The sequence below is a fragment of the Ornithorhynchus anatinus genome, chromosome 1 (assembly GCF_004115215.2).
Source record: "Ornithorhynchus anatinus isolate Pmale09 chromosome 1, mOrnAna1.pri.v4, whole genome shotgun sequence".
Lineage (NCBI taxonomy): Eukaryota > Metazoa > Chordata > Mammalia > Monotremata > Ornithorhynchidae > Ornithorhynchus > Ornithorhynchus anatinus.
The window spans coordinates 106,933,911-107,177,703 of record NC_041728.1 but is presented as its reverse complement, the minus strand read 5'-3'; the positions used below and the strand labels follow the sequence as shown (position 1 = coordinate 107,177,703).

Genomic DNA, 243,793 nt, shown 5'->3' with positions numbered 1-243,793 from the left:
TCGGAAGCGTGTGGGACACAGAGTGAGTGCTTTCCGGATACAGTGATGTCGTCCTCGGGGTCCATCCCTCCCTGATCCTGCCCTGTAGAGGGGCTTGCACCTGCTTCTGGACCTTGGCCCTCACCCCTCCTGTCAGTTAGAAGTGGCTGGGATAGGAGGAGTCTGACCGCCTCAATAAAGAGTGAGCTGGGCATGCTCAGTTGCCAAGGAAGGTGGTGGTTGCCAGTCGGAAGAAGCTTATCCTCCTGAGCGGTGGAGAGCAGCAGCTGCAGCCAAGGAAACGGGAGACGGAGCAGAATCTAGAGCAGGTAGGAGCCACTGTGGAGTTGGAGGAAAGAGCTTCAACTGAATGCAAAACTCCCACCCTTCCTTCCTCCTCCTCCTCAGCCGGGGCTGAACGAGACTTCTTCCCCGGACGAGGTGGTCTCCACGACAGGTACACGGGATTTCTTGTGGGGGCCACCGAGTTTTCAGGTGGCGTCCGTTCTCACTCCGGTGGTCAGAGTGCGTGGGGGTGTTTGTGTGGCTGCACTTCTATCCACATATGCGGTAACCCTTCTTAAGGGAGGATTGAATTTTAGAGGACAGTGGTGTTAGATTTCTGTTGACTTCTCCCCGAGGCTACGGCTCTGGAGTGCTTTCTCTTCGAAAGGAACTTCGGGTTAGCGCGGGGCAGTGCGACCTTTGGACTTCCCCCCTTCGTTCCCTGACCGGTCATTTGCGGTCAGCCTTCGGTACAGGTGATCGATGGAGGTGGAATGAAGCCTTAACGGTTGCTTCTATTTCTGGTGCCTTTCAGCCTGGAATGGAGGTTTGGGATGCTGCATAAGGAAGTGACTATTTTTCCGTAAGTGTCATTCCCGAGACAGCGTGATCCAAAGTGCACTATTTTCCCTTCTCTGCCTCTCCCTGTTGACCTCCGCCGCCCTGTTCGGCCACGGGGCACAGGCAGACCCAGAGAAGAAGGCGGCTTCTCCGGCCGCAGCTCACCCCTGCTCTCTCTCCGGCCGCAGAAAACCCGTATAGTTTCCCTGACAGGAAAGTGGAGTCTCCGTGAGACCTGCAGGGAGCGAGGTCTGGGGTTTGCTGGCTCCCCACAACTTTAATGGGAGATGAGATGGGTGAAGTTGTGGGGAGCAAGCAAGCCCCCCACAACTTCACCCATCTCATCTCCCAATAAAGGCAAAGAGACACCGAGGCCTGAGGCGCCCGTCTCGGTTGGACGGTCTGGAAGGAAAATGATCATTGTCGGAGTTGCTCTTCCAGCCTGTGAACGATTAATGATAGTTCAGGGTGTGGGCCCCGGCGGGTAGGACCTGAAAGTGTAGTCTAGGAGGGAAAAAAAAAACCTCCTAAGGGCAGAAATTCATTCAATAGGATTTATTGAGCGCTTACTTTGTGCAGAGCACTGTACTAAGCGCTTGGAATGTACAATTCCACAACAGATAGAGACGATCCCTGCCCATTGACGGGCTTACAGTCTAGTCGGGGGAGACAGACAAAGCAATAGCAATAAATAGAATCAAATAGAAATGCTTCACTCTCTCCTACTCCTGGGTCTCCTGTGCAAGGGTAAATTCCAGTTTCAGCTCCACCCCTAAGGCAATAGGGAGCAATTTTCAGAGTTTAGTTCCGGACCATAATCTCCTTTCTATTAGTAAAGGAAGCACGGAATGTCAGAGTCGCGATCAGGTAGTGACTTCCTCTTTGCTTGCGTGTTAGTCCTGTCTAAGCCTGGGTCCTGTAGAGAAATGATCATTTCTCATTCGGCAGGAGTTGCTCTTCTCTCCCTCCATCCCTCGTTGAGCGAGCCTGCCTGCCTTTCTGCCTCAGTCAATTAATCGACCAGGGATATTTATTGATACTACTAATAATAATGGTATTTGTTAAGCGTTTACTACGTGCCGAGCACTGTTCTAAGTGCTGGGGTAGAGCCAAGGTAATCAGGTTGTCCCACGTGGAGCTTACAGTCTTAATCCCCATTTTACAGATGAGTTAACTGAGGCCCAGAGAAGTGAAGTGACTTACCCAAGGTCACACAGCAGACAAGTGGCAGAGTGGGGATTAGAATTTATAGAATAACAATAATAATGGTATTTGTTAAGCGCTTACTATGTGCCAAGCCCTGTTCTAAGTGCTGGGATAATATAAGGTAATCAGGTTGACCCACGTGGGGCTCACAGTCTTAGTCCCTTGATTCTATTTATCTTGATAATGTTGCCTTGCTTTTGTTCTGTTCTGTTTTGCTCTGCTGTCTGTCTCCCCCGATTAGACCGTGAGCCCGTCACTGGGCAGGGATTGTCTCTATCTTTTGCCCAATTGTACATTCCAAGCGCTTAATACAGTGCTCTGCACATAGTAAACTCTCAGTAAATACGATTGAATGAATGAATGGTCCCCATTTTACAGATGAGGCCACTGAGGCACAGGGAAGTGAAGTGAATTGCCCAAGATCATACAGCAGACAAACGGCAGAGCTGGGATAAGAACCCACACGCTCTGACTTCCAAGTCCATGCTCTTGCCACTAGGCTATGCTTGAACACTTACTAAATGCAGATAGAGCACTGTACTGAGTGCTTAGGAGAGTACGACACAACGGCATTAGCAGACACGTTCCTGTCCGTAACAAGCTTACCATTTAGAGGGGATCCTTCCGCTGTCTTCTGCAGAAAGAAGCCCTGCCCCAACAAGAGAGAACTGAGTCCAAATTCACACCAACGGCTGACAGGAGAGGGGTGGGGTCGGGGCTTCCCTGCCCCAAGTGTTTCTGGAACCAGACCTGCAATCTCATGATTCAAAAAGTGGGGGCCATTCCCAACTTTCATTTCCCAGGATGACAGCAACAACCGGGCCCTTGTCTCTCCTCTTCATCTCGCAAATTTCTCATGGTGGTCAGGCAGTTTGTCAGTCAGACAGTCAATCGTATTTATTGAGCGCTTCCCACTTGCAGAGCGCTGGGGTAACTTGTAGGGCTTCGGGTTCGGGGCCTCTCCTCTGCCCAGGACCTATTTAAGAGGAGTGCCGGCAACTAGTTTGGGGGGATTAGGGGCCCTTTTCTAGGAACTGCCTCTCTGCCTTCAGTCCTTATTGTTCCTAGAGGATTCTGGAAACAATCAATCAACTGTATTTATTGAGCACTTACTAAGCACTTAACTACTTGAGAGACTACAATATAAGAGAGTTGGTAGACACATTTCCTGCCCACAATGATCTTACAGTCTAGAGCCAATTATGCCCTTTTCCTAATGTGAAATGACCCACCCACTCAACCCTGGAATCCTGTTTTCTTCTCTTAGCTCTTTAGGGCAGTAATAACGATGACACTAATTTTTTTTAATGATATTTAAGTGCTTACTCTGTGCGAGGCACCTTGCTAAACAGTGGGGTAGATATAAGATAATCAGGTTGTCCACAGTCCCTGTTCCACTGGGTTCACAGTCTTCATCCCTGTTTTATAAATGAGGTAACCGAGACTCAAAGAAGTTAAGTCCCTTGCCCAAGCTCACTCAAGCAGACAAGTGGTGGAGTCAGGATTAGAACCCAGGTCCTTCTGACACCCAGGCCTGGGTTCTACCCCCTAGTCTATGTTGCTCACTCAGTTACTCTGTGCCAGGCACTGGTCAAGCGCTGGGATGGAAACAAGATAATGAGATCCATCACACACTTTGAGAAACAGTGTGGCCGCCTTCAATTCAATACCCGTTCTCTTTCCCTCTTAGAGTGGGATAGCTCCATGTGAGACCTGATTATCTTTTATCTACTCCAGGACCTAATGCACTGTTTGACACCTAGTTAGCACTCCTCAAAAACCACCATTATTATGATAATTAATGCCCTATCCCACATGAGATTTATAATCTCAAGGGGAGGGAGAGGAGATATTTATCCCCATTTAACAGATGAGGAAACTAAGGCACAGTGAAGGCAAGTGACTTGCCCAGGGTCACACAGCAGGCTAATTGGCAGAACCAGGTCTACTGACTCCAAGCCGCAGGCTCTTTCCACTAGAGCACACAGGCTCCCGTGCTCCTCAGGTCAGGGGGCGGCCATTCCGTAGGCACTTAATAGTCGCAGAAATGAAACCGATTTGAAGGAATTACTTGGGGAAAAGATCTGCCTCTGTTCCTGACAGGGCCTGCCTATGGCCTTTGCCCAGATCATACCCCTTGGTACGGCCACAGGTTAATTGGTCAAAGGACTTGGGTGGTGACTGACAAGGTTCATCCTTTCCTTTTCATCGCTTGTCGTCTTTCCAATCTCTCCCTCTTCCTCTCTCCCCACCTTCATAGTTTTATGAAAAGCACATCTCCACCAAGAGGCCTTCCCCAACTAAGTCCTCATTTCCTCTCCTCCCACTCCCTTCCGTGTCACCCTTTCACTTGGATTTGCCCCCTTCATTCACTTCTCCTTCATCCCAGCAGACCTTCCGTACGTAGCCATCATTTACGTATTTATTTATACCAACTGTGCAATTTCTTTATTTATACTCATTGTGTACCTTGTGTATGCTAAGTGCTCGTTGTGGGCAGGGAACTTGTCTACCATCTCTGTTATACTGTACTCTCCCAAGGGCTTAGTACAGTGCTCTGCACGCAGTAAGCGCTCAATAAATAAGATTGGTTGTCTGATTCCTCCAGAGTGAGGGGCTGGGTCCCTGGGTCAAGGCTCGGTGCTGGCTCTACCACAGCCTCCAGCTGCTCAGGGTTCTCTTCAGACCACAGTTTGTACACAGAGTTTACCAGGCTAGATTAGAGAAGCAGCGTGGCTCAGTGGAAAGAGCACGGGCTTTGGAGTCAGAGGTCATGAGTTCGAATCCTGGCTCTGCCACTTGTCAGCTGTGTGACTGTGGGCAAGTCACTCACTTCTCTGTGCTTCAGTTCCCTCATCTGTAAAATGGGGATAAAGACTGTGAGCCCCATGTGGGACAACCTGATTCCCCTGTGTCTACTCCAGCAATTAGAACAGTGCTCTGCACATAGTAAGCGCTTAACAAATACCAACATTATTATTATTATTAGATAAGAGAATGACACGGCTTAGTTCATTCAATAGTATTTATTGAGCGCTTACTATGTGCAGAGCACTGTACTAGGCGCTTAAAATGTACAGGTCAGCAACAGATAGAGACAGTTCCTGCCCTTTGACGGGCTTACAGTCTAATCGGGGGAGACAGGCAGACAAGAACAATGGCAATAAATAGAGTCAAGGGGAAGAACATCCCATAAAAACAATGGCAAATAAATAGAATCAGGGTGATGTACATCTCACTAAACAAAATAAATAGGGTGTTGAAGATATATACAGTCGAGCGGACGAATACGGTGCTGAGGGGGTGGGATGGGAGAGGGGGAGGAGGAGAGGGAAAGGGGGGAAAAGAGGGTTTAGCTGCGGAGAGGTGAAGGGGGGGTAGAGGGAGCAGAGGGAAAAAAGAGGGGAACTCAGTCTGGGAAGGCCTCTTGGAGGAGTTGAGCTTTAAGGCTTAGTGGAAAGGTCATGGACTTGGGAGTCAGAAGACCGGGGTTCTAATCCCATCTCCACCCCTTGCCTGCTGTGTATCTCCTCCCCACGCCTGCTGTATGAACTTGGGCGAGTCACTTCACTTCTCTGTGTCTCAGTTACCCCATCTGGAAAATGGGGATTCAATACCCGTTCTCCTTCCTACAATGCGACCCTTGTGTGGGCCAGGCACTTTGACCTTATTGTCTTCTATCATCGCCGGCACTTAGAATCAATGGCTCAATCAATTATATTTACTGAGAACGTACCGTGTGCAGAGCACTGTACCCAACTCTTGGGGAAGAACAGTACAACACAGGTGGTAGACACGTTCCCTGCCCACAGGGAGCTTCCATTCTGGAAGGGGAAGGAGACCTTAATATAAATAAATTATAGACATGCAAATAAGTGCTCTGGAACTGAGGGACGGTTCAATAAAGGGAGCAAATCCAACTGTTGAGATGAGGCAGAGAGGAGTGGGTGAAGAGGAAATGAGAGCCTGACAAATAGAAATCACTTAAGAAATACCACAGATAAATAACAAGGTTGGGGTCTTGTCCAACTGATTACTTTGTATCTCCCCCAGTGCTTAGTACAGTGCTTAGCTTGTAGTCAGTGCTTAACAAAGAGCACCATTGTTAGTATTATTGATATTACATCTCAAGTCTGGGGAGCCTTGCTGAATTTCAGGTCCAATCCTTTGATTTTTGAAAAAGTAAGGGGAGTGGGGAGAGAACCTAGCAAATCCACTACAAAGCCTTACTGAAGGCCCATCTCCTCCAAGAAGCCTTCCCTGACTAAGCCCTCCTCTCCTCTTTTCCCACTCCCTTCTGCATCACCCTGACTTGCTCCCTTCATTCATCCTCCCTCCCATCCCCACAACACATATTATTTATGTCTGTCTCCCCCTGTAGACGGTGAGCTTATTGTGGGCAGGGAATGTGAGTCTTTCCTGTAATATCGTTCCCTCCCAAGTGCTTAGTACAGTGCTTTGCACACAGTAAGTGCTCAATAAATGAATGAATGATGGTATTTGTTAAGCGCTTTCGATGAGTCAGGCACTGTACTAAGTGCTGGGGTGGATACAAGTAAATCGGGTTGGACCCAGTCCCTGTCCCACATGAGGCTCACAGGCTCAATCCCTATTTTACAGATGAGGTAACTGAGGTATAGAGAAGTGAAGTGACTTGCCTAAGGTCACGCAGCAGACAGGTGGTGGAGCCAAGATTAGAATTCGTGACTCTCAGGCCCGTGCTCTATCCACTACACCCTGCTGCTTCTCATAATGTATGAGGAGCCCAGACACCGAAGCACTGTCCAAGTCTACAAGAAACTCATGCAGAAAAGAGGTGGGCGGGCCGAGTAGTTTCATTCGGGTCTAGGCTTCTCGGAAGGCTCAGCTCCGGGGAATCCCTCTGCTGATTACCAATGGGACCAACTGACTCTGGGTAAGTCACTTAATTGCTCTGGGCCTCACTTACTTCATCTGTAAAATGGGGGTTAAGGCTATGAGCCCCATGCAGGATATGGACATGGCCTAGTGGATAGATCACGGGGACGGGAGGCAGAAGGACCTGGGTTCTAATCCCAGCTCCGCCACCTGTCTGTTGCATGACCTGAGGCAAGTCACTTCGCTTCTCTGGGCTTCAGTTATCTCATCTGTAAAATGGGGATTAAGAATGTGAGTCCCATGAGGGACAGGAACTGTCTCTAGCCTGTAGCTTGTATCTACCCCAGCCCTTAGACAGTACTTGACACATAGTAAGCACTTAATAAATACCATCATTATTTATTGTTATTATTGTATGGACTGTGTCCAACCTGATAAGCCTGTATCTACCCCAGCGCTTACTACAGTGCCTGGCACAGAGTAGGTGCTTACAAATACCATTTTTAAAAAATGGGACAGACTTCTTCTGTTTTCCCATTACCCTGGCTCCTATTGGTCTTCCTTTTCCAGTTTATGAGATGTAGAAATGCAGGCAGAGAAGGGGAAGAGTTTGGAAAATTTCCCTACACTATAAGCTCATTGTGGGCAGGGAACGTGTCCACCAACTCTTGTTATATTGTATTCTACAAAACACTTAGTACAGTGCTCTGCAAATAGTAAGTGCTCAATAAATACAACGGATTGATTGAAAGGCAGAGCAGAGAGAAATGTGACAATTTCTATGGGACTGATTCCTTCTTTATTTTTTTCATGGTTTTTGATGGTTTTTGTTAAGCACTTACTATCTGCCAGGCACTGTACTAAGCACTGCGGTAAACACAAGGTTGGACACAGTCCCTGTCCCACGAGGGGCTCACAGTCTTAATCCTCATTCTACAGATGAGGTAGCTGAGGCCCAGAGAAGTGAAGGGACTAGTCCAAGTTCACCCAGCAGACAAGTGGCGGGGCTAAGATTGGAACCCAGTCCCTTCTGACTCCCAAGCAGGTGCTCTATCCATTAGGCCACACTGCTTCTCAATTAGGGGCCTCCATCCTAATCCCGGCTCTGCCACTTGTCAGCAGTGTGACTTTGGGCAAGTCACTTGACTTCTCTGTGCCTCAGTTACCTCATCTGTAAAATGGGGATTAAGACTGCGAGCCCCACGTGGGACAACCTGATCACCTGGAATCGCCCCCACAGCGCTTTAACAGTGCTTCGCACATAGTAAAGTGCTTAACAAATGCCATCATTATTATTATTATCCTCGGTGGAGACACAGCGCCAGTGTCTTCTTGCAATAACCCTGTGGACTTCGGCCACTGCTCTAGACTGAAAGCTTGTTGTGGGCAGGGAATGTGTCTGTTTATTGTTATATTGTGCTCTCCCAAGCGCTTAGACTACACAGAATCAGCGCTCAATAAATCTGAATGAACGAAGCAGGGAGAGCATCACCAACCGACATTTGCTAGGGGAAACAAAGCTACGTGGCAGCTAGGATCCTTTGAGACCTCCAGCGGATGAGCTGAAGTAGGAAAGAGGGAGGGATCAAGTAAGGAGGTAGGGACATCGAGGAAGAGCGAGTTGAGCAAGCTGAAAAGGAAGAAAGAAAAGAAAGGGCCAATATGGAAGTTGGATAAGTTGTTCCACCATTCACCCCGGACAGGACTACAAGTGCCTGCAACCAGTCATTCAGTGGGCCAATCAGATATATTTATTGAGCACTTCCTGTGTGTGGAGCACTGTATTAAGCACCTGGGAGAGTACAATATAACAATAAACAGACACACTCCCTCCCTACTGCAAGTTTACAGTCTAGAGGGGGAGGCAGACTTTAATATAAATAAATAAATGACAGAAATGTACCTAAGTGCTGTGGGGCTGGGCAGGGGGATGAATAACAGGAGTAAGTCAGGGCGACGCAGAAGGGAGTGGGAGAAGAGGAAAGGAGGGCTTCAGTCAGGGAAGGCCTCTTGGAGGAGGTGCCTAAGATGGTGCTAACCAGGACTCTCCCCGCAGTGTCTGGCACAGCTGGAAACTTTCCTGCCAGGACAGGTTTGGTGCCTGAAGCAACAGCAGAGCAGCTTCTCCACCTCCTCTCCTCCTCCTTGCTGCTGTTCCTGCCTCAAACATCCAGTTTCCCTCGGCCCTTCTGGCTGAAAATAGGATTGAATAATAATAATAATAATAATAATCGTACTTGTTAAGTGCTTATTATGTGACAAACACTGTTCTTATCACTGGGCAGAACCCCTGTCCCACATAGGACTCACAGACTTCATCCCCATTTTACAGGTGAGACAACTGGGGCGTGGGGAACTGAAGCGACTTGTCCAAAGTGACAACGGCAGACCAGTGGCAGAATGGGGATTAGAACCGAGGTCCTTCTGACTCCCAGGCCCAAGCTCTATCTACTTGGCCACACTATTTCTGGCCCACAGCCTTTAAGGAGTCAGGAAGGATTAAGCCCCCAAACATCCTGGCCATTCTGTCTCATGTGCAACACTTGGTCCGTGTCCTGCCTCTGGCCTGGAACGTCCTCCCTCCTCATATCCGATGGCAATTACTCTTCCCCCTTCAAAGCCTTATTGAAGGCACATCTCCTCCAAGAGGCCTTCCCTGACTAAACCCTCCTTTTCTCTTCTCCCACTCCCTTCTATATCACCCTGAGTTGCTCCCTTTATTCATCCCCCCACCTCAGCTCCACAGCATTTATGCACATATCTGTAATTTATTCATGTTATCGTCTGTCTCCCCCTCTAGACTGCAAGCTCATGGTGGGCAGGGAATGTGTCTGTTTATTGTGGTATTGTACTCTCCCAAGTGCTTAGTACAGTGCTCTGGACACCGTAATTGCTCAATAAAAATGATGGACTGACTGACCCGGTCACATCATTACCAATACCACAGCAACACGGCCTAGTGGAAAGAACATGGGCCTGGAGGTCAGAGGATCTGGATTCTAATCCTGGTTCTGCCACTTGTCTGCTGTGTGACCTTGGGCAAGACGATGAACTTCTCCGCGACTCAGTTATCTCATCTGCAAAATGGGGATTAAATGCTACTTCCTCCTACTTAGACTGTGAAACACAAATGGGGCAGGGACTTTGTCCAATCTGATTAACTTGTATCTACCCCAGCATTTAGAACAGTGTTTGGCCCATAGTAAGCGCTTAACAAGCACAATAATAACGGCAATTCCGGCCTATCGGCAATGTGGGCCGCATAAGGATTCCGATAACAGTTAAATGGCTATTAATGCCCACTCCCCTCTCTCCCTCCCCCAAATAAGGCTATGCTTAGAGTGTAGTCTCTGTCACCTTTAATCGCGTTTCTCCATCTGTTATGGTTCCAGGGTGCCCTAAGATCTGTATTAGTCTTAGCTAAGTAAATCTCTTTCCTGCGTCACTGGTTATATGTGGAGAGCTCATAGTCAGGGGCAAATTATTTCAACACTATTTTTGATTCCTGGTAAAAGAAAAAAGGAAGGTTTTTTTGTTGTTGTTAGGTTTTTTTTTTCCCTCCCAAATGATGCTGTTTGGGTTGAGGAAGACGTTTGAGATCCCAGGGGACAGAGTCTGTGATTTTGGTCAAAGGAAGCAGCATGGCCTAGTGGACAAGGCACAGGACTGGGAGTTAGAAGGTCATGGATTCTAATCCCACCTCTGCCACTTGGTAGCTGTGTGACCTTGGGCAAGTCACTTCACTTCTCTGGGCCTCAGTTACCTTATCTGTAAAATGGGGGATTGAGACTGTGAGCCCCATGTGGGAAAGGGACTGTGTCCAAATGAATTTGCTCATATCCACCCCAGCATTTAGTACAGTGCTTGGTACATAGTAAGCACTTAACTAAACCGTAATTATAATAATAATAATTATTATTATTAACAGGTTGGTTCAAAGGAGCCCGATCTCTGAAGCATATTGCCGGGGCCTGAAAAGGGACAGGAATTATCTCCCCACAGTAGTCGGCAGGTGCTTTGTTTCAGTAACAGTGAGGGAGCCAGTGAGGATGAAGTCACTGTTTCCGTCCTAAGGAGGGATCCACGGCAGAAGTGATAAAGCAGCCCAAGCATTTGATTAGCAGGCAGGCAGTGAGCCAGGGAAAGCCTTATTCATGATCCAGCGAGGATTTCTTCTAGATTTAAGGGAGAGGTGCTTGATTTGAGAAACAAAAGGCAGATGAGACAATCTAAACAAATGGATCCTGAAGCTTAAGAGACAAAGCCAAATTGAACAGAAGGGAGGGTGGGCTCCCAGGAAGGAATAAAGTGACATGAGAAACAGCGTGGCCTAGTGGATAAAGAACGGGCCTAGTAGTCACAAGGATACAGTGCTCTGCACATAGTAAGTGCTCAATAAATACTATTGAATGAATGAATATGGGTGCTAATTCTGGCTTTGTCACTTGTCTGCTGTGTGACCTTGAGGAAGTCACTTCACTTCTCTGTGCCTGTTACCTCCTCTGTAAAATGGGGACTAAGACTGTGACCCACGTGTATTAACTTGTATCTACTCCAGTGCTTAGAACAGTGCTTGGCACATAGTAAGCGCTTAACAAAAATCATGAAAAAAATTCAAAAAAACCAAAAAAGAGTTTGTTGCCAGTCTGTCGACTGCCAGCAATCAATCAACCAATCAATAGTATTTATTGAGCACTCACTGTGTGCAAAACAGTATACTAAGCGCTTGGTAGAGTACAGTACAAAAGAGTTGGTACATGTGTTCCCTGCCCACAATGAGCTTACACTTAAAAGGTTAACTCAAATATCCTCAATTAGACGCCCCAGCCATTTCCCTTGGAAGAGGTAGGAGATGGGGGGAAATAAAACTGATGGACCTAAACATATTGAGGTTTGTAAATATGTATCTAAATGAGAGTTATTTATGGTAACTTGCTTTCTATTCCCTGTATAATAAAGTCATAAAACAATATCAGGGTAGTGTAAAATTGAAGCAAAGTCTACGAATATACCTCTCGTTCTGAACCCCGCCCTCTAAAGAAATTACACAGTAGGTTATGCCGAGTTTTCCTCCTCTCCTCCTCTCTGACACATCTCTATCCACACCTTTCCCAAATACATGAGAGTGGAGTGTGTCTTCATGATGATAATGTCATAGTCTCCCCTTCTAAACTCAACCTCTAGATCGTAGACTCAGTATGGCCAGGGAACTTGTCTGCTACTTTCTCTTGTACTCTCCCAAGTGCTTAGAACAGTGCTCTGCACATAGTAAGTGCTCAGTAAATACCACTGGTTGATATAAAGCTGAAGCTGTCTACATCTGGGTCACTACTGAGGGCTCTCATTGGCTCAGAGTTTGTTCCCCGGCAATGACTGACTAGAAGGCCTGAACTGTAATTAATGTTGGTATTTTGGTATTTGTTAAGTGCTTACTATGTCCCGAGCACTATTCTAAGTGCTGGGGTAGACGCAGGGTAATCAGGTTGTCCCACGTGAGGCTCACAGTCTTAATCCCCATTTTACAGATGAGGTAACTGAGGCACTGAGGAGTGAAGTGACTTGCCCAAAGTGACACAGCTGACAGGTGGCAGAGCAGGGATTAGAACCCATGACCTCTGACTCCTGAGCCCGTGCTCTTTCCACTGAGCCCTTACACGTAGTAAGCGTTTAACAAATGCTATTATTGTTATTACTATCATTCCTCAGAGCCAAAGGTGCAGCCTCCCTTGATTAGCCAAATACCTGTAATTTTCTGGAGAGGAAGTAAAAGCTTCGTCTACTAATTCGGCCATGTCATACGCTCCCCAGGGCTTACTCTGCACACAGTAAGTGCTCAGTAAATACCGTGACTTATTGGACCACAGGAGGGCCAGAAGCTGGAGGAGGAGCAGAGCCAGAGGTGGAGGAAAAGGGGTAGAAAGAATCGGGGAGGGAGCCGGGGAGGGAGGATGATCCAGGACCCCAGAATATGGAGCCATCGGAACAGTAAGGGAGAGAAGAGCTGCAGGCCTGGTGAATGGGAAGAGAGCCCAATTTGATCAATCGCATTTCTTGAGCGCTTACTTTGTACAGCAGATACATTCCCTTCCCACAATGAGCCTACAGTCTAGTGAGCCAAGGACCACTAGGAGAGCAGGAGAAATAGAACGGCCTAGTGGATAGAGCAGGGGCCTGGATGTCTGTAGAACCTGGGTTCTAATCCCGGCACCGTCACTTGTCTGCTGCGTGACTCTGGGCAAGGCACTGAACCTCTCTGGGGTTCAGTTACCTCATCTGTAAAATAGGGATTAAGATTGTGAATGCTGTGTGAGGGACGGACTGGGTCCAACCCGATTAGCTTGAATTGACCCCAGCACTTATTACAACGCCTGACACGTAGTAAATACTTAACAAATGCTTAGAGAAGCAGCATGGCCTAGTGGCAAGAGCACGGGCTTGGGACTCAGAGGATGTGGGTTCTGATCCTGGCTCCGCCACTTGTCTGTTTAGTGACCTTGGGCGATTCACTTCTCTCTGCCTCATTTACCTCATCTGTAAAATGAGGATGAAGACTGTGAGCCCCACACGGGACAACCTGATTACCTTGTATCTACCCCAGCATTTAGAACAATGCTTGGCACATAGTAAGCACTTAACAAATACCACAATAATAATAATAAATACCTTTAAGTAAGTAAGAACCACTGGAACAAGGTGAGGGTTAGGGGCAACCTGACAGATGAGGATTTCTCATTCATTCATTCATTCATTCAATAGTATTTATTGAGCGCTTACTATGTGCAGAGCACTGTACTAAGCGCTTGGGATGAACAAGTCGGCAACAGATAGAGGCAGTCCCTGCCGTTTGACGGGCTTACAGTCTAATCGGACGGGCTTACAGTCTAATCGGGCTCATTACATCATCAGAGTCCTGGCTATTGTACTCTCCCAAGCGCTTAGTACAGTGTTCTGCACACAGTAAGTGCTCAATAAATACGACTGATAAATGAAGCCAGAGACCACATTGATTCTTGTAAAGTTTTTAAGGGCAAGTGTTACCAGGTTACAGAGGTGCCAGCCACGGGGCTTGTCGCATGAACACCTTAGTGATGCTTCCTGTGACTGTTGTTTATACAAGCGACAGAGTTGTTCTTGTTTTCCTTGCCCTCATTCTCATTCACATTAGCAAGCAGCATGGCCGAATGGAAAGATCCCAGACCTGGGAGTTAGAGGATCTGGGTTCTAATCTTAGCCCCACCACTTGTCTGCTATGTGACTCTGGGCAAGTCACTTCACTTCTCTGCATCTCAGTTTCCTCAACTGTAAAATGGGGGTGAAATACCTGTTCTTCCTCCTACTTAAGTTTTCAGCCCCATGTGGATCAGGGACTGCGTCCTTCCTGATTGACTTGTTTCTGCCCCAGTGCTTAGAACAGCGCTTGACACATAGGAAGCATTTAACAAATACTATTATTGTTATTATTATCGTTCCTCAGAGCCAAAGGAACAGCCTCCCTTGATTAGCCAAATACCTGCAATTTGCTGGAGAGGGAGTAAAAGTTCTGCTCTCTCTGGCTTCCAGTAGTCAGGGAATACACTTTCCCTTTCGGATGAAACGTGGAGTTAAGTGATCCAGAGCAGAGCTCGGAGGAGAAACAAGAACGAAATCGTTTTCTCATTTTTCCCAGCGACTCTGAACCCGGCTAGAGGAGAATTGTCTTAATGAACGGAATGAGGAGCCGAAGGACGAAACTCATCATTCTCTTCCCGATTCTCCCCTTGTCTGACCTGAATGGTTTGTTTAATCAATCCCTGGGAGACAAGAAGTCCCATGAAAGTGGGCTATGCCCTTCAGCAACTCAAAAGCATGAATTGTCGATAGTGTTGCAGGGGTTTTTTTAATGGTATTTGTTAAGCTCTTACTACGTTCAATAGTATTTATTGAGCGCTTACTATGTGCAGAGCACTGTACTGAGTGCTTGACCAGGCCTCGTACTAAGCACGGGGTAGGTACAAGCTAATCAGGTTGGACACAGTCCCAGTCCCACATGGGGCTCGCAGACTTAATCCCCATTTTACAGATGAGGGAACCGAGGCACAGAGAAGTGAAGTGACTTGTCCAAGGTCACACAACAGATGAGTGGCGGACCCTGGATTAGAACCCAGGTCCTTCCGACTCCCAGGTCCGTACTCTTGCCAGAAGGCCATGCTGCTCAGTGCCTCTATTTCCCCATCTTTGAAATAGGTCTAAAAGTGATGTAGCTTTTAGATCTAGCTTATAGATATGCTGGGAGGATTCTTACTGTACAGTGTCTTGGACCTTTTTGAAGCAAGAGGTTCTCATGGTGGAGGAGTTTTTCCGGAAGCCTGGACTGATGCTCTGTCCCTGGATGTGGAGCTGCCCTTGGTCTGGGGTTCCCAGAGCCAGTGGCTCCCAATCCAGAATTCAATCAATCAATCAACTGTATTTATTTAGTGTTTACTGTGTGCAGAGCACTGCACTAAACACTGGGAGAGTACAATACAATGGAGTTAGTGGATGCATTCCCTGCCCACCACAGTGAGCTCAAAGTCTAGAGGGAAGAGAGACATTAATATAAATGAATAAATTATGGATATGGACATAAGTGCTGTGGGGCTGAAGGAGAGGTGAATAAAGGGAGCAAGTCAGGGTGATGCAGAAGGGAGTGAGAACAGAGGAAATGAGGGTTTAGTTTGGGAAGGCTGTGAAGGTGGGGAGAGCGATAATCTGTTGGAATCGACGTGGGGGCCCCTCTCCTCATTTTCGTGTTTTATGGCTTGCTGCTCCATATAGAGCAAAAAATATGATGGCAATCTCTTCTGGCTTTGTCCACTTCGCATCCCCCTTTGAGTCAGAAGCTCCTTGAAGGCAGGAACTGAGTCTTTCCACACACTGTGTTTTAAAATCTGGCCTAATACCCAGGGCACTGCAGGCTCAACGGCTCGTCATGGAATCCAGCCCAGAGGTTATCAGGGACTCTCAATATTTTTTTAAAGGGTATTCGTTAAGCGTTTACCATACGCCAGGCACTGTGCTAAGCCCATCCATCTCAGCATCAAATAAAAACTCTTCGCCAGTGTCTTTAAAACACTCAACCACCTCGTCCCCTCTTACCTCACCTCGCTACTCTCCTACTCCAACCCAGCCTGCAGTCTGTGCTCCTCTAATGCTAACCTTCTCACTGTACGTCGATCTCGTCTATCTCACCACCAACTCCTCGTCCCCGTCCTGCCTCTGGCCTGGAACACCTTGCCTCCTCAAATCTGACAGACAGGTACTCTCCCCACCTTCAAAGCCTTACTGAAGGCACTTCTCCTCCAAGAAGCCTTCCCTGGCTAAACCTTCTTTTCCCCTTCGCCCACTCCTGTCCGCGTCTCCCTGACGTGTTCTCTCTACTGCTCTACCCCCTTCCAGCCCCCAAGCACTTAGGTACATATCTGTAATTTATTTATTTATATTAATGTCTGTCTCCCCCTCTAGGCTGTAAGCTCGTTGTTGACAGGGAATGTGCCTGTTTCCTGTTACACTGTACTCTCTCAAGCGCTTAGTACAGTGCTCTGTACACTAGGCGCTCAATAAATGCGATGGAATGAATGAATGAATGAATGAATGAATGAATGAATGAATGAAAGTAGATGCGAGCTACTCAGGCTGAACAGACTCCATGTCCTATATGGGACTCAGTCTTAGTCCCCATTTTACAGATGAGGAAACTGAGGCACAGAGAGGTGAAGTGACTTGCCCGGGGTCACACAACAAGACACTGGCAGAGTCAGTATTCGAATTCGGGTCCTTCTGATTACCAAGGCCATCCTCCAACCACTAGGTAACACTGCTTCTCAGTTTGCGGATTTCTCAGAATTTGCAGTTTGATAAACAGTACCAATACTGGTCAGAGTTTTCTAAGGGAGCCGTTCTCTGATTAATTTCCCCTTCCCCAAATTATCTATAGGCTGTATACTCCTTGCGGGCATGGATTGCAAAATAAAAATAATAATAATAATAATAGTGGCATTTGTTAAGTACTTACTATGTGCCAAGCACTGTTCTAAGTGCTGGGGTAGATACAAGGTAATGAGGTTGTCCTGTGTGGGGCTCAGTCTTAATCCCCATTTTTCAGATGAGTTAACTGAGGCACAGAGAAATGAAGTGACTTGCCCAAAGTCACACAGCTGACAAGTGGTGGAGCTGGGATAAGAACCCACAGCTTCTGACTCCCAAGCCTGTGCTCTTTCCACTAAGCCACACTGTAACCAACTTTGTTGTTTTGGACTTTCCCAAACACCACACAGTACATGCCATTGATTAATTGATATTAGGAGGGGGAGAGCAGTTTGGGTGCCTTAAAGCCGATGGTAAGGAATTTCTGTTTGAGGTAGAAATGGATGGACAAACACTGGAGGTTTTTGAGGAATGGTGAGATATGTGCAGAGTGATACAGCTAGGTCCTCTTCAATAATCCAACTGGATCTTTTCAGTTTTGCCTTCCAGGGGATTTGCATCGCTGCAGGTTACTTGTGACCAAACATATCTGTTCTAGAAAAATTGAGTAGAGTAGACTATGGGAAGCAGCGTGGCTCAGTGGAAAGAGCGCGGATTTGGGAGTCAGAGGTCATGGCTTCTAATCCCGGCTCTGCCACTTGTCAGTTGTGTGACTTTGGGCAAGTCACCTAACTTCTCTGGGCCTCAGTTACCTCATCTGTAAAATGGGGATTAAGACTGTGAGCCCTATGTGGAACAAACTGATGACCTTGTATCTCCCCCAGCGCTTAGAACAGTGCTTGGTACATGGTAAGTGCTTAACAAATTCAATCATTATCATTATTATTATTACGATAAACAGACACGTCCCTCAGCCCCATTGAGCTTACAGTCTAGATCCCTAAAACTGCAGCCCAGTCGTATCCTTGGCCCTGTTGCCGAGAGGATGAGGATTCCATAGCTCTCTGGGGACAGGCTGGCGGACCTTTTCACTTCTTGGTGCTGGAGGTGCCCACAGCTTCCTGACTGTGAGCCTTCCCGAGCCTCAAGGACTTCCAGGCGTTATTTTCCATGATGGCATGGAATTTTGTATCATTGTGTTTCCTAGTGGCGACAAGATCTCTGTTGCTTCTGCAATTACCACATCATCATCATCAGTGGTATTTATTGAGCACTCTCCCATTTGGAGAGCACTGTACTAAGGCCTCGGGAGAGTATAATGCAACAAATTTGGTACACCTATTCCCTCCACACAAAGAGCTACAGACTAGAGGGAGTCATTTGTGGCCAGATCAGAAATTGTGAAACAACAGACAGTCTCTATCTCCAGTCCACTATGCGGGATTAGGCAACTGTCTGTATTCTTGGCTATGGCAAAAAAGTTCAATCAGTCAATGGTATTTACTGAAGAAGCAGCGTGGCTCAGTGGAAAGAGCCCGGGCTTGGGAGTCAGAGGTCATGGGTTCTAATCCCGGCTCCGCCGCTTGCCAGCAGTGTGACTCTGGGCAGGTCACTTAACTTCTCTGTGCCTCAGTTACCTCATCTGTAAAATGGGGATTAGAAACTGTGAGCCCCCTGTGGGACAACCTTATCACCTTGTATTTCCCCCAGTGCTTAGAACAGTGTTTTGCACATAATAAGGGCTTAACAAATACCACCATTATTATTATTATTACTGAGCACTTACTGTGTGCAAAGCTCTTGGGAAAGTACAGTACAGCAATAAATGAGACCATCCCTACCCACAGTAAACTCACAGTTTAGAGGTGGGAGACAGACATCAATACAAATAAACATATAAAAATATAAATAAATAAAATGACATCTATGCATAAGTGCTGTGGGTTGGGTAGAGAAGGGAAGGGCAAAGGGAGCAAGTCGGGGTGATACAGAAGGGAGTGGGAGATGAGAAAAACTGGGGCTTAGTCTGAGAAGGCCTCTTGGAGGAGATGTGCCTTCAATAAGGCTTTGAAGGGGGAGAGAATGGGTACGGCTCCAGGTGTATAGATGACGTAGAAGGGAGGGAGGTCGGGGAAAATAATAATAATAATGTTGGTATTTGTTAAGTGCTTACTATGTGCAGAGCACTGTTCTAAGCGCTGGGGTAGATACAGGGTAATCAGGTTGTCCCCGGTGAGGCTCACAGTCTTAATCCCCATTTTACAGATGAGATAACTGAGGCACAGAGAAGTTAAGTGACTTGCCCACAGTCACACAGCTGTCAGGTGGCAGAGCCTGGGTTTCGAACCCATGACCTCTGACTCCAAAGCCCGTGCTCTTTCCGCTGAGCCACGCTGCTTCTCTGTGTTGGTGTTTGTTAAGCGCTTACTATGTGCCAGACACCTTTTTAAGCACTGGGGTGGATACGAAGTAATCAGGTTGTCCCACATTGGGCTCACAGTCTTAATCCCCATTTTACATATAACTGTGGCACAGAGAAGTTAAGTTACTTGCCCAAGGCCACACAGCAGACAAGTGGAAGAGCCGGAATTAGAACCCAAGTCCCCTGACTCCCAAGCCCGTGCTGTTGCCACTAGGCCATGCTGCTTAATCCGGGAAGGCCTCTTGGAGGAGATGCGACCGGCTCAATGTGAACTGGTTTCTTTGCAAGGTGATTTATTATTAAAGATTAGGTTGGAAGTTTCTCTAGCATCCTCTTTCACATCTCCTGCGGAGCTTAGGTTACAGCAGTTGGTCACTTAAGCTAAGGCAGGGAGGAGGCAGCTATTAAAAAGCGCACAAAGGCAAGGAGCAGGCTAATTGGAGGTGGAATGGCGGGTTCTCTAGGGGAGGTTGGAGGGGTGGAACAGAGACACCAAAACTTCTGTTCAAATCCTTTAAAAAACAGGATGATTATGAATTTCCACCCTCCTCATCCCACCCCATTTTTTTTACACATTAATTTGTCAGAATGTTTTAGGGTGAATTGTATTATATTCCAGTGGGCAGGGAATGTGTTTATTTATTGTTATACTGTACTCTCCCATGTGCTTAGTACAGTGCTTTGCATACAGGAATGCTCAAGGAAGTTTCACTTGGCGTTCAGCACTTCCCCCCTCCATTCGGGACCTCCTCCTCTGTGAGTCTCCCCGCCCCTCCACTGGGGCACTGGACACACTTTTCCAGAAGATTGGATATGATCAAGGTGAAATCATAATAATATATTTGCCAAGTGCCTACTGTATAACAAGCACTATCCTAAGTGTGGCTCCATGGAAAGAGCCCCGGCTTGGGAGTCAGAGGTCATGGGTTCGAATCCCCGCTCTGCCACTTGTCAGCTGTGTGACTGTGGGCAAGTCACTTCACTTCTTGGTGCCTCAGTTACCTCATCTGTAAAATGAGGATTAACTGTGAGCCTCACGTGGGACAACATGATTACCCTGTATCTCCCCCAGCGCTTAGAAAAGTGCTCTGCACAAAGTAAGCACTCAACAAATAATAATGTTGGTATTTGTTAAGCGCTTACTATGTGCTGAGCACTGTTCTAAGCACTGGGGTAGATACAGGGTAATCAGGTCCCATGCGGGGCTCACAGTCTTAATCCCCATTTTCCAGATGAGGTAACTGAGGCACAGAGAAGTTAAGTGACTTGCCCAAAGTCACACAGCTGACAAGCGGCGGAGCTGGGACACCAACATTATTATTATTATTATTGGGTAGATACAAGATAATCAGATTGGACACAGTCCCTGTCTCACATGGGGCTCACAGTCGAAGGGGGAGGGAGAACAGGTAATGTGGCCTAGTGGAAAAAGCATGGACTTGGGAGCCAGGGGACCTGGGTTCTAATCTTGGCTCTCCCACTTGCTCTCTGTGGGACCTTGGGAAAGTCATTTAACTTGGCTGTGCTTCAGTTTCCTCAACAATAAAATGGGGACTCGATACCTGTTCTCGTCCTTACTTGACTGGGAAGCCCCCGGAGGACAGGGACTGTGTCCCTCCTGATTAACTTGTATCCGCTCCAGATGGTAAGCTCATTTGGGCAGGGAATGTTTCTATTGTTATATTGTACTCTCCCAAGTGCTTAGTACAGTGCTTTGCACACAGGAGCGCTCAATAAATATGATTGAATGAATGAATACTCTAGTCCTTAGAACAGTGCATGACACATAGGAAGGCTTAACAAACTACGTTTCTATGTATATATATATATGTGTGTGTGTGTATCTAAATACATATACGTGTGTGTATATATATATATGAAAATGTACACACATGTATTTGTTACTGAATCCCATTTTGCAAAGGCGGGAACTAAGAACCAGAGAACTAAACTAATTTACCCCACTTCACACAGCAGGCAAGTAAGGGAAATGGGATTAGAACCCAGGCCTTCTGACTCCCAGGCCCGTGCTCGATCCACTAGGCCCGGCTACTTCTCCAGAGGTAACTCCAGAAGGATGTGGTGGGGGTCATTGCCCCGTGGCACTGAGACTGGGGAGCGGTATAGCGCCGGACTTTACACCCACAATTTTTTGGTCCACCTACCCCTCTCTGCCCTCTCCTCCCCCAACTTGACAAACTGGAAAACTGGGAGGAGGGACGGAATGGGATAATGAAATAGTTTCCTTTCCAACGTGGTGTCAAATGTCATAAACCTGAAGCGGGCTGTAAATTTAGAGTAGGAACAGCCATTGTCATTTACCATAATCTGGGTGACTAGTAATTCACAAACTTCCCCGAAAATAGAAAAACGATACAATAAAATGAACTTCAATTGAGCGTTTCCTGTTCCCGGGTGGGGTTAACCTGGGTTAAGGTTTTCATCGAGGCTATTTTGGAAGGAGCGATCTTTGCCTCTTTGGCATTCTTTCAGTGCCATCAGAGGATTTCAGGTCTGTCTGGCCAAGGACCCAGTCAAAGGACCCCGCCAAATTACATCCAGCCAGAAAACGAGGCCGTTTGCCAGCCTCCGGCAGTGAGAACTGATTGGATTCGAGCAAGGGCACGGAGCTATGCCTGCCCCCTGGACGACAACTCTTATGAGGCGTTGCCATATGGCTCAGGAGGACTGAAACGGCTGCTACTGAAGAGGCGCCTCGCAGCGTGGACTAGTGGAAAGACCACAGCTTAGCGGGTCAGAGGCCCTGAGTTCTGATCCTGACTCTCCCACTTTCCGGCTCTGAGACCTTGGCAAGTCACTTAACTCCTCTGGACCTCGGTCACCTCATCAGTGTCCAACCTGATTAGCCTGTTTCTACCCTAATGCTTCCCACTGTGCATGACCCGTTGTGTTTATGGTCTAGTGGATGGACCATGGGACTGGGAGTCAGAAAGACCCGGTTTCTCATCACGCCTCTGCCATTTGTCTGCTTTGTAATCTTGGGCAAATCACTTCACTTCTCTGGGTCTCAGGGTTAAATTGAGGATTAAGACTGTGAGCCCCATGTGGGGACAAGGACTGTATCCAACCCGATTTGCTTGCCCCAGTGCTTAATACAGTGCCTAACACATGATAAGCGCTTAGAACAGTGCTCGGCACAAAGTCAGCACTTAACAAATACCACAATTATCAATATTATTATTATAATGCTGGCTCTGCCGCTTGTCTGCTGTATGACCTTGGGCAAGTCACTTAACTTCTCTGGGACTCAGTTGCCTCAGCCGATTAGCTTGTATCTACCACAAAACTCAATGCAGTGTGTGGCACATAGTAAGTGCTTAACAAATATCATTAAAAAAAAAACAAAGGCAGAGACTCTTCAGTTTCTCCGTCGTATAATGGTGGGACTCTCCAGGACTGGTTTCAGTCATTCAGTCGTTCCAAGGCCGGGGGAATTCTGTCATCCCCCTCATGCTGGATGACATCTCCAAATTAGGTTGTCTGCCCATGCAACACACTGAATAACTTCATTACATTAGGCTGTACGCACAGCTGTGTGACTGTGGGCAAGTCACTTAACTTCTCTGTGCCTCATTTACCTCATCTGTAAAATGGGGATTAACTGTGAGCCTCACATGGGACAACCCGATTACCCTATATCTACCCCAGGGCTTAGAACAGTGCTCTGCACATATTAAGCGTTTAACTAATGCCAACGTTATTATTATTATATAGTGTAACGTAAAGACGTGATGCAGAAGCCCATTGGATTCCGCAGACCTAGACAGTTCTCCCCGGGAATTCTGTCCTGCCTCCATTATCCTAGAGCCACTGGGTTTCCTCCCCAAGGCTCCCATTAGCACAGACAACTCCCACGACCTAGGCTTGGGGCTTGGGTGCCCTTTCCGGCTTTGACTGCCGTTTCCGTCTCTGCTTTCTCCGACGCTGTGACCAGGCTGGTGCCCCCACTGGACTACCAACCGCCTCCCCCGCTCCGTGACACCCGTGTCACCCGTCGCCTTCCGTTATTGCACTCCCTCTGTGGAACTGCCCCCTCTGATGCCTCACCCTGAGGCAGCCACTCGTAGCCTCACCTCTGAAGCGGCCCTCTGATCAAGTAATCAGTAGTTTTTATTGAATGCTTACTCTGCACAGGGCTCTGTTCTAGGCAATTGAGAGAGTACAGTACAAGGGAGTTAACGGAAACGTTCCCTGCCTATGATGAGCTTAATGGGAATGCCCAGAAATGGCAATGGTTCCTTGTTTGGGGGGGACCCCATTTCTCTTGCTAAGGAGAGAGGCCAGGCCGTTGGAGGAGTCGCAGGGGAGGAGGGGAAGCTTTAGTGCTATTGGCCCAGAAACAGAAATCATCTTTAAAAATAGCCCCCTCCAGCTCACTTGACCAGTGGACAGGGCCGGGGGGGACCCCTGGGTTTTTTGACCCCCTGGGAGATGTCAATCAATCAATCAAAGGTATTTATTAAGCACTTACCGTGTGCAAAGCACTGTATTAAGTGCTTGGGAGAGTACAATAGAACAGAGTTGGTAGGCATGTTCCCTGCTCACAGAGAGCTCACAGTCTAGAAGGGGGACTCTCTAGAGGCACGCGTCGTGCAGGGAATCTCAGGCTCAGAATGTGGAACTCGTATCTAGCAACAGATCATGACTCAACCAGAGAGGGTCCCTAGTCTTTCAGTCTCTGGATATCAGCATTTAGAACAGTGCTTGGCACATAGTAAGCGTTTAACAAATAACATCATCATTATTATTATTATTATCACCTGAGCTGACAAGCAGGAAAAAATGCAGCTGTGAAATCAGAGAGATTTCTGGACGTGGATGTGGAGGTGCTTTTCTATGAGGAGTGTGTCCTGCTAGAAAAACTTTTTTTTAAAATGGAATTCGTTTGGCATAGTGGAGCATGGGCCTGGGACTCAGAAGGTCATTAGTTCTAATCCCGGATCTGCCACTTGTATGCTTTGTGACCTTGGGCAAGTCACTTCACTTCTCTGGGCCTCAGTTCCCTCATCTGTGAAATGGGGATTAAGACTGTGAGCCCCACATGGGACAAGCTGATTGCCTTGTATCTACCTCAACGCTTAGAACAGTGCTTGGCACATAGCGAGTGCTTAACAAATACCACAATAATAATAACAATTATTAATAATAATCATAATAATACAGTCACTTATCCTCCCCCACCTTGATTACTGCATCAGCCTCCTTGCTGACCTCCCTGCCTCCTGTCTCTCCCCACTCCAGTTCATAGTCCACCCTGCTGCCCGGATCATTTTTTCTATAGAAAGGTTCAGGCACTCAAGAAACTCCCATGGTTGCCCAACCGCCTCCTCATCAAACAAAATCTCCTCACTATTGACTGAAAAGTATCCAATCACCTCGCCCCCTCCTACCTCACCTCGCTACTCTCCTACTACAACCCGGTCTGCACACTTTGCTCCTCTAATGCTAACCTTCTCACCGTACCTCGATCTCATCTATCTCACCACCGACCTCTCGCCCATGTCCTACTTCTGACCTGGAATGCCCTCCTTCCAATTACTCTCCTTCTCCTTTGAAACCTTATTGAAGGCACATCTCTTCTGAAAGGCCTTCCCTGACTAAGCCCTCCTTTCCTCTTCTCCCTCTCCCTTCTGCATCACCCAGAGTTGCTCCCTTCATTCATTCATTTATTTTTATTAATGTCCATCTCCACTTCTAGACTGTGACCTCATTTTGGGCAGGGAATGCGTCTGTTTATTGTTATATGATACTCCCCCAAGCGCTTAGTACAGCACTCTGAACACTGTAAGCACTCAATAAATATGATTGAAGGGGCAGAGTTGGGATTAGAACCCAATCCTTGGACTCCCAGACCCACGCTCTCTCTGCTAGGCCACGCCACTTCACCCTGACTCACCCTTAAGCATGTAACCAGTCCTTCCTTCGATTTCACTGACAGAAATTTAAAGAATCTACAGCAGAGCTCAATAATTTAGAGCAAAGATTCCACCAAACAAACAAAACTGGATTAAAACTCAAGATTCATCAAGCTGAGGGCTGAGGGACAGGACTGGAACTGAGCTGAAGACTGGGGCCAGGATCAGGACCGATCAGGTGGAGAATTTTCCAGCCCCCACTCAGAGCTCTACGAATTACATCCCTCTAACCCTGCCACTTGCAGCAGGCGAGGGGTTAGCCATTTTAGCATCCTGCGTCTGTCACGGGCAGCCTGCTATTCTTGTGCTCTACAAAGTTTATGACCATGTAGATGTTTGTGGAAAAATGAACGCCTGGAAATACCGGCGTGGAGGAGCTATCTTCCGCTTCGTCGTTTAGCTCGTACTCATCTGCCTTGATGCCTTCTTAAATGAATTAACTCAGGTATTACACATAATCAGGTTAATCCACTTCTGGATCCGGCCAGGCGCTGAACAAGTGTGTCACCACTGGCCGCTTGATATTTTTGTATTTTTATTTTTTAGTGGTATTTGTTATGAGCTTATTCTGTGCCAGGCACTATAATAAGCACTGGGGGAGATACAAGATCATAACAATAATAATAATAATAATTATGGTATTGGTTAAGTTTTTACTATGTGCCAGGCACTGTTCTAAGCTCTGGAGTAGATATAGGGTAATCAGGTTGTCCCACATGGGGCTCACAGTCTTAATCCCCATTTTACGGATGAGGTAACTGAGTCACAGGGAAGTTAAGTGGCTTTCCCAAGGTCACACAACAGACAAGAGGCAGAGCTGGGATTAGAACCCATGTCCTCTGACTCCCAAGCCCATGCTCTTTCCACCTGGTCATACTGCTTTCCAGCGTGCCTGATAACTTAGTTTCTGCACTGTGTACAAGGAGCTTCACTGTGGTGTATATTTCTTCGCCCGCCCTCCGAGAACTCGGTAACTTCAAATAATAACAGGGTACGGGGAGAGTGTCCCTGAAGTTTTGGTAAGCCGGTTATGAGACAGAAGCTCTGAAGCGTGCTCACTTGTGTCTGCAAGGGATTATGTCTTTTAGTGAGTGGGGTGATGAAGCATTTAAAAAGGCACTGTGAGGCCAGGGCAGGGCAGGGCAGGGCAGGCCAGTGTTTACATTCTTTTCTTTCCGCTTGGAGCCAGCCAGAGCAGCTGTCATCCGAGAAAGGCACTAAGCAAACCTCACTGCTTTGTTTGGGACTGAATCACCCTACGAATGTCCTGCGTGTGGTTTTTTGTGTGTGTTTGTGTTATGTGTGTGCGTGTTTGGGAGGGGGAGGGTGTGGGTTGTGTGTCTGCTGTAGCAAATCCAGCTGGCATAGTCTTTGGTCCAGGAACAGCTTGGCCGAGTGGATAGGGCCCGGGCCCAGGAGTCAGAAGAATTCTGGCTTCACTACTTGTCGGCTGGGAGACCTGGGGCAAGTCACTTCACTTCTCTGTGCCTCAGTTACCTCACCTATAAAATGGGGGCTAGGACTGTGAGCCCTGTGTGAGGCAAGGACTGTGTCCAACCTGATCAGCTTGTGAGCACAGGCCTGGGCATCAGAGGACCGGGGTTCTAATCCCAGGTCTACCACTTGTCCTCTGGGAGACCTTGGGCGAGTCATTTCTCTCTGCCTCAGTTCCCTCATCTGCAACATGGGGACTCAATAGCTGTTCTCCCTCCTACTTAGAGTGTGGGCCCGACGTGGGTCCAGATGATCTTGTATCTACCCCAGTGCTTAGTACAGTGCCTGGCACATAGTAAGTGCTTGACAAATATGTTAAGAAAGAATAGGTTAAGAAAAAAAATACATGGAAAGTACAAACTGGCCCCTACAGGCTATCATGTAAGCAAATAACCATGACTAATTAAAAATATAGTAGATAAAAGCCGATGTGTATTTACCTTGTGGGAATAAGCACTTGCACCTCTGTTCATTCCTGTTCATTTCCCCCTCTAGACTGAAAGCTCGCTGTGGGCAGGAAGTGTGTCTACCATGTATGTTATAATGTACTCTCCTAAGTGCTTAGCACAGTACTCTACACACAATAAGTCAGTCGGTCAGTCAGTCGTATTTAGGGAACGCTTACTGTGTGCGGAACATTGTACTAAGTGCTCGGGAGAGTACAACATAACAATATATTGGAGAAGTAGCATGGCTTAGTGGTTAGAGCACGGACCTGGGTTCTAATTCCAGCTCCACCACTGTCTGCTGTGTGAACTTGGGAAAGTTACTTAATAATAGTAATGATAATGGCATTTGTTAAGTGCTTACTACATGCCAAACACTGTTCAAAGAGCCGGACACTTTCTGGGCCTCAGTTAACTCACCTGTAAAAAAAAATGGGAATTGAGAGTATAAACCCAATGTGCGACAAGGATTGTGTCCAACCTGATTAACTTGTATCTACACCAGTGCTTAGAATAGTGCTTAACAAGTATAGTATTAATAATAATAATAATGAAAACATGTGAAGCAACATGGCCTAGTAGCAAAACCACGGGCTTGGGAGTCAGAGAACATGGGTTTTAATCCCGGCTCCGCCTCTTGTCTGTTGTATGACCTTGGGCAAGTCACTGAACTTCTCTGTGCCTCAGTTACCTCATCTGTAAAATGGGGATTAAGACTGTGAGCCCCAGGTGGGACAACCTGATTACCTTGTATCTAACCCAACGCTTAGAACAGTACTTGGCACAAAGTAAGCATTAAACAAATGCCATAATTATTATAATATTATTTAATAATTAATAATAACAGGCACATTCCCTGCCCACAACAAGCTTACAGTCTACAGGGGGAGACAGACATTGATATACGTAAATATAACTGACTGATCGATTCCTCGTTGTATTCATATACTTTTTTATTTGGAGACTGATAAGCCACTACTCTGACATTAATTGGGGTACAAAGAATAGATGTAACACAACTTACATAAATCAGGGAGTTTAAGAACAGACAAATAAAAACGTTATTTTCAGAATTTTCATAACCTATATAGCTGCTGGGCATTTAAGATAAAACTTACCAGCTCTCCAGTGCTGGATCGGTTCTGGACAGGAGACCGATGAGTAGATAAGCAGGCTGCCTGGATAAAATTGAATGACTGCCCATTTAACCAGCATCCAGGCTCCTGTCTGATTACCACTGGACCTTTAATCCGTTATCTTCAGGATTATCGATTCATCCATTCTGTTCATTAATGTGTTTTACAAGGAAACCACATCGCTAGTTTGTATCACTATTATAGCTTACCCCACAATACCATTAGCGTATGTTCCTTGAAAATGCATCTTGAATGGTTGTATTGTGGGGTGTTTTTGCCCAAGATTTACTTATAGATTAGGATCCATTCCAGACTTCTGGAAAAGTAATGATAAACATCACCAAGCTATTGCTGAACCAAGCTGTAATTCAAAGCATGTCATCTAAACCCTAAACTCGTTATGGGCAGGGAACGGGTCTGCTATGTTGCATTGTACTCTCCCAAACTCTTAGTACAGTGTTCTGCACACAGTAAGCACTCATTAAATATACAGTGCTCTGCACATAGTAAGCCCTCAATACATACTATTGAATGAATTAAATACCACTGATTGATGTCATGATAATATTAGATCATTGAAGGGTTGTGATGGATTAGAAGTTTTTGCATAAGGCCACAGAAATAGACATTTGTTCTGCTTCTCACGGTAGAGATTTTTCAATTTTATTGACAATACTTGTCCATCTTAGGTTGAATGGCAGGTATCTTTTCTTCTTTTAACACCTGTGGCAGGCACGCACCTTCTGAACATCTCTTGCCCCCCGTCTTTGAACTCTTCTCTCAGCTAGCAGCATATTTCATCTGCTGTCTTGAAAATGAGGACTAGTCGGTGGAAGAGAAACCGTTATTTCCTCTTCATCCGTTCATGACATCTTGAAATGAATTGTTGGATAGGCAAAGTTTGATGAAATCCTCTTTGGACAAAGATTCCACTGAAGGAGAGGCGGTTAATCATTAAAATTTACATCATCTGATTCCAAATGAAATTGCATCCTCAGTTCAACAACTATTTTGGTCATGGGCTCGGAGAAGCAGTGTGGTCTAGTGGATAGAGCATGGGCCTGGGAGCCAGAAGGATCTGGGTTCTAATCCAGGCTCCACCGCGTGTCTGTGTGATCTCGGGCAAGTCACTTCATTTCTCTGTGCCTCAATTCCCTCATCTGTAAAATGGGAATTAGAGAAGCAGTGTGGCTCAGTGGAAAGAGGCCCGGGCTTGGGAGTCAGAGGTCGTGGGTTCTAATCCCGGCTCCGCCACTTGTCAGCTGTGTGACTTTGGGCTAGTCACTTCACTTCTCTGGGCCTCAGTTACCTCATCTCTAAAATGGGGATGAAGACTGTGAGCCCCATGAGGGACAACCTGATCACCTTGTAATCCCCCCAGCGCTTAGAACAGAGCTCGGCACATAGTAAGCGCTTAACAAATACCAATTAAGACCATGAGCTCCATGTGGGAAAAGGACTGTGTCCAACCCCATTTGTTTGTATCCACCTTAGCACTTAGAACCTGTGGCTGGCACATAGTAAGCACTTAACCACAACTATTATTATCACTTCAATGTCTTGAAAATCTGACACAGATTGTGAGATGAGCTTTCTTTAAAATCCTTTTCACTGTTGATCGCTTACTCTCAGTGCAGGTGGGAGAAGGTGGAGAAAAACATGCTCTAGTACTTGGCCGGAACTTCAGCCAGGTGAGCATATGCATGGATTAAGGCAGCAAACAAGAAATATTTGATTCCCCAGGAAATTTGAACTGTAAAATGATAGTAATTTGAGGGAAGTTATCAAAAGCGCCTATTTCCCTGGGGTGGTTGTAGCCTGGTATATGCCTGCATTGTTTTCTCTATTTCATTAATGAAAATTTATTCAGCTATGAGTTCTGGCATATTGTCAACCTCCTAGCACTGAAACCACGCTTGCTGTAATGTAGTTATGCTGGGTGGAACATGGGAGGGGAATGAGAAGCAGTGGGATAACCAAGTAGCTGCTGTATCGACTGCTGAAGTTGGGAAACCAAAGCAAGGAGGGCAGAGGTAAAGACAAGGTAAAACAAAGGCTCGGGTAATTCTGCAACCCAGATGAAAACTGGGAGTCAGTTGCTGAGAACAGGGTTGTATGATGCAGGCCCATTAATAAGGGAGCGCCTCTCTTTGAATAAAAGCTTCCGGTGGAAAGAGTGACAAGAAGGCAAAAGAGAAAACGCGCCAGGCTCTGCAAACATTAAACAAAACAACACAAAGGACAACTTTTTTGAGGGTCTGATGTGGCCGGGGTTGTGGATCTGCCTTGGCCTTTTCAAAAAGAAAGGATCAGGATACATACATATGGCTGTAGATGTCGAGAAATAGTTGTGGATGTACAGCACATGTGGTTTCTGGTGCGACTTGGTTAAGCTTCAGAGTAAATCAATGAAAAGGCAAATATTTCTTTATCAGTTGATTTTGGATTACAAACATGAAATAGGAGGACCAGAGAATGGCTCAATTTGGAATTTTCAGGATTTTTCCTTAAATTCTGTTGGTGAATCTTCATCGGTGAATCTTACTGTACTTAGGAGAGTACAATATAACAGACATGGTAGACACTTCTCCTGCACACAATGAGCTTACAGACAAGAGGGGGACATGAACGGTGAATCTTCCCCAGATAGTAAATGGTCAATTCTGCCTCGAGGGGTTGATGTGATTTTGGTGTCTCTTTCACAAGCAATAGGACCGAATTGTCTTTACTGCATGCATTTCCAGTTTCTTCAAACCGGTAACCATATTTATTGAGTACCTACCATGTGCAGAGCACTGTACTAAGCACTCGGGAGCACTTTCTCTGCCCACAAGAAGCTTAGAGCCTAGAGGAGGTGACAAATATTAAAATACATTGTGAATATAAATGTAAGTTCTGTGAGGTTGAGTGTGGGGTGAATAAAAGGTACAAATCCAAGTTCAAACTGATAAGAAGGGAGAGGAGAAGGGGAAATGAGGGCTTAGTTGAAAAAGGCTTGGAGGAGGAGGAGGAGGAGGAGGAGATGTGATTTTAATAAGGTTTTGATGATGGAGAGAGTCACGGTCTGTTGGATATGATATCCAGATCCTGTGCTTTGGAGTGGAAAAATACAAACTGATAGCTCTTATTGGAGCATGGTCTGGTAGTGAAGAAATTCAGTGAAAAACTGACCTGGATTGAAGCCTAGCACGCAGCATGACTTAGTGGGTAGAACATGGGCCTGGGAGTCGGAAGGCTCTGGTTTCTAATCTTGGCTACGCCACATGTCTGCTGTGTGAAGCAAGTCGCTTCATGTCCCTGGGCCTCAGTTATCTCATCTGTAAAATGGGTTCCCCCAGGGACTTTGTCCAACCTAATTAGCTTGTATCCACCCCAGTGATTAGAAAGCATGGTTGGCATAGAGGAAGTGCTTAACAAGTACAGTAATTATTAATATTATTATGTGAGCCACCGGGGCGAGCCAGGCAGAAGATTGGTAACTCCCCCACCTCCTCACAGAGCCAGAATAATGTCCGTTTGACCCGATCTGAGAGAGATCTGAAGGCAGAGGACCAGAAGGACAACATTACCCATAACCAACTGCCCGCAGCAGAGACCGTGAGGATGGGATTCATTCCATCGGGATGTCGTGCAGGCAGGAAATTCACTGATTCATTTGTAATTATTGAGCACTTACTGTGTGCATAGCACTGTACTAAGGGCTTATAAGGAGGCGCAATCAGTCAATCCGTCGATCAACTTTATCGAGCACTTCCTGTGGGCAGGAAACTGTACTAAGCAAAAGGAGTTGAAATAAATTCTTGGACAAGTGGCCCCTCGTGGATTACGGGAGAAAATTTAGGGATGTAGAGGGTGAGGTTGAGGGGTCAGGGGGTCTATCGCTAACCAAAAGAGTAGATATCCCGGAGGGCGGCCAATGTACAGTTGCCCCAAATCCTCCTCCACCCTTACCCTCAGTGCCCCTGTTGGAGATAGACTCCCCCGCCTCGGCTTGATGGATTCGGGGTTAGCCTAGAGATGGTGTTGATCATCGTCTCCGTCTACGTGAGTGGCGGTGGGAGTAGTTTGTGTATATGACTGCCTTTGGTTGGTGTGGAAGGGAGCAGTAGGGAAGAGACAAGAAAAGGAGAAGCAGGGTGGCCTAGTGGATAGTGCACAGGCCTGGGAGCCACAGGACCTGGATTCTAATCCCGGAGAAGCAGCGTGGCCTAGTGGATAGAGCACGGGCCTGGGAGTCAGAAGACTTGGCTTCTAATCCCGGCTCTGCCACTTGTATGTGACCTTGGACAAGTCACTTCACTTCTCTACGCCTCAGCTTCCTCAACCGTAAAATGGAGATTCAATACCTCTTCTCCCTCCTGCTTAGACTGGAAGCCCCGGATGGGACAGGGACTGTGTGTCCAACCTGATTTACTTGATTCTACCCCAATGCTTGGTACATAGTAAGTGCTTAACAAGTAGCATAATTCCTTCCCGAACTTCCATGCTTCAATCACCTCCATCGCTTTCCTCTGAACTTTCCCCAAATTTAAACCTTCACACTCCGTCCTCCGCCCAAAGGGACACCTGTCCCAGCCCAAGGCCAGAGGGCTGTAGTGCAGCGGGGTGGGGCTGATTGTACTGATGAGTGGTTAATACTTAATTGGCCGGATCCTGCCAACGCTCAACTTCAGCCTGGTGGATGTTGTGCCCAGAGGGAGAGTGTGAACCCTGTGGGAAGACTATGCTAACTAGTTACCCAGGCCAGAGGAAGAAGCAAAATCCTGCCTCTGGCCTGGATCGCCCTCCCTCCTCAAAGCCGACAGAGACAATACTCTCCCCTGCTTCAAAGCTCTCAGACTGAGACCCCCCTTTTCCTCTGCTCCTCCTTCCTCCCTATCACCCCGACTCTCTCCCTTCACTCTACTCCCCTCCTCCACCACAGCACTTGTGTATATATGTACCCATTTATAATTCTATTTATATTAATGATGTGTATATATCTATAATTCTATTTATATTGATGCTACTGATGCCCGTTCACTTGTTCTGATGACTGTCTCCCCGCTTCTAGACTGTGAGCCCGTCGTGGGCAGGGATTGTCTCTACTTGTTGCTGAATTGTACTTTCCAAGTGATTAGTACAGTGCTCTGCACACAGTAAGTGCTCAATAAATACAACTGCATGAATGAAAGCCTTACTGAAGGCACATTTCCTCCCTAAAGCCTTCCCTGACTGAGCCCCTCCTTTCCTCTTCTCCCACTCTCTTCTGTGTCGCCCTAATTTGTTCCCTCCTCCCAGCCCCCCAGCACTTACGTACATATCTGTAATTTATTTATTTGTGTTGATGTCTGTGTCCCCGCATTTAGACCGTAAGCTCTAAGGGAATGTGTCTGTTTATTGTTGTATTGTACTCTCCCAAGTGCTTAGTACAATGATCTGCACACAGTAAGCTCTCAATAAATATGACTGAATAAATGAATGAAAGAGTGTTGAGAGCCAGGAGAGATCTTTGTTTTTTGTTTTTTGAAAATGGTATTAGTTCATTAAGTCATTCATTCATTTAATCGTAGTTATTGAGCGCTTACCGTGTACAGAGCACTGTACTAAGCGCTGGGGAGAACACAACACAACAATAAACAAACACGTTATCTGCCCACAAATTTGTTAAATGCTTACTATGTGCCCAGCACTTTTTTAGCTCTGGGGTAGATGCAAGATAATCAGGTTGGACGCGATCCATGTCCCACAAGGGGCTCACATCTTAATTCTCATTTTACAGATGAGGTAACTGAGGTACAGAGGAGAGAAGTGACCTGCCCAGTGCCACACAGCAGGCGAGTGGCAGAGCAGGGATTAGAAGCGAGGACCTTCTGACTCCCAGGCCTGGGCTCTAGCCACTAGACCGTGCCTTACTGTCACGTTGGGGAGGAGAGATCCTAGGCAGCCTCTGGGACTTCCTCTTCATTCTCTGAACCCTCTGGCCAGATCAAAATGAAAATTTTCTCCCATCTTATCTAGACCAGGAAATAGCAAAGTTGCCATGGATCATCACCATCATCATCATCATCACCAGTGGTATTTGTGCAGAACACTATACTAAACTCTTGGGAGAGTACAGTATAACGCGTTCCCCACCCGCGATGAATTTGTGGTCTAAAGGACAGATTAATTTGTATCTTGAATCCATGAGGTGGTTCCACAGAAATCATTTCATTAGGGAACATAGGACCAGGTGATTTGAGTGAAGGGGACTTTAGACCATCAGCGGTGCCTTCCTGGGTCTGCTGTGGTACAGCCAGCCTGTCCCATTAACGACCGCAACCCTGAAGGACCTTTGTACATTTTTACCACCCTGTTGCGGGGACGGTGGAAGGACAGTGAGGGATGGAGCGGATCCGCCTTAGAGGTCGGCAGAGGGACAGTGCAGAGGTCTACAGTACCAGCCGTTGACTGTGGTATGGAGAGTTAGGGAAGGGGAGGGGAGAAAGGGAGAGAGCTAGAGAGGGAGGGAGGGAGGAGGCGCTAGACATGAGTGAGAGTTTGTGTTCCCAGAGCCAGGACAAAAGGACATCTGTTGAAGGCGTGGCACCCTATTTGCCAAATCCCGTGCCGCCCAACCCCAGACCACCACATTCTCCAACCCTTGCCCCGCCCCGCCCTGCCCTGTCTCCCATGGGAACAGGCTTCGAGCCCCACCTCATGCTTTTCCCAGATGGGGGTTCGTTCATTCAGTTGCATTTATTGAGCACTTACTGTGTGCAAAGCACTGTACTAAGTGCTTAGGAGAGTACACTGCAACCGACACATTACCTGCCCGGTTGAGTGTGAATCCCAGGCAAGCTCTCCCCCTCCTACCTAACCTCGCTAATCTCCTACTACAACCCAGCCCACACACTCCACTCCTCTGACAACAACCTACTCATCCACCTCAGTCTCGTCTGCCTCGCTGCAGTTCACATCTCCCCTCTGACCTGGAATGCCCTCCTCTTTCACAACCCAACAGCCCACCACTCTCCCCATCTTCCAAGTCCTACTAAAATCACATCTCCTCCAAGAAGACTTCCCGGACTAGCCCCTCCTAGCCGCCGTACCCCTTATCCACCCTCTGAGTCACACAGCATCTGTGTGTGACCACTTTGATATCTGCCATCCAAGTCCCACAGCATTTATACCCATATTCTTATACTGGGAAGCAGCGGAGCCTACTGGAAAGAGCCCAGGCCTCGGAATCAGAGGACCTGGATCTTGGCTCCCGAGCTGGTCTGCCGTGTAACCTTAAGCACTTAACTTCTCTGTGTTTGAGTTTCCTCATCAGTAAGTTGGGGATCCAGTGCCTGTTATCCCTCCTACTTAGACCGTGAGTCCCAAGTGGACAGAGACTGAGTCTAACCTGATTAACATGTGTTTTCCCCAGCACTTAGTCCTTGACAGAGAGTAAGTGCTTAACGAATACCAAAATTATCAATGTTATGATTATTAATGTTATTTTTCAAAGTCCAGAGGTCTTCCTAGAGAGAGCAGCCTACTGGACTGTAGTTTTCCCCTGAACGTCTGGTAGCCCTTCGTCATCGGTGACAGGCTGTTTTAGGATGATTCACAAAGCGGCGAAAATGATTTCCAGTTAACGAAGGACAACCATAGAGTGTTTTTTCACTTCTGAATCAAATTGGGTCTGCCAATTTCCATTTATCTGGACCAGTGCTAATTCCAGCTATTCCTTCTGCTCCATATCGCTCAACCCTTCAATAAAACGAAGACTGTTCCCCTTAACTGTGGATTGACCAGGAGGATTGTTTAAAACTGCAGTTCTTGCTTAGTGATAATTCACTTTCCTCCTTCAAAGCAATGCACATTTAGGAGGAGGATGAGACAGTTGGTCTTTTTTTAAAAGTTTCGTCTGGGGGTCAGAATCAGTGCTGCAAAGGATTGCTGCATTGAAGGTTGATTTCCATTTAGTTAAAAATAACTGTATTTGTAAAGCGCTTATTATGTGTCGAGCACCGTTCTAAGCTCTGGGGTAGATAGACTCTAATCAGGTTGGACAATCAGGGGCTCACAGTCTTAGTCCTCATTTTACAGATGAGGTACTGAGGTACAGAGAAGTTAAGTGACTTGTCCAAGGTCTCCCAGCGGACAAGTTCACGCCTATCCCACTGTTGACCTCTGCCCCACGTCCTCCCACGGTCCTGGAATACCCTCCCTCCTCACCTCTGCCAAACTAACTCTCTTCTCCTCTTCAAAGCCCTACTGAGAGCTCACCTCCTCCAGGAGGCCTTCCCAGACTCCTCCCCCCTTTCCCTCTGCTCCCCCTCTACCCTCTGCTCCACCCCCTTCCCCCTTCCCCTCCCCTCAACTGGCCCTCCTTCCCCTCTGCTCCCCTTCCCCTCCCCTCCCTTCTCACCCCCTTCTCACTTCCTCCCCCTCCCCCCTTCCCCTCCCCTCAGCACTGTGCTCATTTGTGTATATTATTTATTACCCTATTTGTTTTGTTAATGAGGTGTACATCCCCTTGATTCTATTTATCATGATAATGTTGTCTTGTTTTTGTTTCATTCTGTTTTGCTCTGCTGTCTGTCTTCCCCGATTAGACTGTGAGCCCGTCACTGGGCAGAGATTGTCTCTATCTGTTGCCCAATTGTACATTCCAAGCACTTAGTACAGTGCTCTGCACATAGTAAGCGCTCAATAAATACTACTGAATGAATGAGTGGTGGAACTAGGATTAGAAACCAGGTCCTTCTGACTTCCAGGCCTGTACTCTATCCACTACGATATGCTGCTTCTCTTTAGTTGCTATTCACCCCACCCTCGGTCCCACAGCACTTAGCTATATACCCATAATTTATTTATTTGTATTAATGTCTGGCTCCTCGCCTGGACTGTAATCTCGCTGTGGGCTGGGAACATGTCTACCAACTCTGTTGAATTGTACTCTCCCAAGTGAGAAGCAGCGTGGCTTAGTGGAAAGATCAAGGGTCTGGGAGTCAGAAGATGTGAAGCAGCATGGCTCAGTGTAAAGAGCCTGGGTTTGGGAGTCAGAGGTCATGGGTTCGAATCCCACTCTGCCACTTGTCAGCTGTGTGACTGTGGCCAAGTCACTTAACTTCTCTGTGCCTCAGTTACCTTATCTGTAAAATGGGGATTAACTGTGAGCCTCACGTGGGACAACCTGATTACCCTGTATCTATCCCAGTGCTTAGAACAGTGCTCTGCACAAAGTAAGCGCTTAACAAATACCAACATTATTATTATCATTATGAATCCCAGCTCTGCCACTTGTCAGCTGGGTGACTTTGGGTAAGTCATTTTTCTTCTCTGTGCCTCAGTTACCTCATCTGTAAAATGGGGGGGGGGGAGGCCTGTGAGCCCCATGTGGGACAACCTGACTACTTTGTATCTAACCCAGTGCTTAGAACAGTGCTAGGCACATAGTAAGCACTTAACAGATACCATCATTATTATTATTGTTATTGCCCCAGCTCTTAGAAAAATGCTTGACACAAAGTAAGTGCTTAACAAACATCACCATTCTTTTATTTTTATTATTGAGAGCATAGTACACTGCTCTGCACACAGTTAAGCACTCCATACGTACCACTGTTTGACTGACATATAGGAATTATTCAGCACCAGTGGATGTCACAGGACTAGCCCACAATCCATAGAGATTTGTTCCTCACCCTCTCCCTGCCCAAGTCTCTTTCCCTTCTCTCTCTTCCAGTCCTTATTCTGTGCTGCTCTCCTCCTTCACCAGATGGCCGCTCTGATCCCCGCTGGTCCATCTCCCCATCTCTCCCTCTCTGCTTCTCTGCCTGTCTCTGTCCCATTACTCTTGTCCCCTCCTCCTGCCTCTCCTCATTTCCCTTTCCCTTTAGCCTGCTGTTCCTGTCTATGTCTACCCCTCTTCTTTGCTCCCTATCGGATTGTAATCTCCTTGAGGGCAGATGCCGCTTTTTTTACTTTTGTTGTACTCTCCTAAGTGTTTAGTACAGTGCTTCACATGTGGTAAGCTTTCAATCAATGAATCCGTCAGTCAGTGATAGTTATCGAGGGCTTACTATGTGCAGAGCACTGAACTAAGTGCTTGGAAGAGTAAAATGCAACATAATTAGCAGGCACATTCCCTGCCCATAAATACCATTGTTTGATTGATTGTCCCTTCCTGATCTTGCATCTGCCTAGTAGCTTCTCCTGCTCCCAGCCCAGCTCTCATGCTACCCTTCACTGGCATTTTTCTCATCTTTGTCCTTTATACCCATCTCAGAGTCACACCTGAAGAGTTTCCAGTAGTCCACTGGTCTTGACTACGGGAGGGAGAGCCAAGCAGAGGCCTGTCCATTCCGTTCCTAGCTTAGGCAGTGGCTAGCCAGTGGAAGACCATCTGCTACAAGTCAAAACTCCCCTGTGCTGGGCAGCAGCAGCATGGGAGAGAGTCGAGGGCAGAAGGGAGGAGGCCGTGGTAAACCAATTCTGTATTTTTACCAAGAAAACTCTATGGACACACTACCAGAATGATTGCAGATGGAGGTGGGGTGTTCTGGGAGAGGTGTGTCCATGGCATCGCTCTGGGTCGGAGATGACTCGACAGCATAAGAAAGTTGCTTTATCGCCTCTGTCTCTTTCTTTTTACCTCTCTCTCTCTCCCACTTCCTTTTTCTCTCACTCTTGTGTGGCGACCTCTACCCTCTGCCCTACCTCTCTCCTATGCTCTACAACTCACTTCCTCTTTCTCTTTCTCTCACTTCTATGTGGTGACCTTCACCCTCTGCCATACTTCTCTTCTGTGCTTTATGCCCTCTACTCTCTCTCTCTGTCTTCTGCTCCCTGCCTTCTCTGCTCTTTATCCTCTGTTCTGCCGCATTCTCACTCCTTTCTTACCCTTCAAGGTCGGGGCACTCACAGGGCGTGTGGAGAGATGAGCTTTAGGTCCAGCAGGGGTAATCAAACAATCAGCCAATCAATCACATTTCTTGAGCACTTACTGTGAGCACAGCACCGTACTAAGCGCTTGGGAGAGTACGGACATGAATGGCAGGGAACGTGGAACACGCCACCAGGACATTTAAGCATGATTTAAGCAGGACTATGAAGAATTCAGAAAACAGTCGAGTCACAGCCAAAGCAGTTGTTCACATTCAATATCAAAGATGACGTTAGAGACGGTGAGATCTCATCCGTGGGTGAAAGCGTGACCTAAAAGACCAAGTCTCCCTCACGAGAAGCAACCTGACTCTATGGCAAGAGCCCGGGCTTGGGAGTCAGAGGTCATGGGTTCTAATTCTGGATTTGCCACTTGTCAGCTGTGTGACTTTGGACAAGTCACTTCACTTCTCTGGGCCTCAGTTATCTCATCTGTAAAATGGGGATTAAGACCATGAGCCCCACGTGCGACAACCTGATTACCTTGTATCCCCCCAGCGTTTAGAACAGTGCTTTGTACATAGTAAGTGCTCAACAAATACCATAATAATAATAATAATAATAATAAATACTTGTGCTATTTGTTAAGCGCTGACTTTATGCCAGGCATTATACCAAGGGCTAAAGTGGATACAAGCAAATTGGGTTGGCCAGAGTCATTGTCCCACATGGGGCTCACAGTCTTAATCTCCATTTTCAGATGCGGTAACTGAGGCTCAGAGAAGCAACTTTCCCGAGGTCACACAGCAGACATGACGAGGAGCTGGAATGAGAACCCAGGTCCTTCTGACTCCCAGGCCCGTGCTCTACCCACTAGGCCAAGCCACTTCTCAACTAACACAGAGTACAAATATCACAGAGATTGGTAGACATGTCCCCTGCCCACAATGAGCTAGAGAAGGAGTCAGACATTGGTCAGATATTAATATTAATAAATAAATTATGAATATGTTATAGGTATAGGGGGAGGTCCAGCCATCAGGCCACCCCAAGGGACAGAGTTGTCATGGCCAAGTCAGTGGCCAGCTGGAGGGGCAGAGGAAAGGAGGAGTGATTTATGATCTTCGGAGGAGCCAAGAGTGAGCTGGGAAGTCATCACTGAGACGGACGCTCAATAAATACAATGAATGAACGAGAGAAGAAAGATAGAGAGCCTTGAATCTAATGGTCATACGTTTTGGTTCGATTTGGAGAAAAATGAGTAGCCATTGGATGTGTTTGAGGTGTAGAGTGACACGTTCTGAATGGCATTTTACAGAGGTGAATTTAAAATGGAAGTTCGTTATGGGCAGGGAACGTATCTGCTGATTCTGTTGCATTGTAATCTCCCAAGCACTTACTACAGTGCTCTGCACATAGTAAACATTCAGTAAATATGATCAATTAATTGATTGTTTGAGGGGAGAGACTGGAGGCAGGGAAATCAGTGAGAGGGCTGATGCAGTAGTCCACTCGTCAGCTTGTTCCTGGATGTGACAGTGTGGGTGGAGAGGACAGGGCAGATCCAGGAAATATTCTAAAAGACAAATTGGGTTGTTCGGCAAGGGCAGTACTACCCAGAAGTGGGAATCAATTATTTAATTAGGTAGACGTTTTTATGATATTTGTTAAGCACTTATTCTCTGCCAGGCAAAGTACAAAGTCATGAGGTAGATTCATTCATTCGGTCGTATTTATTGAACTCTTACTGTGTGCAGAGCGCTGTACTAAGCCCTTGGAAAATATCATTTGGCAACAAGTAGAGACAATCCCTACCCAACAGCGGGCTCACAGTCTAGATATAACCTAATCGGGCTGGACACAGTCTCTGTCCTACGGAGAGCACATAATCTTAATCACCATTTTACAGATGAAGTAACTGAGGCACAGAGAAGTAAAGTGACCTGTCCAAGCTAACGCAGCAGACAAGAGGCAGAGCCGAGATGAGAGCCCATGTCTTCTGACTTCTAGGTCCATGCTCTTTCCCTTAGGCCATGGTGCTTCTCATTCAACCATTCATTCAGTTGCATTTATTGCATTTATTACTGCGAACAGGGCACTGTACCAAGTGTTTGGGGCAGCACAATATAATAAACAGACACATCCCTTGCCCACAACGAACTTTCAATCAAGAGGGGACTCTAGACAGTCTCACTACACTTCAGTCTCATCTATCTTGCCGTAGACGTCTCGCCCACATTTTACCTCTGGCCTGGAATGCCCTCCCTCCTTATAACAGACAGACAATTACTTTCTCCCCCTTTAAAGTCTTACTGAAGGTACATCTCCTCCAAGAGGTCTTTCCTGACTAAGCCCTCCTTTCCTCTTCTTCCTTTCCCTTCTTCATTGCCTTGACTCGCTCCCTTCATTCATCACCCCCCGTCCCCACCCCACAGCACTTATGTGCATATCTGTCATTTTTTTATAAATTATTGTCTGTCTCCGCTTCTGGACTTCAAACTCTGTGTGGGCAGTGAATGTGTCTGTTTATTGTTGTGTGTTCTCAAGCGTTTAGTACAGTATTCTGCACACAGTAAGTGCTCAATAAATATGATTGACTGAGTGAATGAATAGACCCTTGTGGAAAGGGGGTATGTAAGGCAACCATCCCCGCAGTGAAAAATCGACCCTCTCAGTTCCAACTGAGAAGGAAGAAGGAAGCCAGCCATGCCAGGGCCTGGGGAAAGTGTTCACCCCAGGCCCCGTGAGTGTCTTCTGAGGCTAGAGGAGAAGTTTCCAAGCGCTTAGTACCGTACTCTGCACACAGTAAGCGTTCAAATAAATACGACTGAATGATGAATGAATGAAGGAGCACCACCCTGAAACCCAGTAAGGACAATCAAATGTCCTGCTCAGGGTAAGCTGATCCCAGCGGGTCAGAGACGGAAACCCGCTACTGAAGCACACAGCTAAGCCGTTCGTCGGGCTCGTTAAGAAACTAATGGGCCATCGGGAGAGTGGGACTCGGGGTCTGCTTCTGGACAGGAAATCCTAACCCCCCCTTCCCCCGGATCCCGCCTTAGAGAGCGGGGGGCCAGGAATGGGGAGAAAGGGTGAAAGCGGAGGAGTTGCGACTCCAGGGTTAATTAGTCATGACACCTTCACTCACCCGAGTCTAGCGGGGCCGAAATCAATCTATCGATCAATCGATCAATAATATTTATTGAGTGCTTACTATGTGCAGAGCACTCTACCAAGATCTGGCAAGGACACAGTACAGCAGAGTTGGTAGACATGTTCTCTGCCCACAGTAAGCTTACAGTCTTTGAGGGGAAGAGAGGTATTGATATAAATAAATAATTTATAATATATAATTTAAAGATATGTACATAAATGGTGTGCGATTGAGGGTAGAACAAATATCAAATGCCTGAAGGTCACAAATTCAAGCGATGAAGACTGCAAGCTCACTGTGGGCAGGGAACGTAGTTATTAACTCTTGGTAGCTACTAATTTTTTCTCCACTTACACTTGATATTAATATCGAGTCTTCCATTTTTTTAAACCACCACGGATTTGTCCTTTTTTGCCTGCTATTCTTCCCCATGAGGTTGCAAACTTGCCATATTTTACTTTTTTTAATGGGATTTGTTAAGCTCTTACTGCATGCCACGGACTGTACTAAACGCTGGAGTAGATTCAAGCTAATCAGGTTCGCCACAGTCCATGTCCCCCATGGGGCTCAGAGTCTTAATTCCCATTTTGCAGATGAGGTCACTGAGGCCCAGAGAAGTAAAGTGGTTTGCCCAAAGTCACACAGCAGACAAATGGCAGAGCCAGGATTAAAACCCAGGTCCTCTGACTCCCAGGCCCATGCTCTATTCCTTCATTATGTCCCCCAGTCTCTGAATACGTTGCTCGGCACCCAGTAGCCAAAGCGGCTACTGAAGCAGCATGGCGTAGTGGATGGAGCATGAGCCTGGGAATCAGAAGCTCATGGGTTCCGCCACTTGTCTGCCGTGTGACCTTGGGCAAGTCACTTAACTTCTCTGTGCCTCAGTTACCTCATCTGTAAAATGGAGATGAAGACTGTGAGCCCCACGTGGGACAACCTGATTACCGTGTATCTACCCCAATGCTTAGAAGAGTGCTTGGCACATAGTAAGTGCTCAACAAATACCATCTTATTAATCTCTGGGCCTCAGTTACCTCATCTGGAAAATGGGGATTGAGACTGCGAGCCCCACGTGGGACAGGGACTGTGTCCCACCCGATTTGCTCGTATCCACCCCAGTGCTTGGTACTGGGGTACTGGGGTAAGCACTTAACAAATACCATAATTATTATTAGTAGTAGTAGGCGCTCAGTACAGTGCTCCACCAAAGTAGCCACCAAGTAGAGTGCTCTGCACACAGTCGGTTTCCAGTCAGTTTTGTACTGAGTCTCTGTGTAGGATCCTGGACAGCCAATCTCAGTGGTCCAGCACGGTCCAGTCTTCATTATGTCGGTTTCACCGTGGATAGGGAACGCATCTCCCAACTCTTCTGTATTATGCTGTCCCGAACACTTAATACAGTGCTCTGCATACAGAAAGTGTTCAATACATACCAACGATGATGATGATGATGTGTAGGTTCAGAGCTATAGAGAGCACTTCCTCATTAGGTCATTTCAGCCAAAGGATCATTACGCTGTTTTCATTATATTCTTTATTAAAGTACTATAGCCTCCAGTCCTCTGCTTTAACTGAAGTGGGTTTCCAGAAAGATGTCTCCAATAAAGGCAGCTCCGGGAATACGTTAGGCGGAAAGCCCATCGATACCTGTGGGGGAAAGTTGGGCTGTGCATTAAGGTTTGTGCGTTACGGTCCCGTTCATCCACGGTTCAGATGGGGGTTCCGTCCTCCCGGTATCAGAAACCCCTGGGGGCAACTCTCGACCCAACGGCGTCGTTACCGTTCTTGATGCCAGAGCCGGGTTTAAGGAACTTTGTGTTTAATGAGCTTTGTGGAAAATTCCGTGACTTTCCCTAAAATTGATTTAGATTCTAGGGAACACATGAAAGGCTTAAGGAAAGATAGTTTTTAGGAATGAGCCCTTTCTCTGGGTTATAATAAAGGGGGGATTTGTTAGGCGTGGCCTAGTGGAAAGAACCCAGGCCCGGGAGTCAGAGAACCTGAGTTCTAATTCTGGCTCTGCCAGTTGAAATGCTGTGTGACCTTCACTTCACTTCTCCCTGCCTCGGTTCCTTCGACTGCAGAATGAGATTCAGTATCTGTTCTCTCTCCTACTTGAATGGTGATATGGATCCTGTTGATTTTTGTATCTAACACCAGCACTTAGTAAAGTGCTTGACACATAGTAAGCACTTAACACAAACCACAATTATTATTACTATATGCCAAGCACAGGGCTAAACTTTGGGGTAGATCCAACATGAACAGTCCGGAAACAGTCCCTCACTCCCTCTCCTACATGAGACTCACTGTTTAAGGAGGAGGGAGAATGGGTATTGAATCCCCATTTTGCAGATGAAGAAACTGAGGCACACTGAGAAGTTGTGACGTGCCCAAGGCCACACAGCTGACAAGTAGCAGAAGTGGGATTAGAACCCAGGTCCCCTGACTCTCAGGCCTCTGTTTTTTCCCTCTGCTTAATCCTGGCTCCACATCTTATCTGCTGTGGGACCTTGGGCAAATCACTTCTCTGTGCCTCAGTTTCCTCATCTGCAAAATGGGGATTAAGACTGGGAGCCCTATTTGGGACAGGGACCACCTCCAACCCAATTATCTTGTATTTGTTAAGTGCTTAGAACAGTGCTTAGTAAATGCTTATCAATCGTGGTTGTCACTGTTATTATTCCACTAAGTCACACTGCTTCTCACCCACAAGTATAAGTTATTAATATTAAGGACAAATTTGAAAAAGCGGCGGCCTGTCTCTCCCTTGCAGCGCATGATAAGAGGTGAGATCTCACGGCCCTGAGTAACTCTAGTTACACAGCCCTGGCACTGGGACGGTGACTCCTCAGCTGCCATGGCAACCTGGCACCTGCTCTCATTTCCTCCCGTTGCTAGGATTCTCCTCCTCTTGTCATGCCTCCCTGTGTCCCGTGCACATCCTTGCTGCTTGGGTCTGGGAGTCAGAAGGACCTGGGTTCTAATTCTGGCCCCGCCGCTCGTCTGCTTGTGACCTTGGGCATTTCTCTGGGCCTCAGTTACCTCATCTGTAAAATGGAGATCAAGACTGTGAGCCCCGTGCGGGACAGGGACTGTGTCCAAACTGCTTAGCTAGTGTCTACCCCAGTGTTTAGAACATTGCCTGGAACATAATAGGCACTTAATACCGTAAAAAAATTCCATACGGCACCATTCCTGGTAGAAAATGGAGGACACTCCTGATGGGCTTAGAGGAGAAGGGAGTGCCAGTTATGCCAATTTGGGGGACACCTGCCCATAGGCCTCCAGGGCTGGGCTCTGTCATTCCTGCCACGGTACCACACCATTTGGCTGCTCGAATGCTGAGAGCTGCAACCCAGAGTCACAAAAGCCACTCCCTCCCTTGGTCAAACAGTTTCTGGAGCCCCTTTCCCCTTTCCGCCCTTCTAATCCTGCCTCTGCCACTTGTCTGATGCGCGACCTTTGTCATTCATTCGAATGACATAAATATATTCATTTATTATATATTCTGTATTATGCTGTCCCGAACACTTAATACAGTGCTCTGCACACAGAAATATATGAATAAATATATTCATTAAATAAATAAATTCATTTATTCAGTCGAAGTTACTGAGCACTTACTATGTGCAGAGCGCCGTACTGAGTGCTTGGAATGTACGATTCGGCAACCGATAGAGACAATCCCTGCCCAATGACGGGCTCACAGTCTAAACGGGGGAGACAGCCAACAAAACAAGTAGTTTGTCGAGTTACTTAACTTCTCAGTGTCTCAGTTACTTCATCTGTAAAATGGGGATTAAGACTGTGAACTCTGTGTGGGACAGCTCTGCCTGTGTCCGACCTGATTAGACTCAGTCGACCTCTCAGCTGCCTTCTACACTTCAGCTTCACTGACAACGTCCCCTCCTGGTTCTTCTCGTAGCTCTCTGGCTGCTCTCACTCTCAGACTCTTTCTCAGGTTCCTGCTCTGCCTCCCACCCCCTAACTCTGGGAGTCCCTTAAGGTTCGGTTCTGGGTCCCCTTCCATCCTCCAACTACACCCACTCTCTTGGAGAACTCATTCACTCCCAAGGCTTCAACTACCACCTCTATGCGGATGATACCCAAATCTACATCTCCAGCCCCGATCTCTCTCCCTCTCTTCAGTCTCGCATTTCCTCCTGATTTCAAGACATCTCTTCTTGGATGCCCCGGAGATATCTCAAACTTAACACGTCTAAAACAGAACTCTTTATCTTCCCACCCAAACCCTCTCCGCCCCCTGATTTTCCCATCACCGTAGACAGCACCACCACTCTTCCTGTCTCGCGAGCGTGTAACCTTAGCATTTTCCTTGACTCATCTCTCTCATTCAACCCACATATTCAATCTATCACGAAATTCTGTCGATTCAACCTTCACAACATCGCTAAAATCTACCCTTTCCTCTCCATTCAAACGGTCTCCACTTTAATCCAAGCATTTATCCTATCCCTCCTTGATTGTTGTATCAGCCGCCTTGCTGACCTCCCTGTTTCCTGTCTCTCCCCACTCCGGTCCATACTTCCCTCTGCTGCCTGCTGCTCGGATCATTTTTCTAAAAAATGTTCAGTCTACGTTTTCCCCACTCCTCGAGAATCTCCCGTGGTTGTCCACCCACTTCCTTATCAAACACAAACTCCTCACCATTGGCTTTAAAGCCCTTCAACATCTGCTCCCTTCTACCTCACCCCACTTCTCTCCTACAACCCAGATCACACACTTGGCTCCTATGGTGCTAACCTTCACATCGTGTCTCAGTCTCTCCTATCTCGCTGCCGCTCCCTGGCCCACATCCTGCCTCTGGTCTGGAGCTCCTTCCCTCTTCGTATCCTACAGACAATGACTCTCTCCTCCTTCAAAGCCTTATTGAAGACACATCTGCTCCAAGAGGCCTTCCCAGACTAAAGCTCCACTTTTCCTCATCTCCCACTCCTTTCTGCATCTCTCTGACTTGCTCTTTTTGTCCTTCCCCACATCCCCAGCCTCACAGCACTTTTGTACATATCTGTCATTTTATTTATTTGTATTGATGTCTACTTCCCCACCTCTACACTGTAAGCTTGTTGTGGGCAGGGAATGTCACTGTTTAATGTTGTATTGTATTTACCCAAGCTCTTGGTACGGTGCTGTGCACACAGTGAGCACTTAATAAATAAGATTGATGGATTGATTGAATGAATGAATCCACCTCCTCATCAAACAGAAACTCCTTACCACCGGCTTTAAAGCAGTCAATAATAATAATAATGTTGGTATTTGTTAAGCGCTTTCTATGTGCCGAGCACTGTTCTAAGCGCTGGGGTAGATACAGGGTAATCAGTTTGTCCCACGTGAGGCTCACAGTTAATCCCCATTTTACAGATGAGGTACTGAGGCACAGAGAAGTTAAGTGACTTGCCCACAGTCACACAGCTGACAAGTGGCAGAGCTGGGATTGGCCCCTCCTACCTCACCTTGATGTTCTCCCAATTCAACTCAGCCCGCACATTTCACTCCTCTTTTGATAACCTTCTCACTGTACCTTGATCTCGTCTATCTCGCTGCTGACTTCTGGCCCACATCCTGCCTCTGTCCTGGAACACCCTCCCTCTTCATATACGACGGACAATTACTCTCCTGCCAGTGAAAGCCATACTGAGGACACATCTCCTCCAAAAGGCCTTCCCTGACTGAACCCTCATTTCCTCTTTATCCACTCCCTCTGCATCACCCTGATTTACTCCCTTTATTCACTCCTCCCTCAACTTCACAGCACTTTTGTATATATCCGTAATTTCTTTATTTATATTACCATCTGTCTCCCCTAATGTGAGCTCATTGTGGGCAGGGAATGTGTCTACCAACTCTGTTGTATTGTACTCTCCCAAGCGCTTAGTACAGTGCTCTACACACTGTAAGCATTTAATAAATATGATTTCTTGACTGATTGATTCATTGGCTCGTATCTACCTCAGTGCTTAATATAGTGCCTGGCACAAAGCACTTAAACACCATTACAGAAAAAACAAAAAACAAAAAAAAAAGGAGAGGTCACTTTGAAAACTGGTGTTGTTCCCCTTTGATGATAGGGCAGCAAATCTCGCCAAACCCATTTATTCCTGGCCAGAGGGATGGTCTGGAAGTCTCCTCTACTACTCAGCTGTCAAGGGGATTGCAGTACTAGACAGGAACCAAGGAAGTTGAGATACAGTTTTTTATGGTTCCGGAGAGAAATCACTTTCATTTTTGTTAGAGGTCAGGTCTTAGCCACTGCTGGGAGCTACTCTTTCCCCACTGTGCGACTCCATGCAAAATGAAGTCTTTGGGGATTTAATTTGAATAGTAGAGAAATAGAGAGAATGAAGGAGCATGGCCTAGTGGAAAGAGCATGGGCCTGTGACTCAGATGACCTGGATTCTAATCCTAGCTCCGGCACTTCTGCTATGTGACCTTGGACAAGTCACTTCTCTTCTCTGTCCCTCATTTACCTCATCTGGAAAATGGGGATTAAGACTGTGAGCTCCACGTAAGGTTTGATTGATTGATTGATCCTAAGTATGAGAATCTTTGAGCCCCTTTGTCCCCAGAAATACAACTGGGCACCTTTTTTGGCTCCTTGCCATTTGGGTGCACATTGCTCAGATACCAGTGGTTAATAATTATAAAAATTATAATGATGGTATTTGTAAAGTGCTTGCTATGCTCTAGGCACTGGGGTACACGCAAGTTAATCAGTTCAAAGTATCTGCCCCAACAGTCTCTTGTGGGGGGCAGTTGAGGAAACCGAGGACAGAGAAGTTAGGTGATTTGTCCAAGGTCACACAGCAAGCAAGTGACCTAGTGATGTAGAGAAGCAGGGTTGCCTGGTGGATAGAGCATGGGCCTGGGAGTCAGAGGACCTGGTTTCTAATCCTGACACCTCCCCCTGTCTGCTCTGTGACTTTGGGTAAGTCACTTCACTTCTTTAGGTCTCAGTTACCTCTTTTGTAAAATGGGGATTAAGACTGTGAACACCCCATGTGCGACAGGGACTGTGTCCAACCTGATTAGCCTGTATCTACCCCAGCACTTAATAAAGTGCTTGGCACATAGTGAGTACTTAATAAGTACCATAATTATTATTATTATGAACTACCTGTAGCCTTGGAGGAAGTGTGTACGTCTGAGTGTGTGTGTGATCGTGTGCATAAGTGTGTGTTTGTATGTGTGCATAAGTCTGTGTTCATTTTTTCTGAAGAGTTTTGAAGCTGGGGAGACTGTAAGCTTTTTGTAGCCTGGCATGTGTCTGCCAAGTCTGCTGCATTGTACTTTCTCAAACATTTAGTAAAGTGCTCTGCACATAGTAAAGGCTCAACCAATACCACTGTTGATGATGGGGAGAGTTTGGGTCTGGGGATCTGAAGAGAGAAGCTACACTCTGGGTGGAGCGCTTATTACAGTGCTCTGCACACAGTAAGGGCTCAATAAATACGATTGAATGAATGAATGGAGAGGTACGCGGCGATGTGACACCATCAGGCCATGCCGCCTGGGACATTTCTGTGCACCGGTGCATACGACACCACTTGCATCGCAGGTCACAGGGGGCGGGGGCCTCGTGAGACCCTCAAGCCCCGGGCCACAACACTTCTAGAGCCAGCCCTACACTCAGCCAGTTCATTTGCATGAGTGACGCTGTACTTTCTGGGCAATTAATTTTCATTGTCACACAGTACCCTGGTCAAACTGGGGAGAATATGGAAATGACACTTGTGGGTACCGAAGGTGCAGCATAGGAAAATATAAGAACTCGCACTCTGCATTCCGCCAGCCAGGAAGGCAGGAGAGGGGGAACTCTGGTTCCCCGGAAATCCCCTTTTCTGAGTCGGGCTAGTGGAAGGAAACATAAAAGAAGAGATAATCTACAGCTCTTCTGTTGCCTGGATCCAAATAACGTCCTACTTTGTGGAGTGAGACTCTCCGTGGTACAAAATTTCAGAGATATGAGTTGAAGAGTTCCAGAGACCCCCCCTCCCAGGAATTCCCATTCTATCCCATATTAGCCAGGAAGCAAGGGGCAAGGGAATCACACTTATCCAGAAGAACCCCATATTTCCTTGGCTAAGCCAGTGTAGCCGCAGGGAGGTTAAAAGAAAAAGAACAGAGAGGGTACTTACCTTCTTGTTGCCCTTCTGCTGTCTAATCCTAGGTCCCAAAGTTCCTGAAATCAGAGCGAATGAAGCCCACGTAGGCAAACGGCAAATATTCCTGTGCTTTGGGAAATGAACCGTGCGGGACTTTACGGAGAGTTTCTTATTTACGGTGCATTAAACCGAGAGATCTCTTGACACCAGGACTCCTCAACCTGTGATGATTTTGTGGAGAGCTGAAGTTTTCTAAATGCAGTGAGGGGGAGTTGGGAGGGGAAAGGGAGGGATGGGGGAGGGGAAAGGGAGGGAAAAAGAGGAGAAGCAGCATGGCCTTGTGGATAGAGCAGGGGCCCGGGAGCCAGAAGGACCTGGGTTCTAATACCAGCTCTGGGACTTGTCTGCTGTGGGACCTGGGGCAAGTCACTTTACTTCCCTGGGGCTCAGTTACCTCACCTGTAAAATGGGGATTAAGACGGTGAGTCCCACGTGGGACTTGGACTGCTTCCAACCCGACTAGCTTGTATCCACCCCAGCGTTGAGTACAGTGCCCGGCACTTAGCGAGCGCTTAAGAAATGCCGTAAGAAATAAATAAATGAAAAAAGGGAGTGCCGATGCAGAGCCACAGTTAGGAAACCCTGGGTGGGAAGCAGTTAGATTTAGAAAGAACGCAGGGAGAAAAACTTCAGAATCCATTCGGGCCTAGAAGAGAGGACACGAAGTTATCCATTCCTTTTGCTCAGTGGTGGTGGAAATTGTTTTTGGAATTTGTTTGTAATTTCACTCTCTGACCTTGCCCACTGCCCTTGGAAATGCTACACTTTAGCTGGGATTTTCTGAAACCGAGCTGTTGGTTCTCCTGAAAAGCGGAAAGATGGCGAACCGGAAACCAGGCAGGCTATTGAGAAGGGTCGGTTAGTGCTGAGAGCCAGGTGTGATCCAGGGCCTGTGCCTTCCGGGATCCTGAACACTTCCCCGTTGTTTCCGCCAGAGCCCGGAGGGGGGATGAGAGAGGAGGAGTCATCATTTTTCCACCAGGACAATCGGGAGGGATTGTGCTTGAAGGCCATGTTTACCCTCTGGCCTCAACGTGAGTTCGAGTGCTCTCTGTGGCCCTAATTCTCGAAATTATTCCCTTTCCAGATTCTGAGAAAAGGACTAGAAGTCACTCACGGTAACCAAGATGGAAAACAACACAGTGACCATTTCCCGGGAAGAACTGGAAGAACTTCAGGAAGCATTCAATAAAATAGGTAGGTTTCTGGACAGTGGAAACTCTTCAGGTCTCCCACCTGCTCTTAAACCGACCTCTGCTGTGAGAACTTTTCTTCAACTATCTCAAAGGAGATTTCAGCAGATTTGTTTATTACTCTCAGAGAAGTTGATAGAGGCCTGGAGAATTCCTGAGAGAACTGACCTTTGTAATGGTTGTTCTTTCCTGCACGGATTGAGTAAATATGGTTAATAAATGACAAGGCCACTGACTCGCTCCCGGCCCCTGGGCCTGCAGGGTAACCCGTCTCTTTGCCAGAGAATGGGGATCCCCCTCCCCGCGATAGTGGGTAGTCCCCAGGTCAGATGCTGGGATGAGCTCTGCCTTGAGCATGGCATCAGGGTCAATTCCAGGCTCCGTCCTGTTGCTTGATCGGAGCTTGATCATCTCCCTGTACACAGTTTCTCCAGGTTTTCCCCCTTCTCTTTTGTTTCTGGATGGTTACTCATCCCAGATGTGTGGGCCCTGCTCTGGGATAAGGAGAATCCTCCGCCACTCAGCAATCAGAATAATAACCTCCATCCGGTCAGGGACCTCCCCACCCCCCACCCCTGTCCATCTTGCCTAGACCCCTGTCTTCTGCACCTACCTGCCCAGGGTGGAACAACCTCAACATCCCCTCAATCTTCTGGGCATTTGGGTGAGAAAAAAGCTAGGCCTTGGGCAAAAAGAGTGTGGACACAGGCAAATCTTCTGTGAGAATTCATTCTACCCAAGGTTTCAGCCCAACGATTGCCAATTCGGGCTTCAAAAGTCAAATTTATCTAATAGCCCAGAGGCTTTGTGAGTTCAAGAATGTGACGTTATTACTATTCTGCTCCAAACCCGGCCATGACCCGACGGAGTAACTTTGAGGAAATAAAAGATATTTGGCACCTTTTCACATGTGTCCTTGTGTGTGTGTGTGCACAAATTTGCAGCTCTGATATTGAATGAACAGTGTGTCTTTCCTCCGGATTTTTATTATTGGTAATAAAAATCAAACCCAGTCCCCACAGTGTGCTGGGTGCTGCCCAGAGAGATGCCTTGAAGGCTTTTCATGACAAATGTTGAACCCAGAAATAATGATGCCTAATGGAAAGAGCACAGGCCTGCGAGTCAGAGGACCTGGGTTCTAATCCAGTCTCTCACATTTTATCAAGGTATTTGTTAAGCGCTTACTTTGTGCCAGGCACTGTACTAAGTGCCAGGGTAAATGCAAGTTAATCAGGTTGGACACAGTCCCTGTCCCACATAGGGCTCACAGTCTTATTCCCCATTTTACAGTGGAGGGAACTGAGGCACAGAGAAGTTAAGTGACTTGCCCAAGGTCACACAGCAGACAAGTGTGTTCTAATCCTGGTTCCACAACTTATCAGCTGTGTTACCTTGGATAAGCAGCTTAACTTCTCTGTGGGACTGTGACCATCCTGATCGTGGCTCAGTGGAAAGAGCCCGGGCTTGGGAGTCAGTGGTCATGGGTTCGAATCCCAGCTCTGCCTCTTGTCAGCTGTGTGACTGTGGGCAAGTCACTTCACTTCTCTGTGCCTCGGTGACCTCATCTGTCAAATGGGGATGAAGACTGTGAGCCTCACGTGGGACAACCTGATGACCCTGTATCTCCCCCAGCGCTTAGAACAGTGCTCTGCACATAGTAAGCGCTTAACAAATACCAACATTATTATTACCTTATATCTACCCAATGCTTAGTATAGTGCCGGGGACATAGTAAGTGCCTAACAACTACAATTAAAAAACCCAAAGAATTCCAACAATCGTACTCCTCAAAGGGCATTGGGTTACATCACAGTTGGTATATTCACTATGGCAGTTAATATATATGTGTAGGTGTGTACGTGTGTAGGAGGGGCGGGGGCGGATATAGGTAATGAGCAAAACACAAACAAACACACAAATGCACATACACAGGTTTCACTCCTTCACTGCTTATTCTTCCCCACTCTGAGGTAGTCCTTCTGACTAGGGACGCTCTCTTCATACCACCGGAATGGTGGATTTGGTGAGTTCCCGTTATTAATTTTTCAGTCAGGAACATGGTGAGCTCGAGCTAGGGGAGAACCAGGGCCCCTGCTCTTTTTCTATAAGATCCGAGAAGCACATTTTCCACCTCCCTGGATAGAACAGAATGCAGCGCCCAGCTAATTGAGCAGATGATCTTTTCATTGGCTTTGGCACTTGTGAATTCTCCTCTGAGTCATCGGCTTGGAACACCACAGCCATTCTTTGTCAATATTCAGAATAAATAATTCAAGAAGGGAAAGAGAGTTTGCTCCCGGCTGGGGAAGGGCTGCCCCAGCAGGCTGTCCATTTGGCTGACTTGATGATGATTTGCTTAAACTACAAAGTCCTCCTCCCTTGACCTTCCCCCAGCCATGCTGGGGAAGCAGCGTAACCTAGTGGATAGAGCACGGGCTTGGGAGTCATGAGGACTTGGGTTCTAATCCCAGTTCTGCCATGTATCTGCTGTGTGATCTTGGGTAAGTCACTTTATTTCCCTGTGCCTCAGTTACCTCATCTCTAAAACTGGAATTAAGACTGAGCCCTGCACTGGATTGGGACTGTGTCCAACTCAAATACCTTGTATCTACCCCACTGCTTAGTACATTTATTCATTCATTCAATAGTATTTATTGAGCGCTTACTATGTGCAGAGCACTGTACTAAGAGCTTGGAATGTACAAATCGGCAACAGAGTACAGCGTCTGGCACATCGTAAGTGCTTTATAAATACCACAATTATTATTATTATTGTCATTATGATCGGTCCACACTTTACTGGCACCTGAGAGAACTGACTCAAGGTCACAAGGAAGAGATACTTCTGTTTCTGGAATAGCTTTAAAATTCATCACCAAACACTTGGCAGAGGTCTTTGGCCTCTGAGTGGCTTCCTGAATTCTTGTCCCTCACCCTTCACCCATGAAAAGCAGGGTGGCCTAATGGATAGAGCACAGGCCTGGGAGTCAGAAGGACCTAGGTTCTAATCCTGGCTCTGCCATTTGTCTGCTACGTGAGCTTGGGCACAAGTCACTTAACTCTTCTGTGCTTCAGTTACCTCATCTGCAAAATGGGCGTTGAAGCTGTGAGCTCCATGTGAGACATGGACTGTATCCAACCTGATTAGCTTTTGTTTACCCCAGCACTTACTATCATGCCTGGCATATAATTCACACTTAGCAAAGACCAAAAAAAAAGAGAAGAAATTAAAGAATAAAAAATAAGACTTCTGCCTCCCTCCATGTCTTCTGGAGGTCTAGAAGGACAGAGGAAATCTTAATGTTTCTTCCCTCAAATTCCACATGGAACTCTGGCTGGGATTCACCAGTATCTTGCCAATCTGCTTCTTTTTTGGTATTTGATAAGCACTTACTATGCTCCAGACACTCTACTAAGCACTGGGATAGATACAAGGTAATTAGGTTGGATCCAGTCCATTACCACTTGGGGCTTAGAGTCTTAATCCTCATTTTACAGATGAGGTAACAGAGGCACAGGAAAGTTAAATGACTTGTCCGAGGTCACACAGTGGACAACCGGTGGACAACCGCTGCCTCTCTCTGCAGGGGCCCTGCTGTGGGGTGTCCCCCATGTATCTTTTCTGGGTGAGTAGTGGTGATGATTGAAGCCATGGGAAGATGATGTCAGAGAGCGGTTCTGGATTGGAGGGGAGAGGGCCCTGACCCAGGGAGAGAGGCAAAGACAGTGTGGGGACTTCTCCTCTTTGGGGAGCCAGGCGTTCCCACAGCTCCCTTTCCCCCACCCCCAACCCCCATCCCCATCCCACTTCCCTCAGTTCCTCTGATGGCCAGAATGTGACCCTGCTCTCTGAGACCTGATCCGGAGTGGGTCCGAAATGACTTTGTCTTCCTGATGATGACGGCGTGATTGTAGAATGAACAGAAGCCACGCAAGCTTTTGTTGTCAATTTATCCATCGGTTTACCTGCAAGATTTGGGATCATCACAGCTGTTTTGTGGACCGTCATTTCCTGAGGGTGAGGAGCTGGGGGAAGAGGAGTGTCGTTCCCCTGGAACCCGGAACAATGCATGTCGCCGCAGCCACAGGCCCGGGCAGTTCCTCTGCAGGTTCTCTGAAATACTTTTTTCATTAGTTAGAGTTGGGAATGCCACGCTGAGCCCAGCCACTATAAAAAAAACTGCTGTTGCTCTCTCCTCTTCCTGAATTTCTTTTTCTTTATGATAATTGTTAAGGGCTTATTACATGTCAAGCTTACTATGTGTCAAGAGAAGTAGCATGGCCTAGTGCATAGAGACCAGGCCAGGAAGCCAAGAAGGATCTGGGTTCTCATCCCAGCTCCACCACTTGTCTGCTGTGTGATCTCAGTCAAGTCACTTCTCTGTGCCTCACTTCCCTCATCTGTAAAATGAGGATTAAGATGGTGAGCCCCACGTGGGACAGGGATTGTGTCCAACCTGATTACCTTGTATCTACCCCGATGCTTAGAACAGTGATTGACACATAGTAAATGCTTAACAAATACCATTTCTTTCCTAAGCACCATGGTAGACACAAGTATTTCAGGTTGGACACAGTCCCTGTCCCATATGAGGCTCACAACCTAAGTCGGAGGCAGAACAGGTATTGCATCCCCATTTGACAGCAGAAGCAACTGAGTCACAGAGAACTTAAGTCACTTGCCCAAGGTCACACTTCAAGCAAGTGGCAGAGCCGGGCTTATAACTCAGGTCTTCTGACTTGCAGACTCCTACCTTTTTCCACTAGGCCACGTTGCTTCCCAAAGTCTAAACTTCTTCTCTGGCGAATCTTGGGCATGGCTTTCCTCTCCAGTCAGGCCAGACCAGCTTCCGGAGAGAGCCAGCCCTTCAGTCAGCATTAAGAGTCGGTCAGAATGAAGTAAATCCTAATGCCTAAAGGCTGACATTCCCCTCCTGCCCCCTCCAGATGTCGACAACAGCGGATACGTCAGTGACTACGAGCTCCAGGACCTCTTCAAAGAAGCCAGCCTCCCCCTGCCTGGTTACAAGGTGCGGGAGATTGTGGAGAAGATTCTGACCTTCGCCGACAACAACAAAGATGGTAAAATCAACTTTGAAGAATTTGTGTCGGTGAGTAGCCTAAGGATCCCCGTGAATATAAAGTCCCGACAGCGGGCACCCCCTTAGCTCCATAGGCGGGAGAAGCCCTCCGCTGCTGTGGCGGGAGTCCCCCGTGCTCGGATTCAGCGGCAGCTGTCAGATTTGCAGCTCCGGAAGCTGACAATCAGCATGGCCTAGTCGTTAGAGCACGGGTCTGGTAGTCAGAGGACCTGGGTTCTGCTCCTGGCTCTGCCACTTGTCTGCAGCGTGACCTCGGGCAAGTCATTTCACTTCTTTGGGCCCCGGTTCTCTAATCTGTAAAACGGGGATGAAGACTGTGAGCCCCACGTGGGACAGGGACTGAGTCCAACCTGATTTGCTTGTACCTATCCCAGAGTTAAGTACAGTAGTAGAGTGCCTGGCACATAGTTAGCACTTGAAAAAAAACCAACCCAAAAACAAGGGCTGTCACAGTAGGGTCTCCTCCAGAACCTTCACACGGAACCTGTCTCTCCTAGGACCATCGCCATTTTTCTTGTAGGGACAATTCAGATTCTTTTTTCAGAGCTTTGAAAAATGCTTAGCCACTTGACAATACTTCAGAGAATCTCGCAGAGCAGACTAGCTAGTTTTCCAAGAACAGACGCTCACCTGCTGTGAAGAGCTCTGGTTAGTCCACCTCTCTGGTGCCTTTCAATGAGTAGAGAAATTCCAAATGGGACATCTGGAGTCCAAGAAGTGTTTCCCATGACCCTTTTGCCTCTCTCCCTTGGCTGCTTTTTCCTCCCTCTCTTCCTTTCCTCCCATCTCTAGACTGTAAGCTTTTGGGCAGGGAACGTCTACCAACTCTGTTGTATTGTACTCTCCCAAGTGCTTAGTACAGTGCTCTGCGCACAGAAAGCACTCAATAAATACCACTGATGGATTGACTCTGTGTGTTTGTGTGTGTGAGTGTGCGCATCTGTTGCCCTATGTCTGTCTCCGTCTGACTCCCTCTCTCTCCTTCTCTCTCTTCCCTCCTGCCTAGACTGGAAGCTCCTTGAAGACAGGGATCTGGTCTACATATTGCATATAATAATAATAATAACTGGGGCATTTGCTAAGCGCTTACTCTGCGCCAGGCATTGTTCTATGCCCTGGGGTGGATACGAGCAAATCGGGTTGGACACGGTCCCTGTCCCACATGGGGCTGACGTTCTCTTAGTCCCCATTTTACAGATGAGGTAACTGAGGCCCAGAGAAGTGAAGAGACTTGTAAGAGTTACAAAGAAAAAATGGGGCGGAGCTGGGTTTAGAATCCAGGTCCTTCTGACTTCCAGGCCCATGCTCTCTCTATCCACTGGGCCATACTGCTTCTAGAATGTAAGTTCAATGTGGGCAGGGATCGTGTCTGTCAACTCTGTTGTATTGTACTCTCCCAAGCACTTAGTACAATGCTTTGCACATAATAAGAGCTCAATAAATACCACTGATGAAGTTGTAGTGTTCTCTCCCAAGTGTTTAGTTCAGTGTTCTGTGTACAGCACACACTCGGTGATTTGGGGTCTCACCTTTTGGCCCCGCTCCCTGTCCCTCTCTGAGCCCCAAAATACAGTCACCTTAGGAATCAATCAGTCACTCAATCAATTGTATTTACTGAATAATCAGTGACTTCGATTTCATTCAGTTGTGGAATTGAACAGAAGCCAAATATCTGACATCCGAGCATCCTCCCTTGTGGCAGTTCCCATGTGTCAATACGTTGGTTGGGTGTCCGGCCTCAGCCCACAATGAATAAAAATGACTCCTTTATTCCAAGTCTGTGTCATCGTTATATTGTCCTCTCCCAAGAGGTCAGTACAGCGCTCTGCACATGGTAAGCCATCAATAAATATGATTGATTGCTTAAGTGATTGATTGATTGATTTGGCTCACTCCAGGTAATGCAGGAGCTGAAAAGCAAAGAAATCTGTAAATCGTTTCGAAAGTCAATAAACAAAAAGGAGGGGATCACCGCTATCGGAGGGACCTCGGCCATTTCCAGCGAGGGCACGCAGCATTCTTACTCAGGTAAGCGGTCATCTGCAAGTCAGCGATGAGCAGGATGGAGGACGCCGTCTGCCCAAAGGAGGTAAAAACACGTAATCGTCCTCGTTCTCTGCCGGCCAATGAGAGGAGCCCGGGAGCTCCTCCAAGAGTCCTTCCCAGACTAAACCCCACTTTTCCTCACCTCCCACTCCCTTCTGCATCACCCTGACTTGCTCCCTTTGATCTTCCCCCCCTCCCTGCCCCACAGCATTTATGTATAGATCTTTAATTTTATTTATTTATATTGATGTCTGTTTATTTGTACTGATGTCTGTCTCCTCCCCTCTAGACTGTGAGCTCCTTGCGGGCAGGGAATGTGTCTGCTTGTTGTTACACTGTACTCTCCCAAGCGCTTAATACACTGCTTTGCCCACAGTAAGAGCTCAGTAAATACTATCTAACCAATGGATGAATGGAAACACCGTTTTCCACCGTGACTAAGAAGTGGCTCTGAGGGTTGCGAGGCCCGATGCTAACACCTGCCCTGGCTGTTTGATGTTCCATTTCTAGAGGAGGAAAAAGTGGCTTTTGTTCACTGGATAAACAAAGCTCTGGAAGAAGATCCCGACTGTAAGCACATAATCCCCATGGACGCGAACGATGCCAGCCTCTTCAGGTCACTGGCAGATGGCATCCTGCTCTGGTGAGCCCTGGGGGAGAAGGTTCTGGGTGGGTGAGTGGACCCAGCCCATTGCCCTAAACCCTCAGAAAAATGCTCGTTGGCCTGAGGCAGAAGCGGAGGAGTCTGATGGAAAGAAAGGAGGCCTGAGAGTCAGACCACCTGGGTTCTAATCCCAGCTCTGCTATTTGTCTGCTGTGTGACCTTGGGCCAGTCTTTTAGCTTCTTTTTGCCGCAGTTTCCTCATCTGTAAAATGGGGGTTCAATCGATCAATCGATCGCATTTATTGAGTGCTTACTGTGTGCAGAGCACTGTATTAGTTGCCTGTGAGGGTACAATACCATGGAGTTATATTGAGTCAATAGACGTGTTCCCTGCCCACAAGAAACTTACAGCCTAGAGGGAGAGACAGCCATTAAAATAAATTACCCCTACCTACCTAAGTGTCGTATAGCAAAGGGTGGGGTGACTAAAGGGTACAAATCCAAATTCAAGGGCTATGCAGAAGGGAGAAGCAGTAGGGGAAATGAGGGCTTAGTCGGGGAAGGCCTCTTGGAGGAGACGTGATTTTAAATCAGGCTTTGATGATGGGGAGAGTGGTGGTCTATTGTATAGGAAGGCGGAGGGAGTTCCAGGCCAGAGGCAGGACATGAGGAAAGGGTCAGTGGTGAGATAGACAAGATCAAGGTACAGTGAGTAGGTTGGTGTTAGAAAAACGAAAAGAGTATACCGGGTTGTAGTAGGAAATCAGCCAGATAAGATAGGAGGGAGGGAACTGATTAAATGCTTTAAAGGCAATGGTGAGGAGTTTCTGTTTGATGTGGAGGTGGATGGGCAACAACTGTGGTCTTTGAGGAGTGGGGAAACATGGGAGGAACTTTTTTTAAGAAAAGTAATCAATACCCGTCTTCCCTCCTCAGTCAGTCATGAATCCCACGTGGGACAGGGACTGTGTCCACCACCTTATTTGTATCTACTCCAGCACCTAATACAGTGCTCTGCACATAATAAGTGCTTAGCAAATGCCATTATTATCATTATTATTATTATAATTCAAGCATTCAATCTATTTATTTGTCAATTTATTGAACTCCTACTCTGTGGGGAGCTCTGTGCTAAGCCCTTGGGAAAGTACAATACTTGGATGGTATCGTTGCCTGTCTACTTGTTGTTTCTTGTCTTTCTCCCCCTTCTAGACTGTGAGCCCATTGTTGGGCAGCGATCGTCTCTATCTGCTGTCCAGTTGCACTTTCCAAGCACTTAGTACAGTGCTCTGCCCACCGTAATAATAATAATAATGTTGGTATTTGTTAAGCGCTTACTATGTGCAGAGCACTGTTCTAAGCGCTGGGGTAAACACAGGGGAAGCAGGTTGTCCCACGTGGGGCTCACAGTCTTCACCCCCATTTTACAGATGAGGGAACTGAGGCACAGAGAAGTAAAGTGACTTGCCCACAGTCACACAACTGACAAGTGGCAGAGCAGGATTCGAACCCATGACTTCTGACTCCCAAGCCCGGGCTCTTTCCACTGAGCCACGTTGCTTCTCCTAAGTGCTCAATAAATCGATTGAATGAATACAGTACAGCAGAGTTGGTAGATGCCATCCCTGTCCACTAGAAGCTTATGGTCTACATATAGACGGTTGCTAATATAATTATTATCATCATCATCGTCATGGGGCAGGATTACAGATTACAGGTTGTGGGATTTCTGGAAATTGTCTGAAAATCTCTAGTGATTTCCTCCACTTCCCTAAGCAGGTAAGTATGTGGGTAAACTGGGCAACTATTTCTTGCCCAGATTTCTCCCGCTTGCATAGGCCCTGAGACCCTTGTGTGCGCTTCAAGGGGCTGCTTTACAGTCTTCACACGTGCCAGCCCCTGCCGACCTTTCAGCTTCTGGAGCCCCTTCCCCATCAGGGTCAGGGTCTACAGGGTCTCCGTAGTTCTTGGGCTTCAGATCCAAAGGGGAAACGAAAGCCGAGGCTTCAACTTTGTGGCCGAAAGCAAAATGATGGGGCCAGGACGAGGTGATGGGACGCCTGGGCTCAACTTCCCTTTCAAGGCTTCAGTGTCCCCTGGTAATAACCCAGATAAGCAGTATGGCCTAGGGGAAAGAGTCCGGGCCTGGGAGTCAGAGGACCTGGGTTCTAATCCCACGTATCTGCTCTATGACCTTGGGCAAATCACTTACTGCTCTCCGCCTCAGTTCTGTTCTTCCTCTTACTGAGGCTGTGAGCCCTTTGTGGGGCAGGGATAATATCTGACCTATTTTCATTCATTCAATAGTATTTATTGAGTGCTTACTATGTGCAGAGCACTGTACTAAGCACTTGGAATGTACAAATGGGCAACAGATAGAGACAATCCCTGCCCATTGAGGGGCTTACAGTCTAATCGGGGGAGACGGACAGACAAAAACAATAGCAATAAATAGAATCAAGGGGATGTACATCTCATTAACAAAATAAATAGACCTATTTCACTTAGAACGGGGTTTTACACATAGTAATAATAATTATAATGTTGGTATTTGTTAAGCGCTTACTATGTGCAGAGCAGTGTTCTAAGCGCTGGGGTAGATACAGGGTAATCAGGTTGTCCCACGTGAGGCTCACAGTTAATCCCCATTTTACAGATGAGGTAACTGAGGCACCGAGAAGTGAAGTGACTTGCCCACAGTCACACAGCTGACAAGTGGCAGTTCAGGATTTGAAGCCCAGGCTCTTTCCCCTGAGCCATGCCGCTGCTTAACACATACCATTAAAAACCCCCCCAAAAACAAACCCAGTCATCCTGTCCTCAGGGAGCTCCCTACAGCAGAGAGGGACAAGTCCCGGCCATCCTATCGCCCATTCCGGTCTACGCTTTCCCAGATCTGCTTCCTGCTGCTCCAAGCTGAATGCTGCTCTCTCTGCTTCCTCTAGACTGTAAATAGGGAATATATCTATTATATTGTTACATTGTACTCTCCCAAGCGCTTAGTACAGCCCTCTGTATGCAGTAAGCACTCAATAAATGCGATTAACCGACTGACTGCTCCGTCTTGGAGCTACAGTTTGCGAGGACAAGAAGAGGCTATTTTTGATCTTAGTGATCCACCTATGCCCCTCCTCACATAGACCTCCTCAGACAGCCCTCTTTTTTATGGTACTTGTTAAACACTGACTATGAGCCAGGCACTGTACTAAGCCTATCAGGTTAGACACCGTCCCTGTCCCACATTAGGCTCACAGTCTTAATCCCCATTTGAAGGATGAGGACACTGAGACACCCAGGAGTGAAATGACTGACCCAAGATCACACAGCAGAGAAGTAGCGGAGCCGGAATTAGAACCCAGGTCTTTTGACTTCTGGGCCCGTGCTCTATCCGCTGGCCATGCTGTTTCACAGCCCCTGGGCACGGGGCTCTTTGTGCCCCAAGATACGAGGGGAAAATGTCTTAACCTGAGTTGGACCCCCATGCAGGGTCCCTCGCTCTAAGTGCCAAGGCAACCATGTGTTGAATGCAGTCCAGCTGGGGCAGAGGTAACCGATCAATCATTCAAGAAATCAGCAGTATTTGTTGAGAACTTACTGTGTGCAGAACAGTGTACTAAGCACCTGAGAAAGTACAATACAATAGAGGTGGTAGACACGATTCGAGCCAACAGGGAGCTTTCAGAGGGTAGACAGATACTAAAATATAGGCAAGACCCAGGAAAATACAGGAGTTGTCCTCTGAAAACTGAGATAAATATACTGTTCCAGCTGGCTCCTTACTGTCTTTCCTGTCTCCTGTCTCTCCCCACTCCAGTTCCTACTTCCCTCTGCTGACCAGATCATTTTTCATTCATTCATTCGATCGTATTTATTGAGGGCTTACTGTGTGCAGAGCACTGTACTAGGTGCTTGGGAAGTACAATTCGGCAACAGATAGACACAATCCTTACCCAACAACGGGCTCGCAGTCTAGAAGGGAGAGACAGACGACGAAACAAGTAGACAGGCAGCAATAACATCAAAATAAATCAATAGAATTATAGATTCCTCCATTCATTCATTCAATCGTTTTTCTACAGAATCGTTCAGGCCATCTTTCCCCACTCCTCACGAACCTCCAGTGGTTGCCCATCCACCTTTGCATCAAACGGGAACTCCTTACCTTTGGCTTTAATAACATAATAATAATAATGATGACATTTGTTAAGCGCTTACCATGTGCAAAACACTGTTCTAAGTGCTGGGGGGGTGATACAAGGTGATCAGGTTGTCCCACGTGGGACTCACAGTCTTAATCCCCATTTTATAGATGAGGTAACTGAGGCACCGAGAAGTTAAGTGACTTGCTCAAAGTCAAACAGCTGACAGGCGGCGGACCAGGTTTAGAACCCATGACCTCTGACTCCCAAGCCTGTGCTCTTTCCACTGAGCCACGCTGCTTTAAAGCACTCAATCGCCTTGTCTCTTCCTACTTCACTTCGCTACTCTCTTACTACAACCCAGCCCTCACATTTTGGTCCTCTTAGGCTAACCTTCTCGCTGTACCTCCATCATGTCTACCTTGAAGCTGACCTCTCACCCGTGTCCTGCCTCCAGTCTGGAACACCCTCCCTCTTCATGTCCGACAGACAGTTACTCTACTCCCGCCTTGAAAGCCTTATCGAAGGCAGATCTTGTCCAAGGGGCCTTCTCTAAACCCTCATTTCCTTTTCTTCCACTCTCCTATGCTTCACCCTGACTTTCTCCCTTTATTCAGTCCCCGCTCCCAGCCCCACAGTACTTATGTACATATCTGTAATTTTATTTATTTATATTGATATCTGTCTCCCCTCTCTACCATAAGTTCATTGTGGGCAGGGAATATTCATTCATTCAGTAGTATTTATTGAGTGCTTACTATGTGCAGAGCCCTGTACTAAGCACTTGGAATGGACAATTCGGCAACAGATAGAGACAATCCCTGCCCAAAGAAACGGAATATGTCTGTTCCACTGTTATACTGTACTCACCCAACCACTTAGTACAGTGCTCTGCACACCATAAATGCTCAATAACTACGACTGACTGACTGTGCCTGAAGTTAGTGATGTGCATCTTAGATTTACAGACTCATTTCTGAGGAAAGTAAGTGGACTAGGGTTTTTTTTTTTTTTTGCTAGCTTTCTGGGTTTCGTAGTTACAGTGAAAAACTTCTAAAGCATATTAGGTTGCTTGAGTACCCCCTGGTTTACATTATTTTGGGGGGCTGTGCAATTTAAAAAATGAGATAAAAATTAAAGTTAGAAGAACCACAAGATGAAAAGAATTACTGCTTTCTCGGCGATCTAAATCTCAACTCTTTCCCCCCTCAGCAAGATGATCAACTTGTCCGAACCAGACACGATCGACGAAAGGGCAATTAACAAGAAGAAACTCACACCTTTCACCATTTCTGTAAGTGCTGGACTTTGGTGGCGTGGTGGTACTTTGCTGTCAATGTACTAAGCACTTGGGTGAGTACAATGATTAGTAGATGAGAAGCGGCAGAGCCTAGTGGAAAGAGATCTGAGTTCTAATCTTGGCTCCACCACTTGTCTGCTGTGTGACCTTGGGTAAGTCACTTCACTTCTCTGGGCCTCTGTTGCCTCATCTGTAAAAAGGTGATTAAGACTGTGAACCCGATAGGGGTCAGGGATTGCGTTCATTCTGATTCTTTTGTATCTACTCCAGCAATTAGTACAGCACCTAGTACATAGTAAGCACTTAATAAATGCCATTAAAAATGTAAATGTATCAGTCGTGGGAAGAAATAGTCCCAGGGCACGGCACCCACCAGTTTTTGGCAAGGGCTGGAACTCCAGGAGGGGCTGAGGAGTTCCGGGCACACTCAGGCTCAGGGATGGAAATATGGTGGCTGGGAGGGACAGAAATGGAGAGAAAACATGGCTTTTATAACGCTGACGTTTAGCCCCGACACCCATGTGCAAAGCCCCGACCTTTGTTCCAGGCTCCCTGCAATGTGTTTGAGTTAATCAATCGATCAATGGAATCTATTGAGAACTTACTATATGCAAAGCGCCATTGGTAGACACAAGGAGATTGCGATTTAGAAGGGGAGTCGAGGCTGGGCGGTCCAGAGGAAGAACCCTTACCCACCGGAGGAGCCTTGGCTTCCGAGACCCAGAAACTGTTCCTGCAGCACAGTCTCCTAGAAGCCAAAGCTTCATTCTTCTGATTCCCTCCCTTTTGTCCCACTGTTTGCCACCTATTATGCAGCACCCCTTGGAGGAGGTGCTGGTTTTTATTATTAATAACAATAATACTAATAATTACTATTATTAGTAGTAGAGAAGCAGCGTGGCTCAGTGGAAAGAGCACGGGCTTTGGAGTCAGAGGTCATGGGTTCGAATCCCGGCTCGGCCACCTGTCAGCTGTGTGACTGTGGGCAAGTCACTTCACTTCTCGGTGCCTCAGTTCCCTCATCTGCAAAATGGGGATTAAGACTGTGAGCCCCACGTGGGACAAACTGATTCCCCTGTGTCTACCCCAGCGCTTAGAACAGTGCTTGGCACATAGTAAGCGCTTAACAAATACCAACATTATTATTATTATTATTATTATTATTATCCCTATGCAGCATCCTTTGGAGAGGTGCTGACTTTTAGGGTTCCACCATGAAAAACAAGGTAGCTTCATAGAAAGTATGGGTCACAGGACCTGGATTCTAATCCTGACCCTGCCATTTGCTTGCTGTGTGACCCTGGCAAGTTACTTCACTTCTCTGGGTCTTAATTTCCTCATCTGTAAAATGGGGAGATGGAGCAGTTTTGAGCCAGGAGCAGCAGGGAGCGGAACTGGGGGAGGGTGGACCGGAGCGGGGGATCAGATTTCTGGAGATTTTCCCTCATTGCTGTGGGGAGCTCTCCGAGGACAAAATGCCTGGCTTTGTTCTTTGGGTTGGTTTTTTTTTTATAACCTTATTTTCTAGCTCTTACTATGTGCCAGACACTGTATTGAGCTAGATACAGGATAGCTGGATGGACACAGTCCCTGTCCCACAGAGGGCTCACAGTCTTAATCTCCATTTTACAGATGAGGTGGCTGAGGCACAGAGAAGTTTAGTGGCTTGTTCAAGGTCACACAGCAGACAGGTGGTGGAGCCCGCATTAGAACCCAGGACCTCTGACTCCCAGGCTCATGCTCTTCCCACGAAGCCACTCTGTAACAGTGAATTGGGCCCTTAGGTAGATAAGATGGTGCTTCCCATTGGACTTGGGGTTGTCACCAGCTCTGAGCAGCTTCCCTGGTCTGGTCCCACCCGTTCAGTAAATAACAATCTCCACATAGTCGTACGCTGCATCGTGTACCCTCATACTTATCAGAGACGGGGAATTTAGAGCTGATGCTCTTTCTAACCAGCAGCCTTCACCTCATGGCAACCCAGGGGACAACCCGAAAAACTCCTCCAGGAAATGGCCCCCGAGCCAGACACTCAGCCTTGTGGTTCTGCTCTGCTCCACGAAACTGACTGCCGTGACTCTTCCATCCAGCTCCACATCAAACAAAAACTCCTCACCATTCATCACCTTGGCCCCTCCTATCTCACCTAGCTACTCTCCTACTGCAACTCGGCCCACACGCTTCATTTCTCTAATGCCGACCTTCTCACCGTACCTCGATCTTGTCTATCTCACCATTGACCTCTCGCCCACATCCTACCTCTGGCCTGGAAGGCCCTCCCTCCTCATATCAGACAGACAGTGCTTCTCTCTCACTTCAAAACCTCCTCCTTCACATCGCCTCCAAGAAGCCTTCCCTGACTAAGCCCTCCTCTCCTCTTCTCCCACTCCCTTCTATGTCGCCCTGACTTGCTCCTTTCATTCAGCCCCCCTCCCAGCCCCCAGATTATATATCAGTAATTTATTTATTCATATCAACGTCTGTCTCCCCCTCTAGATTGTGAGCTCACTGTGGGTGGGGAATGTGTCTGTTTGTTGTTGTACTGTACTCTCCCAAGCACTTAGTACTTTGCATGTGGTAAATGCTCAATAAATATAATTGAATGAATGAATTACTGACTCCTTTCACTTTACCTGCAGGAAAACCTGAATCTGGCCCTGAATTCGGCCTCCGCCATTGGCTGTACGGTGGTCAATATCGGTGCCCAGGACCTGAAGGAGGGCAAACCTCACCTGGTTTTGGGCCTCCTGTGGCAGATCATTAAAGTCGGGCTGTTTGCTGACATCGAGCTGTCCAGAAACGAAGGTAAACCGAGCGGTAGCTCCTCTTCCGGGAGGTTTCCAAGAAGGTGGGGAGAGAGATTAATTCACCCGTCCCCATTTCATGTCATTCTTTTTAGCGTTGATTGCTTTGCTAAATGAGGGGGAAGAACTGGAGCAGCTAATGAAACTCTCCCCAGAAGAGCTATTACTCCGCTGGGTAAATTATCATCTGGCTAATGCCGGCTGGCAGAAAATCAGTAATTTCAGCCAGGACATTAAGGTAAGTTTTCATGCCCCCGCCAGCTCAGCGACTCAGAGAGTGGCATCACCTGTAAGCCTGAGGGAGATAAGATTTTTCCTGATTAAACCAGGGACCTTAAATTGTGCTTTGCCAACATCCACTGTTGAGCACGAATGATTCATTTCAGCATTCTTCTGTCCTGGGTTGAAAACTCGGGGCTGTCGCAATTATAGATCCTAGGGAAATATTATTTTTGAACTATATTGCTAAACTGCATATTAATGAAAAAAATTATAAATTTATCGATAATAACAACAATAATAATAATGGTATTTGTTATACACTTACTGTGTGTCAAGCTCTGTTCTAAGTGCTGGTTCTTTTTACTATTTTCTGACAAATTTTGGCAAGTTTTTAATCAGCTGAAATAACTAGAGACCATTAACAATTTATTATTTGTAAGAAATAGAGGGGCTAGGTTACACTTCTTGATAAAATTCATTGAGCTATGTAGACTTTCTGCAAACTGGACATATATATTTATGTATGCACACACATATATATATGTTTCGAATAGTATTTGTTAAGCACTTACTGTGACTCCCAGGCCTGCGTTCTATCCACTAGGCCACACAGCTTCTCAATACACATTTCCTGTTTTAAGCATGGCTTTCCCAATTGGCAATATATTTCCTTGTTTTTTTATGTTTGTTACAAATGGGTAAATATGTGGCAATTATCTGAGATTATTGGCAGTCATTAAATATTATGAAGCGACAATAAGCCTGAAAAAGCTAACACAGTGTGTACCAGTCTCCACTGTCAGGGCAATCCAACATAAAATTCCAGTTTTTTTTCAACCAGTGTTCTCCAGATTCTGCTATCTAGGAAGCACACTACCTAACAATTCATGGTTAGGCAGAGTAATGAGAAACTGAATCTAGAAGGTCTTTACGTCATTTAAGAGACTGGCAGTCAGAAACTGATGCTAAGCGAGCATCAAGTTTTGGACCAAGCTGAAGGTCTCCAAAGCCCTGATTGGACCAACCTTCTGTATGACTGGGAGATTTGGACTTTGCAGAACTAGAAGTCAGAAGGGCCTGGGTTCTAATCCCAGCACTGGCACTTGTCTACTGTGTGACCTTGGACAAGTCACTTCACTTCTCTGTGCCTCAGTTCCCTCATCTGTCAGATGGGGAATGAGACTGCAAGTCCCGTGTGGGACAGGGACTGTGTCCAACCTGATTAATTCGGAATAGTAATTATGTTATTTGATAAGTGCTTACTATGTGCCAGGCACTGTAATAATAATAATAATAATAATAATGTTGGTATTTGTTAAGCGCTTACTATGTGCTGAGCACTGTTCTAAGCACTGGGGGAGTTACAGGGTAATCAGGTTGTCCCACGTGAGGCTCACAGAAAATCCCCATTTTACAGATGAGGTAACGGAGGCACAGAGAAGTTAAGTGACTTGCCCACAGTCACACAGCTGACAAGTGGCAGAGCCGCAATTCGAACCCTTGACCTCTGACCCCCAAGCCCGGGCTCTTTCCACTGAGCCATGCTGCTACCATATACTCTGTGTCAAATGACCGCATCACAATCTTCTATCAGCTCTTCCCTACCCAGCCTTATTTTGTTAAATGTAGCAGGTATGGTTATGACCAAAAACTGACGTTTACCAGATCGGGCAGCTTGAATCTGACAATGTACCTGTAGTGGGCACTAATATATCCAGATTACCTGCCTGAACCCTCACTCATTCTCCCCTCTAATCAAAACCCCTGAAAACAGTTACCAATCTCTCACTACATCAAGCAAAGACTCCTTGCCACTGGCTTCATGGTTTTTATCAACTCTCTTCACTTTGCTTACTCCCCCTTTACACTCCTCCCCAGTCAATCAACCAACGGTATTTATTGAGCACTTACTGTACTCAGAACCCTATATAACAGAGTGGGGCAGACATATTCCCTGGCCGCCAGGAGTTTACTATCTGGAAGAGGAGATAGACTTTAAAATAAATTACAGCTGTACCCCAGGGCTTAGTTCAGTGCCTGGCACATAGTAAGCATTTAACAAATATTATTTTATTTTTTAAAAAAAGGCACCACTGACTTCTTGAGCAGCTTCACTAGCTTATTCAACATCAGCTATCAAGAGAAGCTTATCAACAACAAGTCAGCTCATCGGCACTGTGTTGGTGCAGCTGTTGTTACGGGTCTGGAGAGTGGATTTGAAGGATCCCCAAACGGCTTCTCCAGAGAGAACCAGAACAAGGCACACACAAGTGCCCCCCTTCAAAGCCTTACTGAAGGCACATCTCCTCCAAGAGGCCTTCCCAGACTAAGCCCCACTTTTCCTCATCTCCCACTCCCTTCTACGGCGCTCTGACTTGCTCCCTTTGCTCTTCCCGGCTACCCAGCCCCACTGCACTTATGTATCTATCTGTCATTTTATTTATTTGTATTGATGTCTGTCTCCCCTACTCTAGACTGTAAGCTCATTGTGGGCAGGGAATGACACTGTTTATCGTTGTACTTTCCCAAGTGCTTAGTACAGTTCTCTGCGCACAATAAGTGCTTTATAAATACGATTGAATGAAAAAATGAATGAATGAACGAACAAGTGGGGTAGGCAGAACAAATGTTTAAGATACCGTGATGCAGTCTCAAATGTGCGGTTTAAGTGCTGCACTACTGGGAAGTGCAGCAGTAAACCAACTAGATTGGCTTGTGACAATCAGATGAGGGTAATCAATGAATTAATTTTATTTATTGAGCATTTACTGTATGCAGAGCACTGTTCTAAGCACTTGGGAGAGTACAATAGAACAGAGTTGGTGGGCATGTTCCCTGCCTATAAAGCACTTACAGAATAGATTGGGAGATAGCAATTAAAATTACACATGCACTCTCCCCCGCTTCACAGCCTTATTGAAGGCACATCCCCTCCAAGGGGCCTTCCCTGACTAAGCCCCACTTTTCCTCATCTCCCACTCCTTTCTGCGTCACCCTGACTTGCTCCCTTTGCTCTTCCCTCCTCCCAGCCCCAAAGCACGTATGTACATATCTGTCATTTCATTTATCACTTTGCTCTTCCCCTCTCCGAGGCCCAAAGCACTTTATGTACATATCGGTTATTTTATTTATTTGTACTGATGTCTGTCTCCCCCACTCTAGACTGTGAGCTCATGGTGGGCAGGGAATGTCACTGCTTATTCTTGTATTGTACTTTCCTAAGCACTTAGTACGGTGCTCTGCATACAGGAAGCGCTCAATAAATACCACTGAATGAATTAATGAATGAATGAAATGGTGTGGGGCTGAGGGGGCGGTGGATATCAAGTACTTAAAAGCTACAGATCTGAGTGCACAGGTGACACAGAAAGGAGAGGGAGTAGGGGAAATGAGGGCTTGGTTGGGGAAGGCCTCTTGGTGGAGATGTGATTTTAATAAGACTTTGAAGATGGGGAGGAGAGGGTGGTCCTTGTCTATAAAGAGGGGAGGGAATTCCTTAAGCTTCTGGCCGAGTGTGTGATGCCTTTAGCTTATCTCTCTGTGTGATGTTTTCTCTAATATTGCCTTACTGCCTCCCCTACTGCTTCTGCTACTTATCCAGAGGATTTTCCTCCAGCTACTTTAATTTTTCACTTGTCACAGATAAGCGAGCAAATTTATTGGCAGCGTTGGCTGATCCTTGCTTATGGAAAGCACCCTGAGAAGTTGGGAAACAGTGAGTTTACTGGAAAGAACACAGAATTGGGAGTCAGGAAACCAGATTTCCAGTCTCCACTCTGCACTTGTTTGCAGTGTGACCTAGAGGAAGTTGCTTAACCTCTCTGCACTTCAGTCACCTCACCTGTAAAAATGGGAGGAAGATACTTTTCCTTCCTCTAAAATTGTGAGGCCCGGATAGAACAGGGACTGTGTCCAATTTAATCATCATATCTCCAACCCAGCACTTAGCACATAGTGGCACTTAATAAATACAATCATCATCATCATTAAATGCCGATGAGTCATTTCCGATCCATAGCGACTCTATGGACCTATTTTCTCCAGAATGTCCTACTTTCGCTCTTCTGCAGTCACTCTGGTATGTATATTAGAGTTTTCTTTGTAAAAAATGAGAAAGTAAGTAGTTTACCACTGCCTACCACTACGCAGTAAAACCTTAAGTCTCTGCCGGTGTCTTCGGTCAACGTTTTCATTCATTCATTCGGTCAGTCGTATTTATTGAGCGCTTACTGTGGGCAGAACACTGCACTAAGCGCTTAGAAAGTACAATTGGGCAACAAATAGAGACAATCCCTACGCAACAACCGGCTCACAGTCTAAAAGGGGGGAGACAGACAACAAAACAGAACAAAACAAGTAGACAGGCCTCAGTGATCATTTTGAGCACTTGATTTTATCACCTTTAACTCTTTCCCATGCCGCTGCTGCCCAACACAGGTGAATCGACTTTGTCCGATGCTTCGGCTTAGACCTCTCCATTATGGGTAATCTTGGCGAGAGAATATCTGTCAATGGCATAGCTCTAAGCTTCCATCAGCTTACTTGAACTCTTCCGCCACAATAAGGCGTTGATTCTTAGGAGAGAATAAATACTAAATAAATAATGACTATCACGAAACCCCAAACCTGACCAATTGACACAGGAACGTTGCCCAGCTAGTTTAGAGGGAAAGGGAATTTTTCACGTGTGACCCAATTTATTTATTTTTCTAACTGATGTTGCAACTTACATTTCTTCAGTCCAATGAAGAAAAATGTGGGAGTGGCCGAAAACCACTGTCCATTCTATGCTCCATGAGACCTCCGGAAGGAGAAAGCTAAACAGCAGGGTCGTTGTCCCCAAATCGGGGCTGCTGAAAGACAGTGGTGGGGAGAGCCAAGATGGGAAATGTCAGGAAATAATCGATCAGTCAATGGTTTTTATCTATTATTATTATTAATAATAATAATAACTTGTATTATCCATAAGCAAGGATCAACCAAGTGCTTAATACAGTGCTCTGCACACAGTAAGCGCTCAATAAATACGATTGACTGAATGATGAATATTTGTTCAGAGCTTACTATGTGCCAGGCACTGTACTAAGCACTGGGGTGGATATAAACAAATTGAGTCGGACACAGTCCCTGTCCCACACAGGGCTCACAGTCTCAATCTCCATTTTAGAGATGAGATAACTGAGGCCCAGAGAAGGGAAGTGACTTGCCCAAGGTCAAACAGCAGGAAAGTGGAGGAGCCGGGATTAGAACCGAGCTCCTTTTGACTCCCAGGCCCGTGCTCTATCCACTATGCCACACTGCTTCCTCTATGCTCTGCCTGACCTTTCCCCTTACCCCATCAACCCCCCATCTGCTCTCCTCCTGCTAAAAGAGCAGAATACACCCTTATTGGTTGGTGCCTAGGCCTTCTGTATGGTGCCCGGTAGCACAGAAATCTTCTGCTCTGAAGTAGTTCATATATTTGCCCTTCATATTAAAAAGGAGGGCATGCTTTTGCAAATTATATTTTTGATTTTTTTTAACAGTATCCATTAAGCACATACTATGTGTCAAGGGCGGTTCTAAACGTTGGGATCTGCCACTTGTCTACTGTGCGACCTTGGACAAGTCACTTAACTTCTCTATGCCTCAGTCATCTCATCCGTAAAATGGAGATTAAGACTGAGAACCCCACGTGGGACATGGGCTGTGTCCAACCTGATTGCCTCGTATCTACCCTAGCGCTTAGAACAGTGCCTGACACAGAGAAAGCCCATTAAAAAAGCGAACTACTTCAAAGCATTGGCTTTCCTGGGAATTTCTGGTAGGTGTGGAGGAGACTGGTGGCAGATTCATCCGGACCGCTATGAATTTTGGTAAATTTTTGTGATTTTAGCTTGAAAACAATTTCCTCAAAAGTAAATGGTTCTTCCAGGACTCTCTTAGCAGTGTTAAGAAAGAAAGCCATTTTGGGATTCATCCTTTAAAAACAATTGCTTGCAAGAGGGGTGTCTGTACATTAAGAGGATCAGCCTGACCTAATAGAAAATGCACAGGCCTGGGAGTCAGAGAACCTGGGCTCTAATCCCATCTCAGCCACATGTTTAGATTATGAGGCCGTTACTGGGCAGGGATTGTCTCTATCTGTTGCCAAATTGTACACTCCAAGCGCTTAGTACAGTGCTCTGCACAAAGTAAGCTCTTAACAAATACCAACATTATTATTATTAATAATTCCTGTTCACCTTCCTGCTCAGTCTGTGAACCGGTGTGGGACAGAGATTGATCGCTTGTCTTCCCCAGTATTTAGAGCAGTGCTTGACACACAGTAGGTTTTGACAAATACCAAAGTTTATTATTATCATTCAACTGCAGTTGGAAATGGTGAAAAAATCTGGGGTGGGGTATGTGTGTGTTGGGAGATGGGGTGAGGATGGGGAGGTCCCAGACCTGCTTTGGCTGTTTTTTTAAGTCTTTGATCCATTTCCATAGACGAGTTATCCTTGTCTTTCCCTAAAGGATTCCAGGGCCTACTTCCACCTGCTGAACCAGATCGCCCCAAAAGGAGACAGAGGAGATGAACGTGCCATCCCGATTGACATGACCGGATTTGGGGTAAGAGCGGGGTCCCGGGAGCCCGTTCCACCGGTTGGCCATCACTCCCGGCCTTGGCTGACCCTAGGCCTTCGGGACCACTTGCTGGACTAGGTCTGGCTGAGATCTCAGTGTCAGGAGACAGACTGGGCCAGCCAGACTCTGACCAACAGGAATTCTGCCAATTCCCCTCTAGACTGTAAGCTCACTGTGGGCAAGGAACGTGTCTGTTATGTTGTTGTGCTATACTCCTCCAAGTGCTTAGTACAGTGCTCTGCACACAGTAACTGCCCAATAAATACAATCAGGTGAATTCCCGGTGTGATGGGCTGCAGGGAAGCTTCTTTACATGGGGCTCTGGCTCATCCCTCTTAACTCCCACCACAGTCCTGTGTGATCCACATGGGCATGGGCCCCCTGGGAGTTTCCCAGAATTTTGGTGGACCAGTCTGGCCCCGCGGAGGGAGGCAGTCCTTGGAGAGATTTCGGCATCTAGAAAGTCCCGGGCAGCTGTGAGTTTCTAAAAGTACCTGGGGTGATGGGATGCTTCCCTGGTTTGACTGTCACCTGCCACTTGGAGTCCCACTGGCGGGCAAGAGGCCACTCCAGGGTTTCCCCCTGTGGCTGAAGCTTCACTGTCGGTCAGTGGCCTGGGGCTGCTTTGCCCAGTTAAGTTAGAAATGGTGAATGGTAGGAAGAGGGTTGATTTCATTTAAACTCTGTTGGCTTGGACACCCAGTCTGGGTTCCCCTGAGGCAGGGCGAAGTTTATCTGACCCTAGAGCAGCCTCACCCTTCCTCTGCAAGCCCCCCAAGTCTGAATTCATTCATTCAATAGTATTTATTGAGCGCTTACTATGTGCAGAGCACTGTACTAAGCGCTTGGAGTGGACAAATCGGGATTTGAATTTGGTGGTCTTAGCCTCACTGCCCATCTCCACAGGGCCTCCAGGACTAACCGTTGACCGAAACACCAAATGCAGATCGGAGGGATCGGGGGAGGACCTGAACATAGCTCTGTTCAATAAATACCTCTGACTGACCGACCGACTGACTCTTATTTATTTATTTATTTAGATTAATGTCTGTCTCTCCCTGTAGATTACAAGCTCACTGTGGGCAAGGATGGGTCTTTTTGTTATTATGTGGTACTCTCCCAAGCACTTAGTACAGTGCTTTGCACACAGTAAGCTCTCATTAAATGTGATTGAATGAATGAATGCATGAATGAACTCCTCCAGGGCAGCCAGCCGAGATAATGCTGCGTGCCAATGCGGGAGAGGACAGAGAAGTGCGGGGCTGGGAGCTGGCTTCCCTGGGCCTGAGTCGGGCTTCGAAGAGCAACTGGAAAAATTGCAGTTCGCTTGGTGTGTTTGTCTCTCAGGAGAGAAATGACCTGAAGAGAGCCGAGTACATGCTTCAGGAAGCCGACAAACTGGGCTGCAAGCAGTTCGTCACTCCAGCGGACGTGGTTTCGGGCAACCCGAAGCTCAATCTGGCATTTGTGGCTAATCTGTTTAACACGTACCCGAGCCTGCACAAGCCCGACAACACCGACTTCGATTCCCACTTACTCGAAGGTGAGTTGGCCAACCCAGAGTCGGCCGGCGCGTGGAGGCCGTTGTCTCGGCGGAGGGGTGTCATCCCGCTTGTCTGCTATGGGACGTTGGGCGAGTCACTTCACTTCTCTGGGCCTCAGTTACCTCGTCTGTAAAATGGGGATGAAGATTGTGAGCCGCAGGTGGGACACGGACTGTGTCCAACTTGATCAGCACTTATAGTATCTGGCACAAAGGTTAACAAATACCATTAAAAAGTAGGGGGGGGGAGGGATGGTGGCTCGAATCCTCTGCCTTCCATCTTGCTCCTTTCTGGTGAGGGGGGAAGGCAACCTTGGGGATTAGAAGCAGCATTGCCTAGTGGAAAGAGCACGGGCTTGGATGTCAGAGGTCCTGAGTTCTAATCCCGCCTCCACCACAAGCCTGCTGGGTGACCTTGGGCAAGTTACTTCACTTCTCTGTGCCTCAGTTACCTCATCTGTAAAATAAGAGATTAAGACTGTGAGCCCCATGTGGGACAGGGACTGTGTCCAACCTGATTACCTTATATCTACCCCAGCACTTAGAACAGTGCTTGGTCCATAGTAAGTGCTTAACAAATAACCACGATCATTATTATTATTATTGTTACTGTTATTAAATTTCTGACCCCCGCCCCCACCCAACACTTTCCCATAAGGCTCCCAACCCCCACTCCCAAGCCCTCCTCCGAGACGCTGTTGGCCTAGGCCTAAGGCTGAGGGGATGGGATTGAGGGGGACTGTTCTGGAAGGATTCACTGCCTCAGAAGGAGGTGCCATCTCTATCCTGGAAGGTTTGAAAAGCAGGGTTGATTTTCCTTGCTCTAGAATGGTGGTGTTGAAAAGTGGGAGGATGGACTCCCGAACCTCTCCGGGACTCATGCTTCTCTCTAGAACCCCCTTCTCCCTTTATCAAAGACATGCCCAGAGGTAATCCGATTCTGGTCAAGGGGCCCCTTCCCCTAGGCTGACCGAACAGGCTATTTCCGGGGGTTAGGAGAGGTCAGCTGCTCAGGCCGCCCCTCCCCGACCGACTTGGAAGATGCTGCCCACACTGGGCCGATCGCAGCTCAAGGGTCTTAAGTGTCCCATCATTTTGAAGGGCATCGTGGGTCGCTGGGGTCACCGGCATCCACTGGGCTCTGGCTGGCGAGGAAGGTAGGGGTCTGACCACCAGTGTGACCCAGGTTAGATATTCAAGCTTCCTCTTCCAGTTGGACTTTTCTTCTGTAGCCTCCCATATACCCTCTCATTGAGAAACATGTGAAATCCTCCCCAGAGACCAGTAAATCCATTCAAAGCCAAAAGCTCCCTCTGGGACCACTCCAGTCTCCTGTCTGCCCTCGACACAACCAAGGGAACAACTCTGACTCCTTGCCCTTTCCCTCCTGCTCTTTCAGGCTCCTCTTCTTGAGGCTCTCTGCCCAAGCACATGCCAAATGCGATGCCCCAGGTTCGAACCTCTCTGTTATTGAAAACTGTGGGACCTTATTCTGTGGTCTGCATTGTTACGGGCCGAGAACGGGTCTGCTAATTCTGTTGGATTGTACTCTCCCGAGCACTTAATACAGAGGTCTGCCCATAGTAAGAGCTCAATAAATACCATTGATTGATTACATCTTTACTGCTCCCACCTGCTCCCCGAGACTTTCCCATTGCTAGGGACAAAGGAGCCCTGGATTAGAAATCGTCAGACCCTTTTGCAGGCTGAATGTGTCAGGCACTGTATTAAGTGCTGGGATAGATCCAAGCTAATCAGGTTGGTCACAGTCCATGTCTCTCATGGAGCTCACAGTCTTAATCCCCATTTTACATTTGAGGTAACTGAGGCATGGAGAAGTTAAGTGACTTGCTCAAAGTCATACAGCAGACAAGTGGCAGAGCCATCAGGATTAGAACCCAGTTCCTTCTGAGTTCCAAGCCAGTGCTCTATCCACTAGGCCACGCTGCTCCTCTGTACTCTTTTCTGCACTCTGAAGGTGCTTTTAGATGGTGAACTCTGTCCAAACAATTGGGACCATATCAAATTCCCATCTCTTTATTCTTTCCCAGCTCTTAGTGCAGTGCTTTTTACACAGTAAACGCTTAATACATTCAATTACTAGTACACTACTACTCTGATACACTACTCCTGCTCTTTAAATATAGTCCTTTAAAAGCAGAGTTGCGGAGCTTTAAAGAAAACGGATAAAGACAATGTGGTGAAAATGTCTGAAGGAAGATCAATCAATCAATCAGTCATATTTATTGAATGCTTACTGTGTGCTGAGCACTGTCCTAAGCACTTGGGAGAGTACAATATAACAGTATAACAGATTTGGTAGAAACATTCCCTACCCTGGTGGATAGATAGAACATGGACCTGGGACTCAGAAAGACCTGGCTTCTATTCCCGGCTCTGCCACTTGTCCACTGTGTGATCTTGGGCAAATCGCTTCACTTCTCTGTGCCTCAGTTACCTCATCTGTAAAATGGGGATTAAGACTGTGAGTCCCATGGGGGACAGGGACTGTGTCCAGTGTGATTGCTCATATCCACCCCAGCACTTAGTACAGGGCACGTAGTAAGTTTTAAATTATTATTATTATTATCCACAATAAGCTTACAGTCTAGAGATGAACTGACAGTCCAGAGAAAAGATGCATTTAGAGGGAAAAAGTCCATTTAATGTAAAATCCTTGAAGAGGAGAACAGCCTTTGAGCCTCAGAGAGGAGGGACTCGTGTGACTGCCCTGCCGACCCCCTATATCCCGGGCCGGACCACCACAACTTGGCAGGGCAGTTCTTCTCACCTCTCGTTCTCCCTCCACACTGAAGCCAGTCCCTGGGGACTGTTCCCTGCCAACACAATCCTCATCCTGTGGATCCGGCACAAACTTCAATCAATCAATCAGTCAATCAATCAATCTTATTTACTGGGCGCTTACTGTGTGCAGAGCACTGTACTGAACGCTTGGGAGAGTACAATATAACCAAGTGGGCAATCACATTCCCTGCCCACAACGAGCTTACAGTCTAGAGGGGAAGACAGACGTTAATATAAATAAATAAATGACAGAAATTCAAATGAGTGCTGTGGGGTTGGGAGGGGAGTGAATAAAGAGAGCAAGTCAGCGTGACGCTGAGGGGAGTGGGAGATGAGGAAAATGAGGGCTTAGTCAGGGAAGACCTCCCAGAGGAGATGTGCTAAATCGAATGAGCAGGAAGCAGGTGGAACAAAACCCAGTGGCAGAGCCCCTCACCAGGTGAGCTTTGAGCCGGATGCCCGGGCTCTGAAGGCTCTGAAGGCATAGAGCCTGTTAGGACCTGACCCTGAGCCAGAGCCCCCGAGCAGCTCTCATCATTCAGTTTCTATCCTGGTTCCTTTCCTGCACAATGGGAAAGGCCAGGCCTGAAGGTTAGCAAGGGAGCCTTCGCGCCAGCATCCATCTTTGTAGCCACTTGGCCGTGGTTTGTAGCCCAGGCCAAGTTTCGCCAGATAGGGTCTCCGTGGCAGACCGGGACTGAGAATCCGGGTGCTTTGGCCTTAAAGTCTCCTCCCTCCCCACACCCTGCTGAACAGCTACCCCCAGTCCACAATCCCTCCACCTTTCTTCCTTCCCTCCCACCTGAGCCGGGCTTGGCTCTTTGGCTCCTCCAATAATAATAATTGCGGTAATTGTTGACTGTTGCCTATATGCCAAGCACTATGCTAAGTGCTGAGATAGATATAATACAATCATATCAGAGCCCAGTGCCTGCCCAAATGGGGCTCCCAGACTAAAGGGGGAGTGGAAACAGGTCTCTGGTCCCCATTGTTATAGACGAGGAAACCGAGGTCCAGAGAAGTGAAGTGACTTGCTCCAGTTCCCATCTCCATCCCTCAGCCTATCACCCGGGTCGTCCCTCTCCTTTGAGCGTTGAGGGGTCCGAGGCTGGTTCTGGAGCCCGGATCTCCGTTGGCCGAGGGTGTTACAACTCAGCGACCGACCACCTGGACCGGTGGTTTCCGCTGGGAGAAGACAAGGAGGTCAAACCGCTCTAGCAGCGCAGCCTGCCGCTCCTCCGTCCCAGAGAGAGCAAGGGGTGTCCTCGGGGAGACGCCTACTGGGGTCAGAGGGCACGAGCACGACCGACAGCAGGTTGGCTGAATGGGGCCGCGGGCCTGACGGGAGCCTTGTTGTGTGGTGGCCGGCGGGGGGGATAAGGCTCATAACTGATAACCTCTCCGATTTTGCTCCGTGAAACGCAGATCTGACCCCTCCCAATGTAGGTACTGTATTCCGTACACTTCTATGCTCCGTGAACTCATTTACTTTGATTTTCTTTACCATGAGCCCCCTGCCAGGCTCTTCCTTTTTCGCTGGATTGATTTGCTTGGCCCTGCCTGTGCCGTGTTTCCTTTGTCTTAATATGCCGACAACAAAAATCAAGGCTGAGCCGTCTGAGCCGGCGACGCGTACAACCTGGGGCAGCAGACCCAAAGCCGCGTGAGCACAGATTCCTGACAGAGTCCAGGCCCCTAGGAGGGATTTCTGAGAACTTAAAGTTTGTGCCATGGAAAGGCCCCTCACTCCACCCCATCTAAGAAAAATGGTCTTCTTCCAAGATGCTATTTGTCGGAGGGACCCAGCTTTGGGCTTGGAACCCATCTACGTGTAACCCTTCCTGCTTACTTTGGGCCCCGCCCCACACCCACCCTCATGCTCCCTCACTGCAGCTCTTTCCCCTTTGTTTCCCTCTCATTGTTCCCAATTTCCTGCCCACCTGGCTTTGAACCCTCTCTCCTTTTTGCTCCAAGTTCCTTTCCCTTCCTCTCTCCCTCTCCCTATCTCCTCTCTTTGCTTCCTTTTCTCTCCCTCTTCCTCTCTTCCTCCCTCTCCATCTCTCTCCTTCCCTCTCCCTCTCTCTCCCTGTCTCTCCTTCTCCCTCTCTTCCTCTTCCACCCCCTCCACCTCTCTCTCGCCCCTCCTTATCCCCCTCTCTCTCTCTCCCTCTTTCCTCTCTCTCTCCCTTTTCCCTCTTTCCTTCTTTTTCCCTCCCTCTCTCTCTCTTTCCTTTCTCTCTCTTTCTCCCTTTCTCTCCCTCCCTCCCTTTTTCTCTCCCTCTTAGGTCCTTCCCTTGCTCCATCTTCTTCCCTCCCACCCCTTCCTTTCTTGCTCCAGTACCTCAAACGTCCCTGCTCAAACACCAGGATCTCCACACACCCACCTTCTCTCCCTTTCTGCATACATGGGGGTGGATGCCCCAGGAGTCCACACCCCTTACATACTTAAAAGTGGAGGCAGCTGCGGTGACCTTACCATGTCGGGAGGAGGAAGAAACGCCAGTCCTACCTGATCACTTCTGTCTGGGAACAAGAGCCCGGGAACAGAAAGCTGAGAGGTAGCTGAGCCCCTCCGAGAGCTCCATGGCACGGTCGGCCTCGGTGAAAGCTACTCACTCCATCGTCTTCTCGCCCTGCTCACCAAACCTAGGTCCTTCTAAGTGAGAATTCACCTGATGGATTGGAAACACTGTTGGGGTTCCCAAATGGAAGGCGGCTCCGTCCTCCCCAGCCTGGAAAGTGTCGTATTCCAACCCGACCACGTGTTTCAAGTGGCATATTAACACTGGCCTGCAATTTGTGGCTCCCAAGCTCTGGTCCTGCTAACTCTCCCTCTTGCGTGTCTCGTTTCCATTCCTTTGCTGGAGTTCAGCATGTGTTTGGAAGGGTTTTCAGAGTGAATGGGGCTGCTGGGTATTTCCTTTAGTATTTCCCACGCGCAGGTAACTTTCATTCATCTCTATCTAGAACTTGCCGGTGTCCTAGTGCACCTCTCAAGAAACACATCCAGTTTCTCCTTTATTATTTTCTTTCCGTAAATGGGTGTGATTTGACACACAAATCGTGAAAGCAGAGGGTGAATCTCATTTCCATTGGCATGTACGTTTTTTCTGGGAATGGCTTCTCTTTCGGAATTGGGTTTGGAGGTAATAACAAGACCAAGGGCCAGCCTGACTCCAGGGGCAGGGTCCTGGGTCAAATCCTAATGAGATTCCTAGAGTGCAGCCGGATCTCAGTTGGCCTTCTTGGAAGATGCAAAATTTGGAGCCGGAGTCAGCCACCGAAGCCGGGCCCTGAGCTGGAGAGCCCACTGCTGTGAGACCCTCTAGACTGTAAGCTCGTTGTGGGCAAGGAATGTGTCTGTTATATTTTTATATTGTACTCTCCCAAGTGCTTAGTACAGTGCTCTGCACACTGTAAGTGCTCAATAAATACGATTGACTCACAAGGGATGGCTGAGGGTCCTGATCCCAGGGCCTTTCCTCTCTGTGGCTTGGGGAGAACACCCGCTGATCTTCTGGCAGCAAGATCCAGGCCCTGACCCATCCCACCAAGGAGAATGGGGCTTGGCAGCATCTACCATGGTTGGCAAAGACTGGCAGTGGGAGTGGGGGGGTGTCGATCACAGCTATTTCAGGAGTCGGCTTCCAACCACCTCCCAGAAATCAGTCAGTCAGGAGCATTTATTGAGTGCCTCGTGTGTGCAAATCAATCAATCAAACCGTGCTATTCATTGAGCGCTTAGCGTGCGAAGCACACATAGAGTAGGTAGACATAACCCCTGACTTCAAAGAGCTTACGATCTCTTGGGAGATGAAGTTCTGTACTAAGAAGCAGGGAAAATATCATGGACATAAAAGATACAGTCTCTCCTGTGAATTTCTACAGTGCACTGTAAATCTACCAATGCACGGTACCATTTTTAAATTTCATTTTAGCCTTACAACGGCCCTGTGAATTGGGGCGAGAGGGAGGTATGATTATTTGAAGCAATTACTATATAACAACCACTGTAGTAAGATCTGGGGTAAATACAGGATAAACAGACCGGCTAGAGTCCCTGTCCTGCATGGAGCTCACAGTCTAAGGAAGAGGGAGAAGAGGTATCGAATCCCATTTTATAAATTAAAAAACTGAGGCATGAGAAATTAAATGATTCGCCCAAGGTCACGCTGCCGGAAACTGGCAGAGCCAGAATTAGAACCCAGAGCCTCTGACTCCCAAGCCCGTGCTCTTTCCACTAGGCCATGCTACTTCTCTATTTTGAGGTTCATCAAAGCAGAACCACATTAAAACCCCACAGACCAGTGATTCTAATCACGACTGTATTTCATGACTAAAAATAGTAATAGCACAGCTCAATCAGAAGAAGAGCACAATAGAAACTATGATTTTTATTAAAGTACAATTTCAGTGTCTTTCCATTCACTCAGTCGTATTTATTGAGCGCTTACTATGTGATTTATAATTTGATGGCCTTTTTAATAAAGAATGAGCCTGTACAGGATTGGTGTTCTCACTAGCTCTCTAAATTAGTGAGAAGTCACGATAAAAAGTTCAGTGCTTGTGAAAGTTAGGCAGTCATCCAAACTCAACGGACCGAGAGGCTGCCAGTCCCAAGCCTGAGTGTACATAGTGTGCTCTTGGGTGATCCTTCTCGTTAATCAATCAATTGTATTTATTGAGTGTATACTGTGCTCTGAGCACTGTACTAAGAGATTGGGACAGTACAGTAGAGTTGGGAGACATGTTCACTGTCTACAAGGAGCTTACAGTCTTTGAGACTTGGAAAGGTTTGGGAGAAGCAGAGGAGAATCAGGGTGTGCTGTTACCGCCCAAGGGAACTGCCCAGTGCAGGACTCTGTGGATCCGGAGGCTGGAGCCAGGTAGGACGGGGAGGGGGTTAAAGAGCTGAGATTTCATCGGTAAATCACCCCAACCGGCACCGACGTCGGCCAGTGTACCACAGAGAATTGTTGCCCCGTGGGACAGTGTGGGGTGGACTGATAGTCTGGTACACCAATCAATTGTAATTACTGAGTGCTTTCTCTGTACTAAGCGCTTGGGAAAGTACAAAATAACAGAGTGGGTAGACATATTCCCAGCTCACAATGAGACACCAGCGACTCAGACGCCTGACCAATCCTCCCTAGCCACACTATCCAGAGGGGCAACTGTTCCCTCGAACGCCATGGGCCAGTTGCCCTGGTTGTCCCTGCCTTAGGGAGGGCTGTCCATCCCGTGGGAAAGGAAGCCAGGTTTGTGGCCCAAGCTTTTTAATCTATGGTTGGAATAGCTGCGGGGCCAACTGAATAATAATCGTTCTAATAACTGTCGTATTTGTTAAGTTCTTACTATGTGCCAAGCGCTGTACTAAACGCTGGGATAGGTACGAGATAATCAGGTCCTACATGGGGCTCACAGTCTAAGTAAGAAGGGAGAACAGAAATTGAAACCCCATTTTCAGTTGAGGGACTGAGCCACAGAGAAGTTAAGCCATCAATCATTCGATGATATTTATTGAGTGCGTACAACGTTCAGGGCTCTGTACTAAGCACCCAGGAGAGTACAGTACATCAAATTAGCAGACAACTTCCCTGCCTATAACGAGCTCACAGTCTGGCAGGGGAGGCAGACATTAATACGCATAGTAATTTATGATATATAGTATATAATGAAATATATGTACATAAGTACTATGTGTGTGTGTGCACAAGGTCACACAGCAGGTACGTGACGGAGCTGGGATTGAAGGGCCCAAATAGGCAGGTGCCGTATCTCACCCTACAGAGATCAGAGAGTTCCCGTTCCCAGAGAGGGATGGAAGCACGTGCCCGGGGAAGGAGCTCGGAGGATCACTAAGCAAGGAGGCCGTGGAAGGAGCAAAACCAAAGCTTCCCCGGGCGGGGCGGAGATTTGAGAAGTCAGAGAGTGAGCAAGGAGAAATGCACCAAAAGATGCAAAAGGCCACGGCAAAAACCCATTTTAACGTGGTCGGAGGAGGATCTTCTGAGCAGGGCAGGGGTGGGAAAGAGGAAGGGGAAGCAGGTGTACTGGGGGATCTGAGGTGGGGAAGTCGAAGTGGGGGAGCGAAGGGGAGAGAGAGATGCCAAGCTGACGGTGCCACTTCTTGGAGGTAGAGTTGGAGCTGGAATAATGGGGTCACCCTAGGTCTACCAGGAAGAAGAGTCCCAGCTCTTCAGTGCCTCTACCAGGGGCTCCCCAATATCCTATAGGAAGCCTAAACCATGACTGTTCACTGCCCTCTCCATTCCACTGCCCTCCTTTCTCTGTCTACCTCCCAATCCACCATAAAAGAGTGGCCTAGTGGAAAGAGCACAAGCCTGGGAGTCAGGGGTGCTGGGTTCTAATGCCGGCTCTACACTCGTCTGCTGTTGACCATGGGCAAGTCACTTAACTTCTCTGGGCCTCAGTTACCTCATCTGTAAAAAGGAGATTAAGTCTGTGAGCCCTATGTGGGACAGGGACTGTGTCCAACCCGATTATCTTCATTCATTCATATTAATTTAGCGCTAACTACATGCAGAGCACTGTACTAAGCGCTTGGAATGTACAATTCGGCAACAGAGAGAGACAATCCCTGCCCAATAACAGGCTCACAGTCTAAACGGGGGAGACAGACAGCAAAGCAAAACACTTGTGTTTACCCCAGTGCTCGGTACAGTGTCTGGCACAGAGTTGACTCTTGACAAATACCATTAAAAACAATAGGATTCAATTGGTTTTGCATGCAGTTTGAAAACAATCTTATTGTTTAAATAGATGGCTCATTAGGAACTGAGGGAAGACTTTCAAAAATCATCTTTGTCTTTGAGCCAAGTCTGCAGACGTACATGGTACTTTTTCACCCCAGAAGTGGATATGCAGTCATAAACAATTGAGAATATGAGAGGTCAATCAGTTTTACTTATTAAATGCTTACTATGTGCAAGTCACTGTAGTAACCACTTAGGAGAGTACAATACAATAGAATTAACAGACCTATTCCCTGCCCATAATGAGTTTACAGGCTAGAGGTCAGAAATGCACCTCCAGGCTAAGCCTGACTACGCAGACGGCAGCAGATCTGGGTATAGCAAACCCTTCTGAAAATGCGGCCCTGTTGCCTTCAGATTTGCCAGTTGTTAATGAAAAGCTCTCCTGACTTCTTTTGTGAGCATTATTTCCCAAATTTTAATCCATCGGTATTCCACCAGTGGAATTTATTGAGCACCTTGTGTATACTCAGTGGTGAAGCAGCATGATCTAGTGGAAAGACCACAGGCCTGAAAGTCAGAAGAACCTGGATTCTAATCCCAGCTCTGCCACTTGAATCTGTGTGACTTTGGGCAAGTCCTTTAACCTCTCTGGGCCTCAGTTACCTCATCTATCCAAGTGAAATTAAATCCTACTCCCTCTTACTTAAGCTGTGAACCCCATGTGGGACAGAGAACGATCTTGTATTTACCCCAGGATTTACTCGGTACAGTGCTTGGCACAAAGTAAGCATTTTACAAGTACCATTTAAAGAAAAAATTGCTGCTCTACAATGCAGGATCAGTAGTCCAGAAATCAATCTGATCCACTGTGGTGGAGACTCACCCTTCCGAGGAACCCCAATCTCTATGCTCAGGTAGGATTGCAAGCGTCAAGCCCTCCTAGACCTGGCTAAATCAGAAACCGTTCCCCAAAGGGGGTCCCTTCCTAAAGGAAATACAGCAAAGAACGGCAGCCAAGCACTTGTGACTGGAGTAGGTGTACGATTAGCCTCCAGGCCCCGGTCTCCAGATCATTAATATGGATCTGATCTTTTCAGGAGAAAGCAAGGAGGAAAGGACCTTCAGGAACTGGATGAATTCTCTGGGTGTCAATCCATACATTAACCACCTGTACAGGTAAGTACCCGATCCCACGCTGTCGTGACTCTTTGGAAACGTTCTCTGTCCGATCGGATAGGTCACTGGCTAAGTTCCGGCTGATGCGTCGGCCCCTGGCCTTCAGGAGCGGGCTTGGCGAAGCCGGAATTTGGACCAGAAAAACTCACTGAGGGGAAACTAAAGCGGCGACATCGTCCCTAGCAGCTGTTGAGGCAAAAGTTGGCTTCATTTTGGTGGGCCTGCCTGCCTTTCACTGAAAACACTGCATATTAGCAGAATCTTTTCCAGGTTTCATTGAGTTCCTGTACAAGAGAGTCCGAAATGAGAATAACCGATTTGATTTTTTCCAGCGATAATAATAATGATGGTATTTGTGAAGCATTTACTACGTGACAAGCATTGTTCTAAGCGCTGGGGTAGATAGACGCTAATCCGGTGGTCTCCCGTGGGGCTCACGATCTTAATCCCCACTTTCCAGATGAGGTAACTGAGGCCCAGAGAAGTGAAGTGGCTTACCCAAGTCCACACGGCAGACAAGTGGTGGAGCCGGGATTAGAACCCACCTCCCCTGACTCCCGAACCCTGGCTCTTGCCACTGAGCCACGCTAATTTAATCAAATTAATGCTGCTGTGCCTGGTAGTTTATTTTATCGTATTCCTAACCCACGTCTGCCATGGGAAGCAGCAGGGCGTAGCGGATAGTGCAGGAGCCTGGGAGCAGAAGGTCATGGGTTCTAATCCCAGCTCCTCCGCTTGTCTGCTGTGTGGCCTTGGGCAAATCATTTCACTTCTCTGTGCCTCGGTTGCCTCATATGTAAAATGGGGATTAAAACTGCGAGCCCCACAGGGGACAGGGACTGGGTCGAACCCGATTTGCTTGTCTCTACCCCAGCACTTAGTACAGTGCCTGGAACATAGTAAGTGCTTAACAAGTACCATAATTATTATTATGTTACTCTAGTCTCCGTCCACTGCTCTTTTGCAAAAATATGCAAGCACTTAACTAATAAATGTAAATTTGGAAATCATTTCTTTCCCATTTGTAACTGAAATTCATGCTCCCAAAAGTCACGCTGGCAGAACTCAAATAGATTTGAACTTCAGACCACGGTAAACTGCACGATGGCAGATTAATTTCAACTGGATTCAATCTGCCACGGAAATGCTGTTCTTCCTCAGAACTTGGAGTGTGGGACAGGAGTAACCGATGACCATTTCTAGATGGTGAAATTAGTTTTTCTGACTGTATGCTATGGAGCTGAGGGAGGGGTGAATAAAAGGAACAACTACTGCATCAGCCTCTTCGCAGGCTTCCTTGCCTTCAACCTCTCCTGTCTTCAGTCCATATTTCATACTACTTCATGTCTCCAGTCCATACTACTCTGCTGCCCAGATTATTGTTCTAAATCATTTTTTACACATCTCCCCGGTCCTCGAATTCCCCGTCGCTTGTCCATTCTTCTCCACATCTAGCGGAACCCTTTGGCCGCTGGATTTAATGCACTAAATCAGGTCTCTCCTAACTGCTTATCCTCACTCCTCTTCCACTACCCCCTAACTCACACACCTCATGCTTCTCAAGCCAAACTATTCACTGCACTTCACTCTCGTGTCTCACCTTTGAACTTCTTGCTCACCCTCTCCCTTCTGCCTGGAGCTTCCACCCCCTTCACATCCAGCAGACTACTTGTCTCCCATCCTCAAAGTCTTTCCGAAATCACGTCTCGGCCAGGAGACCTTCCCCGATAAATATCATCCCGCTCTACTCTTCCTACTACGACCACTTCAGCGATTCTGCTGTCAAAACTGTGGCATTTATCGTGCATTCGTTCATTCAGTGGTATTTATTGAGCACTTACCATGTGCAGAGCACTGTACTAAGCGTTTGGGAGAGTACAATACAACAATAAACAGACACAGTCTCTGTCCACAATGAGCTCACAGACTAGAGTGGGGGAGACAGACATTAATAGCAGTAAATAAATTACAAATATGTACATAAGCACTATGGGGCTGGGAGGGGGGACGAACAAAGGGGGCAAGTGAGAGCGACGCAGAAGGGAGGGGGAGAAGAGGAAAGGAGGGCTTGGTCAGGGAAGGGGGGCGGCTTAGGGAAGGCCTCTTGGGGATGTGCCTTTAATAAGGCTTTGAATAAGAATTTGAGGAGGGAGGGCATTCCAGGCCACAGGCAGGACATGGGCGGGGACTCCGTGGTGAGACAGGCGAGATCAAGGCACAGTGAGACGGTTAGCATTAGAGGAGTTGGAGATAAAGGCTGCTCCCAAGCTCCTTCCTCCAGCAAGCATTTTAATGGCAATCCTGGGCATTAATGGCTATTTTTTAATAGTTTGTGAAAAATCAGAGCACTACGACTCCACTTAGATTAGCATATTTTGGACCCATCATCAGGAGAACTAATGGGCAAGTCACTTCGCTTCTCTGTGCCTCACTTCCCTCATCTGTACAATGGGTATTAAGACTGTGAGCCTCACGTGGGACAACCTGATGACCCTGTATCTACCCCAGCGCTTAGAACAGTGCTCTGCACATTGTAAGCACTTAACAAATACCAACATTATCATTATTATTCTCTGAAGAAGACACTAATGCTGGTGAAAGTCCAAGGAAAGCGAGGAAGAGGCAGACCGCCAGCTAAATGGATAGAGACCATAACAGTGATAATGGAAGAAGCAAGGTTATGGACTATGGCAGAAGACAGGACATTCTGGAGAAAATATGTCCATGGAGTTGCTCTGAAACGGAAATGACTCTATAGCACTTGATAATAAGCGCTTAGTACAGTGCTCTGCACATAGTAAGTGCTCAATAAATACTATTGAATGAATGAATGATAATAATAATAGCGTTATCATTATTATCATTACTATTATTATTAACTCTATTGTACCCTCCCAAGTGCTTAGTCACATAGCTCTGCAAAGAAGTGCTCGGACTTTACGCAATCTGATTACTTCATATCTAACCCAGTGCTTAGTACAGTGCTTGGCAACAGTAAGCACTTAATAAGTACCATTATTATTATCTAACCCAGTGATTAGTACAGGGCTTAATGTATATGAAGTGCTTAATGATGGCCACAGTTGTTTTGACTATAGATATTTTTTGGCCACCTTGATCACACTGAAGCTCATCTACCAATTCTCAATACTCCCACCCATCTCTGAGCTCTTCTCGACTTTTATTTTCAAGCAGCTTGGCTTGGTGGAAAGAGCACAGGCTTGAGAGTCAGAGAGTGTGGGTTCTAATCACGTCTCCATCACTTGTCTGCCGTGTGACCTCGGGCCAGCCACTTGACTTCTCTGTGCCTCAGTTACCTCATCTGTAAAATGGGGATTAAGACCGTGAGCCCCACGTGGGACAACCTCATTACCTTGTATCTACCCCAGAGCTTAGAACAATGCTCGGCACGTAGTAAGCGCTTAATAGAGAAGCAGCGTGGCTCAGTAGAAAGAGCATGGGCTTTGGAGTCAGAGGTCATGAGTTCGAATCCCAGCTCTGCCACTTGTCATCTGTGTGACTGTGGGCAAGTCACTTAACTTCTCTGTGCCTCAGTTCCCTCATCTGTAAAATGGGGATGAAGACTGTGAGCCCCACGTGGGACAACCTGATTTCCCTGTGTCTACCCCAGCGCTTAGAACAGTGCTCTGCACATAGTAAGTGCTTAACAAATACCAACATTATTATTATTATTATTATAAGTACCATAATAATAATGGTAATTATTACTATGTTGCCGAATTACACTTTCCAAATACTTAGTACAGGGCTCTGCACACAGTAAGCGCTTAATAAATACGACTGAATGAATGAATAAATCTGCGCAGCATTTGACCACCCAGAAGAGCTTAACAAGAACTTGCAAATTTCACTGCACATCCCCTCTTCCTGATTATTTCTGATGATGCCAAATAAAACTGGTGCTAGCATAGATCCCTGGGGGTGACCAGACTTATATTTCTCCAGCATGTAAAGTGGTTTTTCATGTCTATCCTCTGTTTCCTACCTTGAATCTTGCAGTAATGTACTCACAGCACAGAAGTAAGCCTTGATAGCTTAGTGGTCTTTTCAACTAATAAGGAGAGTGTCGTGGCCTAGTGGAAGAACATGGGCCTAGGGAGTCAGGAGGACTTGGATTCTAATCCCAGCTCTGTCACTGGTCGGCTGAGTGACCTCGGGCAAATCACTTAACTTCTCTGTGCCTCTGTTGCCTCATCTATAGAAGCGGGATTAAGACTGTGAGCCCCAGGTGGGACATGAACTAAGATTGCATCTACCTCAGTGCTTAGTATAGTGTCTGGCCACATAGTAAGCGGTCAAATCCATAAAAAAACAAGCAAAAAATCAAACAAACGCACATGAATAAAGTATCTTCTTGAACCCAAATCTCCCCTTCAATCCCCGCTTCATCATGAGCAGGCCCCATGAGGTATGAAGAGATTATGGCCTCTGAATTATGGCCTCTGACCCACCTCCTCACCTGTCTCACTCCCCGCTTGTCTGCAGTGACCTGGCAGATGCACTGGTGTATTTCCAGCTGTATGAGATGATCCGGGTGCCGGTACAATGGAGCCACGTCAACAAACCACCCTACCCGGCCCTTGGAGGGAACATGAAAAAGGTAAGGAAACAAGTACTTGCTTTCAACATGTGCAATGTACAGAGCACAGTACTTAGTGTGGCCTAGTGGGAGGAGCACGGGCCTGGCAGTCAGAAGACATGGGTCCTAATATTGGCTCCGCCACAAGTCTGCTGGGTGACCTTGGGCAAGTCACTTCATTTCCCTGTGCCTCAATTCCTTCAGGACTGTAGGCCCATGTAAGCCAGGAACTGTTTAGCTTGTCTCTACCCCAAAGCTTAAAACAGTGCTTAGCAACCTGTAAATGCTTAACAAATACCATAATAGCAATAATAATAATAATAATAATTATTATTGTTATTATGGTATTTGTTAAGCATTTACAATAATAATTTAATTTATTATTATTTAATTTAATTATTATTATTATTGTTATTATGGTATTTGTTAAGCACTTAACAATAAGTATTGTTATTATATGGAAAGGAAGGAGAACATTGATTTGGATGCGGTTCCTGGGCCCCTGGATCCTCAAAGACACCAGGGGCCGGACAAGGTGAGGTTAACAGGCCCACTTGGAAGAGATTCATTCAATCATTCAATCGTATTTATTGAGCACTTACTGTGTGCAGAGCACTGTAGTAAGCGTTTGGCCAGGCAAATTCAGTAAAAAACAGCAAACCACGCAATAGCGACAATGACAAGAAAATCAGCTGGGAGGGAAGAGTCCTTAATCAATCCATCAATTGATTGTATCTGTTGAGTGCTCGTTGTGTGCGGAGCACTGTACTGAGTGCTTGGGAGAGTACAATAGAACAAAGCTGGTAGACGCGTTCCCTGCCCACAGTGAGCTTAGAGGGGGAGACTGACATTAATATCAATAAATAATGGATATGTACATAAGATCTGTACAAGATTAGCATATTTCGGACACATAATCAGGAGGACTGTTTCTCCGGAGAAGACACTAGTGGTAGGAAAAGTCCAGGGAAAACGTGGAAGAGACGGACCAACAGCTAGATGGATAGAGACCATAACAGTGAAAGCGGAAGAACCATTAGAAAGGTTACGGATTATGGCAGAGGACAGGACGTTCTGGAGAAAGTACATCCTTGGAGTCGCTGTGAATGCAAAACAACTCGACGGCACTTAACAATGGTAAAACATTAGATCTGTGGGCCTGAAGGAGGGAGTCCTCAGGCTCCTCATTCATTTATTCATTCATTCAGTGGTATTTACTGAGCACTTCCTGTTTGCAGAGCACTGTACTAAGCATTTGGGAGAGTACAATGTTGGGGATTACCTTGGTCAAGATGGTGAAGATTGATTTTATGATCTCGCGATTGAAGAGCCTCACACCTTTATGGAATTCAAGCTGTCAGAAGTGAAGTCTATTTTTCCTCAGGAAGCAATACCCGCTCTTCCCCCAGGGTTAGATAGACTGTGGACTTTTCCACTTTCCAATCGATGAATCAATGGTATTTATTGAACGCTTATTGTGTGCACTGCACTAAACGCTTGGGGGAGTCACAGTTGGTAATAATACTAATAATGATGGTATTTGTTAAGCGCTTACTATGTGCCAAGCACTGTTCTCTGAACAGCAAGCTTACTTCTGCGGTCTCCTTCCTTCCTCTCTCCTTGCCTTTGGGGGGTTGCGGTGGACTATCTATGCCCTCTCTCCCTTGCCTCAGATTTCCCCTTCCTTCTCCGATCTCTCGTGCTCTCCTGTCCTATTTCTCAGGCTCCTTGAGACTCTTATCTGAACCGGCTTCCCTTCGAAGAATTCATCGGTTTCTCATACGATCCCACAGCCACACTCGGTTAAGAATCTCTGCTTTGTACTTACCTTTCAGCTATAATCTCACTCCTGCCTCAGGCGATGGGGGAGATTTTCTCCCCACATCCGTCCCCCGGGCCGTCGGCCAACACACATCCGGAGAGAAAGGGTGACTCCTAGCTTTCTCAAGCTCTTGAAAGTCAGCTCCCCATTTTCTTGGGTTGATTCTGTTCCCCACGTTTTCCTAGCCCCTCTTCCTCTGCCGTCCAGAAAAGATGGTCCTGACTCTGAGATGAGGCCTGTCCTGCTGGTTAGTGTTTGCTGGGCTCTCTGCGGTACTTGGATCCTATTCATTCGTTCATTCAATAGTATTTATTGAGCACTTATTGTGTGCAGAGCACTCTACTAAGTGCTTGGAAAGTACAATTCGGCAACAGAGAGAGACAATCCCTATCCGAGACGGGCTCACAGTCTAGAAGGGAGGAGGCAGACAACGAAACAAAACAAATAGGCAAGCATCAATAGCATAGTAATCCCACCAGCATCGTCTACTGGATAGGGACCTGATCTTGGCGTCAGAAGGAACTGGGTTCTAATGCCGGCTCCACCATTTGTCTAATGTGTGACCTCGAGAAGTCACTTCTCTGTGCCTCAGTTCCCTCCTCTGTAAAATGGGGACGACACCTGTGAGTCCCATGTGGGACAGCGACTGTGTCCCACCTGACTCTCTTGTATCTATCCCAGCGTCGGGTAGAGTGCCTGGCACATAGGAAGCGCTTAATAAACATTAGAAGAAAAACAACCCACTCAGCCTATCAGAATGAGTATTTCCAAATGGTTCATTGCTTTCTGGGAGAGGCTGGAGCAGATACTTCCCCTGGGGATCGGGGGTGGGGAGGGGGTAGGAATTCCTAGAAGCCTCAGTCCAAAAGTGTTAGGAGTGCGAATCGCACTTTTACGTCACCTCCAAGAATCTCAAGTAGCTGTGTATCGATCTACATATACTTCTTATGTACATCTACATATACTTCTTATTTAGTCACTTGTTTATTCATGTAGTCATCCTTCCAAACTCTTGCCACTGAATGCTTATTCTTCTTTCCGCTACCGATGTTTGTCCATAATTTCCCCGTTAGATTGTAAGCTCCCCAAGGGCAGGATCAGTGTCGGTGACTTAAAGTATAGCCTTCCGAGCGTTTAGTCTCTGCACACAGTCGGCGCTCCATAAACTCTAGGGATGGAGAGCGATTTCTCCCCGCCTATGTGCTGAGCGTTTTCTTCTGATTGTAGATCGAAAACTGTAATTATGCCGTGGAGCTTGGAAAGGAAAAGGCCAAGTTCTCCCTGGTCGGCATAGCGGGGCAGGACCTAAACGAGGGGAATACCACACTGACTCTGGCGCTGGTCTGGCAACTCATGAGAAGGTAAGGGAGGGCGAACCCAGGCCCGGCCCCACTGCGGCACAATTCTCTTCCGTAGGGTTTTCATTTCAACCCCCCAAATCTACTTGTAGATTGAGATTAGATGGAGATGAGAGAAGTGACTATCATTAAAAAAAAGTATGGGGGGCGGCGGGAGGTGCTGTGGGCTCAGGTGGCTCGGGCGTGGCTGGCAGTTGAGGGAGGTGGGCTGATCCATCATCCGTGGCTGGAGGCCTGGAGGGGCCGGTGACAGCCGGTGGCGGGGAGGTTGTAGGAGGCTGAGGGGATGACAGGCAGGCGCTGATGGGGAGCCACCCGGTTGAGACATGGAATGAGTGACCTCGGGCAAGTCACTTCCCTTCTTTGTGCCTCAGTTACCTCATCTGTAAAATGGGCCCCGAGACTGTGAGCCCCATGTGGTACAGGGACTGTGTCCAACCCAATCTGTTTGTATCCACCCCGGTGCTTAGTATAGTGCCTGGCACGTAATAATAATAATGTTGGTATTTGTTAAGCGCTTACTATGTGCCGAGCACCGTTCTAACCGCTGGGGTAGATACAGGGTAATCAGGTTGTCCCACGTGAGGCTCAGAGTTAATCCCCATTTTACAGATGAGGTAAGTGAGGCACAGAGAAGTTAAATGACTTGCCCACAGTCACACAGCTGACAAGTGGCAGAGCCACGTTGCTTCTCAACAAATACTATATTATTATTATTCCTGGGAAAGAAGCAGTGTGGTCTAGTGGAAAAAGCCCAGGCCTGGAAGTCGGAGGACCTGTGTCCTAATCCCGGCTCCACCACCTGCCTGCTGGGTGACCTCGGGCAAGTCACGTCACTTCTCTGTGCTTCAGTTACCTCATCGATAAAATGGGGATTAAGACCGTGAGCCCCATGTGGGACATGGACTGGTTCAACCTGATGGGCTTGTATCTATCCCAGTGCTTAGTACAGTGCCTGGCACATAGTAAGTGCTTAATAAACACCATTAAAAAAAAAAAGCAGCAGCATAGCCTAGAGGAGGGAATGCAAGCCTGAGAGTTGGATGTCCTGGGTTCCACTCCCATCTCCACCACTTGTCTGTTGCATAACCTTGAGCAAGTTAATTCACTTCTCTATGCCTCAGTTTCCTCAACAGTAAAATGGGGATCAGATCCCCATTCTCCCTTCTACTTAGATCGTGATCTTGCTGTGGGAGTGGGACTGTGTCCAACTTGATCAACTTGTAGAGGCTTAACAAATACCATAATAATAAAAATTATAATTAGTAGTAGTTTTGTAAATTATAGACTAGAGGAGACACAGAGAGTTCTGACACTTTTTGTGATATAAGATTCAGATTTGCTTAAATTAAGTATGTTGTCATATGCCAGGTAAACTCAGGTGGCTAGAATTTCATACCGTTCGGACTATTTTCTTTCCTTAAAGGGCATGTAAATAGCATCTATCGATAGGACTCAGAGGACATCCGTTACATTTCTCTAGCCTCACAGTCTCTCATCTGTCTGTTTCAGGTACACTTTGAATGTTCTTTCGGATCTTGGAGAAGGTGAAAAAGTGAATGATGAAATTATTATTAAATGGGTGAATCAGACTCTTGCAAGTGCAAACAAGAAAACTTCCATTTCCAGCTTCAAGGTAAACCAAAGCCTAATTTAGGAAAATTTTAAGGAAATGACCTAATATGGGGCCTTGCAAGGCATTTGTCATGGATGCCTGTCCTTCAGACCCAAGACCAAACTACATCCTAAATGTCGCATTCTGAGGCAGAGAGATGAAAAGCCGGGTGTCAGAATCAGCTTCGTTCCCTTACAAGGCAGAATAGAGCACAGCGAGGCAGAGCCAACCAGCCAGCTTTACGTGAGAAAGGAATCTTTCCCACTGGTGGGCAAAGAATGGGTCTTGCCAATAATGACATTTCACCTAGTGAAATTTAATAAATGTCTCTAGACGTCCAGCCCTCGTTTCTTGTAACACGTTTAGGATTCCTGAACTCTCTACTTTATTTGCATTTTGAGTGTTTTTTATTTATGCCTCTAAGTTAAAGCATATTCCGTGGGATTCTCTCTGCCCCTGTCTGCAGTTGTGGGAGCTGCTCGGTCATCATGTTTGAGATTTGGCTAGGTGGTGTGTCAAACTTGCGATCTAGTGGGGATTTTGAAAGATAGAAAAACTAAGAGAAGCAGCGTGGCTTAATTGAAAGCGCACGGGCTTCGGAGTCAGAGGACGTGGGTTCTAATCCTACCTCCTCCACTTGCCTGCTGTGTGACTTAACTTCGCTGGTCCTCAGTTACCTCATCTGTAAAATGGGGTTTAAAAGTGTAAGCCCCATGTGTGACAATCTGATTACCCTGAATCTACCCCAGCGCTTAGAACTCTGCTTGGCACAGAGTAAGTGCTTAACAAATATACCATCATTATAATTATTAAGACAAGCCAAGGTGGCCAGGGTCTTTATGGGTCTTGGCAGGACTGTGTTCCTGTGCTTCCCACCACACCCAATCAGTTAATCAGCCAATCGATCATACTTGTTGAGTGCTAACTGTGTGCAAAGCACTGTACTAAGCACTTGGGAGAGTACGCTATAATGGAGGTGGTACAGCTATTTCCTTCGCACAACAAGTTTACAGTCAGAGGGGGAGACAGACGTTAATATAAATAAATTACAGCTATGTACCAAAGTGCTGTGGGGCTGAGGGAGGGGTGAGTAAAGGGAGCAATTCTAAGTGTCAGGGTGACGGTTTCCCTCTCCCAAGGAAAATGCAATTTCAATAGGCACATGCACTTTCCTGCGCCTTACATTCCACATATCCCCCCCACATTCACATGAATGCACACACCACCCACATATGTCCACATGCCATTCATTCATTCATTCAATAGTATTTATTGAGCGCTTACTATGTGCAGAGCACTGTACTAAGCGCTTGGAATGTACAAATCGGCAACAGATAGAGACGATCCCTGCCCAATGACGGGCTCACAGTCTAATCGGGGGAGACAGACGGACAAAAACAAGACAACATAATCACGATTAATAGAATCAAGGGGATGTACACTTCATTAACAAAATAAATAGGGTAGTAATGTCTAGGTGTGCACACACGCACCATTCACATACCATACACAATGTTCCACAAAAATAATAATAATAATAATGTTGGTATTTGTTAAGTGCTTACTATGTACCAAGCACAGTTCTAAGCACTGGGATGGATACAAGGTAATGAGTTTGTCCCACGTGGGGCTCACAGTCTTCATCCCCATTTCACAGATGAGGTAACTGAGGCCCAGAGAAGTGAAGTGACTTGCCCAAGGTCACACAGCTGACAAGCGGCAGAGCCGGAATTAGAACCCAAGGCCTTTGACTCCCAAGCCCTGACTCTTTCCACTGAGCCACGCAGGCACAGGGAGTTCCAAGAACCCCTTTCCCAATTTCTGTTTCTAGCCAGAGTGAGGCAGTGCTGTTCTAGCTGCCTAGTGTAGATTTCCGTGGTAGTCTGAGTGCTAAACTCCAATGAGATTAGTTTATTTAGGAGATGAAATCTGATTTCTGGGGGATGTTGATCATGGGGAATTTATCATCGTGTGCAAGAGAAGCAGCATGGCTTAGTGGATAGAGCAGGGCCCTGATAGTCAGAAGGGCCGGGTTCTACTCCCAGCTCCGCCACTTGTCTGCTGTGTGACCTTAGGCAAGTCACTTCACTTCTCTGGGCCTCAGTTACCTCAACTGAGAATGGAGATTAAGACTATGAGCCCCAGGTGGGGCAGGGACTGGGTCCGACCTCAATTTGTTTACATCCACCTCAGTGCTTAGAACAGTGCTTAACAAGGACCGTAATTATTATTATAATTAGGTGTGGAAGTGAAGTGGAGTGAAGAAGTCCCAGGTACCCTCAGTTCATTTTAGGCTGGGGAGGTGTCCCTTCTCGGAAGGAAGACTGAGGAAAAATGGTTTGTTCACATCCATAATGTCTTTTCTAGGACAGCACTATTAGCACTAGTTTGCCGGTACTCGATTTAATCGACGCTATTGCACCAAATGCGGTTCGTCAGGAAATGATCAAGCGGGAAGATCTTTCTAGCCAGGACAAGATGAACAACGCTAAGTAAGTCTTTTATTCTTAAGATGTGTCAGTATCGACGGGATTGACTGAGCCCCTACTATGTGCGGAGCACTGTACTGGGTACCTGGGAGGGGGTCGCCGGAGCAGAAATCAAAGATTCAGTCTCTGCCATAGGGGAGTTGAATCAATCTGCCAATCAATGGTATTTTTTGAGTGATAACGCTGTGCAGAGCACTGTACCAAGAGGTTGGGATAGTACAACATCACAAAGTTGATAGACACCTTCCCTACCTGCAAGGAGCTTGCAAACTAGAGGGAGGACTTACAGTCCTTTGGGGGAGTCAGTAGATAAAGCGACAAATTCACCATAGATATAAATAATGGATTCAGGGTGTGTTTTAAGTGAATAATTACTCTGGCCTTGCCTGGAGTCCACGGTGACCTTTCCTCATTCTCATTCCCCATCCTTTTCCTCTTCCTTTTTTCCTCTCCTGCTGCTCTCCTGTGGTTCTAATCTTTGCTGGTCTCACTCTCTTCTGCTCGGCCTCTGCCTCTTGCCTGCATTTCTTTCTTCCATTCATTCATTTATTCATTCAATTGTATTTATTGAGTGTTACTGTGTGTAGAGCACTGTACTAAGCGCTTGGGAGAGCACGATATAACAATAATGATAATAACGTTGGTATTTGTTAAGCACTTACTATGTGCAGAGCACTGTTCTAAGCGCTGGGGTCATCAGGTTGTCCCACGTGAAGCTCACGGTTAATCCCCATTTTACAGATGAGGGAACTGAGGCATAGAGAAGTGAAGTGACTTGCCCACAGTCACACAGCTGATAAGTGGCAGATCTGGGATTCGAACCCATGATCTCTGACTCCCAAGCCCGGGCTCTTTCCACTGAGCCACGCTGCTTCAATAAATAGACACGTTGCCCGTCCACATCGAGCTTACAATCTAGAGGAGAGACAGACATTAATATAAGTAAATAAACTACAGAGAGGCACATAAGTGCTGTGGGGCTGGGTGGGTGGGGGGGTGAATGAAGGGAAGCAAATCAGGGCAATGCAGAAGGGAGAGGGAGAAGAGAAAAGGGGGGCTTAGTCAGGGAAGGCTTCTTGGAGGAGATGTGCCTTCAATAAGGCTTTGAAGGCAGTGAGAGTAATTGTCAGATTTGAGGAGGGAGGGTGTCCAGGCCAGACACAGGAGTTGGGCGAGAGGACATCGGCGAGATGGAGAAGCTCGAGGGATAGTGATAAGGTTAGCATTAGAGGAGCAAAGTGACCCTGTGCCTGTCCTGCTACTCTCTGTCCTGGCTCAGTGGAAAGAGCACGGGCTTTGGAGTCAGAAGTCATGGGTTCGAATCCCGGCTCTGCCACTTGTCAGCTGTGTGACTTTGGGCAAGTCACTTAACTTCTCGGTGCCTCAGTTACCTCATCTGTCAAATGGGGATTAAGACCGTGAGCCCCACGTGGGACAACCTGATTCCCCTGTGTCTACCCCAGCGCTTAGAACAGTGCTCTGCACATGGTAAGCACTTAACAAATACCAACATTATTATTATTACTGTCCTGCTTGATCCCTGTCTGTGTCTCTCCTTAGATCCTTCTCCCACTCTCATTTTCCTCCTTGGCTAGCTGACCTGCTCTATCCTTGCCCTCGCCCTTGGACACTCTCTGTGATGCGTCGACGCTTCGACGACAGCCTTCGGTCGCTCTCTGTGATGCTCTCGTCTTTGGATCTTGTACCTGTTTAGCTTCCACCCCGCCATGTCCCCTCCCGTGCCTGGCCCCCCTTCTGCCTGCCCCTCTCTCCCTGAGCTTTCTTTGCCCACTTTCTGTCGACATGGGCCCATGGAGACAGTGACCCCTCCGGATATTCATTCTAACGCAAAGAACTAGGGTTCTAAAAGGAGAAGAACAACTAGCGACTCCCCAAACACCTGAATATTTTTCTCATTGCCAAAATGTTTAGTACTTTGAAAACTGCTGTAAAATTAAATGACATGAATTAGATACTAAGACCCAGGAAAATGAGATTTCTCTTCTTGCCTTTTCAAGATATGCCATTTCGGTTGCTCGCAAGATCGGTGCCCGGATATACGCCCTCCCTGATGACCTGGTAGAAGTGAATCCAAAGATGGTTATGACAGTGTTTGCCTGCTTAATGGGAAAAGGACTAAACAGATTAAAATAATGAAAGTATTTTTATTTTCTGCCATTTTAAACACACTGGATGCCTCACAGTTTACAAAATTCTGAAGTTTCGTGGGTATAAAGCAAGAGATTATTTGTACGCACAAATAGTCATAATATTCTTTACTGAAATTTAGTATCTTATTTAATCTAGTTTGTCAACTATATCTGGAAAACATGATCAATGTAAGAATTGACCTGGAAAATGTTTGTTACTGTGCTGAGATTCCAAAATCCTTATGAAGTTAAACTTGGTTCATTTTTCTTGATAATGCAAAAAGATTACCATGATTCTACATGTTTTTCAGGACATGAAAATGTGTTTGATTATTTTTGGTGTTGTTTCCTGTTAACACATTATTGCCAGCTGTCTTTCTCCTTCCTCCTAATGCACATAGTGCTCTTCTAATTTACCTTACCCTGCTCTTAAAAATGGCAGCGATCATTTTGTCTGCTAAATATCAACTTTTTACAGGAGAACTAACTCATAAATAGACCTCATAGTTTGTATTCTTGGATAAACAGAAGTAACATGCGGCTTAAGGGTTCCCCCTAATTACGGTCTATTCACTTTGGCACTCCGTCATTTTCTATAAATATGCAATAGACGATGTGGAAGGGGATAGCAGAGTGCTGTTATTAGAGAATGGGCGTACGTATTATTTACACTTTGACTATCTGGAGTTTTCGAAAACGGGACGCAAGAGAGTCGAAACAGTTGGGGCCTTGCGGTACGTGAATGACGATATTTGTCTTAAACTCACAGCCGGGGTCTTTTTTCTTTCCCTGTAATGGCAGTCAGGTAAAATGGCCAACACACCCACAGCATATTTATTGGGCCCTGGGTGGTGTAATAAGAATAATTGCGGTGTTTGTTAAGCGCCAAGCACTGTTCTATGCGCCGGGGTAGATAGAAGATAATCACGGTGGACACTATCCCCGTCTCGGAGGGGGCTCACAGTCTTAATCCCCATTTTACAGATGAGGGAACCGAGGCCCAGAGAAGTGAGGTGACTTGTTCAAGTTCACAGAGCAGAGAAGTGGCATCAGAACCCACGTCCTCTGACTCCCAGGCCCGTGCTCTTTCCACTAGGCCACGCAGCCAGGCACTGTCCCCATTCGGTTTTAAGCGTGTCCGCGGGTAGTCACCTCCCTGTAAAGGAGGCGATGTTAAGGGTCCTCGTCGATGTCCCGCCTGGGTTATTCTTGAGTGGGCAGTGTTGCTGTGGCTAGTGGCGAACTGAAATCATGCATCTTTGGGAAATGTATCGGTATGGAGGGGCCTGAGGCTGTCACATGAAATTCAGTCATTCAATCAGCCAGTCCATCAATTCCTGCCTCCATTCACAGGTGAGGGCAAACACTTCAAAGAGGAGGAGAAAGCCGACTTGCCCTCAGTCAATCAATCGTATTTATTGAGCGTTTATTGCTTACAGAGCACTGTACTAAGAGCTTTGAGAGAGCACACTCTAACAGTTGGTAGACATTTCCTTCCCACAACAAGTTTCCAGTCTCCATTCTTATCGCCGTCTAAAGATAATCTGGTGGAGGTAGCAAAGAAGAATGATAACATTAACTGGCCAAACAATAGTAAATGAAATTATTAGATGAGGACAAGATCACCTTTGTTCAATAATTTGGTTGGAAGCTAGGGTTGCTCTTTCACGAACGGAGGTTTGAATTTGCTCCCCCTCTCTGATGATTTTGTGAGATCAATGTTACCAGTTCTTTTCTAGCCCCATTATTCAATCAGTAATAAAAGCGACGTGTTAAAACCTTGCAGGTTTGTTTTAAAAAAAAGATTTAATAAAGATGCTGTGTAAAAAGAAATGCGTCAATGATCATTCTAGTTCAAGAAAGTTACTGGTTTTATGTTTCATGTTTGGTTATTAAATTCTAGTAATTTCATTTTGCACAGGTCGCTTGTTGTTGGGTTTTTTTGCTAATTATGGACCCTGCTGAAGTGGGAGAGGGAGAAGAGTGCTCGTATTTCGGTTTAATGACAACCCTTCCGATAAGCAGTCAAGTGGTCCATCTGCAACTCATCTTCACTTTTGTCAACTAGCGATGAAAAGCTTGATATCACGCTCTGCGGCTCAATCGACCCGTGGTATTTATTGAGCACTTAATAGGCGCAGAGTACTAAGCACTTGGAAGAGTAAGACTGTAAGCCCGTCAATGGGCAGGGACTGTCTCTATCCGTTGCCGATATGTACATTCCAAGCGCTCGGTACAGTGCTCTGCACAGAGTAAGCGCTCAATAAATACTATTGAATGAATGAATGAAAGATAATAATAATAACGGTATTTGTGAAGCACTTCTTGCACGCCAAGCACCGAACTAAGCAGTGGGGCGGATACAAGATAATCAAGTTGGACATAATTCCTGTCCACCTGGGGTTCGCTGTCTAAGTAGGAGGGAGAGTAGATATTGAATCCCCATTTTATAAATGAGGAAACTGGGGCACAGAGAAGTTAAGTGACGTGCCCAAGGTCACGCAGCAAAGTAGGGGAGTCAGGATTAGAACACAGGTCCTCTGAATCCCAGGCCCATACTCTTTCCACTAGGCCATGCAACACGTTTCCCGCCCCTAAGGAGCTTACAGTCTACGGGCTCACTTTTCAAGGTGTCAGAGGGCTCCAGTATAACTCTACTCCAGCGTTTTTTTTCCCTTTGGTATGTTTTAAGTGCTTATTTTGTGCCAGACACTGTTCTAAGCGCTGGGGTAGATACGAGGTAACCAGGCTGGACGGAGTCCAGGTCCCACATGGGGTTCACAGTAGAAATCCCCATTTTACAGGTGAAGTAACCGAGGCCCAGAGAAGTAAAGCAAACTTGTCCGAGGTCACAGAGCGGACAAGTGGCGGAGCTGGGTTTAGGACCCAGGTCCTTCTGACTCCCGGGCCCGTGCTCTATCCGTTAGGCCGCACCGCTCCTTTCTTTCCATCGTATTTAATTATTGATCACTTTCTGTGCGAAGCGCTGTACTAAGTGCTTGGGCGAGTACAATACAACAATAAACAGATACATTCCCTGCCCACAAGGAGCAGGCGGGCCCCAGTCAGGGAGGGGTGCTGCTCTACGACCCAAGTCCCAGCCCGAGCCATCTCTTGCTCGCCGCTGCTGCTCACAACCACCCTCCCCACCCCGCTCGTGCCTCGACTTCCTTTCCGGCTCTCGGCGTTCCGGTTCAGATATTTTCTTTTGGATCCGCATCTTTCGGCCGGGCTGGGTTTTTGTGTTGGGTCACTGGAAGGATAGTCAGAGGTGGAGAGGGGAGAGTCAGGGGTGTTAGATGGTCCATATTGGGTCACTGGGGGATCAGTCATGGATGGAGAAGGAGAGTCAGGGGTCCTGGATGGTCCATGTTTTGTGACTGGAAGGACAGCCCGAGATGGTTAGGGGAAAATCAGGGATTTTCATTCAATCTTCATTCATTCAATCTTATTTATTGAGCGCTTAACGGGTGTAGAGCTCTGTACTAAATGCTTGGGAGAGGACAATACAACAATAAAGAAATTCCCCGCCCACAATGAGTTTACGGTCTAGAGAGGAAACCACTGCTATAGAGCAGCAGCCGGGCTTAGTGGAAAGAGCTTGGGAGTCCAAGGACATGGGTTCTAATCCCGCCTCCGCCACTTGCCCGCTGGGTGACCTTGGGCGAGTCACTTAACTTGTCTGTGCTCAGTTCCCTCATCTGCGAAATGGGGATTAAGACTGTGAGCCCTACATGGGACAATCTGATTATGTCGTATCTACCCCAGTGCTTAGAACAGTGCTTGGCACATAGTAAGTGCTTAACAAATACAATCTTTATTATTATTATTATAGCACCTTTATTACCAAAGTGCCCTCACATTAATTAGTTCATTTCAACCCTCCCAGCAACCCTGTGAGGTAGGGAGACAAGGCGGGTTTTATTATCTCCATTTTACAGATGGGGAAACAGAGGGACACAGAAGTGAAGTGATTCAGCCACCGTCACACAGCGGGCACAGCTCGGACTCTAACCCGGGTCCTCCGGTTTCTAGAAAGGCGCTCGGTCGCTTCACCTCACCGCTTCCCCTATTACTGGGGCTTGATCACCTTGTTCAGGGGCAAGGGGGGGGCGTGCGTTGGTGTGGGTGTGTTGTGTGGTGTGTTACTGTGCTGCTTTGTGTTGGTTAAGGTAGAGAAACAGCGTGGCTCAGTGGAAAGAGCCCGGGCTTAGGAGTCAGAGGTCATGGGTTCAAATCCCAGCTCTGCCTCTTGCCAGCCGTGTGACTGTGGGCAAGTCGCTTAACTTCTCTGCGCCTCAGTTACCTCATCTGTAAATTGGGGGTGAAGACTGTGAGCCCCACGTGGGACAACCTGATCACCTTGTATCCCCCCAGTGTTTAGAACAGTGCTTGGCACTTAGTAAGCGCTTAATAAATACCACCATTATTATTATTATTACACACCCACGGAAGGGGTGCCCCTATTTCTGGGAAAACGAGCCTCCTTTTCCTCAGCTCCCCCTCGCCCCCACCTCGCCCCGACTCCCTCCCTTTGCTCTCCCCCCTCCCTGCCCTACGGCACTTGTGTACATATGTACATATCTATAATTCCATCTATTTATATTAATGATGCTTGACTTGTTCTGATGTGCCTATATCTAATTCCTTAGAGAAGCAGCATGGCTCAGTGGAAAGAGCACGGTTTGGGGAGTCAGAGGTCAAGGGTTCGAATCCCGGCTCCACCACTCGTCAGCTGTGTGACTGTGGGCAAGTCGCTTAACTTCTCTGTGCCTCAGTTACCTCATCTGTAAAATGGGGATGAAGACTGTGAGCCTCACATGGGGCAACCTGATTATCCTGTATCTACCCCAGCGCTTAGAACAGTGCTCTGCACATAGTAAGCACTTAACAAATACCAACATTATTATTCTATTTATTTATATTGACGCTACTGATGCCTGTTTACTTGTCTTGATGTCCTTCTCCCCCCTTCTAGTCTGTGAGCCCGTTGTGGGCAGGGATTGTCTCTCTTTATTGCTGAATTGTACTTTCCAAGCGCTTAGTACAGTGCTCTGCACACAGTTAGCGCTCGATAAATACGATCGAATGAATGAATAGGGAGGAGAGTAGGGAGGTGTCTTAGCCGGACTCAGGAGATGGCACAGTCCTCCAATCATATTGCAGTGGTTTTGGCGGCACAATTAATCAATCAGTCTGTTAATCGATGGCATTTATTGAGTGCTTAGGTCATTCATTCATTCATTCAATAGTATTTAATAATAATGATAACGTTGGTATTTGTTAAGCGCTTACTATGTGCAGAGCACTGTTCTAAGCGCTGGGGTAGATACAGGGTAATCGGGTTGTCCCACGTGAGGCTCACAGTTAATCCCCATTTTACAGATGAGGTAACTGAGGCACAGAGATGGGAAGTGACTTGCCCACAGTTACACAGCTGACAAGTGGCGGAGCAAGGATTCGAATCCATGACCTCTGACTCCCAAGCCCGGGCTGTTTCCACTGAGCCATGCTGCTTCTCTATTCATTGAGCCCTTAATATGTGCAAAGCCCTGTACTAAGCACTTGGAATGTACAATTCGGCAACAGAATTAGTGTGTGCAGAACACGGTATTAAGCACTTTGGAGAGAGCAACAGAATAAGTCGATCCGATCTGTGCCCTCAGAAAGTTTCCTGTCTAATGGGGAAAACAGATATGAAAATTGCAGACCCTGTGCCCTCACCCACCGTCGCCCACAGGCCACCCAGTCCCTTTTGCTTGGGAGTCGAGGTCCTGGGTTTGAATCCCTGCTCTGGCCCTTGTCAGCTGTGTGACCGTGGGCAAGTCACTTCACTTCTCTGTGCCTCAGTTACTTCATCTTTAAAATGGGAATTAAGACTGTGAGCCTCATGGGGGACAACCCGATGACCCTGTATACCCCAGCGCTTAGAACAGTGCTCTGCACATAGTAAGCGCTTAACAAATACAACATTATTATTATTATCATTTTGGCCTGCTTATTATGTTTAGTGAGATCTGATGAAAGTGCCGGGGCAGGGTCTGACGTTTCGGCTTGGTGGCTGCTCACCCGCCAACGCAGTCAGTCAGTACTCAATAGTATTTATTGAACATTTTCTGGGTGAAGAGCACTGTACTAAGCATTTGGGAGAGTGCAATCTAACACATTGCAGAGACATCGCTGTTGACGGTTTACCTAACGACCAGTCTCCAAATCATCAGTTTTTCTCCCACTCCCTTCCAGCACGGCCTAGTGGATAGAGCACGGCCCTGGGAGTCAGAAGATCACGGGTTCTAATCCCGGCTCTTCCACGTGTCTGCTGTTGTGACCTTGGGCAAGTCACTTCACTTCTCTGGGCCTCAGTTACCTTGTCTGTAAAATGGGGATTGAGACTCTGAGCCCCATGGGGGACAGGGACTGTGTCCAACCCGATTTGCTCGTATCCACCCGAGTGCATAGTACGGTGCCTGGCACATAGTGAGCGCTTAACAAATACCATAATTATTATTATTTTCCTGCACGACCCTTGCACATGGATTGGTACCTTTTATTCACCCCTCCCTCAGCCCCTCAGCACTTAAGTGAGCCCGTCATTGGGCAGGGATTGTCTCTATCTGTTGCCGAATTGTACATTCCAAGCGCTTAATACAGTGCTCTGCACATAGTAAGTGCTCAATAAATACTATTGAATGAATGTACATCTCCCTAATTTATTTATTTATTTTAATGTCTGCCTCCCTCTCTGGACTATAAGTTCCTTGTGGGCAGGGAACAGGTCTACCAACTCTGTTCTGTCGTACTCTCCCAAGTGCTTAGTACAGTGCTCTGCATACACTAAGTGCTCAATTAATACCATTGATTGATTGATTGCTGTGAACCTGCAGCATGAAGTTTGAGAGGATCCTGTGCTGTAGAGTACCTCAGCTGGTAAAGCACTCATTTAATTCATTCAATAGTATTTATTGAGGGCTTACTTTGTGCAGAGCACTGTACTAAGCGCTAGGAATGTACAAATCGGTAACAGATAGAGACAGTCCCTGCCCTTTGACGGGCTTACAGTCTAGTAGGTAATACGGTGAGCTTGTTGGGGGCAGGGAACTTGTTTATCAGCTCTGTTATGGGGCTGGGAGTCAGAGGGTCATGGGTTCTAATCCCCACTCCACCACTCATCTGCTATGTGACCTTGGGCAAGTCACTTCACTTCTCTGTGCCTCAGTGACCTCATCTGTAAAACGGGGATCAAGACTGTGAGCCCCATGTGGGACAAACTGATTACCCAGTACCTACCCCAGCACTCAGAACAGTGCTCTGCACAAAGTGCCTAACAAATGCCAACATTATTATTATTAGAACAAATACCATTATTATTATTATTCATTCGATTCATTCATGCAATCGTATTTATTGAGCGCTTACTGTGTGCAGAGCACTGTACTAGGCACTTGGAATGGACATTTCGGCAACAGATAGAGACAATCCCTGCCAGTCTAGAACAAATACCATCATCATTATTATTATTGTTGCTATTATTATTATTCTCTCAGGTGCTTATTACAGTGCTCTACTCACAATAGGTGCTCACTAAATCCAACTAATGGCAAGACGTGACCCTTGCCCCGTTAGGAGTTGGCCCTCTAACGGACAGTATTTGTAGAGAAGCAGCGTGGCTCAGCGGAAGGAGCCCGGGCTTGGGAGTCAGAGGTCACGGGTTCGAATTCCGGCTCTGCCGAAGCAGCGTGGCTCAGTGGAAAGAGCACGGGCTTTGGAGTCGGGGCTCATGAGTTCGAATCCCAGCTCTGCCACTTGTCGGCTGTGTGACTGTGGGCAAGTCACTTAACTTCTCTGTGCCTCAGTTCCCTCATCTGTAAAATGGGGATTAAGACTGTGAGCCCCACGAGGGACAACCTGATTCCCCTATGTCTACCCCAGCGCTTAGAACAGTGCTCGGCACATAGTAAGCGCTTAACAAATACCAACATTATTATTATTATTATTACTGTGGGCAAGTCACTTCCCTTCTCTGCGCCTCAGTGACCTCATCTGCAAAATGGGAATGAAGACTGGGAGCCCTTTGTGGGACAACTTGATGATCCTGTATCTCCTCCAGTGCTTAGACCAGTGCTCTGCACAGAGTAGGCGCTGAACAAATACCAACATTATTATTATGATTATGGCGGCTCTGGAAAATGGGGGTGAAGATGGGCAGCCTCAGGTGGGACCACCTGATGATCCTGTATCTCCCCCAGCGCTTAGAACAGTGCTCTGCACATAGTAGGCGCTTAACAAATACCAACATTATTATGATGATAATGATTATGGAGGCCTGGGCCCTGTCAATCACTTCTCTGATTCTAGGAATATGGACGCTTCCCCTCCCCACCACAGGGGGCGAGAGGGTGGGGCCGAGGGCGCACACGCATCCCCCCCCACCATATGCGCATGCGCGCTCGGCCGGCGGGGGGCGCTCCCGCGCGAGCGAGCGGCGGCGCGCGCCCCCGCGCTCCCCTCTGCGCCTGCGCGCTCGGCGGGCGGGGCGCTCCCGCGGAGCCGGCCGCGCGAGCGAGCGGCGGCGCGCGCCCCCGCGCTCCCCGCTGCGCCTGCGCGCTGGGCCGACGAGGCCCGGCCGGTCCAGGCCGGCCATCATGGCGGCCCTTTACCACAGCACCGAGCCCTCGGGCTCCTCCTCCTCCTCCTCCCCGAACAAGCTGCTGGCGCTCAAGGACGTGCGGGAGGTGAAGGAGGACACCACCCTGGACGAGAAGCTCTTCCTGCTGGCCTGCGACAAGGGTGAGAGCCACACTGCCGCAGGGCCTGGGCCAGGACCCCCCTCATGTCAACCCCTTGCCTGCCCAGTCCTGTTCCCGGCATCCTTCGCGGCCAGCTTCGCCCTTGGCCTCCTGAGAAGGATGGGGGCAAGAATTTTGTTTTTGCCTTTTTTATGGCCTCTGTCAAGCGCTTCCTCTGTACCATTCATTCAATAGTATTTATTGAGCGCTTACCATGTGCAGAGCACTGTACTAAGCGCTTGGAATGGACAAATCTGCTACAGATAGAGACAGTCCCTGCCCACTGATGGGCTCACAGTCTAATCGGGGGAGACAGACAAAAACAGTAGCAATAAATAGAATCAAGGGGATATACATTCCATTAAAACAATAGCAATAAGTTCATTCATTCAATAGTACTTATAGAGCTGTTACTATGTGCAGAGCACTGCACTAAGTGCTTGGAATGTACAAATCTGCTACAGATAGAGACAGTCCCTGCCCACTGATGGGCTTACAGTCTAATCGGGGGAGACAGACAAAAACAGTAGCAATAAATAGAATCAAGGGGATGTACATTCCATTAAAACAGTAGCAATAAATTCATTCATTCAATAGTATTTATTGAGCTGTTTCTATATGCAGAGCACTGCACTAAGCGCTTGGAATGTACAAATCTGCTGCAGATAGAGACAGTCCCTGCCCAATGATGGGCTCACAGTCTAATCGGGGGAGACAGACAAAAACAGTAGCAATAAATAGAATCAAGGGGATGTACATTCCATTAAATGAATAGCAATACGTTCATTCATTCAGTAGTATTTATTGAGTGCTTACTATGTGCAGAGCACTGTACTAAGCGCTTGGAATGGACATATCGGTAACGGTTAGAGACAGTCCCTGCCCTTTGACGGGCTTACAGTCTAATTGGGGGAGACGGACAGACAGGAACAATGGCAGTAAATAGAATCAAGGTGATGTATATCCCATTAACCAAATAAATACCAGGAACTCCACTATATATATATATATATATATATATAATGATAATAATGTTGGTATTTGTTAAGCCCTTACTATGTGCAGAGCACTGTTCTAAGCGCTGTGGGAGATACAGGGTCATTAGGTTGTCCCACATGAGGCTCACGGTCTTCATCCCCATTTTACAGGTGAGGGCACTGAGGCCCAGAAAAGTGAAGTGACTTACCCACTGTCACACAACTGACATGTGGCAGAGCTGGGATTCGAATTCACGACCTGTGACTCCCAAGTCCGTGTTCTTTCCACTGAGCTATGCTGCTCCTCTTAATATATAATATATATTATATATATAGTATATATATATATATACACTATATACTATACTATATGGTATAGTGGGTAGAGCGCAGGGGTTAGAAAGATACAAGCTAATTGGGCTGATCACATGGGACTCAGTCTTCATCCCCATTTGACAGATGAGATAATTGAGGCACAGAAGAATAATAATAATAATGGTAAGTATTAAGCACTTATGTGCCAAGCACTGTTTTAAGAGCTGGGGTAGATACGGGATAATCAGATTGTCCCACGTGGGACTCACAGACTTATTCTCCATTTTACAGATGAGGGAACTGAGGCCCAGAGAAGTGAAGTGACTTGCCCAAGGTCACACAGCTGCTAAGTGGCGGAGCCGGGGTTAGAACCCACGACCTCTGACTCCCAGTCTTGGGCTCTTTCCACTAAGTCACGCTGCTTCTCAGAGAAACTGCTTCACAGAGAAGTGAGGTGATTTGCCCAAGCCTCACAGTGGATAGGTGGTGGAGCCGGGATTAGAACTCAGGTCCTTTTGACTCCCCGGACCGTGCTCTTTCCATGATGCTGCTCATGAAACAGCCCGCGTCTGCACCGAGTTGGGGGTGGGCTCGACACGTTCCCCTGGGGTGGGACCCACAGTGCTTTCTCTTTGCATTTTAGGTTAGCCTTCCTTTTCCCGATTTCCCAAAACTGCCGCTCCAGGGACCCAGTCTGTTTCCTTACTGAGTGGATGATGGAGCTGAAAAGGGAAGGGTGCGGCTCCCTGGAGAATATCCTGCCCTCACTTGCTTCCTGCCTCCGGGCCGTGGGACCCTCCAGAACCAATTCACCTTGTTGTTCTGTGTCTTGGCATCCCTTGTTTCTCCTAACAAGATTGCTAGGATTCCCTCTGTGGCATTTCTGGAGAAAAAAAGATAATATTAACAAGGAATTATAACAAGTGCTCCCTGTTTATCAAGCACTGTAATATTAATGGTAATGATGGTATTTGTTAAGCTCTTACTATGTGCCAGGCACTGTACTAAGCGCTGGGGTGGATGCAAGTAAATCGGGGTGGACACAGCCCCTGTCCCACGTGGGGCTCACAGTCTCAATCCCCGTTTTACAGATGAGGGAAGTGAGGCCCAGAGAAGTGAAGCCACTTGCCCAAGTCACATAGCAGATAAGTGACACAGCCAGAATTAGAACCCATGACCTTCTGATTCGCAGGCCTATGCTTTATCCACCGGGCCGTGCTACTTTTCTAAGCTAAGCATCGGCGTAGGTACGAGATAATCAGGTCCCACTGGGGCTCGCAGTCTAAGTTGGAGGGAGAACAGGTATCGAATCCCCGTTTTGCAGACGAGGGAACTGAGGCGCCAAAAAGTGAAGTGATTTACCTAAATTCGCACAGCAGTTTCACGTTGGAGCTGGAATTAGAACCCAGGTTCTCTGACTCAGGCCTGTGCTCTTTCCATTAGGCTATGATCCTTAGTACAAAATGCAGTGCTTTATAGAACTATGAGTTAGAGTCTAGCGACAGTTAAACTGCCTTTTATTTCCAGTCCCTAATTTTTGTTACCTAATAGGCCCCACAGATAAAATGAACATTTTTTCATACCCGCCCTTTGGGTCAAGTGTGGAGAAGGATACACGATGCGACCCCTGACGTGGATCTAGTTTTCTTCCAGTCCCAGGGCAGACTCTAAGATAATAATGTTGGCATTTGTTAAGCGCTTACTATGTGCAGAGAACTGTTCTAAGCGCTGGGGTAGACACAGGGTAATCAGGTTGTCCCAATGAGGCTCACATTTAATCCCCATTTTGCAGATGAGGTAACTGAGGCACAGAGAAGTGAAGTGACTTGCCCACAGTCACAGAGCTGACAAGTGGCAGAGCCGGGAGTCGAACCCATGACCTCTGACTCCGAAGCCCAGGCTCTTTCCACTGAGCCACGCTGCTTCCCCTGGCCATTCGTCTGGTCTTAGATCTAACAGTCCAGTGGCCTGTCTCCTACCTGGTGCGATTATGGGACGGGACACCTTTTTATGTCCAGTATTTCACTCTGCCTTGGCTCCCGTCACCAAGTTCCGTGATCGGGAAGCAGCACCCATGTTCAGAAGACTTTGGAAAGGGGGTGGGAGGTCCTGAAACGAGTAGGGAGGGATCCGATGAGCTTCTACCCAATGGCGTGTTTACTGTCATTTTGTTATGCTGCATGTCCCACATAAAGCTTGTGATGTCATTTGGATGTCTGGGTGTCTGTTGTCAGAGAGGGTCATAATAATGATGGTATTTGTTAAGTGCTTATTATGTGCAAAGCACTGTTCTAAGCGCTGTGGGGATACAAGGTAATCGGGTTGTCCCGTGTGGGGCTCACAGTTTTAATCCCCATTTTACAGATGAGGTAACTGAGTCACAGAGAAGTTAAGTGACTTGCCCATAGTCACACAGCTGACAAGCGGTGGAGCCGGGATTAGAACCCGTGACCTCTGACTCCCAAGCCCGGGCTCTTTCCACTGAGCCACGCTCCATGGCCCACCTATGTTAGTGCCCCAGGTTTGGTACTTTTAGAAATGCTCATCTCAAACTGCGCTACTTACCCTGGGAGAAGGCTTTTAGGAAAAATATTGCTACTGGAATATTTTTGGATTAAAAATTAATTGGAAAAATGATGATCTACCATCTCGTCATTACACATTATCCTGTGCAAGGTGGAATTTTTTTCATGGGCCCAACTTTAGTACTTGAATCCAAGTGCCCAATGAGAAAGGTCCTGTTGAACTTTATTAGACTTAAATTTTCACTGCTCCTTGCCCTCTAGCAGGAATGTAGCCATTTGTGTAGTCGGATTCCTAAGGTAGTTAACAATTCTGACAGTGAGATGTTCTTCTCACCAATCAGTGGTATTTGTTGCACACTTACTATGTTCACAGCACTGTTCTAAGTGCTAACCTTGGCAGTTAACCAAAGAGTACTTGGCTCGAGGAGCCTGGGAGCAGTCGCTTTTAAGAGTTCATTCATTCAATAGTATTTATTGAGCGCTTACTATGTGCAGGGCACTGTACTAAGCGCTTGGAATGTACAAATCGGTAGCAGATACAGTCCCTGCCCTTTGACGGGTTTACAGTCTAACAATAAGAGTTGTGTATTTTAGTGATGTCTCTCTCCAAGCAAATCGTTTCTTTCAGTAACAGGACCCAACAAATGGCTCAGTGGATAGAGCACAGGCCTGGGAGTCAAAAGGTCATGTCTTCTGTGTGACCCTGGGCAAGTCACGTCATTTCTCTTGGGAGTCAGAGGTTGTGGGTTTTAATCCCAGCTCTGCCACTTATCAGCTGTGTGACTTTGGGCAAGTCACTTAACTTCTCTGTGTCTTAGTTACCTCATCTGGAAAATGGGGATTAATAATAATAATAATGATGTTGGTATTTGTTAAGCGCTTACTAGGTGCCGAGCACAGTTCTAAGCGCTGGGGGAGATACAGGGAAATCAGGTTGTCCCACGTGGGGCTCACACACTTTTAATCCCTATTTTACAGATGAGGGAACTGAGGCACAGAGAAGTTAAGTGACTTGTCCACAGTCACACAGCTGACAAGTGGCAGAACCAGGAGTCGAACTCATGACCTCTGACTCCGAAACCCAGGCTCCTTCCACTGAGCCACGCTGCTTCTCATAATGTTGGTATTTGTTGAGTGCTTACTACGTGCAGAGCACTGTTCTAAGCACGGGGGTAGATACAGGGTAATCAGGTTGTCCCACTTGAGGCTCACAGTCTTCATCCCCATTTTACAGATGAGGGAACTGAGGCCCAGAGAAGTGAAGTGACTCGCCCACAGTCACACAGCTGCCGAGTGGCAGAGCGGGGATTCGAACTCATGACCTCTGGCTCCCAAGCCCGGGCTCTTTCCACTGAGTCACACTGCTCCTCTTCTCCCTAAGGATTAAGAATGTGCAACCCCCCCATGGGACAACCTAATTACCTTGTATCTACCCAACGCTTAGAAAAGTGCTCGGCACATAGTAAGCGCTTAACAAATACCAAAATTATTATTATTATTATTCTCTGGGATTCAGGTACCTCCTCTGTAAAATGGGGATTGAAACTCTGAGCCCCATGTGGGACAGGGACTGAGTCCAACTTTTTATCTACCACAGTGCTTAGTACAGTACCTGGCCCATAATAAGCACGTAACAAATACCATAATTATTATTATTACTAGAAGGTGGGAAGGGTTCTTTATTTTTTCTCTCCCATCGACAAGGCAATGTGGCTTTGATTGTGGAAGATGTTAGTACTCCTGTTCTGGGAACAGGTTGCCTAGGTATTGGAGCATGTTATATTTGGAAAAATGATGTCCTCTCTAGACTGTAAGCTTACTGTGGGCAGAGAATGTATCAACTGTGTTATATTATACTCTCCCAACCGCTCAGTGCACCCCCTAAGCATTCAAGGAATAGAAGTGATTGAAAATGTGATGTGCCTCATTTCTCGGTTTGGCTCTTTGAGGTCTAGAGATTATTGTATTTATTATGGAATTTATTCAGCTATTATTTATTCAGCTATTTATTACTAGATGTCCAGCATTGTTCTGTGCGCGGGGGTAGATGCAAGTTAATAAGGTTTGAAATAGTCCTTGTCCCACATGGGGAGCACTGTTTAAGTAGGCAGGAGAATAAGTATTGAATCCTCATTTTGAAGTTGAGGAAATTGAGGTAAAGAGAAGTTGTGACTTGCCCGAAGTCACACAGCAGACAGGTGACAGAGCCAGGATTAGAACTCAGGTCCTCTGACTCCCAGGCCCATGCTCTTTCCACTAGGCCACCGTGCTTCCCAAAAAAGGCTGATTTGTCACAGGACGGAAAAGGGATAAAGATGCAATCCGCTATGGCAGATTTGAAGAGTTTTGCTTAACATATGCATATTGTCACACGGCTGTCAACCGGCAGTTTTACACATTTCTCTTTATGATGACTGTCTGCTCCTTGTTTCCTTCTATTGGGAATCTCTACCCCAGAACAGGCAAGGAGACCTCAGAAACAAAATTGATTATTTTGTTTTTGAAAAGACACCAAGTTAAAATGTGGAGGAAAGCAACCAACTTATTTCTTATTTTGCTAGATCAGCATGTTTGCAGAATTGCTATGATTCCGGTCACTTACTAAACATCTTCGATATTTAAAATCCCCAAGTTGGTGTGGTTTTTGTACAGTACAACTGACTTAATTCACTCCAAGCAAGCTTATTTATGCTAGTCATGAGAAGCAGCATGGCTCAGTGGAAAGAGCCCGGGCTTGAGAGTCAGAGGTCATGGGTTCGAATCCCGGCTCTGCCACTTGGCAGCTGGGTGACTGTGGGCAAGTCACTTCACTTCTCTGGGCCTTAGTCCCCTCATCTGGAAAATGGGGATGAAGACTGTGAGCCTTACGTGGGACAACCTGATTACCCTGTATCTACCCCAGCGCTTACAACAGTGCTCTGCATATAGTAAGCACTTAACAAATACCAACATTATTATTATTATCATTATTAGTAATTAAAATAATGGGCTAGAAGAAGAAAAAGAAAGCCTCCATTAATTGGCCTCTGCAAAAGAAACTGTAGAACCTAGAGGAGGTAGGAAATAGTGGAATAGAGGATACTGTAGATATCTCCTTAGGAGTTGTTGATACTTGTCAGCTGTGTGACCTTGGGCAAGTCATTTAACTTCTCTTAGCCTCAGTTATCTGAGAAGCAGCATGGCTTAGCGGGAAGAGCACGGGCTTGAGAGTCAGACGTCGTCGGTTCTAATCCCGGCTCTGCCAATTATCAGCTGTGTGACTTTGCGTGTGTGTCCGTTACCAAGACCTGCCAGTTTCACCTTTACAATATCGCCAAGATCCGCCCTTTCCTCTCCACCCAAACGGCTACCTTACGGCTACCTTACTGCTACGGGCTCTCGTTATATCCCGGCTAGACTACTGTGTCGGCCTTCTCTCTGATCTCCCCCCCCCCCCCCCCCCATCTTCCTGCAGAAACGATCTGGGCGTGTCACTCCCCTTCTCAAACAACTCCAGTGGTTGCCTATCAACCTCCGCTCCAAACAAAAACTCCTCACTCTAGGCTTCGAGGCTCTACATCACCTCGGCCCCTTCCTACCTCTTCTTCCTTCTCTCTTTCTACCGCCCACCCCGCACACTCCGCTCCTCCGCCGCCCACCTCATCACCGTCCCTCGGTCTCGCCCATCCCGCCGTCGACCCCCGGGCCGCGTCCTCCCGCGGTCCCGGAACGCCCTCCCTCCTCACCTCCGCCAAACTGATTCTCTTCCCCTCTTCAAAACCCTACTTAAAACTCACCTCCTCCAAGAGGCCTTCCCAGACTGAGCTCCCCTTCTCCCTCTACTCCTACCACCCCCCTTTACCTCTCCGCAGCTTAACCCTCTTTTCCCCCCATTTCCCTCTGCTCCTCCCCCTCTCCCTTCCCATCCCCTCAGCACTGTACTCGTCCGCTCAACTGTATATATCTTCATTACCCTATTTATTTTGTTAGTGAAATGTACATCGCCTCGATTCTATTTAGTTGCCATTGTTTTTACGAGATGTTCTTCCCCTCGACTCTATTTATTGCCATTGTTCTCGTCTGTTCATCTCCCCCGATTAGACTGTAAGCCCGTCAAACGGCAGGGACTGTCTCTATCTGTTGCCGACTTGTTCATTCCAAGCGCTTAGTACAGTGCTCTGCACATAGTAAGCTTTCAATAAATACTATTGAATGAATGAATGAATGAACTTTGGGCAAGTCACTTAACTTCTCTGGGCCTCAGTTACCTCATCTGTAAAATGGGGATTAAGACTGTGAGCCACATGTGGGACATGGACTGCGTCCACTCTGGTGTGTATGTACCTCAGTGCTTAGAACAGTGCCTAGCATATAATAAACACTTAGCAAGTACCCTAAAAGAAAAAAGGAGGGAAAAGTGGATTTATTTTGGGTGCTGAAGTCCAGTGGTCTTTAGCTATTTTCTCCTTTGTATAATCCATGCATCTCCCAAGAGGTTCTTTTTGGAAATTTATCAGATTTTGACTTATCTTTGACTCAGTGGTTTCTCTTAACAGAGCACGTGATAATCCAAAACTGTAATTCCTTAGTTTGAGCCAGTCTAAAAATGGAAGCTACTCTGGCAGCAAATCCAAAAGCAAATTCAGTGCAAAGAAGCTAGATGCAGTCCAGAAGTGAGGCCAAGATTTTGGTTTAGTTTGTTCTTACTGAGCATTAAAAAAACATTTTTCAAATTTTTATATTTAGCTTTATGAAAATAAGCATCCTGGACTTTTATTTTAAGCCAACCACTCTAGAGAAATGCACCTGGATTGCGTAATGGAAGAAAAAAATTGCAGCAACTTTTATTTGTAGCAGTTTGTCCTGCTGTTTCACTAGGAATGTAAGACTATTTTTGTAACATTTGCTTTCGATTTATTTTAAAATTAGTGCTAGGTTTAGTTGAGTTGCCTAGGTTTAATTGAGAGCACTCACTGGAAAAATATTTAATAATAATGATAATAATGTTGGTATTTGTTAAGCGCTTACTATGTGCAGAGCACTGTTCTAAGCGCTGGGGTAGATACAGGGTAATCAGGTTGTCCCATGTGAGGCTCACAGTTAGTCCCCATTTTACAGATGAGGTAACTGAGGCACAGAGAAGTGAAGTGACTTGCCCACAGTCATAGAGCTGACAAGTGGCAGAGCCGGGAGTCGAACCCATGACCTCTGACTCCGAAGCCCAGGCTCTTTCCACTGAGCCACGCTGCTTCCCTTAATGACAAAAGGTGACCAGCAGCAGCTTCATTAGTCCGTAAATTTTATAAATCCTTCTTGAAATATTTCAGTAAATTATAGCACTTAAAGTTGAAATAAATTTGATATGGAAATTTTAATATGAATATCAGTAGTGTTCCTATAGTTTGTCAGAGCTTCCTAGATCGGAAACAGGTTACAAATCAGCTCCGCTTTTGCACAGTAGAAATACTTTAAATCTGTCTTAAATATAGATGTGTAGCTGTCCTTCATATTTGATGACTGTAAGCTTGTTGTGGGCAAGGAACAAGTCTTCCAACTCTGTTGTATTCTCCCAAGAGCTCAGAACAGTGCTCTGCACACACTAGGCGCTCAATGAATACCTTCAAAGATGGTACCGATAATGGTGTCTCTCTGTGAGTGCTTGAGTGTTGGGGAAAAAAAAAAATTAGTGTGAGGTCAGGTGTTCCGTGTGTGTGTGTGTTTTATTTCAGTCGTATTAGTTGAGCGCTTACTGTGTGCAGAGCACTGTATTCATTCAATAGTATTTATTGAGCACTAACTATGTGCAGAGCACTGTACTAAGCACTTGGAATGTACAAATCGGTAACAGATACAGTCCCTGCCCTTTGATGGGCTTACAGTCTAATCAGGGGAGATGGACAGACAAGAACAATAGCAATAAATAGAATCAAGGGGATGAACATCTCATTAAAACAATAGCAAATAAATAGAATCACTGTACTAAGCAGCTGGAATGTATAATTCCGCAACAGAGACAATCCCCGTTCAACAACGGTGTATAGAGGCCACTGGGGGACCACAGTCCAGGCTACAGTGTGCTCACAAAAAGATTTGTCCCTTGTGCTGTTGTGATTGTGTATGCAGTGCTTGGTTGTTTTCTCTTTCGCTTCCTTGTCTCATTCCTTTTGAAGATTTTGCCAAAAAGCACCACTCCTTTCTTCATGGCATTGTATCCTTTGCAACTGACTCCCCCTTTGCAGTGGAATGAAGCATTGTCTAAGGCTTTATTTTACCATGCCATTAAAACATTTCCTCTGCCATTCTTGCAAAACGGGCACCGTCCTTAAATTTTTGTGGGCGGGGGTGGTGTTTACTTATTGTAAGCTCCCAAGCGAGATAGATTTTTGTGGCTAGAACCATTCCTTGCACTGCTTGTATTCAGCTCTGTCTTTGAACATGCAGTCTGATAAAGGCTTTGTTTCAAAATGAGTGACTCTATTTCTTTTTACTGCATTCTAGAGTCTTTCATATATGAAGCAGTGGTTTGAGGGACAAACCCATCAGCGTAGCGTGGACGTATCTTAACATACAATGTAGAAGGGTGTTAATTCCATCGTTCATCAGGTTATGTGTATTATTAGGAACCTTGTCACCAGGAGGATCGGACCACTGGTGTGTATTCATCCCGAGATTCTGTCTTTGACAGTGGCAACAGGATGCTTGAGAGGAATGCTTGATGATTATACTTTACATTGATCCTTATTGTGCTGCTATTATTATTATTATTATATTTATCAAGTGCTTCAGTAATGTCAACCAGTGTGGCTAATGGTTAGAGCACAGGCCTGTGGGTCAGAAGGACCTGGATTCTTATTCTGTCTCTGCCACTTGTTTGCCGTGTAACTTATTGAAGGCCCATCTCCAAGAGGTCTTCTCTGACTAAGCCCTCCTTTCCTCTTCTCCCACTCCCTTCTGCGTCGCCTTGACTTGTAGCGGGTAGAGCACGGGCCTGCGAGTCAGAAGGTCATGGGTTCTAATCTTGGCCCTGCCACTTGTCTGCCGTGTGACCTTGGGCAAGTCACGTCACGTCTCTGTGCCCCAGTTCCCTCATCTGTAAAATGGGGATGAAGACTGTGAGCCCTGTGTGGGACAGGGATCATGTCCAACCCGATTATCTTGTATCTACCCCAGTGCTTAGAACAGTGCCTGGCACATAGTAAGCGCTTAACAAGTACCAAAATTATTATTTTTATTAGTCATCCCTCCTCCCAGCCCCATAGTATGTAAGTACATATCTGTAATTTTATTTGCTTCTATTAATGTCTTTGTCCCCCTCTAGACTGTAAACTCATTGTGGACAGGGGTTGTCTGCTTATTATTATATTGTACTCTCCCAAGCGCTTAGTATAGTGCTCTGCCAGAGTAAGCGCTCAATAAATATGAATAAATGACCTTAAGTCACTCCAGTTAAGTCTCACACAGAGACGCTATCATCAATACCATCTTCAAGCAGTCAGCCGTATTTATTGAGCATTTACTGTGTACAGAGCACTGTTCTGAGCGCCTGGGAGAGTACAGTCTAACAGAGTTGGGAGACCTGTTCCCTGCCAACAACGAGCTTACGGTCTTCAAATATGAAGGATAGCTGCACATTTGTAAGACACATTTAAAGTATTTCTACTGTACAAAATTTGAGTTGGCTTCCAACCATACACTGAAGACACGTAACTTCTCTGTTTCTCCGTAACCTCATCTATAAATTGGAGATTAAGCGGGGAGAGTAATTGTCAGATATGAAGAGGAGGGGAATTCCAGGCCAGAGGCAGAACGTGGGCGTGAGGTTGGTGGTGAGTTAGATGAGATCAAGGTACGACGAGTAGGTTGGCATTGGAGGAGTGAAGTGTACCGGCTGGGTGGTGGTAGAATAGCAAGGCGAGATGGGCGGGCAAGGTGATTTAGTACTTTAAAGTTGATGGTAAGGAGTTTCTGTTTGATGTGGAGGTGGATGGGCAACCACGGGAGGTTGTTGAGGAGAAGGGAAATCTGGACTGATTGTTTTTGTAGAAAAGTGATCTGGCAGCAGAGTGAAGTATGGACTAGAGCTGGGAGAGACAGGAAGCAGGGCTCTGGCACCTCCAACCTCAGGATGGAGGAGGGAGGATGGGGGGAGGCTTGAAGGAGCATTGGGAGGGTGGAGGAGGGAGGTCCTCCTATTTCATCATCCTCCTTCTCGTCCTGAGAACAGATGGAACATTCACTGGGGCCGCATGCTCCTCTCCCCAGAGAGACCTCCATGGTTGGGGTTGGGGGAGGCATGGCCAAAAACACACACACACCCACACACACCCCCGGTCCCAATCCCTCTTCCCCCTTAATAATAATGGTGGTATTTGTTAAGTGCTTACTATGTGCAGAGCACTGTTCTAAGCGCTGGGGGGGGATACAAGGTGATCAGGTTGTTCCACGTGGGGCTCACAGTTTTAATCCCCATTTTCCAGATGAGGGAACTGAGGCACAGAGAAGTGAAGTGACTTGCCCAAAGTCACACAGCTAGCAAACGGCAGAGTCGGGATTAGAACCCATGACCTCCGACTCCCAAGCCCCGGCTCTTTCCATTGAGCCACGCTGCTTCTTAAAGCCCTACTGAGGGCTCATCTCCTCTGAGAGACCTTCCCAGGCTAAGCCCCCCTTTTCCTCAGCTCCCCTTTCCGTATCACCTTGATTCGCTCCCTTTGCTCTTTTCCCTCTCCCCCCTGCCCCACAGCACTTATGTATAGATAGAATAAAAAGTAAATGGTGATATTTGTTCAGCGCTTACTATGTGCAAAGCACTGTTCTAAGCGCTGGGGGGGATATAAGGTGATCAGGTTGTCCCCCGTGGGGCTCACAGTTTTACTCCCCATTTTACAGATGAGGTAACTGAGGCACAGAGAAGTTAAGTGACTTGCCCAAAGTCGCACAGCTGACAAGCGGTGGAGCCGGAATTCGAACCCATGAACTCTGACTCCCAAGCCCAGGCTCTTTCCACTGTGCCACGCTGCTTCTCAAGATCTATAATTCTGTTTATGTATATTGTTGCCTGTTCACTTGTTTTGATGTCTGTCTCCCCCCTTCTAGACGGTAAACCGGTGTGGTGAGGGATTATCTCTCTTTATTGCTGAATTGTACTTTTCAAGCACTTAGTACAATGCTCTGCACACAGTAAGTGCTCAGTAAATTGAATGAATGGAGGTCAGCAAGCAAGCTGTAATCAAAGCAAGATAGGATAAGTGCTTAGATTGACCTGATGGAGAGGAAAGGACAGATTATAACAATGTTGTGAAGGTTGAACTGACAGGATTTAGTGATTGAATATCACTATCACTGTGTGCTCTGCAAACAGTAAATACTCAGTAAATAGGATTGATTGAATATATGGGTTGAATGAGTGCAAGGAGTCAAGGCTAATGCTAAGGTTATGGGTTTGAGAGACAGAAAAGATGGTGGTGCTGTCTGCAGTGATTGGAAAGTCTGTGGAAGGACAGGGTTTGGGTGGAAAGGTACAAAGTTCTTTTTGGGACATGTGAAGTTTGAGGTTCACAAAAGTATGAGGTTTGGCAAGAAGGAGATCACTTGAAACCTTTGAGAGGGTGAGTTCTACGGAGTGAATAATAATAATAATGATGGTATTTGTTAAGCGCTTACTCAGTGTCAGGCACTGTACTAAGCGCTGGGGTGGATATAAGCAAATCAATTTTAAACACGGTCCCTGTCCTACATGGGACTCACAGTCTCAATCCCCATTTTACAGATGAGGTAGCTGAGGCCCAGAGAAGTGAAGTGACTTGCCCAAGTTCACACAGAAGACAAGTAGTGGAACGGGGATTAGAACCCATGACCTTCTGACTCTGGGGCCCGTGCTCTATCCACTACACCATGCTGCTTCGAGGGACGGGGGACGGAAGCCAGAATGGAGGGGGTCGCTTTTGCAGCGGTGTGAGGTTTCGTTGCTATCCTTAAAGCTCCAGTAGTCTGGCGTGGCCTCCCACCCCCTCTCACGTCCTCTCATTCCTCTCTCGCTCCCGTCCCAAAACTCTCATCCCCAGCATCACAACCCATCGGCTCACTCCCGTTCACCCCGTGTCCGCTCCTTCCACTGTCGCCCGCCCTCAGAACCCTCTCTCGATGTCCGTGGAACCCCCACTCCACGGTGGGCAGAGTTCCCTTCATCTTCAGCTTTTTGCTCCACAGTGCCCCTCTAGATTATAAACTCGTTGTGGGCAGGGAGTGTGTCTGTTAATTGCTATATTGTGCTCTCCCAAGCACTTAGTACAGTGCTCTGCACATAATAAGTGTTCAATAAATATCACTGACTGACTCTTGCAATATTTCTCCCTCCCTCATGCCCCTCGCCTTCTCCTCTGAAGCCTATAGCATCTGCCTCTGCCACCCACCACAATTACTGTTGGTCATTATCCACCACCCCCTTGTCCCCATCTCATTTCCTGAGCGATTTTGGCGTCTTTCTCATCTTCCTTCTCTCATCCTCCCCCTGCACTGATCCTCATGGGTTTCACCCTCCACGTGGACGTTCTTGACAACCTTTCAGCTACGCATTTCCCCTCATTTATTCAGTCATATTTGTGGAACGCTTACTGTGTGCAGCGCTCTGTACTAAGCCCTTGGGAAAGTACGACACAACAGTAAAGAAAGACATTCGCTGCCCACATAAATGGTATTTATTGAACGCCTACTATGTGCGGAGCAGTCGTATTTACTGCGCTTACTGTGCGCAGAGCACTGTACTAAGCACTTGGAAGAGTATAGTGCTTCTCAGTGGAAAGAGTACGGGCTTAAGAGTCAGAAGTCATGGGTTCTAACCCCGGCTCCGCCACTTGTCAGCTGTGTGACCTTGGGCAAGTCACTTCTTGGTGCCTCAGTTACCTCATCCGTAAAATGGGGATTAAGACTGTGAGCCTCACGTGGGACAACCTTATTACACCGTATCTACCCCAGTGCTTAGAACAGTGCTCAGCACATAGTAAGCGCTTAACAAATACCAAAATTATTATTATTATACAGTGCAACAGACTTAGCGGGCATTTCCTGCCCATAAGGAGTTTACAATCTACTCTTCTGACCGTCGTATCCATCCCACCTCCCCAGCTCCCCAACTTGGACATATACTGGATCTCATTTTCACTCGTCTGAAATCCCAGTCTCAAACTCCAACTTCCAAACCTGCCTTCTCTCCCACATTACCCCTTCCCACAAAGCTGTTCTCTGTCCCCAGAGGGACCTCTCCCCTTCTCCCAAGCCATCATATCCCTTTGGGCTTCCCCACCCAACCTCCCCTCAACTCTGCCCTCTCCACTAAATTCAACTCTCGCTCCCCTGTCCCTCCATCGATCCTATTGAAAAAGAAAACTTCACAGACTCTGCATCGTGTTCAAGCGGCTGTGTCAGAGACAAGTTTGTTTCAACTAGTGCTAATAAGAAAAATGGTCAACTCTTTCAATCTTCTCTCCATTCACTACAAATGTGTTAAAGGAACTAGTAGCCAAGAAATATGCCAAAGCTGATGTTGGGAAGACTTAATGTTGGTATTTGTTAAGCACTTACTATGTGCAGAGCACTGTTCTAAGCTCTGGGGTAGACATAGGGGAATCAGGTTGTCCCACGTGGGGCTCACAGTTAATCCCCATTTTACAGATGAGGCAACTGAGGCACAGAGAAGTGAAGTGACTTGCCCACAGTCACACAGCTGACAAGTGGCAGAGCCGGGAGTCCAACTCATGACCTCTGACTCTGAAGCCCAGGCTCTTTTCCACTGAGCCACGCTGCTTCCCAGCGTGCTATGCTATGACTTGCTATGAAGAGCCTGGAAAAAGTCATGGAATGTGCTGATTGCCACAAAAATACCAATAGTCAACTTGTGGTATTCCACTGACAATTGTAGGGATCCAAAAGCTGGATAGTGAAAAAAGAGAAAAGAAAGAACATCGATTCTTTTGAAATGTGGTGTTGGAGAAGGCTTTTGCGAATATCATGTGCTGCCAGAGAGACAAACAAATGGATTTTAGAGCAGATTGAACCAAAGCGGTCTTTGGAAGGCCAAATGCCTTAGTTTAGCATACCTGGGACACGTAATCAGGAGGACTAATTCTCTGGAGAAGACGCTAATGCTAGGAAAAGTCCAGGGAAAACGTAGAAGAGGCGGACTGACGGCTAGATGGATAGAGACCATAACAACGATAACGCAAGGACCATTAGAAAGGTTGCAGATTGTGGCAGAGGACAGGATATTCTGAAGAAAGTATATCCATGGAGCCGCTATGATTCGGAAACGACTCGACGGCACTTAATAAAATAATAGTGCTAGTAAGGGAGTGGAGGCTGACAGACAAGAGCTTCCCCTATACGTCAAAAGATCAGCCTCGCTCTCGACAAAATAGCCTAGCTCTGTGCAATGCAGAGCCTAGAGCCCAGTACACAGTACAGATTTAAAGGCAGGCAGCAGTCAATTCTCCCCTTGGGGCAAATGTTCGACCCTGCTTCCTTCTACAGTAGAAGCCAAGTGAGCAGATACTAATTCCTGCCTCTGATGGGATTAACCAGGCCAGGGGTTTGGAAGAGGAATAGCTCCATCCTACCTTAAGACCTTTAATATGCCAATCTCTCTACTAAGACAGGCAGGATGAGCAAAAGGGGGAGGGTACGTTATGTGCTACCCATTCATTCAATCATTTATGTAGCGCTTACTGTATGCAAAGCACTCTACCGAGCACTTGGGAAAGTACAGTACTGCAGCGGACACATTTCCTGCCCCCAAGGAGCTCACAGTCTGAGTCGCACACTCAGCAGTACTTGGGGGTTTTTTTTGGTTGTTGTTATGAGGCAGTGAAGAGGGCCTAGAGGCGAAACAGCTCAGAGGGGATTGTCGGAGAGAGAAGGGGGCAGATGCAAGCCCCTGATCACTGTGCTTCAGCCACCCCCAGCTCTGGTTCACCTCCATAGTCTGCTTTCTCCGCTTTTACTGTGGAATGCTGTTGGTGGAAATCCAGACGTGAGGCCGACTTCATCCATTTCCCATTCGTCCTCACTTGCTAAAAGTTACACTCTCCTCCTTTCAGCAGCACTACTCCTCCCGTGCCCGTTGCTCTCACCGATCACTCCAGGCCCGATGGATTTTGCCAGCTACTTCGATGACAAAATCAAAACCATCAGGTGTGACAACCCCCAAATTTCCCTTCTACCTCCTGGGCTCCCTCCTATCCCCCTGAACCATTCTCAGTCATCTCTGAGGAAATCTCCCGCCTATTTGAAAAATCTAATCCTTTCACTTGTACTCCAACTCCATCCCCGCTCACCTTTAAAAAAAATTGTTCAAGCCCTTAGTGTAGTCCTCTGCAAGTAGTAAGCCCTCAATAAATACCATTGATTGATTGATCGTGCCCACTATTACCATCTCTGAAGCCATTTATCGCTGCACACTCCACTGGCTCCTTCCCTTCTGTCTCCAAACACATTCTAGTCTCCCCCTCCGTAAAAAAAAAAAAGCCTCTCAGCCTCACTGTACCATCCAGCTATTACCTCAACTCCCTCCTACCATTCCTATCCAGGCTCCCCACACGGGTCATATACATCTGCTTTCCCTACTTCCTTTCCTCCAACTCCCTTTCCAAAATGTGGCAACCTTAACTGGGCATGGATTTTTTAAAAAAGGTATTTGATAGTGGCTACTATGTGTCCAACACCGTTCTAAGCATTGCGGTGGAAGTTAATCAAATAAAATATTGTTCTGGCATACAAAATAATTTCCATTTTAGCTCTTTTGTTGTCTTGCATTCCCTGCAAATTTCCCCCTTGACTTTCTGTTCTGAGCATTGGGGTGGAAGTTAATCAGGTCACCTTTTCCAGGTGCATGTGCACTGTGATTTCATATTGGGACAAAATGATTTCGGTTTCTCGTCTAGCCCCTTATTGCTGATGTTAGCATTTTATGCTCAGGACAACTTTGTGCAGTTGTTTAAGCTGAACAATCTCATTCCACCTTATGGTGTATGCATGTATGGTGTTACATCTGAGAGATTTAGCATTCTTCATGGCACCGTAGGTTGTTGAGCCTTACTGAGAAACTGCAGGCAGGCTCCAAAGGGGGCAGATAAACAGAATATCATTTGAAGTATAGTTTCCCGCTTTGTGTATGATGAGGGTGGAGCCATCTACATTATTTAGCAGGACTGTAGAAGGGTGGGTTGGTTTAGGATCCGTCGAAGTCAGCTTCTTCCTCTCTTTGTTGGTTTCTGTTTGTTTTACATTATCTACATTTCAGATTATTTTTGAGTAAAGCTTTCCTGTGTTTCAGCCTTTTGTACTCTCAGTTGACTCACAGGCTTTTTCATATCGCAGTCGTTCAGTGTCTTACTTCGCTCCTACACACTCCCCTCTCTGCCCTGCCGAAAAAGATTTCCAAACTGTTGAAGAGAGAACAGTAGAAACTGGGTTTACCTGCTTTCCCTGTGTGAGGATTAGATTGTCCCTTGAATGTTGTCCTCTGTCTTTCAGTCAATCATCCAGTAGTATTTACTGAGCACTAACTGGGTGCAGAGCACTGTACTAAATGGGCAGGGAATGTGTCTGTTTATTGTTGTACTGTACTCTCCCAAGTGCTTAGAACAGTGCTGTGCACCCAGTAAGTGCTCAGTAATGCTACTGAACAAGTGAATGCTTGGGAGAGTACAGTACAGAGTCGGTAGACACGTTCCCTGCCCACACCAAGGTTACAGTCTAGAAGAGGAGAATGTTGGTGTTGGTAAAAGGGACAAGTGGTGGCGGGGAGGAATGGGCCCTTTAATCGCCATGGCCAGAGCGAGTAATATTGAGGACTGGGGAGGTTGTTCTGACGAGCCCTGCCCAGATCTCTCATTCACCCCACACATCCAATCCGTCACCAATGCCTGCCGGTCTCACCTTTACAATATCGCCAAGATCCGCCCTTTCCTCTCCATCCAAACGGCTACCGTGTTGGTACAGGCTCCCATAACATCCCGGCTGAATTATTGTGTCAGTCTTCTCTCTGATCTCCCTTCCTCCTGTCTCTCCCCACTCCAGTCTATTCTTCATTCCGCTGCCCGGATCTTCTTACTGCAGTAACGCTCTGGGCATGTCACTCCCCTCCTTAAAAACCTCCAGTGGTTGCCTGTCAACCTCCGCACGAAACAGAAATTTCTCACTCTGGTCTTCAAGGCTCTCCATCACCTCACCCCATCCTACCTCTCCTCCCTTCTCTCTTTCTACTGCCCACCCTGCACGCTCTGCTCCTCTGCCGCTCACCTCCTTACCGTCCCCCCTTCACGCCTATCCTGCTGTCGACCCCTGGCCCACGTCCTCCTGCTGTCCTTGAATGCCCTCCCTCCTCACCTCCGCCAAACTAACTCTCTTCCCCTCTTCAAAGCCCTACTGAGAGCTCACCTTCTCCGACAGGCCTTCCCAGACTGAGCTTCCCCTTTTCCCTCTGCTCTCTCTGCTCCCTCTCTGCCCCCACTTCACCTCCCCTCAGCTAAGCCCCCTTTCCCCCCTTTCCCTCTGCTCCTCCCGCTCTCCCTTCCCCTCCCCTCAGCACTGTGCTCATTTGTATATATTTTTATTACCCTATTTATTTTGTTAATGAGGTTTACATCCCCTTGACTCTGTTTATTGCAATTAAGTTGTCTTGTTTTTGTCTCTCTCCCCCATAAGACTGTAAGCCCGTCAATGGGCAGGGATTGTCTCTATCTGTTGCCGAATTGTTCATTCCAAGCACTTATTAGAATGCTCTGCACATAGTAAGCACTCAATAGATACTATTGAATGAATGAATCTGAGGTTCCACAGACCCCTCTGTGGAATTTTCCCATCAATAAATGAAACTGATCTTGAAAATACAATTGATCCTACCTGAGAAACCCAGCCCTAAATAATTTATTTTTTCCCAAACTGGTAAAATTATTGTTTCCAGCATTAATTTTACAGTCCTTGAGATAGCCCAGATACTAACGTGTGATTGTGTGGTGGTTATCTAGGTGATTATTACATGGTTAAAAAGCTCTTGGAGGAAAACAGTGCAGGAGACATGAACATAAATTGCGTAGATGTGCTTGGGAGGAATGCTGTCACCATAACCATTGAAAATGAAAACCTGGATATTCTACAGCTACTTTTGGACTATGGATGTCAGGTACGAATTGGATTGCTTTAACTGTGTTATATGTATAATGCACGCCTATCTACTTGAAGAAGCTTAAGAAAAATGTATTTCCCTGTAAATGTTGTGTTATATGAGATACATATCTGTAATTTATATTAATGTCTTTTTTTCCATTTAGACTGTAAACTCCTTGTGGGCAGGGAATGTGTCTACCAACTCTGTTGGATTGTACTCGTCCAAGCACTTAGTACAGTGCTCTTCACAGTAAACCCTCAATAAATACTATTGATAATGATGAGTAAATACCCCAGATTGATTCCCCAGCATTGTCTTCTTCACCTTTACACTCCCAACTTTTCCTTTGTCCTATCACTTCTCAGCACCTGCTAAAAGTGGTTTTCCATACTGGTAAGTTCTGAATTTTAACCTAGTGCATTAGTTTGCACAGCACAATTTGGTACCGTCCCCAAAGGGAGCTAAGAGAATAGGGGAGGGCAGTGCTGTTGTAAAAAGCCAACTTTTGTGATGACACCGCATGGTTCTTGTTAACAATGGCTTTTCTTATTTGTTGCCATGATCCCAAGATGCGCACAACCGAGGGAATGATATCATTTGTTTCTGCAGAGATAGTTTGCAGATCGTATTTTTCATTATCTGAGGATGACTTTGAAGAATTTGAGAGCCCCAAATAAAATATTGTTCTGGCATACAAAATAATTTCCATTTTAGCTCCTTTGTTTTTCATTCCCTGCAAATTTCCCACTTGACTTGAAATTTTATTTGCTTGGCAATATGATCTAGAGGTTGGGAATCAGGAGGCCCGAGTTGTAGTCCATGCTGTGTGTGACCTTGGATAAGTTACATAACCTCTTTGGGCCTCAATTTCCCCAACTGTAAAACTTGGATAGTGATCCCTATATGGGACAGATATCTTATTGGCACATAGTAAATGCTTAAAAATAATAATATTAATATTGTCCCCAACTCTAGGGGATTTTTTTCAGTTGGTCTCTCCCTCCCAATCTTCCCTGCAAAAAGCTCAAATTTTTCTTTTTGTTTCCAAATCAGCCATGATGCTAATTGAAAAGTGGTTCCGTTTTCAGAAACTAAGAGAAATTGGAAACCAAAAATAAATCTAATGGGTTTCTGATTTTTTCTCTCTGTTTCATGTGTGAACTTTGAGTTTATCATCATCATTACTAGTAGTGGCATTTGTTTGCCAACTACTTGCTTGTGTTCTCTTAGCATAGTGTATGGGGAGGCTGTGATTAAGCGAAGTAGGGATGCTATAAAGGAGATGAGATTCTTTAGGAGCCAAGATTATTAAGCAGTTCTTCATGTCTGGTTTTTTTAGGGGAACCTTTGCAAGAGGTCAGTATTATACTGCAGACCTTTTCTGTTCAACCTGATTACCTTGTTTCTACCCCGGCACTTAGAACAGTACTTGCCACTTAGTAAGCACTTAAATACCATAATTATTTTAACGAAGTCGAATTCTGAACACACTCTAGAGGAACATGTGACTTTTGTTCAGGGGATTCAGGCGAAAGTGCTATGAAGTTTAATACAAATATTAGTTTTGTTGCAAAGGAGTGGAATCACAGTTTCAGAATTTTAGCCAACATAAAACCCGGACCTGAAATCTAATCAGTTCCCAGGAACTAAACCATGGTCAGCCCTGGTATATCTGAAATTGGGGGGGTAGAGATCAGTGAAGAGCCTATTGCACCAGAGCAAGGATGGGGAGGAGCCACCAGGGCAAGGCCCAAAGCGATGTTGATTGTCTCCAGGAATCATTCAGCAGTATTTATTGAGTGCTTACTATGTGCAGAGCACCGTACTAAGCACTTGGAATTTACAATTCGGCAACAGATATCGGGACTGGGCCCCTGTGGCTGGCCCAGCCATCCAGACAATTTTTCATTCACTTGCCCAAACACCATTTTTAGGAGCCTAGTGTAGAATGTGAGTACAGACGGTAAATCCTAGGGAGAGTATAAAAATGCTTAATCTTTCCTTTTAAAAGCTCACAGAGAAATTGATTGAAAGGTTCACATCCCAACAATAGCCACTGTTGCTCCCCATCCCCTTCCTGTGGCATCTTGTACGAGACTTGAGCAACTCAACTCCAAGCTGACCTGGATGAGGAGAGGAGGGTTTGTTTGAACTTTTGTAGTAAGGAGGCTGGATTTTCCAGGTACTTTGGTGAAGCGTTTACTTTGCTTTTCCCCTCTTCCAGTGTCATGTTAGTATCTTTTTATTAATACTATTAGAGGGCACAGTATTTAATTTATAGTGATTAGCAATATCTTAATAAACTTGCAGATTCCAGATGCTTTGTTCCAAAGTTCAAGACATAGAGGTAGCTTGGAAATGAAAAAAGTCTTGTATCTTCCAATTCCTCACAGCTCTAGTAATTTGTTAGAATTTGTTAGAATCTAGCAGTTGGTTCTTTCTACCAGCAAGCAATGAAACCAGAACTAAGTCTGGGGTATATATTCAGCTGTAATATTAAGTCAAGTGAATATACTATGAAAACAAATTTTCCATTAGTCTGCCTAAAAGTGTTGGATTCAGTTCTACGGTGAGAAGTACAGTTTTTCCATCAAGTATAATAAATCTGTTGAAATGCAGTACATTCGATTCTCCCATTAAACGTATTTTCATCACATGTCTCGGATAGAACTCTATGAGGGAGTTAAGGAACATTTTTCTGACAGTGCTCATCTATCTGGATAGCACTTAATGAAAGAAATGTTTGTACGTATATGCCTGATCCCAGTCAAGACAAATGTACTAGAATGCTGGTTTTTCCTTAATGCAGAGTTGTCAGGAACATAACCTCACCACTCTAGGAGAGCTGAATGTACCGCAATGACTTTTCCATCTGACTTCCAGATTCTTAGTGTATTTATTGGCATATTAAATAGGTTCTCCAATCAGTTGATCATTGGCATTTAATAAGTGCTTACTGTGCAGAACACTGTACTAAGCTCTTGGGAGAGTACAATACAGCTGAATTGGTGCACATTCCTATCCACAATGAGTTTACAGGTTAAGGGGGAGACAGAAATTAACATATATTATGGATAGAGAAAATAAGAGAGAATAGAAATATTTACGTAAGTGCTGTGGGGCTGGGAATTAGAGTGCTTAAGGGAAACAAAGCCCTATGTCTTGATATTTGACGAGAGCTAAAAGAGGAGTCATTTCAGATCTAATATTTATTCTCCGTAGTTCCTGATTTGTAATTTTAAAGATTTTTTTTTTTAATCCTTTAAAAAAAATTTAGTCCACAGATGCTCTTTTGGTGGCTATCGACTCTGAAGTAGTAGGAGCCGTTGATATTTTACTTAATCACCGACCAAAACGATCGTCAAGACCAACCATTGTAGTAAGTACTCTTGGATACGTTGTCGTCTTTATTTGTAGTTTAAATTGGGATTGGCTAGTGGCTATATATTCAGATGACAAAAGGAAATCCCTCAACTTGCACCCAGTAACAGAAGTTCAGACTAACCGTTTGTCCCCAGGTCGAAAGAGGTTTCTGGAGTGAGGTCTGGGCGGTGGGAGCCGCAGTGTACCTAAGCCACCAGGGCTTTAGCTTGTTGCTGTTCTGGAGCAATCTGTGATGCAGTCCCTGTGTCTACCCCAGTGCTTAGAACAGTGCTTGACTCACAGTATGCACTCAACAAATACAGTCATTGTTACTACTATCTCATCTGTAAAATGGGGAGTAAGACCGTGAGCCCCACATGGGACAACCTGATAACCTTGTATCCCAGAGTTTAGAACAGTGCTTGGCACATAGTAAGCACTTAATAAATGCCATCATTATTATTATTACTGATATTGTTATGCACTCCGTAAGGCCTTGATGGTTTGGGAGCCAGCTCTGGTGTCTATCCCCAGTGCCCAGGAAACAGCCTACCCCACAGGGACAGACCTCAGGGCCAGAGGCTGCAGAAGGTGGGGTTTTTTTATGTTTGTTTTTCTTAAATCAAGTTTCCCAAGTTTTTCTGACAGGTACCCCTCAGATTTAGACTCTTCCAGACTCCAAAAGCTAAGCTAGAAAACATCCTTTTAGATAGATTTCCTTCCTCTAGAAGTGATCTAGACCATCTCTTGTTTGAAAGGAATGTCACTGTTATCCTGAGGTGTATAAATCTTAATTTATATTTTCTGTCAGTAAGCGCTCAATAAATACCAATGATTGAATGATTGAAGTACTGAAAAAGGTATTTATAAGGGTAGTGCTGAAGCTAAAAAGATGCCTCCTATTGATGGAACTGCATCTGCATCTGCCCCATTCGTTCTGGCTACCAGTTTCTTTTTCCTCATAATACCATCCTACTCCTTAAAACTCTCGAGTTTTGCCCTCCTGCCTCTCCACACTTCAGTCTATACTTTGGGATGCTTCCTGGATCATCTTCTTGAATATCAGTCAGCCAGTCATGTCTTGCCACTCCTCAAAGACCCTCAGTGGCTTCTCATCTTCCTCAGCATCAAACCATAATTCTTTACCCAAGGATTCTTACACAGTCACTCTCTTCATCTGCTTCTCACCAGACTGAACGTGTTTTTTTTTAACTTTTTTTAATTGTTGTTTGGTTTTCTTGTTGGTATTTGTTAAGCACTTACTATGTGCCAGGCACTGTATTAAGTGCTAGGGAAGATATTGGACATAGTCCGTGTCCCACAGGGGCTCACAGTCTTAATCCCCATTTTACAAACGAGGGAACTGAGACACAGAGCAGTCAAATGACTTGCCCAAGGTCACACAGCAGATGAGTGGAGAAGCCAGGGTTAGAACCCAGGTCCTCTGACTCCCAGGCCCATGCTCTTTCCACTAGGCCAAACTGCTTCCTGAATACTTTGTAGGTCCTTTTATATTCATTCATTCAGTAGTATTTATTGAGCACTTACTATGTGCAGAGCACTGTACTAAGCGCTTGAAATGTACAGTTTGGCAACAGATAGAGACAATCCCTGCCCAACGACGGGCTCACCGTCTTAACGGCTACCTGAACAGCGGAGCGCTATTCTGTCCACCTGCCAGGGAGTTGAGTGTTCTGGGCAGAGCATATTCTTCCACCACGTTCCCCCATCTGCGTAGCAGGTTCTCGGCAGGTTTGATTATCCCAAGGATTCTTGGAAAAGATACCGTCTTTGACAGTCTTGGGCCTTTTTTATCTTTTCCAGAAACTAATGGAGAGAATTCAGAACCCCGAGTACTCCACCACTATGGATGTTGCTCCTGTAATTTTAGCTGCTCACCGTAACAACTACGAGATTCTGACAATGCTATTGAAACAGGATATCTCACTACCTAAACCTCATGCAGTGGGTTGTGAGTGCACATTGTGCACTGCAAAGAACAAAAAGGACAGCCTCCGACATTCCAGGTAAGAAACCTACAACCTTAACTGATTTATTCAGGGGTCTCTATCTCCCTCAACACCACCCTCTCTACTGAACTCAACTCACTCCCCTATCTCTCCAGTCACTGTAGATGGCACCACCATCCTTCCCGTCTCACAGGCCCATAATCCTGGCATTATTCCCGACTCCGCTCTCATTCAGCCCACATATCCATCACCAAATCGTGTCGGTCCCACCTTCACAACGTCGCTAAAATCTACCCTTTCCTCCCCATCCAAACTCTTACCACGTAAATACAGTCCCTCATCCTATCCTGCTTGGATTACTGCATCAGCCTCCATGCTGGCCTCCTGTCCCAAGGTGAACCTGGGGTACCGACCATCTCAAGGTCAAATGCTATATCGTGACCTCCCGAGCCAGCAGGCGGAACTCGGAAGTGAGGGTGGGACACCTCCCCCACAACCTAAACTGCCAGAATGACAGCCCAAGCTGGGAATACAGAAGGTGCCCCTGGCTCCCGTGCCAATCAAATAAGGAATGGAGGAGTGGGGAGGGCAGAAATTGGATAAACTGAGGCCAGAAGCTGGAATGGCCTAAGGGCACAGGTGATAAATACCTGCCGCCTCCTAACCTTCTGGGCAGAGGAACGGGACTTGCAGCAGCTGGCTGCAGGTCGCCTCTGTCCAGAGCGTGAGGAGCCGTGGGATGGGTGAGTGTCCCGTCCTGCTGAGAGCTCGTGGGGTTGGAAGCCAGAGGCTTCACCATGGGTATGTAACATTTAAATGGATTTGATGTCCAAGTGGGTGCCTCCCCAGTAGGACATGTGTATGGTGGGAGCTAGCCGCCTCACCAAGCGTGAGTAACCATAAGTGGGTAACGCATAACTGGGTTTAACACATAAGTGTATGTAACGCATAAGTGTATTCAACACAAAGGTGGATTCCTCCTGGGTGGGGTGAGCATATGGTGGGAGCCAGCCGCCTCACCACGTTGTGAGTAAATCATAAGTGAGCTCGGGTGTCCGGCCACCCGCAAGTAACATACCAGTGTATTCCTCCTGTTAGGGAAGCTTTAACACCATATTTCTCCCAAAAGGGAAGGCCGATTTGTCGCGTCTAAATAATTAATTCAATTCGCCCCGCGGAGTAAATTCTTTACAAAACTCAGGTTTTCCATCCCCGCCCTCTCTCTCTCTCTCTCTCTCTCTCTCTCTCTCTCTCTTTCTCTCGCCGCACCGATTCCGAAAGAATCTGTCCCCGGTGACGGGTGACACCTGCCAATCTCCCACCTCTCCCCACTCCAGTCCATACTTCACTCTGCTGTCTGGGTTATCTTTTCACAGAAACATTCTGAGCATGTCACCCCCCTCCTCAAAAATCTCCAGTGGTTGCTTATCCACTTCCCTGTCAAACAAAAACTCCTCATCATTGACTTTAAAGCACTCCATCACCTTGTCCCCTCCTACCTCATCTCCCTTCTCTCCTTCTATAACCAAGCCCCCACGCTTCGCTCTTCTGGTGCTAAGCTTTTCACTGTACCTCGTTCTTGCCTGCCTTGCAAGCAACCCCTGCCCCACGTCCTACCTCTGTCCTGGACCGCCCTCCCTCCTCAAATCCATCAGATAATTACTCTCTCCCATTTCAGAACCTTACTGAAGGCTCATCTCCTCCAAGAGGCCTTCCCAGACCAAGCCCCGCTTTACCTTCAGCTACCATTTCTATGCAGATGGTTCCTAAATCTACTTCTCCAGTCCTGATCTTCCACCTCCTCTGCAGACTCACATTTCCTCCTGTCTTTCTTCAGGACATCTCTACTTGGCTGTCCCACTGACCCATCATACTTAACACACCCAAAACAGAACTCCTTATCTTGCCACCCAAACTCTGTCCTCCTCTTGATTTTTCCCCTTACTGTAGACAGCACCACCATCCTTCCTGAATAACAAGCCTCTAACCTTGGCATTATCCTTGACTTCTCTGTCATTCAACGCTCATCTTCAATCTGTCACTAAATCCTTTTGGTTCAACTTTCTCGTCACTAAAATCTGCCATTTCCTCTCCATCTAAACTGCTAAAATGTCAATCCAAGCACTTATCCTATGCTGCCTTGGTTACTCTATCGGCCTCCTTGTTGACCTTCCTGCCTCTTGTCTCTCCCGGCTCAAGTTCATAATTCACTCTGCTGCCCAGGTCATTATTTTTTTATTTTATATAATGTTCAGTCCATGTTTCTCCACTCCTCAAGAACCTCTAGTGGTTTCCCATCTACCTCCTACTCACTGTACTTCGGTATCGTCTATCTCGACGCTGACCTCTCGCCTACGTCCTCCGTCTGTCCCTCTTCGTATCCGACAATTACTCTCCTCCTCTTCAAGGCCTTATTGAAGGCTTGTCACCTCCTAAGAGGCCTTCCCTGAGCAAGTCCTCATTTCCTCTTCTCACTGTCTTCTACATCACCATCTTGCTACCTTTATTCTGCCCCCGAGCAAGGAGGTGGTATCTGTAATTTATATATTTTTTATTAATGTCTGTCTCCCCCTTTAGAGTATAAGTTTCTTCTGGGCTGGGAATATGTCTCTTATATTGTGTTGTACTCTCTTCAGCACTTAGTACAGTGGTCTGCACGCAGTGATCACTCAATAAATACGATTGGTTGACTGTAACAAAATATTAATCGGGTAGCAATTATTGAGTGTCTACTCCTGTGCAGAAAACTGCACTAACCATTTGGGAGAAGACAGTATGAGTTAATATAAATGATCCCTGCCCTCAGGAAGCGTAAAATCGGGAGACAGACTCATACGTATATTAAAGAGGGAAGTAATGGAGTACATAAGGTAAATACATAAATACTGCAGGGGTTGCTTAGGTGGTAGGTGGTTTGGAAGGGCTTGAGGCACTTACAGAGATGGCAGTTGTCCCTTTGTTCCAGTTTCAAATAAAATTCTACATTTGGTTTTAAAAAGAAGATGACTTAGAAGAGGTTTGTAAATCATAAATTTAGCATTTGCATTCATTTCTTGAAAAACAGGCAGTATCATTTGGAATTGATAGTTGTTTACTCATATAGGTGCATATATCAGTCGATCAGTGATATTTATTGCATACTGACTGTGCAGAGCACTGTATGAATTGCTTGAGAAAATACAATGAAATTGAGTTGGTAGACACATCCCCTGTAGAGTTTATAGTCTAGAGGAGGAGACAGACATTAATATAAATAAGTAAAATATGGATATGTATTTCATATAAAATGACATTTTCAGGAAAATAAGTTTTTCTTTTTAAACTGCAAGTAGATCAAAAACCAAAATGGAAAAAAACAAGCACGTCGGCGTACATTACACGTCTGACATAGTTGAAGCAATGTAGATCTGACATCCATAGCCCCGAAGTAGCTGTAGAATATACAGGTTTTCATTTTCAGTGGTTAAGGTGACAGCATTCCTCCCAACCACATCTACACAATTTGTCTTCATGTCACCTGCCGTCTTTTCCTCCAAGAGAACCTTTGAACCTTGTGAAAATAATTATATTTAAATATAAAAAAGTTATGGATATGTACCTAAGTGCATGGGGGTGAGGACCGAGTGAATATTACGTACCTAAAGGGTACGGATCCAGTGCTAGAGTGACACAGAAGGGGGAGTAACTGGGGGAATGAGGACTTAGTCGGGGGAGGCCTCTTGGAGGAGACATGGTTTTTATAAAAAGGCTTTGAAGGTAGGGAGTGTGGCGGTCCGTCATATATGAAGGGGGAGGGAATTCCAGGCCAGAGGGAGGTCGTGGGCAAGGGGTCGGCGGCGAGGATATAGATGCATTCACACATACTCATAATTACTATAATGGTCAGTAATTCATACTGTAATTTTGAAGGCTGCATTCTTCTTGAATACTAGTTCGCAGACTCTTTTAAGAGAAGTGCTTTCCATTTTGTTCAACCTGAAATCTGCTTGGGTTGAAGCATATTAAAACTTTGAATGGGAGAACTAGTCACACGCTACATAGACTTTGAACTTCTTCTTAAGCATTTTGTGGCCAAAACCTTAATTCTAGACCCGCTCCCCTCCACCTCTTCCATCCTTTGATGCGAAAGAACACGCCCTCATTTCCACCCTCTCCACCAACCTCAACTTGGGTGCCCTGCTCACCCTTCGTAACTCTCACCCTTCCAACCCACAGCTCTAGATAAGTCTACAGTCTTCTGCTCGCGTACCACTGCAGCTGAATGTAGCTGGCAGAAATCTGGGCTCCGAGCTGACTTCACCCACTTGAGAATCATGTTCTCGTGTTTGATGTCTGCTCTGTTTTCTGCTTGAACGCTCTACTGTTGCCCCCTCATTGACTCACCCACAACTGCCATCAGCTCGTCCATACCTTGTTCTCCTTCCTGAAGCTCCAAACCCCTCACTCTCCACAGCGTCCTCTCTCTCCCCCCCAACACACACACATGCACCTCTTCTGATGGCTCAGTGAAAAGAGCACTGGCCTGGGAGTCAGAAGCCATGGGTTCTAAATCTGACTCTGCCACTTGTCTGCCTTGAGGCCCTGGACAAGTCACTTAACTTCTCTGGGACCCTAGATCGGGAGCTCACAGTCTGTTGACTGACACTCAATAGAAGAAGCTATTCCTCCTCTAATTACGCTTCAGGTACTCTGCCCCTTGACTGAGGAGTCCTTCCTCCCTGGAGTTATACTAATAATTGTGGTATTTGTTATGCGCTTACTATGTGTGAAGCATTGTCTTTAAGTGCCGGGATAAGTACAAGATCATCAGGTCCCATATGGGGCTCACAGTCTAAGTAGGAGGGAGAATGGGCACTGAGTCCCCATTTTGCAGATGAGGGAGCTGAGGCAACAGAGAAGTGAAATGTCTTGCCCAAGGTCACAAAGCGGCTAAGTGGCAGAGCGAGGATTAGAACCCAGGTCCCCTGACGCCCAGGCTCATGCTCTTTCCACTAGGCCACACCTCTTTCCACAGTCTAGAACTCTCTTGCACTCCATTTTGAGAGTGTCAGAGCTGTCTGAGAAGATCAGCAGACATGTCTTCTCCTGTGGCATTGACAGATCAGAAATGTACTGTAAGGAAACTGGGAGTTACTGGGGTTCAGCATCTGCTGCTGCCCTCCCTCCCACTGAGGAAAATACAGGAGGGTGTGTGGAGGAACAACCACGGCGGGCAGGGAATGCGTCTGTCATATTGTTGTGTTTTCCTCTGCCAAGTCCTTCCTACGGTGCTCTTCACACAGTAAGTGCTCAATAAATGTGATTGATGATTGAGTGATTGATCCTGCTTCCTTGGTTCAGCTTCCAGTTTACTTGTTGGTGGCATCAGAGGTTTAGGAAGCACTGGGTAAGCCACAGGGTCATTCACCCACCTTTACTCACCCATACATTGTCGTATTTATTGAGCACTTATTGTCTGCAGAGCACTGTACTATTTGGGAGTGTTTGTACTAAGTGTTTGTATTTATTGTACAACAATAAACAGACACATTCCCTGCCCAGATTGAAGAATCCCAAATGCCCTGTCACTCAAGGAGGTTTCATGGGCAGGGAAGAATGCGTGAGGGCACCTAAGGTGCTGATATGGCAACCCAGGGCTATAGGGCAGGATAAGAACCAAACCCTGCAAGGTTATAATAGCGTAGGTGGTCGTACGAGCAGTTACTGAGTTGCCCACGTGGCTCAGTGGAAAGAGCATGGGCTTTGGAGTCAGGGCTCATGAGTTCAAATCCCAGCTCTGCCACTTGTCGGCTGTGTGACTGTGGGCAAGTCACTTCACTTCTCTGTGCCTCAGTTCCCTCATCTGTAAAATGGGGATTAAGACTGTGAGCCCCACGTGGGACAACCTGATTCCCCTATGTCTACCCCAGCGCTTAGAACAGTGCTCGGCACATAGTAAGCGCTTAACAAATACCAACATTATTATTATTATTATTATTATTATTAAAGTACAGGTTCACGAAGTGAAACATTCCATCCCTCCATGGAGCTTATGCCATAAAGGGGGGAGGCAGGCCTAAAGTACTGATAACTAGAGCAGCGTGGTTCAGTGGAAAGAGCCTGGGCTTTGGAGTCAGGGCTCATGAGTTCGAATCCCAGCTCTGCCACTTGTCGGCTGTGTGACTGTGGGCAAGTCACTTAGCTTCTCTGTGCCTCAGTTACCTCATCTGTGGAATGGGGATTAAGACTGTGAGCCCCACGTGGGACGTCCTGATTCCCCTGTGTCTACCCCAGCGCTTAGAACAGTGCTCGGCACATAGTAAGCGCTTAGCAAATACCAACATTATTATTAGAGTGACCAAAATAAATCGAGCAGAAGACATGAGTGCTAAGGAGTGTGTAAATAGTCTCCGAAGTGCTGAAGTTTCCAAGCGAAGACCTCAGTGATACAGCGAATGTGAATGTCTCACTCAGCAGTGAAGTATAAACCAGAGCCGGGCAGAACAGAGTCTGCTAATGAAGAGAGTGTACAGGACTGCTCTCTTCTGTGGCTCCAGGCAGCAACCATCTGAAAATGGACACTGGTTCCTAAAGGAGGAATAGACAAAGGAAACTGTACAAGTGTATTTTTGCCATATGGTACCTGAATTAGCATTTTCATCTTGAAAAATCAGAGCTGCTTTTTTCTGGTCCGTAATTATGTTGAATGAATCATTCATATTCTAGATTGTAAGCTCCTTGTGGGCAGGGAATCGTGTCTGGCAACTCTGTAGTATAGTGCTCTCCCAAGTGCTTAGTCCAGGGCTCGGCACACAGCAGGAACTCAGTGAATACCTTTAACTGATTAATAGTCTACCACCCTAATTGGCTTTTTATCAAGCTCCCGTGGGGTAAAGAAAGTACTGGTATCAGGATAGCTGATGATGTTGCATTCAGTTTTCCCTGATTGCTATAATGGGGTACTTTCACAACTTTTTGGCTACTAAAGAGTAGAAAATTTTGCATAATAATAATTATGGTATTTGTTAAGCGCTTACTATGTGCCAGGCATTGTTCTAAGTGCTGAGCTAGATACGAGGTAATCACGTTGTCCCATGGGAGGCTCACAGTCTTAATCCCCATTTTACAGATGAGGTAACTGAGGCATAGAGAAGTTAAGAGGCTAGCCCAAGGTCTCACAGCAGACAAATGGTGGAGCCAGGTTTAGAACCCACATCCTCTGACTCCAAAGCCTGCGCTCTTTCCGCTAAGCCACGCTGCTTGCTTGTGAAAACACACACTGCATAAACCACAAATACCAGTGCAGGGAAATGCTACTAAAATATCATTTCTTTAAAAGCAATCAATTTTGTGGGATTTCCCCAGGTGCAGATTTTAAATGGTTGAAGAAACTGAATGTTTTTCTCCTTTGGTTTTTCTAGGCAAGTGCTAATAATCAGTTGATACTTTTAATGAACATAATATAAAGAGATCAACTTTGTAGTCTGTCGTTAGTGCATTGTGGGGAAAATACTGAAATAGTACCGTTCAAAAATGATGCATAATTGTACTAAGATGATGCCTCGATAATTGTCACTTTTTTTGTTCCTGCCATAGGTTCCGCCTTGATATATATCGATGCTTGGCCAGCCCTGCCCTGATTATGTTAACAGAAGAAGATCCGATTCTCAGAGCATTTGAACTCAGTGCAGATTTAAAAGAGCTAAGTCTCGTAGAGGTGGAATTCAGGTGGGGACCGAACGGGAACATCCATTGACTTCTCTTTGCATCCCGTGGCACTTTGCGCAACTAAATAATTTGTGTAAAAATTTGTGTAATGATATGTCTCCTGCCCAGAGTCAGGGACTGCAGGGGAACAAGGGAACCCTTAGGTGCTCATCTCAAGGAACCAGCCTTGAGACTATTCCACAGGTATAAACCTTTGAACATCATACACCCTACCCTCCGCCAGATTTTTCAAAACAAAATTTGACTTTAAAAGTTCATGTAGTTCCCAAGTGAAGGTGATCATTATAGCTGGCTAAATAACTAGGCTTTAATAATGTGACAAATAGGTCCATGTACATGTCTAAATATCCATTTTCCAAATTAGGGAAACAAGTACTTTAAGAGCAAGAAAGGGCCAGCTCTTTGAGAGCAGTACTTTGGTGCAGGGATTGGTGTAATTTATGCTTAAACTTTGTTGATAGTCTGGAGTAAGGTCACATGAGTTTAGACTCTGTTTCTTCTGATCTTAAAAAGTGCCCTGAGGCAAATCCTCCAACATACGCTTTGCCTCTTTACTCTTATGTCAGTTCAGGGTACAGTGACAATCAAATCAGTCGAGAAAATCCTGGGCATCATAAAAAGATAAATCTATGAAGTAATAAGAATATCAGGCCCCAGAATCCAGTTCTGCTTCTTGCATTTTAAGAAGAACATAATTTAACTGAAAAAGAGAAGGACCAAAAGAAATGGGAAATGATGGAAGTTTTCCAAATCACCAGAGATATGGACAAAGCAAGAATGGAATTGTTGTTCACAAAGTACCTCAGCATCAGGGAAAAGGGGCATCTATTGAAACTTGACGATGGGCAGTTCAGGATTAAATCATCACTATTTCCCACAGCAAATGGAATTTTTTTTACCAAAGGAAGTTTGGCAAGTAGGAAATATCCATTGGCTCAAGAAGGACAACATCTTCTGTTGTCAGAGGAAAACTTAGGGAAGGTAGAGGAAAAAAGCGAAGGGCATTAGAAGGCTGAAGAAGCATTTGTATCTTGTTTTTGTTTTTATGGTATTTCTTAAATGCTTCCTATGTGCTCCAGGTTGCAAATACAAATTAATTAGGTCAGGCACAGTCCCTGTTCTGCATGAGGCTCACAGTCTAACTAAGAAGGAGAACAGGTATCCCCATTTTCCAATTAGGGAAACTGAGGCATGGAGAAGTGAAGTGGCTTTCCCAAGGTCACAGAGTAAGCAATTGGCTGAGCCGGGATTAGAACTCTGGTCCTTTTGACTCCCAGGCCTGTGCTCTCTCCACTAAGCCACACTACCAGATATCCTTGGGGAGACTAATCTTCCTTGAAAAGGGTCGCATTTGTGGGTTTTGTGTCCGTGGCCAGGCCAGGGGAAGAAGAGCAGACTTACTTGGTGCTCACTCACCTGGAAATCAACCAGAAGTAGTGCCCTGGGACCTTCCGAGTCCCACAGCCCGCTCAATGGCCCTGCCATCTTGGGAGGTGATCTGAGCAGGGGCGAGTGATGCAGGGGTCCCAGGTGGGCAAGTTTTCTCTTTCACAATGCAAAATGTTATCAGGGAGGATCAGGAGACCATTTTTCTAAGACTCGTTTTGACCAGTTTACTATATCGACAGGGCACTTTTTCAACCAAGGTTTTTTGCAAAGCTAAGCAGGAACCTGTTGCTTAGCTTTGCAAAGAAGGAATCAAAGCTGACTGAAATGTTTTATAGCAAGTATCATGCCCACAGTAGAGCCGATGGTATGCAAGCCATTAATTTAGACTAAATAATGGTTTTGAACTTCATGGAGATCAGTGATTCTTCCTTACTAATCAGTAAGAGTAGTGAAATCCCTGATTTCTGATCTCGATGTGCAGAGTAGCACTGAGGAAAGGAATAGAGCCACAGATAGTCACTCATGATAATAATGATGATGGCATTTGTTAAGTGCTTACTATGTGCCAAGCACTGTTCTAAGCGCTGAGCACTGTTCTAAACTCATATGAAAAGGCACCTTTATGGAGTGTGGCTGTACGCTCAGGGCACGTATGTGTGTGTGCTCACCCACGCGATCAGTTACAGACATATCCGGCAAAATAACGGTGCAGGAGAGTTTTGGTGCTGTAAGAGCCTTTTGCATCTAATTTTTTTTTAATATAAATAAGTTAGGTCCCACTGACATTGAATCAGTTTCTTTGTTAACGCCACATCTCTTTTGTTGAGAAGTAATTTAGACCCTCCGGAGTGTGTCCGCATTGAAAACGTTGCCCTCGCGTCTATGAACGCGTTTCCTCAGTTCCCTTCCCTCTCTCTGAGCCCGTAAAGGTCAAAGTCATAACCTAATTTAAGCGTAACTTCAGATAGTTTTATCACCTTTAGTAGAAAATAATAGTGACACTTCTGATTCAGGCTGTTGTATTTTGTAGGAATGATTATGAGGAACTAGCCCAGCAGTGTAAAATGTTTGCTAAAGATTTGCTTGCACAGGCCCGGAATTCACGGGAGCTGGAAGTTATCCTCAACCACACATCGAGTGATGAGCCAGTGGACAAGCGAGGATTATTGGAAGAACGAATGAACCTGAGTCGCCTAAAACTTGCTATCAAGTATAACCAAAAGGAGGTGTGTGTCATACTTTTAGATGGATCTGCTGCTAAAGTATTTACCTGCTAGAGCTGCTGTCTTCAACGGTTTTAAAACAGGTTGCCGGGAAAGCTTCTGTAGCTCTAGTATGCTGGGTTCTGTTCTTGCAGACATGGTAGCACAATCAATCAATCAGTCCTATTCATGGAGCCCTTACCGTGTGCAGAGCCCTGTACTAATCGCTTGGGAGAATACGACAGAGTTGATAGACACGTTTCCTGTCCACAGGGAACTCACGGTCCAGAGGGGGAGACCGAGAATATAAATAAATGACAGATATGTACATAAGTGCTGAAGAGCCGGAAACGGGAGTGGTGAATAAAGAGAGCGAGTCTGGGTGATGCAGGAGAGAGTGGGAAAAGAGGAAATGACGGCTTAGTCGGGGGAAGCCTCTTGGAGGAGATGTGCCTTCAGTTAGGCTTCGAAGATAGGGAGGGTGATTGTCGGATATGAGGAGGGGAGGGCGTTGCAAGCCTGAGGCAGGATGGTGGGTCAGAGGTCGGCAGTGAGATTGACAAGATTGAGGTACAGTGAGTAGGTTGGCATTTACAGTGAGTAGGTTGGCATTAGAGGAGCCAAGTGGGTGGGCTGGGTCATAGTAGGAGACCGGCAAGGTGTGGTAAGAGGTAGGATCACAACTACTGGGACAGCAGAGAGTAGCAAGGAAAATAGCCAGATTGTACATAAACAGGGAACAGGGGGCCCTAAAAGGGAGAACCAGATCCCAGGAGGAAAAAACAAGAGTACCGGTTTGGGGGAGGAATGTAGATCAAGAAGGGAAACAGAAGAACAACCACACATGGAGAAAAAAACAACCGGACATGTTGACGAGGATGTGTATGAAACTAGCCCAACTTGACTTTGGTACTCACCTGCCCGGGGGCCATGGGTTAAACCCTTCTTATGTCAGACTTCATGTGGGAAACCCAGCCTTGGGGACCAGCAGCAGTCAGTGAATCTTTGGGAAAACAGAAGAGCAGAGCCAGAATCAGAGGCCAGGGATTTGTTGACAAGAAGATTGGCTAGTTCCACTGGTAAAGAGTGACACTCATTTCGTCAATAATTCAAACCCGAGTTAAAAGTAACCCAAACACCCCATCAAATGCAATGGGCAGTGGGTGAGAAGGGAGCAGTTTTTAGGAGGAAGTGGAAGGTCCATTTCAGAAGAGGTGACTACACGTCGAAATACAAGAGAACTTTCATATTATTCTGAGATAGAAATAGAGTGGTTACCAATGAATCACATGGCATAGAACAGTGCTTCGCACATAGTAAGCGTTTAACAAATACCATCATTATTATTATATTTGGGAAGGACAGTGAAGGGAGTTGAGGGGGTGTGTAATCGTCACTTCTGCCAAGGCCAACAGCTGGTTTATCGTGAGCCCAGTATACTAAGAAAAACAACCAGACCGGTTTCCTAGAAAAGGTGTCTCAGGCTGTCTGTCCCCTTGGAGTTTCCATTTTAAAATCCCCCAGTGGGTTCACCTGCACTGTGGCGAGGCTTTCTGCCGCCTGCGTGCTCAAGAGCCAGCAGTTTCTCCAACCTGTACCATTATAATTTATTAAAAAATTGTTGTCCCTCAGCTTTCCATACTCTGGAAATGTTTCCCACCTATAACACTCTGAGATTGTGCTACGACTAGATGTTATCACTCCCAAAAGGGCCAAAATCATCATTTTCTGGATCCTCACTAGAGTCATAGCTGTGCTTGAAGGACCTTTCTGAAATTTAACCCCTCTCTCGTTAACGTGGCCCCACTATGGATGTGATCACCCGGAACACAAGACGCAGGGGCTTATATTAGAAGTACTTCTCTGTAGCTAAAATCTAGAGAGGTCGTTTAAAGTATTAAGTAAAATCATAAACCTCAGCAAGTTTATATTAGTAGTATTAATGAATCAAAGATACGAGCACTTACTGTGTGCAGAACACTGAACTGAGTGCTTACGAGAGTACAAGTCAATAGAGAATAGTAATAATTTGGTACTGGTCAAGAACTTACTATGTACCGTACTCAGCACTGGGATAGTTAAAAGTTAATCAGATTGGACTCTGTCCCTGTCCCATACAGGGCTCGAAGTCTGAGAAGGATTTTAATAGACACAGTCTCTGCTCACAAAGAGCTTACAGTCTAGAGTGGAAGCCAGATATTAAAATGAATTACAGAGGTGGAAATGGGTGAGATTATAAAGATCAGTAGGTAAGTGTATATCTCTGTCCCTGGCTCTGTACCATAATCCGATCTAGAATCCAGATCCGTAAACCTTTCAAGATTTCTTATCCAGCCATCCGTTTTAACTAAATCATTCTCTTTTCACCTTTGAGCATCCCTTTTTAGTTCTTCCTCATGACACCTAGCCCATCTTGCGTAAAATCCCTCATATTCTGTTCTCAGTGCCGTCCTCGATTCTTGCCCTCTCTGCCCTAATCTCTTAAGATTGGGGATTGAAAGGTTAAGAACATTAAAAGGTTAAGATTAAAAGCACACCAAGAGGCCTTCCCCGCTTAAGCACTCATTTCTTCTTCTCCCATCCCCTTCTGTGTCACTCTTGAACTTGGATTTGCACCCTCTCTTCACCTCTCCCTCAGCCCCACAGCACTTATGGACATATTCGTAACATACTGATGTCTGTCTTCCTCTCTAGATGGTAAACTCATTGTGGACAAGGAATTCCTTCAATCATATTTGAGCCCTTACTGTGTGACACAGAGTATGATACAGCAAAGAGAGACAATCCCTGCCTGTAACGAGCTCACTGTCTAGAGGGAATACGTTTACCAACTCTGTTAGACTGTATTCTCCCAAGCACATAGCACAGTGCTCTGCACACAGTAAGCGTTCAGTAAATATGATTGATTAAGAGGGACTGCTTCAGTTGTCCACAGGCGTCAGCATTGTCAGCAGGTGTCTTCCCCCTCTGCCTGTTTTGTTCCCTTTTTAAGCCGGATAGGTAGTCGGGAATATGGAAATAGTCTTCCCTCTGCCATTCATTTAGTATCTTGCAACAGGCTGATCCCAGGGGTTTGATGGAGATTTCAAAAGTGCATTTCATCAGTTCTGGAGTTAACACACAGGTAAAAAATTTGTTCCCAAATGCCACAGGGTCCCCCAGAACCAGGACAGTTAGATTCAGACACAATCACAAAGAACCACCTCTGATGTCTCAGCAGCAGGCAGATGTGTCGTACACATCAGCTCAGACCACCGAATTTTGTGATCGTCTCTGCCCAAGAGGAGCACAATTTTAAAGCTCCAAAATTAATCCGGAAGTGTCATTTGAACAAGATGCTAAAATGGTAATTAGCAAAGAAGTGTGAGGCTCAAGAAGAACACCACTTGGGTTGGGGTGGAGTGTGGACATGAATCGTGATAGATACCTTAAATAAATGACCTCATGAGAACCGAAGGCAAAAATGAAAATAGTCCCAAAAAAAGAAATAAAGGATCAAGGAGAAGACCCTGAAAATGGAGAGACGAACGTGAATGGTAGAGGACGTGGAACATGCCACCGGGATATTTAAGCATGATTTAAACAGGACTATGAAGAATTCAGAAAAATGTCGAGTCACAGCCAAAGCAGTTGTTCGCCTTCAATATCAAAGATGACGTTAGAGACGGTGAGATCTCATCCATGGGTGAAAGCGTGGCCGAAAAGACCAAGTCTCCTCACGAGAAGCAGCGTGGCTCAGTGGAAAGAGCACGGGCTTGGGAGTCAGAGGTCATGGGTTCTAATCCTGACTCTGCCACTTCTCAGCTGTGTGACTTTGGGCAAGTCACTTCAGTTACCTGGGCCTCAGTTACCTCATCTGTAAAATGGGGATTTAGACTGTGAGCACCACGTGGTACAACCTGATCACCTTGTATCCCCCCATCCCTTAGAACAGTGCTTTGCACATAGTAAGCGCTTAACAAATATCATCATCATCATCATTATTATTGTTTGTATCCGCTTTAGACTAAATTCTTGCTCTCTATTTTTGAGCCTTCTTGTCACTCTCTTATCCTATCTCTGCAAAGCCCATGCTCAGGGAAAGCAGCCCCTCTCCTAATTGCCGGCCAACTGTCTAGTCTGTCTGCTCCAGTGTCTCCCATTTATCCCCTGCTATATCACAGTTTTGGGTACTGATGTGTCTTTAAATCATTTATTACACCTTCCCCTTGGCTGCCCACACACCAGTCTTCCATGTGTTGCTCCCTTTCGTTTCACCTGAGGGCAGTTGTTTGTGTGTTCTGCGGTCATTCATTATCCTCGCTTTTCTCACCCACCAGAGCGGAGTGTCCTTGTGAGCATCACTTCAGTGCTCGAGAATTGACCCTGTCCTAGGAACACAGATAGTAATCTCTTCCTGCCATTTGATCTTGAGTAGAGAAGCAGCCACTTGTCTGCTGTGTGACCTGGGGCAAGTCACTTTACTTCTCTGGGCCTCAGTTACCTCATCTATAAATTGGGGATCAAGACTGTGAGCCCCATGTGGGCCAGGGATTGTGTCCAACCTGATTACCTTGTATCTACCCCAGTGCCTAGAACAGTGCCTGGCCCATAGTAAGCGCTTAACGTATACCATCATTATAAGAGTTCCTAGGTGACACTGGAGAAACTGCTTCAGAAGTTGCATGTGTCTTCTGTGGCCGGTCCAGGTCTTACAGCCGTACTGCTACAGTCCCAGAGACCTTTAGCTTGGTTTGGAATTTGAGAACCCTAATCCTTCACCACTCTATGTTTTGCATTCTGACAAAGTCCATGTTGGCCTTTTTTATTCCATTTTCTAGTTCCTCAGTCAGCATCAGTGGACAGTCCACTGTCCTGGTAACATAATTAGGTTACTGCTTTAAGCTCTTGAATTGTGTGTAGGATTTCCCGGGCATAGGCCAGCTGGGAATTTGATTTTGACTTGATTTTGGTGTTCTTCAGACTTGTTGTTAGTCCATTATGGTGTGCTGAATCTGCAAAGGGATTCTCGATCATTTGTATGTCTTTCTGTGTTTGTGCTTCAATCGGGGATACTCATTTAACGCTTGCTGTGTGCAAAGTTCGGTACTAAGCACTTGGGAAATACAGTACAGTAGATTTGTCGGACCCAAACCCTGCCCAAAAGGAGCTTCCAGTATGCAGGGGGACACAGACATTAAAGTAAATTACAGAGAGGGGAAATACTAGAGTATCAGGCTATTTAGGTAGGTAAAGGGTAGAGTATAGGGATAGTTGCATAAAGTGCTGTAGGGCTGGGGTGAGTGTGATGAGCACTCATCTGCTTAAAGACTGAAGCAGCATGGCCTAGTGGGAGTCAGAGGCCCTGGGTTCTAATTCTGATCCACCACTTGCTTGCTGTGTGATCTTGGGCAAGTCACTTAACTTCTGTGTGCCTCAGTTCCCTCACTACAAAATGGGGATTCAATACCTGGTCTCCCTCCTACTTACTCAGTGAGCTCTGTGTGGGAACTGATCGTCCTGTATCTTCCCCTGCTTTTAGTACAGTGCTTGGCATTCAGTAAGCACTTAACAAATACCACAGTTATTATTACTGTTAAAGCAGTTTCTGAACCATCATCTCAAACATTTTTGATAATGTTCACAGCTCCTTGGACTGGAAGAGATTTCTGGTGGATCAGAAGTTCAATCTGATTCCAGCTTTAATGATCCCTAATAAAACAAATTCAGGAATGTCAAGCAGGACAGTAAACCTTACTGAAACTGTTTTCAGGCATACTGGAGTTGCCTTTCTACAACCGAAAAGAGGGAACCGATACTCGTGGAAAGTAGCATGCTTCATCTCTTCACTGACAAATGTAACATATATACCAACTGTTCAGCAGAATTGAAAGGGAATGAAGAAGAATAGCCGATGCAGACACACCAAGTTGGGCTTCAGCTATGCATCACAAAGTCCAAATGAGTACACAATGAATAATTCCCATAAACATCTGTTCGTGAAAATGGTGAAGAAATAAAAGAAGCATCAAAGTCGGTCTACCGTGACTAGCAAATAAGGCCACCAGATGTCTGATGAGTGCAGCGAGAAGAGGAAGGCAGTATGGATTGGTTTCAGTAAAATCGTAAACTTTTTAATGCCACTGTTTTACTTAGAGATCAGAAAGAAGGGGTAAAGGAGCGGCATGAGACCCAAGTCAACCAGCAGATTCCAAATCTGAAAGATGAATGATGTCAAAGACATATGTACTTGAAAGAAAATGAGGATGGGTAGCCCATGTAGCTCTCGGGCAAGACATCATCAGATAGCTCTTTCACTTTAGAGACTAGATGATAAGCAGAAAATGTTCTGGCAGAAAACCAAGATTGTTGGGCAGAATGAGTGACAAAGTGATTATGGTGAGAAATGTGTGGAGAGGGCTTGATATATAACAGCTGGGTTATTGATTTGCTCTTGTGGAGGAGTGAAAAGAGCAGATCAGACAAAAGAATAAAATTAGCCTAGATTGATCATATATTAAATAATTGGGTTTTTATATACTTTCCTACATAAAATTACATTTACATTCCAAAGATTCAGGGGTTGGAGGATCATTTCAAGCGATCCTGATTTTAGATGTGGTTGGTAATTTGCAGGGATACTGCTATTGTATGCCGCATTCCCCATAAGAGGCCTAAAACAGAGCTCCTTATTCTCCCCCCCCAAACCCACTCCTTCCTCTCTAATTTTCTCATCTCTATCGACACTTCTAGACTGAAGTGTGAGCCCGTCGTTGGGTAAGGATTGTCTCTATCTTGCCGAATTGTACTTTCCACACAGTAAGCGCTCAATAAATTGAGCGATTGAATGAATGACACCCCCACCCAGCCCATTCCAGAAATCCACAACCTTGACCCTTCACTATCATTCAACTCTCTACTGCCAAATCCCGCCAGGTTTTCCTGCACAACATCTCCCTCTTCCACCCAAACTGCTTCCACCCAGTACAAGTTCTGGTCCTGCGTTGGCTTGACTATTACATTAAGGCTCCTCGCTGAACTGCCAACTTCCAGCTCCTCTCCCACTTCAATCTATGCTACACAGTACCCCGAGGATCATCTTTCTGAAGCATCGCTCAGGTCACGTCTCTCTCCTCAGAACCTTCCTCTGGCTTCCTGTGTCTCTCCCCCCTTGAAACAAAAATTCCTCACAATTCGCTTTAAGGCTCTCCACCATCAGGCCCACCAAACTATCTGCTCGCTTGGCCCCAGTCCACCGTCTGCTCCTCTCAAGGCAGCTTTCTAGATGTACTTTGACTCTTCTGCTTCCGTTCCTGCTGTTCCTCTGGCTTGGAATTTCTTCCCTTTATTTGGCCGGCTACAGCTCACCCATTCGTAACCCTCCTAAAACCCCACCTCCTCCAACAAGTTTTTCCCAGTCAATTCCCCAGTATTCTGAGCCAGATTAATCCTTTCAGCCGTCTCTAGCGCTCATGGATTTATTTACATCCTCCTCGGCAGTTATGTTTGGGCATTTGTGTGTGTGTATTTGTCTGCTCAACTGATTTTATTCCGACAGTGTTGTAATATATCGGCCTTATTAGAAGCGTGAGTTCCCTGTGGGCAGGGAGCGTATCATTTTGTTAGTCGCTACTTCCCAAGTGTGTATTACAGTGTGCTGCACCAAGTGGGCTCTCTCTAAATGCTGTTGCTGCTGCAGCTATTATTATTCTTTTTACCCGCTGTTTTGGATGGCTAGCTCCCACGCTGAGTATTTAGCCGGCTGCCACTGCTCACCACCTGGCCTCCTGGCCTAGGAAGCAGCTTACCCTCCAAGTAGCTTTTCAGCTGGCAGCATTTCCTGGCAGAATTGCCTTCCATTGTTAAAGGAGCTTCGGTCCCAAATATTTACAATCAACCAACTGGATTTTGTAGGTGAAGACTACCAATTGCCCTTTCTATTCCTCTCCAGTCTCCCCTTTCACTTTCATTAAGCACTTGAAAACATCTCTCAAGACCCTAGGGATAATCAGGAGACTTTCAGAGCAGGTGTGCTTAACAAAGACCATTAACAGAAAATAAACACGACCTTAATTCCTTAGAGCAATCAGTCTGTGGCAGTTGCTGTTTACCTGCTTTTAGCCCAGCCTCTCTCCCGGCACACACCACCTCCGAGAGCCTTAGTTACATTTGAAAGAGTAAAGAAAATCCTGACAGCTTCTATTATCGCAGGAAATGTGCAGTTCAATGCTAATCGTACAGGATCTATTTTTTGCTCGCCGTAGTAAAAACGCTCATTGAGAAGATGACGGAGTATTATTTTTTTGAACTGAAAACTTTGACTGTCGAGTTGAATGATGACTATTCCAGTTAGTACTCAGAGATTTTATTTTGAATTTTTGGGTTCTTTTCAGTTTGTCTCTCAGTCTAATTGCCAGCAGTTCCTCAACACTGTTTGGTTTGGACAGATGGCAGGTTACCGACGCAAGCACACCTGTAAGAAGATTTTGACTGTTTTGACAGTTGGCCTCTTCTGGCCGGTTCTTTCACTCTGCTACTTGGTAGCTCCCAAGTCTCGAGTGGGTCGAATAATTCACACACCTTTTATGAAATTTATTATTCACGGAGCGTCCTATTTCACATTCCTCCTATTGCTTAATTTATACTCACTTGTCTACAATGAGGATAAGAAAAACACAATGGGACCGGCACTTGAGAGAATAGACTATCTTCTTATAATATGGCTGATCGGTGAGTATCAAATTGGTTTTAAAGATTCTGGCTTGGCTTAGCCCTTCATCTTATTGTTGAGATTTGTGCATTTTTATAATAATAATATGGTGTTTGTTAAGTCCTTACTATGTGCCAAGCACTGTTAATAATAATAATGTTGGAATTTGTTAAGCGCTTACTATGTGCACAGCACTGTTCTAAGCGCAGAGGTAGATACAGGGTAATCAGGTTGTCCCACATGAGGCTCACAGTTAATCCCCATTTTATAGATGAGGTAACTGAGGCCCCGAGAAGTTAAGTGACTTGTCCACGGTCACACAGCTGTCAAGTGGCAGAGCCGGGATACGAACCCATGATGTCTGACTCCCAAGGCCGGGCTCTTTCCACTGAGCCACGCAGCTTCTCTTTTCTTTTTCTGTTCTGGAAAGTCCCAGTTCTCTTCTCCTATTAACACCTTGAGATACTTAGGAAGGTCAGCGAATTGTCAGCCCTAGGGAAAGAGAGAAATCTGAGCTATTGAAATTAACCAACGACGAGTCATTTTTTTTTAAAGTCCAACTTGGGCAGGCCAGAGGAGAAGAAAGAACTCAGGTTTTTTGCTGGTTTTGGACGCTGACCCCGAAGGAAAAATAATTTTTAGTCAGCTGTGTTTATCAGTTCTTTTTGGTTTGATTTGTGAGTCCTTTTTAGGGCTTTTTCTTTTACAGCAAATAGAATTGTGAAGCATTTTCTATGTTTTTGTGTTTTATCAATCAATATGTTTATTGAGTACTTAACTGCATGCAAACCACTGTACTAAGCACAATTCAGTGGAGGTGGTAGACATAAACCCTGCCTTCAAGGAGCCTACAGTCAAATGCGGGAGACATACATGAAAATAAAATTCAGATAAGGGAAGAGGCAGAGTATAGGGATATATGTACGTGAAGTTTGTTTGGTCAGAACCACTCCAGTGTACTCAATGAATGGGCCATAGAAGCCATATATCTTGCATTGTTCTTCTTTGATTAAATGCTATTATAAAATGACCCCTTGAAACTTATTTCTCAGGATGTAGTTGGTAGTTTGTAGCTAGATTCGCAGCGATCACTGCAAATCTTAGGGCAGAGTGATGATTCATTATAAAATGAGTATTTTGAAAATGAACTCTTTAAAATGTATTCAATTACATTTAATGGCAAATTTTTCCTTTTACCCTTCTTCTGGGATTACGACATGTCTAATTGCATCTTCAGGAGTATTTTTTTTTCTGTTTGGTTCTTCCGCAAGTCAGCACGCATCCTTCTGGCCTACTACTTTAGTGATTACCTACCTACTGTCTGTCTTGGGAAACAGGAATATTGAAATTGAGATTTTCTGCAATCCAGGAAAGAAGACTAGTTTAGTTTGAAGGCTTCATTTCCTCCTTTGAGAATAGGAGAAAAATAGTGGGTGTCTTGTTGAATCTCTGCAGAACTAAAAAAAAGATTACCTGCGGATAGGCACTCTGCAGTTCTAAGGGACTGAGAAACCTAGGTCGCTACAGTCAAGTGTTGTACACACCGAGAAAACGCAGGGACCACCAAATTTCACCGGCTCCCAGACCGATAGCAGGGACTGGAGCCAAGCTACACTGCTCTTTAAACAAACGCCCTATATTTTCTACGGCAAGAGTTTCCTTGGGTTGCTCCGTGGTCTGGGTATTTTCAGATTTACCATATTTACAGCCACCCACTGCGTAGGGCTGCAATTAAGATCCAGAATTGCTGAGGTCGAGGTGCGGGCAGGCTCCCGGCTGAGACAAGCGGGAACTTCAGAGCCTGGCCTACTTCTTGGCTTTGGCCTCCCGGCCCCACTGTCTTTTAATAATCTGAAATCGGACTCCAGGGTAGGAGTAGGAAGAGCATTTATTGATTGCCCGCTTGGTGTGGTGTGCTATAGCAGGGACCCGGGAACTATAGACTACTTAAGTGAAACGTTCCCCATCTTCCAAGAAGCTTACTCTTTAATGGGGAAGACAAACATAAAAATATTTACAACTAGAGTGGCCAAATAAATGAATTAAGTAGACATATAGACCAGAGTGTTAAGGAGGCTGTAAATAAGTTGCAAACGTTCCTCTTTTCTTTTCAGTCCCCTTTTCTACAGGCATAACCTCTTTGCACCATTTCAGATTATGGCCATGATGTTGCCGTTTGAGAATCTCACAATTTCATCGTTAAGATTTTAATAATCATAATTAAGAGCTGTGGGTATTTTACTGCTTACTGTGCTCCAAGCATTGTACTAAGCATTGGGGTAGATATAAGATGATAATAATTATGGTATTTGTTGAGCGCTTACTATGTGCCAAGCACTGTTCTAAGCGCTGGGGTTGTTACAGGGTAATCAGGTTGACCCACGTGGGGCTCACAGTCAGATAATCAGATCAGACACAGATGGGGCTCACAGTCTGAGAGGGAGCAGTTATTTAATCCCCATTTTTACAGATGAAGAAACTAAGGCATTGAAAAGATAAAGTGACTTGCCTAAGTTCACACCATGGGCAAGTGGCAGAGCTGGGATTAGAACCCAGTTCTCCTGTCTCCCAGTCTTTTGCCCCTTCTAGTAGGCCACAGTGTTTTTAAGGAGGATGGTCCCCTGATCAACCTTTCACCTTATGATATATTCCCCATTCTGCTCTTTGGAACGCTGCCCGGGAGCTAGTAACAGCCTTCTGTTGGATTCAATCTTAAAAAAAAAAAAAAAGAATATCAAAATAGTGGAAAAGGAGTTTATAAATAAAGATTTGTAAAGAGGATTGAGGTCGACCGATGACTTCAATCCTCATACTAGGAAGGAAGAAGATGTTTCAGTCCTTACCAGGGATGCGAGGGCACCTTCCAGCCCTGGTAGCTAGCCATCGTTACATTACCCCAGAGGCATAAGGGTCCCTTCCCCCCGACTTTAGGCCAAAGTGGCGGAATGTCTATGTGAGGCAGAAGGGGCACTTACCCGTGGGGATGGTGATAGCACAGTTCTCTCCCGTGGCCAGTACTGTTCCCTGGGTCCTGCTGCTGCCAATGGTTTTTTCTAAAAACCAGGATCAGGGCAGATCTCCTTCAAGTCAGCACCTGTGCTCGACTAGTGCAAACTGATAAGACGACTCGGAAATGCCTAAGATCAGTCCCAGTTCGGGCAGCCAAACCAACGTTTTCTGTTGTTTTTTTTCTTAATAGTATTTGTTAAGTGCTTACTAAGTGCCAGGCACTGTACTGAGCACTGGGGTAGAGAAATTCCAGGCAGGATGGTCCCAGTCCGTGTCCCACATGGGATCTCAATCTTAATCCCCATTTTACAGATGAGGTAACTGAGGCCCAGAGAAGTGAAAGTGACTTGCCCGAGATTACACAGCAGACAACTGGCAAAGCCAGAAATAGAACCAGATCCTTCTGACTCCCAGACCCCATGTTGTGTCCACCGCACCACACTGCTTCGCAAAGTAAGGGGCTAGTCGAAACCATTTAACATTTCAGAATGTGCCCTGGGAGGTACATCCCCTGGTGGAAAGCTTCTCCCAGGTACCTCGTCTATAGATTCGTAAGTATTTTAAAATGTGTTTATGGACAGTTTATGGTGGCAATTTGAAATGCCTCTGAGAAAAGGTTTTCAAAAACATGTATTCTTTCCAATGGAATTAAGTCATTTCCGATAATAATAATAGTGACACTTGTTAAGCCTCTATTATGTGCTGAGCACTGTGCTAGCACCAACACAGGTACGAGATAAGCCGGGCACAGTCCCTATCCCATATGGGGCTCACACTCCAAGAGGGAGGCAGCACAGGTATTGAATCCCCATTTTACAGATGAGGAACCTGGGGCACAGAAAAGTGAAGGGATTTGTCCAAAGTCACACAGCAGGCAAGTGGCATCCTCCAAGTCTCCTGACTCCTAGACCCATACTCTGTCCACTAGGACACGATGCTTCTCGGGCATGGGCGGAACATAGGTGTAAATAAAGTGAAATAATGTGTTGTAAAACACTTTGGAAGGAAGTGCTGCATAAACCCTAGACTTGTTTGCCTAAAACTACCCAATGTTAAGGTTCAGGTGGGTAACCCAAGGCTGTTTCATTCATAGCTCAGTTATTTTCTCCTCTCCTTTGAGCATCTTCAGGGAGGAATGTTCCTTACCCATTTGGCACCTTGCTGATGATCCCAGTCCAACATGATGTGCCTTCAGAAATGAAGTCAAGTGAAGATTTGGTTAATAAAGCCAGTTAATTTGAGCAGTGTAGACAACCAAACTGGATCATTCAGACTGTTCAGATTTCACTATGAGGCCTAGCTATATTGAAGAAATTAATGAGGTAATTGACATGGTTCTGGTGATCTTTTGGGTCCGGTGGGTTCAACCTAAGTCTTTAACTTTGCCTTTAGGCAATGTTGTATGATTGCCTTTTATATCGTGACGTCGTAACTGCGTTCATTTGTATCTTCTGCATATAATCTTTGCTGTAGTGGAAAAAAAAGTGACATTTTGTTTCTTCCTCTTCCAGGAATGGTGTGGTCAGATGTTAAAAGACTGTGGTATGATGGACTGGAAGACTTTTTAGAAGAGTCTCGTAACCAACTCAGCTTTGTCATGAATTCACTGTATCTGGCAACCTTTGCTCTCAAAGTAGTTGCCCATAACAAGGTAGTTATCCCTTATACCAATTTGAAAAGCATTTGCAGCCTATTGGGGAAACTAAACTTTATTTTTACATTTTAAGAAAAACCCCTAAACTTCTTTACTGTATAAATGTTTTGCTAGTGTAATTATCCTCTTGCTTTCAAAACTGATTCTTGGTTGAGGTTTACTTTCATATATACATTCATAAACATTTTAAATTTAAAAAGTAGTGTCCAAACAAATGAAAATGTTGATATTTAGAGTCCACTAAATTTAAGTCTCCAATACCTTAGATAACTTGAGCAAGAGCAGTTTCCCAAGTGGAATGTCGTACATGCCAAATAAATTGTTTTAAGCTTTTGTGCAGTGCAAAGGTACTGTAAGTTAACAAAGTCACCCTATTGAGTTCAGCATCTAATCCTAAATTTAAAAAATGCAGTCTCATTCTTTGAATTTCACTTATTTCCAAGGTCTGGAGTAGTTTTAATATGAATAATATCTCAGGGTAAACGTAGCAGTAGCTTCCTAGCTAATCTAGAGCAGATCTTTATTTGGGTTTAACACTTTTAAATACTTGGAAGGGAAGAACATAATTAAATTAAAATTCACCTGAAAAAAATTTACACAGAATATCATTTTCTGATATTCTTTCCAGGTATATGTAGCATAGTGGATAATAATTTATAGTGCTGTAAGCCCGTCAAACGGCAGGGACTGTCTCTATCTGTTGCCGACTTGTTCATCCCAAGCGCTTAGTACAGTGCTCTGCACATAGTAAGCGCTCAATAAATACTATTGAATGAATTATAGTGTAATTTACAGGAATTTTATTAAACTTTGAAAAACCAGTAAGTGATCCATAATGTATTCTATATTCTGCATAATGTATTCTTTATTAAGGAGGGTTTGGTTATTTTATATTAGATTGATGAAGTTAATTGACCTTCACATGATGCAAATCTCTGTGACCTCTGATATATCATATATCATGTAATCAATCATGATATATCACATCGTGTAATCAATGATATGTAGTGTCTACTTTATGTAGAGAAATCTATTAAGCTCTTGGAAAGTATTCCAGGATCAAAGACATAGTCCCAGGCCTCATGGGGTCTTACAATCTGATGAGGGAGAGAAAAGCATTAATTATGTACCAAGAGTAGGAAAAAGAGGAAGAATAAGGATATTGTGGGTAGTAGAAGCAAGAATATTCAGGGTGAAATAAATGAATAAATGAAATGTATATAAGGAGGATAGATATCTGTATATAAGCGGTAAAGGGTGGCTGTTGGGTTGACATGACTTGGGGTATTGGGAATTGATTGGAGAAAGCTTCCTGGAGGTTTTAGGAGGGCTTTGAAGATGGGGAGGATGTGGTCTGATGGGATTTGAAAGAGGAGGAAGTTTTAGGCAGGGGAATAGTGTGAGCCAAAGGTTGGAAGTGGAAGGGTTTGAGAGCAAGATGCCGCTAGAAGGTGAACTTCAGAGGTGTGAAGAGTGTGACCTAGGGAATAGAGAGCTGATAGGAAATCTGAAGGGAGCTGGTGAGAACCTTGAAACCCTTGGGAAGATGTTTTTGTTTTCGAGTGGAGAAAAATGGGTAACCACTGCATGTTTTTGAGAAGGTAAAGGATGTATGCCAAACAGCATGCAGTCAAGGCTGAAAGGGAGAGGAGGCTGAAGGCTGTAATAATAATAATAATAATGTTAGTATTTGTTAAGCGCTTACTATGTGCCGAGCACCGTTCTAAGCGCTGGGGTAGACACAGGGGATTCAGGTTGTCCCTTGTGGGGCTCACAGTCTTAATCCCCATTTTACAGATGAGGTAACTGAGGCACCGAAAAGTTAAGTGACTTGCCCAAAGTCACACAGCTGACAAGTGGCCCAGCCGGGTTTCGAACCCATGACCTCTGACTCCGAAGCCCGTGCTCTTTCCACTGAGCCACGCTGCTTCTCTTGAGACCTGTGAGGAAACCGGTCCATTTGAGAGTTGACAAGAGCTTGGACTGGGCTTGTGGCTAAGTGGAGAGGAATAGGAGGATCCCACAAATGGGCAGGAAAACCAGTAAGATATTGCAATGGATTCATGTGAGAACTGAAAGATATGGAAGATTTGAGGATGACACCAAGGTTGTAAGTTTGGGGGACAGGAGGTTGCTGGTGTTATCAACAGAGCTAGGACATATAGGAAAAGAGAAGGGTTTAGGAAGGAAGGTGAGAAGTTCCCTTTTAGACATGTTTAGTGTGAGGTGCCAGAACGTTTAAGTGGTGATGGCCTGGAAGCCAGAGGAAATGTGAGCTGGAGGAGTCCACAGGAGGTAAAATCCAAACCAAAGAATGAAGACTCCAGTTAGATTCAGTGGTGGCTCCAAAGGTTTAGGCGAAGAAACAAGAGATAATTTTATCTTCGCTATAGGTGAACATCCATTTTAAGGTAGGCCTTGTACTTGCCTAATTGCAGAATTGGCTGTTTTAATCATACAGTTATAAATCATGCCTATATTCTGTGTCCCTGTGGAAAGTTTCTCCTCTCCCCCATATTTTATAAACCCCTCTACTCCCACACATACAACGTCAAGAGGGAATGAGAGGTGGGTTGTGTGTGTGTGTCTGGGGGATTGTGTGTGAGAGAACTTTTTGCAGTCCGGAGAGGACCAGGCAAGCGCAAAACTGGAAGAGGCATCCGCCCCGCATTCTCCAGGGTGTGATTCCCTGCTCCTCCTCCAATGCACAGGACTTGCCTTCTGGCCACAAATTGGCGGGTAGGAAGACCTCTGCTACTTGCCGAAGCTGGGCAGCCATTACTGGACCAGGAATTTTCTTGACAAAACATAGAGGAAGGAGAGAATGCAAGATAGAAAGGCACAGGGGGAGCTTTCCCCCCTTCTGAATCCCAAGCCACTGGGAAGAACAGAACCCAGAGAAATCCAGTGGAAAAGTATAAATGGGGACCAGACCCATAGAGTCTGAGGGGAATAACTTTTAGAGGGCAATTTTCTCCGACTCCTCCTAGCACATAGTTAAAGGATCGACATGACCTTTCCATCTCTTTCCTCCACATCCCCAGTTTCACAGTTCCCGGGATCGGAAAGACTGGGAAGCCTTCCATCCAACGCTGGTGGCAGAGGGTCTTTTTGCTTTTGCTAATGTTCTCAGTTATCTTCGTCTCTTTTTTATGTACACGACCAGCTCCATCTTGGGCCCGCTACAGGTAAGTGACCGCCAATTTGTTTCTCTTCATAAATCTCCTGAATCTGGGCCCCTTGGGCAACAGGAGAACTTCTTAGCTGAACCCAAGTGTCAAGTCGTGCTTACTTTTTGTTGAAGAGGAAAACTCAACCTCGCATTTGGAAATGGAAATGAGAAACGACAATATGTGACGAGCTGCCGTGATTGGCTGGAAACCGAGAGGGATTCCCTTTACCAATTTTGGAAGGTTTTCTCTTCTGATATTCAAAAAAGGACAATCTTTCCCTCGTTAGAAAGTTTTCGTGACTAAAATGAATGAAATGGTATTTGTTAAGCCCTTACTATTTACCAGGCCAGGCACTGTGCTAAACACTAGTTAGATATAGGTTAGACACAGTCCATGTCCCACATAGGCTCACAGTCTTAATCCCCATTTTACAGATGAGGTAACTGAGGCCCAGAGAAGTTTAACGATTTGCCCGTGGTCACACAGCAAAGTGGCGGAGCTGGGATTAGAATCTAGGTCCTTCTGAATCTCAGGTCCGTGCTCTATCCACTCGAGCATGCCATGTCTTGATGGAGGAGATTATTCTGAATGGATTCACCCCATCCCCAGAAGTTTAGTAGTTGATCTTTTTAGTACCATAGCGCTCTTAAACGGCAATTTAATGGCCTAAAAGAATGTATTTACCTCCCAGACAGGAGCTATTTACAATACTCACTGTGCACCGATGTTTTGGGGGAACTGAAAAGGTTCCTGAGCAGTCCGAGCTTCCAGCTAGTGACCAGCCCTAGCCGGTTTCATTTACAGTCTATTTTTCCAGTGTTTTTAGTCATGGTAAGAAATTTGTATTTCTTGTCGCTTCATCATTTAGCAAATGAGTGATGGTATTCAGGTTACCCAGTCACCCAAAGGGTAAAGTTATCTGTAAACGTGACATTTTAATCCAATCAATCAGTCGTATTTACTGAGCATTTAGTGTGTGCAGAGCACTGAATTAAGCACTTGGGAGAGCACAGTATAACAGAGTGGGTAGGAAGGTTCCCTGCCCGCAACAGGCAGCATCTGCTGTTCGATGGGACCATGACAGGATTTTGATTTTTAAACAATGAGGAGAGTTAGTTCTGTGTTGGGCAAAAAAAGTATTAAGCAAGAAAATTGGGGCTCTGCCTTCCATGTCAGAGATAATTTAGTAGTAACTTGGAATCAATCAAGCAGTGATATTTATTTAGGTCTTACTGTATGCAGAGCACTGTATTATGCTTGAGGGAGAGTACATGGGAAATCAAGATGAAGATATGCTAGTATCTCAACAGCTAGAAAAACTTGGAGTATTTTTCAAGACTTATTGAAAAAACACAAGAAGACTCGGTCTCCGAGAGAGGTATCTTAAAAAAAGAAGTTGCCCACATTTTTTCTGAGACCAAGCTGGTGTTTTTCTCTACAGTATTTGGTCTGGCTCTCCAGACCTGTCTTCGTCCTGCTTCCAGAGAAAGGTTCGAAACTGCCTGTGGAGAGCTGTCATTTTATCTGCACCAAGACTCTCATGTGCGTTTTCCTTTCTTTTTGAGATGTGAGCTAAGATCCAGATAACCTCCAAAATATACTTACTGATGAATTGTGAGTTATCACAGAAAACCTTTTGGTTTAGTCCCTCAACTGATAATTATTATAATGTTATTTGTGCTTCATTTCCATTGAATTATGTTAAAAATATCACCACAATTAAATACTAACTTAAGTTGGATGTTCATAGTATTTTATGCAACTTCTTGATAGTGTTGCAGCAGATCATTGAATCCTTTCAAAATGAAAGACACCAGATATGTGTTCAGAGGAACCTTTACTGACAAGCACCAACTTGCCGTATACTGCATTCGGTGTTTGAGCTTGAGGAAAAGAACCCCATTTTGAGACACACTCAATTACTTTAGCAACATTTTCTCAGAAGGGGTCTTTTATGACACTGCTGGTCTCCGAATAGCACTCTAGTACAATAATAATAATTGCAATATTTGTTCAGGGCTTACTGTGTGCCAAGCACTGTGCTGAGTCCTGGGGTTGTTTCACCGCAGTATGATCAGACACTGTCCCTGTCCCTCATTGGATTCATAGTTTAACAGGGAAGGAGAGCACCTGTTCCCCATTTGTAAAGATGAGGCAACTGAGGCACCGAGACGTTAAGTGACTTGCATAAAGCCACCTAGAAGACAAGTGGCGGAGCCATAATTAGAACCCAGGACTCCTGACTTCCAGGCCCATGCTCTTTCCACTAGGACCCTCTGTTTCTCAGTTTTTCTCTGAGAAGAACTAGAACCCAATACACCATTATGTGTAGACCTAGTCTCTTGATTAGGTTTTTTAGGTTTCTGAGTGCATCTCTGGGCTTGTCTGTGCTCCACAAGAATGAATGTCATTTTAAATTAGGTGTAATCTTAAAATGAGGGGTTCTGCTTTGGTGTGGCACCTATTTAGTTTTTGAACAAGACCCTTGATTTTCCTTGAACCTATTCTGTAAAGTAGTAACTGCCATTATGGCCCGTGAAAAAGTGTTATAGAACAATGAAACAGCTGTTTACCCTAGAAGAAAACTTTTAGCCCTAGTATTTAGCCCCTTTAGCCAGGTAAAAGGCTTGGGCTTTTAAGAGGGGATTGTGTGCATTTTACAAAACCTAATGCTGTGGATTGGGTAGTGTGTTTATTTGTCTTAGTGCTTTACTAGTTTTGAGCATTCCAGTACAGGGAGAACTAAATTATGTGCTTTCGGTAAAGAAAGTGAGTGAACACAGACAGGGATTCATAAATAATGTTAAATTCTTCTAATTTAGAAAGGGTTCAGTTTCATCCAGTAGTTAGAGTTGTGAGAAGAGGCAGGTTTCAATCAATCAGTGATATTTATTGAGCACTTACTCTGCGCAGAGCACTGTTCTAAACACTTGGGGAGAGTACAATACAACCAAATTAACAGACATGTTCCCTGCCCAAAATGAGCTTACAGTTGAACCACAGTTCAGGCCTTAAGTGTAGATTAAAAGCCTGTGCTTTGTTCTGTATAGTTTCCAGAATGAACACTGTTCTATTTTCATTTCACACTGACCCTCTTGTTTCACACAGGGTAGGCTGCTGTTAAAATTACATATATTTGACACGGCCAACGTGTGATTAGATCTCTCACCAGTGCCCTAACGGGAGACTGAATGCATTACCTAAAATGTTATGAGGAGAGTTCTATGCTGGATTGCAGGGGTGTTACTGTATACGGTGTAACTAATGGAAAGAAAGTCCTCATTTTATGAATGTGAAACCTTAAGGAATAGGTAGTTCTTTTGAAAAATGGAATCGAATATTAATGATGAGAGTTGGTGTGGAACGTGACGTCTGAAACATCACCTCTTGCCAGCTTCCCAAAGGCCCTGATGGCCTTTTTTTATTTGCTTTCCTATCTCTTTGTCTATCAGTGCATCGTTAGCATATTCTGCCCATGTAGCAAAATTGCCTGACAGCTTTCAGTTCTCAAGAGCAGTAGTAATAGAGCTTTCCGTGTCCCGTCTGGTACTGAATCAGAATAATTAGAGTAATGATCATAATAGTGGTGTTTGTTAGGCAAAGTACTTACTGTGTTTTAAGCACTGGGGTAGATAAAATAGAGTGAGATTAGCCCACATTCCCCGTGCCGCAGGGAGCTCCCAGCCCAAAGCGGGAGGGAGAACAGGTATTTAATTCCCATTTTGCAGCTGAGTAAACCGAGGCACAGAGACGTTAAGTGACTTGCCCAAAGTCACACAGCTGGCAAGTGGTAGAGTCGGAATTAGAATCCAGATCTCCCGACTCCCAGTCCTGTACTCTTTCCACTAGGCCGTGCTGCTCCTCCTCTAACCAAGATAAACTTTGATTATTTTCTGGTTTATCAATAGGCCCTAGCTCTGGGCTATCTTGGAAAAGTGGTCTGTAGTCATTTCATTCAGTAGTATTTATTGAGCGCTTACTATGTGTAGAGCACTGTACTAAGCGCTTGGAATGTACAGTTCGGCAACGGTTTGTCTTAGAATTGCCGGATCAGTTTTATGTGGTGGAAACCCAACCCTGTTCTCGTGTCGGGTCAGTTTCCTTTAGATCGATTTTTAAAAATTATCTCCCCTGTTTAGTTTCCTCACTTCCTGTATTTATTTAATTGAAAAGTACTGCCAAGAATTCTTTAAAAACTTTCAATAAACAAGCTAGTTTAGTTTCAAATATGTGGCCATTAAAGACATGTTTTTAATGAATATTCTGTTTAACTGCTTCTGTTTAACTTTCATTTATTTTTGTACTGTACCTTTGACACGTATGTGTGTTCAGTGCACTCTGCAGCTAAGTTGAAACTTGAGTAAACAAAAACAGTCAACAGTCAATCCATTCAGTGGCATACAGTGACCGTCTTGTTGCCCGTTTTCGCTAGAACATCTTGAGCAGCGACTTTTGTAGTATTTTCCAAAAGCAAGTCACCAAAAAGCACATCTCTCAACCCAGTGTTGAAAGTACCCCCAAATTACCGTGCAAATAAAAGACTTTGTTTTTTTCCACAAATGTTTCCATTTGGGGTTGAGGTATTTCGAATCAGTCAGTCGCATTTATTGAGCGCTCCGAGTGTTCAGGGCAATAACGTACTAAGTGTTTGCAAGAGTGACGGTGTAACGGAGTGGGTAGGCATGAGCGAGAGTGAGGCAAGAGCAAGGGTGATGCAGAAGGGAGTAGGAGAAGAGAAACGAGGGCCTTCTTGAAAGCACAGCTCCTCCCTTTCCCCAGGGAAGGCCTCTTGGAAGAGCCGTGCTTTCAAGAAGGCTCTGAAGGTGAGGAGAGTGATGGACTGTCAGATGTGAAGAGGGCGGGCGGTCCAGGCCCGAGGCGGACGTGGATGAGGTATTTTCAATTCCACGGGTTAGTCAGTTGATCACATCGGCCTTGTCAATGATCTCAGCTTTGCAGAACCCCTCAAGAGTTGGGCCAAATGAATGGAACTGCTGTGATTGGGTTAAGGGGGAGGGTGGTCCTCGAATTAGTCCGCATTCCCCAGTAGATCCCCAGGTGTTAGGTGATCCCCGGTCCCGTCCTTGCTCCCTAGCCACCTGATTGGAGCAGGCCACGGGAAGACTTTTTCCAGAGGAGCAAAAGGCTCTGCCTCTTACACGGTCTCTTCACTCCGACCTCCGTCCGGCCTTCCCCTCTGTTCCCGCCTCTCAGAGCCGGGGAAGTTTTAAGACTTAGAGAGATTCTCCTGATTCCTTTCTTTGCAGACTTAACCTAAATTACTAAGATAAGTACACTGGACTGGATGGAGTGGGAGAGAACGGGAGGCATTCCACTCTCCTCCTCCTCTTCCTCTCTCCCCACTCCCTCTCTTCTCTGGCAGCTAATAGCAGTAATAGTAGCAACGATAATTGTGGTGTTTGTTAAGCACTTACTAAGTGCCAAGCAGTGTACTGAACACTGGGTAAATGCAGAAGCAGTGTGGCTCAGTGGAAAGAGCACGGGCTTGGGAGTCAGAGGGTGTGGCTTCTAATCCTAGCTCTGCCACTTATCAGCTGTGTGACTTTGGGCAAGTCACTTCACTTCTCTGTGCCTCAGTTACCTCATCTGTAAAATGGAGTTGAAGACTGTGAGCCCCACATGGGACAACCTGATTACCTTGTATCTACCCCAGCACTTAGAACAATGCTCGGCACATAGTAAGCGCTTAACAAATACCAAATACAACAAACAACAAGATAATCAGTCCCACATGGGGCTCACAGTCTAAGTCGGAGGAAGAACAGGTGTATTGAATCTCCATTTTACAGATGAGGGAACTGAGGCCCAGAGAAATGAAGTGACTTGCCCCAAATCACACAGCAGGTGTGTAGTGGAGCCGGGATAAGAGCCTAAGCTCGTGCACTTTCCCTTAGGCCACGCTGCTTCTCAGCTGGGCAGCTGGGGACCCTTGAGCAAGGTTTTCCCAGTGAAGGGATCATTCTTTCAGGTTGGTGGGCCCCAGGCTTTTTGGTGTGACCTGATTTGCCAGTCACCTCTAGGATCTTTAGCCAGGGCGATGCTTTCCTCTAAGCCTCATTGTGTTAGTGGCCTTTCTTTTTTATCTTCTCCTGGGGGATCAGGTAAGTCCCGTGAGCTGACCCTAGCCCATGCAGGACCCTACTTCATAGACCTCTACAAGACTCTCCCGCAGTAATCACTTAGCACGTTTGTAAAGGCCCTCTCAGGATCGGACCTGGTGAGTTTCCACTGCTCTACCAGTCTCAGCTACGGGAGGGAGAATCAAGCAGAGGCATACGCATTCCATTCCTAGCTTGGCCAGTGGCTAGCCAGCGGAAGGCAGTCTGCTACAACTCAAAACTCCCCTGTGCTGGGCAGCAGCTGCGTGGGAGAGAGTTGAAGGCGGAGACTCAAGTTTATGGCGTGGAAAACTCTGGATCCACTACCTGAGCGATTGCAGATGAAGGTGGGGCATGCTGGGGGCGTTGTGTCCGTGGAGTCACTATGGATGGGAGGCGACTCGATAGCATAAGACAGACTAGACATTTGTAAAACATTACTGTTTGAAATTTAACTTTACATCCTGAGACTCATTTTGATGTCGGTATTGTAGCTTTTTCTAAAGTGTCTGTTTTCCCCCTCCCAAACTTCAGGTAGCTAGAAAGTGTCCTATATCCTGTGATATGATGTGGGACCCCTCTGGGGGAAATAGGCAGATATGTTGGCGTGAGAGAAAATAAGGACCATCCCACCTACCTCTTGGCTTAGGAAAACAGGTGCAGCATTTGTTCATTTCTGGGCTTCTTGTTTCTCCATCATATCAGCTCTTTCATGTCTCGATCATCTTTTGCCTTAGTCTGGAACTGGGTCATCGTAGCAGAGCCTCAAAGGATGGTGGAACTTTCCACCCCTCTGGTAAATTATTATTTTGGCCCCATCTACCACAAAGACTAGGAATCTGGTACCTCGGGAGTGATCTAAGGATTTTTCCACATGTATTAACTAGGTGTGGTCTAAATGTATTTTCTTTTCTCTTCCTCTTACTGGTTATGTACCATTTATTTCTGCCTGCCTTCTCCATTAGAATGTAAGCTCTGCAGGGGCATGTATTGTGTCATTTTACCTGTATTGTTCTCTCCCAAGTAATAATAATAATAATAATTATGGTATTTGCTTACTATGTGCCAAGCAGTGTTCTAAGCGCTGGGGTAGATACAAGGTAATTAGGTTGTCCCACTTGGGGCTCACAGTCTTCATCCCCATTTTACAGGTGAGGTAACTGAGGCACAGAGAAGTGAAGTGACTTGCCCAAAGTCACCCAGCAGACAAGTGGCAGGGCCTGGATTAGAGCCCACGACCTCTGCCTCCCAAGCCCGTGCTCTTTCCACTAAGCAACGCTGCTTCTCACATACCTTAGGACAGTGTTCTCAATAAATTCTACCAATCAATCAGTGGTATTTGTTGAGCACTTACTCTGTATAGAGCATGGGATTTGGTACTTAGAGAGTACAAGTCTACTGAATAGAATGAGTGAGTGAGCAAGTGAAAGAGTGAATGAACTAACTAACAAAGCCATGCCTTCAAAGGACATATATTTCAAGTGCATTTCCCACTCCTCACTGTCTTCTGTTTCCACTTGATTCTGGGGTCGGTGGGAACTTGTCTGGCATGACAGCATTCAGGGAGAGAGGGACGAATTCACTGTGTCCAGTTAGCCCGTGACAGAGAAACGGTACTATGAGGACACTGCAGGCATAGGCCAGACTTCTAGGAACCCCTCCACATCTTCCCAAGGGCTTGAGTTAGTTCCGAGGTGGTCAGTGCCACCCTGGAAGGGAAGTCCAGGTTGGAGAGAGTCTTGGGGCAGAGCTGTGGACCAACTACTGGTCTGCCCTGGCTTTCAGGGTTGCAAGAGGGGGACACCCTACTCTGCCGCCATCAGAAGCAGTACCTCGGCAGCTTCCTTCCTAACACCTGGGTGCCGTCTTAACACATCTGGGCAATTTATCAGACTGTTTCTTGAAGGATCTTTCATTGAACCTCATTCTCGTCTATCTCGCCAGTGACCCTTTGCCCATTCCTCCCTCTGGCCGGGAACTTCCTCCCCCTTATGCAGCAGAGCACCACTCTTTGAAGCCTTACTAAAATCACATCCCCAAGAGGCCTTCCCCAATTAAGACCTCATTTCCCCTACTTCCTCCCCATCCTGCGTCACCTATGCACTTGGATCTTTTAAGCTACTGAGAGTCACACCACCCTCGGCCCAATAGCACTGAAGTACATATCTGTCATTTATTTTAATGTCTGTCTCCCCCTCTAGGCTGTAAGCTCCTTCTGACTGGGGAACGTGTCTGCCAACTCTGTTGTATTATACTCTCCCAAGCAGTACAGTGCTCTGCACACAGCAAGTGCACAATAAATACCACTGATTGGTTGGATGGATGGACTAGGCATCGCTCTAGTTTTTCCCACCTTGCCTGTCCATTTGCCAAGTGTCTTCGTTATCCTAACTCCCCTGAGATCAGGCATGTGAGCTGAGCTGCAGTCAGGTAAAGGTAATTTGCAGTTTTTAATTGGTGGACCTGTCACGCTTAAACCATACCAGACCAAATGAACATCGTCCCAATCCGTGAAGCTCACGACCATCACAGTGTACTTGACTCTTCCCTCGCTTTCAACCTCATAGTCAGTCTGTAGCCAGATTCAGTTGGTTTTTCCTTCACAACATTTCCAGAATCCACCCTTTTCCCTCCATCCCACTGGCCACCCTTCTGGTCCGGGCATATGTCGTAGTCCGGTTTGACTGTGCATTAGCCTACTTGCTAACCTCCCTGCCTCCGATCTCTCTCCTCTCTATTCTTTACTCCATTCTGCTGCTCAGATCATTTTTCTAGAACACCGTTATGCACGTCACCCCCTCTCCTCCTCGGAAACCTCCGTTTATTGCCCTTTCCTCTCTCCTGGCCATTGGCTTTAAGATAATCAACTTACCCTCTTCCACTTCTTCACTCTCTTCTCCCATTCCACCCTGTCTTGCAGTCTTTGTTCCCCTCAAGCTATCCTAATCACTATTCCTTGTTTTTCTCTTCCCTGCCACCCACTTCTTTTTCATGCCCTTCACTCTCTGTGAAACTCCCTTTCTGTCTTCGAAATGACATTTATTTTTGTAACCTCTCTCCTTTACTAGACTGTAAATCTCTGTGAGAGAAAGGATCATATCTAGTGATTCTTTCATACTCTCTCAAGCACTTAGCACAGTGTTTTAGACACAGTGGAGAAGCAGCGTGGCCTAGTGGAAAGAACATGGGCCTGGGAGTCAGAAGACCTGGGTTCTTCAGGCTCCTATGTGACGTTTGGCAAGTCACTTAACTTCTCTGAGCCTCACTTACCTCATCTCTTAAATGAGGATTAAGACTGTGAGCCCCATGTGGGACATGGACTGCGTCCAAACTGATTATCTACCCCAGTGCTTAGTACAGTGCCTAGCACATAACGCTTAACAAATACCACTTTTTTTTAAAAAAAAAAAGATGCTCAGTTAATACTATTGATTTATATATTAACTCCTGGGACTTACTAGATGCTGAACAAAGCAAAACCCTCAGACAGCAGCATAAGCAATAAGTATAGATGACAAAAAAGGGAAAAGCAGTGTGTCCTACTGGAAAGAACACGGGCATAGGAGACAGAGGATCTGGGTTCTAATCCCAGCTCTGCCACTTGCCTGCTGGGCAAGTCCCATAGCTGCTCATTGCCTCAGTATCCTCATCTGTAAAGTGGGGGACTCAATATCTGTTCTCCCTCAGAATGCGACGATAGAGCCCACGTTCGACCTGGTTAACGTGAATACCCCAGTGCCGAGTATAGTGCTTGGCACATAGTAGCACGTAATAAATACCACAATTATTATTATTATCTTTATTTAAAATAACAGCAGAGTACATGGGTCAGTGGAGCACTCAAGCCGGATCCAGGACAAAAAAAAAAAAGATGCTCAGTAAATACTGTCCATTTATGTATTAACTCGTGGCATTTTCTAAATGCTTAACACATCAGGCACCAGCCTACAGAGTAAATATAGATGGCAAAGGAGAAAGCAGAGGGTCCTAGTGGAAAGATAATAATGTTAATAATGTTGGGATTTGTTAAGCGCTTACTATGTGCAGAGCACTGTTCTAAGCGCTGGGGTAAACACAGGGGATTCAGGTTGTCCCACGTGGAGCTCACAGTCTTAATCCCCATTTTACAGATGAGGGAACTGAGGCACAGAGAAGTTAAGTGACTTGCCCACAGTCACACAGCTGACAAGTGGCAGAGCTGGGATTCGAACTCATGAGCCCTGACTCCAAAGCCCGTGCTCTTTCCAATGTGACAGATCTTTCACGTCTAGGATATGACAGACTAATTTAAGCATTTCTTCACTCTATAAGGGTTCACTAATGTCTGTGCCTTCTGAGATTAAAGAGTAGTTCCCAACCATATCTTTCCTCTCTGACTCAACTAGTGTTAAGCAGTCCAAATTTCTGGCTGGAGTTATAAGCTTATACTCCTATTGCAGTTCTTCTCTCTGGTTATAGGCTCAGCCCTGAAGCTTCCTACATACATACCTGGCTCCTCAAGAAAAGTACACCCTCCTACCTCCCTTCCCCTCTTCCCCCCTCCCCAAATTCCTGACTTCATGTTTTGCCTCCTCTAGTTCTCCCTTTTACTGGCCTGGTTAGGATCTGTAATCCTGTGTTGGCACTAAGCTTGCTAAGGGCAGGGACGGGTCTGCTAGTTCCATTGTATTGTACTCCTCTCCCAAGCTCTTAGTACAGTGCTCTGAACATAGTAGGTGCTCAGTAAATACCACTAATTGATTGAGTTCAGGTTTCGTAGTAGTCCAGATGGGCAGCTTGAATTTTGAAAGACATCTTTGACTCCTAATATAATCGCATCACTCTCTTTTTCTTTTCCTTTTTTTATGGTATTTGTGAAGCACTTACTATGTTCCAGAAACTGTACTAAGTGCTGGGGTGGATACAGGCTAATCATCTTGGACACGGTCCATGTCTCACATGAGGCGCTCCGTCTCAATCCCCATTTCACAGATGAGGTAACTGAGGCACAGAGAAGTGAAGCGACTCGCCCAGAGTCACACAGCAGAAAAGTGATGGAGCTGGGATTAGAACCTGGCCAGTGGGTAAATGGACTGCACTGTTGAGGCTGTTCCTGTCAGAAATTTGAGGAGTCCAGTACTTTACATCTGGGTATTCAGGAAAGAGTTGGGGTTGGAAATTGGAAGCAAGCGGTTCCATGGCATGGCAAATTTGTGTTGCCCCCAGTAATGCCATCCAAGCCTGGGCTCACGGTACCGGAAGAGAAGGTCTTAGTGACACAGAACTTCTTCCCATCCAGGTGTCTCCTCTCCCCTCTTCCCTCCGGGCCGCTGCCTCCGCTCTCCATCTCATTCGTTCATTCAAACATATTTATTGAACGCTTACTGTGTGCAGAGCACTGTAGTAAGGTAGTTGACCCCTGGCAACCACTCCTCATCTGTAAAAGTTTGGCTCCCTCAGAGCTGCCTTTCCTGCAGGTGTCCTGGAGAGGGAGAAGCCATTTTTCAAGTGTTCAGATATTTCTGGAAACTTTAGGGCATTTTACTCTTGGCTTTTCTCAGATAGTTAAATCAGAATATAGCCAGGTCTGGCTAATGTGGAGCTTCAGTGTGTTTCTGTATCGTTCAGTACCGTTTAAGAGTTTCCCAATTGCTTTTTTTCTTCAAAATCTCTTTTCTTTTTGTTTCTGGTGACAGGGTTTGGGGAAGGCGTCTCACGTTTTGTTAGTAACGGACATTTCTTGGATTTGTCCTCTAGATTTCAATGGGGCAGATGTTGCAAGACTTCGGGAAGTTCCTGGGGATGTTCCTCCTTGTGTTGTTTTCATTCACAATCGGGCTGACCCAGCTGTACGATAAAGGCTTTAGTCCACCCGAAGAGAAGGACTGTGCCGGGATCTTCTGTGAGCAGCAAAGCAATGACACGTTTCACTCGTGAGTCTGCTTTTTTAATGTCTATAATTCTATTTCTTTATATTGGTGCTATTGGTGCCTGTCTCCTTGTTTTGTTGTGTTGTCTGTCTCCCCGTTCTAGACTGTGAGCCTGTTGTTGGGTAGGGATTGTCTCTATCTGACGCTGAATTGTACTTTCCAAGTGCTTGGTAGAGTGCTCTGCCCACAGTAAGCGCTCAATAAATCCGATTGAATAAATGAATGACCAGTGTATCATCTCTTGCCCTGATGTTAATAATTTAGAATTCTAAAGGAAAATATTAGACTTCCCTTATTTCCAAAATTGGAAGGTGTCTGCCAACTCTGTTGTGTTGTACTCTTGTACTCTCCCAAGTGCTTAGTGCAGTCTTTTGTGTAGAGTAAGCGCTCAATAAATACCATTGGTGATAACAAAGTTTAATTTTATTTAGTAAATTGTGTGGAGCAGATACTTGGGGTCCAGTGTTTTCTTTTAATTGTGTTGTATCTGGAGCGTTATGAATAACAACAATTATAATAGCATCCGGAATTTATGTAGTGCTCTCTTTTTCCAAAAGCAATTTCATCCCGATGATCTCATTTTTGACTTGACAGTATCCCTCAGAAAAGTAGGGAGTGTCCGATCAATTCACATTTTGTGTTTCCAGAAAAGTGAAAACCTGAGTGACAATCAATCACTCCTCTCTCATGGCTATCATGCATTGTCTGGGCCCTCGGATTTGTGACCTTTAGGCCTTTGATATTTGCGCCCCACCTCCCTCAGCCCTTATGTACATATCTGTAAACTATATAAGTTATTTATTTTAATATCTGATTCCCCCTCTAGACTATAAGCTTCTGGTGGGCAGGGAACGTGTCTACCAACTCTGTTGTATCGTGCTCTTCCACGTGTCTAGTACAGTGCTCTGTACACAGTAAGCACTTAATAAATATCATTGATGATATCATGGCTAGAATAAATGGCACTAAGAATGTGTCTTAATTTCATTGGGCCCTCCCAGGCTCACTTGATTTGGCGATTAAACAACAGGAAAATGCCATTCTTAACCCCACTTAAAGTTGCACATCTTAGGATTAATTAGAATTTTCATTGTCTCTCCAGGTTTATCGGCACTTGCTTTGCTCTGTTCTGGTACATCTTCTCCCTGGCCCACGTAGCCATCTTTGTCACTAGATTTAGCTACGGTGAAGAATTGCAGTCCTTCGTTGGAGCGGTTATTGTGGGAACATACAACGTTGTGGTTGTTATCGTTCTTACGAAGTTGTTGGTGGCGATGCTTCATAAAAGCTTTCAACTGATAGCAGTAAGTCCCATATATTCATTTTCCTAACACATATCAAAGCCCTGTTATTGAATCTGGAAATATTCTAGTATGGAATGAAAGTCAGAATGGGAAGATGGAGGAGCTCAACTGCAGCTTCATATACATCCCTTTTTTAGCAGGGTGTGTGCATTTGAAGACGAGAGTTTTTTTATTCCTGCCCACATTTACAAATCATGGAGGCTCCTAACATCAAGCTCTTAGTACAATGCTCTGCACACAGTAAGCGCTCAATAAATACGATTGAATGAATGAATGCAACTGCCCGGTACGTGTCACATGACACTGCCGAGTCATATCATGCGTGGTGAATGATGACATCATAAAGATATTGGATTGCCCCATGCCAGTCTTCCCTGCTAGGGGCTCTCATCCTTGGGGAAGGGGCTGGGAGCTGGGAGGTTGCCGAGTTCACCTCTCTCCCTTCCCTGGCCCGAACCCGGCATTAGCGTACTCGGGTGACACAGCGGGAGCCCCCGGCAGGCCCGAATTTGATCGACTGTGGCTTATTACTCTGAACTAATTTATTGGCTCAGTAGTGCTGGAAAAATCAAATGGCTCCAAACGACACATTTGACAGTCATTTCCAGTATTTTCTTTTCTCTGTGTTCCTCGTATTGTAGAATCACGAGGACAAAGAATGGAAATTTGCTCGGGCGAAGCTGTGGCTTAGTTACTTCGATGACAAATGTACCCTGCCTCCACCTTTCAACATCATCCCTTCTCCCAAGACCATCTGCTATCTCTTCAACAGCCTCAGTAAGTGGATCTGCTCTCACACATCGAAAGGCAAGGTTAAGCGGCAAAACAGCTTAAAGGTAAGAACCCGCATGGTTTCCATCTAGTATCGGAATCATACAGTCGTTCTTTGAACAAAGTAAACATTAGGGTGACATCAGCCCATAAATCGGTGGTATTTATTAAGCGCTCGCTGTGTGCAGAGTACTGTACTAAAACCTCGACGGGAATGACGGTGGAAAAATCACTGGTCATTTTGACCCGTGCAAATATTGGGTCAGGGGCTTTTTAGGTTCCATTAAACTTTTATATCCCTCCGTGTACATATATTGTAATAAACAAAGTGCTTCAGGTAATACAGAGAGATCGGGGAGTCAGGTATGGACAGGCTCAGAGACTTGTGTGGTAAAATGGAACTGGAAAAAGGACCTTGGGAGATCGTCTATTGCAGCTTCCTGCCTCCACCTGGGAGACAGCACCAGGCTTCTCCCGTGGTCTCCCATCCGAGGCCATTTACTCATTCTTTCCCCACTGATGACATATTCACTGGATAGCTGTGGGCAGGGAACGTGTCTGCCTACTCTGTTGCATTCTACCCTCCCAAGGGCTTAGTACAGTGCTCTGCACACCGTAAGCGCTCAATAAATACCATTTATTGATTGGGTATCTGGAAAGGGGAACAATTTTAAGCATTGGTCTAGCATTCCCAGTCACTAACCAGAAAGGTGCCCCGACCTGTGTTGGGCCTAGGCATCAATCAGTCATATTTATTGAGCACTTACTGTGTGCAGAACACTGTACTAAGCCCTTGGGAGAGTACAACACAATAATATATCAGACGAATTCCTCGCCCACAAGTTGCTTACGGTCTAGAGGACGAGTTTACATTGGTATTGGTGCTAGTTCTTGCATCCAAGAAATGTTTCAAGGAAACATAAAGCACTAAACCAGACAAGAGGTCAGTTCCCGAAATGCTTATGAATAAAAACCTAGAAATCATGGAAACCCATCAAAACTGTTCCTGGGCCCGGTGCGGGAGGCTGCATGTGACCTAACAACCTTGCTGTTTGTTTCAAAGGAATGGCGGAATCTGAAGCAAAAGAGGGATGAGAACTACCAGAAGGTCATGTGCTGTTTAGTCCACCGTTACCTGACTTCCATGAGGCAGAAGATGCAAAGCACAGACCAGGCCACGGTGGAAAATCTAAACGAACTGCGTCAGGATCTCTCAAAATTCCGCAACGAAATGAGAGACTTGCTGGGCTTTCGGACCTCTAAGTATGCTATGTTTTACCCAAGAAACTAGCCTGTTGCCGAGGCGTGGAAATTAGGGGGAGGAGGAGGAGGAAGAAGCTGCTCCTCGTTCAAGGTGAAAACGGCTTGGCTTTGTATAAGGTGAAACTGAACTCAGATTGTACAGGTCAGAGTGCGGAAATGATGGCAAAGCCACCCTTTAAAGAGATGGGTGAGTGAGTTCCAAGTAGTGAGTTTTATGTAAGATCTGTATATAGCGTGAGCAGAATTCCTCCACATGGGGATCTTTACCAGTGTTCCAAAGCAGACCAATCTTAATCACATGTTGCTCTTTCCAGTCCCGTATTTTGCCTTCAGGCCATGCCTAAAAATAAACGCAGATTGCTGTTGCTTTTCACAATACATCCGAAAAGGGGAACTCGGGGTTTTAGGGAACCTAATTTTTAAAGGTCGCATGTCGAAGCTGTTTTAGGGATCAGCATTGACCAAACAGTTCTCCCTGAACTGCAGTCTGCTTTTGGAGCCTTGGGAACTCTCTGCCTTGACTGAATCCTGGACAGAGCATCAAAGTTCACAATGGCTTCCTTTATCAGGCCTGGCCGCAGGCTCCTTGTGGATTTCTTTCGGAGACACTGGCAGGTCAGTTTTCCAAGATTCCTGTGCACCAGGAGACTCGTTTTACAGTTTTTCACCTGAGCTTCGATTCTTCCGGTTCTCTCCCAAAATATCGCCAGATTTGGACGAGGCTCTTATAAGCTTTATTCCGTGGCGTGATCGGGGCTGTCGGCGATCACCTCCTGTGAGAATGGAATGGGTTCCCAGCCGGTATTGGAGATACGATGTGCACTGAAAAAATTTGGGTTCATTTCGAATGCAGCGGGCCCAGTCGGAAAAGCCATGGTGGCCATCTCGAGGTGGGCATGGAGTGGAGGTGATGGTCAACCATGGGTTTGAGGGAGAGGCCCGGGCTTCAGAGTACTTGCTGATCTGGAAATGGTTGAGAGGGAACTCGGGCTTAATGCTCTTCTTGTTCTTTAACAAGCTCCCAGACCATCAGTGCTCCGTCTCTGGGGGAATTCGTAACCAACAGTTTATTGTTAAATGATATATTTTGTCTACTAGGAAATTACGCACTCCCCAGCTGGGATTTAGTGATTAGAAGTCTTTGTTTTTCTCAGAGATGTATCAGCGACCACTACAGTATTTATTGAGTGCCTACAGTGTGCATGAATTTTTATGGACTCTGGTTTGAATGATAGCCTATTGTCAGAAAAAAGGTGAATAAAAGACTGGGATATTGATGGAAAGTTTGTCTCTATTATTAAAAGAGAAGTCATTGTTTTCTGAAAAAGACCATTCCTCTTGCTAAAACTACGTTATCTAGTTGAGAAGCAGCATGGCTTAGTGGAAAGAGCCCGGGCTTGGGAGTCCGAGACTGTGGGTTTTAATCCCAGCTCCACCACTTATCAGCTGTGTGACTTTGGGCAAGTCACTTAACTTCTCTGTGCCTCATCTCTAAAAGGGGGATTAAGACTGAGCCCCACGTGGGAAAACCTGATTACCTTGTATCTGCCCCAGCACTTAGAACAGTGCGTGGCACATAGCGCTTTACAATTACATCACTATTATTAATAAAAGAGAATTTATAATTTGCTTCCCTAACGTTCTAAGCCAAAATAAGAAAGCCTGACCCATTAAAACATTAGTACAGCTGTGGGGATATTTGTTTATTTAGATGATAAATGAAAATAAAATGCCTCCTCTTCTCTCCCAACCCAGTAGTTCCTCCCAACGAAGGAGCAGTAAGCTTTCCTCTCGGCCTGACAGGCCCTGGTTGGTGGGGGAAGAGGCTAGTGGAGCCCCCACCCTCTGAGTGGGCCAGCCTGATGTGGTGATAAAAAATAATAGTGGTGGAATGCATTAAGCGCTTTCTCTGTGGCAAGCACTGTACTGAGCACTGCTACAAGATAATCATGTTGGACAGAGTCCATGTCCCACATGGGCCTCACAATCTAAGGTAAGAAAGAAACAAGGAGCAACTGGGCAGAGTTGCTGGGCAGGAATCTGTCCCTGCCCTGACTTATACCGAGATGATCATTTGTAACCATAGAGAAGCAGTGTGGCCTAGAGGAAAGAGCAGCGGCCTAGAAGTGCAAAGACCAGGATTCTAATCCTGGCTGTGCCCCTTGCCGGCTGCATGACCTCAGGCAAGTCACTTGTTGGTGCTTTGGTTACCTCATCTTCAAAATGGGGATTCAACACCTGTCCTCCCTCCCACTTAGATTGTAAGCTCCGTGTGGGCAGGGATGCCATCTAGCCTGTTTACTTTCTCCAATACTTCATTCTGCTCCCCAGACCATTTTTCTACAAAAACACTCAGTCTGTTGTTGCCCTACTCCTCAAGTGAGACTGTGAGCTTGTTGTGGGCAGGGAATGGGTCTGTTTATTGTTGTATCGTATTCTCCCACGTGCTTAGTACAGTGCTCTACACACAGTAAGCTCTCAGTAAATACGATTGAGTGAATGAATGAATACCTATCAACTGCAGTGCTCAGTACAGTGCCTGGCACATACTGCTTAGCAAATACAACAATGATTAGTATTGTTAGGTGCCTCTCTTCAGGTCTGCATGGCCTCAGAGACTTGAGTGGTGACATAGAATTGGAAAGGACCATGAGAGACCATCTAGTCCAGCTTCTTGCCTCCGACTGAGCCTTAGCACCACACTTCCCCTGTGATCTCCCAATCAGGATCTGGCCTTGCCTACCTTCCTTTCAAGAACAAACTCGTTGAGCACAGTATGTACGCTTAGACTGAACACACTGCCATTATAGGCCTGGGATTTCCACTGCCTAATATCCCTGGGGATGAGAACGTAATTCTGATGCATTAGCTAGTTGCACCGTGGGCATTCATTCCGTATTTATTGAGTGCTTACTGTGTGCAGAGCACTGTAGTAAGCGCTTACATCAGCTTCTGAGCAGGACCTCGTCCAAAATATATCGGTTCCATCCAATTTCAACAAAACACCCACCACCAACCCTGTCACTTCCAAATGGGTCTTGAACAAGGTCTGTAGGGACCGACGGATCTCCAGAGGAAAGCAGGCTGCGAGCTAAAGCCAGTTAACTGATCCAGCCTCAGTCCCAGTGGCCCAGGTAGAGGCTAATCAGAGAAGAGGGGAAATTTATTAGTGCTCAGCCTGCCTCGAGGTGTCCCTGGGGTGGCCCTCTTACTGTGAGCAATGGAAGAGAAGAGGGTTTGCCTCTAATTTCATGCTCTAAGCAGCGGTGGTTATAGTGTTTAAAATATCAAAGTAAAAAAGAACGTAAGAAGAAAAAGATAGAATTGAAATCCACCTACCCCAATAAACAGTCTAACACCATTTCAGCAAATTCTCCTGTGATCTGAGCTAGTCAGGAATAGGAATGTCTGCTATGAAAGCCCATAACCAAATCAAAGTCTGATTTCCATCTATTTTTAGCAGCCTGATTATTGTGGAGCTAGTCTAACGACTGCTACCCAACAATGTCTTAAAATATTTTATTAAGCATCGCTAAAAATGCGGGCGCCGTGTAACAACATTCTGAGCAAATGCTGAACGTGAAAATGAAATTCAGTATAAATATTGCACTTAGAAATTTCCTTTTTACATCTTCACACAACTCATTTCTTAAAGAAATCCTTTTCCAGAGATGTATAAATTAACAGTTTCCAAGTAGCCGGGGGGAGGGTGGTATACGGCCTTTTCGGATGGTAACTGCAATAGATCGCGTGGCTTATCGGAGGGAGCTCTTCGCTCCTGGATGCCCTCTGGGTAAATAGCAGCTATAGATGCTTCCATCGTGGCCAACGGCTTGATCTCGTCAGATCGCGCGACGGTTCACTGAGCTGGTTACTTCTACGGAGTGTGGTGCTTTTGGAGAGTTCGCCTTCAACACTGCTTGTTATTCAAGGCGTTCAGGAGCTTCTGATTCTTCATCTTGAAATTCATGATGAAGCTGCTTGGCAAAACTTTCCCTCGGCCCTCTTCATCCACCTGGCCCATGATAATGTAATTCAGGCCTGTCGGGGAGGTAGGGAGACACAGCAATGGGCATTTCTTTTCTCCCCAGAAATTAATTCATTTTTATTCAACTTAATTTTGGGTTGAGTAGAGAGGCGAGTCCCTGTGTTTGAGCCACTGAAATTTGACCAGACCCCCACAACCCCCTAGGGATTCTATTCTCTGTTGGCAATGGAGAGAAGCTGAGCGGCCTAGTGGAAGAAGCCCAGGTCTGGGAGTCAAGGTTCGTGGGTTCCAATCCTGACTGCCGTTTGACCCCGGGCTAGTCACTTCACTTCTCCGTGCCTCTGTTTCATCATCTGTAATTTTTTGTTTTTTAATGGGGTTTAAGTGCTTACTGTGTGCCAGGCACTGTAAGTAATAATCAGGCTGGACACAGACCCCATCCCGTGTAGGGCTCACGGTCGTAATCCCCATTTTGCAGATGAGGAAACTGAGGCACGGCGGAGTTAAGTGACTTACCCAAGGTCACACAGCACACAGTGGCAGAGCTGGGATCAGAACCCAGGTCCTTTAGACTCTCAGGCCTGTGATCTGTTAGGACACGCTGTTCTCCCTCCTCCTTAGACCGTGAGCCCCATGTGAGACAGGGATGGTGTCCCACCTGATTAAGTCATATCGAACCCAGCTCGCTCAGTACAGAGTAAACGCTGAGCAAATACCACAGTTATCATTATTATCACCTATTGAACTCAGCACACTCAGTACAGAGTAAGTGCTTAAGTACTACAACTATCATTATTATCATAGCACTTAAATTGCACAGTTATCATTAGAGAAGCTGCTGATCATCCTTCTGGGGAGGCCCTAGAGGTTATGTCTTTGGTCACCTCTGCTGGATAATAATAATAATGGTATTTGTTAAGTGCTTCCTAGGTGCCAAGCATTGTTCTCTAAGTGCTGGGATAGATACAAGGTTATCAGGTTGTCCCACGTGGGGCTCTCAGTCTTAATCCCCATTTTCCAGATGAGGTAACCGAGGCCCAGAGAAGTTAAATGGCTTGCCCAAAAGTCGGGATTAGAACCCACGATCTGATCTAGCAATGGGGTGTTTTGAGCACCTGTTGTATTCAGAGAACCATACCAGGCTATTAGGAAGAGAGTCGTGGAGATACAACACACACTCCCTGCCCTCAAGGAACTTAACAATCTAATATGAAAACAGGCTGATACAACCCACCTACATTTAGGAGGAGAAACAACTGGCAATAACAGAAATGTTGGGGAAGATGGGGAAGTTCCTCCATTTGGATCTGTGCCCTTTGGCACGTGGTGTTGGCCCCACCTCAGCACTTATGTACATCTTGTATGCTGACGACATAGCGACACCGTGGACACATCTCTCCCAGAAGGCCCCACCTCCATCTGCCATCGTATCCATAGAGTTTTCTTGGTAAAAATACAGAAGCGGTTTACCGTCGCCTCCTTCCACGCAGTCAACCTGAGCCTCCGCCCTCGACTCTCTCCCGTGCCGCTGCTGCCCAGCACAGGTGAGTTTTGACTCGTAGGAGATGGCCTTCCGCTCGCGAGCCACTGCCCAAGCTAGCAATGGAATGGGTAGGCCTCTGCTTGGCTCTCCCTCCTGTAGTCGAGACTGGTACAGTACTGGAAACTCGCCAGGTGAGACCCCGAAAGGGGCACTTATGTGCATAGCTCTATTTATATTAACGTCTGCCTCCCCCTCTAGATTGTAAGCTCATTGCAGGCAGAAAACGTGTCTCCCAACTCTAGTGTAAACAAGTGGTTGTATTTATCGAGTTTGGAGTGCTCTATTAAGTGCTTGGGGAGTACAATGTAACAGAGTTGGTAGACGCGTTCCCGGCCCGCAGCAAACCTACCTGTACGACCAGCATACTTGTACTCACCCAAGCGTCAGTACAGTGCTCTGCACACACACTAGGAGCTCAATAAATAGCACCGATTGACCAATTGCTAGATAAGTGAGTAAACGACAAAAGTACAGGTAATTGAAAAAGTACCTAAGTGCTGAGGTGGCCGTAGGGAGGCCACCCGCCGGGGGAGGGGGATATGAAGCAGGGGATTCAGGGCGGTTTTGAGGTGGGGAAGAGTTGTGGGCTGGGGAATCTGAAGGGAGGGGAACATAAAGAAGAGGGACTGAGCGAGACCAGGGGGAAGATAGTCCTAGAATAAAAATCCAATATCCCCGGCCGTGGGGGCGGGCGCTTGTACTGAACTGAGGCCGAGGGAAGATGAGGTAAGAAATACCATTAAACCATTGAACTGAGGCCGAGGGTCAGGCCAAGGCCTAGTTAGGTATGGCGTCGGGTGGTCGGGACCCCTGGGCTTCTCACCGAGGGCGAAGCGGGTTGTCGGTGCTTAGAGCAGTGCTTGGTACATAGTAAGCGCTTAACAAATATCATCATCATCATCACCACCCCTCCTGTTCGAATCCCGGCTCTGCTGCTTGCCAGCTGTGTGACTTTGGGCAAGTCACTTCACTTCTCTGTGCCTCAATTACCTCATCTGTAAAATGGGGATGAAAACTGTGAGCCCCAAGTGGGACAACCTGATCACCTTGTTTCCCCCAGCGCTTAGAACAGTGCTTTGCACATAGTAAGCGCTTAACAAATACCATTTATTTTCAGCCTCTCCCGAGCACTTAGGACAACTGGCCCCTTTCGGAACAGCCGCGTATTATAAATTATATTAATGTCTGCCTCCCCGCTTCAACTGGAAGCTTGTCGTGGGCACGATACCGTTGTACTTTGCTCTCCCAAATGTTCAGTTCAGTGCCCTGCACGTAGTAAGTGCTCAGTAAATACCACCGATTGATCTGGGTGGATGTTTTAGAGGATAGGAGGCAATGAGTGGGAGGCAGAAATATGAGTTTGGCTCAGGCCTCTTCCCTGTTCCCTCTGCTCCCTCTGCAGACAGCAATTCCGAAGGGGGGGGAGGAAGTGGCTGCAGGCAGCGAGAGAGCTGGTCAGGCCCCTCGGGGTCCGCCGGCCGGACCCCCAGGAAGCTGCCCTGGACCGATCGGGTCCATTGATTGGATGGTGGATGGTGGAACCCGGAGGGGTGTAAAGCCAATGTTTGATTCTGCTCCCAAGGTGGGCCAAACTGACCTTTGCCCCACATCCACTTTGGCGGGATCTGTCCGGACCCTCAAGTCGGTGGACAGCAGGGAACGTGTCTACCAACTGTTATGTTGAACTCTTCCAAGTGATTCGTCCATTCATTCATTCAATCGTATTTATTGAGTGCTTACTATGTGCAAAGAACTGTACTAAGCGCTTGGGAGTGCAGGTTCTGTACGTAGTAAGTGCTCAATAAATACCACTGATTGAGCAGCCAGTCACTCATCTCTTTCAGGTCGTTCTCCCATCTGCACCCCCGACCAGGGCCCTGAGGGGAGGGAGAGAATCCCCTGAGGATGCCACTTGTCTGCTGTGTGACCTTGGGTAAGTCGCTTCACTTCTCTGTGCCTCAGTTACCTCATCTATAAAATGGGGAATAAGACTGTGAGCCCCACCTGGGACAGGAACTGCATCCAAACGATAACCTCGTATGTACCCCAGTGCTTAGAAAAGTGCTGGGCACATAGTAAGTGCTTAAATATCATTTTTATTATTATTATTAGAGGCAAACTGGAGACTGATTCTCATTGCAGGTCTGGCTGCCGTGTGTATTTCTCGATTTCCTGCTTGCTAGCTGCTTCAAACGGGGCAGTTACATCTTTTTGACCTACCACTTGTTAACGCTGAGTTCTTGTTTACTTTTTAACTGCTGGTTTCAGTGCAACTTCAGTTGCGTCATTTTCTATAAACACCTCACACCAGCACTTGAGAAAACCAGACATGTGAAAGGCTTTTATGTATCACTATGTCAGTGGCATGGAAGACACTGCCCCATCCATCTGGCTATCCAGTGCTGAGGGCCCAGGCTCCCTGGAAAATCAGAGTTGAGAAACGCCTTCCACCACCACAGACTAATTTGGAGAACACAGGAGAAGCAGCATGGCCTAATGGATAATAATAATAATTAGTAGTAATAATAATAATGGCATTTGTTAAGTGCCATGTGCTGGGCACTGTACTAAGTGCTGGAATGAATGCGAGCAAATTGGGTTGGATACAGTTCATGTCCCACATGGGGCTCACAGTTTTAGTCCCCATTTTCCAGATGCGGTAACTGAGGCCCAGAGAAGTGAAATAACTTGCCTAAGGTCACACAGCAGACAAGTGGCGGAGCCAACAGTAGAACACATGACTCCCAGGCCCGTGCTCTATCCACTACTCCATGCTGCTTCCTGGGATAGAGCATGGGCCTGGGACTGCTTTGGGAATCCAGAGGACCTGGGTTATAATCCTAGCACCGCCACGCCTGCTGTGTGACATTGGGCAACTCATTTAACTTCTCTGTGCCTCGGTTTCCTCATCTGTAAAATGATTAAGACTATGAGCTCTGTGTAGGTCATGGACTGGGTCCAACCTCATTAGCTTGTTTCTACCCCAGTACTCAGTACAGTGGCCAGCACATAGTAAGTGCTCAAGAAATACCATTAAACCAAAAAAACCCCCCAAAACTAAAAAGGACGCGGGGCATCGACTCCTAGATTAGTCCCATGGTTCACACAGCCGAGGACTTGGTCCCCAAACCGTGGCATGGCAACAAGATGCTTGGAAGAACTGTATAATGGCTGCCCTCCTGAGTAAGCATACTTAAATTATCCTCCAGGAGTCTAGCATGGGCCTCTAGGCCAAGTCTGATGATCAGTAATTGTAATTGGGTAGGGCTTATTATTGATAATAATAATTGTGGTATCTAAGTGTTTACTATGTGCCGGGCACCTTACTAAATGCAGGGGGGAATACAAGCAAATCAAGTTGGACACAGTCTGAATCCCCATTTTACAGATGAGGTAACGGAGGCACAGAGAAGGGAAGTGACTTGCTCTAGGTCACACAGCAGACAAGGGGCAGAGACGTGATTAGAACTCTCTAATCCCTCCGATTCCCAAGGCCTGTGCTCTATCCAAGGTAAGGAGCAAAATGCAGAAGCCTCAGTTTTGCAGAAAATGAGGCTTGTTTGAAGTTATGCTTTTAGTGGAGCTCAAAACTTCTGCCCCACCACCGGCGCGCTGTCCCAATCCCTGTGGTAATTGGGGATGGTCCTCCATGGTCCAGTGGACGCTGGCTGAGAAAGGGAGCTTTTACGTGGGGAAGCCGAACCCAGGGCTTGGGATGGTTGAGGTGGTGAGCAGAGACCTCCTAGAAGCCCTGACTGCTCAATGAAAGGGTTTTTACCAGCCCCGCAAGTGCGGACACTGAGGCCACGGGCCACGGTAGGGAATAGAGGGCTGCCGCGGGTGGGTGAGGGGAGCCCGGGGCCGGCCCCGGTCAGCTAGCTGTCTCCCCTCAGGACCCACGCCTCCCGGGGAAGGCCCCCTGCCGTCGCCCCCGTTGGCACCCTGGCCGGGCCGCTCGGTCACTCACCTCTCCGAAGGAGGGGGCACTGCTTACAGACCACGATGATCTTGGCGCTCATATTCTTGCCCGCCTGCTGGATGGCCAGGTTCCCCGCTTTGTGCACGTTAATGATTGACACAGTCGCCTGCAGGCTGGTCCCTCGTGGGACTGTGGAGATCACGGTTCCTGCCAGCACTAAAGGAAGACAGACTGAGTTTAAGCCATTTTAGCTCATTTCCTTCGAAGCTTCAGATGGACCCCGGTGACATTAGAGACGCTCTTCGTCTTTCCTCCTAGCTTCCCCATCTCCTTTGCCAACTCCCTGTCCGAGAAGCCCACTCCCTTGGTGGCATTTTTGACGTGTCGCTATCTTTTATCCTTTACATTCAGTCTGTCACTGAGCCCTGCCAGTTCTTTATCCACCAGGCCCTTCCCACCCAAATGGCCAACCCTCTGGTTCAAGCGCTCCTCAACTCCCGATCACGTTACCATATCAGCCTCCTCACTGGTCTCCCTGCCTCCAGACTCTCTCCCTTTTTTAGTCTCCACTTTGCTCTACAGCCTGGACCTTCTTCCTAAAATGCCATTCTGTTCAACTCACTGTCTTCCTCAAAAATAGCCAGTGCCTAACCGTTTCCTTCTGCAGCCCAGAATAAGTATTTGTTCACTTGTCCATCTTTCTATTTTATTTTCCCTCCCAATTGCAAATTATTTTGTGACTGTCTCCTCCTGTTAGATTATAAGATTCACAGGGCAGAAATCACCTCTATTCTATTCTCCCAAGCACTTAGAAGTGTTGCTTTGCACACAGTAAGTGCTCAAATATTACCAACTGATTGCTGTTTCCACCTTGGTCGGGTATAGCGAAGCATAGTGGCAAGAGCTCGGACTTGGGAGTCAGAGGATGAGGTTTCTAATCCTGGTTCTGCCACTTGTCTGCTGTGTGACCTTGGGCAAGTCACTTCACTTCTCTGTGCCTCAGTTACCTCATCTGGAAAATTGGGATTAAGACTGTGAGCCCCACGTGGGACAACCTGATTACCTTGTATCTACCCTAGCGCTTAGAACAGATTATTGTGTCAGCCTTCTCTCTGATCTCCCTTCCTCCTGTCTCTCCCCGCTCCAGTCTATTCTTCACTCCGCTGCCTGCTCATCTTCCTGCAGAAACGCTCTGGGCCTGTCACTTCCCTTCTTAAAAACCTCCAGTGGTTGCCCATCGACCTCCGCACGAAACAAAAACTTCTCACTCTAGGCTTCGAGGCTCTCCATCCCCTTGCCCCCTCCTACCTCTCCTCCCTTCTCTCTTTCCACTGCCCACCCTGCACGCTCCGCTCCTCTGCCGCCCACCTCCTCACCGGCCCTCGGTCTCGCCTATCCCGCCGTCGACCCCCGGGCCACGTCCTCCCGCTGTCCTGGAACGCCCTCCTTCCTCACCTCCGCCAAACTAATTATCTCCCCCTCTTCAAAACCCTACTTAGAGGTCACCTCCTCAAAGAGACCTTCCCAGACTGAGCTCCCCTTTTCCCTCTGCTCCCTCTGCTGCCCCTCTACCCCCCCTTCACCTCCCCTCAGCTAAGCCCTCTTTTCCCCCCTTTCCCTCTGCTCCTCCCCCCTCCTTTCCCCTCCCCTCAGCACCGTACTCGTCCGCTCAACTGTATATATTTTCATCACCCTATTTATTTTGTTAATAAGATGTATATCACCTTGATTCTATTTATTTGCTATTGTTTTAATGAGATGTTCTTCCCCTTGATTCTATTTATTGCCATTGTTCTTGTCTGTCTCCCCCGATTAGACTGTAAGTCCGTCAAAGGGCAGGGACTGTCTCTATCTGTTACCGATTTGTACATTCTAAGTGCTTAGTACTGTGCTCTTCACATAGTAAGCGCTCAATGAATACTAGTGAATGAATGAATGAATGCTTGGCATATAGTAAGTGCTTAACAAATACCATTATCATTATTATTATTTTTATTATTAGCCAATCACTCCAAAAGCCACTGTGGCCGGCAGATTAGAGGCTCTTTGAAGACTGGCCAGATCGACTGCCCTCTAGACTGTAAGTAAGCTCCTCCTGGGATGGGAACATGTCTACCAACTCTGTTGTACTGCACTCTCCCAGGTACAGTGCTCTGCACACAGTAAGCACTCAATAAATATAATTGATGGATTGACCACTGGGTTTAATTTTACACTATGGTGTCTTTGGGTTTTGGGCTCAGTGTGTCCTAAATGCAGTCAGGGACCTGGGAGGGGGTGGAGGGGCAGTGGGGGAAGATAAATTTACATACTGTTTTCCCAAGAAGGGACCATTCAATTTCCCATTCAGTGATTCCCAGATGGTGATGTGGTTCCCAGAGGGATAAATAAGAATTCGTGTCAGGGCCGAGTCCAGCTTAGAGGGGCCATTTACCCTTAAGGGAAATTTCAGAGAAAGGTTCATGAAGCGGCTAAGTGATGGATAGTCTCTGCCAGGTCTACACAGAGAGTATCCTGGTTGAAACTGGGGGAATCTATGGTCAGCCCATATCTGAGCTTTCTCTCCCTGCATCTCACCCGCGCCCATTTTCTATCTGATGTTTTTGCCCTGGTTCTCGTTCCTCAATCCATCAGTGGTATTTATTAAGCACTTACTGTGTGCAGAGCACCGTATTAACCATCCAAACTGCTACCACCTTAACCCAAGCAGCATCGATCCTATCCCTCCGCGATTACTGTACCAGCCTTTTTGCTGACCTCCCCGGCCCCTGTCTCTCCCTACTTCCAGTCCATACTCGACTCTGCTGCCTGGATCACTTTTCTACAAAAACGTTCGGGCCGTGTTTCCCCACTCCTCAAAAAACTCCAGTGGCTGCCCAGCTACCTCCACATCAAACAAAAACTCCTCACCATTGGCTTTAAAGCAGTCGATCATCTTGCCCCTGTCTGCTTCACCTCACTACTCTCCTACTACAACCCAGCCCGCACACTTCACTCCGCTAATGCCAACCTTCTCACTGTGCCTCAATCAAATCTATCTTGCCGCCGACCACTCGCCCTCGTTCTGCCTCTGGTCTGGAATGTCCTACCTCTTCAAATCCGACAGACGATTACTCTTCCCCTCTTCAAAGCCTTATTGAAAGCACTTCTCCTCCAAGAGGTCCTCCCTGACTAAGCACCCTCTTTCCTCTTCTCCCACTCCCTTCTGCGTTGCTCTGACTTGCTCCCTTTGTTCTTCCCCTTCTCCCAGCCCTACAGCACTGATGTACATATCTGTAATTTATTTGTTTAAATTAATGGCTGTCTCTCCCCGCCCCAACCGACTGTCAGCTCACTGTGGGCAAGGAACGTGCCTGTTTATTGTTCTACTGTACTCTCCCAAGCATTTAGTACAGAGAACTGCACACGGTAAATGCTCAATAAATACGACTGAATGAAGACTAAGCACTTGGCAGGGTACAGTATAACAGAGTTGGCAGACTCGTTCCCTGTCCACAACGCAGCGACCGTCTAGTGTCTCCTCTATTTCTCTCGGGTCCCCGGAGCCCCCTCTCTCAGCTGTAGCCGCTCTGAGCCCCGGGGATCCCTCCGTGTGGCCTTAGCAGCCTCCTTGGCTCTTCCTGCTGAGGAGAGCCATCATCATACTTTCAGTTCCCCAACTTCTCTGCCCCTGCCATCTGTGACCTTGTGTCATTCGCTGTGCCTGTGCAAGAGGCAGAACCACTCCAGAGGGCAGAGAGGCCCTAGATAGCGCTGACTGCGGCTGAGGTTCCCCACGTGGAAAACTAAAGCGGTTGACACGACAAAAGGTCAGTCAGCGACAGTTTCGCAGGCTAAGAGAGCGTGGGTAATTGGCACGTGGCCATAGATGAGGCCAAGTTGACCACGTCCCCCAATCCCGCCTGGAGCTAGCCTGATAGGCTCTGACGATTTTTGTTTTTCTGACCTTCAGAGTGGGCAACTTATACGCTGAGCTCGCGGAGGCGCTGGGGGGTTGTGGCCCCGGGATTTCTCGTCAGATTCCTGATTGGCCTGCGGGCAATCCCATCAGCCGGCGGTCTCTGTGGTCCGATACGGAAGGCCCCCGGCTGTTGGCCGGGCTCAGAAGCGGGACAAATGGCAGTGATTCCAAAATGCCCGTGATGCCCTGCCTTCCCACCGAGGAGGGTCAACCTGTCAGGAGGGTTGGACTGGATGGGGTTGACATCGTTGTCGCTGCATTTCAACAACGGTCTGAGGAAGACCAGGCAGCGAAGCTCTACTATAATCATAATGATGGTACTTGTTAAGTGCTTACTATGTGCTAGCACTGTTCTACTATGAAGCCGGGCCCTGAGCAGGGCTGGGAGACAAGCTTTAGTGTAGGCCAGCATGGGACCTTGAGAGGAAAGGAATCAGGGCAGGAGGGGAAAGGGTTCTTCAGGGCTAGGAGAGGAATGCTGCCCCTTCCTGGGATGAAAGGAAAGACTCGATCGATGGTATCTATTGAGCGCTTACCGTGTACAGAGCACTGTACTAATAACATGGGAGAGTACACCCAACAGAGCTGGCAGACATGTCCCTGCCCACAAGGACCTTACAGTCTGGCAGGGGGACAGACTTTAAAATGCATTATACATATGTCCCTGCCCACAAGGACCTTACAGTTCAGAGGCAGGGACAGACTTTCAAAATACATTACACATACGTGCCTAAGTGCTGGGGGGCTGACGGTGGGATGAATATGAAGGTGGGGGCTTAAAGGGAACAGAGCCAATCGCTCAAGCATCACAAAAGGTAGGGGAAGTTGGGGAAATGAGACCTGAGGTAGGGAAGGCCTCTTGGAGATGTGATTTTGGTAAGGTTTTGAAGGAAAGGAAGAGTGGTGATATGGCATATTTGAAGGGGGAGGGAGTTCATTCATTCAGTCATATTTATTGAGTGCTTACTATGTGCAGAGCACTGTACTAAGTGCTTAGAATGCACAATTCAGCAACAGAACCAGAGGGAGGTAGGAAGTCAATGGCAAGATCAGGGTATGTGAGTAGGTTGGCATTGGCATTTAGGAGAAGCAGCGTGGCTCAGTGAAAGAGCCCGGGCTTGGGAATCAGAGGCCATGGTTCTAATCCCGGCCCCACCACTTGTCAGCTGTGTGACTTTGGGCAAGTCACTCAACTTCTCTATTTCTCAATTCCCTCATCTGTAAAATGGGGATTAAGACTGTGCTGCCCCACATGGGTCAACCTGATGACCTTGTATCTACTCCAGTGCTTAGAACAGTGTATGGCACATAGTAAGCACCTAAATACCATAATTAGCTAATTAATTGAAGGAGCGAAGTATGTGGGCTGGGTTGTAGCTGGAAATCAACAAGTTAAGATAGTGGGTGGGGGAGAGCTGATTGAGCGCTTTAAAGCCAATGGTAAGGAGTTCCTGTTTGATGCATAGGTGGATGGGCAACCACTAGAGGTTCCTGAGTAGTGGGGAAACGTGGACCGTGTTTGTGTTTTTTAGAGAAATGATCCAGACAGCAGACTGAAGTAGGGACTGGGGTGGGGAGAGGCAGGAGGCAGAGCGGTCAGCAGGGAGGCTGATGCAGTAATCAAGGTGGGATATGATCAGTGCTTGGTAGCACTGTGGATGGAGAGAAAAGGGTGGACTTTATAATGTTGCTAAAGGTAGAACTGAAAGGGTTTGGTGCCACTGAATATGTAGCTTGAATGAGAGATGAGTTGAGGATAATGCCATGGTTACAGGTTTGCGAGATAGGGAGGATAATGACATCTGCAATTCTGGGAAAGAAACAGGGAGGACAAGCTTTGGTTGTGAAGACGAAGAGTTCTGTTTTGGATATGTTTACTTTGAGATACAGGAGAAGATGTGAGAAGGGCAGAAGTCAGGGCTGGTAAGCTAGATTTGAGAATCATCCACGTAGGGTTGAACCCATGGGAGCACACGAGTTCTCTAGGGGGACAGGTGTAGACGGAGAAAAGAAGGGGAACCAGACCTGAGTTCTGAGGGATGCCCACACTTGAGGAATGGAAGACAAAGGAGGAAACAGCAAAAGAGATTGAGGTGTCATCAGAGAGAGAGGAGGAGAATCAGAAGAGGACAGCGACAGTGAAGCCAAGGTTGGATAATGCTTCAAGGAGAAGGGGGTGGTCCACAGTGCCGAAGGCAGCTGAGGGATTGAGGAGGATTAGGTTGGAGTAGAGGCCATTGAATTTGGCAAATAAGAAGTCATAGGTAAGCACAGAGAAGCAGTGTGGCATAATGGATAGACCTGGGAGTCAGAAGGACCTGGTTTCTAATCTTGGCTCTGCCCCTTGTCTACTATGTGACCTTGGGGAAGTCATTTAAATTATTTGTGCCTTGGTTCCCTCATCTGTAAAATGGGGGTGAAGACTGTGAACTCTATGTGGGGCAGAAACTGTAACCAACCTGATTAACGTGGATTTACTTCAGCACTTAGTACAATGATTGGCACATAGTAAATGCTTAAGTACCTTTTTTTTAAAAGAAAAAAAAGCTTTAGAGAGGGCTGGTTCTGAGGAGTGAAGGGGGTGGAAGGGAGTGAAGGGGGTGGAAGCCAGATTGGAGGGGAATCAAGGAGAGAATTACAGGAGAGGAAGTGGAGACTGGGTATACAAAACTCAGTGAATTTGGAGAAGCATGGTAGGAGGGATCCAGGGGGTCAAGGGAGAGGGTTTCTTTTAGGAAAGGGGAGACGTGGGCATGTTTGAAAGCAGGGGAGAAGAAGCCACTGGAAACTGAATGTTTGAAGAAGGTGGCTGGGGGGGGGTGGGTGGCGGGGAGAAGGAAAGAGGCAAGTGTTTTGATAAGGTGCCATTCCTCATCTTACCTCTCCCCGCAGCCCGGCCTGAATACAAATACAGAACAAGTGTACTATATAACAAGTATGATGCCCTCGTGACTCTGAACAGGTTTTTAATATATCAACAGATGTCTGCCTTCACATCAACCTATCCCTCTGTTTACTCCTAAACATTCACTTCTTCACTCTCAAGGACCCAAGGACCCAGTTCTATCCTGGGGAAGATTCCCTTCATTTTTGACCTGTTCCTGACCCAGTGACTGCTCCTCCTCCTCATCACAGAAACCTGGCTCTTCCCAGATGAAACCGTCTCCCTTGTGTGCTCAACAGGGGGTGGCCTCTTTTTCTCCCACTCCCTCAGACTCACTGGGAAAGGAAGGAAGCCAACTCCTCTTCCTTCTCTCCCCTTCCACCTCCCCCACCTCTCTCTTTTCCTTCCTTTGAAGGCCATATCATTCGCCTCTACCACTCCCTCCAGTTACCAGTCACAGCCATCTGCCAACCCACATCCAACTTCCTGAACCATTTTGATCCCTTTCTCACATTCCCTCTCGCTTTCTCCATCCCTTCATTGATACTTGAGCACTTCAGTATCTATGTGGAAGTCCCCTATGATCCTTTCACTGTCCACCTCCTCTCCTAAACTCCACTGACCTCCTGCTCGACGCCCCCCATACACTCACTAATTTGGGTACATAACTGAGCTCATCAATTCTAGCCACTGTACGTTTGTACATTTGTACTGTACGTTTGGTCTATCCTCACCAAACTGAGAAATTCCTCTATCCCACCACACCTCCTCACCTGCCTTCTCTCCTACACACACACACCCCTCTACAAATTTGCACTGTTCCGTCACTGAGACCTCTGATCTTTTGACCTGAACCAATTTTATAAAGTCTCTATGCCTAAGCTACCTTCCCTCAGTGTACATATTGATGCTCTTGAGACCTCCCTCTCTAGTGAACTCTCAACTCACTCCCCTTTCCCTTCATCAAAGGGATGAGGTGGGAGGCAAAAGAAGAGGGAGGAAATCTCCTCTCAAAATATTAGAAAGGATGAGAGAGCATCCTATCCCCCTCTAGAGTGTAAACTTGTTATGGGCAGAGAAAGTGTCTACCAACTCTGTTATGCTGTACTCTCCAAAGTGCTTAATACAGTACTCTGCACACAGTAAGCACTCAATAAATAAGATTGATTGAGAGTAGAAGAGGGGGCAGGACAGGGGAGATTTTAGGGAGATCACTTATGATGCTTTCAATTTTACTGATAAAGGACGTGGCCAGGCCATTAAAGGCAAGGATGGAGAAATATTGTTGCTGGTCAGAGGAGGGGACAGAGTTAAACCAGGCTTGCGAGGTGGACTCAGCGAAGGCCCAGGATTGGAAAAATCCAAGCCACATTTGCCAGGTGCACTGTTTCCTTTGAGATGCACTTTTTGTCAGAGAGCAAGTCCTAGATCTTCCGGTCACATGGCTAGACTAGCAGCTCATGAATAATGGCCCTCCTGGTTCAACCCCTCCATCCATCTGTCCGTCCGTCCGTCTCTTCCAGGTCTGGGGGCCCTAAGGGGCCCCGGGAAGCTTGGAGGAACTAAAATACTGGCTAGAAACCTTTTTCCATTTTGATGAGACATGGCCTGCCCAACTCCCCGCTGGACTTCCCCCCACTGACCCCCCTGGACCACTCATCCATGGCTCTCTCTAAGCCCCTTCTTTTCATGCATGAACAATTCTTCCTTGGCCATGTAGTCTACCATCGCTCTGGGAGACTCAGGAGCTGCCCTTGCCCCAAACTGCCGTGCCCCTGCCGCTTCCTTACCAAAATTACTGGAACAGTAATTACTCTCCAGGGTCCCTCGGCGCCTGCACTTCTGCTGACAAAGGGGCACGGTAGGCTTCAAACCTGTTTTTGAGAAGGAAGCTGTTAATTAAGATGCCCTCCCGGGGTCACGGCCTCCCCAGGGGCGGCTCTTGAGCCGGCCCGCCGCAGGTCTGTCCTCATGAGCACAGTCCACCTCCTGCCCCAACCCGGCGGCTCTCGGGAGGCGATGCCTTTCCCGAGTCTCTGGCTCCTGAAGGATTGGGATGCTGTGCTTCGCTCCCAGCCCTGCAAACCCTGAGGGCACCCCCTGACAGCCTGGATTTCCACGGCTGGCATCCTCTCCCCTCTGAAATATTGTGACGGCACCACAGGTGGCTGCGACCGCCCCCTCCCTCCAAACCAGGGGTGGGAACCGGACACACGGCAAGTACTGTACCCAAGCTTCTGGGCCAGCAGTCACCATCCTTTGGCCCAACTCTGAGGGCAACTGGAGCCCCCGGGTGGCTTTTGAGCCTTGGCCCAGGAAAAGACCCTCAGGGCTCAATAATTCTCCCTCCACTTTATTTTTTAATGATATTCCTTAAGCTTTTACTACATGGCAGGCACTGTACTAAGCTCTGGGATAGATACAAGCTAACCAGGCTGGACAGAGTCCGTGGCCCACATGGGGCTCACAGTCGAAATCCCCAGCCCGTTATTGGGCAGGGATTGTCATTATCTGTTGCTGGATTGTACACTCCAAGTGCTTAGTACAGTGCTCTGCACATAGTAAGTGCTCAATAAATACTATTGAATGAATGAATTATATGGTTGAGGTAACTGAGGCACAGAGAAGTTAAGTGACTCACCCAGGGTTACAGAGCAGACAAGTGGCAGAGCCAGGATTAGAACCCAGACTCTCCGACTCCCAGGCCTGTGCTCTTTCCACTAAGCCATGCCGCTTCTCACTTCCAGACTGGGAGTCGTAGGAAGAACTGGGACCCACTAAATAACCCAAATTGTGGCTGGGAGTGGCCCCATGGTGCTCGCCTCATCCCCTCCCCTTCCCTCCAACCACAAGCAAGGGTAGTCCAGTCCCAACTTTCCAATCCATCGTGGACCTCCAGAGTCTCAGCCCCTCACAGCAACCCATGCACGAGGGGTGGCAGGCATCCAATCCTCACATGCACCATTGGGCAACTGGCCCAGGGAGAGCAGAAGTCAGCCCCTCAGGTAGTATCAGAAAGGCACCAGCTCGCTTCAGGCCCTCAGGCTATCCAGTCCAGGATTGTCTCCAACTGGGAAACAGGAAGCTTGCAAAAATCGTGCCCTGGCTGCCGTCCTCGACACCCATTCTCCAGGCTAAGGATGGACTACACTCAACACCCCTAACTCTCCCTCGGACACAGCACGACCTGCTCGTTTAAGGTTCTCTCCAATTACCTCTGGAACCTGCACATAGTGGGGGCTTCGCAACTGCCTGCAAAAACGAATTCCTCCGCTCATGCCCCATAGATGGGGGGAAGAAAGATTTCCTGTTGTTTGTGTTGGACCGACCACCGTCCAGCTCAAATTCCGAAGTGGGTCCCCACCTCCTGGTGCTGGGGGGGCGAGGTTTGGGGTACAACAATACTGGATTCACACCCTCTGCCCCTCCTCCACCTTTCCTGGGTTTGTCTATCTTATTCCAATTTCATCTTTCAGTCCTTCAAGGATATTTTGCTTCAGTTTTCCACTTGGCAACTCTATAAACTTGACTTCGGTTCTGCAGTGATTCTACCTCCTCTTGAATTCTTCATGGTCTTTTTATATCAACTTGAAATGTGCTTGAGAAATTCCTTGTTCTTTGCCATTTTCTTCTGCTTCCAATACATGTTCCACTCTCCATCATTTTCAGGGTCTCCTCCTTGATCCTTTATTAGTGCCATTTTCATTTTTGCTTTCTAATCAGATGAGGTGGCTCATTTAAGGAGCATCATAATCACTGCCCGCTCCACCCCACTGGGGCAGAGTTATAGTTGTGTCTCAGTGTGTATGATTCCTTTGCAAAAATGTCCTCTGGATTCACTTTGAGTTTGTAAGACTTGGTCTTCCTGGGCAGAGACGATTTTTAACTCCAAATCCCGTGATCTGAGCTTTCGCACGTGGAGAAGTTGGAAGAGATTATTTCTCAGTACGTTGGTCACCTAATCGGGATGGATCCGAGAGATTTTGCATCACGCTTCTCTAGGACATCGACCCGGTTGTTGTTCTTGGCATATTTTGCTCACGACTGTTATTTCTATATTGTACTCTCCCTAGCGCTTAGTACAGTGCTCTGCCCACAGAAAGCACTTATTAATAAGATTGAATCAATGAATGAATCACGCTAAACAAGCTGTCGGCCTTGACGGAAGCATCGGTTATGCTCTTCTTTCTCTTCACTGTCCTCCAAATTTGCCACTGATACATTGGCGATCACTCTATTTCTATCCCAGGACAACATGAAAGTTCTCTAGTATCTCAGTGTGTGGTTACTTCTTCTGAAGTGCGTATTCCACTTCCTCCTAAAAACTTCTCCTGTCTCCTTGTCCGCTGCCTGTTACATTTGGATTACTTTTAACTCGAGCATGGATACTTTCAGAAATGGGCAATGCTCTTTGGTACTAACCACCCTTATTGCCAATAAATCCCTGGTCCCCAGTTCTGGCTCTGCTCTTCTGTTTTCTCCAGGGTTGGCTCACCGAGGCTGGTCCACGGGGCTGGTTTCCCTGCTAAGTCTGTCATGGATGGGGCCTTGCCCTTTGGCCTGTTTCAGTCCTATCCTCTCCAAACTCCCCTCTTAGAGCCACACTTGGGCCCCCGCTCTGCACGCACTTTATGCGCCGACAAAGTTCTACCAATGGGCAGCTGCAGGAGCTGATGCCCTGGCCACGCACTGATTCTGTGCACCCTCCATTAGCCCTTCGGATCGATCGATTGTATTTACTGAGTACTTAGTGTGTTCTTGGGAGACTACAATACAATAGACTCGGTAGGTATGAGCCCCTACTCACAAAGGGTTTACAATCTATCCTAAAAACACCCTCTCTCAATCCCACAGCCCTCTGGTTACTGCCCGATCACCCTCCTACCATTTAACTTCAAACTTGTTGAAAGTGTTATTTACACCCACTGTCTCCACTTCCCCTCCTCCAGTTCTCTCCATGATCCCCTCCAATCTGGCTTCCATCCCCCGGCTTCATTCCCCAGAAACAGCCCTTTCTAAGGTAACCAGTGACCTACTTCTCACCAAATCTTAAAGCCTCTACTCTATCCTAATCCCCCTAGACCTCTCAGGGGACTTAGACACTGTTAACCACCCCCTTCTCCTTGAAACGTTATCCAACCTTGGCTTCACTGACCTACATCTCCAGCTGCGACCACTCTCCTTCACTGCAATCTCACGTTTCCTCTTGCCTTCAGGACATCTCTACCCGGACGTCCCACTGACACCTCATATTAAACATGTCCAAAACTGAGCTCCTTATCTTCCCACCCAAACCTTGTCCTACCCCTGTCTTTCCCATAGTTGTGGAACATCTCTACCCGGACGTCCCACCGACACCTCTTATTAAACATGTCCAAAACTGAACTCCTTATCTTCCCACCCAAACCCTGTCCTACCCCTGTCTTTCCCATAATTGTAGACAATACCACTATCCTTCCTATCTCACGAGCCCATAACCCTGACTCATCTCTCGTTTCCCCCACATATTCAATCTGTCTCCAAATCCTGTCAGTTCTACCTTCACAACATTGCTAAAACCCACATTTTCCTTTCCATCGAAACTGTAACCATGCTGATTCAGACACTTATCCTATTCTGCCTTGCCTGCCTTACTGCTGACCTCCTGGCCTCCTGTCTCTCTCAGCTCCAGCTATATGGATCATTTTTCAACAGAAACATTCAGTGCCTTGTTTCCCCACTCAAGAATCTCCAATGGCTGCCCATCAACATCTGCATCATACAGAAACTCCTCACCATCAGTTTTAAGGCACTCAATCAGCTCAACCCATCCTACCCCACTGATCTCCCTACTTCAACCCGGTCCCACACACTCGGCTCCTCTAGCACCAGTTTACTTACTGTGCCCTGATCTAATCTCTCTCACCACTCCCCTTTTCCCATGTCCTCCCCCAAGCCTGGAACTGCCCTCACCCTAAATCTACACCGACCACTACTCTCTCCACCCTCAAAGTATCATTAAAGTCACATCTGCATCATCTCTGCACCTCAATCTGTGAGCTTTGGACACTTGATATTCTCCCCAACCCCAAAGCACTTACGAACATATCTTTAAATTATATATAATAAACTACTTATTTATTCATATTAATGTCTGTCTCCACCTCTATACTGTAAGCTCATTATGGACAGGGAATGTGTCTGCTAATTCTGTTGTACTGTACTCTCCCAAGTGCTTAGTACAGTGCTCTGCACATTGCTAGCACTCAATGAATATGATTGATTGATTGATCTATCTCCTCCAAGAGGTCTTCCTGATTAAGCTCTTTTCCCTGGCTCGCTCTCCCTTCTGCATCATCTACGCACTTGGGTCCCTGACCTTTGGACATTTGATATTAGCACGAGCCTGGGAATAAGGAGGTCATGAGTTCTAATCCCAACTCAGTCACTTGTCTGCTGTGTGACCTTGGGAAGGTGGCTTCACTTCTCTGGGCTTCACTGACCTCATCTGTAAAATGGGGATTGAGATGGTGAGCCCCACGTGGGACAGGGACTGTGTCCAACCCAATCTGCTAGTATCCCATACAGTGCCTGGCACAGAGTTAAGTGCTTAACAAATACCATAATTATTAATCATCTTTAAATCATATATTATAAATTACTTATTCATTTACATTAATATCTATCTCCCCCTCTAGACTATAAGCTTCTTATGGAGAGGGAATGTGCCTGCTAATTCTGTTGTACTCTCCCAAGTGCTTAAGACAGTGCTCTGCACATAGTAAGCTGAGAAGCAGCATGGCTCAGTGGAAAGAGCATGGGCTTTGGAGTCAGAGATCATGAGTTCAAATCCCAGCTCTGCCACTTGTCAGCTATGTGACTGTGGGCAAGTCACTTCACTTCTCTGTGCCTCAGTTACCTCATCTGTAAAATGGGGATTAAGACTGTGAGCCCCACGTGGGACAACCTGATTCCCCTGTGTCTACCCCAGTGCTTAGAACAGTGCTCTGCACATACTAAGCCCTTAACAAATACCAACATTATTAAGTGCTCAATAAATACTATTAAGTGATAGAGAGGGAGACATTAAAATTAATTACAGATGGATATGTACGGAACAGCTGTGGAGCCAGGGATGGGGTAAATATCAAGTACTTGAGGGGAACAGGCCCAAAAGCAAAGGCAGGGCAGAAGGAAGAGCAAATAGGAAAAATAGGAAAGCAACATGGCCTAGTGGAAAGAGTGCTGGCCTGGGAGTCCGAGGACCTGAGTTCTAATCCCACCTCTACCACTTGCCTGCTGTGTGACCTTGGGCAAGTCTCTGTGCCTCAGTTAAATGGAGATTCAGTTAGCCTGATCTCCCTCCTACTTGAACACCATGTGGGACAGGGACAGTGGTCACCCCGATTAACTAGTTGTCTACCCCACCACTTACTATGTATGTGGCATATAGTAAGCGCTTAATAGGTCAGCTGTGTGACTGTGGGCAAATCACTTCACTTCTCTGTGCCTCAGTTCCCTCATCTGTAAAATGGGGATGAAGACTGTGAGCCTCACATGGGACAACCTCATTCCCCTGTATCTACCCCAGCGCTTAGAACACTGCTCCGCACGAAGTAAGCCCTTTACAAATATCAACATTATTAATAGGTTTAATAATAATGATAATAGAGGGCGCAATCCCCTCATGTTGGATCTCTCTGGGAAAAAGCTTCCTCTGGATGTCCTACAAGAAGCAGCCAGGACACACCTCTTCACGAGAAGTAACGTGGCCCAGCGGCTACAGCAAGGACCTGGGAGTCAGAAGGACCTGGGTTCTAATCCTGGCTCTGCCACTTGTCTGCTGTGTGATCTCGGCAAGTCACTTAACTTCTCTGTGCCTCAGTTACCTCATCTGAAAAATGGGGAGTATGACTGTGAGCCCCAGGTGGGGAAGGGACTGTGTCCAACCTGATTAGCTTGTATCTACCCAGAGCTTAGAACAGTGCTTGGCACATAGTAAGCGCTTAACAAGTACATTATACTATATTATTATTATTATTAATATATAATATAATATATATCATTATTATTATTACCTCAGTGCTTAGAACAGTGCTTGGCACATAGTAAGCACTTAAATACCATGATTATTACCAAGATTATTATTCAACTCCATTAGGAAAACCTTGGTTTGGACCTCTTCCTGAGTTCCCTCCCTTATTTAAAATCCTATCTTCTCCTCCAAAAGGCCTTCCCTGCTTAAGCCCTCATTTCCCCTACTCCCTCTTCCTTCTTTGACGTCCTTGCACTTGGATCTGTATCCTTTATTCACCCTCCCTCTGTCCCACGGCACTTATGTACATATCCGTAATTTATTTTAACATCTGTCTCTCCCGCTACACTGTAAGCTCCTTCTGGGCAGGAAATGTGTTGACCAACTCTATTATAATACTCTTTCCCAAGTACTTACTCCAGTGTTCTGCATACAGAAAGTGCTCAGTAAATATGAGTGATCGATTGATTTCCTCCCTCTCCTGGAGCAGTAACACCACACGTCTCCATGCGCAGGGGGGAAGAGATTCACCAAACCTCTTGGCAGTGCCCTCCTCGTTTCACCCCCCTGCCTTGGGCCAATTCCCACCTATGGGAATGCTAATGCTTATGCTAATGCCAGGAAAAGTCCAGGGAAAACGTGGAAGACGCAAACCAGCAGCTAGAGGGATAGAGATCCTAACAACGATAACGGAAGAACCGTTAGCAAGTTTACGGATGACGGTAGACAGGACGTTCTGGAGAAAATACAGCCATAGAGTCACTATGAATCAGAAATGACTCGACTACATTTGATAATAGCCCATGGGAAGCAAAGTGAACCAGACACGTTAGAAAAAGATTAAGGGGGAGAAATCAGAAGGGCATTTTTGTGGCTTTTGGTGATCAATTTCTGGCCGATTCCGCCCGGTCCACCCAGCCCACCCTCCAACCCCGACCCAGGCCCGTGCAATCAACCAACCTTAACTAGAAAAACTCACTTGTGGTGGTAGGGACAGGAGTTGTGACAGGCGCTGCTGGGGTTGTAGGTAATTTCTTGGGCCGGAATTTGTAATGACCAATGAAGCCATCAGCAGTTAAACTCAAGTCGGATAAGAATTGAATGAGAAGTTCATTTCGCTCAGATACGATGGGTCTGAAAGGAGAAAGACATGTAATTTTAGCATGGCTTAGTAGAAAGAGCGGGGGCCTGGGTGTCAGAAGACTTGAGTTCTAAGATGTGTGACCTCGGGGAAGTCATTTAGCTTCTCTGTGCCTCAGTTCCCTCATTGGCAAAATGGGGATTCAAAACCTATTCTCCCTCCTACTTAGACTGTAAGTCCCATGTTGGACCTGATGATCTTGCATCCCCACCGGTGCTTATTACAGTGCTTGATTATTGAAGCAGCGTGGCTCAGTGGAAAGAGCCTGGGCTTCAGAGTCAGAGGTCATGAGTTCGACTTCTGGCTCTGCCACTTGTCAGCTGTGTGACGGTGGGCAAGTCACTTCACTTCTCTGTGCCTCAGTTCCCTCATCTGTCAAATGGGGATTAAAAGTGTGTGAGCCCCACGTGGGACAATCTGATTACCCTGTATCTCCCCCAGCGCTTAGAACAGTGCTCGGCACCCAGTAAGCGCTTAACAAATACCAACATTATTATTATTATTATTGATACATATAGTAAGCGCTTAAAGACCACAGATGACGATGATGATGATGATGATGATTATCCTGCAAAGAGCCCAGCTTGTGTTCCCACCAACGTGAGGTATGTTCAAACTTTCCCTTTTGAAAAACCAAGAGCCCTTTTCCAGGCACAGGGCAGCAGCAACCTTGTCTGGGGTCCCTGGAATGTCCCTGGACCAAATTTTGGGAGTCCTCGTGTAAAAGACTCAAAGTTGATCATAAGAACAAGAAGCAGAAGGGGAGAGAGTCAGACACAACTGTTAACTTCCAGTGTTTCTTAGTTTTGTTTTCAGTAGTTACAAATTGAGAAGTGGTTGGGGCTCTTATTCAGCTGAAACTTGAAGACCTGAGAGATGTTCCCATCCGTGCCTAATAATATTAATAATAATGTGTGGGATTTTTTTAAGCACTTGTTATAGGCCAGGCACTGTCCTAAGCGCTGGGGTAGATGTAAGATAATCAGGTTGGACACTGACCCAGTCCCACATAGAGCTTACAGTTTAAGAGGGAAGGAAAGCAGACAATTATCCTAATTTTACAGAATGAAGTAACTGAAGCCAAGAGAAGTGGAATGACTTGCCCAAGGTCACACAGCAAGCAACTGGTGGAGCTGGGGAGAGAACCCAAGCCCTCTGCCTACCAGGCCCAGGCTCTTGCCACCAGGCCATACTGCTTCATTCGCTGGGTCCTGCTGCTTTTCTTTTCTCTTTTTTAAATTGTATTTGTTAAGCATTTACCATGTCCCAGGCACTGTACTCAGTGCAGGGGTAGATACATCATAATCAGGATGGGCATAGTCCCGGTCCCATACAGGGCTTATAGTCTTAATTCCCATTTTACAGATGAGGTAACTGAAGCCCAGAGAAGTTAGGTGACTTGCCCAAGGTCACACAACAAACAAGTGGCAGAACCCAGGTCCAGGCCCGTGCTCTTTCTATTAGGCCACACCGCTTCCTGCCAAGGCTCAGAGCTGAGGCCGCAGAACAAATGTGATTCCCTTTCAGCTAAATACTCTACAAGAGCTACAAAACCATAGGTCAGGTTGAACACCATCTATCAGAGAAGCAGCAAGGCCTAGAGGAAAAAGCCCCAACCTGAGAGTCAGGAAAGCAACTTAGGTCCTATTCCCGGCTCTGCCTCTTGCCTGCCATATGACCTTGGCCAAATCACTTAACTTCACTTTGCTTCGGTTTCCCCATATGTAAAATGGGGATTAAATTCCTGTTCTCCCTCCCCATTAGGCTGGCATGTCTCACGGGGAACAGGGTTGGGTCCCATCTGATTACCTTGAATCTACCCCAGCACTTAGCATGCAGTAAATGCTTTATAAATACCACAGTTATTATTGTTGCTGTTACTATCATTAGAGTAATAATAATGTGGGAGCATTCAGACTTTGGAACATTAAGTCATCTTGGGGGAGGCCAATGATCTCTCCAGCCCGGGTCTTTGCCTCTGACATCAGGGGGTGCTCTCGTAGCTAGTGGTGTGGGATTTGGGGGAACGGAAATTCTGGATCCACCCCTTCACAATTTAGAAAATTCTAGTCCTTCAAATTGGCAATGACAAATTTCCATATTAAACTTCTCCATCTTTCGACCATCACCAGACACCCTCTCAGGCCCTGATCGGTCCAGCTCTGAGACGTCCTTCCTAAGATGCCGTAGACAGAACCTTGCCTACTAGTAGAAGTCAGTCTTTCATTTCCTAACTCTTTCTCATGAGGACCAGGGATCACCTAGTTTATTTGGCAGCTGCCATACGTTGTGAGGGATGATTCGAAAGGAAAATCAGCAGTGATTCTACGATCTTTCTCCTGAATCAGGACTGATGAAATGCGGACCCACCACCAAGTTGTGGGGATTTATTTTTCCCTACTTGTTCATAATGAAGCTCCTCTGCCATTTTTCAATCCTTTTGCTCAGACATCAGAAATAGGGAGGGAAGACAGTAAGGTGGAGAGAGAGCAGGCTGGAGTGGGATGGAGAAGGAGGAAACCAGTGAGTCAGGGTGCAGGGAGGAGAATAGGACAGGGCACACACGTTTTATATAATGGTATTTGTTAAGTGCTTACTATGTGAAAACACTGTTCTAAGCACTTGGACAGGTACAGGTTAATTAGGTTGGATACAGTCCCTGTCCTGCATGGGGCTCAAAGCCTAAGTTGGAGGGAGAACTGGTATTCCCATTGTGCAGATGAGGAAACTGTGACCCAGAGAGGTGAACTGATTTAATAATAATAATAATAATAATAACAGTAATTATGGTATTTGTTAAGCACTTACTGTGTGCCAAGCACTGTTTCTAAGCGCTGAGGTAGGGACAAGGTAATCAGCTTGTCCCACGTGGGACTCACAGTCTTAATCCCCATTTTACAGATGAGATAACTGAGGCACAGAGAAGGTGAATGACTTGCCTAAGGTCACACAGCAGACAGGTGGCGGAGCTGGGATTAGAACCCAGAACTTCTGACTCCCAAGCCCATGCTCTTTCCATCAAGCCACAGATCATCCAGCCGACAAGTGGGAGAGCCAGGATTAGAACCCAGGTCCTTCCAACTCCCAGACCCACGCTTTATCCACCAGGCCATGCGGCTTCCATATTCAAACAGAGAAGTCGCGACCGTTTTCCCCTTGGTTGCCGAAGCCCACCTGAGGGAGGGCCCGCACCGTCTGACGGGACAGGTGGCTGGTTGTGGACCAGATCGTCCCGCTCTCCCGTCCCCAACCCCCGGCCAAAGAGCCCGTCGGCGTTGGGCCCGCCTGATCCCGAGGGGGGAGGCGGCCGCCACCGCCACCAGACCCCAAAAGGTCACTCACGCTGGCGGGCTGTCTCCGCAGAACTTGCCGATTCTCTGGGCGTCATCCACCTCCCCTCCGTTGAACACGGCCACGTAGTCGTACCTGCAGTAGTTGTCTCTCTCCACGTCGAACTTCTCAAACCTGAGCTCTATGAGCTGCAGAGAGAGCACGGCAGACCGGGGGGCGGAGAGGGGGGCTGTTTCAGCCGTGGGGGAACTCACCCAACCCCGGTGTTTCTGGGACTGGGCCGGACAGGGCTGGACCCACCCACCGAGGCTTCGCCACCGGGATCTGGCTGGGCCGGGCGGAGGGACGTGGAGAGGATGGGCCTGGCAATCGGGGAAGCCAAACAGGCCTAACTCGGAGGCCTCACAGGGTCACCCTCCCAACCTTGGGCCCTGGCCTCTCAGACTCCCCGGTCTAGTGGGGCCATGTGGCAGTTCGGGAACTCGTGGCAGTGACGGTGCAGTGAGGGGCACCTCTGGGAGGGGTAGGACCCCTGTTCCCATACCCCACCACCCGGACCGGAGGCCCCGCAGTTTCCACAGAAGTAACTCGGTTAATACAATCACTCATCCTATCCCATCTAGATTACTGCATCAGCCTCCTTGCTAACCCCTAACCTCCTGTCTCTCCCCATTCCAGTCCTTACTTCACTCCGCTTCCCAGATCATCTTTCTACAGAAACGTTCAGGGCGTCACCACCCCCTCCTCAAAAATCTATAGTGGTTGCCTATACAACCACTGGCTTTAAAGATCTGCGTTACCTTGCTCCCTCCTACCTCACTTCCTTTGTCTCCTCCTACAACTCAGCCCGCACACTTCGCTCCTCTGGTTCTGAACTCCTCACTGGTCCTCCATCTTGTCTGTCTCGCCCCCAATTCCTGGCCCACATCCTACCTCTGGCCTGGAATGCCCTCCCTCCTCAAATTTGCCAGACAATTACTCTACCCCCCTTCAAAGCCTTACTGAAGGCCCATCTCCTCCAAGAGGCCTTCCCAGACTAAGCCCCACTTTTCCTCATCTCCCATTCCCTTCTGCATTACCCTGACTTGCTCCTTTTGCTCTTCCCCCTCCCCAGCCCCCACAACACTTTACGTATAGATCTGATTTTATTTATTTGTATTGATGTCTGTCTCCCCCCTCTAGACTGTGAGCTCGTGGGCAGGGATTGTCGCTCTTTATCGTTATATTTTACTTTCCCAAGCCCTTAGTAAAGTGCCCTGCACATGGTAAGCACTTAATAAATAAGATTGAATGAATGAATGAAAGGAGGAGTCTCTCTCAGCCAGGGGGAGGGAACGATATGTAAGCCAACTAACATAACTAACCCCATCCCTGGCCCTACATCGACACCTGATGGGATGTGAGCAGGTGGGGCTGAGAAGCAGCCAACCAAACAGGGCAGGAGTTTTGTGCCTGATCCTCCAAGAGTGTCAGCTTTACAAACTCAGAGTGAAGAGTTCCGGAGAAATGCAAGTGTAGCTCTCAGCAGGGATCCCTGAGCTTCCCAAGGGAAAAATCAATCGTCAGCATTGACTGAATGCCTTTCTTTTTTTATGGTATTTGTTAAGCACTTACTATGTGCCAGGCACCGTACCAACCACTGGAGTAGATACAATCCCCATATTTAACAGACGAGGTAACTGGGGCCCAGAAAAGTGAAGTGATTTGCCCAAGGTCACACAGCAGATGAGTGGTGGAGCCAGGATTAGGACTCAAGTTCTTTGATTCCAGGCTTTTGCTCTTTCTACTAGGTCACGCCACTTCCTGTGTGCAAGCATCGTATTAAAGCACTTTAGAAAACACAACAGAGTTGGGATATGTTCCCTACCCACAAGGAGCTTACAGTCCAGAGGGGGTGATGGACATTAAAATGAATTAGAGATGTTTCTGTAAGTGCTACGGGGCTAAGTGTGGGGTGAATATCAAGGGCTTAAAGGGTACCGATCAAAGAGCGTTGGCAACGCAGAAGGGAGAGGAGAGGGGTCGGGGAGATGAGGGCTTAGTCATCCATGCAGCCAGGATGAACTCTGGTACTTTCCCCTGGTCACAGTACCAGCGCAGGGAAGTCTGCGTTGCTGCTGAGGGGAGGGAGAGGGGGAAACAGCTAAACTGGGTCAGCTGAGGGGCCAGCCTGGACAGTCACAGAATAGCCAGATATCAGTGCAAGGTGAGCACAAACCCAACCAGCTGGGAAACACTCAGTTCAGCTCAGGAGGAGGGAGGGCTAGAGAAGCAGCTTCTCCTTGTGGATAGGCATGGGCCAGGGTGTCAGAAGGACTAATAGGTTCTAATCCCAGTTCTGCCACTTGTCTGTTTTGTGACCATGGGTAGATCACTGGACTTCTCTGGGCCTCAGTTACCTAATTTGTCAAATGGGGATTAAGACTGTGAGCCTCATGTGGGACAAGGACTGCGCCCAATCTGATAAACTTGTATCTATCCCAGTGCTTAGTACAGTGCCTGGCATAAAGTAAGCTCTTAACACGTCATTCAAAAAAAGAAAGAAATCAATTCTGTAAGTGGACACATAGACACACAATGGGCCGGGGAAGCTTCCCTCCCCAACCCTGGTGGGAACGAGCCTGTCATGTCCTGAGGGCTTGTTATGGGTAGTCAGTCAGTAGTATTTATCGAGTGCTTACTGTGAGCAGAGTACTGTACTAAGTGCTTGGGAGAGTACGATAACAATAACAGACACACACGTGCTCAACAAATAGACTGAATGAATTCCCTGTCCACAACCAACTTACAGTCTAGAGGGGGAGACAGACATTAATATAAATTGAGAGATATGCACATAAGTGCTGTGGGGCTGGGAGGGAGGATGAATAAAGGGAGAAGTCAGGGTGACACAGAGGGGAGTGGGAGAAGAGGAAAGAAGGGCTTAGTCAGGGAAAGCTCCTTGGAAGAGATGTGTCTTCAATAAACCTTTGAAGGAGGGAAGAGTAATTTTCTGTCAGATATGAAGCACTTAAAACAGTGCCTGGCACTTAGTAAGTACTTAACAAATACCATAATTATTAATTATTATTATATAAAGAGGGAGGGCATTCCAGGCCAGAGGCAGGACGTGGGAGAGAGGTAGGCGGCGAGACAGATGAGATCGAGGTGCAGTGAGAAGGTTGGCATTAGAGGAGCGAAGTTTGCACCTGGGTCGTAGTAGGAGAGTAGCGAGGCAGACTGTAGGCAGGGAACTTGACTCTTAATTCTGATATACTGTACTCTCCCAAGAGCTTAATATTAAGAGTGTGAGCCCTGTGTGGGACAGGGACTGTGTCTAACCTGACTAACTTGTATCTACCCCAGCAATTAGAACAGTGTTGAGCACATAGTAAATGTTTAACAAGTACCATAATTATTTATTACTGTTACAATACTCTGCACATAGTAAGCACTGAATAAATATGATTAATTGATTGAGGGAGTCATCTTTCCAGGAGCTGGGGCCCCCACGGTCCGGGTTGCCCCATCGCCACCACTTTGGCAGCTTCCGCCTCGGGTTGGTCCCATGGGCAGGTTGACTTCGGCTGCTAATCTTCCTCAAAATACTAATGGCTGCTTGGTCCTGCAAAGCCCCTTCCATGGAGGGGACGGGAAGGAGGGCACAGAGGGGCCTACGGTTGAATGCACCTTTAATACGAAGCCATCAATTTACTTTTAATCACAAAAAATCTGAGACCTGGAGAACACGACTTCTAAATTCTTACTGACTCAGTGATTCACATAACACGGTTTCACATTACAAATCAACTTAATCCTGGGCCACATCAGGTTGTGCCAAAGTTACCTAAAAATCCATGACACCCTGAAAGCCCCTCCAGATTTCTGAGCGTGTTCCCCCCAAAAAACTCACCTGATTCTTGGGGGCTACGATGTGCCACAAGCAAGAGACCCCCGCGGGGTAATCTCGATCCGGCCAGTTAGGGGTTTTCAGGGAGCCTGTAGGTTTGTCTAGTCTCCCTCCACAATACTGGTCTCCTACAAGAAAATGCAGAATAGAGCCCAAATGACTTTTTTATAATGGTATTTCCTAAGTGCCAGTCACTGTACTAAGCACTGGGGTCGATTACAAGACGATCAGGTTGGACAAAGTCCCTGTCCCACATAGGCATCACAGTCTTAATCCCCATTTTACAGATGAGGTAACTGAGGCACAGAGAAGTGAAGTGACTTGTCCAGGCTCACACAGCAGACAAGTGGTGGAGCTCTATCACTTCGCAGGATAGATTCCCCCAAGTGAATGAAGTCACGATGAGGATGACCCAATTATCTGGGGACTTTGTATCCACCCTAAAACCACACAAAACATTCAAGCAAGGGCCAATTTTTCGGGCTGTTATTTTCCTGCTGTGGGCTGGGTGGGCTGAGGCTCACTAAGTAATGGCTTCTGCCCCATTCCCTCCTTCCCCGTCCCCCATTCATTCAATAGTATTTATTGAGCGCTTACTATGTGCAGAGCACTGTACTAAGCGCTTGCGGTCTGTCTGATGCTGGTCTCAAACACCCGGGGCAGAGCGAGGAGTCTGCAAACGCCCCGGGATGCGAGAGCTCCTGGAATGGAGACTGTTCAGGAGCCAATTGCATCCTGGATCTCCTTCAGCCTCTCAAATCTGGATGTTGTCTGGAGATTGGGAGTTCCCCATGACTCCGTTTTCTCCCCGGACTGCCGTTCCAGGCAGGACCAGTGGGACGGCCACTGAGTCCACTTTCACTGCTGAGGGGGAGGGTGGAGCCGGGTGGAGGAAACTAAAATTTGGAAATTTTCACCAATTGTTCCCAATTAGTCTCACAGCTAATGGAAACATTAGAGATGTTATGCGCCCCAGTTGCTTTCCTTTCGGACTCACTGTGACTCATTTTCACCAAGAGGAGAACATCATATTCTGACACATTGGTTTACCCTGGGCTAGAAAACTCAAGGGGTCGTTTCCACAGCTTTGGAAAGCTCATCAGGAGGAAACGTATTTTGTTCTGAATTTTTTTTTAATGATATTTGTGCTGGGGTGTATACAAGTTACTTAGGTTGTACACAGTCCCTGTCCAACATGGGGCTCACCGCCTTAATCCCCATTTTGGACAGGTAAGGTATCTGAGGCGTAGAGCAGTTGGTAACAGTGCTTACTACTGTTTGATATCATTTCAGTGCTTACTACTGTACTAAGCACTGGGTAGATACAAGTTAATCAGGTTGGACATGTACCACGTGGGGCTCACAGTCTTAATCCCCATCTCACAAATGACAAAGAGACAAGAGAAAGAAGTTAAGTGACTTGACCATGGTTACACAGCAGAGAAGTGGCAGTGTTGGGCCTAGAACCCAGGTCCTTTTGACTCCTAGGTCCATGCTCTAACCACTAGAAAAGACTGCCATTTGCTCTAATACCAACATGGGCCTCCCCAGGGCACACACCTCTAATGCTTCCAAATGGAAAATTAAACTTTTCAGAGTGACACTTATGGGTTTTCAGATCAACACTCTCACCAAATTTGAAAATAAGTCATCCATATCCAATTTTGACTTTGTGATCCCATTTAAGGACATCGCCATCAGAAGAACTATGTGATGTCCTGACTTAGGTGGCCCATCACTTGCTCAGCCACCTCCATCCCATTACTCTAACCTGATTCTAATTGCCCCCTAAGGCCTGTGACAATAATAATACAACTAATTGTGGCATTTGTTAAGTGTTTACTATGTGCCAAGCACTTGGGTGAATACAAGCAAAATGGGTTGGACACAGTCCCTGTCTTTCCCACATGGAGCTCACAGTCTTAATTCCTATTTTCAGACAAGGTAACTGAGACACAGAGAAGTTAAGTGTTTTGTCTAAGGTTCCTCAGCAGACAAGTGGCAGAGCCGGAATTAGACAACAGATCCCTCATTCAATGGTATGAGAAGCAGTGTAGTGGAGTGGATAGAGCATGGGCCTAGGAGTCAGAAGGTCATGGGTTCTTATCCCGGCTCCACCACTTGTTTGCTATGTGACCTTGTGAAAATCATTTCACTTCTCTGGGCTTCAGTTATCTCATCTGTAAATGTGGGTTAAAGCTGTGAGCCCCATGTGGGTCAGTGACTGTGTCCAACCTGATTGTCTTGTATCTATCCCAGCGCTTAGAACAATACTTGGTATGTAGTAAGTGCTTAACAAATGCCATAATTATTATTTACTGAGTGTTTACTGAGTACAGAGCACTGTACTAAGTGCTTGGGAGAGTACAACAGAATTAGCAGAAACTTTCCCTGCGCATAAAGAGCTTATAGTCTAAAAACAATATTAATAACAACTGTGGCATTTGTTAAGTACTTACTAAGTGCTAGGCACTGTTCTAAGCACTAGGGTGGATACAGGCAAATCAGGATAGACATAGTCCCTGTCCCACGTGGGGGTCACCATCTTAATCCCCATTTTACAGATGAGGGAACTGAGGCATAGAGAAGTGACTTGCCCAAGGCCACACAGCAGACAAGTGTCAGAATCAGGATTAGAATCCATGTCTTTCTGACTCCCAGGCCTGTACTCTATCCTCTAGACCATACTGCTTCAGTGTACAAGGTTTTTCTAGTGTGACATGTTTCCCCATCTGCTGAAGACCCATTTTCCACAAACATTCCTGCACACAGCCAGGGGGTTTGCACAAACCCTCACTTCCGCAGAGACTCACCCATATGTAGACTCATAGGCGATAGTCAGACAGACACAGACTCACCGATCCTTACTTCCTCTCAGAGAGGAAAGGCAGGAATGCTTGTGGCTCAGTAGGAGGAATGACCCGGAGCCATTCCTGGGCTCCCTCAGGGATGGCAGAAAGCTGCCAGGGACCACAGACTTTCCTACCCCCAGTTCCCCAATTTTTTTAAAATGGTACTTGTTAAGCACTTATTATGGCCAGGCAGTTTACTAAGCACTTGGGTAGACACAAATTAATCAGGTTGGACACAGTCCATATCACATGGGGCTCACAGTCTTAATTTCCATTTCGCCGATGAGCTAACTGAGGCACAGAGAAGTGAAGTCACTTGCCCAAGTTCACCCATAAACAAGTGGCAGAACCGGAATTAGAAACCAGGTCCTCTGACTCCCAGGCTCGTGCTATAATCAGTCAATTGTATTTATTGAGTATTTAACCACTAGACCACGTCGCTTCTCCCGATTTAATTTCCCTTTGGCAGTTGGCAAACCCAGGCTACTTTGTGCAGGCGGGGAGGGGGTATATAAGCAGCATTGACCCCAGGCTGGGCTGGAAGAAGTTTTTCTTCCCTCTGGGGTGTCGCTGAAGTTGGACTGTCAGCTGTCTGATGCCAACGCCAGTCCTGGGAAGGGAGCAAGGGCCCAGAGAGAGGTGAGATCCAGGTTTAAACTGATGGTTGAGTGCCAGAGCTAAAATGGAGGGAGGGGTGAAGTCATCTTAATCAGTCAGTCATTCAGTTAATCGTATTTACTGAGTGCTTACAGTATGCAGAATAATAATAATAATGATACTTATTAATCGCTTGCTATATGTCACACACTCTTCTAAGCGCTGGGGTGTATACAAGTTACTCAGGTTGTACACAGTCCCTGTCCAACATGGGGCTCACCGCCTTAATCCCCATTTTGGACAGGTAAGGTATCTGAGGCGTAGAGCAGTTGGCAACTTGCCCAAGGTCACCCAGCTGATACGTGGCAAAGCCGGGATTAGAGCCCAGGTCCTTCTGACTCCCAGGCCCGGGCTCTATCCATAATCCACACTGCTTCCCCAGAGTGCTGTAGTAAGCACTTGGGAGAGTACAATCTAATAATAATAATCTTGGTATTTGTTAAGCGCTTACTATGTGCAGAGCACTGTTCTAAGCACTGGGGTAGATACAGGGTAATCAGCTTGTCCCATGTGAGGCTCACAGTTAATCCCTATTTTACAGATGAGGGAACTGAGGCCCAGAGAAGTGAAATGACTCGCCCACAGTCACACAGCTGACAAGTGGCAGAGGTGGGATTCAAACCCATGACCTCTGACTCCCAAGCTCGGGCTCTTTCCACTGAGCCATGCTGCTTCTCATAGACACATTCCCCGCCCATGACGAACTTACAGTCTGGAGGGTTCTCGGTTCTGGAACATCAAAGACACTCTTCTGGAGCAGCGTCTTCATCCACAGGTTCCAAACGTTGAACGGCATGGCTAGCCCAACCGAGCGTAGGCGACATTCATCCCACCAAGTCGTGAGTGGCCCAGAGAGCAACCCAACCTGCCCATCCCCCCACCCACCAGCCCCTTGGCGCTGGGCAAGGGCCAGGGAAGGTACCTCTCCGGTCCGGTTCTGCGGCGGAGAACATGGCCATGAATCCACTCCCGGCCGTGTTGGCGTCCGAAATCATCTGCACCAGCATCTTGTTGGTACTGGACACCAGTGCGCCGGGCCTGAACGTGCCGCAGAAGCGGCCGATGCGCTGCCCGTTGGCGTGGCCGTTGTACACGTCCACGAAGTCATAGCGGCACAGGTTGTCACTCTCCAGGTCGATGAAGCGGAAGGAAAGGACGACGACTTTCCCCTCAGGAACCTGCGGAGAGGCAAGGGGAGAGAAGGGGACAGACACACTGAGGTTCCAAGACCGGGCACCCACTCTCAGCCTCCCGCACTCCCCCTGCCCCCTTGAGCCCCTCCCCGCTCCTGACCAGAAGGGCAGCGCAGGGCCATCCCACTGTTTCCTTCCTTTGGACCCCAGTAATAATAATAATAATAACTGTACTTGCTAAGTGCTTATTATGTGCCAGGCACTGTACCAAGCACTGGGGTAGATACAAGCAAATCGGATTCGACAAGGTCCCTGTCCCATGTGGGGCTCACAGTCTCAATCCCCATTTTACAGATGAGGTAACAAGCCCAGAGAAGTGAAGTGACTTGCTCGAGGTCACGCATCGGACTCACCACCTAGGACACACACTCGATCTCATCATCTCTAACCACTGCACAAACTCCAGCCTCACCAACTCTGAAACCCCTCTCTCTGACCACAACCTTCTCACCTGTCTCCTCTCCCACGCTCCTCCTCCCCATAGATCTCTAACTACTCCATTCATCTTTCATTCATTCAATCCATGCAATCGTAATTATTGAGCGCTAACCATGGGCAGAGCACTGTATTAAGCGCATGGAAAGAACGATTCGGCAACAGATAGAGACAATCCCTACCCAACAACGGGCTCACAATCTAGAAGAGGGACACAGAAAACAAAACAGAACAAATAGTCAGGCATCAATAACATCAAAATAGATAAATAGAATTATAGATATATACACATCATTAATAAAATAAATAGAATAATAAATTTGTACAAATATATACAAGTGCTGTGGGGTGGAGATGGGGGTAGAGCAGAGGTAGAGTAGGGGCAATGGGGAGGCGAGGAGGAGTAGAGGAAAAGGGGGGCTCAGTCTGGGAAGGCCTCCACAGAAAACTCTGCTCTCTCGACCCCATCCATCCTCTTGACCCCATTCATCTCTCTCAGTGCCTAGCCTCCATACCCATTCTACCCCCTCTTGATGACCAAAGAGACGTTTTCGACACCACCCTCTCAACTCAACTCGCTCAGTCCCCTATCCCTTCGTCACTCTCATACTACTAACCCGTAGCCCTGGCTCACGTGCATTATCCACCTATTTCGCTCTTGTGCGCTCTCAAACTACTAACCCATAGCCCCGGCTCACCTGCATTATCCACCTATTTCGCTCTTGTGCTTGAGCTGCAGAGATCTCCTGGCGGAAATCTAAATATCAAGCCGACCTTCTCCACTTCAAGTTTATCCTTTCTTGCTTTAACTCTGCCCTCTCCTTTGCCCTGAAAAATTATTTCTCTTCTTTTATTGACACCCATGCCAATCGCCCTCGCCAGTTGTTCCAGACTTCTAATTCCCTCCTCAGGCCCCCTGCCCCTCCACCTCCCCCATTCCTTGCCCCCAGTGATCTGGCCATCTACTTTATTAAGAAAATTAACACCATCAGGCGTGAGCTCCCTAAATTTACCCCTCCTCCTCCTCAGTCCCCCACCCCTCCTCCAGAGCCCTTCTTTAACTTTCCCATCTTTCCCAAGCAGTATCTCCAGAGATGATCTCCTGACTCCTCTCAAGTGCCACCCGCCCACATGAGCATCAGACCCTACTCCTTCACACCTTATAAAAACTCTCACCCCTCCCCTCCTTCACTAGCCTAACTACCATCTTCAACTGTTCACTCTCCAATGGCTTCTTCCCTGCTGCCTCGTCTCCCTCATCCTAAAAAATCCCTCCCTTGATCCCACAGCTCCCTCCTACCTTTCCTCTCCAAACTCCTTGAGCGAGTCATCTACACCCACTGTCTCATATTCCTCTCCTCCAATTCTCTCCTGGACCCGCTCCGATCTGGCTTCTATCCCCTTCACTCTACTGAAACCACTCTCTCGAAGGTCACCAATGATCTCCTTTTGCCAAATCCAATGGCTCCTACTCCATCCTAATCCTCCTTGACCTCTCAGCTGCCTTTGACACTGTGGACCATCCCCTTCTCCTGGATACGCTAGCTAACCTCGACTTTACTGACTCTGTCCTCTCCTGGTTCAACTCATCTCTCTGGCCATTCATTCTCAGTCTTCCTCGCGGGTCCCTCCTCTCCCTCTCACCCCCTAACTGTAGGGGTCCCTCAAGGTTCCTTCTTTTCTCCATCTACTTCCATTCCCTTGGAGAACTCACTCACTCCCACGGCTTCAACTACCATCACTATGCAGATGACACCCAAATCTACATCTCCTCCCCAATCTCTCTCCGTCTCTCCATGCTCGCATCACCTCCTGGCTTCAAGACATCTTTACCTGGATGTCCTCCCGTCGCCTCAAACTTAACATGTCTGAAACAGAGCTCTTTATCTTCCCACCCAAACCCTGTCCTCTCTCGGACTTTCCTGTCACTGTAGAAGGCACCGCCATCCTTCCCGCCACACAAGCCTGTAACCTTGGCATTGTCACTGACTCCGTTCTCTCATTCAACCCACATATCCGACAGGATTGGGTGATGGATTGTATTTGTGGGTTGAATGATCCATCACCCAGTCCTGTCGGTCCCACCTTCACAACATCGCTAAAATCCGCCCTTTCCTTTCCATCCAAACTGCTACCATGTTATCCTATCCTGATTACTGCATCATCCTCCTTTCTGACCTCCCAAACCTCCTGCCTCTCTCCACCCCAGTCCATACCTCACCCCGCTGCCCAGATGATCTTTCCACAGAAATGTTCAGGACATGTCACCCCCTTCCTCAAAAATCTCCAGTGGTCGCCTATCCACCTCTGTATCAAACAAAAAATCCTCACCATTTGCTTTAAAACTCTCCATCACCTTGCCCCCTCTTACTTCATCTCACTTCTCTCCTACAACTTAGCCTGCAAACTTTACTCCTCAGGTGCTAACCTTTTCACTGTGCCTCCATTTTACCTATCTTGCCACTATCCACTGACCCGTGTCATACCTCTGGCCTGGAACGACCCCTCATCCTCAAATCTGCCAGACAATTCCTCCCCCTCTCTCTCCCCCCGTCACTTCGAAGTCTTACTAAAGGCACATCTCCCCCAGGAGGCCTTCCCAGACTAAACCCCACTTTTCCTCATCTCTCCCTTCTGCGTCGCCCTGACTTGCTCCCTCTGCTCTTCCCCCTTGTCCTGCCCCACAGCACTTATGTATTTATCTGTAATTTTATTTATGTTGATATCTGTTTCTTTGTATTGATGTCTATCTCCCCGCCTCTAGACTTGTGTGCTTGTTGTGGGCAGGGATTGTCTCTCTTTATTGCTGTATTATATTTTCCCAAGCGCTTAGTACAAGTACTCTGCACACAGTAAGCGCTCAATAAATATGACTGACTGAATGAATGAATGAACACGATTGATTGAATGAATGAAAGTGGTGGACCCGGGAACAGAACCCATCATCTCCTGACTGACTCCCAGACCCGTGCTCTATCCACTATCCCATGTTGCTTCTCCAACCATGGTGACGAACATCTCCCCTCCTTGGCCCCTGCATTCCCAGGAGGCTCAGAGACCACCTAACTCCTTGTGGACAAGGGAACACACCTGCTCCCTCTGTTGTATTGTACTCCCCCAAGCGCTGAGTACATTAAATATCACTGACTGATCGATCAAGGGAATCCCGGAGGCCCAGAGGGGTGGCCTGGGATGGGACGCCTCACCATCTCCAAGACTCCCGGTGTCCCTCCTCTCGGCCTTGCCCACTGGGGCTCTTTGGGAAATCCATCTCCCCTCCCAGACCACCCCTCTGGGCCTCTGGGGAGCGAGCTTGCCCCATCTGCATGGGGCCAGCCGGGTGCCTCGCAGATGCGCCAACGTGAGGGGACCAAACACTGAGGGAGAGTTGCCAGTTCAGTCAGTAAGCCAGTCAGTCAGTCGTATTTATTGAGCACTTATTGTGTGCAGAGCACTGTATTAAGTGCTTAGAAGAGTACAGTATAACAATTAACGGACACATTCCCTGCCCACAAACAGCTCACAGCCTAGGGAGGAAAGACAGATATTAATACAAATGAGTAAGCCACAGCCAAGTCCACACTGTCTATATGGCCTCAGACTGCCCTGAGCCTGGCCAGAAGGGGAAGGGGAGATCAGTAGACTGATCAGATAATAGCTCTCCCCCACTTCAAAACCTTATTGAAGACACGTCTCCTCCAAGAAGTGTTCCCTGACTAAGCCCTCCTCTCTTCTCTCATTCCCTTCCGCACCGTTCTGACTTGCTCCTTCATTCATCCTCCCTTCCATCCCCACAGCACATAGGTATTTATCTGTAATTTATTTATTTACTTATATTAAGGTCTGTCTCCTCCTCTAAGCTGTGTGCTTGTTGTGGGCAGAAATGTGTCTTTTGTTATACTGTACTCTCCCAAGTGATTATTACAGTGCTTTGCTCATAGTAAGCACTCAGTAAATATGATTGAATAAATGAATGAATGAATGGACTCCCCAGGGCGGGGCGTGGTGGACTGTTGGATGTCCCTCAAGCATTTGTGGCTGTTTCTCCAGGCAGGTATCAGCCCCGACCCAGTACCTTCATAAGCATCACCTGTCCCTCACCCAGCCAGACTGAGGATGCTCTTTCTCGCTGGCCTCATTCTTTCATTCAATCGTATTGATTGAGCCCTCACTGTGTGCAGAGCACGCAGCGTGGCGCAGTGGAAAGAGCACGGGCTTTGGAGTCAGGGCTCATGAGTTCGAATCCAGGCTCTGCCACTTGTCAGCTGTGTGACTGTGGGCAAGTCACTTAACTTCTCTGTGCCTCAGTTCCCTCATCTGTAAAATGGGGATTAAGACTGTGAGCCCCGCGTGGGACAACCTGATTCCCCTGTGTTTACCCCAGCGCTTAGAACAGTGCTCTGCACATAGTAAGCGCTTAACAAATACCAACATTATTATTATTATTACTGAGCGCTCGGGAGCGTCCAATATAACAATAAACAGAACATCCCCTGCCTGCTATGAGCTTACAGTCTAGAGGGGTATCGGCCGGCTCCGGGAGAAGCCAGGGGCTCAGAACCCAGGGTTCCGATCCCACGAACCAACCACCTCTTGCAGCCTTGCGATGCAGGGCCGGTAGCAGGAAGCCCGAGCCGCTCTTTAGCGGGAGGGCAGCGATGTGAAACCACCCAACAGACCCCAGGCGGCAAAGCCTCGGGAGAATGTCGCAGACCCGCATGGGAGGACGGTGGAAAGCCACTTTATGTTTCCTGGGTGGCTGCTGTGTGTGTGAGTATATGCTTGTGGAGAGAACATTATCTTCTGCTTCTGTTTTCCTGATATTTCCTCACCAGGCTCTGGACGGGGACCAAAGCCTCAGGCTTAAACTATGTCCTTACTCGACTCTGCCATTCTTGGGCTCAGTCACTGTCCTGGGGAAAATCTCCCTAATTTCCCTGGCATGGGCTCGGGTGGAGGTCAGAAACTCCATTTCCAGCCTCTGAGCCCCCGCACCAGAATGCACAGAACTTGGGTCCAAGCTGACCCAACACAGGGAACCACTTTCCTCCAGGAGACCCTGAAATAATAATAACAATAAAGTAATAATAATATTTGTTAAGCACTCGGTTAAGCACTGTACTAAGTACTGGGGACAATCAGGTTGAACGCAGTCCCCATCCCACGAGGAATTCACAAACTAAGTTGGGGGGAGAACGGGTATTTAATCCTCATTTCACAGAGGAGGAAACTGGGAAGAGCACAGGCCTGGGAGTCAGAGGACCTGGGTTCCAATCCCAGCTCCACCCCATGCTGCCGTATGACCTTGGGCAAATCACTTAACTTCTCTGGGCCTCAGTTATCTCATCTGTAAAAGAGGGATTCAATATCTATTCTCCCTCTTACTTAGACAGACCTGATGATCTTGTATCTTCCCCAAGGCTAAGAACAATGCTTAACACACAGTAGTATTATTATTATTATTTTTACCACTATTACTGATTGATTGAATGGCATTTATTAAGCACTTTGTGCAGAGCACTGAACTAAGCACTTAGGAGTGTACAATACAATGGTGTTGGTAGACGTGACCCCTACCCTCAAGGAACTTAATCTAGTGAGAGACAGACACTAAATTACAGGTAGGGGAAGTAACAGAGTCAGTCAGTCAATCGTATTCATTCAGTGCTACTGTGTGCAGAGCACTGTAGTAAGCACTTGGGAGAGAACAACATAACTGACACATTCCCTGCCCACAGAGAGCTTACAGTCTAGAGGAGTATAAGGATATGTCCTGGTGCGAGAGGAGAGAAATTCCCTAAGTGCTCCCTTTCACTCTTGGCTTTTTGCAGACCCAAGGAATGACATTATTAGTAATAATTATTATTAGTAGTAGTATTATGATACAATGGTACTTACTAAGCATTTGCTATGTGCCAAGCTCTGTTTTAAGCTCTAGGATAGATACAAGTTAATCAGGTCGGACACATGGGGCTCACAGTCTTAATTCCCATTTTACGGATGAGGTAACTGAGGGCCATGAAGTGAAGTGACTTACCCGAGGTCTCTCAGCAAACATGTGGTGGAACTGGGATTGGAACCCGGGTCCTTCTGACTCCACATTGTTTTTCACTAACATGCAGGAAAAATTAATTAATCATGTTCCCTGTCCACAGTGAGTTTATAGCCTAGAGGTCTGGTCATGTTTCCCAGAGCCACATAATTCAAAGCCTCAGACTCTCATGCTTCCACAGTCTTACAACATTCCATCTTCTTGGGCCATTTTATTGCCTAAAATCACATTTTCTTGGGACATTTTATTGTCTTGGCCTTCCTGGATCTACACCCAGCTCAACATGCTGTCTGGCCCAGCCCCTGTTCTCCAAGCAGCTCCCAGACCAAGATCGCAAAGACCTTCGCTAACCCAGGAAAATTGGCAGCATCAGGTGGTTAGTTTTGCAGCAGTAAAGTCTAGGTCTCCATAAGTCAGAAGTCAGAATCTCCTCACTGTTGGCTTTAAAGCGGTCAATCACCTTGCCCTCTCCTACCTCACCTCTCTACTCTCCAACTACAACCTAGCCCGCACTCCTCGCTCCTCTAATGCCAAACAAAAACTCCTCACTCTAGGCTTCGAGGCTCTCCATCACCTTGCCCCTTCCTACCTCTCCTCCCTTCTCTCTTTCTACCACCCACCCCGCACGCTCCGCTCTTCTGCCACCCACCTCCTCATCGTCCCTCGGTCTCACCCATCCCGCCGTCGACCCCCGGGCCACGTCCTCCCGCGGTCCCGGAACGCCCTCCCTCCTCACCTCCGCCAAACTGATTCTCTTCCCCTCTTCAAAACCCTACTTAAAACTCACCTCCTCCAAGAGGCCTTCCCAGACTGAGCTCCTCTTCTCCCTCTACTCCCTCTGCCACCCCCCTTTTACCTCTCCGCAGCTAAACCCTCTTTTTCCCCTTTTCCCTCTGCTCCTCCACCTCTCCCTTCCCATCCCCACAGCACTGTACTCGTCCGCTCAACTGTATATATTTCCATTACCCTATTTATTTTGTTAATGAATTGTACATCGCCTTGATTCTATTTAGTTGCCATCGGTTTTTACGAGATGTTCTTCCCCTCGGCTCTATTTATTGCCATTGTTCTCGTCTGTCCGTCTCCCCCGATTAGACCGTAAGCCCATCAAACGGCAGGGACTGTCTCTATCTGTTGCCGACTTGTTCATCCCAAGCGCTTAGTACAGTGCTCTGCACATAGTAAGCGCTCAATAAATACTATTGAATGAATTAATGAAACTTCTCACCGTAGGTCAATCTCATCTAGCTCTCAGCCGACCTCTCGCCCTCACCTTGCCTCTGGGCCGGAATGTCCTCCTTCTTCATATCTGACAGACAATTACCCTCCCCCTGTTTCAAAGCCTTATGGAAAGTACATCTCCTCCAAGAGGTCTTCCCTGACTAAGCCTCACTTTTCCTCATCTCCCACTCCTTTCTGTGTGGACCTGACTTGCTCCCTTTGCTCTTCCCCCTTCCAGCCCCAAAGCACATATGTACATATCTATAATTTATTTATTTATATTAATGTCTGTCTCCCCCTCTAGACTGTCAGCTCACTGTGGTCAGGGAATGTATCTGTTAATTATCTTGTACTCTCCCAAACACTTAGTACAGTGCTCTGCACACTGTAAGCGCTCAATGAATACAACTGACTGATTGACATGTTCTCGGTTTAACGGGGCCGAAGCCAGAATACGACGGGGGCCGAGACAGGAGCAAGACAGAAGTCAGGGCAGGGGCAGAAGCTGAGGTCCAGTCACTCAGAACCTTCAACTCCTCCACCTTAGCCCAAGGGTCCCGTTCCATCCCTGGAGCTAACTCAACTCCCTCACATTGCTGCCAGGGGGACCCCAAACTCAGGCTTGGGGAAACCAATTCTGATAAGAAATTCTCATCTTCACCCAGTCGGTGGCCATTTCTGCTGCCAGTTGATCTCTGGAGCTGGATGTCCAAGGTCATTCAGAACTCTCCTTGACCATGTTTCGAGAGCCTGCCCTTTGCCTGTGGGTTACTATCAGAACACACTGGCTTCTTCTGCTCTGTTTCAATTCCCTAAAGCTCCCAGACTGTGCCAGCTCCTGTCCCCCGAGACAGAGGATGGGCTCGGGGCTGCGAGCACTCACAAATAAAGATGCCGCAGACTGACAGTGGGGGCTTGGGAAGATCAGGAGGGCCGGGGAGGGCCTCCTCCTTAACCACCTGTCCCCTGGCCCTTTCCCTGTCTAGAAGCAAGTATTGCTACTAGCTAGGCCAGGCACTTTTTTGTTGGCTTTTTGTTTTTTAAATAGTATTGTTAAGCATTATCAGGCGCTGTACTGAGCACTGGGGTAGATACAAGTTATTCAGTTTGGATGCAGTCCCTGTCCCATGTAGGGCTCACACTCTTAATCCCCTTCTCATAGATGAGGTAACTGAGGCCCAGAGAAGTGGAGTGATTTGCCCCATATCACACAGCAGACAAATGGAATTAGAACCCAGATCCTTCTGACTTCCAGGCCTATTCTCCATGCACCTGGGCATGCTGCTTCTCTGATGTTCACTGAGCCCCTGAGGCAAGAAGGAGGGGATCTCAGCTCTCCGGTTTCTCCAGAGCCCAGCGCTGCTTTTGGGCCACCATGAAGGACAAAACCCTCCAGCCTCATGACTTCAAGCCCGACCCAAATGGGCCAGCCCCAGGGGAGAGAGGGTGGGGGCACGCCTGGGGACCTGAAGCTCCATCTGGCCCTTGGGGATTTGGCTGCACCACTCTCCGAGGTCTGTTCCGTCTCTGCCCAGGCCACCCCCACTGCTATCTACTTGGGGGGGGCCCGGCTCCCCTTCCTGCCTCCCCCGTTCCCCCCCACCCGGCTCAGGCTATCCATGTTTGGTGAAAAGGGCTCTAGTGGATAGAGCATGGGCCTCGGAACCAGAAGGACCTAGGTGCTAATCCCAGCTCTTCCATGAGTCTGCTGTGAGATCTTGGGCATGTCACTTCACTTCTCTGGGCCTCATTTATCTCCTTTGTAAATGGGGATTAAGACTGTGAACCCATCTGGGACAGGAACTGTGCCAACTTGATTTGCTTGTATCTACCCCGGTGCTTGGTACAGTCCCTGTCATAAAGTAAGCACTTAAATACCTTTAAAAAAAAAAAAAGGAAATAATCCCAAACTGAAAACGTTTGGGATTAGCGCTAGCCTCTCTCTTGTATGTTTGGGAGAGAACTGCTGGTTCAAGGTGACTTATAGGACCCTCCATGAGCGTGCCCTAGCCCAGACAGGCGGGCTCATGGCCGCCCAGGATAGGATCCCGGTTCACCATCGTTAATTGGGCACGAGCTTCCCCGTGGGTGCGCCACATGCCCTCTTTCTCTTCCCTTCCCTTGCCCGGCCTGGCCTTCCCCCCGGTCTCCCCTCTGTGCCCCTCCCCCTCCAGCCAGGCGGCTTTCCCTTTTGCCCCACCCTCCCCCTGCCCCACAGGATTTCAAAACTCCGTCCCGGTTGGCTGGCCAGCCGGCCGGCCCTAGTGCCAGGCTCGCCGTCCAAGCAGGAGTGAGTGGTTTCCCAGAGATGTGTGACTGCATCAGCCCAAAGGCAGGCCCCAGCCCATCTTGAATTTAACTAAATTCTTTCTGGCTTTGGCCGGGTTTCAGGTGCTGGTTTCCAGAGTGGCGGAAAGGCTGGTCCAGCCCACAACACCGAGGCCGAAGCAACTTGGAATAAGACCCGGGGGATCGGGGTCAGAAGTTACGTGACGTAGTGGATAAAACACCGGCCTGGGAGTCGAAAGGTCATGGGTTCTAATCACGGCTCCTCCCCTTGTCCGCTGTGTGACCTTGGGCAAGTCACTTAACTTCTCTGGGACTCCGTTACCTATCTGCAAAATGGGGATTGAGACCGTGAGCCCCACGTGGGTCACGGATTGTGTTCACCCTCATTAGCTTGTATCCATCCCAACGGTTAGTGCAATCAGTGCCTGGCACATACTAAGCGCTAAACAAATACCAGTGTTATTATTATTATCAGCCTTGGTTTGACAAGCAGAAAAAGTCTTCTCCCCAACTGTCTGGAAAACTAACACGACGTTTAAGGTCACAGTCCTACCCCTGCCAGGACTTGCAGTGCCAGGTGGCAAACGGCGCTCCAGGGAGGGTGTTTAGAGAGTAAGGGGTAAAGTGTAAGTGCCCTGTTCCAGCTTGGGAGGGTGGCTAAAAGGGAAGGGGTTGGCAGATGGTATGGAGAGGGCAGGGAGGTGGGGGGAAGGCAGCAGCAGGTCGCAGGCCAGCAGAGGTGGGGGGGAAGCTCCCCATCTGCAGTGACTGGCACCCCGGATGCACTCTCACCCCGACCCCTCAGTCACCTACAGCCCCAACTCCCCAAGGTTGAAGAAGGGGGGGTTTCCCTCTGAGGACAGTGAAAGGGTTGATAAGAGGAATCTCAGAGAGTTGTTTGAATTCCTCTAAAGTCCCGAGTTCCAAAAATTAAAGCTGAATCATCCCGAGGAGTTGGAACCCATCGACCTGGCCCCCTCTCGGCACCGTTCAGGGAAAGGAAGAGGCCGGGCGGGCGGCTGTCCCAGCAGGCTGTGGGGAAAAAGGCAGGGCCAGTCCCGGCCCAGAGAGAACCCCGCCAGGGCTGGAACCGGAACCTCAGGCCCGCCGAGGCCCTTCCTTGTGGCCGCACAAGAGAGCAGCTGCAGCTCCGGCAAGAAAGAGCGTTTTGGACTCTTGGGCTAGAAGCAGCTGACAGGAATCGGGCCAGAGTGACAGCTCTTCCTTCTTCAAATGATAATAACGATAATAATGTTGGTATTTGTTAAGCGCTTACTATGTGCCGAGCACTGTTCTAAGAGCTGGGGTAGATACAGGGTAAGCAGGTTGTTCCACGTGAGGTTCACATTCTTAATGCCCATTTTCCAGATGAGGTAACTGACGCACCGAGAAGTTAAGTCACTTGCCCAAAGTCACACAGCTGATGGGTGACGGAGCAGGGATTAGAACCCATGACCTCTGACTCCAAGTCCGTGGTCTTTCCACTGAGCCACCCCCTTCCCCTCCCTGGGCCCCGCCTCGCCCCAGAGGGCCGGACACCCCGACCGCATCCCGTCGGCTGGCGGGGGGAGACCAGAGTCCTCCGAGCCTTTAGTCTCCATGGCTGTTTGTCTCGTTTTCCGGGCCAGCCGGGGTGGCACTGGAGAGCTGGGGGGCATTTTACACGGGCACGGAGCATGGAGCTGGCACGGCGGATGAAGCTAGCACGATAGGGGCCAGAGGATGGTAGCTGGGGGAGGTGGATTTCCCTATAGGAACCCGCTTGGAGAGGAAGATGGGGGGGTGGGAAGGAGAAAGGGCAGTGGTCATTTTTCGAGGTAGACAAAAAAAACCAAAACTTTTCCACGACTAAATCGAGGTTCTCATATCAACCTGGGTCAAGTACGCATTGCTCGAACCCCCTTGTGACTATTGTAACACAGCAACCAGCACACGGGGACTTCTGCTGAGGCTGTGGCAGACTGGGAGAAAGCGTGTGTACACGTGCACGCATGTACACACACACGAGACACAGAATGCTTTTAAAGAGGCAGTGGGGGGCCTGGTGGAACTGGTACCACAGGAATAGGCATAATAATAGTTAGCGCCTTCCCTTTCTCTCCGGGATGCTGGGAGATGTGAAAGTGCTTTAGAAAAGCAAAAGCACTCTATGGATTCACTGTTGTTATTGTTGTTTTTATCGCTATTACCCAGCGAGGGAAAACAAAGTTTGAGTGCAGCTCGGCGTAAGAATTAATCAAAGTCAAATGTGCCACAGGGAAAGATGTATTTTGGCAGAATAATTGTCCCTGCTTTACTTCCACAGGATTCGTGCCTTTGCTGAGAGCAAGCTGCGAGTTGTGTTGGATAAGTCTCAAAGTTCATAGTGTAGGAAGCAGGTTTATATTTAAAACCCATAATTAATAACTTAGGGGTGGCAAAATTAATGTTTCTGGATGTACAGCCCCCACTATAAAAAACATCAGGCACCCTAATGAGGCTGCTTCCACTTCCCTGCCCCCATAATCCCCTTTCCACTAAATCACTGAAAGATGTACAAAACCTGCGATCAGAAGACCTGTTTGGAAGCAGCATGGCTCAATGGAAAGAGCTCGGGCTTGGGAGTCAATGGTCATGGGTTCTAATCCCGCCTCTGCCACTTCTCAGCTATGTGACTTGGGGCAAGTCACTTAACTTCTCTGTGCCTCAGTTACCTCATCTATAAAATGAGGATGAAGGCTCTGAGCCCCACATGGGACAACCTGATCTCCTTGTATCCCCCCAGTGCTTAGAACAGTGCTTCGCACATAGTAAGTGCTTAAACATTATTATCTGTGTTTTTTGTGCCACACACTAAGGAACCATTCCCTCGGGGCCTCTTTTCCTTTCCTCGAGCCACAGTACAGTGGTCTGCAAATTAAACCATCTGGAATTTATCACCCCCCGCAAATTCTGGAAATCTCAGCAGCACACTCTGAATTTCCAAGTCAATATTCCAAAATCACTGCCTGCTGTTCCGGGGCTCGGAAATCACTGTGCCATGCCCTGCTTTGGGTGACGCCGACAGGAACCGGCACCATCAACCGGATTTCCACGGAGTAGGACTCCAGCAGAGCCGGAACCCCACAGGGAGGCCTACTGCGGAGGGGGAGGCCCTCTCTGTGGGTGCCACCTGCTCTTTGTTCATTCATTCGTTCAATAGTATTTACTGAGTGCTTACTATGTGCAGAGCACTGTACTAAGCGCTTGGAATGTACAATTCGGCAACAGATAGAGACAATCCCTGCCCCATGACGGGCTCACAGTCTAATCGGGGGAGACGGACAAAACCAAGACAACATAATCATGATAAATAGAACCAAGGGGATGTACACCTCATTAACAAAATAAATAGAGTAATAAAATCCTCACCCAAGCTGTGCCCACACCACACTGGGCTCCACGACCTTGTCCTCCCCCTCCCTCGGGCCTCAGAGAGGCTGGGGCATCGGCAGTGAAAGCTTGAGTGGGTAAGGCTCCCCTCCCCTCTATATTTACAAGGGGTGGCTGGGGGGAAAGCTGGTTACATGATTAAATATAGTTGTCCTTCAGTTCAGAGTTTCACCCACGGGAATAATGATCTGAGGTAGCGGGTCTCCTCCCAAGATGTAAAACTATCTACCGGTAAAGCAGGGTTGTTCCTGCCCCAGAGCCTGTGTTTTGGCTCACTGAATGTCCATAAACCCTGCTGGGTCCCTCCCAGGCACTTCCCCTCGCCCCTCAGGGATTTCTCCGTGTGGAGGAATGGAAATAACCCCCTCAGAGGTCAGCGTGCCTAAGGAAAACCCACAGACCGGGGTAGTCTACAAGTGCCTGGGGCTCAGGTTTCTGAAGCCAGGAAACTTTAGTACAGTCAATAGGGCTTTCCCAACCCCTCTGCTTGGGCGCTGGAATCTGTCCAGGTGTCTGGCACTAATCCCATCAATGAACTACCTCTAGCAGCAGAGACCCAGCTCCTCCACTAATAACCGCCCCAAACACTGGCCAAGTCAAGCATTTCTCCCCCACAGGCTCCACCCCTCCCCCTGAGCCGGCTCCAAGATGCCCAGGGATTCTTTTTATGGTATCTGTTAAGCACTTACTATGTGCCAGGCACTGTCCTAAGCACTGGGGTAAATACAAGCTAATCAGGTTGGACAGAGTCCCTGTCCCACGTGAGGCTCTCAGTCTCAATCCCCATTTTAAAGAAGAGGTAACTGAGGCCCAAGAAAGTGTAGTGACTTGCCCAAGGTCACACAGCAAACAAGTGGCGGAAGCCGGATTAGAACTCGGGTCCTTCTGACTCCCAGGCCAGGGGTCTATCCCCTAGGCCACTCTGCTTCTCCAGTGAGGTCTCAGTAACGCTGGCCTGTGCTTACTGTGATCTTCCAGGTGCACTTGCTGTTGGGAGGGTAGACTCCGGGGAAGCCCTCGCTGCCAAGAAACCCGGTCTCTCCGGACAGTACGCCGCCGCACGTGAAAGCCGGTCTACCGAAAACAAGAGGGAGGAGCGCCTTCAATCAACTAATCAATGGTACTTATTGAGTGCTCACTTTCTTTTCTGTGATATTTGATAAGCGCTTACTATGTGCCAGGCACTGAATTATGCACTGGTGTAGATACACACTAAGCAGGTTGGATGTAATCCATGACTCCTCCCTCCCCCCCCCCCCGCCCCATAGGGTTCACAGGTTTGGGAGTCAGAGGATGTGGGCTCCAATCCTGGCTCTGCCACTTGTCTGTTGTGTAACCTTGGGCAAGCCATTTAACTTCTCTGTGCCTCCATTAGCTCATCTGGTAAAATGGGGATAAAGACTGTGAGCCCCACGTGGGACAACCTGAATACCTTGTATCTACCCCAGCACTTAGGCCTTCCCAGACTGAGCTTCCTCTTTTCCCTCTGTTTCCTCTGCTGCCTCTCTGCTCCCCTCTTCACCTCCCCTCAGCTAAGCCCCCTTTCCTCCCTTTCCCTCTGCTCCTCCCCCTCTCCCTTCCCCTCAGCACTGTGCTCATTTGGATATATTTCTATTACCCTATTTATTTTGTTAATGAGATGTACATCCCCTTGATTCTATTTATTGCTATTGTTTTTGTCTGTCTCCCCCGATTAGACTGTAAGCCCGTCAGTGGGCAGGGATTGTCTCTATCCGTTGCCGAATTGTACATTCCAAGAGCTTGGTACAGTGCTCTGCACACAGTAAGCGCTCAGTAAATACTACTGAATGAATAAATGAACAGTGCTTGGCACGTAGTAAGCATCTAACAAATACCCTAATTATTATTATCGATCCTCATTTTACAGATGAGGGAACTGAGGCACAGAGAAGACTTGCCCAACATCTCCCAGCAGACAGATGGTGGTGCCGGGATCAGGACCCGGGTTCTTCTGACACTCGGGCCCGCGCACTAACAACTTGGTCATGCCCCTTACTGGGTGCAGAGCATCGTACTAAGCACTCGGGAGAGTACGCTACAACGAGACGGGGCGGCTGAACAGCCTCAGCTGGTGGGTGAACCACAAATTGGGACGATCCCAAAGAACCCGTCAAGTGGGGCGAGCACACTTGGAGCAAATTAACAAACACTTTAAAGTCCTCGTCGGGCTGGGTGCCTCTTAGGGGTCCAGGTGGAAGGGATAGCGGGGTCGGAGGCCAATCCCAACAGTCACCTGGCAGCACGGGCATTTACCTGGTTGTGGTTTTCTGAAGACTGGAAAGCTCTCCGCTATTTTGGCCTGATCTGGTGAATGTGATTAAGTTAAAGGCAGAGTGGCCCTCCCCTGCCCTCTCCCAGCCCAGTCCTGCCCCTGCGGCTGGTTAACTGGCACTCGGGCTGCTGGGTTCCTTGGACACCTAAGGTTCTGACCTCCACCCCCCCCTCCCGGGTTCCCTGGGCACCTCGGATCCTGACCCTCACCCCCTCTCCTAGGTCCCTTGGGCACTTAGGATCCTGATCCCCACCCCCTCTCCTGGGTTCCTTGGGCACCTAGGATCCTGACCCCCACCCCCTTCTCCTAGGTCCCTTGGGCACTTGGGATCCTGATGCCCACCCCCCTCCTGGGTTCCTTGGGCACCTAGGATCCTGACCCCCACCCCCCTCTCCTGGGTTCCTTAGGCACCTAGGGTCCTGACCCCCCACACCTTGGGCACCTAGGATCCTGACCCCCACTGCTCTCTCCCGGGTCCATTGGGCACCTAGGGCCCTCATCATCCCCGCCCCCCTCTCCCGGTTTCCTTGGGCACCTAGGGTCCTGACCCCCACCCCCCTCTCCCGGTTTCCTTGGGCACCTAGGGTCCTGACCCCCACCCCCCTCTCCCGGTTTCCTTGGGCACCTAGGGTCCTGACCCCTCTGCTCTCTCCCGGGTCCCTTGGGCACCTGGGGTCCTGACCCCCGCCCCCCTCTCCCACCGTCCGTCCGTGTCCCGTCCCCTGTCGGGGGCTCCTACCTGTGTGTCGGGAGGTGGCGGGGGGCTGCGGGGGCTGCGGGGGGCGGCAGGGCGGGCAGGAGGGCGAGCAGCAGGGCGAGGAGGCGGCGGACACGGGGCATTTCTGGGGCTGGCGGGGCGGCAGGACGCCCGCACTGGCGCAGGGACGGGGACAGGCGGGCGGGGGCTGCACCGCCGCTCCTCGGTGGACGGGCCGGGGGCGGGGCCGGGGCGGGGCCAGGAGACAGGACAGGGGAGGGGGGCGGCAAGGACCAGGGGGAGGGGGGTGGGGGCAGAGGACAGGGCCTGGGGGGAGGGCCCAAGGACCGGGGGTGGGGACAGAGGACAGGACTTGGGGGGCCCAAGGACCAGGGGGTGGGGGCAGAGGACAGAACCGGGGGAGACCCAAGGACCAGGGAGAGGGGGAGGGGGCAGACGACAGGATCAGGCGGTGGGGTCGAAAGACAGGACCTGGGGGGCCCAAGGACCGGGGGGGTGGGGTCAGAGGACAGGACCTGGGTGGCCCAAGGACCAGGGATGGGGTCAGAGGACGGGACCGGGGGGACCCAAGGAGCAGGAGTGGGGTCAGAGGACAGGACCAGACGTTGGGGTCGGAAGACAGGACCTGGGGGGCCCAAGGACCAGGGGTGGGGTCAGAGGACAGGACAGGGGCGTGGCCAAGGACCGGTGGGGGGCAGAGGACTGGACCATTCATTCAATAGTATTTATTGAGCGCTTACTATGTGCAGAGCACTGTACTAAGCCCTTGGAATGTACAATTCGGCAACAGATAGAGACAATCCCTGCCCAGTGACGGGCTCACGGTCTAATCGGGGGACACAGACGGACAAAAACAAGACAACATAATCACGATAAATAGAATCAAGGGGATGTACACCTCAATAACAAAATAAATAGGGTAATAAGAATATATATAAATGAGCACATTGCTGAGGGGAGGGGGAGGAGCAGAGGGAAAGGGGGCTTAGCTGAGGGGAGGGGGAAGGAGGAGGGGGAGAGAGCAGAGGGTGGAGGGGGAGCAGAGGGAAAAGGGGAAGCTCAGTCTGGGAAGGCCTCTCAGAGGAGGTGAGCTCTCAGTAGGGCTTTGAAGAGGGGAAGAGAATTAGTTTGGCAGAGGTGAGGAGGAGGGGCATTCAAGGACAGCGGGAGGACGTGGGCCAGAGGTCGACAGTGGGATAGGCATGAATGGGGGACGGTGAGTTGAGTGGCAGAGGAGCGGAGTGTGTGGGGTGGGGAGTAGAAAGAAAGAAGGGAGGTGAGGTAGGAGGGGGCAAGGGGATGGAGAGTCTTGAAGCCCAGAGTGAGGAGTTTTTGTTTCGTGTGAAGGTTGATGGGCAACCACTGGAGGTTTTTAAGGAAGGGAGTGACATGCCCACAGCGTTTCTGTAGAAAGATGATCCGGGCAGTGGAATGAAGAATAGACTGGGGTGGGGAGAGACAGGATGAAGGGAGATCAGAGAGAAGGCTGACACAGTAATCCAGCCGGGATGTTATGAGAGCCTGTACCAGCACGGTAGCCGTTTGGATGGAGAGGAAAGGGCGGATCTTGGTGATATTGTAAAGGTGAGGCCGGCAGGTGCTGGTGACCGATTGGATGTGTGGAGTGAAAGAGAGAGCAGAGTCAAGGATGACACCAAGGTTGCGGGCTTGTGAGATGGGAAGGGTGGTGGTGCCCTCCACAGTGATGGGAAAGTCAGGGAGAGAACAGGGTTTGGGAGGGAAGATAAGGAGCTCAGTCTTGGACATGTTGAGTTTTAGGTGGCGGGCAGACATCCAGGTGGAGTTGTCCTGGAGGCAGGAGGAGATATGAGCCTGAAGGGTTCGGGAGAGAACAGGGGAGGAGATGTAGATTTGGGTGTCACCTGCGTAGAGATGATAGTTGAAGCCGTGGGAGCAAATGAGTTCACCGAGGGAGTGGGAATAGATGGAGAACAGAAGAGGGCCAAGAACTGACCCTTGAGGAGCCCCTACAGTTAGTGGATGGGAGGGGGAGGAGGAGCCCGCGAAGGAGACCGAGAATGAATGGCCAGAAAGATAAGAGGAGAACCAGGAGAGGACGGAGTCCGGGAAGCCAAGGTGAGATAAGGTGTGGAGGAGAAGGGGATGGTCTTGCCCCAAGGTGACCCTGGGGTACCGACCATCTCAAGGTCAAATGCTATCTCGTGACCTCCCGAGCCAGCAGGCGGAACTCGGAAGTGAGGGTGGGACACGGCCCCCACGACACAAACTACCAGATTGACAGCCCAAGCTGGGAATACAGAAGGTGCCCCTCGCCCCCGTGCCAATCAAATTAGGAAAGGAGGGGAGGGGAGGGCAGAGATTGGATAAACTGAGGCCGGAAGCTGGAATGGCCTAAGGGCACAGGTGTTAAATACCTGCCACCTCTAACCTTCTGTGCAGGGGAATGGGACTTGCAGCAGCCCGCTGCAGGTCGCCTCTGTCCAGAGCGTGAGAAGGCCGCTCTGCTTGCACCGAGTGAGGAGCTGTGGGATGGGTGAGTGTCCCGTCCTGCTGAGAGCTCGTGGGGTTGGAAGCCAGATGCTTCACCATAGGTATGTAATGTTTAAAATGGATTTGATGTCTAAGTGGGTGCCTCCCGAGTGGGAAGTGAACAGGGTGGGAGCTAGCCGCCACACCGAGTGCCAGTAACCATAAGTGGGTAATGCATAACTGGGTTTAACGCATAACTGTAACTCATATGTGTATGTAACTCATTAGTGTTTATCGCGTAAGTGTATTTAACGCAAAGGTGGATTCCTCCTGGGTGGGGCGAGCACATGGTGGGAGCCAGCCGCCTCACCATGTTGTGAGTAAATCATAAGTGGGCTCGGGTGTCCACCCACACGTGAGTAACATGTCAGTGTATTCCTCCCGTTAGGGAAGCTCTAACACCATATTCCCCCCAAAGGGGAAGCTTTAACACCATATTTCCCCCCAAAAGGGAAGGCCGATTGTTGCGTCTAAATAATTAATTAATTCACTTGGCCCCGCGGAATAAATTCTATGCAAAACTCAGGTTTTCCATCCCCGACCTCTCTCTTGCCACGCCGATTCCGAAAGAACCTGTCCCTGGCGACGGGTGACAGGTCTACAGTGTCAAAGGCAGCTGAGAGGTCGAGGAGGATTAGGATAGAGTAGGAGCCATTGGATTTGGCAAGAAGGAGGTCATGGGTGACCTTTGAGAGAGCAGTCTCAGTAGAGTGGAGGGGACGGAAGCCAGATTGGAGGGGGTCCAGGAAAGAGTTGGAGTTGAAGAATTCAAGGCAGCAAGTGTAGATGACTCGTTCTAGGAGTTTGGAAAGGAAGGGCAGGAGGGAGATAGGGCGATAGCTGGAAGGGGAAGTGGGGTCAAGAGAGGGTTTTTTTAGGATGGGGGAGACATGGGCATGTTTGAAGGCGGAGGGGATGGAGCCGTTGGAGAGTGAGCGGTTACAGATAGAAGTCAAGGAGGGGAGGAGGGAAGGGCCGATGTTTTTTATAAGGTGAGCGGAAATGGGGTCCGAAGCACAGGTGGAGGTGGTGGCACTTGCGAGGAGGGAGGATATCTCCTCTGAGGATACTGGAGGGAAAGATGGGGAAGTAGGGGAGAGGGTTGGGGTGGGGGGGAGGCCGGAGGGGGACGGGTGACTTTGGGGAGCTCAAACCTGATTGTGTTAATTTTCGTGATGAAGTAGATGACCAGATCGTTGGGGGTGAGGGATAATAATAATAATAATGTTGGTATTTGAGCGCTTACTATGTGTAGAGCACTGTTCTAAGCTCTGGAGTAGATACAGGGTAATCAGATTGTCCCATGTGGGGCTCACATTTTTTAATCCCCATTTTTACAGATGAGGTAACGGAAGCACAGAGAAGTTAAGTGACTTGCCCAAGTTCACAAAGCAGACAAGTGGTGGAGCCGGGATTAGAACCCATGACCTCTGACTCCCAAGCCCGTGCTCTTTCCACTAAGCCATGCTGCTTAAGGGGAGGAACAGGGGGCCTAAGGAGAGAGTTAAAAGTCCGGAACAACTGACGGGGGTGGCGGGCACTGGTGTCAGTGAGGGAAGAAAAGAAGTTTTGCCTGGCAGAGGAGAGGGCAGAGTTAAGGCAGGAAAGGATAAATTTAAAAGGGATAGGGTTGGCTTGGTGCTTCGCCGGCAGCGCTCAGCTGCTCCAGCATAAGAGCAAAGGAGGCGGACAGAGTCGGTGACCCAGGGCTGTGGGTTAGTGGAGCGAGAGCGGCGGAGGGAGGGGGGATGAGAGAGTTGAGATGAGTAGAGAGGGTGGAGTTGAGAGCAGTGACTTGATCATCGAGAGTGGGAAGAGAGGATAAGGAGGCAAGGTGGGGAGAGATGCTTTTGGAGAGACGGATGGGATCGAGAGAGTGAAGGTCTCTGTGGGGGAGTAGTACAGATTTGCAGGGGGAGAGAGTGTGGGAGAGGAGGCAGGTGAGAAGGTTATGGTCCAAGAGAGGGATTTCAGAGTTGGTGAAGGAGGAGATAGTGCAGCAGTAGGAGATGACGAGATCGAGGGTGCGACCGAGTCGGTGAGTGGGTGAGGTGTGGTGGAGCAGGAGGCTGGCAGAGTCGAGGAGCGATAGCAGGCGGGCGGCAGAGGAGTCACTGGGTACATCCATGTGGATGTTGAAGTCTCCGAGGATCAGAGTGGGCAGAGAGAAGGAGAGGAGGAAGGTGAGAAAGGGGTCCAGGTGGTTGAAGAAGTCGGTGGTGGGACCGGGAGGGCGGTAGATGAAAGCTACAAGTATCCGGAGGGGGTGGTAGAGGCGAATGATATGGGCTTCGAAGGAGGGGAAGGAGAGGGAAGGGGGAGGAGGGATAGTGTGGAAGCGGCATCGGGGAGAGAGAAGGAAGCCGACGCCTCCTCCTTTTCCGGTGAGTCTGGGGGAGTGGGAGAAGGAGAGGCCTCCGCCGGAGAGAGCGGCGGCGGAGACCGTGTCTCCGGGAGTGAGCCAGGTTTCCGTAAGGGCGAGGAGGAGGAGAGAGTGGGAAAGGAAAAGGTCATGGATGAAAGGTAGTTTACCTGTAATGGAGCGGGGGTTCCAGAGGCCACACTTGAAAGTAGCTGTGGGTGCAAGGGGAGGAGGGGGGGAAGGGCGGGGGGAGGGGAGGGTTTGGATGGGAAGGAGGTAGCGGGGCCCTGGAAGGGGAGAGGGGGAGGAGGGGTGGCAGTGGGACAGGAGGACTGGGATGGGGCGTGGGTGGGGAAGAGTGGAGGGGGAGAGGGGGTTTGGTGGGGAGGAGAGTAGGGAGAGTGGGAGGAGGGGTGGCGCTGGTAAAGTGGGGTTCTAGGACAGGGGAGGGGAAGAGGAGAGGAGGCAGAGGAGAGAGCAGAAAAGAGCTGGGCAGGAGAGGAGAAGGGGAAGGAGAGGATGGGGAGGGGCAGATGGGAGGAAGGGGGTGGAAGGACATGGTGAGGTCGGAGAGGTAAGTGGCAGCACTGAGAACAATTAACAAGAACATGCGAAAGCGGTAATATAGTAATATGATACAATAAGATATTATTAATAAGCGGGTGATGACCAGGGTCGGGTGTCGACTTGACTAAGGATTCCACCTTCTGCTTGGATGGATCAGACGGAAGTGAGATAGGTAGATCAGTCTTTCCCATGCATTCATTCATTCAATCGTATTTCCTGAGCGCTTACTTTGTGCAGAGCACTGTACTAAACACTTGGAAAGTACAACTGAGCAACAGATAGAGACGATCCCTGCCCAACAACGGGCTCACAGTCTAGAAGGGGGAGACGGACAGCAACACAAAAGGAGTAGACAGGCATCACTACCATCAAAATAGATAAATAGAACCATAGAAATATGCACATCATTAATAAAATCAATAGAGCAATAAATATGTACAAATATACACAAGTGTGTTGGGGTGGGGAAGGAGGTAGAGCAGAGGGAGGGAGTAGGGCAATGGGGAGGGGAGGAGGGGCAGAAGGAAAGGGAGGGCTCAGTCCGGGAAGGCCTCCTGGAGGACGTGAGCTCTCTAATAATAATGGTGGTATTTGTTAAGCGCTTACTATGTGCAAATCACTATTCTAAGCACTGGGGGATACAAGGTGATCAGGTTGTCTCATGTGGGGCTCACAGTTTTATTCCCTATTTTACAGATGAGGTAACTGAGGCACAGAGAAGTGAAGTGATTTACCCAAAGTCACACAGCTGACAAGTGGCGGAGGCGGCATTAGAACCCACGACCTCTCCCCCAAGTCCGGGCTCTTTCCACTGAGCCATGGCTGCTTCTGACAGGACCAGGGGGTGGGGCCAGAGGGCAGGGCCGGGGTAAGGGACTCAATCGTATTTATTGAGCGTTCACTGTGTGCAGAGCACTGGGCTAAGCACTTGAGTCCAATTGTACTTTCCAAGGGTTTAGTAACCTCATCCAAACCAGTAAACAGGCATCCATAGAAATAGAATTGTAGATATAGACACATCCAAACTAGTATACAGGCATCAATAGAAAGAAAGAGAATTATAGATATAGACACATCTAAATAGGTAAACACGCAGCGCTGTAAATAAATAGAATTATAGATATAGACGTATATACGTATGTGCTGTGGGGCAGGGAGGGGGAGAATAGCAAAGGGAGAGGGTGGAGGTGAGGCGGAAGAGGGGGGAGCTGAGGAAGAGGGGCCTTAGTCTGGGAAGGCCTCTCGGAGGAGGTGAGCCTCCATTAGCAGGGCTGAGAAGCACGGAGAAGCAGGGTGGCTCAGTGGCAAGAGCCCGAGCTTGGGAGTCAGAGGTCGTGGATTCTAATCCCGCCTCCGCCACTCATCAACTGTGTGACTTTGGGCAAGTCGCTTCATGTCTCTGGGCCTCAGTGACCTCATCTGTAAAATGGGAATTAAGTCTGTGAGCTCCACATGGGACAACCTGATTAGCTTGCATCTCCCCCAGCGCTAAGAACGGTGCTCGGCACATAGTAAGCGCTTCACAAATACCGTCATGGAAAGAGCCCAGGCTTGGAAGTCACAGGTCATGGGTTCTAATCCCGACTCCGCCACTTGTCAGCTCTGTGACTTTGGGCAAGTCGCTTCACTTCTCTGGGTCTCAGTTCCCTCATCTGTGAAAGGGGGACGAAGACTGTGAGCCCCACGTGGGACCACCTGTTAACTTTGTTTGTACCCCAGCGCTTGAAACAGTGCTTGGCACATAGTAAACGCTTAATAAATACCATTTTTATGATTATTATTCAGTAGGGCTTTGAAGGGGGAGAAGAGTGATTGGCGGATTTGAGGGGGCAGGGGGAGTTGGGACCAGGGAGCGGGGGGGGGGGGGGGGGAAGGGGTGTGTGTGTGTGTGTGTGTGTGTGTGTGTGTGTGTGACTGACTGACAGCTAGCTCCAGGGCCGTCCCAACCCCGTCGGTGTCTCCGGGAAGGGGCCGGGGCAGGCGGCCCCGTTGAGTGCACCATCTGTTCTCAGAGAGGGGGGAGGAGGAGCAGGAGGAAGAGGAGAAGGAGGAGGGATGAGGATGAAACAGGAGGAGGAAGAAGAGAGGAGGAGGAGGGATGAGGATGAAATAGGAGGTAGAGGAAGAAAGGAGGAGGAGGCAGAGGAAGAGGAGAAAGAAGAGGGGGAAAAAGAGGAGGAGGAAGAGGAGGAAGACGGAGGGGGGGAGAGGAGAAGGGGGAAGGGGGAGAAGAGGGGGAAAAGGAGGAGGAGCAGGAAGGGGGGAAAGGAGGAGGAGGGGGAAGAAGGGGGAAAAAGAGGAGGAGGGGGAGAAAGAGGGGGAAAGGCGGAGGGGGAAGAAGGGGGAAAAAGAGGGGGGAGGAAGGGTGAGAGGAGGAGGAGGAAGAGGGGGAGAGGAGGAGGAGGAGGAAGAGAGGGGAAAGGAGGAGGAAGAGGAGGAGGGGGAAGAAGGGGAAAAAAGAGGAGGAGGAGGAGGAGGGGGAAGAAGGGGGAAAAAGAGGAGGGGGAGGAAGAGGGGGAGAGGAGGAGGAGGAAGGGGGGAGAGGAGGAGGAAGAGGAGGAGGAGGAAGAAGAGTGGGGAAAAGAGGAGGAAAAGGAGGAAGAGGGAGGAGGAGGAGGAAGAAGGGGGAAAAGGAGGAGGAAGGGGAGGAGAAAGGAGACTGAAATAGGAGGACTACCCCCCTCCCCCCCACCATCTCTCCTCCCCCCAAGTCGGGGTGGGCGCAGCAGGCTCGGCGTGGCGGGGCAGCGCCCCCTGCCGTCGGATCTGGGCTCGGGTCCCAGGGCCGGAGCGGACCCCAGCCGAGGAGCGGGAGGGGGAGTTGGGGCCCCCCCCGCGGCCCTCGGCGGAATGGTCCGGCCCTCCGTCATCCGCCCGTCACACGGACGCCCACACACAGACAACCGCCTGGGGGCGCTGCGGGACCTCCAGGGCCCACGGGGACGAGGCGCCCGGCCGGCCCGGCGGAGGTCGTGGGTTCTAATCCCGCCCCCGCCACTCCTCCGCTGCCTGACCTTGGACAAGTCACTTCGCTTCCTCTGTACCTCCGTCCTCTCCTCTGTAAAATGGGGATGAAGACTGGGAGCCCTGTGATGATGAGAGTGATGATGGTATTTGTTCAGCGCTTATTCATTCATTCAGTAGTATTTATTGAGCGCTTACTATGTGCAGAGCACTGTACTAAGCGCTTGGAATGGACAAATCGGTAACAGATAGAGACAGTCCCTGCCCTTTGACGGGCTTACAGCCTAATCGGGGGAGACGGACAGACAAGTACAATAGCAATGAATAGAATCAAGGGGATGAACATCTCATTAAAACAATAGCAATAAATAGAATACGTGCCAAGCACTGTTCTAAGCACCGGGTTAAGTACCAGGTCATCGGGGGCCCCACGTGGGGCTCACAGTCTTCATCCCCATTTTACAGATGAGGGAACGGAGGCCCAGAGAACTGATGTGACTTGCCCAAGGTCACGCCGCAGACGAGTGTCAGAGCTGGAATTAGAACCCACGTCCTTCTGTCACCCGGGCCCATGCTCTATCCACTACGCCATTCCGCTTCCCTAATCTGCTTATAATGATGTTGGCATTTGTTAAGCGCTTACTATGTGCAGAGCACTGTTCTAAGCGCTGGGGTAAACACAGGGGAATCAGGTTGTCCCACATGGGACTCACAGTCTTAATCCCCATTTTGCAGATGAGGTAACTGAGGCACAGAGAAGTTAAGTGACTTGCCCAAAGTCACACAGCTGACAAGCTTATCTGTGAGCCCGTTGTGGGGCGGGGATTGTCTCTATCTGTTGCCGAAATGTACATTCCAAGTGCTTAGTCCAGTGCTCTGCACACAGTAAGCGCTCAATAAATACGACTGACTGAATGAATGATGATGATGATTTTTATTATTACAGAATCTCTCCTTTGGGGGTTGAGTCGCAGAGCTACCTCATCAGGTGCAGGGGGCAAGGCTAAGACGGGCATGGTCAAGGAGGGAGGGTGGTCAAGGTGGGGGCACGGTCAAGGCGGGGATGTGGCCAGGAAGGGGGCAGGGACGGATCACCTTGACAAAGCCTTTCTCTTCAGTGTCACAACCTGCTCATTCGTTGTCTCACTCCCTACTGAGAGCTCACCTCCTGCAGGAAGCCTTCCCAAACTGAGCCCCCCTTTCCCTCTGCTCCTCCTCCCCTTCTCATTCCCCCCCACTCCCTCCCTCTGCTCTGCCCCCTTCCCCTCCCAACAGCACTTGTACCTATCTGTATATATCATTTATTACTCTATTTATTTTGTTAATGATGAGTATATCTCTATGATTCTATTTATCTTGATGATATTGACGCCAGACGACTTGTTTGGTTTTGTTCTGTTTGGTTTCGTTGTCTGCCTCCCCCATTTAGACTGTGAGCCCGTTGTTGGGCAGGGATCGTCTCTATCTGTTGCCGAATTGTACATTCCAAGCGCTTAGTCCAGTGCTCTGCACAGAGTAAGCACTCAATAAATACGATTGAGTGAATGAATTCCTTCATTCACTCATTCAGTCGTTTTTATTGAGAGCTTACTGGGTGCAAAGCACTGTACTGGGCGCTGGGGAGAGTGCAATAGAACAAGCATAGCAGCATGGCGAAGTGGATAGAGCACGGGTCCGGGAGCCAGTTGATCTTGGGTTCTAATTCTGTTCGGTATTGGTGTCTCTGGGAAAGCCAGGAGCCAGAGGCCGGGAGGATCGTGGCCCTGTGAGCTGACCGTGTCCAGCCCCGGAAGCCAGAGGAGCAGGCGAGTCCGTCAGCCACTGCTGTCAATCGCCATCTTCTGAAACAGCATGACCTAGTTGGAAAGAGAACGGGCCTGGGAGTCAGAGGGACCCGGGTTCTAATCCCAATTCTGCCATGTCTGCTGTGTGACCTTGAGCAAGTCACTTCACTTCTCTGGGCCTCAGTTACCTCATCTGTAAGATGGGGATTGAGACTGTGAGCCCCACGTGGGATGGGGACTGTGTCCAACCTGATTTGCTTGTATCTGTCCCAGCTCTTGGAACAATGCTTGACTTAGAGTAAGCGCTTAACAAATGCCATCATTATTATTATTTGCTCGGGCTCAAAGCATTTTCCAATTCCCTAGATGGGGGAGGCTGCCCTTCCGGCCACTGGAGTTTCAGAGTTAGCTCCTCCGGCCCTGGCCTTCCCCTCAATGGGACAATGGTCAGAGCGAGGGCCAAGGTTATTCATTCATTCAATAATATTTATTGAGCGCTTACTATGTGCAGAGCACAGTACTAAGCGCTTGGAATGAACAAGTCGGCAACAGATAGAGACAGTCCCTGCCGTTTGACGGGCTTACGGTCTAATCGGGGGAGACGGACAGACGAGAACAATGGCACTAAACAGCGTCAAGGGGAAGAACATCTCGTAAAAACCGATGGCAACTAAATAGAATCAAGGCGATGTACAATTCATTAACAAAATAAATAGGGTAACGAAAATATATACAGTTGAGCGGACGGGTACAGTGCTGAGGGGATGGGAAGGGAGAGGGGGAGGAGCAGAGGGAAATGGGGGGAAAAGAGGGTTAAGCTGCGGAGAGGTGAAGGGGGGTGGTAGAGGGAGTAGAGGGAGAAGGGGAGCTCAGTCTGGGAAGGCCTCTTGGAGGAGGTGAGTTTTAAGTAGGGTTTTGAAGAGGGGAAGAGAATCAGTTTGGCGGAGGTGAGGAGGGAGGGCGTTCCGGGACCGCGGGAGGACGCGGCCCGGGGGTCGACGGCGGGATGGGCGAGACCGAGGGACAGCGAGGAGGTGGGCGGCGGAGGAGCGGAGCTTGTGGGGTGGGCGGTAGAAAGAGAGAAGGGAGGAGAGGTAGGAAGGGGCAAGGTGATGTAGAGCCTCGAAGCCTAGAGTGAGGAGTTTTTGTTTGGAGCGGAGGTCGATAGGCAACCACTGGAGTTGTTTAAGAAGGGGAGTGACATGCCCAGATCGTTTCTGCAGGAAGATGAGCCGGGCAGCGGAGTGAAGAATAGACCGGAGCGGGGCGAGAGAGGAGGAAGGGAGGTCAGAGAGAAGGCTGACACAGTAGTCTAGCCGGGATATAACGAGAGTCTGTAACAGTAAGGTAGCCGTTTGGGTGGAGAGGAAAGGGCGGATCTTGGCGATATTGTAGAGGTGAAACCGGCAGGCCTTGGTAACGGATAGGATGTGTGGGGTGAACGAGAGGGACGAGTCAAGGATGACACCGAGATCGTGGGCCCGAGAGACGGGAAGGATGGCCGTGCCATCCACGGTGATAGGGAAGTCTGGGAGAGGACCGGGTTTGGGAGGGAAGATGAGGAGCTCAGTCTTGCTCATGTACTGGCTCCCAGACCGTCACACTGCCATCGTTTGGCTTTAACCCAGGGAAAGACCACAGAACAGGGAAGAAGGCCAAGAAAGCAAGAGAATTCCCTTTGAATTGAAGGCAAGATATGGCATTGATGCTCACATTTCAGCTGATCTGTGGAGAAGCCTGAGGACGTAAGGAGTGGGGAGGCAGCGTGGCCTAGAGGAAAAGGCACCCGACTGGAAGTCGGGAGACCCCAGTTCTAGTCCCAGGTATCCCACCGGCCAGCTGGGTGACCGTGGACGAGTCACTTAGCCTCTCTGGACCTCAGTTTCCCCATCTGTAAAATGGGGGATAGAACAGATTGTATGCCTCATATGGGACAGTCAGTCAATCGTATTTATTGAGTGCTTAGTGTGTGCAGGATCGGTAACTGACCTAACAACCTTGTTTCTACCTGTGTTTAGCACCTATAGGCACTTAATAAATGCCATAATTAATTAAACACCATCCCACATCAGTCTCGTGCCCATCCAGCCTGCACTCTTCTACAACAGCAGCGTGGCCGATGAATAGGGTACGGGCCCGGGAGGCAGAAGCCCTTGGTTCTTACCCTAGCTCCACCGCTTACCTGTCGTGTGATCCTGGGCAAGTCGCTTTACTTCTCTGGGCCTCAGTTATCTCATCTGTAAAATGGGGATGAAGACTGCGAGCCCTTCTTGAGACATGGACTGTGGCCTATCTGATGATCTTGTGTCTACCCCAGTGCTTAGTACATTAACTGGTTCATAGTAAATGCTTAACAGATACCATTAAAAAAAATTAAAGAGCCTCCAGGAGGCCAGAGGAACATCTCTGGTTACCCTCCTGTCCTCTCCAGCTTCATATTTATGGACGGACCACCCGATACCCATAAAACTCTCCATTTCCATCCCTGACTTTCCCTTCAGTGACCCAACATGGACAGGCCATCCACGGATCTATCCAACCCTCTTCTGGACCGGCCACAGTTTCCAGCTGCACAGTTTCTTGTTAGATTGATTCCATGTGCTCACCTGCCACTGCTGGGGGAAAAAGTATTTCCCTTGGTTTGCGTTGAACCTGTCATCCTCAAATCCTAATGGGTGCTTGCCCATCGCCATCCTGGTGGAGGGGGATTTGAGAAACAACCATTCCAAGGTCACCCTGTCCATGTCCTCTGTGGGTCTGTAAACTTTTAATCCTGTCCCATTTTAGCCTGCACCTGCCCAGACAGAATAAGAAGAAGAGGAGGAGGAAGAAGAGGAATTATGATACTTGTTAAGCACTTACTATGTTCCGAGCACTGTTCTAAGCACTGGGGTAGATCAAGT

The 243,793-nt window shown here is 47.3% G+C and overlaps 3 protein-coding genes and 1 long non-coding RNA gene across 9 annotated transcripts; 2 read left to right on the top strand and 2 right to left on the bottom strand.

Moving 5' to 3' along the window:
- The first annotated feature begins 205 nt into the window (after nt 1-205).
- PLS1 (plastin 1) lies at nt 206-102,518 on the top strand. Of its 5 annotated transcripts, none has more exons than XM_029073494.2 (16): nt 206-308; nt 51,477-51,586; nt 56,530-56,693; nt 58,583-58,712; nt 59,241-59,373; nt 64,686-64,767; nt 67,413-67,578; nt 67,673-67,815; nt 74,298-74,393; nt 75,756-75,951; nt 86,573-86,651; nt 91,158-91,272; nt 94,301-94,434; nt 95,944-96,067; nt 98,414-98,538; nt 100,554-102,518. In XM_029073494.2, the coding sequence occupies exons 2-16, from the start codon at nt 51,517-51,519 to the stop codon at nt 100,687-100,689; spliced, it is 1,893 nt and encodes a 630-aa protein (XP_028929327.1). In that variant the 5' UTR covers nt 206-308; nt 51,477-51,516; the 3' UTR covers nt 100,690-102,518. The 5 variants fall into 5 exon arrangements, with proteins under 5 accessions (XP_028929327.1, XP_028929338.1, XP_028929353.1 ...); XM_029073505.2 differs by lacking the exon at nt 206-308 and adding an exon at nt 341-436; XM_029073520.2 differs by lacking the exon at nt 206-308 and adding an exon at nt 801-847.
- On the bottom strand, nt 43,717-50,430 carry LOC120638497. The gene is made up of 2 exons (XR_005660190.1): nt 50,363-50,430; nt 43,717-43,847 (listed from the first exon to the last, which is right to left on the bottom strand). It is a non-coding gene; the product is annotated as an uncharacterized LOC120638497 (long non-coding RNA).
- A 6,773-nt stretch (nt 102,519-109,291) lies between the features above and the next one.
- On the top strand, nt 109,292-178,234 carry TRPC1 (transient receptor potential cation channel subfamily C member 1). Of its 2 annotated transcripts, XM_029058330.1 has the most exons (14): nt 109,387-109,472; nt 126,359-126,452; nt 129,290-129,444; nt 132,707-132,808; nt 134,617-134,819; nt 142,338-142,469; nt 144,889-145,084; nt 153,433-153,769; nt 158,270-158,409; nt 161,457-161,600; nt 173,441-173,616; nt 174,716-174,917; nt 175,559-175,753; nt 176,752-178,234. In XM_029058330.1, the coding sequence occupies exons 2-14, from the start codon at nt 126,431-126,433 to the stop codon at nt 176,977-176,979; spliced, it is 2,232 nt and encodes a 743-aa protein (XP_028914163.1). In that variant the 5' UTR covers nt 109,387-109,472; nt 126,359-126,430; the 3' UTR covers nt 176,980-178,234. The 2 variants fall into 2 exon arrangements, with proteins under 2 accessions (XP_028914153.1, XP_028914163.1); XM_029058320.1 differs by lacking the exon at nt 126,359-126,452 and having other exon boundaries at nt 109,292-109,472.
- Nucleotides 178,235-180,453: 2,219 nt separating this feature from the next.
- Nucleotides 180,454-230,906, bottom strand: PCOLCE2 (procollagen C-endopeptidase enhancer 2). Its single transcript, XM_029076309.1, has 9 exons — nt 230,724-230,906; nt 228,657-228,765; nt 214,013-214,268; nt 209,585-209,709; nt 205,744-205,880; nt 202,240-202,394; nt 195,037-195,120; nt 186,450-186,617; nt 180,454-180,992 (listed from the first exon to the last, which is right to left on the bottom strand). Exons 1-9 carry the CDS (start codon nt 230,822-230,824, stop codon nt 180,862-180,864), a joined length of 1,266 nt encoding a protein of 421 aa, XP_028932142.1. The 5' UTR covers nt 230,825-230,906; the 3' UTR covers nt 180,454-180,861.
- Between the last annotated feature and the right edge of the window lie 12,887 nt (nt 230,907-243,793).

Excerpts from the sequence above, each read along its gene's own strand:
- PLS1 (XM_029073494.2), top strand. The coding sequence starts at position 51,517 with ATGGAAAACAACACAGTGACCATTTCCCGGGAAGAACTGGAAGAACTT. Across the intron at positions 56,694-58,582 it reads ACTTTGAAGAATTTGTGTCG|GTAATGCAGGAGCTGAAAAG; the intron begins GTGAGTAGCCTA and ends GGCTCACTCCAG. Across the intron at positions 75,952-86,572 it reads CGATTCCCACTTACTCGAAG|GAGAAAGCAAGGAGGAAAGG; the intron begins GTGAGTTGGCCA and ends TGATCTTTTCAG.
- TRPC1 (XM_029058320.1), top strand. The coding sequence starts at position 109,328 with ATGGCGGCCCTTTACCACAGCACCGAGCCCTCGGGCTCCTCCTCCTCC. Across the intron at positions 153,770-158,269 it reads TCTTATAATATGGCTGATCG|GAATGGTGTGGTCAGATGTT; the intron begins GTGAGTATCAAA and ends TTCCTCTTCCAG. Across the intron at positions 158,410-161,456 it reads AAGTAGTTGCCCATAACAAG|TTTCACAGTTCCCGGGATCG; the intron begins GTAGTTATCCCT and ends CCACATCCCCAG.
- PCOLCE2 (XM_029076309.1), bottom strand. The coding sequence starts at position 230,824 with ATGCCCCGTGTCCGCCGCCTCCTCGCCCTGCTGCTCGCCCTCCTGCCC. Across the intron at positions 228,766-230,723 it reads CGCCACCTCCCGACACACAG|ACCGGCTTTCACGTGCGGCG; the intron begins GTAGGAGCCCCC and ends TGTTTTCGGTAG. Across the intron at positions 214,269-228,656 it reads AGTGCACCTGGAAGATCACA|GTTCCTGAGGGGAAAGTCGT; the intron begins GTAAGCACAGGC and ends GCCTCTCCGCAG.